At 41.2% G+C, this 223,472-nt stretch overlaps 59 protein-coding genes across 59 annotated transcripts; 27 read left to right on the top strand and 32 right to left on the bottom strand.

Annotated features, from left to right (window-relative positions):
• Positions 1-6,748: 6,748 nt before the first annotated feature.
• CLUP02_14597 (uncharacterized protein) lies at positions 6,749-7,323 on the bottom strand (the record flags this gene model as incomplete). Its single annotated transcript, XM_049293524.1, has 3 exons — positions 6,749-6,928; positions 6,997-7,065; positions 7,144-7,323. 3 exons carry the CDS (start codon positions 7,321-7,323, stop codon positions 6,749-6,751), a joined length of 429 nt encoding a protein of 142 aa, XP_049150670.1.
• Positions 7,324-10,885: 3,562 nt separating this feature from the next.
• On the top strand, positions 10,886-11,902 carry CLUP02_14596 (methyltransferase domain-containing protein; the record flags this gene model as incomplete). The annotated part of the gene is made up of 1 exon (XM_049293523.1): positions 10,886-11,902. One exon carries the CDS (start codon positions 10,886-10,888, stop codon positions 11,900-11,902), a length of 1,017 nt encoding a protein of 338 aa, XP_049150669.1.
• Positions 11,903-12,988: 1,086 nt separating this feature from the next.
• Positions 12,989-14,578, top strand: CLUP02_14595 (uncharacterized protein; the record flags this gene model as incomplete). The annotated part of the gene is made up of 4 exons (XM_049293522.1): positions 12,989-13,242; positions 13,316-13,699; positions 13,767-14,180; positions 14,245-14,578. The coding sequence occupies 4 exons, from the start codon at positions 12,989-12,991 to the stop codon at positions 14,576-14,578; spliced, it is 1,386 nt and encodes a 461-aa protein (XP_049150668.1).
• A 52-nt stretch (positions 14,579-14,630) lies between these two features.
• CLUP02_14594 (uncharacterized protein) lies at positions 14,631-14,947 on the top strand (the record flags this gene model as incomplete). The annotated part of the gene is made up of 2 exons (XM_049293521.1): positions 14,631-14,672; positions 14,849-14,947. The coding sequence occupies 2 exons, from the start codon at positions 14,631-14,633 to the stop codon at positions 14,945-14,947; spliced, it is 141 nt and encodes a 46-aa protein (XP_049150667.1).
• Positions 14,948-16,100: 1,153 nt separating this feature from the next.
• On the top strand, positions 16,101-19,422 carry CLUP02_14593 (uncharacterized protein; the record flags this gene model as incomplete). Its single annotated transcript, XM_049293520.1, has 5 exons — positions 16,101-17,677; positions 17,730-18,281; positions 18,367-19,042; positions 19,077-19,201; positions 19,269-19,422. 5 exons carry the CDS (start codon positions 16,101-16,103, stop codon positions 19,420-19,422), a joined length of 3,084 nt encoding a protein of 1,027 aa, XP_049150666.1.
• A 268-nt stretch (positions 19,423-19,690) lies between these two features.
• CLUP02_14592 (uncharacterized protein) lies at positions 19,691-19,981 on the bottom strand (the record flags this gene model as incomplete). The annotated part of the gene is made up of 1 exon (XM_049293519.1): positions 19,691-19,981. A coding segment is annotated over one exon (291 nt), but the record flags the coding sequence as incomplete, so codon positions are not given.
• A 7,090-nt stretch (positions 19,982-27,071) lies between these two features.
• Positions 27,072-27,221, top strand: CLUP02_14591 (uncharacterized protein; the record flags this gene model as incomplete). Its single annotated transcript, XM_049293518.1, has 1 exon — positions 27,072-27,221. A coding segment is annotated over one exon (150 nt), but the record flags the coding sequence as incomplete, so codon positions are not given.
• A 3,663-nt stretch (positions 27,222-30,884) lies between these two features.
• CLUP02_14590 (uncharacterized protein) lies at positions 30,885-31,037 on the bottom strand (the record flags this gene model as incomplete). Its single annotated transcript, XM_049293517.1, has 1 exon — positions 30,885-31,037. A coding segment is annotated over one exon (153 nt), but the record flags the coding sequence as incomplete, so codon positions are not given.
• Positions 31,038-31,441: 404 nt separating this feature from the next.
• On the bottom strand, positions 31,442-31,582 carry CLUP02_14589 (uncharacterized protein; the record flags this gene model as incomplete). Its single annotated transcript, XM_049293516.1, has 1 exon — positions 31,442-31,582. A coding segment is annotated over one exon (141 nt), but the record flags the coding sequence as incomplete, so codon positions are not given.
• Positions 31,583-40,790: 9,208 nt separating this feature from the next.
• CLUP02_14588 (uncharacterized protein) lies at positions 40,791-41,096 on the top strand (the record flags this gene model as incomplete). The annotated part of the gene is made up of 2 exons (XM_049293515.1): positions 40,791-40,958; positions 41,058-41,096. 2 exons carry the CDS (start codon positions 40,791-40,793, stop codon positions 41,094-41,096), a joined length of 207 nt encoding a protein of 68 aa, XP_049150661.1.
• A 472-nt stretch (positions 41,097-41,568) lies between these two features.
• On the bottom strand, positions 41,569-42,530 carry CLUP02_14587 (short chain dehydrogenase; the record flags this gene model as incomplete). The annotated part of the gene is made up of 2 exons (XM_049293514.1): positions 41,569-42,380; positions 42,434-42,530. The coding sequence occupies 2 exons, from the start codon at positions 42,528-42,530 to the stop codon at positions 41,569-41,571; spliced, it is 909 nt and encodes a 302-aa protein (XP_049150660.1).
• Positions 42,531-43,408: 878 nt separating this feature from the next.
• Positions 43,409-47,074, bottom strand: CLUP02_14586 (GRIP domain-containing protein; the record flags this gene model as incomplete). Its single annotated transcript, XM_049293513.1, has 3 exons — positions 43,409-43,460; positions 43,525-46,474; positions 46,549-47,074. 3 exons carry the CDS (start codon positions 47,072-47,074, stop codon positions 43,409-43,411), a joined length of 3,528 nt encoding a protein of 1,175 aa, XP_049150659.1.
• A 962-nt stretch (positions 47,075-48,036) lies between these two features.
• Positions 48,037-49,335, bottom strand: CLUP02_14585 (uncharacterized protein; the record flags this gene model as incomplete). Its single annotated transcript, XM_049293512.1, has 3 exons — positions 48,037-48,907; positions 48,981-49,216; positions 49,312-49,335. 3 exons carry the CDS (start codon positions 49,333-49,335, stop codon positions 48,037-48,039), a joined length of 1,131 nt encoding a protein of 376 aa, XP_049150658.1.
• A 1,513-nt stretch (positions 49,336-50,848) lies between these two features.
• Positions 50,849-51,703, bottom strand: CLUP02_14584 (uncharacterized protein; the record flags this gene model as incomplete). Its single annotated transcript, XM_049293511.1, has 1 exon — positions 50,849-51,703. One exon carries the CDS (start codon positions 51,701-51,703, stop codon positions 50,849-50,851), a length of 855 nt encoding a protein of 284 aa, XP_049150657.1.
• Positions 51,704-51,809: 106 nt separating this feature from the next.
• CLUP02_14583 (uncharacterized protein) lies at positions 51,810-54,176 on the bottom strand (the record flags this gene model as incomplete). The annotated part of the gene is made up of 11 exons (XM_049293510.1): positions 51,810-51,853; positions 51,912-51,952; positions 52,026-52,109; positions 52,172-52,439; positions 52,531-52,638; positions 52,691-52,740; positions 52,787-52,981; positions 53,068-53,598; positions 53,662-53,931; positions 54,004-54,081; positions 54,142-54,176. 11 exons carry the CDS (start codon positions 54,174-54,176, stop codon positions 51,810-51,812), a joined length of 1,704 nt encoding a protein of 567 aa, XP_049150656.1.
• Positions 54,177-57,405: 3,229 nt separating this feature from the next.
• On the top strand, positions 57,406-59,281 carry CLUP02_14582 (helix-loop-helix DNA-binding domain-containing protein; the record flags this gene model as incomplete). Its single annotated transcript, XM_049293509.1, has 3 exons — positions 57,406-57,477; positions 57,784-58,158; positions 58,316-59,281. The coding sequence occupies 3 exons, from the start codon at positions 57,406-57,408 to the stop codon at positions 59,279-59,281; spliced, it is 1,413 nt and encodes a 470-aa protein (XP_049150655.1).
• Positions 59,282-61,430: 2,149 nt separating this feature from the next.
• On the top strand, positions 61,431-62,339 carry CLUP02_14581 (uncharacterized protein; the record flags this gene model as incomplete). Its single annotated transcript, XM_049293508.1, has 3 exons — positions 61,431-61,916; positions 61,997-62,048; positions 62,128-62,339. The coding sequence occupies 3 exons, from the start codon at positions 61,431-61,433 to the stop codon at positions 62,337-62,339; spliced, it is 750 nt and encodes a 249-aa protein (XP_049150654.1).
• Positions 62,340-63,544: 1,205 nt separating this feature from the next.
• CLUP02_14580 (uncharacterized protein) lies at positions 63,545-63,850 on the bottom strand (the record flags this gene model as incomplete). The annotated part of the gene is made up of 2 exons (XM_049293507.1): positions 63,545-63,745; positions 63,803-63,850. 2 exons carry the CDS (start codon positions 63,848-63,850, stop codon positions 63,545-63,547), a joined length of 249 nt encoding a protein of 82 aa, XP_049150653.1.
• A 544-nt stretch (positions 63,851-64,394) lies between these two features.
• On the top strand, positions 64,395-66,356 carry CLUP02_14579 (benzoate 4-monooxygenase cytochrome P450; the record flags this gene model as incomplete). Its single annotated transcript, XM_049293506.1, has 6 exons — positions 64,395-64,405; positions 64,461-64,532; positions 64,623-65,037; positions 65,100-65,331; positions 65,395-66,286; positions 66,317-66,356. The coding sequence occupies 6 exons, from the start codon at positions 64,395-64,397 to the stop codon at positions 66,354-66,356; spliced, it is 1,662 nt and encodes a 553-aa protein (XP_049150652.1).
• A 32-nt stretch (positions 66,357-66,388) lies between these two features.
• Positions 66,389-67,668, bottom strand: CLUP02_14578 (TfdA family Taurine catabolism dioxygenase TauD; the record flags this gene model as incomplete). Its single annotated transcript, XM_049293505.1, has 4 exons — positions 66,389-66,472; positions 66,559-67,164; positions 67,210-67,508; positions 67,563-67,668. The coding sequence occupies 4 exons, from the start codon at positions 67,666-67,668 to the stop codon at positions 66,389-66,391; spliced, it is 1,095 nt and encodes a 364-aa protein (XP_049150651.1).
• A 532-nt stretch (positions 67,669-68,200) lies between these two features.
• Positions 68,201-69,630, top strand: CLUP02_14577 (TfdA family Taurine catabolism dioxygenase TauD; the record flags this gene model as incomplete). Its single annotated transcript, XM_049293504.1, has 4 exons — positions 68,201-68,620; positions 68,710-68,923; positions 68,980-69,188; positions 69,244-69,630. 4 exons carry the CDS (start codon positions 68,201-68,203, stop codon positions 69,628-69,630), a joined length of 1,230 nt encoding a protein of 409 aa, XP_049150650.1.
• Positions 69,631-69,700: 70 nt separating this feature from the next.
• Positions 69,701-72,572, bottom strand: CLUP02_14576 (O-methyltransferase; the record flags this gene model as incomplete). The annotated part of the gene is made up of 6 exons (XM_049293503.1): positions 69,701-69,967; positions 70,026-70,843; positions 70,903-71,025; positions 71,199-71,953; positions 72,030-72,280; positions 72,351-72,572. 6 exons carry the CDS (start codon positions 72,570-72,572, stop codon positions 69,701-69,703), a joined length of 2,436 nt encoding a protein of 811 aa, XP_049150649.1.
• Positions 72,573-74,039: 1,467 nt separating this feature from the next.
• Positions 74,040-75,515, top strand: CLUP02_14575 (uncharacterized protein; the record flags this gene model as incomplete). The annotated part of the gene is made up of 6 exons (XM_049293502.1): positions 74,040-74,213; positions 74,387-74,675; positions 74,735-74,852; positions 74,920-74,984; positions 75,051-75,081; positions 75,158-75,515. The coding sequence occupies 6 exons, from the start codon at positions 74,040-74,042 to the stop codon at positions 75,513-75,515; spliced, it is 1,035 nt and encodes a 344-aa protein (XP_049150648.1).
• A 405-nt stretch (positions 75,516-75,920) lies between these two features.
• Positions 75,921-78,174, bottom strand: CLUP02_14574 (major facilitator superfamily transporter; the record flags this gene model as incomplete). Its single annotated transcript, XM_049293501.1, has 8 exons — positions 75,921-76,508; positions 76,558-76,812; positions 76,865-77,009; positions 77,069-77,259; positions 77,322-77,380; positions 77,443-77,487; positions 77,541-77,748; positions 78,172-78,174. 8 exons carry the CDS (start codon positions 78,172-78,174, stop codon positions 75,921-75,923), a joined length of 1,494 nt encoding a protein of 497 aa, XP_049150647.1.
• Positions 78,175-79,278: 1,104 nt separating this feature from the next.
• On the bottom strand, positions 79,279-79,980 carry CLUP02_14573 (uncharacterized protein; the record flags this gene model as incomplete). Its single annotated transcript, XM_049293500.1, has 1 exon — positions 79,279-79,980. One exon carries the CDS (start codon positions 79,978-79,980, stop codon positions 79,279-79,281), a length of 702 nt encoding a protein of 233 aa, XP_049150646.1.
• A 4,723-nt stretch (positions 79,981-84,703) lies between these two features.
• Positions 84,704-86,428, bottom strand: CLUP02_14572 (multicopper oxidase; the record flags this gene model as incomplete). The annotated part of the gene is made up of 1 exon (XM_049293499.1): positions 84,704-86,428. One exon carries the CDS (start codon positions 86,426-86,428, stop codon positions 84,704-84,706), a length of 1,725 nt encoding a protein of 574 aa, XP_049150645.1.
• A 5,827-nt stretch (positions 86,429-92,255) lies between these two features.
• Positions 92,256-92,372, top strand: CLUP02_14571 (uncharacterized protein; the record flags this gene model as incomplete). The annotated part of the gene is made up of 1 exon (XM_049293498.1): positions 92,256-92,372. A coding segment is annotated over one exon (117 nt), but the record flags the coding sequence as incomplete, so codon positions are not given.
• A 4,345-nt stretch (positions 92,373-96,717) lies between these two features.
• CLUP02_14570 (uncharacterized protein) lies at positions 96,718-96,927 on the top strand (the record flags this gene model as incomplete). Its single annotated transcript, XM_049293497.1, has 1 exon — positions 96,718-96,927. The coding sequence occupies one exon, from the start codon at positions 96,718-96,720 to the stop codon at positions 96,925-96,927; it is 210 nt and encodes a 69-aa protein (XP_049150643.1).
• A 3,277-nt stretch (positions 96,928-100,204) lies between these two features.
• CLUP02_14569 (uncharacterized protein) lies at positions 100,205-100,753 on the top strand (the record flags this gene model as incomplete). The annotated part of the gene is made up of 3 exons (XM_049293496.1): positions 100,205-100,208; positions 100,257-100,316; positions 100,371-100,753. 3 exons carry the CDS (start codon positions 100,205-100,207, stop codon positions 100,751-100,753), a joined length of 447 nt encoding a protein of 148 aa, XP_049150642.1.
• Positions 100,754-101,034: 281 nt separating this feature from the next.
• Positions 101,035-104,975, bottom strand: CLUP02_14568 (uncharacterized protein; the record flags this gene model as incomplete). Its single annotated transcript, XM_049293495.1, has 10 exons — positions 101,035-101,484; positions 101,548-101,774; positions 101,874-102,011; positions 102,072-102,134; positions 102,175-102,401; positions 102,513-103,973; positions 104,039-104,502; positions 104,557-104,749; positions 104,820-104,881; positions 104,970-104,975. 10 exons carry the CDS (start codon positions 104,973-104,975, stop codon positions 101,035-101,037), a joined length of 3,291 nt encoding a protein of 1,096 aa, XP_049150641.1.
• Positions 104,976-107,582: 2,607 nt separating this feature from the next.
• CLUP02_14567 (TfdA family Taurine catabolism dioxygenase TauD) lies at positions 107,583-108,395 on the bottom strand (the record flags this gene model as incomplete). The annotated part of the gene is made up of 3 exons (XM_049293494.1): positions 107,583-107,760; positions 107,826-108,131; positions 108,184-108,395. 3 exons carry the CDS (start codon positions 108,393-108,395, stop codon positions 107,583-107,585), a joined length of 696 nt encoding a protein of 231 aa, XP_049150640.1.
• Positions 108,396-111,787: 3,392 nt separating this feature from the next.
• On the top strand, positions 111,788-112,027 carry CLUP02_14566 (uncharacterized protein; the record flags this gene model as incomplete). Its single annotated transcript, XM_049293493.1, has 1 exon — positions 111,788-112,027. A coding segment is annotated over one exon (240 nt), but the record flags the coding sequence as incomplete, so codon positions are not given.
• Positions 112,028-115,183: 3,156 nt separating this feature from the next.
• On the bottom strand, positions 115,184-115,860 carry CLUP02_14565 (TfdA family Taurine catabolism dioxygenase TauD; the record flags this gene model as incomplete). The annotated part of the gene is made up of 2 exons (XM_049293492.1): positions 115,184-115,527; positions 115,587-115,860. The coding sequence occupies 2 exons, from the start codon at positions 115,858-115,860 to the stop codon at positions 115,184-115,186; spliced, it is 618 nt and encodes a 205-aa protein (XP_049150638.1).
• Positions 115,861-116,188: 328 nt separating this feature from the next.
• On the top strand, positions 116,189-125,050 carry CLUP02_14564 (serine carboxypeptidase; the record flags this gene model as incomplete). Its single annotated transcript, XM_049293491.1, has 27 exons — positions 116,189-116,199; positions 116,236-116,351; positions 116,415-116,601; positions 116,730-116,767; positions 116,819-116,908; positions 116,985-117,154; positions 117,279-117,389; positions 117,493-117,778; positions 117,837-119,271; positions 119,350-119,443; positions 119,514-119,603; positions 119,675-119,693; positions 119,756-121,422; positions 121,484-122,047; positions 122,108-122,220; positions 122,284-122,340; positions 122,473-122,572; positions 122,635-122,745; positions 122,842-123,287; positions 123,350-123,705; positions 123,907-123,973; positions 124,028-124,072; positions 124,194-124,472; positions 124,563-124,623; positions 124,702-124,746; positions 124,864-124,923; positions 124,997-125,050. 27 exons carry the CDS (start codon positions 116,189-116,191, stop codon positions 125,048-125,050), a joined length of 6,672 nt encoding a protein of 2,223 aa, XP_049150637.1.
• Positions 125,051-125,159: 109 nt separating this feature from the next.
• Positions 125,160-126,064, bottom strand: CLUP02_14563 (uncharacterized protein; the record flags this gene model as incomplete). Its single annotated transcript, XM_049293490.1, has 3 exons — positions 125,160-125,261; positions 125,307-125,756; positions 125,819-126,064. The coding sequence occupies 3 exons, from the start codon at positions 126,062-126,064 to the stop codon at positions 125,160-125,162; spliced, it is 798 nt and encodes a 265-aa protein (XP_049150636.1).
• Positions 126,065-126,856: 792 nt separating this feature from the next.
• On the bottom strand, positions 126,857-127,755 carry CLUP02_14562 (uncharacterized protein; the record flags this gene model as incomplete). The annotated part of the gene is made up of 2 exons (XM_049293489.1): positions 126,857-127,530; positions 127,596-127,755. 2 exons carry the CDS (start codon positions 127,753-127,755, stop codon positions 126,857-126,859), a joined length of 834 nt encoding a protein of 277 aa, XP_049150635.1.
• A 980-nt stretch (positions 127,756-128,735) lies between these two features.
• Positions 128,736-129,198, top strand: CLUP02_14561 (uncharacterized protein; the record flags this gene model as incomplete). Its single annotated transcript, XM_049293488.1, has 3 exons — positions 128,736-128,782; positions 128,841-129,042; positions 129,097-129,198. 3 exons carry the CDS (start codon positions 128,736-128,738, stop codon positions 129,196-129,198), a joined length of 351 nt encoding a protein of 116 aa, XP_049150634.1.
• Positions 129,199-137,379: 8,181 nt separating this feature from the next.
• On the bottom strand, positions 137,380-137,619 carry CLUP02_14560 (uncharacterized protein; the record flags this gene model as incomplete). The annotated part of the gene is made up of 1 exon (XM_049293487.1): positions 137,380-137,619. A coding segment is annotated over one exon (240 nt), but the record flags the coding sequence as incomplete, so codon positions are not given.
• An 11,063-nt stretch (positions 137,620-148,682) lies between these two features.
• Positions 148,683-149,797, bottom strand: CLUP02_14559 (uncharacterized protein; the record flags this gene model as incomplete). Its single annotated transcript, XM_049293486.1, has 7 exons — positions 148,683-148,793; positions 148,848-148,877; positions 148,948-149,027; positions 149,101-149,197; positions 149,283-149,481; positions 149,568-149,614; positions 149,753-149,797. The coding sequence occupies 7 exons, from the start codon at positions 149,795-149,797 to the stop codon at positions 148,683-148,685; spliced, it is 609 nt and encodes a 202-aa protein (XP_049150632.1).
• Positions 149,798-149,961: 164 nt separating this feature from the next.
• Positions 149,962-150,191, top strand: CLUP02_14558 (uncharacterized protein; the record flags this gene model as incomplete). Its single annotated transcript, XM_049293485.1, has 2 exons — positions 149,962-149,965; positions 150,019-150,191. 2 exons carry the CDS (start codon positions 149,962-149,964, stop codon positions 150,189-150,191), a joined length of 177 nt encoding a protein of 58 aa, XP_049150631.1.
• Positions 150,192-150,335: 144 nt separating this feature from the next.
• On the bottom strand, positions 150,336-151,403 carry CLUP02_14557 (CipA protein; the record flags this gene model as incomplete). The annotated part of the gene is made up of 2 exons (XM_049293484.1): positions 150,336-151,268; positions 151,332-151,403. The coding sequence occupies 2 exons, from the start codon at positions 151,401-151,403 to the stop codon at positions 150,336-150,338; spliced, it is 1,005 nt and encodes a 334-aa protein (XP_049150630.1).
• Positions 151,404-152,213: 810 nt separating this feature from the next.
• On the top strand, positions 152,214-153,363 carry CLUP02_14556 (ketoreductase; the record flags this gene model as incomplete). Its single annotated transcript, XM_049293483.1, has 3 exons — positions 152,214-152,235; positions 152,302-152,531; positions 152,593-153,363. 3 exons carry the CDS (start codon positions 152,214-152,216, stop codon positions 153,361-153,363), a joined length of 1,023 nt encoding a protein of 340 aa, XP_049150629.1.
• Positions 153,364-153,570: 207 nt separating this feature from the next.
• On the bottom strand, positions 153,571-156,605 carry CLUP02_14555 (ThiJ/PfpI family protein; the record flags this gene model as incomplete). The annotated part of the gene is made up of 8 exons (XM_049293482.1): positions 153,571-154,795; positions 154,929-155,060; positions 155,125-155,266; positions 155,560-155,582; positions 155,664-156,042; positions 156,095-156,401; positions 156,461-156,489; positions 156,563-156,605. The coding sequence occupies 8 exons, from the start codon at positions 156,603-156,605 to the stop codon at positions 153,571-153,573; spliced, it is 2,280 nt and encodes a 759-aa protein (XP_049150628.1).
• A 351-nt stretch (positions 156,606-156,956) lies between these two features.
• Positions 156,957-157,274, top strand: CLUP02_14554 (ethyl tert-butyl ether degradation EthD; the record flags this gene model as incomplete). The annotated part of the gene is made up of 1 exon (XM_049293481.1): positions 156,957-157,274. The coding sequence occupies one exon, from the start codon at positions 156,957-156,959 to the stop codon at positions 157,272-157,274; it is 318 nt and encodes a 105-aa protein (XP_049150627.1).
• Positions 157,275-158,014: 740 nt separating this feature from the next.
• Positions 158,015-158,392, bottom strand: CLUP02_14553 (major facilitator superfamily transporter; the record flags this gene model as incomplete). The annotated part of the gene is made up of 1 exon (XM_049293480.1): positions 158,015-158,392. The coding sequence occupies one exon, from the start codon at positions 158,390-158,392 to the stop codon at positions 158,015-158,017; it is 378 nt and encodes a 125-aa protein (XP_049150626.1).
• Positions 158,393-161,634: 3,242 nt separating this feature from the next.
• CLUP02_14552 (uncharacterized protein) lies at positions 161,635-161,868 on the bottom strand (the record flags this gene model as incomplete). Its single annotated transcript, XM_049293479.1, has 1 exon — positions 161,635-161,868. A coding segment is annotated over one exon (234 nt), but the record flags the coding sequence as incomplete, so codon positions are not given.
• Positions 161,869-165,206: 3,338 nt separating this feature from the next.
• CLUP02_14551 (major facilitator superfamily transporter) lies at positions 165,207-166,401 on the bottom strand (the record flags this gene model as incomplete). The annotated part of the gene is made up of 4 exons (XM_049293478.1): positions 165,207-165,416; positions 165,465-166,047; positions 166,101-166,134; positions 166,206-166,401. 4 exons carry the CDS (start codon positions 166,399-166,401, stop codon positions 165,207-165,209), a joined length of 1,023 nt encoding a protein of 340 aa, XP_049150624.1.
• A 1,323-nt stretch (positions 166,402-167,724) lies between these two features.
• CLUP02_14550 (uncharacterized protein) lies at positions 167,725-168,763 on the bottom strand (the record flags this gene model as incomplete). Its single annotated transcript, XM_049293477.1, has 2 exons — positions 167,725-167,773; positions 167,805-168,763. The coding sequence occupies 2 exons, from the start codon at positions 168,761-168,763 to the stop codon at positions 167,725-167,727; spliced, it is 1,008 nt and encodes a 335-aa protein (XP_049150623.1).
• An 840-nt stretch (positions 168,764-169,603) lies between these two features.
• On the bottom strand, positions 169,604-171,367 carry CLUP02_14549 (major facilitator superfamily transporter; the record flags this gene model as incomplete). The annotated part of the gene is made up of 4 exons (XM_049293476.1): positions 169,604-169,988; positions 170,042-170,585; positions 170,652-171,028; positions 171,099-171,367. 4 exons carry the CDS (start codon positions 171,365-171,367, stop codon positions 169,604-169,606), a joined length of 1,575 nt encoding a protein of 524 aa, XP_049150622.1.
• A 1,721-nt stretch (positions 171,368-173,088) lies between these two features.
• On the bottom strand, positions 173,089-174,307 carry CLUP02_14548 (uncharacterized protein; the record flags this gene model as incomplete). Its single annotated transcript, XM_049293475.1, has 3 exons — positions 173,089-173,515; positions 173,774-173,953; positions 174,018-174,307. 3 exons carry the CDS (start codon positions 174,305-174,307, stop codon positions 173,089-173,091), a joined length of 897 nt encoding a protein of 298 aa, XP_049150621.1.
• Positions 174,308-177,564: 3,257 nt separating this feature from the next.
• CLUP02_14547 (uncharacterized protein) lies at positions 177,565-178,152 on the top strand (the record flags this gene model as incomplete). Its single annotated transcript, XM_049293474.1, has 1 exon — positions 177,565-178,152. The coding sequence occupies one exon, from the start codon at positions 177,565-177,567 to the stop codon at positions 178,150-178,152; it is 588 nt and encodes a 195-aa protein (XP_049150620.1).
• Positions 178,153-192,353: 14,201 nt separating this feature from the next.
• CLUP02_14546 (uncharacterized protein) lies at positions 192,354-193,574 on the top strand (the record flags this gene model as incomplete). The annotated part of the gene is made up of 1 exon (XM_049293473.1): positions 192,354-193,574. One exon carries the CDS (start codon positions 192,354-192,356, stop codon positions 193,572-193,574), a length of 1,221 nt encoding a protein of 406 aa, XP_049150619.1.
• A 246-nt stretch (positions 193,575-193,820) lies between these two features.
• CLUP02_14545 (uncharacterized protein) lies at positions 193,821-194,801 on the bottom strand (the record flags this gene model as incomplete). The annotated part of the gene is made up of 1 exon (XM_049293472.1): positions 193,821-194,801. One exon carries the CDS (start codon positions 194,799-194,801, stop codon positions 193,821-193,823), a length of 981 nt encoding a protein of 326 aa, XP_049150618.1.
• A 690-nt stretch (positions 194,802-195,491) lies between these two features.
• On the bottom strand, positions 195,492-196,943 carry CLUP02_14544 (NADH:flavin oxidoreductase/NADH oxidase; the record flags this gene model as incomplete). Its single annotated transcript, XM_049293471.1, has 4 exons — positions 195,492-195,536; positions 195,605-195,949; positions 196,028-196,695; positions 196,766-196,943. 4 exons carry the CDS (start codon positions 196,941-196,943, stop codon positions 195,492-195,494), a joined length of 1,236 nt encoding a protein of 411 aa, XP_049150617.1.
• An 896-nt stretch (positions 196,944-197,839) lies between these two features.
• CLUP02_14543 (uncharacterized protein) lies at positions 197,840-199,548 on the top strand (the record flags this gene model as incomplete). Its single annotated transcript, XM_049293470.1, has 9 exons — positions 197,840-197,976; positions 198,041-198,082; positions 198,136-198,414; positions 198,470-198,512; positions 198,646-198,776; positions 198,883-198,976; positions 199,083-199,120; positions 199,188-199,358; positions 199,515-199,548. 9 exons carry the CDS (start codon positions 197,840-197,842, stop codon positions 199,546-199,548), a joined length of 969 nt encoding a protein of 322 aa, XP_049150616.1.
• Positions 199,549-200,335: 787 nt separating this feature from the next.
• CLUP02_14542 (glycosyl hydrolase family 16) lies at positions 200,336-201,278 on the top strand (the record flags this gene model as incomplete). Its single annotated transcript, XM_049293469.1, has 2 exons — positions 200,336-200,790; positions 200,846-201,278. 2 exons carry the CDS (start codon positions 200,336-200,338, stop codon positions 201,276-201,278), a joined length of 888 nt encoding a protein of 295 aa, XP_049150615.1.
• A 1,343-nt stretch (positions 201,279-202,621) lies between these two features.
• CLUP02_14541 (uncharacterized protein) lies at positions 202,622-203,681 on the top strand (the record flags this gene model as incomplete). The annotated part of the gene is made up of 2 exons (XM_049293468.1): positions 202,622-203,004; positions 203,069-203,681. 2 exons carry the CDS (start codon positions 202,622-202,624, stop codon positions 203,679-203,681), a joined length of 996 nt encoding a protein of 331 aa, XP_049150614.1.
• Positions 203,682-206,083: 2,402 nt separating this feature from the next.
• On the top strand, positions 206,084-206,895 carry CLUP02_14539 (uncharacterized protein; the record flags this gene model as incomplete). The annotated part of the gene is made up of 2 exons (XM_049293467.1): positions 206,084-206,672; positions 206,747-206,895. 2 exons carry the CDS (start codon positions 206,084-206,086, stop codon positions 206,893-206,895), a joined length of 738 nt encoding a protein of 245 aa, XP_049150613.1.
• Positions 206,896-215,547: 8,652 nt separating this feature from the next.
• On the top strand, positions 215,548-216,072 carry CLUP02_14538 (uncharacterized protein; the record flags this gene model as incomplete). The annotated part of the gene is made up of 1 exon (XM_049293466.1): positions 215,548-216,072. One exon carries the CDS (start codon positions 215,548-215,550, stop codon positions 216,070-216,072), a length of 525 nt encoding a protein of 174 aa, XP_049150612.1.
• Positions 216,073-223,472: the final 7,400 nt, after the last annotated feature.

Genomic DNA, 223,472 nt, shown 5'->3' with positions numbered 1-223,472 from the left:
GATTTTAATAAGTATAATAGCTAGCAATTTAGAAAAGTAATAGTAATTATTAAAAATAGTAAAAACGAGAATAATAATAAAATAGCGAGAGGAAGTGGGAATTTCCTAAACCCTAATAAATTCGTTAAGTAGTAAAAGTACGGATTTATTATAATTAGCGCGCGGATTAAATATATTCTTATTAAAATTAAATACGCTAGTAATTACTAATATAAATATAAGCTAGAGTACGACTTTTAATAAGTTAGGGTAAAAAAGAAGAGGACGAAACCCGATTTTAAATAGAATCCTAATCCCTTATAAATAAGTAAATATTAACCTAGATTATTAAGGAACGTAAATATATAGAATTATAAATTAGCCTAATAGTAAGTAAATTAACGTAGTATTAATCTATTTAATTAAGGTTTATAAAAAAAAGGGGCTATAGGGGTAACCCCTATTTTATAAAATCGTAAATAACCTTAATTATTAATTAAATAAATAGTTCGTAAGCGTAAGTTTAGGAATTATAAAAATAGTTAATAAATTCTTTTATAAGCGAGGGGTATTATTAGCGTAATTATAATTATAAGAGCTATACGAAATATTAATAATAATAATTATAAAAAAGGAATTCGTATTATAAAACTAAGTATAAGTTAATAAAGCGTATAATCGCTTTAACGAGTTTAAAAAAAAGTTAAACGACTTAGATTTCCTCCCTATAATTATTAATAGAAATCTACTGTTATAAAAAGATATATTAGGGTAAAATATAGTATTAGAAATATAATAATTAATAATTCTACCTATTTCGATCTACGACTTATTACTATTATTAATACGAAATTTAGCGCTAATTAGTTAATAAAAAAGGAGGTAAACGACCCGAAGTTATTAATAATACGTAGCGACGTAGGGATCGTATATAAATATTAAAAATCTAGTAATAAATACGAAGTAATTTATAAATTTTAAAAAGATCTTCTTAAAAAAGAAATTATACTTTAGGGGGAAGTATAAGGTCTTATAAAAAACCCTAACGATATTTTATAATTATTATAAAAAAGTCGGAATTAGGGAATACTAATACTATTTAGTAATTAATATTATATTTATAAGTAAAGCCTCTAATTATTATTACGAAGCGGTACGTAATTTTAATTAAAACGACTTTTTTAGTATAATTAATATAATCTAAAGCCGCTTTAAGACCTATAATAAGAACCTAGAGCTCTTATTTAAGTTACGAGCGATTTCTTTTATATTTATAATTAAGATAATAAAGGGTAAATCGTAAATAAAGATTTTTAAAGAGCTTATTAATCGAATTAATAAGCTAGTAAAAACTTAATTAAATAAGGGGATAAATAAATAGAAAGTTAGATATTTTTATATTATAATTTAGTATATATTAGAGGTAAAAATAACCTTATACTAAGTATTTAAAAACTATAAGACGCTCTACTTAAAGCTAAGATCTAACTTTAATATTGAAGCGAGAATACTATATTAAACTTACTTTTAAATATATAACGGCCCTTATTAATAATATTAAGTCGATTAAACGTATAATAAAAAAAGAAAAGAAGCTAAATATAGTAATTATTAATAAAGAGGCTTAGATTTATTAAATAAGTAGAGATTTAACTTATAAATAAGGTAATAAAAAAAGTAATATTATATTTATAAAAAGGATAGATATTAGTTAAGTAATTATTTTAAAAAAGAGCGGGCTAAATTATATAAATAGTATAAAAAGTCGAGGATAGTAAATAGTAAAACTAGCCCTTATTGGTTTAACTAATTCTTTATTATATATAAGAGTAGATCTAGGGGTACGGAACTTAGTAATAGTAGTTAAAGTAACGGCCTAAAGTATATACCTTTTATAAAAGATTTAGAAAATAAGGAAGATCTTACCCCTTATATTAACAAATTAAATTATAATAGAATTAATGATATTAATTACTCTTTTTTTACTTCGTTAGTTTTTAAAAAATATATAAAACTAAACGAATAGAGGGTAATAAAAGCTCTTAATAAATAGGCTTTTATTTACGGATAGTAAGGGAAGGTCCTTTAAATAACGGATATAAAAGTAGCTAAAAGGGCGAATTTAATAAGGCCAAAGCCTATTTTTTTAATAATTAAAAAGAAGATACTATTTTTTTTAATATTTAAAAAAAAAGAATATAGTACTAAATAAATCTAGGGGTAGCTAGAGGGGCCCTTTTTATATTACTTAGATCCCTCAAATACTAAGCTTATATAAGTATTTTATATAAATAAAAAGTACGGCTTAGATAATCTTTATAAGATTATTTTAAATACTAGGGTATTATAATAGTTAACTAGAAGAAAAGGGTAATTCTAAGTATTATAAAAGATCGTATTAATAACGCTTAATACGTTAATAATAAGTATTATAAGGATTAATTTTAGCTTAAATAAAGAAATCGTCGCCCTAGGTATAGTAAAAATAAAGACGTATTTTAGAACGATAACTTTTTATATTTTACCTATTAATACCCTATTTTTCTTATATTTAAAAGATATAAATTAACTAAGTATTATATTTAATAATATAAGGAATAGAATTTTTAGTAATAAATACTTCGAAATAGTTAAATAATAATAGGGGTATACGTTTATAAAACTTATTAATAATACGAAGTTAATTAATTACTTAACGGAAAGTAAGCTTAGAAAACTATATTAGAGATTTAGGTACCCGTTAGTTACGAGGCTATATAACTTCTTAAAGTAATTAAATAATAATAATATTAAAATAAGGGTACTAGAGTAGTTAATAAAAGTATATTACTAATACTAAATAAATGCGCAGAGCCTACGCAAATTTAAGTTTAAATTACGTAATAAGCTTAACTTTAATTAGGAAATCGTTATTAATATTTTCTATTTAAATAGTTAGTTAGTATTATATATAATTAACGTAGCTATATCTTTTTAAATAGGGCAATTCCTCTAGGATTTATAAATAAAAATAGTATAAGTAGCCCTATGAAAAAGCTAGATTAATATATATTAAGGACCGCTAAATAGTATTAAAACCGACGCTAATACTAGCTTTAAGTTAATAAAATTTAGGGATAATACGACGGCCTATAGTATATAGCTAAAAGTCGTACTTATTAAAGCGTACTATAGTATTAAAAAGGTAAAGAAAGTATATTAATAGTTAAAAAGGGCGTTTAGAATTATTAAAAAGGAAAATCCGGATTTTATTAACGACGAATACCTCTAAATAGTACTTAAATACTTTAATAATACTATAGGGCCTAACGGACTTATATTAACGCTATTAATATTTAGAGTATATTTAAAAACGACCTTAGCCTTATTACCGTTATTAAGTATAAATTAACGAGCCTAAGTAATTAAAAAAGTAATATAAGTACTATACGAAATAAGTATAAAAAAGTAAGTTAATCAAGTAATTACTATATATAATAAGCTTAATATAAGGGATAATTAAATATATTACTAAATTTAGATATATAAGTATAGCGCGAAATTACTTAATAATAGGCTAGGCTATATAAGTTAATTTCTATTAACGAGCGCTCTTATATAGTTATGAGAAATTATAATTAATTATTTAAAATATTAATTATAGTAGTTAAACCGTATTATATAGATCTTAACGAGGTAATTTCTAATTTATAAAAAGAAGAAGAGCTAGGGGAAACTATATAACCCGTAATAAAAATATAAGAAATTATTTTTAATAAAATCGTCGTAATAATACTAATAAATAACGAGGAAGAGGAAATTACTAAAAGGGTACTAATACTATTAATAAGACGTTATAAAAGACTATAACAGTAAGCCCTAACGTAGTAATTTATTATTAATAACGAAGTAATTAATACTTTTTATATAATAAAAGAGAAAGCCGATTTCGAGCTAGTAATTAAATTATATAAAAAAGGCGTAATTATAACTATTAAAAAGCTATATAAAGGATTAAATCTTATTAAAATAAATACTCTTTATAATCGAGGGGTCTATTAATTTATTTTATATAACTTAAAAAAATATATAAACCTTTATATATTTAAATTACGAATAGTTCGTAAGATTAAAAAAAAAGGAATACCCTAGTTATATAAAAAGTTTAAATACGTAATTTAGGGGTATAGCGACGTTAAAAAAGTAACGCTACTTATATAATTACTTATTATATAGCGTTATAATTAATAATTAATAATAGTATTAATAGTATTATTATAGAAGAAGGGATACGAGATTTAGAACCGTAATATTACCTAGGCCTATACTTAATCGGCTATAGGGCTTATAAAGAAAATCCTAGCTTATTTACTAAAGGAAATAGTTAATAAGTACTTAGAAAATATAATTATTAAAGTACTTAAGCTACTATATAGGCTCGTAAAATCGGGTACTTATTAATAAGCTACTTATTACGATTTTTATATTAATTAATTATTAATAATTACCTCTATGTATAACCCGTACTTATTAATTATAGAGTACGAAAGTAATTAATTTAGGATTATTAAAATATAAACTAATAATATATTAGGCCTATCTAATATTAATTTTATAAAAAAAGAGGATAAGGAGCTTTAAAAAGCGGGCTTTATAATAAAGCTAAAAGAGGTCTTTATAATAAATACCTCCTTAATATTTAATAATAAGATTCTTATAATTAAAAAAAAAACCGTCGTTTTTTAATAAAAGGGGTAAAGTAAAAAGATTAACCTCGTCGATCCGAACGTAACTAATATTAAAAAGTAATATAAAGCTAGGTTTATACGAGGGGTATATATTATAAGTATTTATTAGCCCAAAATAATTTTTAATTACATTAAAATAATATAAGTTATAAATCCAACTAAACGAGACGTCAAGGTACTTAATAAGCGGCTTAAATAGTAATAAACGAATCTCGATTAAGGTCTCGTTTATTACCTAATTAACCTTGCGATTAGTAAGCTCTACGTCTTTATTAATAAGTTATTTATAAATAATAACGATCTTATTTCGTAATTAGGGTATATTATTATCCTAGTTAATAAGAGTATAAGCGAGAGCGAATTTATTATATATAATAATATAATCTATTACTCGTTAATTAAAAATAAGTAAGTAACGAGAAGTATACTAATATTAAAGGTTTATAGTATAATTAACGGTATTAACCTCTCTTATATAATTTTAATAATACTAAGAAAGATTATTAATTAAATTAGCTTTTTATTTATTTTAATAGTTATTTATATCGATTCTTACTCGCTATATAAATACCTCGTTAAATTAAGAATAACGAAGGAAAAGAGGCTTATAATTAATATTATAGCCCTTAGGTAATCGTATAAAAGGCGTAAAATACTCGAGATTTATTAAATTAATAATAAAAATAACCTCGTAAATACTTTTATAAAAGTAGTATTAAATAAGGGATTAGAGTAATTTATAAATAATAAAAAAGTTATTATATAAATAAAGGGATAGGTTATATAAAAAGAGTAAAAAAAAGGGGGAAAAAGAAACGACTTAATAAACGGGCCCGAGGTTAAATTATATTTCTAACTATAGTAATTAAATTAATAAAAAAAAGAAAAAGTTAATATCGGATTAGAAATCTAATTTAATTACGGTATATAGCTAACTATATAAGGGCTAATTAGGGGCCCTATTTACGATTATTATAGCTAGCTTAACTTATAATTAGAACCTCCTTTTTATACTTACTACGCAGATATTTATATAGTTTAATTAATCTCTTTATTAACTACGGTTCGAACTAACTACCCTATAATAGGGATACTAATAAAGAGACTAAACTGAAGGCAACGATGATCACCTAGAGGCTGCGGCGAAGATCTAACGGGGATCCTTTCTCGTCGATCTCGGGCAATGCAGGAACTAATTATAAGTCCAGTCATGGAAGTCCCTCACTTGAACTTTTGTAAAGTAAGCAAGATCAGTATTCATGCCTTTGAGGGTTTACTTGGGGTGTTTCAAGACGCATTTCTCCAGAGGTTGTTATGTGGCCCTCGTTTGTTGGGGAAAATGCATCTGATGTGTCTCTTGGCAAAAGTCAAACGAGATAGACTTTGGATTCTCGAGATAAGGGCCATTCAAAGCCCTCAACTAAGAGACTGCCACTTACCTTCACAGGACGAACCATTCGGAAAGAAAAAATCTCGGCTCCGACATGAATCCAGATATCCTGATCAAAGATCTCTCTCTGGCGCCTCGAAAAGTCGCATTTCAATGCTCAATGCAGGCGTAAAGTGAAGAAGGAGATGCAATCCGTTTCAGCTTAGAAAGTTAGAGACGGGTTCAGAAAAAGGAGGATCCAGGATTTTCTAATTCTGCAGTATAGTGAGTTAAATAGTGTGTATTAGGTCTCGATTTGATGAAAAAAGGTAGGAAAGTGCGAAATGAGGGTGGCGGTGACTCTACACTCACCTACACTTGGTGCACAAGGGCCGAAACCTCTGCAGTGCCTGACAAACTCTTTTACGACCGAGGAGGTAAGCATATTTTTATTACACCTTTTCTTTTCTTTTTTTCTTAATATTAGAACAAAGAGATGAAGAAGTGTGTAACGCCTTTCACAGAATAGAGTTTCCAATGACGAATACCTTACCTTGTGAGCGAGATAAGAGAAGAAGGTGATAGAGAAGAAGGATTGTGATTGCTACCCTTTACATTGTCAATAGCAAATGTCTGCGTCCAACGACCTCCCTCGGCGACATCATGAAGGTTCTTATTCGTCTCTCCGAATCAGTGATGCTTCCTGCAGATCGTGCGTCCAATAGTTCCAAGCCAAGAGGGCATGCATCGTGGCCTTGGCGAGAACCGGAAGCACGTGCTCCTCGTAGATGAAATATTCGTTCGAATCGCCGCTTTTTTGCGCCAGATCTATGGAGAATCTGGCTCCCGAGGGCTGGAGTTGAATGATTAGTTGAACTTTCGCTGGCCGTTGAACTTTCAAAAACAGAGTTCTCAGCCTACTTTCTTGGCTCGGTTGAAGTGATGGAATAGCATCACGACCTGCGCATTGGTGTCGTCCCATACCTTGAACTACGTTGCTCCAGACGTCAACAATTTTACCTCAGACCCTGGTCATAGTTGTGGCTCATGAAATGCAAGAATACTAACATCTTCAGTCCTGTACTCTACGGGAGTTCCGGCCTCTTCTTTCCACTCCGTGTACTCGGGCGATCCGACCCAACTTCGCCGGAACTTGAGACCGATTTTGACTGTGTCGATTGTCTTTTTGTCTTGACGTTGGGATATCACGTCCTCAAGTGAGTGAAAACGTGCTGTTTTCTTGATCATCAGGCACTGGAGATCTATTCATGTCTGAATCCACCTCTCAAAGACTGAGCCCTGCATCTCAGAGTACTTAAGTCGACCTACCCCCTTTTGGCCACCCCCCCCTTTTAGCCACCCCATTAAAACATAGTATCAAAACATCGCCACTAACTATACTCAATTAATTAACTATCTTCTACTGCTACAATAATATAGTTATTATTCTCCCTAGGTAATTCGACCCCTACGAGTCGACTAGGACTAACTAGACGGTTACTAAAGTCCTCCTAAGCTCTTTATATATCCTAGATATTTACGAACCTAGTATTTAGGTCTATTAATATACTCTTCTTTTTCCGCAGCCTTAATTAGTTAACTTTAGCTTTTAGAACTTGAATATAGTACTAAGATACTATTAGATAGTAGGCCTACTCGCTAAATACCTTTTTTACTTTTTTAAATAGTAGTCGTTAAGTATTATAGTCTAGACTAAGCTTTATAAATAACTTTAATTAATTATAGAGCTCGCTAGCCTTCCTAAGTATTAACTAGTTAATAATAGACGCTACTAATACCTAGTTAATAGCTTTTCTAGTATTACTAGTTACTTACCTAGTATCTACGGTCTTTTTAGTTAATATAACTAGGTTAAGTAGGACTATTAAATTAGTAAGTAGTCTAGCTATATTAGGGGGATATAGTCTAGTTACTTTCTACTTACTTCGTATATTTAACGACGTTAGACTAGCTAAACGAGCTTTTTAGTAATAGCTTAAGAAGTACCGCTTTCTAACAATAGTAAAATTGTTTATTATATCCTCTTTACTAAGCTCCTTTTTATACTTAGACTTAATAGGTCTAAAGATAGCTATATCTAACGGTTAGAGGATATAAGAAGTATATAGTAGTAAGAATAGTAAGTAAACGTTGTTTCTATAGCATTCTTATATAAATTCTATCGTCGTATAACTCCTATAGCTATTTAAAACTAATAGTCGAGGCTTATTAAGTATACTAAGCCCCCTAAGGGGGGGGGTCTTAGTCTATAGTAAGAATACTGTTTTTAACTACTTAAGGGCAGTCTTATCGGTCGTCTAGCTATTATCTATTACTATAAACTCCTAACTAGTATAAGGGTTAAGTTTAAGTAGAAACTACTACTACTATACCGACTTTCCCTTATATATAACTAGTAGTTTAATAGCTCGATTATTAATAGAGATATACTCGATTATAAATACCTAAGTACGCAAACTAGGCTCTTTTTTTCGTACTATTATAGTCCCTACCTTACTTAAAACCAGGCTATTAAATCCCTTACTCTCTAGGATACTAGTCTTATCTATATTATACTTATTAGCCTATTTAATATCGCTAATCTCTAGTATATTAAGTAATTTAAACTATAACTTAATTATATTAATAGTAGCCCTATTTAAACGCCTCGAATCGATAGTACGACTTCTCTAGACCTTAATTAATAAGTTCCTCCTTAAGAAAGCGTCTATTTATCTCTTTTTAAGAGGATTTATATCCCCCTAGGATCTTAGAACTCGCTTAGCGAATTTTATAAGCTATTTATAAGTTAGTATAATACTTAGATTATACTAAATACGAACTTACTAAGCTAGCTAGTTTTCTTATTATAGAGGAAGCCTCTAGAGGTCTATAAATACTATTACCCTCGTTTAGTAGCCTCTTTTATAATTATAAAAAGTTAACCTTAAAACTCCGAACTTAATTAAGGCCCGATTAACTAAGAGACCTCTTCTAATAGCTTTAAGAGCCCGAATAACTTTATTTTCGGTATACGAGACTATTATATATCGATAAATAAGTATATAAAAAAGAATTATATTTGGACGATTTTTGTAATTATTATAGTAGTTTGAAAATCGTGGGTAGGGTTTTAATGCGGTGGCTGGGATGGAGAAATGGGGTGGCCAAAAGGGGGGGGTGGCCAAAAGGGGGTGGGTCGACTTACCAGTCGCACTTTCAGCCGGGTAATGCCGCATCTCAATATCGAACTGCGGATCGCCTCTTGCGACAACAGCAGCATATCTGCGAAAGCCCCTGTCGGATTCACTTCGTATAAAGATTATGGCATCGCTTGAACCGTAGGGTATCAGTGGGAAGTAAACGAGAACCAAGGCGTCGTCTAAATTCAGGGGGTATTTCTCCGCCACTGCGAATATGTATTTTTTACCTAGTCGTGAAAAGAGCCCTGATTTTGTGTCGGCTTCTTTGAGACGGAATATGCCTCTGGATGGTACTTAGTAGCAGCACTTATGGAGGGACTGGTTGGTGAGGAGGACGTGGGATGGACTTACAGGCGACTTGAGATCGGAGTATGGTCCATGTTTGGTCCAAGATGTAGTCTTGGTCGGGCTCACGCACCCAAATCGATTGATCTTATTATGATTCTATGTCTTCGTTATATTTATCGCGGTTTCGCAATTGTCCGTCCATGTTATATCGCCGTCATCGCTCTCATGTTCTGCGACAGCGCGCTAGTGTGCGGCTGATTCGAACCAGCTGAGCTGTGTTGCCCTGAAAGAGTGCCTTGCCAAGGCGCCATCCCGTAATTTTGCGTCTTCTCTCAGCCAGTCATTTTAGCATGTGTTTTCCTTAAGTGTTAGATTGTTAGATTGCCAACAACATGTCGGAACATCCTTGTGTAGTGAGGTTAAATGCTTCATTGCATCTCGTTCTTGATAGTGACATGAGTTGATTGTTGACATGGCTAGTCTCAACTACGTTGAAGATATTGCCGCAACTTTTGCAAGTCATCAATATGAATTTGCTGGAGCACAAATCAATTGTGCTACTAGTGAAGTCAGTATCGCTAAGCCATGGATTTCCTGAATGTCGTTTCATAGCCTTGCTGAAGCCCCTCTTGCTTCGAATGTTGAGCCAACACCAATGTTCCCCCGAAATATCTAGACCCAACTAACACGATTCCTATGAATTAGGAGTAAGAGTGTTGCTATTGGCTCAAAATCCATTATCGACCAGATAGTGATTAGGAAAAGACTAATTGAACTATCTGCAGCCATTAAAGGTGGGCCTCTGGCTTTTAGTCATGGATAAATAGCTCCCCTCCCCACCTTGGGCTGCTTAACTGTGTAGTTCACATTCAGTGGGTTACCCAGAATGTATGATCCAACAACAGGAACGTCTTTCATCATCTCGTAGTATATCTGTTGATCTGCTCTTACCATGTGAGCTTGTAATCTTCGCTCAATGCCTTTAATCTTGGCAAGGTTGAAGATCCTGGCCTATATCCGAGCCGAGGTTACGGTACCCTCGCTAATTGGCCGGTGCTGGGATCCCAACTTGGAAGTTGCGTGTTGGAACTTTCAACCAACAGAGCACACTTGAACAGTTGTTATCTTCTCAACCAACAGAAATGTGATTGAAAAAGCGGAGAAGCTGTATAAAGTCAGGGGCTCTTTCGAAAAAGAGGGGTAAAATAAGACGATCGTCTCCAGAACCACATCACGCCCATATTCATTCATTCCATAAATCGTGCCAGCAGCCCCCAACTTCTACTCAGCACGTTCACAAGACCAACGGGCTATCAAACATGCAACAAAATGAAGATCAGCCGCCCATCGAGGCAGATGACTCTGGAATCGACGACGCCTCCTCCATCGGCGGTGTCTCAACAGACGAATCCAGCGCATCGCTGAGATCGAGCATTCTGGATTACCGCCGTGAGAACGGACGGACGTACCATCGCATGAGCGATGGAAAGTACGTGTTCCCGAACGACGAGCGCGAGCAAGATCGTCTTGACATTGTCAATCATATCTGGATGCTGGCGCTCGACAATGCCTTCTGTCTGTGTCCCAAGAATGACGGCACAAAAGCTAAGAGAGTCCTCGACATCGGAACCGGCACTGGGACCTGGGCCCTCGACTACGCGGAGACATTCCCGGAGGCCACCGTCCTCGGCGTCGACCTCAGCCCTATCCAGCCCGGTTTCGTTCCCCCCAACTGCAGCTTCGAGGTGGACGACTTGGAAAAGGAGTGGACCTGGACCAATCCCTTTGACTTTATCCTCTGCCGAAACATGAATGCGAGCTTTTCAGACTGGAACAACATCATCAAGCAGGCGTACGACCACCTCGAGCCCGGTGGCTACTTTGAAATTCAAGATAGCCACTGGCCTCTGGTCGCTGATGATGATACGATGAAAGGCACAGCCATGGATAAATGGGGCGATCTTTTGGTCGAAGCCTGCACCAAGATTGGGCGCCCCGTTGACAAGGAGACGGTTCAGTTGGTTGGCAAGATGGAGGAGATGGGATTTGAGGACGTGAGGAGGGTTCCGTTCAAGTTCCCGTCCACCGGGTGGCCCAAGGACAAGAAGCTCAAGGAGCTTGGTGACTGGAACCGCTCCATGCTCTCGGGCGGTTTGGAGGGCCTAACTCTAGCGCTGCTGACCCGTTACATGGATTGGTCCAAAGAAGAGGCATTGATACTCTGCGCGCAAGTGAGAAAAGAGTTGGCAGACACACGTATACATGCGTACTGGAATGGATATGTCATCTATGGACGGAAGCCTTTGAAGGCAGGCGAAGAGGGTAATGCCAATTGAAGCGCCAGAGAAGAACAACGATGATGCCAAGGCAGATTGGGCACAGATTGATTAGAGGAATTTATGAGACAAATTATGTTCAAATTTGACTAAGCAGAGCCGGGCATGTGCCCTTGATGACGAGTTCGAGATTTGACTCCTTTTTGAGATGTTGATAAGCAATGTAAGTTCTCTGCCCTTCAATCGATGTAGCTTCCCATGCGGTTTACTAAAAGTTCCGACAAACCTCACAATAAACTCAATCATTCATGTGACATGTCAGGAGCTTAGAGTACTACTAATCATGCTTATAGGGCGATGTGGTACACGTACCCAAGGTTCTCAATAGGTCTTGTCTCATCCCGACTCCCCGTATCGTGAAATTCCTTGATAATTTTAGCATTGCACGGCACAATAATACTGTTGTTGTCTCAGCCACCCAGACACATCATTTCGGAGGCTATCAAGGGCTCTCAAGGCACGATGCAGTGGCTGTAGAAACCAGCCACAAAGCGTTAGTTAAAGCCATCTTGCCCTCACCCCATGCATCTCGATTTGATCTTATAACAAGATGAGACATATCTTATCAGATAGAATTTCTCATGATGAGAAATATGCCCCATTCTGTCTAAGATCTAGTCCATATCTTGAAACCACCAACGACTCCCAGCCCTAGGATTGGTTCTTATGCGACAACGGTACTTGAGACTTGGCAGACAGTTCTCTAACCTCTTCCAGTCATAAAGGTCGATCACCGAGGTCTGAGACTGGTTAAACCTGGTTGATGGGCCATATAAACTGCCAAGATCATGGATGGAATGCGACTTCGGACTGGCAAAACCGAATGGTGCGCAACAGCCAGTCAGGGACAACAGTACTGCGGACCCTAAAGCATTCCTCCGAATTGCGTGCGATCCCCAAGAAAGAAAAGGTACACAAATAAGAACTCCTCTTCATAAGTGCAACAATCAAAGATAGTTTGACTGAAGTATAAAGGTCTTCTGCATTTTCTCAATCCCCACCTCAATATCCCATCCTCATCTTATCTCTACATTTTGCAGCACACAAACTTTAGGACTCACCTCCTTTCAAGTCCTACAAACCACCATGGCTTCCGACGAAGTTTCCCAGCTCTTCTGGCTCCAGTACGGCGATGCCATCCGACAGGAGTCTGGAGTTAGAAGTGACAACAAGATCTTCTTCTTGGCGACCGAAGCCCAGAAGGGTCCTCTGGCCGGCAACAACGTTCCTGACGCTTACACTGCGCGGGGATTGTACAGCCTCGGCAACAACTTATTGTCTACCAACAGCGTCTTCTACAGTCCGTCTGCTCTGCATGGGTACGACAAGGCAATCGGCCTGTGAGTGTAACTTTACATTGTGTGAGGATACCGCCCGTGCTAAAGCCATGTTCTAGCTACTTGAACTGGGTAGACCTGGTAAGGAAAGTCCTCTGCTGCACTACAGTAACTCTGCTAACGAACAGGAGGGAGGAAAATTTAACCCTGCTTTGGATGCCAACTTTCTGGATGCCTTGAAGAAACAAGCCGCCTACCAGAAAGCTTTTGACAAAGAACAAGACAACGCCCATGCGCAATGGAGGCGAGATACTGACCGCGGGTTGACCGACAAGGCATTCAATGTTTGGGTTCAGAGCGGCAATGCTCCGGCTCGGATGGCTGCGAAGGACAACGTCGACAGCATCTCCCAAACGATTATCAATCTTCAGTTGCATCAGGGAGGCCCCTTGGCTGTCGCCGTCAAGAAAGATAGAGACAGCCTCCGCATGGGCAAGAACGAGGAGATGGACTTTGTCGGGTACGTTACCAGCTGGGATAGTGTGAACATTGAGATTTAATGCCGACCGAGGACTGACACTCTGAAGTTACAACATGCACGCTGCAATAGATAATGGTCTCAGCACAGCCGAGATCATCAGCAAGATTCACCAGGGAGATGAAATTTCGGAACCGTTCTTCCAGCGTCTGCCCTTGTACGAAGCTGGATCCTACAAGCAGTTCGTGCAGGATGCTCTACAGGAAGCCAATGACGGCGACTACAGCTCGCCTCAGAGGATCGAAGTCAATATCGATGTTGAAGGAGACGCATCGGACTACGAATTTGGGCAGACTGGAGGTGACGGCAACATTGGAGCTGGTACCGGGTGGTTCTCATTTAGTGATAACGCCAGTCACTCTGAGGAGTCCTACGTCTTGGAAACTGGCTCCGAGTCTTCCGAGGTCGAAGTCACCGTCACCTACAATTCTATCCAAGCTATCAGCATTACCACCGGTCCATGGTATCCCCTCCTATCCCCAGTTATGCTCATCATTTCTGGTACAATGGCTGATTCTTGTTTTCAGGAACGTTGATATGAGCAAGTATAAGCTTCGATCGGACGCCCCAAACAATATCAAAACTCTCACCAGGGCGAGCCAGGCTATTGCCGTGGCAGGTCTTGGCTACGAGATCACGGTCGGCGAGTCGACCGCCGAAATCCTCGATACCAAGTTCGAGGAGACGAAGAATGCCGGGGGCAGCATCAGCATCTTTGGCGTTCACATTGGTCTGGGAGGCAGCGGCGAAGATGAGACGCACACTTATGATTGGGATTTGGATAGCCGGACCTTCAGAGTTACCCCAAACTTTGACAATAACGTTGTCGCTGTGGTCGGCGCAGTCGCGGAGAAGTACTGAACACGAGTTCCGTTCACCTTCTGCGGGCTGCCCATAAGGATTCCTGCAAGTAATGGTAGACACAGAATCCTTGATAGTCAGCTATCTAAACGTTGTGAGACGGGGCGCCTCCCACCCGCTGACTCTCGGAGTCGTCTCCCTCGTTACTTGTGAACTTAGATATCAATACGTCACGGGCTGGCCTAACCAACTAATCGAAAGCAATCAGTTAAAAAGTGAATTTGATCTCTAGCTCCGGGTCCGCTTTAACCACCACGTGCACCTAATCAGGGCCGGGCCGGCCGGCCATCTTCCGGCCACGCTAGTGCTCCCGCCACGGGTGCATCAGGCTACAATAAGAGCCCTAGAGCCATGCCCATATCAAGCTAAGGCACTAGACCCGTCGACGTGATCTGACTAAGCTGATAATACTTAAGCCTATCGGTACATTGATAGCCTCAGCTAGGTCTTCGCTATTAATAAAAGTTAGGCAGCAATTCTGACTTCGGTATCTTTTTGCAACTCAAAGGCATTAGAATCAGTAAGTCAAAAGACCCCCTTCTGGCCCACCCCCCCTTTTGGCCCACCCTTTTACCCCCTTTTACACCAAATGTTCTACTTCTTATTATACGTCTAATAAATCCACTTTTATATATTTATTTATCATATTTACTATGTAGGTATTAAAATAAATATTACTTATATAAAAAAATACTATATTACGTAATATTAAGTATAAAAGTAGTTATAGTAACTTAAAGCTAACGTTAGAGAAATGTTAGTGTTTGTATACAAATAACTAGTATATACTAACATTTAGAAAACTTAAATAAATTTTTTATTTATGATTAAAGAAAGAAAAATTAACTTTATTTAGGTTATTTATACTCAAATATACTATATATACTAGTTATTAATATTATATAACATATACTTATATAGTTATAGTAAGTTTAATTTTCCCTATATAAAATTTACTATAGGGAAATTTTAACTTAATATTACTAAGCGAGAAAAAATACTACTAATTAAAAAAAGAAATCCTCAGAAAATCTATATAAGTAAGTTATATATAGCTAAATTTCAGCGTATCTAACTGAGTATTACTTAAGTTATTTAGATTTAAATAATACTTCTTAACTATATAATTTTTAGTATTTAAGGCTTTAGTATTATTACGTAATAAAGACCTAGTATATAATTATAAAAATACTACACTATTTAAATTAAAATAATATTCTACTTGAGGTATTTTTTATATAATTTAATATATATAAATAGGCTAGTTAAGTATATAATTAAAAATAGCAGGTTTTGGTGTAGCCCTACCAAAATAGGGTGGGCCAAAAGGGGGGGTGGGCCAAAAGTGGGTGGTTTGACTTACCGGTGCTGCGGCGCTAAGACCTTGATCCTTGAGTAATAGGACACGAATAAGGACGTATATCCAAACATTCAACACGTAACCATGGTCGATTCGATAAGGTAGGGAGCCCAAAAGCGTAGGGAAACTCACGCTGAAGTTACTACAAAATGCAGCAAAGACATGTGGTCGAGGGCCTTGGAAACTCTCCCACCCGACGAAAAGGGCCGACTGAAGGCCTTTGTCGATGTCGACGCCGACGGGCCAGAGGTGTTGAGCGACATCCTCCAGGCCGCTCAGCAGAAGAAGGTCGAGGCACAGGAAAAGCGGTGGAGGTTTACCTGGCATGGTCATACCTACATCGTTAGAGACTATTTGGAGAAGATTATTGCCTGGGTCGAAAGGTTCAAGGCTGTGGGTGATACAGCTGTGCAGTATGACCCTACTCATGCGGCGCTGCCTTGGGCCTGTGTTCGCTTCTTCCTCCAGGCGGCCGTCGATAACGTGCGGGCTTTCGGCATCATGGCTGAGAACATGAGCCAGGTTGTAAATCTCATTGCTCAATCTGCGATCGTGGAGGACCTATATCTGGGTCGCAACCTCAAGATTGCCCGCCTCCTGGAACAGTCACTCACTCGACTGTACGCTCGTATCCTGCGTTTTCTGGACAGAACCGCCAACTACTACTCGAACGGCACGGTTAAAAACTTGGCGAAAAGCGCGCTCGGTGACTTGGAGGCTACCAAAAGTATTTCCGATCTGGTCGCCGTCGAGCAGGACGAAATCGAGCGTTGCATGGGTATTGCAGAAGCCGAAATTCGTGAGCTAGCCGCCGCAGAGTCAGAGCAAGCTCAATCTCAATACACGACGGACATGAAGAAAATCTTATCGGCCCTAAAATCTCCAATTTGCAGGATTGCCGCAGACACATCGCAACTCCTAAAGCTATCCCAAGAAACTGATCGCCAGACCATATTGAGGTCTCTCTCCACGTTGCCGTATCCGTCTCATCACCAGGCTGCGGTCCGTGGGCGTTTAGATGGGTCAGGAGAATGGCTGTTACATCACCAAGCCTTTCGTAGCTGGCGGGGAAGCAGTTCGTCCACGATTCTTTGGCTGCACGGCATCCCAGGCTGCGGGAAAACAAAGCTCTGCTCGGTTGTCATCTATTCGATAAAAGCCATAAAAGCTGAATCGGCTGAGCTTCTGGCTTTTTTCTACTGCGCCAGAGATCCGCGAGAACCTTTGCGAGGACAGTGCAAAGCCGCTGTACAGAGTCTTCTACGGCAAGCTGTAGCTATGTCCCCGAACCGAACAGTCCCGAAAGCAGTGAAGACTATGTATGAGAAGATACAAGATGAGGGCTTCGAGGAACGTGAGTGGTCGTTGAAGGAATGCAAAGACACTCTCATCCATGTCATGGACATCTACCCCTCACTAACAATCGTTATCGACGCCCTGGATAAATGCGACGAGGATGAACGGATGGACCTTCTCGTCTCGCTTAAGGAAGTGAGAGACAAGTCTGCGAATCTGGTCAAAATTCTTATCTCGAGTCGTGACGATGTTGATATTGTCTCATCGCTAGCCGATACGTCAGACATCAGAGTCAGCGCCGCTCACAACTCTGTGGATATCAACCGATTCGTTGATGAGAGAGTTAGTGCGCTCATGGACTCTCGAGAGAACCTCTACGGCCCTGGACTTCCGGGACTTCGCCAAGATGTTGCGTCAGTTTTGTCAGAGAAAGCCGAGGGAATGTAGGTGTTTTATAAAGGGTAAACAGTCATTGAAACTACTGACATATCGAAGGTTCAGATGGGTAGACCTGCAGCTCGAGACGTTGAAGCGTGCGAAACTCGACCAGGACCTCAAGTCTCGGCTTGGCCGCCTCCCACGAACCCTTGACAACTCATACTACGCAATCTACTGCGCCATCCAAGACTCTGGGACTTGTGCAAAACTCCTTGCCAACGGCGTGTTTCAATGGCTGCTCTATGGACAACAAGCGATAGAAACGGAGACATTCGCGGCCTTCATCTCCCTTGTTACCGGGGCCTCGGTTATCCCGCTGAAACCACAGCACCTGTTGGACATTTGTGGAAATCTGGTAGAGATTGACCCAGCACTCAACGTCTTCCGCTTTGTCCATCTGTCAGTCCGCGAGTTCTTCGAACATTTCCAGGGCCGTGGAGATGAGACATTCACCCCGTCAAAGGGGCATGCAGCCTTGGCCCACCACAGTTTGCTGCACATATGCTCCAGCCTGGCTCCAACTCGCATAGCCGCCAACCAGGAGCTGTTGGGGGAAGGCATCTCCTCGTACCCCATTTCCGAAAAATCAGTGAAAAAGTACGTGGACCAGTACTGGCATGAGCACGCCAGGCTAAGCGGAGAAAATCGTTATAAGGTCCCTTTTCAGCCGCTATTCGACACTTTTAAAAATTAGACCTCATCCAGATTCCTCGATATTCGAGATCTGGTGTCGTACCGCCGCTTTTGATGGAGTCACGGGACTGGAGCTGGAAAGGTGTTACTCAGCTACCAGAAGCCCGGCCCATCCAGTGTGGCTGGCGTGTGCTTTTGACTTGGAGAAGGCCATAGACTTCTGCAACTGCCAAGGAGGGTTTGACACGGAAATGAGAACAGGTGTTTCTCTCACGCCCCTACTCGAAGCTGCTAGACTCGGTAGCCCTGGCACCCTTCGCAAGTTAGTGGAATGCGGGGCCGACGTCTGGGCAGTGACGGCCAACTACCGCAAGGGCGTCGCGGACTTTGCCCTTGAGAATGGGCATACGTCTGTGATTGAGCAACTTGAGGAGCTCGGTCTGATGAAGCTTTTCGCATCAGTCAAGGCCAATGATGGCATGGGCTCCTCTTGCCCGAGGAGATTGGCCAAAGATGAGGCTGCTATAGAGGAGAAACCATCTGTTCATGTCGACTTTCTTGCTCATGAATGGAAGGATGGAGAATTCTGGGCCTCTCGGAGATATCTAGCGTCTCACGGATCCGAATACGGCAACAAAGCTCGCTTGGAAAACGCCGCATGGCGTGCTTGGACGAAGGCTAAGGATGGTCTAAAGACCGTGCCGCCAGACAAGCTTAATTGGTTAATCCCCTCCTCCGTCTCTGCTTCTTCTTTCGGCTTACCATTCCCAGGTTGAAAGATTGCGATGTGACCTGGCTTTATGGGCCAATGATTACGGGCTCGAATACAAGCCCAAACGGTTTCAAATCAACAGAAAGCAGGTCTTTCAACGAGAACGAGTTTACAATCCCTCTGCGTGGGAGGGAAATAAAACATGTTCACTTTAACGAGCAAGTTATGCAAGCCATCTCTGTGGGTCTCAGAGAGGAGGATGTGGATGTGTATGTTGACTCCCCAGACAATGGCAATCATGAGGATCCGAACGAATGGCTTATTTCAGAGGAATCCGAGGACATTTATTCATTAATTATAGGCCAGAGGACGGTAATGCTTCCGCCAACAACACTTAGGCCCTGATCTTTCCGTGCCTATTGCTAAGTACCAGTCGCTAGCGCTTATATAAGCTATATATAAAGATATTATTAGTATCCCTATTACAGGGTATTTAGTTCGAACCGTAGTTAATAAAGAGATTAATTAAATTATATAAATATCTACGTAGTAAGTATAAAAAAGAGGTTTTAATTATAAGTTAAGCTAGCTACGATAATCCTAAATAGGGCCCCTAATTAGCCCCTATATATTTAGCTATATACTATAGTTAAATTAGATTTCTAATTTAATGCTAACTTTTTCTTTTTTTTATTAATTTACTTACTATAATTAGAGGTATAATTCGACCTCGGGTCCGTTTATTAAGTCGTTTCTTTTTACTCCTTTTTTTTATTCTTTTTATATTATCGAATATAATACCTAGTCGATCTATATTTTTTAAATATAAGAGAAATGGGATATTAATAGGTAAAATATAAAAAGTTATCGTTCTAAAGTACGTCTCTATTTTTACTATACTTAGAGCGACGATTTCCTTACTTAGGCCAAAGCTAATCCTTATAATACTTATTATTAACGTATTAAGTATTATTAATACGATTTTTTATAGCGCCTAGAATTACCCTTTTTTTCTTATTAACTATTATAATACCTTAGTATCTAGGATAATCTTATAAAAATTCTTTAGGCCGTACTTTTTACTTATATAAAATACTTATATAAGCTTAGTATTTAATAAATCTAAGTAGTATAAAAAGGACCCCTCTAGCTACTTTTATATTTACTTAGTATTATATTCTTTTTTTTTAAATATCGAGAGAAGTAGCGTCTTTTCTTTTAGTATTAAGAAAATAGGCTTTTATTTTATTAAATTCGCCCTTTTAGCCGTTTTTATATTCGTTATTTAAGGGACCTTTCCTTATTATTTATAAATAAAAGCTTACTTATTAAGAGCTTTTATTACTTTTTATTCGTTTAGCTTCGTATATTTTCTAAAAACTAATAAAATAAAAAAAGAGTAGTTAATATCGTTGATTTTATTATAATCTAATTCGTTAGTATAGGGGGCGAGATCTTCCTCGTTTTCCGAATTTCTTATAAAGGGCAGATATATTACGGCTAACTAGTCGTAATAAGTATATTAATAAAAGTTAAGGCTACGAGTACTAAGTAAATAGTATCGTAATTATAAATAGTTTCTTTAAAGCTATGTTTATAAGTTATAAAATAAATAAGGCTTTAGTAATTAATCGTAGTTTTATTAAAAAAGGTTCTTAATAAAAATAGTTAAAAACGATCGTAAAATTTAATATTAAGTTAATTATTAAAGAAGCTATAAAAAGTCTATTTTTAAGCTTAGCTTAAGTCTATATTTTATATAAATCTCGTTCTTAAATATATCCTTTATAATATCTTATTTATTATTATCTAATTATTTACTAAACGGTCGTCCGTCCTACTTATTTATAATTATCCGTTCTATTTATTTACGGGCGTCCGTTCTTTATTTTATTATATAATCGTAATTATATAACTTATTTATAGTTTTTTTATTTTAAAAAGAGTTACTTTAAATCCGTATTTTTATATATATAGTATAGTAGCTATTATAGGTTCTATAGGGCGAGGCCCTAACCTTATTATATATATTAGGTTATAATATTAGCTTCTTTTTTTAAAAGTCTAGTTCTTTAGGCCTATAAGTAGGTTGTCTATTCTTAGGTTAGGGAGTTATTAAGTATTTCTTTAAAATATACTAATACGATATTAGGTCGAATTAAAAAATCGAAATTTCTAATAGCTACGTCTCGTTGTAAATTATTATATATTATTCGCTTTTTTAATAAAGGTATAGAAATAATGCCTTATTTAAATTGTTATTTACGAGGGGTCCGTTATTTAGTTCTTTTTAATTCTAAGGTTTATAGAATATACTATCGTTTAAGTATTTTATATAATACGTCCGCTAATACTATTTATACTCGTAAGTATTACGTTTCTATTTATAAATCTTAGCTAATTAAGTATAGTTAGTTAGTTAGTAACGGAGTCTAATCGTTTTAATTATAAAAAAGAAGCGGAAGAGTTACGGTTTTAAAAAAGGTATTACGACCTAATATATATAACTAAAACTAGGGCCCGCCCCGCAGGCTTATAGCGGCTACGGTATACTATATATATAAAAGTATAAGAATATAAAGTAACTCTTATAAAACGGAAGAACTATAGATAAGTTATATATAAATAAAAAGTAATAATTACGTAATAAAGTAATTACTATAATTACTTTAAATAATCGCTTATTAGTATTTACTAAGTAATTACTTAATAAATAAAAATAATTATTAATAAAAGATATATTTATAAATAAACTTATATATAATATAAACTTAAGCTAAGCTCTAGAATAGACTTTTATAGCTTTTTTAATAATTAACTTAGTATTAGATCTTACGATTACTTTTAGCTATTTTTATTAAGAACCCTTTTTAATAAGACTATAATTAATTACTAAAGCCTTATTTATTTTATAACTTATAAATATAGTTTTAGGGAAGCTATTTATAACTATAATACTATTTACTTAGTACTTATAGCTTTAATTTTTATTAATATACTTATTATAACTATCTAGTTATAATACTTTAATTATTCTTATTTAATAAATTAACTTTATAAAATTTACTAAGTAATAAAACGAACGACAATGTTTTTTAAAACCCTAAGTACCTTTTTATTTAATTTTAAAAAACTTATTAACTTAGTTAGCGAGCTAGTTAAGGCCGAGGACGACGAGATACTTAATATTACTTACGACTCTAATAGTAACGTAGTTTTTAAAAAAGTAAATTATAAGAAAATACGACGTATTATTAAGAAGAGTAATAAGTAAAATAAGGAACTCGTAGAGCTTTTTAATAATAACTTTACTTAAATAACTATAACTTTAACTAAGAATAATAAAAATATTACCGCCCTTTAAAATATAATTAACGAAGCTATAACTAACTTAGGAATTAAAAAAAGAGAAATAAATAACTTAGAATAAGAAGTTAAGACCCTCTAAGCCGTTATTAATATTATTAAAACTCTTATAAATAGATAAAAGAAACTTAAATTTAACGTACTTATTATTTTTAATAGGACTATTAAACGTCTTAAGGGGTTTTTAATTTAGATTAGAACTTACTAAACGTTCTATATTACTAACTTTTAAAATAAGACTAAATAAGTTATTTATATAATAACCTTTTTTAAAAAACGAGCTTTAGAGTAATTCGAGCCTTTTTAAAAAGAATTCCTTAGTAATAATAATTATTTACTATACTATAAAGAAAAAATCATAAATACTTTTAGTAATATAATAAGATTTTAGAGCGCCCTTAAATTCCTATTTTAAGACTTTAATAAAAAGTAATAAGCTAAGAGAGACTTAGCTAATTTTTAATAAACTAAGTTTACTTCGTATTATATTACTAAGTTTAAAAGACTTATAGTATGACTTAATTTTATTAAAGAAACCTATATCTTTTTATTTTATTAAAGATTAAAAAATAAAGTTAAAAATAAACTTAGTAAAATAGAAATATTAATAAATTTCTTATAGTACGTCGAACTTATTATTAAAATTAATACTTAATTATATAAACGACGTAAGGAAAAAAGAGAGGTACGACGCCCTTGAGCTAACTTTAATAAAAAATATTAGAGCTACGGTAAACTACTAAATAACTATTAAAATAACCTAAGAAATTAATAATAATAAAGTACGTTTTATAAATAATACGGAGGACCTATAAATCTTAGTATTATAAAACGTAAAGAACCGTAAAAAAAAAAAGACTTTAAGTATTATAATTATAATAAGCTAAGATATATAGCTAGAGACTACCGATAACCTAAGTATATTTAATACTAACTTATTTTAAAAAAACGAGCTAATATTATAAATAAGGAAATTCCCTATAAATAACTCTTATAAATAGCCTACTATAATAATAACTACTTTACTTACTAAAATAGTAAAGAATAAATAAAATAGTACTTTAAATAACTTAAAAATAATAAACGATTTACCTTATTACTTATTAAAACCCTAGTAATAATAATAATAAAAAAAGAGATACCTACTTATTAACCCTATATTTTTAAAAAGAATAATATTAAATATTTTATTATATTTTCTTAAATTTATAAAAATATAAAAAAAAAGGATAAAACGGACCTTATTATAAAAAATACGCTTAACCTCTTTAAAAGACGAATTAAATAAAAACTTTTAATTAATATAAAAGAGTAGCTTTTTAAGCTTAAAAAAAGAGGACCCGATATAAAAGAAATTATAAGTAGCCTCGTATATATAGTATAATAAAATAATATAAACTAAAAATAACTTATTAAGTTTTAAAAAGAACTTAATTTAAATAAAATACTAACTAAGTTTATTTATATAATATAATAAGTAGATATTAATAAAAAATTTATTTATAAAGTTCAGGAATAGTTCGAAGACCTCGTACGTAAAAATAAGATCGAAGTACTTAAAAAACTAATTTTTAATTTTAAAATTATTAATAAAAAAAGAATCGACTTTAAGATCGAAAAAGAAAATATCGAAATAAGAACTAGTTCTTTTTATTTTAATAAAGTAAAATTACTTTATAATTTAAATAAACCTCGCGACGTTATTTAATAATATACTTAAATAGAGATTAATTATAAAATATTATTTAGCGTTAATAATACTAGTTTTAAAAAGGACGACGATAAATTACGGTATAAATATATTTATTTATTTAAAAATAACTAAGTTACTTAGTTTTATAGAACTAGAGAACGTAAAAAGGTTATAATAACCCCCTATACGGACGAAGATTACTCTTTATTTAACCCTAAAGACCCCTTTTATAAGGAATTATTCTAAGTAGAATGCCTAGATAATAAATACTTTTAATATTTTATATCTAAGTAAAATAGTCGTTTTTATTTATAAAAACATAATAATAAAATTATTAAAAGTATCTATATAAAAAATTAATTACTTAGCTAAACGTTACTAAGCTTTAATAATAGTAATAGAGCTATATTTAGTCTAGACCTTAACTTTTTTATAAAGTACTTTAATAGCGAATATATAAAGTAAGAAGACTATAAATATGACTAATATTAAATTTATTATATTAAAAAGGCTGAGGCCTAGAGAGAGTATTAAAAAAAATATAAGTAAGAAACCCGTTTAAAAAAAAAAAAAAAAAAAAACTAAAAAAGCTAATTATAAAAAAGTAATAAGAAGCGAAAATAAAAAAAAAGTTCTTATATATAACTAAATAATATAACGACGTATACTTATAAATTAACTTCGATATTTATAGATAAAACTTAAACGCTATTATTAATAACGGTATATAAGAAACCTATATTTTACTAAGAGTAATAAATAAACTTAATTTATTATAAATATAAAAGGATAACTTATATTAATTATGAATAATAAAAAGAGAACGAGTTAATTATAATTATAAATATATTAATTAAGAAACCGTATACTTCTTAATATATATTAATAATTAATAAGAATAACTATAATACGATATTACGAAGATCGGAGATATTAACGTTATCTTAAGAATCTCGTAATTATAAAAGTATAATTTATAAATAAATTAGACTATTAACTAGGTTTTTTAAAAAAGTTAATTACTAAACGACTTAAAAAAAAAAAAGGTTTAAACGGATTTTTAAAAACCTTTAAAAAACAAGAATAAATACGATATATAGCTTTTATTAAAATAATAAAAAGCTCTAAGAAGTTTATAATTAGTATTAATAATTAGGGATTATAATAACTCTAAATTATACTTAAAAAGTACTAAATATATATAAAACTATTTATAAAACCTAAAGAAATAGGATTATTAAAATATAATGACTAGGATATAAAGATCGAATTTAAAAAAAGAATATAACTTAAGTTCTTTTTAATATATTTAATAAATTAAAAAGAATAGGAATATCTTAACGAATATATCGATAAAAAACTTAAAAAAAGACTTATTTAATTATCGAATTCTCTTATAAAATTACTTTTATTTTTTATATTAAAAAAAAGAATAAAGAAATAAAGACTAGTTATTAATTATAAAAAACTTAATAGAATTATAAAAAAGAATTATTATCCTTTATTACTTATTACTAAGCTTAGAGATTTATTTTACGGAGCTAATTAGTTTATTATTATAAATTTTAAAGAAATATTTAATTAAATTTAAATTAAAAAAGGAAATAAATAGAAAATAGTATTCTAAACTTATAAAGGACTCTTTAAGTACCTCGTTATACTTTTTAAACTTATTAATACTCTAATAACCTTCTAAATAATAATTAACTACGTACTCTAGGAGTACGTTAATATTTTTATTATTATTTATATTAATAATATTCTTATTTTCTTCTCTAATTTTAAAATATATAAAAAATATATTTATATAGTATTTTAAAAACTCTAAAATACTAAACTATATACCGAACCCTCTAAGTATAAGTTCTATATATAAAAAGTAAACTTTTTTAAATATATTATTATATTAAAATAAATTTATATATAAATATTAAAAATAGAAATAATTAAGGACTAACTTATACTATAAAACGTTAAGGACGTATAAGGATTCTTGAGATTTATTAATTTTTATTAATAGTTTTTTAAAAACTATATTAATATAATTAGACCTCTTAATAACTTAATATAAAAAAATACTCTATTCGTTTAGGACCCTAAGTATAAAGAAGTATTTATTAAAATTAAAAATATAATCGTTTCTAAATTAGTTATTATAATCCTAAACCCCTAAAAACTTTTTAAAATCGAGACTAATACCTTAAATTTTATTATAAAAACGGTCTTAGGATAATAAAATAAATAAAAAAAGCTTTATCTATATTATTTTTATTCTAAAGTATTTTATAGAGTAGAATTAAATTAATAAATTTATAATAAAGAATTAATAGCTATTATCAAACTATTTTAAAAATAGAAGCTATAGTTATATAAAACTAAGTATAAAATTATAGTTTATATAAATTATAAAAACTTTATAAACTTTATAACGAATAAGAACCTAAATAAATAATAAGTTAAATAGAGCGAATTCCTATTTAAATTTAATTTCCAAATTATTTATTAAAAAGGTTTAAAAAATAATAGGGTAAACGCTTTTAATAAAAGACCTAATTATAAAGTCGCGGTCTCTAAAAAAATATAAGTTATTCTTAAATAAAAAAAAGATAGTAGCTTTATATTAATTACGAAGCTTTTTATAATAACTAAAAAAATTAGTATTAACTTAATTAAAAAAATAACCCCTAAACTTATTATAGAAATTTATAATATACCGGTATACGGTTACTAAGGAATTATTAAAATATAAAAACGGATTTATTAATACTATAATAAATCCGCTATACGTACTAAAATTATAAAAATAATTAAAAACTACGTAACTTATAAAAAAAATAAGAATAGCTTATATAAACCTTATAATAAGCTATAATTACTATAATTATTAATAAAAGCATAGTAATCAATTATATAGGACTTTATTATTAAACTACTAAAGTTTAAAAAACTATTTACTAAAGTATAGTATAATAATATCTTAGTTATAGTTAATTAACTTACTAAGTTTATTTACTTTATTTTTTATAAAGAATCTAGTATTATAAAAGACCTAATATACGTATTTATTAAAGTTATATTTTCGAACTATAGTTTACTAAAAGAAATTATTTTTGATAAAAATAAGCTATTTATTTCGAAGTTTTAAAAATCCCTAATTTCGTAACTTAGTATAAACTATAAATTATTGATATTATTCTATTTATAAACCAATTAATAAATAAAAAAGATTAATTAGATCCTCGAGATATACTTTTATTATTATATAAACTATAACTAAGATAATTAAGTAATATTTTTATTAATAGCCTAGTTTATATATAATAATATAGTTAATAAAAGTATAAAAAAATCTTTATTTTATTTTAATTACGGATTTTAGTTAATAATATATAAAAAAGTATAATAAGGACTATAAACTATAAAAGTTATAATAAATATAAATAAACTTAAAAAAATCTATAAATAAGCCTTATTAAACCTCGAGTTCGTATAATAGTATATAAAAAAGAACGTAAATAAATTAAAAATTAAAGGACTATTTTTAAAAAAGGGGGATAGTACCTATTTTTTTTTTTTTAATATTAAAATAAAATAACTAAATAATAAATTAAATTTTAAAAAACTTAAACTTTTTAAAATTATTAAAAAGGTCTTATTAATTAATTATAAATTAAAATTACTAAATATAATACGATACTATCCCGTTTTTTATATTTTATTACTTAAACTTATATTAAAAGGTTTATATAGTAGTTTTTTTTTCCGGCTTTATAAGTATAAAAGATCGACCTTAACGGGATTACGCTTTTAAGGGAAATTATACGATATAGGACACTTTTTAACTATATAATATGCGTAATATATCCTAAGTACGCGCTTAACGTAATATAGTAATTTCGATATGAAAACTGCTATTTAATTCGGGATAGGTAAGCTGCCTTTTATACGGCAGCGCTAGTTAGAAAGGTCGATAGTAGAGGTCGGCCGTAATAGTTAGTTATAATAGTCGGCCGCTATAGTTAGCCGTAATAGTTAAAGGCGGCCTTCCTTAACTATAAAGGTTCTAAACTTTAATAGCGACGTAGAGGTTTTTAGAGAAAGGGCTAAATAGGCTAATATCTACTACTCTTTAGAGCTCGTAAAGATTCTTTTTATCTTTATTACTTCTAATATCGCCCAAAGCTACTCTCTATTTAAACTAAATAAATCTACTAAACAAATCTACTAAACAAATCTACTAAACAAATCTACTAAACAAACTTATTAATATATAAACTACTACCTAAATAGCTAGTTAGATAACTAGTTAAGAGGTTAGCTAGTTAAAATACTACTTCGACGAGAACCTACTCTAAAGATGCCCGTTGATAAGTCTGCTCCTCTTGGGCTAGGCGCCCTCTTCGGCTAGCTCGACGCTATAGCTATCGTAGTTAACGTAGGTATGCTTAAGAAGTAGCGAAGTACCTTTTAGTAGTACAGAATTTAGCTAGGCGATATTATAAATACTATAGATAGCCGGGCCGGTATAGATATTAGGATCCGGTATATTAATACTAGTTTAGTTATAATAGCTATAATAAACGGGCTAGAGGTATATAGGGTTAGGGCGATAAGTAGGCGCCTTAGACGGCTCTTATAGGACCCCCTGGGTAACGATAATACTTATATAAAAGAATAGATTATACTAGACTTAGCTACCTACGCGGGCTAGTACTAGGAGGTCTTATGCGCGTTAGAGTAGGTAAAGCTCGCCCTATAGGCGGGTAGTAGAAGGTTAGGAGCTGTTAATAAAAGGAAGATAACGGTCGAGTCGGTTAACTATTTTAATTAGTAGTTAGGTATAGAGCGCAATATACCTAGTTTTCCCTAATGCGTAATATACGGTACGGCCCCGGCGGATTGCTCCGTCGGGGGGATTAAGAGGTTTATATATAAAAGATTATATTATTATTAAACTAAACTAATTAGACTATAAAATCGAACGAATTATTAATTATAAAATTAAGAATAAAATACGAGAATTCCTTATTAAATAAAAAAACTATAAATATAAAAAAAAAATATAAGAACTTATTATAAACTTTTAGAACTTTTAGGAATTCTTTTTAAAATACTAAAGTTAAAATTAAAACTAGAACTCCTAATTATTATAGTATCTTAATTAATTATTTTAAAAGTATTATTAAATTACGCTTTTTATATAATAACCGATTTATTTTTGTTAATAATATCGAGAGGATTAAGAATTACTTTCCCCCTTTTAAATACTATTCTTTTTTTTTAAAAAAAACGATCTAATTTTAATAAAGACTAATCTATTTTAGCTTATATATAACGTAAAGCTTTTACCTATTTTTAAAAAAGAAGCTCTTTTACTTCTTTTCTACGTTCTAATTTATCGGCTTTAAATAAAAAACGATTTATTATGAGTACGATTAATATAAAAAAATACCAAAAAAAAAAAGAAACTTATAATCGTATATAGTATTAGTAATTATGTTATAAAAATAACTACGATATATATACTTATAATATTTTAATTTACCCTTTAATATTTTATACCTTTACCCTAATAAATAATAAAATAAGTAAGGTATTATAATTTCGAATCCTCGCTCTTTAATTTTAAAAGTAAGCTTTAGTTAACGATATATTAAAAATCTAGCGGATATGTTAGTATTTTTAAAAGAATTACTTAACGAGCCCTAACTTAGGCTATAATAACTTATTTATAAGTCTATAGAAATAAAACTTTTAGAAAAGAGACTTAATATTATAACTTAATATATATAACTAAGACTAGGGCCCGCCCCATAAGCTTATAGTAGCTATAATATACTATATATATAAAAATACGGGAATATAAAGTAATTCTTATAAAATAAAAGAACTATAAATAAGTTATATATAAATAAGAAGTAGTAATTACGTAATAAAATAATTATTGTAATTATTTTAAATAATCGCTTATTAATATTTACTAAGTAATTACTTAATAAATAAAAGTAATTATTAATAAAGGATATATTTATAAATAAACTTATATATAGTATAAACTTAAGCTAGGCTCTAAGATAGACTTTTATAGCTTCTTTAATAATTAACTTAATATTAAATCTTATAATCGCTTTTAATTATCTTTACTAAGAACCCCTTTTAATAAAACTACGATTAATTATTAAAGCTTTACTTATTTTATAACTTATAAATATAGTTTTAGAGAAGCTATTTATAACTACGATATTATTTACTTAGTACTCGTAGCCTTAACTTTTATTAATATACTTATTACGACTAGCTAGCTATAATAAAAGGGCTATAGAATTATAAAAAAAGGCTAAGGCTTATTAATAAGCTTAGGCTAAATTAAATAAGTCGTTATTTAAGTTAGAGCGTCTTCGTTCTTAAAAGCGAATAGTATTTAAAAAGAGTTAAGTTATATTAAAAAAGTTTTTTAAAAACTCTAAAAATACTTCTTTAGTAGCTTATAAAGTATAAGCTAACGGTATTTTTAAAATTATTAATTAGGACGCCGTAATAACTAAGAGTTCTAGATTTAATTTTAATTTTAATACTCCTCGAAAAGTTATTAAAAATTCTAAAGGTTCATAATAAGTTCTTATATATTTTTTTTATATCTATAGTTTTTTTATTTAATAAAGAATTCTTATATTTTATTTTTAATTTTATAATTAATAATCCGTTTGACTTTATATTTTAATTAGTTTAGTTTAATAATAATATAATTTTTTATATATAATCCTCTTAATATAAGTTTAAATAATAAGATATAAAAAATAAAATAGTATTATATTATATTTAATAATCTTAATTCGTAATTAATTAATAAGACTTTTTTAATAATTTCAAAAGGTCTAAGTTTTTTATAATTTAATTTATTATTTAATCGTTTTGTTTCAATATTATAATAAAAGAAATAGGCACTATCCCCCTTTTTTAAAAATAGTCTTTTAATTTTTAATTTATTTACGTTTTCTTTTATACGTTATTATATAAACTCGAGGTTTAGTAAGGCTTATTTATAAATCTTTTTAAGTTTATTTATATTTATTATAGTTTTTATAGCTTATAGTCTTTATTATGCTTTTTTATATACTATTAATTAAAATCCGTAGTTAAAGTAAAATAGAGATCTTTTTATACTTTTACTAACTATATTATTATATACGAATTAAGCTATTAATAAAAGTACTATTTAATTATCTTAGTCGTAATTTATATAATAATAAAGGTATATTTTAAAGATCTAATTAATCCTTTTTATTTATCTATTGGTTTATAAATAAAATAATATTAATAGCTTATAGTTTATATTAAGTTATAAAATTAGAGATTTTTAAAACTTTAAAATAAATAGCTTATCTTGATTAAAAATAATTCTTTTAATAAACTATAGTTCGAAAGTATAACCTTAATAAATACGTATATTAGGTCTTTTATAGTACTTAATATTTTATAAAGAATAAAATATACGAACTTAATAAGTTAATTAACTATAACTAAGATACTATCGTACTATATTTTAATAAATAGTTCTCTAAACTTTAGTAATTTAATAATAAAGTTTTATATAATTAATTACTATGCTTTTATTAATAATTATAATAGTTATAGCTTATTATAAAGCTTATACGGGCTATTTTTATTTCTTTTATAAATTACATAGTCCTTAATTACTTTTATAATTTTAGTACGTATAGCGGATTTATTATAGTATTAGCGAATTTGTTTTTACGTTTTAGTAATTCTTTAATAGCTATATACTAATATATTATAAATTTTTATAATAAGCTTAGGGATTATTTTTTTAGTCAAGTTAGTATTAATCTTTTTAGCTATTATAAAGAGCTTCGTAATTAGTATAAGGCTACTATTTTTCTCCTATTTAAAAATAACTTATGTTTTTTTAAAAATTATAACTTCGTAATTAGGTCTTTTATTAAGAGCGTCTATTTTACTATTTTCTAGACCTTTTTAATAAATAATTTAGAAATTACACTTAAATAGGAATTCGCTTTATTTAACTTATCGTTTATTTAGATTTTTATTTATTATAAAGTTTATAAAGTTTTTATAGTTTATATAAACTATAACTTTATATTTAGTTCTAAATAACTATAATCTCTATTTTTAAAATACTTTAATAATAGCTATTAGTTCTTTATTATAAATTTATTAATTTAATTTTATTTTATAAAATACTTTGAAATAGAAATAATATAAATAAAGCTTTTTTTATTTATTTTATTATTTTAAAACCGCTCTTATAATAAAGTCTAAGGTATTAGTCTCGATTTTAAAAGGTTTTTAGGGGTCTAAACTTATAATAATTAGTTTAAAAATAATTATATTCTTAACTTTAATAAATACTCTTTTATACTTAAGATTTTAAATAAATAGGGTATCTTTTTATATTAAGTTATTAAAAGGTTTAATTATATTAATATTGTTTTTAAAAAATCGTTAATAAAAATTAACGAATTTTAAAAATCCTTATACGTCCTTAACGTTTTATAATATAAACTAGTCTTTAACTACTTCTATTCTTAATATTTATATATAAATTTATTTTAATATAATAATATATTTAAAAAAGTTTATTGTTTATATATAAAACTCGTATTTAGAGGGCTCGGTATATAATTTAGCATCTTAGAGTTTTTAAAATATTATATAAATATACTTTTTATATATTTTAAAATTAAGAGAAAGAATAAGAATATTATTAATATAAATAATAATAAAAATATCGACGTACTTCTAAAGTACGTAATTAATTATTATTTAAAAAGTTATTAAAGTATTAATAAGTTTAAAGGGTATAATAAAGTATTTAAAAAGTCCTTTATAAGTTCGGAATACTATTTTTTATTTATTTCCTTTTTTAATCCGAATTTAGTTAAATACTTTTTTAAAATTTATAATAATAAACTAATTAGTTTTATAAAATAAATTTCTAAGCTTAGTAATAACTAATAAGGGGTAGTAATTCTTTTTTATAATTTCGTTAAGTTTTTTATAATTAATAATAAGTTTTAATTTTCTTTTTTTTTCAATATAAAAAATAAGGGGAATCCGGTAGGAGAATTTAATAGTTAAATATATCTTTTTTTAAGTTTCTTATTAATATATTTATTAAAGTACTCTTATTCTTTTTAATTTATTAAGTATATTAAATAGAACCTAGGTTATATTCTTTTTTTAAGTTCGATTTTTATATCCTAGCTATTATATTTTAATAATCCTATTTTTTCAAGTTCTATAAATAGTTTTATATATATTTAGTATTTTTTAAGTATAGTTTAGAATCGTTATAATCTTTAATTATTAGTATTAATTATAAACTTCTTAGAGCTTTTTACTATTTTAATAAAAGTTATATATCGTATTTATTCTCGTTCTTTAAGAGGTTTTAAAAATCTATTTAAACCCTTTTTTTTTTAAGTTATTTAGTAACTAGATTTTCTTAAAGAACTTAGCTAGTAATTTAATTTATTTATAAATTATGCTTTTATAATTACGAGATTCTTAAAATAATATTAATATCTCCGATTTTTATAATATTATATTATAGTTATTCTTATTAATTATTAATATATATCGAGAGGTATATAGTCTCTTAATTAATATATCTATAGTTATAATTAACTCGTTCTCTTTTTATTATTTATAGTTAATATAAGTTATCTTTTTATATTTATAATAAATTAAGTTCGTTTACTATTCTTAGTAAAATATAGGTTTTTTATACGCTATTATTAATAATAGCGTTTAATCCTTATTTATAAATATTAAGGTTAACTTATAAATATACGTCGTTATATTATTTAGTTATATATAAGAATTTCTTTTTCTTTTACTTTTTATTATTCTTTTATAATTAGCTTTTTTAGTTTTTTATTATTTATTTTTTTAAATAGTTCTTTTATTTATATTTCTCTTAGTATTCCCTCTATACCTTAGTTTTTTTAATATAGTAAATTTAGTATTAGTTATGTTTATAGTCTTTTTGATTTATATATTTACTATTAAAGTACTTTATAAAAAAGTTAGGGTTTAGGCTAAATATTATTTTATTATCGTTATTAAAGCTTAGTAGCGTCTAGCTAAGTAGTTAGTTTTTTATATAAATATCCTTAATAGGCTTATTATTACGTCTTTATAAATAAAAACGATTATTTTATTTATATATAAAGTACTAAAAATATTTATTATTTAAGCATTCTACTTAAAATAATTCTTTATAAAAAGGGTTTTTAGGGTTAAATAGAGAGTAATTTTTATTTATATAGGGGGTTATTATAACCTTTTTATATTTTTTAGTTTTATAAAACTAAACAGTTTAGTTATTTTTAAATAGATAAATATATTTATATTATAATTCGTTATTATTCTTTTTAAAATTAATATTATTAATACTAAGTAGTATTTTATAATCGATCTCTATTTAAGTACGTTATTAAGTAACGTTATAAAGTTTATCTAAATTATAAAGTAATTCTGCTTTATTAAAATAAAAAGAACTAGTTCTAACTTTAATATTTTCTTTTTTAAAGTTAAAGTTAATTCTTTTTTTTTTATAACTTTAAAATTAAGAATTAATCTCTTAAATACTTCGATCTTATTTTTATATAAGAGGTTTTCGAGCTACTCCCTAACTTTATAAATAAATTTTTATTACTATTTATTTTTTATATTATATAAATAGACTTAGTTAGGATTTTATTTAAATCGAGTCCTTTTTTAAACTTAATAAATTATTTTTAGTTTATATAGTTTCGTTATACTATATATACGAGGCTATTTATAATTCTTTTTATATTAAATCCTCTTTTTTTAAGCTTAAAAAACTACTTCTTTATATTAGTTAAGAATCTTTATTTAATTCGTTTTTTAAAAAAGTTAAGTATATTCTTTATAACGGGGTCCGTTTTACCCTTTTTTTTTATTTTTTTATAAATCTAAGAGAGTATAATAAAGTATTTAATATTATTCTTTTTAAAAATATAAAGTTAATAAGCGGGTGTTTTTTTTTTTTATTATTACTAAAGTTTTAATAAGTAGTAAGGTAGATCGTTTATTATTCTTAGGTTATTTAGGGTACTATTTTATTTATTTTTTACTATTTTAATAAGTAAGGTAGTTATTATTATAATAAGCTATTTATAAAAATTATTTATAAAGAACTTCTTTATTTATAATATTAGCTTATTTTTTTAAAATAGGTTAGTATTAAATATGCTTAGGTTATTAGTAATCTTTAGCTATATATCCTAACTTATTATAATTATAGTACTTAAAGTCTTTTTTTTAGCGAGGTTATTTTTTTTAATAACGTTAAGATTTATAGGTTTATTATAATACCCGGTCGTAGTAGTTATTAATTTATATTTATATTTATTATTAGGCTTAGATCGGTTATTCTAAGCGTTTTACCCTTTTTATTTAAAGCGTCGTTCGTAAAGTCGATTATTAATTTTAATAGTTATATCGATATAATTATAAAGTTTATTGGGCCGGTTTTATTAAAAAAGGTCGTCCTTAACTTCTTTTTTTAAGCTATAATAAAAAGCTATTATAAGTACTTTATTACCCTAGTTAAGCTTAGAAATAATCTATCTAAATTTAGATATATACTTACTAACTAATCCCTTTTATATAAGGGTTATAAGCTTTCGTTTAGTAATTCGTTTTTATCGGAGTTACTAAAAGTTTCTTTAAGTCTTTTTTTAAACTTATTATAATTATTAAAGATCTTTTTAGTATTTTCGTCTTAAATATTACGTTCGTTCTCGAGGTAGTTTTTTATAAAGGGTTCGAACTAAGCGAGGGTATCCTTTTTAAAAAATAAAGCTATATAGTAAACTTTATCGGTTTTAATAATAAAAAAGGTTTTATAATAATATAAATAGGCCCTAGTTTAAATAAGGAATTTTTAAAAAGTATTTAGGGACTTATTATAAAGTTTTAGTTTAGGGTACTTAGCTCTAGGTATTAAAAGAAGTCGGGGTATTATAAGCTAAGCATAAAGTTACTTATTCTCGTTTTTAAGTTTAAGTATTATATTATATAGTTATTAAATAGTAAGTATAGTTATTTTAATAAGCTGCGCTATGCTATTATTATTAATAATTAATATATTCGTATTATTTAGTTAGTCTTTTATAAAATAAACTTACTAAATAAGAGTAATTAAAGTATTATAACTAGCTAGTTATAGTAAGTATATTAATAAAAGTTAAGGCTATAAGTACTAAGTAAATAGTATCGTAATTATAAATAGCTTTTTTAAAATTATATTTATAAGTTATAAAATAAGTAAGGCTTTAGTAATCGATCGTAGTCTTATTAAAAGAGGTTCTTAATAAAAATAATTAAAAATAATTATAAAATCTAATATTAAGTTAATTACTAAAAAAGTTATAAAAAGTCTATTTTTAAGCCCGGCTTAAGTTTATATTATATATAAATCTCGTTCTTAAATATATCCTTTATAATATTTTATTTATTATTATTTAATTATTTACTAAACGGTCGTTCGTCCTACTTATTTATAATTATTTATCTTACTTATTTACGGGCGTTCGTTCCTTATTTTATTATATAATCGTAGTTATATAACTTATTTATAGTTCTTCTACTTTAAGAGGAGTTACCCTAAATCCGTATTTTTATATATATAGTATAGTAGCCGCCGCAGGTCCTATAGGGCGAGGCCCTGACTTTATTATATATATTAGGTCGTAATAGAATACTTTAGGCCGCTATTCTAGCTATTATTACTAAGTTCCGTACCCCCGGATCTATTTTTATATATAATAAGGAATTAGTTAAACTAATAAGGGCTAGTTTTACTATTTATTACCCTTAACTTTTTATATTATTTATACGATTTTATACGCTCTTTTTTAGAATAATTACTTAATTAATATCTATTTTTTTTATAAATATAATATTACTTTTTTTATTACCCTACTTACGAGTTAAATCTTTACTTATTTAATAAATCTAGGCCTCTTTATTAATAATTACCGTATTTAGCCTCTTTTCTTTTCTTATTATACGTCTAATCGACTTAATATTATTAATAAGGGCCGTTATATACTTAAAAATAGGTTTAATATAGTATTTTTATTTTAATATTAAAACTAAATCTTAGCCTTAAGTAAAGCGTTTCGTAGTCTTTAGGTACTTAGTATAAGGTTATTTTTACTTTTAATACGCGCTAAATTATAATATAAAAATATTTAATTTTCCGCTTATTAGTTCCCTTATTTAGCTAGGTTTTCGCTAGCTTATTAATTTAATTAATAAGCTCTTTAAAGATCTTTACTCGTAATTTACCCTCTATTATCCTAGTTATAAATATAAAAGAAATTACTTATAATTTAAATAAGAGCTCTAAGTTCTTATTATAAGTCTCGAAGTAGCTTCGGATTATATTAATAATACTAAAAAAGTCGTTTCAATTAAAATTACGTACCGCTTTATAATAATAATTAGAGGCTTTATTTATTAAAATAATATTAATTACTAAATAGTATTAGTATTCCCTAATCCTAACCTTTTTATAATAATTATAAAATATCGTTAGGGTTTTTTATAAGACCTTATACTTCCCCCTAAAATATAATTTCTTTTTTAAATAGATCTTTTTAAAGTTTATAAATTATTTCGTATTTATTATTATATTTTCAATATTTATATATAATCCCTACGTTACTACGTATTATTAATAGCTTTAAGTCGTTTATTCTTTTTTATATTAGCTAATTAGTGCCGAATTTCGTATTAATAACGGTAACGAGCTATAGATTAAAATAAGTAGAATTACGAATTATCGTACTTCTAATATTATATTTTGTTTCTATATATCCTTTTATAATAATAGATTACTATTAGTAATTATAAAGAGGAAATCTGCGTCGTCTACCCTTTTTTTAAATTTATTAAAGCGATTATACGCCCTATTAACTTATACTTATTTTTATAATACGAATTCCTTCTTTATAATCGTTATTACTAAGATTTTATATAGTTCTTATAACTATAACTATATTAATAATACCCCTTATATATAAAAGAATCTATTAATTACTTTTATAATTCCTAGGCTTACGCTTACGAACTATTTATCTAATTAATAACTAAAGTCGTTTATAATTTTATAAAATAGGGGTTACTTTTATAGCCCCTTTTTCTTATAAACCTTAGTTAAATAGATTAATACTACGTTAATTTACTTATTATTAAGCTAATTTATAATTCCATGTATTTATATCCCCTAATAATCCGGGTTAATATTTACTTATTTATAAAGGATTAGGATTCTATTTAAGATCGGGTTCCTCCCTCTTTTTCTTTACTCTAACTTACTAAAAGTTATACTCTAGCTCGTATTTATATTAATAATTATTAGCGTATTTAATCTTAATAAGAATATATTTAACCCGCGTATTAATTATAATAAATCCGTACTTTTATTATTCAACGAATTTATTAAGGTCTAAGAGATTCCTATTTCTTTTTACTATCTCGCTATTACTCTCGTTTTTACTATTTTTAATAATTACTATTACTTTTTTAAATCGCTAGTTATCGTACTTACTAAAATCCTCTTTTTATTTAATATAAAAAAGTAGGTTTTAATAGTTCCTTTTTTTAATAATAATAATAGACGTTTATATTATTATAAAAAGATATAATAATTAGTCTCGGGATCTTTATTAGTTATTAATATCCGCTATTTTATATATTTCTAACTTCTTAAGCCTCGTACTTTTTATAATTTCTAAATAGCTTCTTTTTTTAACTTACTTCTTTTAAAATAGTATTTTATAAAAATAGTTAAAAATAAATACTAAATAGCTTATAAAAGAGCTATATAAGTTATTAAGTATAATTAATAAAGTTAAGCCCTCTTTTTTATAAAATTATAAACGTTAAGGACTTATTAAAAATATTTAATTATTACTTATACTTAGTAAGGCTAAATACCTTAAAGATCTTTTTTTTTATAGCTTCTTAGTATTCTATTTTATATTTTTTAAATAGTCTTTTTTATAACTTAATTATAATTAAGTAATTATCGCTTATTAATAATCCCTTTTATTACTTAGTTAATTTTTTAAAATTAATAATTTTATACTAGGAGCTAATATAAAAAGAGCTATTTAATAACCCTTTAAAAGATTCTTTTTTTTTCCCTTTAAAGCCGGATTTTCTTAGCCTTTTTTTAAGTTAATAATAATTATAATAAAAAGTTATAAAACTATTTTAGGGTAGCCGCCTTTTTTTTAAATTAATCTCCGAGATTTATAATACTTTTAACTCGATATTCTTAAGATTTCTAAATCCCTTTTTCTTTTATTAAACCGTTCTTTATATTATATTCCTAAGTAACATCGGGGGGTAATTAAAAAGGCTACGAAGAGATCCTTTAAACCTAAGCTTAAAGTTATAATTATAAAATCCTCGTAATAATAGACCTTTTTATATATTATAAATCTCTTAGTTTTATAATTCCTATATAAGTTCTTATTACGCTTACTAAGAATATTTATATTTAAAAATCTTTTTTTTAATTACGTAGTTCTTTTTTATATTATACTATCGAGCTTATTTATTATATTAATTAATTAAGTAAGTAATTGCTACGTAAGTATTTTTTTTTACTAATTTAACTAGCTAATTTCTAATTACGGGCCGGTAATAAAAAAGTTATTTAGTAAAAAAGCTATTTAAAATAATAGTAAAAGGCTAGTTACTTAAGTAGTTCTATCAATTAATATAGTTTAACGTAATAAATATCGACTTTTCGTAAGTAATAAAGGGTTATAATTACTTAATTCCGTATAATATTCGAGGATCGCCCCTTTTTATTTATTTTTATAAAGTTAATTAGTACGAATCTCCTATCCTATATAATATTAAAAAGTTATTTCTTTTATATAACGAGATACCTTACTAATTTATAATAATAAAACTTAATTACTAATTAGTATTAGTATCCTTATTATAAAGTATTTAGTTTAAACTATAATTAATAAAAAGATTAATTAAACTATATAAATATTTACGTAGTAAGTATAAAAAAGAGGTTCTAACTATAAGTTAGGCTAGCTATGATAATCCTAAATAGGGCCCCTAATTAGCCCCTACGTATTCGGCTATATATTACGGTCGAATTAGACTTTTAATCCGATAGATATTAAAAACCCTTTTTATATTTATATAACCTGTTTTTTTTAATTATTATACCGCTATTAGATCCGGTCTCTTAGTAATACTAAAATTATTTAACGTCCTTTTTAAATAAATAATTTAACTATATTAGAAAAATAAGTAATAACGATTAAAACTTCTAGCTCTGTTAAAATAACTATTTTAACATTCGAGCTACTATACTTAAATAGTAAAGTAATATAATTCATGGACATATCCATAGTTCTAGCATTGTTTATGGGAATTTTCGAGTTTTCGCATACTGCGAAGGGCAAATTCTGCGCGCTATGTCTACCTAATCCCGCTCAAGTAACGTTAAGCCCACCCTCCTAACCGTTACTTCGGGTCGTCCTACAATATAGCACTACAAGAATTATACTCTTTGTCATAAATAGAAAAGACGTTAGATTAGGAAGAGGTCGGCGCCTGGGGCATTATTATAAAGGACAACATCGTCACTGTCGGCAAGATGATCAACGCCGAGTGGGAAAAGATTTCGGAGCAGGTCCGGGCCTCGAGGCGCACCGCCAAGCTGTTGGAGTCCCGCCTCCAGGAGCGAGAAGCCATCCTGGCACAGTACCACGAAGAAGATGAAGCCGTCGACATGCTTAGAGCCGGAGGTCCTCTGGGATTCTGGGTAACGTACTCATCTATTTGTTGCTAGATGCTAAAACTCTGCTTAGCGGTCTCGTCAACCTAACTAAATTGAGATTCCTGAATATCTTCCCATCTCAAGGTCAAGTATCGAAGCATCAACATTAGAAGCTCGAGATAAGTGATTAATAACATCTAGATACCTAACCCACGTTCGTAAGCAAGTTGAAATGGAAAAGAAAAGAGGCAAAATAATTCAACTTGAACTCGCGACCTCTCATCATTCTAGCGACCAAGCACCGATACACAAGGTATTTGAATACATATCACATACTCGCCAAACATCTGCTTCCCACCAAACCTACCGCACCGAAAAATGCACAAAAAAACAAGCCATCCATGGCATCACGTAGGACCGTGAGCCAACATCCTCGCTTCCTGGAAGCTGGAATTGTACCGCTCAGCCATCGACTACAACGGACGGTGCTTGTTGACAACCACTTCACGTTCCCTTCCCAAAAGGGTCCGACACAAATTCGGATCTCAAGACTCGATTGATAATCTATCCGCATCCCACCTTGCCTAGCATGTTTTCATGACCCCAACGCCGCAGCGAACCCGTGTACCACAATCTCTTCCCAATCACCCCCACCTCACATCCCAGCAGCAAGAGTATACCCCCCGTCAACAGCAAGCGTCTGCCCATTCAAATACTGATTACACGCAAAAAACAGCACCGTAGACGCCATATCCTCATCCCTCCCAGGCCGTCCCGCGATAACCTTATCAGCATACTTCTCCTTTGGAATCTCGCTCTTCTGCTCCTCATCAGCCGGCCCCTTGGTCGTCATCTCACTGGGGAAAACACCAGGCGCGATGCTGTTCACGCGGATCTTCAACCCATTGGACGCAATCTCCTCGGCGAGCATGCGGTTCACGTGGATCGTCGCCGCCTTGGACGCGTTATACGAGAAGTGGTGCTGCGACTTCTTAATCATGCCGCTGATGCTGCTGATGTTGATGACGGTGCCGGACCAGCCGTGCTGTTCGTCTGTGGATTTCTGCAGGAGGGGGAGGAAGCTCGCGGCGACGTAGAAGACGGCCGCGACGTTTGTGCGATAGGTCTCGGTCCAGTCCTCGAAATCGGCGGAGGCGTCGTCGAAGAGGCTTGCTTTCATGTCCTGCGCGGAGTCGCTCTCGACTTCGAAGGCGGCGCTGGAGACGCCGGCGTTGTTGACGAGGATGTCGAGGGCGGGTTCCTTTGATTCGATTTCCTTGTAGAGTTTGTCAATGTCGGATTTCTTGGTGACGTCCGCGACGATGGGGACGATGGAGCCGGGGACGTTTTGGCCGTAGGTTTGGACGGTGTTGTCGAGCTTGGATTGGTTGCGGGAGGTGATGTAGACTTTCGCGCTGTTGGAGGCGAGGGCTTGGGTTGCCATTAGGCCTATGCCTGTGCCGCCGCCTGGAGGGGGTTAGACCACGGTCTCGGGGGATGAGGGAGAGGAAGTATCGTACCCGTGACGAGAGCGACTTTGCCGGTGAGGTCAAAGAGGTGGTTGCGGGTGAAGAGCTTGTTGCCCTCGGGGCCGGATGTCTTTTGGCCAGTAGGCATTTTGGCTTGTTGGATGGGGTGTTTGCGGGATGGGATGTGGATCGTGGGTGTGGTGTTGGGAGAAGAGATTGTTGCGTGTGCTCGCGTGATGAGTGAGGTGGAAATACTCAATCTAGCTGTGTTGACGGCGTGAGGGAGCACAAGAAGAGGTGAAGTTGAGGGCAGAAGGCGGCGGCTATATAAACCTCGTACTGAGGTGACGACTGGATGGGAAAGTACACGGGATGATCTCATCGTTATCTAACAAATCGAGACTAGATGCAGAAGGCGCCAATTGAAGCGTAGGAGACACGGAAGAGGCTGTCATGTCATCTTAAACACAATGCAATGCACGCGCGGGAGCAACTGCAGCAAGCCCCAAGCGGTGCTTTTAAGGGGAATAGCCCTGTCATCGAGATTCTACGGTCAGACTTAGACACGTAAAATTCTCGTCAGGTAAGGCTGGCAGCGAATTACTGTCCGCCATGGGGATGGTACACGAGCGGATGAGGTCAGTGAAGCCTCCATGACGACACCCACATGCAGTCAACCCCTGGGCCCGCGGAGGGAAAGATCCGGCGAGAGCTCCGGGCGCGGGGGAACTGGAGCTATGGCGGGGCACATGGCATGAGGTAAGCCGACTGCCCCGCCAGTTTGACAATCTAGACCGGCCCAACTTACACAACCTCACCGGCTACACCTCACCTCACCTTGCTCACCTTGCCTTCCTCACCTTGCCTTATCTTGCATTGAGCCTCAACTAATCACACCAAAGCAACACTAACAAAGACACACCCCACTGACGGCACGTAGAAATAGCCTAACCATCATGTGCATAGGAAGAAGCCATCCTGGGTATTTACTCATACAAAACTAATACAATCACTCCCTGTTCATCCTCACCTCACAGTGATGTGCTGAATAGCACTCTTCCACTTTTGCTCATCGCTCCTGTGAATCCCATGTTAGCAAATACATCCATCATCTACACATCAAAAGCGAGATCAAAACTTACTTGTCAAACTTGAGAATCCTCCCCAGAACAGGCACAAGCTGCTCCCGCAACTTATTATCCTTCTGCTCCAAAAACTGCAACATAATCGTCTTGAGATACAACGTATCCGCAGACCCTCCCGCGCCTCCAGCCGCAGGCCCACCATTCAGCCCAGACCGATTCGAGTCCATCGAACTCCGACCGCTTGTGACACTCGCCCCAAGCTTGGTCTGCACCGTCTTGAGCTCCTTATTCACCTTGTCGAACCTCTGCTTCGACTCCTCAAGCAACCTCCTCAAATCAGACTTTTGCCTCTCGGCGTCCCGAACCTGCTGCTCCGACGCGTCCAGCGTCGTCCGCAGATCCGAAACAGCAGACCGCATCTCCTTGACCTCCGCCTCGGCCTTCTCTTCCACGGATTCGAGCTCCTCCCGCCTCCGCCTCCACTCCCTCTCCCGGCTCTCCAGCTCCTCCTTCTCCGTCGAAAGCGTCTTGATATCCCGCTCCAGGTCGCGAATCTTTTGCTTCAGCTCCTCCGTCTCCCTCGTCTTGCGACGCGCGAGCGTGCTCGATTCGTCCTCCATCCGGTCCCGCTCCTCAATCGCAGCCTCCATCCGCGCCCGCATCTCCCGCACTTTACTATCGGCGCGCTCGTCCACGTCAGCAAGGAGCCCCCGCATCCGCTCCGCCTCACGCGATCGCTCCGAAAGATGCTTCTGGATCTCGGCCAGCTCCTCCTCAAGCGACTCGGACTGCGAACGCGCTTCCTTGAGCTGTATCGTCAGCTCGCCTGTCTGGTCGCGCATGCTGCCCAGTAGACCCTGCGCGTTCGAATACTGCTGCGTCTTGAGATCCGCCTCCTCCTGAAGAGACTTCTTCTCCTTTTCGAGCTTCTCGATTTGCTCTTCGAGCTCCTTGACCTTGGGCCGGAGTTTGTTGGCGTCCTCCTGTACCCGCTGGAGCTCCCGGGCCGTCTTCTCCTCCTTGGCGGCGAGCTCAACCTTTTCGGCCTCGGAGCGACGCAAGTCACGCGCAGACACCCGCTGGGCATCCTCAAGACGGAGCTTGTTGTTCGTCTCGGCTTCAACCTTGCCGCGGAGCGCCTTGATCTCGGTCTCGCGGTCCGACGCCAGGCGCTGCGCCCTCGTCACTTCCGCCTTGAGATCCTTCTCCTTCTTCTCGAGGTTACGCAGCTCCGCATTCTTCGCGGTAAGCTCCTCCTTGGTCGTCTTGAGCGCAGCAGAGTCCTGACGCAGGCTCTTCATCTCAGGCTGCGCCTTTTGCAGCACCTCACGCAGTTCGGTGAGATCCTTGTACCTGCTCTGCGCCAGCTGTTGCGCGGCGCCGAGATCAGACTGCAACGTCGACGACTTGCTCTTGAGATCCTCGTACTCGCGCTGGAGGTTATCAAATTCGCCTTGGAGCTTCTCCGTCGCCTTGGCGTCGTTTGCCGAAGACCCAAGCTCCTTCTCAAGCTCCTCGATCCGCGTCTGCAGAGCCTTCTTCTCAGCCTCAAGGTTCTTGATCTTCTCTTTAGCCACAACATGCTCCTGGCCAATCTCGGTGACCTCGTCACGGAGCGTCTCAATTTCCTCGCGAAGATCCTCCTCGGTCTTGCGCTGCTTCGTCAGTCTCTCGATCTGGGAGTCTTTGGTGGTGACTTCCTCCTTGAGACGAGAAATCTCCGCTTCCAGAGCATCCGTGTCAACATCCTTGGCCTCCTCAGCTGCGGGCGGTGTCGCGGTTCCTGCGGTCGTAGCGGGCGTGGCAGGCGTCGCAGCGGCGGCGGCAGCAGCACCGCCCTTGCCCTTCTTCTTCTTGTTCTTCTTGGCGTTCTTGGAAGTACCGGCAGCACCTCCAGCTGCGGGCGAGTCGGTCGGCCCAGTTGTTGTTGAGGTAGCGGGTACGGATTCGCTCGCCTGCTTCTCAAGCTGCTTAGTAAGGTCGTCAATCTTTTTCTCGTTGTCAGCCTTCTCCTTCTTCAAGGTCTCGATCTGGCCGTTGAGAGTCTTGATATTCTTCTCCACGTCCGTCTTGGCGGCCTCCACCTCCTTGACACGAGCTTCCTCCTTGTCTGCGCGTGCATTGGACTGTGTAAGTTTCGACTGTGCCTCCTTTGCGTTCTTCTTGGCAGACTCGACTTCGCCCTTGAGCTTGGCCTCGACCTCCTTGAGCTGTTTCTGCGAGGCTTCCAGACGTTCGGTGAGAGACTTGATCTCGTTGTTTCTTGCCTCGAGCTGCGTCTCCAGAGAAGTCTTGACGGCAGCCACATCGCGCAGCTCACCAGCCTCCTTGGTCACCTTGTCGAGATTCTCCGTGAGATCGGCACTGGATTCCTTGGCGGCGGCGAGTTCGGCCTTGAGCGAGTCGACCTCTGTCTTGAGCTCCGCCTTGACGGTCTCAACCTGCGCCTTGAGCTTCTCAATCTCCTCGTCCTTGGCCGCCATGTCGGATTCGTACTTGGGCGCCTCCTCATCGTAGGAGAAGAAGTCGCCCGCAGCCTCGTCGGGCTTCTCCGCCCCAGGCTCCTGCGCCTTTTGCTTGGGAGAGAAGATGCCGAGAGCCTGCTGCAGGGGGGACTTGACGGCGGACGCATCGGGAGACTTGACGGAGCCGTCGTCCTTTGTATCCGTCGCGGCGTCCACTTTGTCCTTGGACTCTTCCGTCGGAGGAGCAGTTGCAGGTGCCGGTGCCGCAGCCTGCGCCGCTTTGAGCTCCTCCACCTCCTTTTTGAACTTCTCCACGTCCTTCTCGGCGGCTTCGCACTTCTTCTTGAAGTCGTCCTTTTCGATCGATACCCGCTTGTACTCGTCCATAATCATCTGCTCCTTCTGCTTCAAGGAGTTGAGATACTCGACGAGAGCCTCGGGTTCCCGGATCGAACCGACGCTGGTGTGTTCCTTAAGCACACGCTCAAAGGGCTCGATGGAGGTGGCGCGGCCGTGGGCGATTCTGTAGGATCGGAGGAGTTCTGCACTTTCGTTAACGTTCCGAGTTCCATCACAGTAGTTGGCATGTGCGCGCGCGCGAAGAAGGAATACACACCAGGATACGTCTTCTCCAGCTTTTCCAACTTGCGAAGCTTCATCTTGACCTCGGGAGACATCTCCGCCGCAGCAGCCGGCGGCGCAGCAGCAGCAGCAGTAGAAGTAGCGTCCTCAGCACCCTTCTCCTGCTCCTTGTCCCCGTTCTGGCCCTCCTCCGCCTTATCCTTGACGTTCTCCTCGCTCTTCTCCATATTGCCGTCCTTATCCGCAGCAGGCTTCGGTGTGCCTACGCGACTCGGCTCCTCGCCGTCGTCAAGCGCAAACGCCGCCTCAAAGACAGCAGGGTCCGGGTTCGAGGGGCTTCCGCCGTCGTCCTTTGCGCCGGCGTCGGCTGCCGCCTTCTTGGGACGGGGTCGTCGGGCGGGCGACTGGTTGCTCCGCGAGGTGGAGTCGGACCTGCGCGGGGTGCCTGTGCCTGTGCCTCCGCCTGGTTCGATGCGCTGTCGTGCTTGCTCCTGTCGAGCCTGTTCCTCCGCGATTGTCCGATCGATGGCGCCCTTGAGCCTCTGTTGGATTCCCATCATTGTCAGCGGGGACAGGTCCTGCTTGGGGTGGGGGAAGAAGAGAGGGCAGAAACGGAGATTGGGAGGAAATGGGAGGCGAAACCACCACGTGTAGGTCTAGATCAAGGTTTTCTTATCCCGGGGAGGAGGGTCTGTGGAAAGAGAGTAAGAGGGTTTGGGGAGGAACACCAGAGACGAACCTGGAACATGTTGCCGATCTAGGGATGATGGGATTACCCTGTGACCATGGAATCCCTCTCTGGGTGTATCGTTTACAATTCGGAGGTGCAGCAGGGAAGGTAAATGGTAAAAGTGGCTCAAAGTCTGAGAGAGAGCTATGCGCAATGGTCGATGTCGAGGATCGAAGGGCGCTGCATTATTGGTGGCGCAAGCACTACGTGGAGAAAGGGAGAGGGAGAAAAGGAACGTTTGGGCCAGCGCTGGTCTTTTGGAGAGGGTATTTGGGACGAGAGAATGCGAATGGTGTGTGTGTGTGTGTGTATGTTTGTGTGTAGGTGTGTGGTGGACGGGGAGGAATTTCATCCAAGGGACCCTTCGTACATTGGATGCAGCGGGTTTGAATTCACAAGTGTCCTTTCCTCACCTTTACCTTACCTTGGGTAGTACCTTAGTGAGGCGCTCAGCCTGCAGGGAGCTGTTCCAGGGTCACCGAGGTGCGTTGCGTTGCGTTGCGGGTGTGGGGACCTCTGCTCCCTTTAGCGTTCAGCCTCAGCACTAGCCACATTCGGTCCTCCGATCCACCGGTACTGCGGTGCTACGGTGCATCCCGGCTTCAAGCCCCCGAGTCCCGGAACGCATGTGGACGTTAACGCGTAAGTGTCTCCCACGAGATGACGGCACATTAATTAAAAATCTGTCGATGTGTTTTCTATTTCGTATGCTGTAGCTATGGCATGAAATAATCGGCTATAGCTAGCCAGCGCAGCGGTTCCCTATCACCACACCCCATTTTGTTTTTCAAGTCACTTACCGCCCTTGCCCTTCCGCTTCTTCGCCGCCGCCGACCCACCCTGTCGTCCCGTCGTCTTCGCGCCGGCAGCTTGCTCATCAGAATCCTCCTCCTCCTTGATAGGAACATCATCATCAGACTCCTTAAACTCCTCGCCCGTGGGAACATCATCCCCCCGCGACGAGCCGAGCACCTCCTGCATGATGCGTTTTCCCTCCTCCATCTCGCCGTTCGTGGCCCCGCAGCCCATGCACTTCCACGTGCCGATATCTGAGAGGGCCTTTGTGCCCGGTGGGGCCTGCCCGTTGACCAGCCTGCAAGTTTTGCAAATGAGGGCGATCCTGTTCTTGGATGCCGTCTCGTCCTCGCCGAGGAGGAGGTCCATGATGCGGTCGTACCAGTGCGACGAGCCCGGCAGACCCTCGGCTTGCGCGAATTGCTGCGACTGGGGCGGCGGCGGAGGCGGGTGGGCGTAGGCGTTTGGCGCGAATTCTTCGGTGGGTTCGAGGCCGTTGGGCGGCTGCTGCGGGGGACGTCCGGCTTGGAAGCCAGGAGGGGGACCGTCGCGGCGTTGAATGTTGGCGGTAGGAGGGGGTGCCATGTTCGTCCGGCCTCCAGGAGCGGCGACTTCGTGTTGCCTGCCGCCCTGCTGCTGCTGTCGCGGCTTCTTATCGTCGTCCCCTGCGTTCTGCTTCTTGTTCTTGCCCTTGCCTTCGTCGCCTCCGTACTTTTCTAGGAGTTCCAGGGTGGAGTTGTATTTTGTGGCGTCCTTGAGCTTCTGGATCGTCTTTGCGCGCTCGGCCTGCTGCTCCTTGAGGCGAGCGGATAGAGAATCGATGCGGTAGTTGAACACGGCCGTGACGGTTGTTCGCGTGAGGTAGATGCTGAGGAGGGCATGGTCAGTGTCTCATGTTCGCGCAGCCAGATTTCCATGAGAGAGGTAGAAGAACAACGTACAGGAGAGGGCCTCCAGCGACGCCAGTCCATTCTGAGGCGCCCATGTCGTTCCATCCTACCACGAGGAAGATGACGATGGAGTAGACGAGGTAGGCAAAGGCGAGGTACAAGGACCAGAGCACTCTGATGCGACGGGAGGTGGCGCGCGCGCCATCGAGTCTCGCTTGAGTGTCTGTGATCTTGGTAGACAGCGCAGAAAGGGTCTTCTCGAAGGAGGCGGGGGAGGAGTCGTCACGCTGTTGATCGGAAAGTCAGCGGTTCATCCGGTCCATTCCAGAAAGCGCGCATCATGCGCATAATGAGAGTAGGTCCTAGATCGTGGCAGACGTACCCTCCAGGGCCAGAAGGAGACCATGGCGAAAGATGATGCGGACACGTGCCGTGCTCAAAGAGGCATGGCCCAATTCGAGGGACTGTGACAGGAAAGACAGGAGGCAAGCGCAAGTCAAACAAAATGGAGTATGATGAATCGCGGCGGATGCAATGTTATGCGCAGTGGGAGATCGGACGAGCAGCGCCGCCGTATGTGTGGTCCTCGTGGCAGCTGTGGTCGGCGGGAAGAGGTGCGGGATCGGGGGAGTCGAGAGGCTGAGGTGGTGATGGCCTGGGAGGGGAGGAGCTTTCGTGACACAAATGATCCACCTTAGGTCTGGTGCCCACCTCAGGCAGTTGGACAGCTGTTTGGTTATGACGCAGCCTCGCAGGGCATCAGCGAACAGCTGTCCCCGGCGCTGAATGAGGAAACAGTGGGCCCGAGCTCTCCCTGCCACCACTAAGATAGAGCTGTTTTAGCGTCCTGACAGCTCCGGGATCAAGCCTCAGCTGCCCTGTGGAATATCAGCCTCAAGGACCTCACCTTAATTAAGATACATAGAGGGTGATAAAACACCATTAAGTGGTAGCCTCAACAACAAAACTGCTTAGAGTCAAGCACATCCGGTCTATCTATGGTGGAAATGTTGGGCTTCTAAGTGAGACGCTGGTTCTGGGAATATTCGTAATAGATATAACGAGCCTCAATTATTTTTCAAGAGTTACGTGATCAACAAATATCAATAAGAAATCTAGGAAGGTAAGCCAGCGAAGAGATGAAAAACAGCTAAGCAATAATGCTCCGCAGTCAATCTTCACAGAGACTTCATGTACACCAAGTCTACACTTTTCTTGAATCGAACTGTGGCTATCTCTCATGGCCGCTTGAGAAGCTGCCCTCAAACAAAAAGGACCAAGGTAGAAACAAAACATGAACCAAGCACCGAGGCTCGGGATACGATGCGTTTAGATAAGACTCAAGTTCGCTGCTAAGAGCATAAGATACTAGCCGTAATCAAGTAACCCACAATGTTCCCTCACAATCTCACAGTGACGTGGCCTCGAAAAAGAAAACAAAGCAGCATCAGGCTGGAGGCCACTGACCAATGCGACAAAAGTTGACTTGAGTCCTCGATAAATCTTGAACCCGAAACAGACTCTCATGCTGTGGGATCAAAATCGAAGCTAGACGACGAAATCACCATTGAGAATGAATGAGTCCACAGAAAGACTTACAAAGACCATCGTTAGTCTTTCATTCGAAGTCAGCTCCAACGACCAATCAAGCCAGAAACCATCTCCCAACTCTAGTATGGCCGAATTACTCGGATGCTTCAATGTCTAAAATGTGCCATAGGAGCATCGAAGGACTCTAAGATATTCCATATGGGATCTCCCGTACCAGCCAGCAGATTATACAGAGAACCACCAAGCTCGCGAACCTCACCTCAAGTATCGAGCACAAACGAATATGAATCTCATGGGCAACTTGGCTATCTACTCTATCCATCACCACCACCCAACATCACCACGGCCTCAACCTATCTTATACCGCTCTACCCAACAACATCCCACCCCTGCATCAAAACCTCCGCCTCAACAACCCCAACCAACCTCCTAAGCACCCCCAAAACCTCCTCATTACAAAAAACCTCGACGAGCCCATCACAACTCAACCCCCTCAACCGCTCCCTGACAACCCTAACAACAGCGACCTCCCTCTTCCTCCCCCCCTCCCCTCCCTCAAACGGCTCCTCCAACGCCTCCGCCAACGCAGCCTCAAAGTTCTCCCTCACAAGCGGTCCGATTCCCGCTTCTAGAGAAGTGAGGACCTGTCGACGGATCTCGTCCGCCAGACGCGCGCGTTCGAGGGACAAGGTCTCGGTGACTGTTTGCGTTACGAGGGCGCGGAGGGCGGCGTGGGGGTGGGTTTCTGGGGTTGTGTTCTTCATGTGGATGTCGCCGTCCATGTCGATGCTGCGGTGCGAGGAACCCGAGGAGGTGGAGGCGGGGGTTTGGGGCAGGATGATGCGCTTGCGGGGTGTGTTGTGGTTACTTTCTGGAGTTTTGAAGTCCCGGGAAGGGCTGCTGCTGCTGCTGCTGCTGCTACGTGGTGAAGGCGTCTTGGGGGTTCGTGGACGACGGCATGGCGTTGGTGTTGATGGGCGGGAGGCGGCGTGCTCTGCGGGACGGTTATTCTGTTCGGCTTGCAGCTCTGCGAAGATCTCCGCTGAGGAGCGAGGGCGGAGGCTGGGTTTCTTTCCACGGGTGAGGGTGGAGGTGAAGGGTGGGAGGGCCTTGCGGTGCGTACCTTGGCTCATGTCGATGTAGAATGGGTTTGTCTCTAAGAGGACGGCAGGGAGGTGGGCGGGCGCTGGAGGGCGTTCTGGGTTGGGGTTACTAGAGGGCATGGTAGGCTTTTTTGTTTATAATGTTGTGAGTAGTTTTCCTGTCTTGGAAAGGTTCTTGTCATGGTGAGCTCTTTCTGGTGATGATGGAATAGCAAGTGCTGGTGGTCTAGTCGCCAGCAAGGTTGATATATGTCGCGAGCTTCGCAGCTGCTGAGACTTGTGAGCCTCGTCGTGAGTCACCATAGATTCAGAGTATGTCGATAGTCACTACAGTCAAGATGAGGCAGAAACCACGCCAAGAGACAATCACTCGGCGATGAGTGAGCATCCCGGACTCATTAAGCCACTCCAGATCGATCTGTCGAGACATCCACAACACAACCATGGCTGTCCGAGTCGTTCCCAACTAGGGCAACCTGCGCAGCCGAGGGTTCGCGTCACAATTGACAGACAAAACCATGCAATTCTCGACAAAGACAAGACGAAACAAAAAGGGCATGCATGTCTTGACTCATCACAAACCGTTACAACTGTGTCGCCAAACGTGCTTTGCGCGCCAACAACGTGCCAATGTGCGCGAGCTGCACGTCCTGCAGACCGACGTGGAGTGCTAGCCCCCCTCTCATCGCCACATCAAAGTTCTCCACGGTAAGCGACGTTAGGGCCCTAGGAGGGGATGTGAGGATGTCAAATTGACAGGCAGACATTGTGGAGGGCCCCCTGGAGGGGAGAGCAAACTTCCAGCAAGATGCGGATACAAACAGCCCGTCACATTCGCGCCGTTGGAAAGCATGTGCTTGTGACTGGATGTTGACAGGGGAGGAGGAACAAGAGGAGAGGTAAAGGAAGAGGGAAAAAGCAATTCTCCTGCAAGAAAAGGGACGAACCGAGACCATGCGAACCACACTCTGCCTCTGTACGGATATTTGCGCGCAAGTTGAAAGTCTGCCTCTGCCACTCTGCGGCCTGCCAGCGGTGCCAGTAGCCAACTCCAGCTGCAAAAATAGTCCGCTCAAGGTTAACCCCCGCCTTATTTCCTCTCAAGACTCCAAGAGAGGTTTAGCTTCTCGGAGGACAAGAGCTGCAGGGTCCTCTTCCTACCACCTCAGCTCCTCAAACTAAGGCAGCAGGGTAGGTAGTCACATAGTGTAGGGTTGAGTTGTCATGTACGAAGTACTCCGTACGGGATACTGATATGCGCGTTTGCTTCTCAGAAGCACAGCACAGCACAGATCCTGCAGGTAGACCGCCCGGGAGGCCCTCCGCGAGTGCGTTGCGCCGGCCGCCGCGATGTGCAGGTCGTGTCTTGGGGAACGGGACGAGTATGCGCGCCGGTTCCTTGCTGATTTTCTTGCTGCACTTTTTTTTCTTCTCTTTTCTTCTCGGGGGGTCGGGCTGTCGTATGGTTACAAATGAATGCCAACCGTCGTTGCAACTTTGGGTAAGTGATTCGCCGAACACGGAAGATGCTGGTGCTCTTTTCGGGCTCTTGGTATTTCTTCAATCGGCGAACGGTGGAGGGCGAACCGGGACCACCGGACCGCGCAATCTCTTGTCCTTTACGCAAGTGGGAAGAAAAGGCGAGACACAGAGAGAATTGTATTCCCGAGGGTCCAGGTCCCGTTAGTGTACTCCGTAGACGGCGAGTGGAATTATCGGGATCTGGATGCGGTTGAAGCCCGGGCGGAAAGGGGGTCGGCGGCTGATTGACGGCCGATGGCAGGACGATACATTCCACATGCGATCCGTTGGTCCGCATGGCGCAAATGTGTCTCGCGGTCGGAGGTCTGCAATGTACCCGCTGGTCGCATGTATCGAATTTATTTGAATCAATTCGGATCAACAGCAAAGTGTCCTCGAAGCGGCAGGCAAGCCGCAGGCCGCAAAGCAGTGAGTCGGGAGGGTTGGAGGGAGGACCTGGGAGGAGCTGCGTGAAATAGGACTTGGCCAGTGGTCTAGACGTCACTCGGTTCGCAGATGCTGCCCATTGTAGTTGCTGTCACTGCCTCTCAAGTTACAAGTGAGTTGTGAGTTTTGACGTTGTATTCCCTCGGCGGAGAGGTACTGCGCAGAAAGGGAGAGAGTGCGACATGATGTGCAGACGGTGGCTAGGCCCGCGAGATTGGGGGGTTTCATGGTGGACGAAAGCTGGAGAGCTGTGCGTGTAAGTGAGGAGAAGCGAGCACGTAGGCACCGTAGGATGCGCGGGAATGCAGGGAACAGGGCGATCCGTAGCGGCGATCAGCACTGTCAAGTTGTCGACTGTGTTGGAGTCTATGTGATGCTTGCTGTACAAGTGAGTGTGAGTGTTGTTGAAATGCCATGTTGCTTGGGCAGAGATGGGTGTCAGCCAAACAAACAGTAGGGACACTATCATTACCAGAGCAAGTAGCTTCAGCTCATTGCAAAGTGTTATTGTCGCAAGCTTTCCGTGGCATCTGTGCTTGCACATGTCAACTCCCCATGATCAATGATGATCCATGGAAGATGGTATCCACTGGGATGCCGTCACCACAAGGCCCAAAAGTGACATGCTGCTGACCTGCTCGGTTCGGATAAATTAAGAACAGAAAAAGAAGGGGAGAAAAAAAAAGAGGAAACAGACAAGGACCAGGAAGAGAGGGAGAGAGAGAGAGACTGGAGATTGGATGAGATGTTGTTGTCAGAATCAAAGATGAAAATGTTACGAGAAGACGGCCACTTTGAAAATTCAACAGCAGCACGGGAACAGTCGGGAGGACCTTGGTCATGTATTTCACCATACAATTACTGCGGCGACGATACTTGATGACTACTCGCACGCACGTCGACCGTCCCATTGGCTCCGGTCTGGGCCGAGCGGGTCCTCCCCTGCCCTGGGGCGGTTGGTTCCTGCCTCGTTCGATTCCCCCAGCGGATGGGCTGTTTGTCAATTTTGGCAGCGACGTTCGACACTGCACGAAAATCAGACCACCTGCCTCCACCGCACAGCATTCACCGCACACCCCCGTCCTCTTCCTACACCCCTTCCCTTCCTCCCTTCTCACCACCAAACAGCAACAATCACAGACCTACGGCCTACGGAGTATACCATCATCAACACTGAACACTCCAATACGCAGTACACCATTGACCATCCACCATCCACCATACCTTGCGGATACTCCATCGTCCACCACCCATCATATCGACACTTCATCTCTCAACCTTGGAACCAACACTCGCCAGTGCTGCATCGGCGCATCGCTGCCCCTTCATGTCCCGCCATGCGCCCATTATGCGCTCCATAGACCTCCAACGTGCCATCCCACAACCAAGGAACCCATCAGACTCAGCCTTAGCGAACTTGGCAATCTTCCCAGGCCATTCGACAGTATCAATCTCTCCATTGGCCTCCTTACTCGTGTTGCTGTCTGCCGTGCCTCTTGCGTCGAGTTCCGGCGATGCGTGCGATGCGAGGCAGTGCGAAGCGATTACGGATGACTCGTTGCATTACCACCGCCGTCATCCGTCAGACTTGAATTACCGTTGCCGGAGACCGGCGGGCCCTTGCTGTTTCCAGGACACCCAACGCCCTGGACGCGAATCCTGTACGCTTCGGCTCCGTGACTCGGCATCCTCGGGCCTTGACTGAGCAACTCCTCGGTCGCAAACGTCCGCTGCTCTCTCAGCTCTGCCAACAGCCAACTCTTGGATTTTTCTTGCCTCGCCCAATAGTAGCCGGGCAGTGAGAATATCTACCTTTGCTAGGTACCTACGCAGTAGGCAAAGTATCTTGCTCATTCCGAGTGAAGAATACTGGCAGCCGCAATCAGTGTTGGAGTGCTCGGCAGCATCAGAAGCCGGCCACTCGGAACGACTGGGGACTCGGGAGGGACATGACCGCCAGCACAGCGCAAATCATCGACGTGTCTCTTGCCTCTTGGGTCGAGTGGCCGGCACGCCTCGAGGCATGGCGATGCGCCCGACAAAAGCTTCGAATCCTTCTCCTTCCCCCTTCCTTGTTCGAGGGCTGACGAGACCGGCGACACGGCATGCCAGGGAAGTGGAATTCAGCTACCTACCTGCCACTACCTACGTACCTATTCGTATGGATACCTACATTAGGTGTCGGGCTGTTAGTGCCATAGAGGCCAAGTCTCAGTGTGGGTGGGAGGGACCCTGGAGATCTCGATCGTCTTCTGCCTGCCGCGGGCCACCTGTCAAACGGTCACCCACAGAAACAGGAACGAGAGGCAACGGCCGCCAGGAGGTAGTGACAGCTTCAACAGACTGTCGTCTAGGATGTAGTCACAGACCCGCGAGGTCCTGTCTTGATCGTCGACAAGATAGCGAGCAACGACGTCAGCCATGATCCCACCAGTAGTCCAGGGAGCAGCACTGTCCAGGATGTTGTTATGCACGTCAGGAAAATAACATGCCTAGCTGCCTACTTGCTTTGCCTGGATACACGATAATCGTCAATGGCCTCAAAAGCTCCAACAGGATTTACCTTTTCCATCCAATCTGTCAGTCTGGACCGGCCCCATGCGCCGTTTACGTCCAATTAGGTAATGTCAGACGTCCAAGTTTGAACTTGAACAGCTTCACGACTCGACACCTCGCAGTCTCACACGCCCCCCCTTCCTACCGTAAGGTCTTAGCTCCTCCCCATCTCGGTCAAGATGGACGAGATCTTGGTTTTGCGCCCATGGTTCTTTGAGCTTTGGAGTCTTGGGCGCATTTTGTGACAGGCTTGGGTTCCTCTGGGAAGGCCGGGGGCCACGGGGAAGGGGGGGGGGTTCCTGATTCAGATGCATTCCCACATCCATCGCACGAGATGGAAGGCACGTTGGGCACCACAACCAAGGTTGAGATATCCGATTTCCGAGGTTTTTTCCTTTGGTCTTGCTTTTGGATGAATCGCCAAAAGATTTGAACCGCAAACATATCGTCAGGTTGCATGCAAGATGATGATGACGGGTGTCCTAGTCAAAAGTAGACCAGATCGCGATGAAGGAAAAAAAAAAAAAAAAAAGGCGCGCTCGCTTCCGATCAGATGCGCCCCCCAATGGCCCCCCAATGGCCTCATGGAAACGGTTTCCTCCCCTCAATCTCGCAGTACCTTGTAAATCCATAGTAGGCAGTTTAGTCAAGATGGGCGTTCCGGTCCGCAGAGTTGGCGACGGGCTGCGGATGGGCAAGTGCTGCCAAGGTCCCGAGGTGCCCCTCCATCGTTCTATTCTCTTTCCATTTCGTCGTGTGTTGACAGTTTTCCCCCTTCCGGGATTTGACGCCAAAATACACCACAGTACACGCCCCCCCAGTCTCGGGCACCCACCCCCCCTGGACCTTGTCAGCCGCTCTTTTGCTTTTTCCCGCCTAGCTTGGTCTGGAATTAGGCGTGGCAGCAGGAGCAGCAGCAGCAAGTATCGAGTACCTCTTCCTGAATCTCTCCCTCTCAACCAAGTCCGAGGTTTAATACCAGTAAGTACCTAAGTTATCATTCTCGTTTCGTTTCGCGGGCTCGACAGGACAGACTGGGAAACCTTTCTGCAGAGGACCGCTGTGTTTATGGACTACCTACTCGTGTATAGATTCAGTGCAGGTCTTGCATACAACGCTCTAACATATGCAGCATACCTACGCAGTAGTGTCATAAGGGAGTGAGAAGAAGAGAGAGAGAATCGGTGCAGGGTAAAGGACTCAAGGAACGTATGTGTGTACCATGTACCCGTACCCTGTACCGTACAGATGGACCCTCCTTGGTGCATGTGTCAAAGAGACTCCCCACAGCACCTCTCATGTCAATCATCAGTCTTTCCCACCGTCGGATCCGTCCGCCCGTACCATTCACACACTCTGTCGCCTACCGAGTACGCAGTATTGTCGACTCTGTATCCATACCGAGAGTCGTGGGAGTACTTTGGTCACATTTTCCTTTGCTCAACCACCCCGTGCTCGTATGACGAGCCCGTCCATCGCCAGTTTTGCTCGCCGTTCCAACCCGCGCCCGCCTTACCATCACGCCCCCCAATGATCCATCCCTCCAAGTCCACCCTACCCGCATCCCAGCATTCGGACCTCAACCCCGGCTCATGGCCGATTTTCTTGGCCATTGACTCTCTTTATGCCTACGCAACACCCATGCTTCACCATGTTCTGTTTTACTCGCCTTTTAGTATATAGCTTTGCCGTCCGTCTTGTTGTCTCCCCACCTGTCCACTCTCGAACCATCAGCCTCATCTAAAGTAACATCATACCTTACTACATACAGTACCTTACCAGTATCGTCTTCTCTCGCCATCGGCATCTCGACACACCCACAAACACACACGCACACATATCTCAACACCGGCCCCTCGTCAACTCACTTCCCGAGTAACGCCACCAGCACCTCGCATCTTCAATCAACGACAATTCCTCCAGACCGGTCCATCGTCAGATTCCCCCCCTCACCTCCCACACCCCAGTCAACCTACCCCTCCATGAATCGCACCATGGCTCAACAACAGTCCTTTGACTATTATCAAGTACCTCCGATGCCTCAATCAATGGTATGTAGTCTTTTCTTTCCTCCCCTTTAAACCAGCCTGCCATTCCCGACTTACACACGACGACTTGACCCAATTGGCATCAAGTCTCTCTCACACCTGCATAACCAACACTTCTTCCCTCTGCGTCAGCACCCAACTAACACTGCATCTCCAACAGAGCCCACCGGAGCTGTCTCCGCTCTCCTTCTACGACACCCAAGCCGACTTCAGCGCAGACTCGGCCCCGTCCCGCGGCTCCCCCGTCTCCCCCGTCTTCCCGACCTCCTCCTTCCAGCTCCCCACCGGCGGCGACTGGCCCGCCTACTTTGAGAAGCCCGCCCTCTCCCCGGACCTCGACGTCTTTTACGGCGAATCCTTTGGCAGCCCAATGTCCTTCCTCTCCCCCCAGAACCTCACCCTCAGCCCCAGCGCCAACCCGTCCGACCTCATGTCCGACGCCGTCGCCTTTGGCCGCGAGGGCATCAACGACACGCAGCCCCTCTTCCAGACCCTCGACGCGCCCGCCCGGCCGCAGCCTCAACCTCAACCTCAAACCCAGCAGCCCGCAAAGTCGCCCCGTCTCGCCCGGACGACATCCGCACCCTCCTCTCGTCCCCAACAACAGCCGCAACAGCGCCAACAGCAACAAACACAAACACAAACACAACAGCGAACCTCCCCGCGCACCAACGACCTCAAGCGCAAATCCTCCGCCTCCTCCGCCTCCTCCCGCTCCGCCTCCCCCGAACCCCCCGCCCGCCGCACAAAACACTCGGAACCCTCCAAGAACCCGCATAACATGATTGAAAAGCGCTACCGCGTTAATATTAACGAGAAAATTATCGCCCTCCGCGACGCCGTCCCCTCGCTGCGGTGCGTCGTCCAGCATACCGAAAACCCGCACGCCGCCGCTGCCGCCGCCGCCGAGAGCGACGAGGCGATTGACGTCGTCGAGGAGTTGGGCGGGTTGATGCCCGCGCGCAAGCTGAACAAGGCGACGATCCTGAGCAAGGCGACCGAGTACATCGCGCACCTGGAGAAGAAGAATTCGCAGCTGTGGAAGGAGAATGAGGCGTTGGAGAAGAGGCTTGCGGAGGCGCAGCAGTGGCAGCGGGCGCAGGCCGAGGGACCTTTTTGGTCTTGATGGGCTGGGTGTTGTCCTTGCGCATGGTATCGAATACGAAAGCCAAAGAAAGAGATGGAGTGCATCATAGAAGGGTGTTTACAAAAATCCAACCATTGGGTAGATGGAAAGAAAGGGGGGAAAAGGCGCGAGGTTTTCCGGCAGTTGACACTGTTTTTGACGACTTTGGAATTCTCTTTTCTTACAAGGGCGTTCTTTTACGGTACTGGGCGGGGAGACTCGATGGGAAGAAAAGGGGAAAACTGGATTGTTTTTGAAATGTATACCACGGGGATGATTCCATCATCAAAAGAAGGCGTTTTACGGGTTGTTTGAGTAGGGGACATTCGAAGAGGGTTTTTGACGAGGTTTACCTGTCAAAGAAGCTTTACCTTGGGTGGAAGATTCAGAGGTATTATCTAGGAAAGGTGGCCTTTGGTTTACCGAAACTCTCCGCTTTCTTGCTTCGCATGAAAGATGCGAATAATGAAGAGATGTTTTGAACTACATTACATGCTTTGGGGCAGCTGTCTGTGAGGTCGAGGCAGCTCGAACCCTCAGTTGCCATTAGCTCAGTTGGTGCTGTCGGCTGTGCAGTGACCTGTATTTGCGTGTACAAATCCTCTGAATTCAATAAAAGCTGCAACAGTCTTGGTCCCCTTAAGTGACCCTTTCAGTGATCTCAATACCTCGAGCCCTTTATCCCCTCGAAGGTTCCATCAGCACCGTTGATAAAGCTCTGACCCTCCCCGTGGCTAATTCTTCAAGGGCGAGCGACACTATCGAGACATCTTCAGCGTCCCGTGTTCTCCCAGCAGCCCCATCTCCGAGAATCGGCAAACTCGGGCGGCCCAAGGGGAAAATAACACGCCTCCAACGCCCCGACACGCAGCCCGCCTCACCCTAGTGCGTGCCACAGTCCACTAGCCCCCACCGGCGGAACCAAAGACGTCGGCCGAGGCGCGATCCTTCGGCTCCGGGATGTCTTTTCGGAACCCGTGGTCCGGCGTGCACTACCTAGAAGTAGCGTCCGCCGCTGCGAGCAGGGAAGTCAGTCGAATAATCCGATGTGAAAGGGCTATCCCGACGTGAAGTAGATGGATAGGGTTGATCCGTCTGTTGAACCACGGGGGCGAATACCTCCAGTCATACAAGATCATTGGCTAGACTACATATCTGAGGTGAGGGCGGCGGCGTTTGCTATAACCTTTTTCCATAGCTGTGGTGGCCACGTAGAGCTTTGCTAGTAAATGGGGATGGACTCGAGCAAAGTATTGTGAGATTAGTTGTAGACGTCGGTAACATCTTGAACAGCGTGATTTGGAGCCAAAGTGGAACAGAGAGAGAGAGAGACTGATGCAGGACAGTGTGAATGGGCCTTTGCAGTCTGAGCATCATCAGCAAAGGTCCATAGTCTGGGCCACTGGTATTCAACAGACTATGAAGACTAGTCATACATATAAGAGTATACTACATAATGCCGGCTATCGGGGCCTGAGAAGCAGTGAGAGTCAGAGAGAGCAGGGCCTGTGACTACACGTGAGTTGAAAGCAGGAAGATGGCTGGACCATGTTACGAAGATCTACTATAATGATGCCGCTGAGTTCCTAGGGAGATTAGTTTTGAAGCGAGCAGTGGAGTAATGTTACCCATTTGAATGTATACTAACCGACGACTGAGTTGACCTACTCAGGAGCGCTGTGCGAGAGTCAACGTCATCCATCCACAATGGTATACCGTAACAATACTCTTGTCCGAAGAAAGAGGGTCTGCTCATTCGAAGCGTTCAAATCTTTTTGTGGTTTTGTTCCATTTGTTCTGGCTTTGAGATATCTCAAGTTTGTGCGTGATGTTCAAAGCAGCACGAGTAGAACCATTGTTGGCGTGCTCTCCTTTGTCCATTGTTTGGAAAGTGACCGGTTTCGCAGACAGCTTTCTCCCGCTGATTCTGGGTAAACCAGAACACCGGTATGATAATCGAAGATGAACCATCGTGGCTGTCACAAAGCCGGTGGTAAACCAAACATGTATAAGAGAACGCGACCCAAGACGTGGGAAGCAGCTGTAAGGTACATAGCCATCGGCGAAGACATAAACACACACCACACCACACCACACCCACACAGGCAAGGGCCAACACAACTACACACGCTTGAGACCAAGACGCGAAATGGACCCTCCTCCCAGACGTCTCAGACTCGTTCCCAAGGTCACCTTCATTCTCTCATCCATCGCCATACACTATCAAGTCGTCAAATTCGTTTACAACAACTATACACCACATGATCTCCTGAACCCGTCCCTACTCTTCGTTCTACCGTGTACGATATTCATCATCAGTCATGGTCTTAGTGTTCTAAGACACCACGCGTTCATAATTGCTTTAAGAAGGGAATTCGGGGTGATTGGTCTGTGGCTATTTTACTTTTTACCAGTCCTCATCCAAATTGTCTTGTGGCTGAGGTTAGCACAATGGGTCACTGCGACAGTTCCATGGCTGATGATATCGGCATTCAGGCTGTCCCCCATCGTTATACTGTTGTTTCTCGCCGTCCAGCTGTGGAGGAGGACAAGCAGACAGACCCAGCAGTTCCCTGCGCGCGAGCATCGGCTCGCGGCGCAACGGGTGGATGAGTTAGCCGATGGGCCTATTCACGTTCCGATGCAGGAGTTGAATGACAATTGGATATTCTGAGATGCTGTTTGATCGTAGAAGACTGAGTTGCTATATGCGAGGTTACTTATACTACAAATTTGACACATAGTGCCACCGAGTTGTGTTATTCTAGTAAGATCGCTTTGCTGTGAAGGATTAGTCTGATTCATTTTCCCCTCGTGAGAACCTTTTTGCTGGCTCGGGCTACTAGGGCGCGGCGCTATATCTAAAGCCAGACTTTCATACGGACTCCTCGTGATGGCCGACGGAGAGAATCAAACGACAGGCGATTTGGACAATGGAGTTCGCGTATCGTCTAGAAAAACAGTCTCGAGTGCCGTTCCTGGCGACGGATCAGTTGGTGGGAATTCACGATATGACTACGTGCTGAGCGTCTCATCCATCCTGACCAGAAACATGTAGCCGGTGATTGATCAGAACACTCGACTAAGCCGGTGCTCAAGTGATGATGGACCTCGTATCGATAGTGTGAATAATGAAGTAGCGGTCATGCTCACTATCCAGCGGGTTTATCTCCAAGTTTCGCATCAAATTAATCTCTCGGTCTCTGGAGACTCCGTGAGATAGCGATAGGGCAGCAGCCGTGGTCTTTGGGCTTGGTCTCGCGGCACCCTAACCCTACTTTGTGAAGTGGCAAAACTTGGTGCTTACCGTACTTAACTAGTCGTTGCATGTATCAACCTCACCTCAAGAGAGCACCAATTGATGTATCGTACATAAGCATTTTGGCTGACATCCGGGTTGTCGTAGGGCAATTCCTGCGCTCAGGCATGCATGACAGCTGGCGCGAGACCGAACATTGAGTCGTGTAGATCGGCCCCAGGCTGCGATTTTCTGTACAACCCGTGGCGAGGCTATTTGGACATCTTCCAATCACCGGCCACGCCCACAGCTACATAAAGACGTTCTAGAGGTGACAAAAAGTTGCGCTTGCCCACAGTGCCCCTTGACAGAAAGTGCATCCAGAAACAGGCCCTGCAAGGAATGAATAGTTGGATTCTTTCCAGACCGGCCACCGCTGCAAGTATGAAAGGATAGAATGCTCGATTTACAAGAGGTTCGTTCAAATGTGGCATGGTTCAGCAAGCCTCGTCTTGGCCCGTCAACTAAGCCTGAGGTCCCTGGTTCGTACATCAGAAAGCATTTTCAAGTTGAAGAAGCGAGATGAGCGTTCATGCCACAAGAGAACATAATGATCACATCTGAACCCACGCCGATGCCCTACACAGTTTACCTCTGGTCGTTGCTCTTACACTAAACCTAATGGATAGACCATGGGCTAAACATTCCTAAAGCGGGTATGTATTTCCGCCATGCACCAGGTAAACCCCACCTTGTGTGAAACTCTTTTTCGACAACGCTCACCAGTCCTTAGCAGAGACATGTGTAACAAAGCGCACAATCGCAGGTATCACGTACGAAAAGGGATCTTTTGACACTGGTTCGAACAAAGCTCCGCCTGGGTGGCAGATGAAAGGACGGCTTGCAAAACCGATGGGGAGTTCGAGATACGCACTCCGTACATGAATAGATTGCTGAGGGGCTCTAGTCAGCGTACGAGTACACAGAATTCCTTTCCCTGATCCCGGTGGAAAATATCCTTCCCCCTAGTTGTTCGGATTCGGGGTCTGCTTGTCGCAAGTCGCCCAGTCGCAGCCCTTGGGGTCCTTCCTTCCGTCTCGTGGGTCGCACTGGCTAGGACACCAGGCGTTTTGATAGGTAACGCCATTGGGCTTCTCGTAAGGGTTGCAGTGGAATCCGCCCTGTGTGCATGTGCTGCCGGGGTTCCCGACGCCGTATGCAGAGGCCTATGCTGTCGTCAGTAGGTCGTCATACTCGTGATAGAGCTCATGGAGCATACTTACCATGCTGAAAGACAGAGCAGTGGTGACGAGAAGGTTGTTCAGTTGCATGGTGGTGGAGGAATATTTACGAAGAAGGAGTCAACAGTACTGATAGCGAGCGTGATGTCAACGGCAAAGCGAAGATGAGCTGGAAGTGAGAATGTTTGTACAGTGACGCAGTCAGCGAGAGACACGGCTTTTGTAGAGAGTTAGAGAAGCATTGGAGACGGCCAGCCCGAGGTTTTACGGAAGTATAATAAGTTGCATTTGTTTAGCATCATCTGATTCCTGATAAATTGCGCATGAACTTTCTCGGCCTGGTCGACCAAAGCTTCCTGTTCATTTGAGGCATCCCCATATGCTCGATACTTCATGGGGTCGGAGTCATACAAACGGCTTAAGCATGTGAGATATTTCAACTGAATCGCGCAAAGCGGACACCGTCTAAATTGCCGTGAAGAGAGTCTTTCGAAGGGAATATCTCCGTCAGAATACTAAAGGAAGATATTAATAAATGCGGGCGTGGTAGGTGGCGCAAGTATCCATTGCTCCCTAGGAATGAACAACACTTTCCCAAATGTAGTTCCAGAGATTGATTCCAAGCTGAGAGAACATGGCTAGCGTGTCACATCAGCCCGGTTGTTGATCAGAGGACCCCATTGTCATGGGCCACGCACAGAGAAGCCAAGACGGCAGTCAGGCTCGTCCGTATCCCGCCCGTCGCTAACGACAGAGGCCACCTTGGTCTAAGGTAAGTTCAAGTCCCGATCTAGAAACCCGAGCCTCGGCAGATCGTTGAGGGGTAAGGAACATACCGACTCCTGGTCAAAGACAAAATAAGACATCTTTACCTTGACCCGTTCTCACATCACCACACCCGCATCGAAATATCCACAGATTTTGACCCGACGCCCTGCGGCTTCATGATGGAACTCCCACAATCAATCAATTTGACGAGCATTCTCGTTTCTGTACTCATATTGGCAGCAACGTTTTGCTTCAAATGCGTCATCGACAGTCACCGGGCGCGTTTGTCTGACATCCCGGGTCCTTGGATTGCTCGGTACACAAACCTGTACGCGGTCTATTTAGCCTGGCGTACCGAACGGGGTTCATCGAAACTAAACATCTTGGACGATCTCCGAGACACATATGGCGATGTGATTCGCCTAGGACCTCGCTCGGTTACGGTGTTCGATCCTTTCGCCGTGCCAGTCATTTATGGTGTTCGATCTCGGCTTAACAAGGTTGATAAAGTCAACAATTGTATTGTTGGAAGAATTTGGAATTCTGATGCTAATGACTGCGAGTCTTTCAGGGTGAAGCATACATACCTTTCCGTCAATCCGGGGTGACGACAAGTCTCCTTAGTATTCAAGAGGAGACGATTCACTCACGATATCGGCGCCTGGTATCGAATGCTTATTCGATGACGTCGTTGAAAGCTTATGAGCCCTATGTTGATGAGCTCATCTCCAAGTTCATAAAAGTTTGTGAGGAACACGCTGAGAAGAAGCAGGTGCTGAATTTGAGCCGCTGGTGCTACAACTGTCAGCCCAATCCCTCTGTTTTCACTTGTTGAAGCTGAAAGGCTGACTCCAGTACGCGAATAGACTGCTTCGACGTCGTTGCGAAACTGTCTCTGGGCAAACCTCTTGGCTTTCTCGATGGATATGACACGTATGGTCTGTATGAAAAAGTCAAGCGATTTGGGGCATACGTCGCCATCGTCTCCCAAATGCCCTGGCTGCACAAGGTCGTCCAAGAAAACTTCGTGATGAGGCGCTCGAGGCCATCGCCATTTCTCAAAGTTGTGTCCGAGACTGTCAACGAACGTGTCTACCAAGGCAAATCTGATACCCGACCGGACCTGTTGTCTTACTTCGTCTCCACGCATGAGCAACAGCCTCAGCTCATGACAACCAAGCAGGTCGCAATATCGGCCTCAGGGAACCTGATTGCCGGCAGTCTTAGCCCCGGGAAGACTTTCCACGAAATGTGCAAGTACCTGGCAAGCAACCCAGCCTCACAGGACAAGTTGTACGCGGAACTGAAAGAAGGTGGATGCGGATCGTTTCCGACTTTTGACGAACTTCAGGAACTGCCGGACCTATTGGGTGTTGTCAAAGAAGCCTTACGTCTTCACAGCTCTGCCTCGTTCAATCTGCAGCGAGTCACTTCTTCGGCGGGTTTGCGGCTACCCAATGGCGTGTTTATTCCAGGACACATCAATATCGGCTGTCCAGCTTCTCAAATCAACCGGGACCGCCATGTGTTTGGTCAGGATGCCGATGTATACATCCCAGAAAGATGGATGAAGAGAACGGCGGAGACTGACGAGGAATATCTCGAAAGAAAGGGTTTAATGGAGAAGACGGAGCTCACTTTTGGGCAGGGATCGCGGACGTGCATTGGCAAGAATATATTTGCCTTGGAGGTGTACAAAGTCGTGGCTACCTTAGTGAGCCTCTACAAGGTGCGCACCGTCACTTACTTCTGGCTCTTGTAACATCTGCTGATATTGTGTTTTTGAAGTTTGAGAAAGTTGGAGGTCCAGGAGGCGAGGTCACCGTAAGATTGGCTCGCAGAGTTCAATGAACACGATGATCAGAAGAAGTAAATCCGGATGAAGTGGGCTTCGTTCTTCTGATCGTATTCGCCCCTGAACAGGGGCATATCAATGACTATGAGCTGGGTTACATTTATTCATGTTTTCAGCAATCGGAACCTTGAGGCGGTCTACTAGCTGCCATATTACACTGCCTGAATAGGCGAACCTCGTTCTCCGCGAAGGCCCCAACAATGGAGTGCATAACGCCATGATTGTTGAAGAGAACGAGGTCACCCTCCTCCCAATCATGAGGATACACGTATTGCGGGCTGATTGCTGGTCGTTGCAGTCTGTAAATCAACTCTCTGACCTCTTTCAAGTCCTCCATTACCGTTCCATCCTTAAGATGGATCCTGCGCGCTGGCGTCGGGTACACCATCATGGCAAACTTTCCCGTTACCGGATTCTTCCATGCCATAGGGTATCTCCTGATCTTTTCCTCCTCAATCTCTGGGAGCTGGTCTTCAGACAGCTCTAGACCTTCTGAGAAAAGACCTAGGCCATTTGACCTCGCCTTCGCCTTGCTCATCCAGATGTACGGGTGTGGGCTGTACTCGATCGTGCTGGTCTTGACAAACTCCTGATCCTCCTCCGATAGTAATTCAAACATGCGGTATCCACTGATGAAAGCTGTCGTTCCCAAAGGTACTTCTAGCTCGTCTCCAGTCCCATCGTCGTAGCGACAGATCTGCCGCCGCCCCTTAGGTACCCTGCAAGCAAACAGCGATGTGACGAGAGGCGGGTCCAGGTTGTACATGGCCGAGTCAATGTGCTATCGGTAAAAGTGGGTATAGTCGTAGTCCTCAGCTTCCGGAACAGGATGCTTATGAAAGGTCTTGTGGTGAGGGTGGGTGAGCTTGAGATTCTCCAGTCCTTCGAACTCGACTACTGCGCCGTGGCCGATGACTTGCACTTGCGGCTGAGATGGCAGGGTGGTCAGATCCTTGTGGAGGACGCTGCGTTTGTCGATGCGGGAACCATGGCTGTATGTACTTGCTTCAGGGTCGAATAGGCGGGTGAGTTCGTATTGGGCTTTTGGTGAGAGGTTGTGCTGGCCTTTGATCAGGACAACGTTGTTGTTATAGAGAGCTTCTCTAATAACTTGAAAACTTTCATCTACGCATATGGTTAGCTTGATGAGTGTGTTTGCTTCTGGACACATATACTTACCATCGATGTGTTCGAGATCAATCCCCGAAAGTTCGGCTCCGAAATCGACAGCTGATTTCTCAAACGGCTTGGGAAGAGGGGAAATCTCAACTCCAACGGCTGCCATGATGAAAGTCAGGAAAAAGTAAGCGATGATTCGTGTTCGAGGAGTTAAGTTAAATATTCCCTGAAAGAGGGACACTTGGACTTCATCACCGTATATATATCAACCGAAACGTTCTTTCAGAGATGCATTTGGCTAATGCGGGCGAGTTGCACAAACTGGCCCGCCTCTCTGTGTGCCCGGAGATAATCGACGGAAACAGTGTTTGGACCATTCCTGCGACGTGCGGGTGACATGAAGGACTCGCCCGCATGCATCTCATTGCTTGGCCAATGAGAGACTGTGACAATACGATTACTACGCGTCACTGCGTGTTATATGACAGGAGAAGGACAGAACTGGCGATGCGGAAGAGCATGTTCAACTCACCCGCTCCAAATTGGCAGAAAGTTCAAAGTCGTCGATGTAAAGGTAAGGCTGGTTGGCTATAAGTTCATGCGGCTACCCGGGCTCATGAACGGCTCATCAACCCACAGACTCAATCAATTATATTCTTTAGCCCTGTCACCTTCATCGTGTTGATCATACAGTGACAATGGGCAGCCTCACTTCCCCATCTCAAGGACTCTCCTTCAGGGAGCTCCCGACCTCCCTTCGTGAGTCTTCTTTGATTGGGGCCGAAGTTCACCTGCCCTCATTAATGGATGTCCTGGACGTAGACGCGTTGTCAGAAAAAGACCTCGAAACCTTCAGAAGAGCCCTGTTCGAAAACCAGGTCGTGGTCATCAAGAACCAGACGGGCATCGCGCCTGAGACTCTGCCTAAGCTGACCAAAGTCTTCGACCCGACTGCGACTGATATTCATTCTGCTGGCGAGAAGGCCGTTAGTGACCCCAGGAATCTTCTTTCGGCATACAAAGCAGGAAGAATTCCAAGAGCACCGCAAGTGGGCATCATCGGCAGCGGCAAGTTTAAGAACTATGAAGGAGTTGAAGAGTTGGAGGTGATCCATCTGGTATGCCTGAATCCTATCGTTGATCAGCTGACTAATTGAATTTTGGAAACCGCAAACCATGGGCGATCTGAGCTAATAAGTCCGGCCAGGATCATACTTTGTTTCATGAGAAGCCTCTGTCGGAGGAGGAGCTAGGCAATGGATATACCCGTCCATACCGGTGGCACATGGACACTCCCTTCTACCAGCGTTTGCCTGGCGAAGTCACCATCCTTCACGCGGTTAAGGTGCCGAACCTGCCTGATCAGAAACTCAAATTTCCAGACGGGAAAGAAAAGAGCATTGCTGCTGGATCCACAGCCTGTAAGTCTAGTGCTAAAATTCGCACTCTGAAGACGCATGATTGACCTTTTCGTCAGTCTTCTCCGGGGCCCGGACATTTCAATTGCTGACCCCGGCTGAGCAAGAATTTGCTCTTAACACGACTGTAACATACGCTCCTCAAGCCTATGAATACATCAGACAATGCAAAGCGACGGAAGACGGATTGTCGATCCCAACAATGGGGAAAGAGGTTCCCATAGAGCAACTCTCTGAATGGTCTTGGGAAAATGTTGCTGAACATCCCGTAAGTCACCCAATTCCATCTGGAGTCTTCTCAATGTTGTACTGACAAGCCTCAGATGGTCTGGCGCAACCCGTTGAACCCCGACCGACCATTTCTCCAGGTTCATGGTTGCTGCGTATTCAAGCTGACAACTCGGGATCCGGCGACGGGCGAAGTATCAGTCGTAGATGATGTCGCCAAAGTCCGCGAGATCGTCTACGGCTTCCAGAAGAGAATCTGGGCGGCAGAGAATATCTACGCTCACCGGTGGGAGGAAGGTGATGTCGTGATCTTTCACAATCGCGGCGTCATGCACAGCATCACAGGACAATTGTCTCAGTATAAGGAGGACGAGGAAAAGAAGAGACTGATGTGGCAGTGTACGATGACTAGTGGCACGGCGCCGCAGCCATTCAGAAAACAGCCCGGGGTTGTTGAGACTGGGTTCGCCAAGGCGGCATGAGCGACAGGATCATAGCTAGTCTGTACCCAACTAATTCAAGTCATAATAACTTGGTGTGTCTTTGATCAGTTCAATCCTCTTCAAGAGCATCTATTTCTCCTTTCAATTTGAGATTGTCTCCCCTGAACAGAGCCGGTTCCCGCCGTCTACGGTCAACCTTCAGATCAAACACGTCTAGGCGTTGATACCCGCCAACCACATCGTGGTACTGCTTTCCCTCAACACAATCCCCAACATCTAAGTCTGCATACAAGATGCCTTCTTCGTGTTGCAAGAATTCTGACGGGGTTTCTCGGAGAGTTCCTTCTTCAATTGTAAACCCCCGGCAATAATGCGCCTGTTGAGTCCAAGAACATGGTCGCGCCCCGTGGCGAATCTCTCAGCGCTTGGGAGACCACGTCTTCTTGTCTCGCCCCCGAAGAGACAGACTCAATTGCATCCTCGCCCAGGACTCCTGAGCAGAGAACACCAAAGCTTTTAGCCTCAAAGCAGTGTGCAGCCGCCCTCGTCCTGTTGGCAGCAACATTGTCGTAGTTGGCCCATTTAGCCACGCTTGATCCCACTCGAGAGCTTGTCTCCTTGAATTTCGGAACTCTCGTCGGCCATATCGCAGGCCATGTGAAGATGTGAATCTGCTCTCCCTGCGCCATGAGCGCATACCTCGCAAGCGGGTTTGTGTTCTCCCCGCAAATGAGATTCCCAATCTTCCCGAATCGCGTCTCTGCGACGCGCAGGCCGTAGCCATCTCCGGGCGCCCACGTCAACTTTTCGAAAAACGTTGGCATGAGTTTTCGGTGATGGACTAGGATCTCTCCGTCAGTACCGATGATGATGTTAGTATTAAAAAGCGTCGCGCTGCTGTAGCGAGCCTTTTCAGAAATGCCGACGCTAAGCAGTACATTGAGCTTCTTTGCCGTGGAGCGGAGAGCGTCTACCTCTTCGCCGTCGATGTGGACGGATTCCTGCACCATGGACTGGAAGAGGTCATGGTTCTCAAAGGGGGCGCGCAGGGAGGACCAGATCGGGAACGCTGGGATGTAGGTCTCTGGGAAGACAACGAGGTTTGCTTTGTTCCTGGATGCTTGGTCAATGAGGGAGATTGCCTTTTCGGTTGTGCGTCGCGCGGAGAGGAAAATAGGCGAGACGTGGCAGGCGGCAACTCGGATTGAGGTGAACATAGTCGCGGGGGAAAGCTGAGCTCGCGCAGACTGGTCTAGAATGGTCAAGACACCGAATTATTTGGCTCAATCAAATGCGACGCTACTAAGATACCTGGTGATGGACGACGCTTGATTTTGTTTAATGGCTCCAAGTCGGTTGGCACGAGAAGTTGGAATGATGTGTCTATCTCTCGGGGCTTTTTCTGTTGCCGGCGGACCACAGATCCTTGTTCCGCTTACTGATCTCACGCAACTAACTACACTCTTTAATAGTTGCATCTACCAATACCATCACAGCGTTCCCAAGCACAGCAGTTTTATAGGCCAATGCAACAACATCTCATCATTTATTCTTTATCATTGGAAACATCCACGCGTGTCCCAATGTCCTCAATCATGCCAACTCACACTCGATCAAGCTCTCTACGCCTTCACCCGCTGACCAAATCTTGGCAATCTTGAGACCAGCAGGTTCCAGAAGCTTGCGCCATTGCTCTTCTGTTCGCTCCCTGGAACTAAAGAGTGTCATCATCATCATATCCAGCGCCGTAGCCTGCCAATCAGCCCCCGTCGAGGGAATCACATTCTCATTAATGAGGAGCTTGCTGTAACCCGGTTTCATTGCCGCAGTGACGTGCGACAAGATGCTCCTGCAAACATCATCCGTCCAGTCGTGTAAAACAGAGTGCATATAATAGGCTCTTGCGCCTTTGACGGGCTGCTCTGTGTGGAAATCGTACGACATGGGCTCAATCTTAGGGTCAACCTTCTGAACCTGAGATAGTACGTATTCAAGATCTTGGAGGACGTGTCGGCCGGGAGCAGTGAGATGCTTTCGACAGAATTCGTCTAGATCGTGGCCGATGCTACCGCCAATGTCGACCAGAAAAGCCGCCTCTGATGAACTGTCTGCGCCTTTGACAAGGCGCTCTGAAACAGGGAAAAATCCATCATCCATCCAGGAAGGGCGTCCTTGCCTGTATCCGGCCATATGGTTCTGGAATTCTCCGGCGGGATGATTGGTCATCACGTGCTTGAAGAAGTTGTTATCTTTACCGATGACATCCTGCATTGGCCCCTCTCTAGGGTCCGGCGAGATGGACCAGTCGTGTTTTTTGAGGTAGAGGGGGAAATTCGAAAATGTCGGCCAGCTACTTTCGACGCTAAGTGATGTGACAGGATGGTCAGTCCATAGAAACGGTAGCACAACGAAGGAAGAGTGACTTGAAGCAATCTTACAGACAAGGATATCCGCCGGCTATGATCGGTAAACTCAGCGACTTGGTGAAGTTTGTGCCGTCGTACTCATCCGGGCCAACTTCCTTGAGGTATCCCATTGAGCAGAGATGACGCAGTGTGCGAGAAAGTACATCGATATCAAAACGAAGAGCTTTGCCTAGATGATCCACGGTCTTCGGACCAGGGTTTTGGGCCAGGTACTGAAACAGGCCCGACTCAATGCCAGTCGCAATGACGAAGGTCACAGCAGGCTGATGGTAATAGCAACTTAGCAAGTACTCCCATAAAACGAAAGTGAATGTGGAAGGCGATTGTCCTCACCTGAGCCCAACAATGTTTAATCATCGTCTCTCTTGGGGTCTCCAGCGCCTGTAGCAGTGACCGGGCCTGCTTCAGAAGGGCAAGACGACCCGCTTCATCGTCGAGGAGAAAAGATGTACCAAGAGTGCCGATATTGTTGGCTAGGTGTGCTACCCTCTGGGCATCGTTGGCCTGGGTAGCGATGGAGGTGTCCACAAGCGTCTTTTCCGGAATAGAACCCATTTTTTAAGGATTGAAATGATCAAGTTATTGTGGCGATGGGAAGTCTGAAGATTGAATGAAAGAATGCCGCCAAAATCAAAGCACAAAGAAGGGAAGGGATATATAAATGCAAAGCAAAGAATTTGAGAAACCCGGTTTACTCAAGAAGGACCACCTTTGCCTTTTCCAATATGAAGGCGGCGGTTCTCATGTCGACTCTGACCACAGAATCCTGGGGCTGTTGCTACCATAATTGTCGGTACTCCATTCTGTAAATTGCGCTCCCAAATGAGAAGTCTTGCGGTCGATTAAAACTCCTCGCTGGGATTATCTGCAACTCTGCACCAACGACGGCAACAAACAAGTCTTGGGCTATTCAGCGTATCTGGTGATACCTTTGTGGCATGGCTCCATACCAAGACCTGGGCAAGGGGCGGGGAGAACGGGAGACCCAAAAATCAGGTGAAAGCAAACATTCTTTGTCAAGGATGTAGTGGAATCCAGCGCTTATACCCATACAAACAAATCAAATATGAACCTCATATTTAATTGTTTAGCTGATTTCTCGCGCTATATTTGATTATTTAACTTATTTAATAAATATTTAATTAATTTATTAGAATTTTCTATAGCCCGTTTAGAGGTATAAATAGTATAGTAGATTCTGCGCTAGAGCTGCCGAATTTTTTTTAGCGGGCCTACTTTAATACCGGAGGTCCGGTGTTCGAATCCGGGTCCGGGCGGCCCCTTTTTTACCGTATTTTCTCGGTATATTATTAGTATATTCGGGCCCACCCTTAGATTCTAGATTTGATCAAATATACTAAATATATGGGCTAGAATATTTGATTATTTGACTTACTGAAATTCCTATATTTGACTGTTTGTTTGACTTATTTGTTTGATTGATTTGAATGGGTATAAGCGCTGGTGGAATCTCTACCCTGGCGACGAATGAGAGTCTTGTGTTGGTGTTTTTTGTTGGTTGAGTGCGTGCGCGGCCCCGGGTCCCCGGGCTGTTGGTTCACCCATGCTGGGAGGAATACGAAAGTCTTCAATACGATCCTTCAGTTTGTCGGAATACATTAGTGGGAACTTGGGAAACTCGAAAATTGGTCCTTTAATCACCGTTCCTTGTCAGCCAGACTGAGATTACCGCCAATGGCGGTGGAAGCTCACACAGGGTATTCGCCGAGGTGTCATCGATGGACTGATTGAGAACGTTTGATGCCGATAGGAGAAGGGGGAACTGCGCATTCCACATGTCCAACTGTCGATCGCAGTTCGAGAGACGTTGCAGTCTTCAAATGTTCATGAATCTGACCCTCTGACCGAGGCTCAGTATGGAAGGGGCTTGTCTTTTCTTCCTGGCAACCGCGTATCATAGTTCTTCTATTTGGTGGCTGCCGGCGCCGACTTTTCGATCTGTCTTTGAGGTCTCCCCTTTGTTCGATCCGTTGTTCTCATCCTCCTCGACTTTCTGGAGCAATGTCCGGAAAAGTGTCGCTCAACCGAAATGCCGAAGACAAGGGCCCTGTGGCACTTGGCATTGTCATCTCTATGTCGGTCCTCAGCACCCTCTTCACCGCTGGTAGACTGTTCGTTAGAGGAAGAATTTTGAAGCAGTTTCATCTCGACGACTACTTGATTGTCGCGTCTGTAGTAAGCATCATCTCAGCTTCGATTCGACCGTCTCCAGTACGACGTATTGTCCGAGATTTCCCAGTTGTTGACGATCTCTGCTCCAGGTCTGTGGATGGACGAATGTTGGAACAGCTATCGCGGCGGTGGCGCATGGAAATGGCCGGCATTTTGATGTGCTAACACTCGAGCAGAAGTCGGGAGCAATACTATGGACCATTGCTGGCTTTCCTCCTGGTGTCATGTCCTTTGGACTCCCGAAGCTTGCTGTTGTCGCGCTCCTCACACGGATCATGAATCCCAGCAAATGGCATGCTCTTTTCCTGTGGTTCATCGCCTCATTCTGTCTCATCAACTTGATTGGATGCGTAATCATTCTTTTTGCCCAATGCCAACCTTCTCACTCGCAGTGGGACTTTTCAGTCACAGACAAGACGTGCTGGGACAAGTGGATTCTGGTTTACTTTGCCATCTACTCTGGAGGTGCTTCAACCCCGCTCTGTTTCTGTCCTTTAGAATCCTTTTCCTGACAGATTATTTAGGCTTCTGCGCGTTTGTAGACCTTTACTTGGCCATCTATCCAGCCGTCGTCCTCGCGAAGCTACAGATGAGTGTGAGAAAGAAGGTAGCTCTGAGCATCGCTCTTGGGATCGGGTCAATGTGCGTGTTGAGGCTCAATCTTTCTTGCTTCCTGATGGCAAACAAAACTGACATTCTTGACGAAAAGCTCATCGATCGTTGCCACATACAAATGCTCTCGGCTTCCAAGTCTCGCAAGCTTGGACTTCTCATGTGAGTTTGTTGGAAATCCCGCTTGGAATAACACGCCGAGTCTAAACTAGTCGTGTGATGTTTCAGATGACACTTCAGACTTGGTGATTTGGACTATGTGAGTTAAGCAACTGTCCTCAATGTTGATAGCCACAATGGTGTGTTGAGAACTTGTGCTGAATTCCCTTTGCTAGAGTCGAGGGCAGCACGATGATCATTGCCGCATGTATTCCCGTACTCCAACCCCTCGGCGAGCTCATCTTTGGCAAGCGCATTTTCAGTTCTGGTGGAGGACGGTATACGTATGAGAACTATGGTTCGGGTCCTAGTGGTCAACATCGATCCGATATTGAAATGTCTCGATCAAAGGAAGTAAAGAAGAGAGTAGCTAAAAGGCAACACGACGCTGCTGCGATCAGCTTTGACGATAAGGTAACAACAACGACGGTCACAAAGGGAAGTCAAGAGAGCATTCTGCAAGGGAAAAACATGCACAGAAGTATTGTAAGAACGGACTTAATCAGCGTCAGTATTGAGTCGAGCAAGCCTTGATGTTAGCTCAATTCCTTCAAATAGATAGTCGCAGTCAACATCCGACTCTTGTTGGGTGAAGTTTTCTAGCAAGTTCCGTATTCACCGCCAACAAAGACAAAAGCGTTTCTAAACAAGACATTGCCTTCAAAGATTAGCCCAAAATTTGCCGAGTTCATGCTTCTCTTAGTGATATTGCTGAAGCACATGCATGGCTTCATGGGGAAGGTCACAGCTTGCTGGATACAACAAGCAACGTAAGGGATGTTCTCAATTCTTCTGTGGGCGTTCGAACTTCCTCGCGATTCCAATTTCAACTTCAGAAGTCTGTGAACAAACTAGGATTCATACACAAGCAGTCAGTCTTGGCACTGCCTGTCCATGAAACTGCCCTTTACGCTCTGAACCAGCCAATGCCGATTTTCACTAGTATTGGAATCTCCATCTAGGGTCCTTGTCACCGGGCCAATCCTCCAAGTCCCCAATTGCTTGAACTTCCGGTGCAATGGCCTCGCGTCTCTTATTCTCACCCTTCAACACAAAGTACAAGATACCACAGACGATGATATTCGCCAAAAGATACCCCAAAGCGAAAGAGTGGCCGACAATGTACCTCGGGCCATCATTGGCACGATACAACTGTGTTCCCAACACAGCTCCCAAATTTCCAATAGTGATCTGCATTGCGTTGCCTACAGCACGCTTGGTCTGCCCAGAGACATTGATGGCCGGCCACGAGAGGACGAGAGCGGTGGCGGGGTAGATTCCCGCAGCTGCGAAGAAGGTTCCGAGGTACGAGACGCCAGGCTTCCCCGCAGGGTCGGAGTTGGCTAAAAGAATGATGTAACCAATCGCCGCGACCGCGGATGATCCCATGATGAAGAAGGCACGGCGGCCGGTGCGTTCGGAGTAAATCGCGACGGTCAATGTTGTGACAAAGGCGACGGCGTAAGGAGGGATAGTGAGCAGTTGGGCGACGGCCGCGGTGTACCCGAGGTTCTTAATGATGGTAGGCTAGGCAAAGTCAGTGAGATGGTCCACTAAGTTTGTGAGAGTAACTCACAATGAACAAAGAAAACGTGTATAGCGGCAAGCTCATGGTGTGGAAACCAAGACCGTACAACCAGCACTTTGGGTCCTTGATAGCATCCATCACATTACTCCACGAGAACTTCTCGTTATGGGTGGCATCGCTGTCGGAAGCTAATCTGGCCCTGATAAAGCGGCGCTCCTTTTCAGAAACAAATTTGGCCGTGTCGGGGTAGTTTTGGATGAACCAGTATGCGCCGACAGCAATGACCACGGTTGCGATACCCTCCTATCAGATTGTCAGGCAACGTTTCTTGATTTTCAATGGGGAGGTCACAAACCAAGATAAAGATCCATCTCCAGCCATTGTCCCATACAACTCTCATGTGTCCGATTCCCCATGCTAGGATACCGCCGAACGTACCGGCAAGAGAGGCAGCGCTGAAGAAGAGGGAGATGCGGAACTGTCTCTCGCGACGCTTATACCTGAGGAAGTTCAGGTCAGAACTATGCCATCCTTAAGCTCCTGGCCCATTGAAACCTACCACATCGAGAAGTAGTACACCACTCCAGGAAAGAGACCGCTCTCAGTGACACCGAGGAAGAAGCGGGCGACAAAGAATCCGGCCATATTAGTGACGATTCCCATGAGCGTCGCGACAATGCCCCATGCGATAGTCAGTGTCGGAAGCCAAAAGCGTGGAGTGGTCCTTTTCAAGACGATGTTGCATGGAATCTGGAACGTTTAGCATTGCACGAACACATGTCTCTTCGGAACGTTGTTGTGGAAGCACTTACTTCAAAGAGAACATAACCGATAAAGTATAGAGTTAGACCAGTCAAATACTGGTTACCACCTGCCAAGTATCAGCTACACCGGTTCGGTCTTGCCTGAGTCTGTCTGATTGAAGAAGCATACTCATGTTGAGATCGGTAGTAAGGCCTTCAATTCGAGCATTGCCCACTACGTAGATATTAGTAGATTGTCTCGCAGCAGGGTTTTCTGGAGAATCTCACCATTAGATCGGTCGAGGAATGAGAGAAGGTACAAAATGCCCACCGCCGGCAGAAGCTTGAGATCAAGCTTCCTCAACAGCGACTTCTCATTGACTACATCCTGCTCAAGCTCAACTTCGGACGGGCTATCCGTCCCGCTGATATCATTCGCCGGCGTATCTAGCGCCTTCTCGGGCGGAGGATTCTTTGGCGCGCTCATCGTAGGTTGCTGATATTGTGAATTCTCAGATTCTCTCCCTAGCGCTTGTGGCTATTTTGTTTGCCTCAATGTTGGAAGAAGGTGAGGTCCCAACTTCACTCGGTACCAGAAACACCCGCGCTTGTCCGGCTGAAGTCGAGTTTCTAAGGTCGTTTGCGTGTTTGGAAAAGAAACTCTGCGGCCACGCGCACGGCTTATCAATGCGGACCCCAAAAGACCCGGACCAAGCTGTCGGAGCAGACCTCTGCACGAGGAAAAACGAGATTGGCGAGTAGATTGCTCGAGTGGGCTGGTTTCCTTTCCTTCTTCGGGAGTATTGCCTCGTTTAGAGCTTTTAGCTACTTGTCGTCCATTTTGACAGCGGTTTCTGAGTGTCGTTTTCCCAGGGCCCGCATGGCATCATCAGTCAATGATGACATTTTCCCGGGGCACCATTCCTGTAATTGCGTAGATGCCGTTGCAGGTCACCACTGCCGGGTGGATGGCGCCAGTGGAGGTGGATGATGGTATTCGTTTGCAAGTTGTGTGATTGGCTCATTTGAATCACCTCATGTTGAAGTCGATGGCGACATCGCCGACTGGGTCTTTTTGCTTTCTCCAGTGGCCCCCAACATGGCAAGTGTGTAATTAGTACCTGGTGCATTTACTTTTTAAAAGTGCCTTGGCTCTGCTTGGCAACTTTAGAAATGAACCCCCCACGGCTCGTCGATTCAGCTAAAAAAGAATCTTGTTTCTCCGCGCATCTAACGCTAGACCACGGCTTGCATCTGCGGTTTCGGTCGCCCGTTCGATAATGGCGACTTCCATCCGACCTTACGGTGCCGATCGGTCGGCAATACGGCTCCGCTCAAGAATCCGTCGTTCCACTTTTTCTCCGATTCCCGATCTCGGCCCTTTCCGATAGCAGTCGGCGGATGGTTGCGACCTCGCAGACGGAATCGGAAGTAGTCTCACTTCTTTTCAACAGATCCGATTCTTTTCGTTTGAGCTGCCTGTAATCCTTTTGAAGGTGACTGTCCAGAATCAGCTCCTGCCAACCAGCTAGTGGCTGAAGTGATTGCTCAAGTCTCTCAGCGATGGTTTCTGAGGTCAGTATTAGAAAGGCATAATAGGTCACAGAATGGCACTGGAAAAGTTTCCCAACTCGAGTCTATTTTGCTACCTACTATACAAATTCCTTTTTTTTTTCCTTTTTCTGTTGTTCCTTTTCTATATCCAAACGAATGACTGTTCCGAAAAATCGAGCTAAGAAAAAGTGCATACCAAAAGAGTGTTCTATCCATGACCAACCAGAAAAACCATTCATTCATTCACAAGCGTCTGTTGTACCCCATTCACCCAAAGATCGAAGTCCCAAGAGGGGAATTGTCGAGTTTTCCGTTCCGATGTATACAAAGCAGAAGTCGTCGTGGCCAACCACGCTATGAGAGAGAGAGTAGAAGAGTAAAGCACTACCTTCTGAGCCAACTCGCCGATTCGAGCCGCGTCAAGCGAAGGCACGCCGTGGAATGTATCGTGATGCTATGCACGTGTGTGCATTTAGCAGCCAATGTCGAAGGCGACGAAGGTCTGACCGTTGGTAGGAGCGGGCAGGCTGGAAGCCGGGACGTTGAAGAGGCGGCACTGGACCGGCTCGTTGGCGGAGGGCTTGCCGAACTCGATGGCCTGGCATCCAGTGGTCTGCTTGCAGATAGCCAAGCAGGCGTCCTGGGTGGTGATGTCCTCACGGCTCAGGAGAGGGGTGGGGCTGCTGGTCGCGGGGCCGGCGGGGGCGGCGCCGCAGACGTTGGCACGCTTCTTGGGCTGCTGGCTACCGTTGCTGTTGTTGCTGCCAGTGTTGGCGTTGCCGGTGTTGGCACCAGTGTTGGAGCCTGTGTTGCCGTTGTTGGCGCCGGTGTTGGTCTGGGTAGGAGCAACGGTGGGGACGCTGGTGCAAGCCTTGTCAAAGACCATCAAGTTGGTGTTGGACTGCTTGGGAACCTGAGAAGCCGGGACGGCGTAGAGGTAGCAGAGAGGGGTGGTGCCGGAGGGGGGAAGGCCGAAGACGAAGGACTGGCAGCCAGAGTCGGCCTCGCAAAGCTTCTGGCAGGCGTCCGCGGTGGCGGCGGCGGGCTGGGAGCGGGGCTCGACACTGGCGGTGGTAGGGCCGGAGGGGGCGGAGTTGCAGACATCGCGGATAGCGAGGGGACCGGCCTGAGCGGCGGCGGCGAAGGCAATGATGGTGGCGATGGTGAACTGCATTTTGATTGTTGGGGGTGGTTGGTAGTGGTCCTTGAAAAAGAAGTGTGAAGACTGAAGTGTAGTAGAGCGAAAGTGGTGCTGAGAAAGCGAAAGATGGAAGAGTGAGAGATGCTTGAGAGTGATTGAAGATTGAACTGGTTGTTGGTGGTGAGGAGAAAGAAAAAGGTTTTGATTTGGACGGGACAAAGGTCTTCTTTTATGGTCAAGTTGAGCTCTGCGTTTCGAAGGCTTCTCGACTCCCTTTCCTGAGCCTGACTAGACACTCGACTGACGATCTACGATAGACTGGGTACGTCAATGGAGAGTCTTACGACGCATTGCACGAGCGTCTTACACAGCCAGTCTCCGGAACGCGTGGTGGGTGAAAGTTGATGATCGACGTCCCGGATGTCACTCTGTCGACGTTGATGCCCTCGTCATCGCCGGGCTGGGTCCAAGGAACGGCCTTCGAGAACCAGTGAGAAGGTCTCATGCCGTCCCATGTTCGCTTCGCTAACAGACTTTGGCAGTATGTTTGGCCATACCACAGCCTCATGAGATGGCAGGTTTAACCCGCGATGTGGGCGAACAACCTGGACGTTTCAAACCGTTCGTCCGAGGCATCTTCATGCGATCGAAACTCTCCTATTGTCCCTACTGGCTGGATGTTCCCAAGTTGAGAGCTGATGTAGAGACAACAAGGTCTCCTACGCTTGGACCCTGCGACGGCTGAGGCTTGATGAGCCGGGGCGAGACCGAGGTCGGCGCCTCCTTGGAACTTTTCGGGACTCCTTGAGGCTCTTTGGGACACACTCAAGAGTCTCGAGCTTCATGAGCAGACAGGCGCTCGGAAAGTAGCAGAGAGGGGGATTCCCGATAACGTAACAAGCGAGCGTTCCATCATGCACAGTCACAGATCTGACGTTACGGTTCACAAGCCACTCCCGACGTGGGGAACACCAAAAAAGCTTCGATGCCAAGCATGAGGCTTAATGCCCAAAGAAGTTAGAAAATAATAAGCCCTGCCGGGCTGCCGTCAACGGGGCGCCGCAACACAACTGGCAAACTGCGTACGTACCAGATGGCAACACTCAGATAGGTAACAACATGGCCGGGGATGTGCAAAGAAAGGACGTGGATACCCCTGCATCACATCTGCCCAAGCTTTGCGGTTCCCGACGCTCTAAATCCCCCACATTCCAGAAGAGTGCCATTCCGGGAAGCCGATTCAGGGGGTGACGGTGCGGGTTCAGGGGTAAAATCCCGCCGCTACAAAGAAGCTTCCCCTTCTTTTCGACTCTCTTGAGGCTTGACGAGCCCTGATTTACGTGGGTACCCCCTCAAGCCTCAAGTGAAGTGGGTAAACATCGTAAGGCATTCCGGTGCTGATGCCCCAACAAAGCCTGTGAGACCGGACAACGCTCCCAATTCAGCAGCTTCCAGTCCCTGGGACACTTTGCTGCAGCGTTTGGCGAGAGAGAATACCATTCCGAAAATATGCTTGCAATTTCCCCTTGATTCTTTTTGGTTGGGGCTCTTTGATTCCTGTGAGGCTGAGGCCCTGAAAGAGGGGGGGGAAACTGACCTTACGCATATTGCAGACGTAGAGCCCTGTCTATAGTGCTAAACAACTATGATAACTATAGATAATAATAAGTGCGGGTGCGACGGCACGACGTTCTGTTCTTGACCGCGTTGGCGTTGGGGGCTGAAGTTGGCCTGTTTGACTTTGACTGCCCTCCTCTACAATGCTCCAATACTGCCAACCTCGTGACTCACGAGCATGACCTAGGGCTGCTGATGATGACGAAGCCATCCTTGGGTGCTGAAAAAGTTTCCAACAAAAGTCGGATAGACGGCACACCGTACACGTGGGATTATACTCAACAACCTTACTCTGTGAGTTATTACTGAGAGAGTAGTGGGAAACATAGTTGCGTCGTCATCAGCATCAAAATAAACCAAAATAGACATTTCGAATTGTATACAAAGTTTTTGCGACTTAGCCGGAGGTATAGGCTGAATGCTGTTAAGCAAAATGATGATCTTCGCTGAATGTCCACTGTATGTCCGCAGCACTTACGAATCGTCGCAACGCGATTCATGTACCGACCACCTATGATCAGTGCAACCCCGAGAAAAGGCCAAAGCTCAAGTGCACCGCAGCTCAAGTGCACCGCAGCTCAAGTGCACCGCAGCTCAAGTGCACCGCAGCTCAAGTGCACCGCAGCTCAAGTGCACCGCAGCTCAATCATTCCGACGCCAGGTGTGCTGTTGTTTCTAGGGCAGCGCAAGCTGATCTGAATTTGGCGATGATCATGATCGGAGAGAGACATAGATCAAGTCTGGAGACTTTTGGGATGGACTAAGAAAATGACGCGCGGTTCCGAATGCCAAAAGAATAGTACTTGCTCACCGAGGTGATTCGTGGGCAACCAAAGGTTTTCCGGCATTTCAAGCTTGCTTGTTGATGTTGCGATTACAATTAAATATGACAACTTTGAAATTGATGGAACTTTTGCTCGCCAGTTTGCATTCAAGCGCGGTCGTACCAAATAGGAAGCTGCCGGTTTTTTAATGAAGAGAGCGCAGATTGTCTGCCTTGCTCGGCGATGTGGGATGAACGGAACACCTGAAGGCTTGGGCACGGCGTGAATGAACAACAACTCTCCGCTGCAGGAAAGATCATCATGGTCAATATAGTGGGCAAGTACTACGAGCTGTCGATAATTCTATAAGAATTTTTGTCATCAAAGTGCGTTTGATTAGGAGCATCTTGCAGTCCAACTCTTCATCAATGGCGCAAGTGATTCTCATGAGATCGATGAGATCCAAGCCTGAAAGCACCAAAACCCAGGTGAATTTCGAAGAAATTAGAGTAGCTTCGATGGGTACAACTTCAAAGTCGATGAGGAATCACTATCATGAGTTCGTAACAAGTCTTCAGAGACAATGCATGCGTACGCTCGTGAGCCGTAAGGAACACATCATTCAAGTTTGGTGAAAATGTTCGGCGTTTTGCATGCTTTCACCATGACTTGGTGGAGACAGACACAATACAATGCGACATGGCTGCATGTGCAGTAAAAACTTGAGAGCGAAGAAGCTTCTGCTTTTCCCGTGGCTGTAAGAGTTGCAGACATCAGACGTCGAGGGCTGCAAGTCGCGCCTTTACCGAACGTAATACGTGGGACAAACAAAGAAAGATAAAAACAAGCAATTGGGGAAGGGGGAACCGATGCCGGAGGAATAGCGTCCTTAAATATGCACTCGTGGCTATGCTGAAACGGAGAAGGCTCACGTGACGAGGCTTTGGAGAGCTTCCGTAGGGACAAGGTTATCGTCATGGTGCAGGCACAGAGTCGGATGGACCTTGAGAGATGGATCTGCTGATGGGCCGAACATACTGACGAACAAATACTTACGTCCACAAGTACAAACACCATGAATAAGAAGAAACAACAGTGGAAGACACGCGAGCTGGGGTGCATAGCAACTTCCGTGCTGACGATAGATCGTAGAAGCATTCCTGGAATTAGCTGAGTGTTCATGTGTACTAAAATGCGTTCTTCAGACCTCAAACAATCAAGCTTTTCAGGCCAATATTACATGAAAACTATAGGTTACATTCGTGCCAAATTGAGTATATCTTATGATATTTCTTTCGGCCAATTCAAAAGGGAAAGCATGATCATTGGATCTTTAATTTTTAAAGGAAAATCTTGGCTTTTAGTTTAAAGCAGGAACTTGTTAAAACTTTAGCCTTCAGTGTTATACTTGTAATTATCAGTAGAGGACATTGATCTATTAGATTCTAGATTCGAAACTAAGGATATGTAGAGAAAATACTTTTGCGATTGTCGAATAACGACTTTATTTTCCTTTTTAGGAAAAAGAGACACAGGATATCCATCAAATGAGTATTAGATTAGAAGTCACTGTTCACATCAAAGACATTAGTATAGCCTACTCAATAGACTTGAATAATCATTACGAACTTGAGCGAAATTGTCTAGTAAGTTCTTGAATATTGAAATGATCACCTACTTCGATCACAGCTACGTTAAGAAGCTTTTTATGCCCACCTCATATATCAAAGGGTAAGAACTAGCCATTTCAGAGCCTTTTGGTAAAAATTGAAGGTATATCGAGCGAGACCTTCCACCATCACCGTCAGAAACGTGAAGGCAATACCAAGAGAGCAATCTACAAGCTATTTGTGAACCAAGCAAGCTGAGTAAAATGATTATGCCTGCGCTATCTCAAGTATCGACGTGAATATAGATGACGGTAGTAGCACGCCGCACATAGAACAGGACGGCCTGTTTGCCGACATTTGTAAATTAATGTGAATGAAACCTCATGATACCCGTTGACTGACTTTAAAAGTCAGATCATCATCTCAGGGAACTGAGATAGATCATAAACCGGGTATAAACTGTGAGTATCACGATAGTTGGTAAGTTCGGTATCAATATGCTTTGATACATGATAATAATGCAGACCACGAAATGGCTTCAAAGACAGTCGAACTATCACATTTCACTAACAATCAAGATGGCAAACGCGGTCAAAATATAAAAATTTCCTTTTTCGTGTATGGATGGAACTTGAACTATGTGATACACAAATCGAAACCCTATTCGCCAACCCGCCCCTTTATCTCAAGACTCAAGGAAACCGCTAACCCGATGCTAGTCTACCCAATGATTGTGCCGTACTGTAGATATTCTTCATAAGCCATTTAGACACCAGAGTCCTCCTGCTCGATGGAGTACTCTTCCTGGAAGGTGGTCCAGGTGTCGCAAGTATCGGTGAGGGTAGAGTTATCAGTGATGGCAGCAATCTCGCTGTAGCGCTCGACAAACTGCATCGAGAAACCCTCGGACGTGTGCCAGCCAATGTGGCAGTGCATGAGCCAGGCGCCCGGGTTGTCAGTCTCCCAGGCCATAACGAGGTATCCAGAGGAGGGAAGCATAGCGGTATCGCGACGGGGCGGGTTGCTAGTGTTGAGAGTGATGGAGCTGGAGTAGGTTCCGGAGCCCTGTGCAAGGATGAAGAAGTCGTGGCCGTGGAGATGGATGGGGTGGGGGACGGCGAGGGTGGTCTCGATGACAAAGTAGACCCACTGGTTGGCCTCGTCGAGCTGGATGACGGCGTCGTCGTCCTCCCAGGTGGTGTTACCGTTGATAACGGACTCGAGGGTCGGGTTGGCCCAGTCGACGAGCATGGAAGTGCTATTGAGGTACCACTTGAAGAGGCCGGCGGTGTTCTTGCTGACGGAGGCGCTCTCGAGCTCATCCCAGTTGGCGCTGTCAACCGTCTTGGAGACGTAGGGGGAGATGTTGTCCGTCTCGTCGTCGCAAGAGTCGGTGTAGGAGTAGGCGCTGGTGGTGGGGGTGGTGATGGTGCCGGTGTAGGAGATGATACCCTTGATGTTGTCTGTGCTGTCGTTGTCGGAGCAGGCGGACTGGGGAATGGCGCGGATCCAGAAGTTGTCGGCGACGTCGGCCTGGTCTGCAGTGACGATGATGTCGTAGCGCTGGCCCATGCCTATGTCGAGGACGGTGGCGTTGTAGGGGGTGATGGGAACCAGGTCGGAAGCGATGACCTCCATGGTGTGGTTGTCAATCATGAACTTCCAGTGGGTGTCGACGGCGGCGTTGACAAGTCTCAGACGGTAGGAGGTGCCGGAGGTCCAGGTGACGTTGTAGCGGTAGCCGGTCTGTGTGGTGGAGTCGTCGTCGCCGTAGACGTTGGTACCGTTGATGAGACCGTTGTCGAGCGTCGGCGGGCCGGAGGTCTCGGCAGTGGAGTAGAGCTCGTCGACGGTCTGGTGATCCCAGTCGTTGAGGAACATCATGCCGAGGTCCTCATCGTAGTTGGCAGTGGCGGGGCCGTTGATGATGATGCCGCCAAAGATACCCTGCCACGCCTGAAGAGCGAAGTGGGAGTGGTACCAGGTAGAACCGTACTGCAGAGCTCTCCAGGTGTAGGTGATGGTGTCGTTGGGGGCCGTGGGGCACTGAGTGATGGAGCTGACGCCGTCGTTCTGGTTGGTGTAGTTCTGGCGAATGCCGTGGAAGTGAATGCTGGTGCCGTTGTTAGAGGTCGTCAGAGAGTTGGTGACGTGAACGACGACGGTGTCACCCCAGTCGGCGAAGATGGTCGGGCCCGGAATGGAGCCGTTGACGGCCATGGCGGAGCGGGAGACACCATCGGGAGCGACGGTAACGTCGGTCAACTCAAGGTAGTACTCGCGGGTGACACCGGTGTCGGGCGCCTCGGTCCAGTAGTCAGTGTCGACGGAGTAGTCGCACCACTCGCTTCTTGTGCTTGCAGTGTTGCCGCTGCAGGTATCACGAGGGAAGAGCTGGGCCTCGGGGCCATCAGAGAGGGCGCCGAATCCGGGCAAGGCAGAGGCTATAGAACCCGCAAGGGCACCGGCCATGAAGAGAGACTTAAACATAATATAGTGATTATGTCACGAGTTATGGCACGCAGCAATGGGCATACGGAGTATAATAAAAGTAGCTTAACTATCAAAGTAGAAATAGATAAAAAGAAAAGGTCTATATACACGATATCTAAGATAAATACGTGATTTAATACGTAATGGGCACTACGTAAAGTACGATTATTATCCTTATTACGTAATATACCCCCTAATTATTATTACTAAAGAGCTATTATACTTAAAATAAAATCACTAAATACTTTTATAAAGGCCTAATTTAGTTAAATATATAAAGAAAAAATTTAAGCATAAGGGATATGCGTTTTTTAAACTACGTTTATTATAAATATATTCTTTTATTTAAAATAAATAGAATCCTAACCTAAAATAGTACGTATTTTATTATTTCTAATATATAAATTACTAAGAGCAAGGCTACTTAGCTACTTTATATATATTTAAATTCTCGTAGTATTACTTAATTATTATTATTTTTCCTCTTTTTAACCTCTTATAATTACTATAAGTACTCCCGTTTATTATTCGCGCGCGCCTATATTATTAAATCGTTTATTAATTTTATTTTAAATATAAATATTTAATATATTTAGAAATAATAATAAGTTTTATATAATTTTTATAATACTTTTTATATATATATTATATAGTTTATTAAGAGTTTAAATAAGTAATAATGTTAAAGAGCCCCTTTAAGTCGTTATTCCCCCTTATAACCTCTTATTTACTTACTAAAGCCTAGTTACCGAGCTCCCCCTCTTTAATTAAGAAAGTATTAAAGCTATTAATAAAAATACTAAGGACTTTATTAAGTTCGAGGCTCTTTTTAACGGCCGTAATAAGGGTAATAATAAAATAAATAATAATAATAAGAGCTTCAATAAGCTTTTACCTATCCCCCCCTCGGAGTCTAAAAATAAGGATAAGATTAGTTTAAATAATAAGCTTTTTAAAAAGGGTATATTATATACTTTAATACGTATAGCTTTAACAAGGTAATATAGAATATTCTTATAAAGAATATAGAAAGTAAATATTCATATAGAAGCAAGAATATATAAATATAAGGGAAATAAGCGTATATAAAAGAGGTTTTTATAGTAAAGAGAGTAATATAATTAAATTACTATATAAGAAGTTACTTACTTGACGAAAGGTCTAAGTAAGCAAATACACGCCTATATATAGGCATAAAAACCTCCTACTAGAATATTCCATTACTTATTAATTATAATATAATTAATAAGCGCATACGTAAGTAAATACGTAATCGTAGTACGTAATTCCGTCTCGAGTGAATTCTAGATTATTTAGTTACCTTCCAGTACTTTCCATTGCTCACGTAAGCTTATATAAGCAGTATTACTTATATAATTAATACCTATAATAATTTATAGAAATCGTAGATTAATATAGTATATAGTTTGCTTACGTAATATTGATAATAAGGCGAATAATAAGGTAAACAAAGTTACCTTCGTAACATATACTTATTATTTTAAAAGTTTATATTTAATATTATTTTAAGGTTTAAAAAACGTAAAGCTACCTTTTTTTAAAAAAGTAATAAAAAATAAAAAAGAATACTAAAAAGCTAAGGTACCCCCCATAATAAATATAGTTCTTTTTACTATTTTAAGCTTATTTAATATATATTTAGTTTTTAAAAAGCTTAAGAGAGAGGCTCCCGAGGAACGGGAGATTTAATACTTACTCTATTTTAAAATAGCCCTTTAGTATACTAACTTTAAGGATAGTAATCGTTATTTTATAAAAGGTAATAGCTAGTATATGCGCTATTTCAATAGCTATTTAGCTAAGGGGTATATTAATATATTAGTTATTTTATAGCTAATAGCCTAGGCCCTTACCGAGGCTATTATAAGTAGCGCTCCCTCTTTTATAAATATATTATCTTTTTTTATTATTAAAAAGCGCATTTTTAACTATAGTTTTAATAAAATATTACTAAGCTCCGTAATATTATCCGCTAAATAGATAATAATTAAAGGATACATAAGAACTATATTAGCTTTTATATAAAGAACTTCTTTAACGCACACCCCCGGTCCTCTCTTATACTTATTATAATTATTTATAACTAACTTTTTATTATACCGCCCGCTTTTATATTTTAAATTATTAACTTAATAATTATTTTAGTTTTTATACCCCCCGCTACCCTTATTACTCTTAGTTTTATAAACTTTAAAATATATAAAACGCATTTCTTAGTGCGCATACTAACCCTCTTTTTTAATAATACTATATTCTTAGTAATTATATACTTTATAAACTAGGAATTTAAATAGTAAGTATAAGCTCGGGTCTTATTTTTATATATATATACTTTATAAAATAAGGTTATTTTAGGAGTTTAGGCTTTTGGGTTATAAAAAGTTTTTATTTTATTTATTTTAGGCCTCTGGGTTGCACTTTAGGTTCCGTTTATTATTTATTTTTAAATATTAAGTCTTTTTAAGTATAGCCTAAATTAATTATTTTTTAACTATTTTAGCTATTTATAATAGCCTTTTACGTATTATAGAGGTTAAGAAGTATATAAAAATATTTAAACTTAGCTCGTAAAAGGTTTTTGATAAGTTTATTTATTAGTATGTTTTTTATTAATATATAAGTAACCTTAAAGCTACTTCTAACGTGCTCTTATTTTAGTTATATATTCTATATATTAATATAGCAAAGTTAAGTAGCTATTTTTCTTTTTTCTTTTATGATAAGTCGAATTGTTTACTAATTATTATAGTTAACTAACTATACTTTTTTTAAGTTAAAGGTAATATCCTTAAAAAGGCGCTTTAGAACTATAGTCTCTTTTATAGTTTCTTTAAGATAAAAAAGCTTAGTTTTAATAGTTAATATCGTAACCGTTACTTAGTATACTAATTTTTATTAAATTAGGCTACTAAAAAGGAATATTATATATCCCTAGGATAATCGTCGTATTACTTTATTATTTACGAAGCTAGTATTTTTAGTTAAAAATAATAATTATATACTTAGTATACTATTATAATAGAGCGTAAAATATCTCGTTATATAAAAATATTAAATATAATAATTAATTACTTTAATATAAGTTATACTTAGGTTAGTTAAGAACTATAATAATTATAAGTAAGTAAAGGCGATATTTAGTCTAATTATAATAGCTATATAAAGTATACTCCCGACTTTCTTTTAATAGCTCTTTATTTCTTTTTTTATTACCTACCCCTCGTTTAGTTTAAACTCTTTTTAAAAAAGAGGGGTAGTTAAATATAATAAACTTATAAAGTCGAAGCGCTTAGTAACTCGTTTAATATATACGTTATAAACAAAGTAAACTTTATAAGTAGTACGGTTTTATAAAATCCGTACTTTAAAGAAGTAATTAATTAGTCTATTTTTTTTAAAATTAATATATTTTTTTATACTATTAACGATCCCCTAAGCCGCTTTTTAATTATTTTAATAATATAAAATAATAAAGTTATTAATATAAAATATTAATATTACTTTCTTATTTACGGTTTAGTAAATATAAATCTTTTTATAACTATATATTATATTTATATTACGAAGTATAGATGTAAAAGTTTAGAACTAGAGAATTAATAAGTCTCGGAGGCTATATAGAGCGTATTAGAGCTTATTTATTTTATTAATAACCTTATATCCCTTTAGGAGTTTAATAATTATTAGCTTCTCGCTTTTAAAAAGTACGTTAAGGAATGCGTTAATAGTATTATATTAGTTTATTTTAAGGTTAAATTAGGTAGTTATTATTATTATAAGCCCAAAGGCTTTTATAATAAGCGTCGAAGTATACGTATTTTATAAAAAGTTAAGTAGTTATATATCCCCCTTTATATATATACGTACTTTTATTTCGCTAACTTCGTTATTAACGTCGTACTTATAAATATATACTTATTTTAATAAAAATAAGACTTTTTATTTAAGATTATAATTAACCTCTTTTTATATACTAATATCCCTTAGCTTTTTTATTTTTATATTTATAATATCCCTAAGTAGCTTTTATAGTTATAATAAGAGATATTTAATATTACTAAACTTTTTTAATAAGCTCTAGAAGTTAATTTTAGTAAGTTATAGTTTTTAAACTCTTTTAGAGCGCTCTAAGTAGGTCCTATAAACTACTTTTTTTATTATTTAATAAAGTATTATATATTTTATACTACTTTTTTTTATAGCTTTTTACTAATTAGGTATAAAAGTAAAGAAAAGGTAGTTTTAAAAATAGTTATAGTAATTACTATTTTTTATATTTAAATATAAGAGCGTTATAAAGATATTATTATTAAAGCGTTATAAAGGTTTACGGGCCTAGTTTAAATATCTAGGACCTAATAGAGCTTTATTTAGTACTTAATAAGGCAGTTTTTATAAGCTCTATTTTTATATAATAGTAGAGGTTTATTATAAGGGTTCCTTATTAACGTTAATTTTAGTATTAAGAATTACTTCTTTATAATTAGTACTTTATTTACTACGTATTCTAGCGTTTTATTAAAAGTTGTTAAGAATTAAAAACTTAAGAACTTTTATAATATATATAAGCGCTTATAAGGAGGATTATAAACTACGTAAAGCCGTTTATAACTTAGTTACTATATCCCCTTCTTTACCCCTACCCCTAAGCTTATATAAGGGGGTTATTTTAAAAATTAATAATAATAATAAGACTATATTAGCCTCTTTAGCCTTATTAACTATATTCTAAAGTACGTTTATTAATTACTTAGTATCTTAAATAGTTAAAAATTTAATAATAATACTATCCTTAATTATAAAGTTATTTTAAGTATTAATATTTCTAAAGTTTAAATTTACTTCCCTAAGTACTTAAACTAACTTATTATTAATATTAAAGAGTTCTTATATCTCTTAAATTATTAAATTTGCTTACTCGTTTATAATAGCTTATTCTTTATATACGGGATTATAAAAGACTTTTTTATTAAACTTAATATTCTTTATAATAAATACCTACTTAAGCATAAGTACTTAGACCTTATATAAGTTATACGTTCTTAATATATATCTAATTAAGTATTTTATATACTTACAGAGAAGTACTTTAAACTCTTTTTAATATATACCCCTCTTACGATCCTTATAAAGAGGGTATACTTAGTAGCTATATATATAAAGGCTATTAAAATACGGGGTAACTAATTTAGAATCCCGTATTTAGTAACCCGTTTATTATTAATATTAATACTACTTTTACTAGTTAATTTTTATTATAATAAGTAAATTTTTTTTATTAGCCTCCTATAAGGTAATATTATAAATAAAGATTACTATTAGTATTATTTTATTTTATAAATTCGTAAAGAGGTTTATAAAAAGGTATATTTTACGAGCTTTAGTAATTACGAATTAACCTACTCTTTTAATATTACTTAAAGGTTCTTTTATATATAAGAATAAAAGTTTTATTTTAATTCTTAGCTCGCTATATTACGTTTTATATATATATTTAACGTTTATAGTTAAGAGGGCGGTTTTATTGTTATTTTTAAAAAAGTAAATTAGAGTCCTTTTTTAATAACGAATTACTACCTCGAGGCTCTATAATACAAAAAGTACTTCTTTTTCTATTTTAATCTTTAAAAAGAACCCCCTAAGCTACTTACTATATTTATTAAAAGCTATAAATATATATTATTATTTATTAAAAAATAGTTTAAAATAAAAGAGATCTTGATATATATAGTATTATAGCCGTAAGGCTCTTCTCGAGAATAGTCCTTTTAAAATTATTATCTTAGCTTTAGATAATATATTTATTTATTTTTATATTCTACTTTTACTAGCTGCTCGGGCGGTTCTCGATATCGACTATACGGTATTAATATACGGTATTAGTAGATACTTATACTGTCTCGGTAGGCTATTTTTTTAGATTTTCCTTAATTTTCCCTCCTATGAAGTTCATAACCACGTTAAATGATATATATACTTTATATTTAACTTATAATAGAGGTTTAATACGCATACTTCGAGTTTTATATAATAATTAATAAAAAATATTAAGTTTAAAATAACTTATTTTAAAATACTAAAAGAGCGTACTATTAAACTTTTTATAAGTACGTTAATATAAGTAACGGAATTTTTTATAACTAATTAGTAATATAATACTAACTAAGCTTTATGAAATACGCTTAAGGTTTATAAAAAAAAGATAAGATTAAAGGAGCTTATATTTAAAAAAGATTAGATTATTTTTTTAAATAAGCTACTTTTTAATAATGCTCTTATAAAGCGTTCTTTATTATAAAGTATAATTTAGACCGTAGTATTAAAGTGCGCTTTTATTTAGTAAAGTTTTTAAAACTATATTAATATAGAATCCCTTAATATAAGCGACGTTCTAGAGCTTTAGATTATAAGTTCCCTTTTTTTTAGGTCTATTTAAAACGCCTTTTATAATACGACTACTATATATAATAATAAGTAATATAATAATTCTTAATTTAATATAGTTTTTATTACTTAATAATACGTAACTCTCAGGTTTAAATAAGCTCTTATTATTAACTAAATATATTATTTTATAACTATTTATTATTATACTTTAAAAAAGGAGGTAAGTATTATTTATAGGGGTATTAAAAATTACGTTTATTTCTAAGTCCTAACTTTTTATAAATATAATAACTATATAGCCCTCGTTTTAGATTATTAATAAGCTCGCTATAAGTTAATTAGAAAATCTTTTTAAAAACCTAGGTTTTTAAGGGGTTCTATCGTTCTTTAGCTAACTAGCTTTCTTAAGCTTATTATAAAGTAATTTTTATTTATTTAATTTAATAATAGCGAGGACTTTTTTTATATAGCTCTTTAGTATTTATATTAATAACTTATTAATATTTCGGCTTATAAATACTTATTTTAATTTTTAATATACCGTAAGGCGCTATAAATATACGTAATTATAAGGGTATATAACGTTATTTTTATTATTTATGTTATTAATTAAGTTAGAGCGTTTAGTAAGAATGAAATGAGCCCCTTTTTAATTTAAAAATTATTTAATATATACGTTCTAAGTTATTAAACTAAATATATACGTAATCTCCTCGAGGGTCCTCGTATATATTTTAAAAGCTATTAATTTATTAAAAGTCTTATATATACGTTAGCCCTATATAGGGTTAAGTTTAGACTTAATTATAATTAAGAAGTTAAGTATAGCGATTTTTTTATTAATTTTTAGAATATTATACGTTTTAGTTTAGAAATAAATAAATTACTACTCTTTATATTAATATTAAGGGTTAATTCCGGTCCTTACTTTATTAAGGACTTATTAATATTCCTCTCGAACTATATTCTTTATTACTAGTTCGGGGGGCATAAATTCTTATTTTAAATATTTAATAATTTATTATATACTAAACTTAGTACCGTTCTTAATAGCTTTTTAAAATACGTATTTATATAATATAATATTAACTAGTTTTATTAATTACTAAATAAGGACTTTAATATATATATTAATAATATTACGCTTATAAGCCATAAGTTACTTATATTTAGTATTGAGCTCTTATTATTTTTAAACATTCTTAAGTATATAGATCCTTTTTATAAGTACGATATAAGAATAGATTTATTTATATAAAATAAGTAATATAACTAGCTTTATAAAAAAACCTAGCTTAGTTTTATAAATTATTTATATTTAAAAAAGTTAAAAAGTTCGTACTAAGAGTTATATTTAAAAGCTATTAATAAAGGATTTCTTAGTTTTTTTTAGTCGTTTTTGAACGCTTTATAACGGGCTTAGTAAGCTCGTAGTTCTTTTTTATTATAGGTTATAATTAATTATTTAAATTTAAAAAGTAAAATAAGTATTATAGAGGGATTAAGGAATACGTTAGAATTTAGAGCGTTTAGGTCGACGTATTTCTAAACCCCGACGCCCTTATTTATAATATAAAATACGTTAAACTATTTAATTTAACTATTATAATTAGTTAATTTAGCTTAGGCTAAAGTAGGTATAAATAAGTTAATTATTTTAAAAAAATTATAAAAATCGTATTAATAAGTACGTTATTATAATATAAGGTCTTAACTAAGAGCTAGGCTTATAATTATTATAAGTTATAGTACGTAGTAATAAGTATACGGAGTATAATAAAAGTAGCTTAATTATTAAAATAGAAATAGATAAAAGGAAAAGGTCTATATATACGATATTTAAAATAGATATGTGATTTAGTACGTGACGGGTACTACGTGAGGTGCGATTACTATCCCTGTTACGTGACAGATTGTGTGTGCCAAGAGAAGGTTAAAAGAAAGACTATATGACACAAGTTGGAAGGACTGAAGAGGGAGTGAGGGAGGAAAGACGAAAGCGAATGGAAGCGCAGCCAATACTGTGCTGGGTGAGGAGTGAGTGAGAATAGCATCAAACAAGTAACGGATGTCTATCGCTTAAGTATTCTTGTGAGCCCGCAACGCAATGTCGGCTTCACGGGCGGCTCACGGGAAGCGCGATAGTCAACGGATGCTAAAAACTCTATTTCCCCGTTGAACTTGGGTGTGTTTACCCTGCAGGTGTTTCCTCATTCGGTCCACAATGACAGAAGTCGTCAATCGGTCCTGTTTCCTTTGGAGCCGCTTGAACCGAATCTGACGATACCATGGGCATCCCGAAGCTATCCACTGGCACCACAGCTCGCACTTGCCCCAGTAGGTTAAAGATCGTCAATGCAAAGGCTAGTCCGGCTCGAGATTCAGCGAAGGAAAAACATTCTGGATGCAGATGATTTCACGATAATTCCCATGTCGATGAAGGCCCGAAGGGGTTAACCTGAGACTGACCCCTTTGAGATCCATGCGCGGGCTGTACGGGGGTCGTAAGGTGGTACGTGGAAGACGAACCGCAGTTGGGCTGACTCGCAAGCAGCTGAGTCTTATTTCCTCTATGCGAGGCATAGGTCAGGGGAAGCTGGGGTTGGTAGGGTGTTGTGCTCCACTGCAGCCTCGCAAGGCACGGCAACTCAACTTGTCGACAGGCGTGATGGGTTTATCAAGTGGATGTGAAGGGGAGACGATCAAGGGCCGGTGTGCCAACGGTAGAACCGTCAGACTTGGGTGGCCGGTCTGCCCGACTTGTCGGGAGGGTGGGAGGCACTCCGGAGAGCCAAGCCGGCCGATGAGCCCCACCAGATCACTCCTGATTTAGAAACTTCCGGCTCCGCTTTGCGGAAGGGGAATGTCTGTGCGGCATAGCTTGAGCCTCGCGGGTGGCCGTCTGCGAAGACTATCAATCTATGTAGGTGGCCTTGAGTGGGTTCGTTACACTGCATGCTGGGAGAGGAGGAGTTCGTGGTCCCTTGCGCAGCCTCCTCTCCTTACGCGGTCCCATGGCGACACCATCCCCCTTTTGTGACGATGATGGATGAGATGTGATGGGCCAGACCTATAGCATCCCTGCTATATATCAAGCTCACCCCGGGAATCAGTATCCACAGATCCCGGGCCCTATCACGGGCCCCTGTTCATCCCACATACCGAAACGAGAACTCTGAAAACCCCCGTTGACAGGCGCCCCTCCCGGGATGGCCCTAGCCGCAAGTAAACGACAACGGCGCTCCCGCTGGATCTGAATGGCCAATGGCCGTTTCCGTCCAATCTCGCGGCAAAAGCTTGACTGGATGCCGAACGGCAATGACCGATGCGTCAAGGAGGTTGTGATGGTCTCAACTACACTATCTGTGGTTGACGGGGTTGATTGTGCCTCCACTGTGATCAACACGGTGGAGTCCGAGCCTCAAGAGTCAACGCGCCTATTCCGCATCCGCGCAGTGATTTGTTGGTTACAACCTGGTTTGGGAAACCGAAGTTTACCTTGCAACCATAGCCAACAGGAACCGTCTTCGGGCCTTTGCTACCTGACTTGGATGAGTTGTGGTGCCGCGGTGGCGTAGCCCGAAAATTTGCACGTAGAGTTACAAGTCATGACATGCCGGCCAGGGCGGCTTGAGGCGGATCATCCGAACGGCATCGACTAACCGCACTTTTATTTAACCAACTCCATCCCCTCTCCAGCTTCACTTCCCCGGCCCCCCCCACCACTCCGGTTCCTTTCACCACAATCACTCTCATTCAGTCCATCGTTATCCCCCATCGTTATCCCCCATCGAGTCTCCTTACAGTCTCATCCAGTCGTTTACTCCATCACAACTCCTTTCTTTTCGAGACACAGCTCAACAACCCCATACGCAAAAATGCAGTCCTTCGGCACTATCCTGTTGTCGTTCGCCGCTCTTGCGGTTGCGGCTCCTTCGGAACCCCGCGCTGTCGCCAGTGATAACACCAGCCCTTTCCAGGTCTACGCCTACGGCCAAGGAATCGGCGGCCTGTCCATGTTCTCTGCAGGAGGTAGTAAGGCTGGTTTAAGAACTTTTATCTCAAGAGGATTCGTAAAGTTCTATTAGGAGCTTTACCATCATTCTCTTCCTATCTCTCTTTTGTTAATAACCCGTCCAGCCCGGGTTGCGAAACCCCCCCTAGGAACAGCGCTTATACCCATATAAATAAATTAAATATAAGGTTCGTATTTAATTATTTAGCTTATTTCTCGCGCTATATTTAATTATTTAATAATTAATTAATAGATTTAACTAATTTCCTAATTAGGAATTAAATAAAGCTATTACGAAAGTCCTTATAGTACTAACTTATAAACTTTACCTCGATTAGCTCTTTTAATTAAAAAATTAACCTCCTACTTCTATAGTACCGCTACGAAGCTAGTTCTTAAGATATTAGACCTCTTTTAGTATAGAGGATCTTATTAATAATCGCTATAAGGTTAAAATTAACTTTATAAAGCTAAATATCCTCTCGTAGTTTATTACTATTACAGGGATTATAAAGATATTAAGTATAAGCTTACTTAATATTAAATAAGTTAGTTAATAATTAATTTACTATTAGATTAGGTTAAGGACTAGCTAAAGGATAATTTATAAGTAATATTAATTAAGCTTAGGTACGTAGTTAATTATTATGTTTATTATTTAAGATATTAACTATTATTAGTACTATAAGTCTTTTATAATACTCTTTAAAATCGTAAGGGTATTAAAAATAGCTTATAATTATCGTAATAAAAGAGGAGGACTTAAATAATAAGGAGGAGGAGGACTTATTATTTTATTTATATACTATTTTTATTAATAATCGTAAAGTCCCTTTTTTATATTAAATAATTAGTAGCTCTACTTAGGTATATCTTACCTCTTCTCTAGCTATCTTAATCCTTACTTAGGGTAAAAAATAATTACTATAGCGTAGAGCGAAGAGTTATTTAACTTAGTATAATACTTATTAAGGACTTATTAAGTATTAATAATTAATAGTTAGAAATATTTTTATAAATTAAAATTACTATTAAGAAATAGCTCTACCCGCTCCTTAAGTATATACTTAGACTAAATATAACGAGGGATATTACTTAAGGTTAGAGGTTAAAAAAGAGGTTAAGATATAAATTAATAACGAGCTAATTACTAACGAGGTAGTATTATTTATATTAATTATAATTATGATACTATAATTTAAAAAGCTTTAAGATTTATCTCTTTTTAGAAAGTTTATTATATAATTTCTTTTATTCCTCGAGATAGTTAATAAGGTACTCGAGACTTATTATTACTTTTTATAAACGGCTATAACTATCTTTTTTACCCTAACCTTAATATTTTATTATTTAAAAATAAAGTAGTTTAAGTACTATTTTTAGCTCGGTTAATAATTACTAGTTATTATTATTAAAAACGTCCTTAATAAGGATCTATTACTTTAGATCCTTATAAGCTTAATTAGTTACTAAGAAAGTATAAATCTATTTTCTTTTTTATAAAGAGCGCTATATTATAAAGTATATCGAATTCTATTTTATATTATTATTAAGCGTTAATATAAGCTCTTGTGATAACTCTTTAAAAAGAGTAAATATATCGTTCTTATCGGTCTTATTACTAACTTTGAAAAAGGCTTTATATTATTAAAGTAATAAGTAAATAAATTTAATAACGTTTTAAAGCTTATTAATAGGGCCCCTTATATACTAAAAGTTAAGATCTTTTTAAAGTTACTTAGTATTAATTAATATATCTAATTCTTATTCAAATACCTCTTTATTATTACTAAATAAAAAGGCCTTATTAACGAGGTTAAGAATGTAATTATAATACCTTATTCTTTAGTTAAGAATATTTTTTTAAATATAGGTATAAGATAATATAAAATATAAGTAACCTAGGTAAGTATCGTTATTTAAAGTATTATTATAAATAACTACTCTGACTTAGTTACTTAATTTTTAGTCGTTTATTACCGATTTTATAATCTAGGTAATATTAGCTTTATTATAGGTATTATATTATTATTATAGAATAATAAGGTATTATATCTATTACTTAGTATAGTTTAGAAAGTAAGTAAAGACGGTAATAATAATATTCTACGTTAATAAGGTCTATAAATTAAATAATAAGTAGACTTTTATTATTAACCTCTAAATCTCTACCCTAATTATATTTTTTTTCTTAGCGAAGATCCTACTTAGCTCCTTTTTTATATTTTTATATAATAACGAGAGTTCGTTAATAATATTATAATTTAACTAATAAAAGAGGGCCCGGAAGTAAGGATTATAAAAAGTTATAAATAGGTTATTACTATTAATAATATACTTAATTACTAATTCCTTAATTCTCGTTACTTAGCCCTTTATAATAGTATTAAAAATAAGTTTCTATCTTTTTAATATAAAGTCGTATTTAGAAGATTTTAATAAATATAACGACTTACTAAAACTTAGAATTATTAAGAATTATTTAATTTTAAATAAGCCGTTACTAAGCTCGTAGTTACTATTTTAAAATAAGTAACAATACTTATTTCGTTATAATAATAATAAAACTAAAAGACTTTATTTTAAATATTTTTATTATAGATCTCTTAAGTAAAGACCTCTTTTAAATAGATCTACGACTTTCTTAGCCTTGCGCCCTTTTATAATATTGAATTATTATTAATAAAAGTCCTCTTTTTTTAAATTACTTTTAAAAGGGCGAGGAGGCTATTACGATTATTAAAATTAGTTCATAATACGAGGCTAGCGTTAGTTAGGGTCTATAGTTACGAAGTAATCCGAAATAATAACTACGTACTAAAAATCGTACGACTTATTACTAATTAATTAATTACGATATAATAAATTGATTAATATATAATTTAATTAATTTTAATAATAATTATAATAGTTATAAAAGGTTAGAAGTAGTAGTACGTAACTTCGTTAGTTTTATTAATATTAAAAAAAAGGGGTATTAGAGGTTTTTTAGATTCCTAGATATAATAGGATACTAAATTTAGGGCTCTATAATACTTAGGCCTTTTTTTTTATAATAATTATTAGTAATCTATTTAGTTAAGTAGTATAATACTAAACTTATAATTATAAATAAGGAGTCGTAGGTTCGAATCCCGCTCTAAATATTTATATTCTTAATTATAAACTTTTATAAGGTATAGTTAAAAATATTAATTTTTAATTAGCCCGGCCCCGGATTTTCTTTTTTCTAAGCGACCTTATATTTAATTAAATACGTTAAATATAGGGCCTTACGATATTTAATTATTTAACTTGCTGAAATTCCTATATTTGACCGTTTGTTTAACTTATTTGTTTAATTAATTTGAATGGGTATAAGCGCTGCCTAGGAAAGCCTTAGACTAACACGATTGTGACTAGGCGACGCTTACTTTGGTGATCATACCAAGTTCAACGACTCTAACGCCGCCCCGGTGATCTGTACGTCACCATCTTCCGGTTTAATATCCGACCAGCAACTAATACACTTCATAGTCACCCCCACCGACAACAACGGCTGGATCGGAGCCCCCAACACTACGGCTCTCAACTCTACCTCCCCTCCCAGCTGGTCCAACCTCACCTTCTCCATCCCCGCCGAGGGCTCTTCGGACCATGACGTCGGCTTTCTCAGCTCCAACTCATCCTCTTCCGACCGCCAGACCAGCGGCTTCGTCTTTTACGGTTCCTTCATTTTCGTCGAGTCCTCCTCTGGCGGCATGGAGTCGCTGTGGTATGCTACCCCCAGCTCCATCAACGGCATCTACTCTCTCAAGTGGAACGACACTAGCGACACCACCACTGAAGACAAGATCGTTCTCACTCTCAAGAAGACTGCGCCTTCCAACGCTAGCAAGACCAAGAACCGATCCATCTAGATGGTGACACGCCGGGTCATCTTTGTGTGAACCGATGTAACTTTGGAACATGGCGCGATTTTCTTCTCTCGTAGTGTATTTGGGTTAGAACACTGGAATCAAGATGCATTACGAGCAAGGCTACAAGGGTGTTTAGGAGGATAAGGGACAGCGGATGCACTTAGAACATGCAATAAATTGGGCGTGAATATTTACAATTCTGGCCAAATTACGTTTTCCCAAGCTCGTGAGGATTTCGTTCATGCTCGTGACATCAAGGTACTGGTACAAAAGTCGCTGACTTATCGACGCTCACTAGCGACCGCTTCAGCCGACACAGGTAATCTCTCTTCCGCGCCGAGAACATTCGATGCATTCTTCGTCTTGCCACGAGCATCGGGCTCCTGGTCAACATCCAACCGCCGCTCTCTGAAGTTGTGCTTGCCAAAAGCTCCGACTCCCTCAAGTCCGGCGCTCTCTTGGTCACGGCGACCAAGGTTAGCCCCGTGCAGCTCGGCGCTAGTTTGGCCCTGTACAGGCTTACCCAGCCCAGTGTGGACGTCCCCGCTCGTGGCACCAGGGAAATCGTGCGCGGCCGTATACGTGGTAGCCTCGGGGTTCAGAGCCTGGCCGGGGATCTCTTGCGCGTTCTGAGGCTGGAAGGTATTTTCTCTGGGTGCTGTGCCGGCAGGGTATGCTTGGGTGTGGAACTCGGGGTATGCGTCGTTGCCGACTTTGGTGCCAGGGGCGTGCTATTGGTTGGTTAGACAGGGGGAGTGATTACGAATGCTTGGGATTGGGATTGATGAACTTACGCCTTTGGTTGTGAGGGGCTCTGAACGAGGGACGCTGGGGTGGAACTCGCCCTGCTTGTTGTTGATGGACTCAACGTTACGGTTGACTGACATTTTGATTGGACGAAGAGTTACAAGGTATGGATTAAGCTTGTGATTGGTTGAATCGGGAGTTGGCGATGGTTCGTCGGTGATGATTGATCCTACGCCTTGGAATTGTGATTGTGTTGTTAGAATGATCCGAAAAGCTCACACCCTTCATCAGTCATTGTCCGCTTAAGTATTGAATCTGCCGGATCGATATTTCAGTTGAAGTGTTTGTGATGTCATTTTCGGATTACATCAACGCGACGAGGATTGAGATAACAGAGCCACTTTTCTGCGAGATGAGTGAAGTACATGTTTGAAGGGCCGATGGATGATGTAAAGTGACCAGTGACGAGAGATGACGGCGGAGACGAGATAGTAGCCAAAGGTAAACGCAACTCAGAGTCTCATGCGGGATCCGATGTTGAGTGGGCGAGCATTGGATATCTGGTCGCCACAGAGCCGCTCAAGCGCAATAATGATATCAACCTTCGGACATTTTCGTCCGGCTTTCTGGGTCGCTGAGTTTCGGTGGGTATGGTCAGGCTCACCGAGTCTCACCGACCACTGTTGGTTTCCACACCAAGATGGACATGACGTACAACGTAGTCCACTTATCCGCAAATCTGCGACTGATTGCTTGGTCCAAATAGTGGACCAAGCCAATTCGTGAATGTTCGACTGCTCCAGCTCTCCACGCCTTATCAAGAACACAATCTGCGTTACACACGTATGCATCGTTCAGTTCCCACAATGACAACATTTTGAATGTTTCATCGTGATTTGGACTGGCCCATAATCAGCTTTTCATCTTTGCACCAATCTCCCACCAAGTTTCCGCCTCCGAGTCAAAATGTTTTCTCATCTTGCCCCTCTTCGCATTTCAACTGCCAGCCAACACCTTCAACCTCGGGAGAAGGGGACCGTCCCTTGGCCGTTGCTCGTTTCCCAGGATAAGGTCGCGGATACAATCTAGTTGCTTCTGCCTCTCCAAATCACCCGCATCTCTACACCACCCCTCTAGCTTCTTCTTCTGTCTCTCAAACTGCGCCATCGTCGCCATGTCCGTATCAACGTGACACCCTATCGACACGAGCAAAAGTCTCCGCGACCAGTCGTGGATCTCGTCGCGAAGCATCTTGTCCGCTTGCTGCGAGCCTTGTGCGTAGCGACAGTCGGCCAGAACGGCACATGCTTTTCCGAAATGGGACTTTGCATCTTGAATATCTGCGTATTTGGAGTTTGGCGAAGACTCCTGCTCCGAGAGGTACGCCTCAGCGCGGTTGTAGCATTGCTCTGCCATATCGCGCACACTGGTCGCAAGTTCTGCTTCAGACGCGACGAGGACGCAGTAGCCTAGGATGAAGTGTCCAAATTGAACAATCAGCTTCGGGTCATCTGAGTAAGAGCACTGTACGTGTGTGTACCGCTCCAATGCCATATTCAGGATCTTGGGATCCGTCTGTTGTCCATCTTTTGCCTTTTTGGCGTTCAGCACGAAAATCAGGTAAACCATAACTAAGCTCCATCTGCCAAGGACTTTGAGCACGTTGACTTGCAGATCATCGCAAATGCGTTCCATGCAGGCTTTGAATTCCGAGAATAGAGTGTTTGTGAGGAGTTGTTCTACTCTCTGCGCTAATTGGACAAACTCGTGGTCTCTCGGTAGGATGGTCGTCGAGGATGTCACTAGACAGTGCGCCAACTCGTTGATGGCTGCAGTATCCGATGATTGGTTGAATGAGCTTAGAATGCCGATTGGTACCGCGGGGTGAAATGACTTTAGCAGCTCGTTGACATGGTCGTTCATTCTCGACTTGACTGCAACTGATGGATTGTTTACAAGGCAACCTCTCAGATGACTCTCATGCTTAAGCTCTTTCTGAAGCGTGCGGTATATCGCGAGGTGGTCGTCCTTGGGGGTGTAGTCGTCCCACGCCAAAGTCGGCGGCCGCCCTGAGACGAGTTTCGAGAGTATCAACGTCGCTAATGTCACGATTTCTTTGCAAAGCATGTCAGGGGTCATGCTAGCTTCTTTCTGGTTTACTTCAATTGGGGAACTGTATCCATACGTGGCTGGTGTCGGTGGGAGGGTCCCTGGGCGTGGTGTATCGACATAGGTTGTCGAGCGCGCGTCAAAAGCTCGATGACCGCCGTGAGGAGACTCTCCTGGCGTTAGTGCCGGCGAGAAAAAACTGGCTGGTTCGATTGGAGAGGTAGGGCTTGAGATATCGCTAGGAGGTGCGGCGGCAGTATTCGACCCCGGGTCAACGTCTCTGGGTAGTGATGCCTCAAAGGGCTTGCGCTTCTTGTTCTTCCCGATACCCCAGGTCTTGAACCGTCCTTTGTACATGCGCTCTCTGGGCACATTTTCCTTAGTATTGTACATATATCAAAGCCCCGAAACAACTGAAGATAGTCTTACGTCGCATAGAATCCATGCCTTTTATACAGCTCATCTTTGATGTGCTTGAGGGTTCTGGTAGTATATAATTTGGTAATGAGAGGCCTGTGCTTCTCCCATTGCTCGGCAGTCGGCTGTTCAGGCATTGCGACGGCGGTCAGGGCGACCCGTCCGGACGAACTATCGGCGATGGTAGTCGGCGCACAGTGGCACCGGTCAATGTGACGAGAACTCGGGAGGCGGGGGCAGCGTGGGAGGGGAAAGCGGTATGGCAAAAACATACATGTATGCAAACGGTTTGCGGCACAACGGACATCGGCATGGAACGATTTATGAATTGTGCGATGGGTTTGCATGTTGATGGAGCTTGCCAACGAACTCACTGACAGCTGCAAGTGAGATTCCGTCATGCCGACCAATTGTAGTGAGACAATTTTGCAAGGATCCATGAGTTGCATCACAATTCGACCAGTCACAACAAAGTACTATGCATAATCAATGGGTCTGACTTTCTGACTTAACTGTAAAGGGCTCAACACCATGAGTTTGGATCCTGGCGAACCAAGTGCGCACCATCTCGCAAGGCGACCTTGGGTGTAAGACACACTGAGGGTGGGCTGTCCAGCTATCTCACAATCTCTGCCTTGACAGTGAGGCAATTTGGTTTGCACTTGAACGCAGGCATGACTGGCCTTGGCGACTTTCATTCGTCCAACATTATGCAATGGTGAACTGGCAAGTTGTGCAGTGGGCAGATAAACCGATTGGGGAGGGATTAGTTGAGCCTCATCATCACGTGCACCTTCGATGATCTCCATCTCTAAACAACTTTGAGCGAGTGATGTCCGCGATGTGCAAAGAGATCTGGGAGAATAAAATTGGAGTACAGTTGTCGGATGAGCAATTCTAGGCAATTTCAATGACACAAGGCGACACACCATTGTTCAAGCACATTCATTATTTCGTGAAATTGGTCATTAATACAGGCGATTGAAGAATTGGTGAATAACAAAATTTATATCGTAGTCATGGGTTTTCGATGGCTAACTTCACACTCTCATGAGGGATAGAGACATACTTAGTCTACCTATACACATCCGTCACTACCTAGTCTTTGGCTCAAAAGAGGCTCTGCAGCCACCGTTGAAAGTTCGAGATATTTCGCTCTAAAAACTTGTCCAGTCGAGTTGAGGAAATATCATGAGCACCGTCTTTACTAAAAAGGACTTACCAACCAGTTAACATGATCACATCTACTCAACTTCTATGTCTCTGGAGACTGCGAAAGAAAATTCGAATTGAATAAACTTCGAGTTGACATCTCTCCAACTCCAGCAAGAGCTCTCGTAGTGTATAAAGTAGAGCATTGAGTTGCCAGGTTCAGGCCAGATTTGTGTATGATTATAGTTTGATGTCATTTGAGGATATTAAGCTTTTGAGTTGAGAAGGTGTGATTCAAATACAGTTGAAAAGGTCATGATGATCTCGGGTCGTGCCAACACTTGCAGCTAAGTCTTAGTTGAGCAATGAATTTTCCAACAGCTAACTAGGAAGAGTGCATAGACCTGGAAGCTACGTCGAATATGATCAGCCTGCTAATTGAATCGAATGACGGAGAGAAAATTGGTTCAAATGTCAGTTCTGATACAACACGTTACACCCCGTCCTAGATGCCACAGCCATGCGCATTGATTAGATGCATGGTCACGTAAACTCAGCTTGACTAATACAGTCAATGACATAGGCAGTCGAGTCTTCGGAGAACCAACTAGAGGGGTCTTGCTGTGCTCAAAGACATTTCAACGAGCCTTGTCACGTGCAAATCGATCAATCCCATCACATTATCCATGGCAATGCAAGAATCTACCTAAGTCTTCTGGGTTGACTAGGATTGATAATTCTCTAATTATTGACTTACTCCTGCTCTCGGACTGCGGCACGTTGTCGTCTGTGTCGCAACGGAGAATTTGACAGCTCGATGCAATCTATCCACTTGAGATTGCTTGTATCACGATATCGATATGTAGATCGTGCGTAAACTCCAGAGGACTATAAAGCCGCATTGCAAAAGCCTTCACACGCAACGAATACCTGATGGAACGAACATTGCGCTGCAGTTCTGCTACATCGAACTTGCCATCAACGCCCAAAGAAAGCACGATTTTGGGGTTTCTGGTGATCCACCATGGCACTCAGTCTCGGCTGGGGAACTTCAGTGCAGCATACTCGCACGTCGAGCAAGGTCTTTCCAAAGTATGTCAAGCTCGACTTCGCCACCCTGTAAGTTGCTGATAATCTCGACTGGCTCTGCTCATCTACCTCTTCGGATTCACTTTGATCGCATATGCGAAAGAAGGCAGACTGTATATTGTGCACGATAGTATCGCATTGAGCCATGCTTGGCTTTGCCCAGGACACAACACTCGGCGATTGACTACATTGTCTACCTTAGTACCTTACCTGAGGCTGTGATTGTGATGCTCATCATCCAGTCGACGCGGCAGTGCGGCGCGCTTGCACTTTGCGGGCATCAAACTTTCAATAGCGTCAGTCTCCGTCAAAAGATCAGCCGATTTTGCCGACTCGTAAACATGCCCGATGCCTTCCGACCTGTTCACTTCAACAGACATGTATCCATCGTGGGCCCAGCTTGTCGAGTCTGCGAAGTGGGTGTAGATCCAAATCACTGACCCTTGCTTAGCTGAAGTTAGCAACAGATGATGATGATCCGAATAATACACCCTGCCGAACTTGGCAATACATAAAGACGATGCCAAAGCGGCTGTGATACATGCATGGGGATAGGGGTCACGGACGTACATAGCCAGCCTTGGTCGTCAGCGACATACGTACTTGCGGTCGTCGTCTTGACTAGTGCATCTAATAGTTCGGCAAGTCGGCGGAGTGAAGGCGCACCCCCGCAAAGGGACGGATGCCGGGGTGCCGTCCGGGTAGCGGTGGCAGGTTCCGGCGAGCCGGCCGATCGTCTTGTGGGGTGCTCCCGGGATGCAACGTGCGAAAAGGCCCACGGCGGAGCAAATGCGAGGGCCAAGCTTTTTTCCTGCCTAGTCCAAGACGAGCTGCCTTCTTGGGTGAGAATCGCCTTTTCTGATCACTTGCACTGGTTGCAGGATATGTTCGTGTCCATTTTTGGGGCAACTGCGGCCGAAAGACGGTTTCGGATCATGCGGCTTCACCCGTTCCGCAAATACTGCCCGCCATGATTAAAGAGTCAGTCACTCGCATTTGGTTCGATGACTATGAAACAACGAGCAATCACTCTTTGGGTATTCTAGACTACCTCTTGCATGCATCATTTCACAACGACGCGCCCACTTCACGACGTCTTCTACGGAAGTCCACTTTGTTATAAATCTTCTATACGAAAGTTGTTACCTTCCACCTATCCGCAGATCAACGGCTTGCCTATCTAAGAACCTTCTGAGAACGGGTTGCAAAGCAAACAACAAAAATTCTGGTAAAGTTGTTCAAAGTTCCGTTAACAGAATACACTACTCTTGATTCAAGGCGCCACGCTAAGAACTGTAAGGTCGCAAACGTTGTATCATGAAGTCGGCGCTGCCTTCTCATCAGGTTCGAACTCTCCTCGACTGGCACTGCGAATCTGAGGCTCCAAGGGGAACACAGACTTCTCCGCAGTGACGCCCGAGTAAACACGATCCCACCTCTCTCGCAAGGCATCTGGCGTCTTCCATGCATGCTCAGGATCCCGCAGCCATAGCCTGACCAAATGCCGCCTATTGACGTCAGCTTGCGAACATCCATTTCGACCTGGTACACCACTTACTGCTTCTCATCGGAGTCTACGAAGCCTCCACGGGCATGGAATATGCTCAGATTGTTGGCATACTGAATGTCGCCTTGATGAAAGTCCAAGTGAGCGGCATATTTCTCGGCGAGGAAATGTAACGCGTCCAGAGCCTCGGCTTGCGCTTCGGTGATGGGGGGGATGTCAGAGGACCGTGGCAAGCCCCAGTAGCCCGTGAAGCTGCGTCTGGCATATTGAATGATCAAACGCTCGGGTTTACCGTCTGCTGCTGGCTGGTGATGAAGCAAGGGCCTGGTGCTATATGATCTGCCGTCCTTTCCAAATCTTCGTAAGGGAGTCAGCAGCAAATCAATTCTCCTTCCCGGGCATAGCTTACTCGTCGGCATTCCATGACTCGGCCAAGGTGCGGATCAAATCGGGCCTTGTCCTAGCCAGCTCGTTGTACACGTGCCAACTGCTCGAGAGGTAGCTCTGGCCACCTTCAGCGGCTTCGCCAAGTGCAAAGAGCGCAATTACATCACCCGAGTCGGTGTGGAAGACTTGCTTATTAGTTGTTGTCGGATTGGAAGTCCAATTCGACCGCGGCATACAGCCGACTGCGCAGGGGCCAATTAGGGGGCCCTATTTACGATTATCGTAGCTAGCCTAACCTACGGTTAGAACCTCCTTTTTATACTTACGCAGATATTTATATAGTTTAATTAATCTCTTTATTAACTACGGTTCGAACTAACTACCTTATAATAAGGATATTAATACTAATTAGTAATTAAATTCTATTATTATAGATTAGTAAGGTATCTCGCTACGTAAAAGAGACGACTTCTTAATACCGTACGGGATAGGAGATTTATACTAATTAACCTTACGGAAGTAGATAAAAAAGGAGGCGATTCTTAAATACTATACGGAATTAAGTAATTATAGCCCTTTATTACTTACGAGAGGTCGATATTTACTACGTTAAACTATATTAATTAACGGAACTGCTTAAGCGACTAGCCTTTTACCGTCGCCCCGAGTAGCTTTTTTATTAAACGACTTTTCTATAGCCGGCCCGCGATTAGAAATTAACTAAGTAATAGAAGGGATTATTAGTAAGCGATAATTACTTAACCGTAATTAAGTTACGAAAAAGACTGCCTAAAAGATATAAAATAGGGTACCGAGAGGCTATAAAAAATAAGATCTTTAAAATATCTAACTTTATTACGTACGAGTAATAAGTAAGTATTTTTAATAAGTTTTTAAAATATACGATCTTATAAAAAGGAGGGCTTAACTTTATTAACTATACTTAACGGCCCATACGGTTCTTAACGGCCTATATAGCTCCTCTACGAGCCGCCCAGCGTCTAATTTCGACTATTCTTATAGAATACTACCCTAGAGGAGGTAGGTTAAGGAAGGAAGCTATTTAGAGATTATAGAGAGCACGAGGCTTAAGAGGCTAGAAGTATACGGGATAGTAGAAATTAGTAACTAATAAAGATCCCGAGACTAATTATTATATTAGTTTATAGTAATATAAACGTCTGCCGCTATTATTATAAAAAGGAACTACTAAAACCTACTTTTTTATATTAAATAAAAAAGAGGATCTTAATAAATATAATAGCTAGCGACCTAGAGGGGTAGTAGTAATCGCTAGAAATAGTAAAAATAAGAGTAGTAGCGAGATAGTAAGAAGAAGTAGGAATCTCCTAGACCTTAATAAATTCGTTAAGTAGTAAAAGCACGGATTTATTATAACCCGTACGTAGATTAGATATATCCTTATTAAAATTAAATATACTAGCGACCGCTAATATAGGTATAAGTTAGAGTACGACCCTTAGCGAGTTAGGATAAGGAAGAAGAGGACGAAACCCGATCCTAAATAATATCCTAATCCCTTATAAGTAGGTAAATATTAACTTAGATTATTAAGGGACGTAGATATATAGAATCGCGGATTAGCTTAACGGCGAGCAAATTAATACGGTATTAATCTATTTAACTAAGGTTTATAAGAAAAAGGGGCTATAGGGGTAACCCCTATTTTATAAGATTATAAACGACCTTAGTTACTAACTAGACGAATAGTTCGTAAGCGTAAGCCTAGGAATCGTAAAAGTAATTAATAGATTCCTTTATGGGCGAGGGGTATTACTAACGTAATTATAATTATAAGAGCTATACGAAATACTAATAGCGATAATTATAAAGGAGGAATTCGTACTATAGAACTAAGTATAGGTCGATAGAGCGTATAATCGCTTTAACGAATTTAAAAAAAGGGTAAACGACCTAGATTTCCTCTCTATAATTACTAATAGAAATCTGTCGTTATAAAAGGATATACTAGGGTAAAATATAGTACTAGAAGTACGATAATTAATAATTCTGCCTATTTCGATTTATAACTCGTTACCGCTATTAATACGAAATTCGGCGCCGATTAGTTAATAAGAAAAGAGGTAAACGACCCGAAGTTACTAATAGTACGTAGCGACGTAGGGTTCATATATAGATACTAAAAATCTAGTAGCAAATACGAAGTAATTTATAAACCTTAAAAAGATCTTCCTAAAAGAGAAATTATACTCTAGGGGGAAGTATAAGGTCTTATAAAAAACCCTAATAATATTTTACGATTATTACGAAAAAGTCGGAATTAGGGAATATTAATACTATTCGGTAATTAATATCGTACTTATAGGTAAAGCCTCTACTTACTATTACGAAGTAGTACGTAATCTCGATCGAAACGACTTTCTTAGTATAATTAACGTAATCCGAAGCCGCTTCGAGACTTATAATAAGAACCTAGAGCTCCTATCTAAGCTACGAGCGATTCTTTTTATATTTATAACTAGGATAATAGAGGGTAAATCGTAAGTAAAGATCCTTAAAGAGCTTATCGATCGAATTAATAAACTAGCGAAAACCTAGCTAAATAAGGGGATAAACGAGCGGAAAGTCGGATATCTCTATATTATAGTTTAGCGTATACTAAAAGTAAAGATTACCCTATACTAAGTACCCAAAAACTACGAGACGCTTTACTCGAGGCTAAAATCTAGTTTTAATATTAAAGTAAGAATGCCGTACTAAACCTACTTCTAAGTATATAACGGCCCTTATTAGTAATATTAGGTCGATCGAACGTATAATAAGAAAGGAAAAGAGGCTAGATACGGTAATTACTAGTAAAGAGGCCTAGATTCGTTAAATAAATAGAGATTTAACTTACGGGTAGGGTAATAAAAAAAGTAATACTATATTTATAAAAAGGATAGATATTAGTTAAGTAACTACTCCGAGGAAGAGCGTACTAAATCGTATAAATAGTATAAAAAGTCGAGGGTAATAGACGGTAAAACTAGCCCTCGTCGGTTTAACTAATTCCTCGTTATATATAAGAGTAGATCCGGGGGTATAGAACCTAGCGACGGTAGCTAAAGTAATAGCCTAAAGTATATACCCCCTATAAAAGATTTAGAAAATAAAAAAGATCTTACCCCCTATACTAACAAATTAGATTATAACGAAATTAAAGATATTAACTACTCTTTTTTTACCCCGTTAGCCTTTAGAGGATATACGAGGCTAAATAAACAGAGGGTAGTAAAAGCTCTTAATAAGCAAGCTTTTATTTATAGATAGTAAGGGAAGGTCCCTTAAATAATAAATATAGAGGCGGCCGAAAGGGCGAATTTAATAGGGCCGAAGCCTATTATTTTAACGATTAAAGAGAAGACACTATCTCTCTCGATATTTAAAAAAAGGAATATAATACTAAATATATCTAAGGGTAGCTAGAGGGGTCCTTTTTATACTACTTAGATCCCTCGAATACTAAGCTCGTATAAGTATTTTACGCGAGCGAAAAGTACGGCCTAAACGATTTTTATAAGATTATCCTAAATACTAAGGCATCGTAATAGTTAACTAAAAGAAAAGGGCAATTCTAAGCGCTATAAAAGATCGTATTAATAACGCTTAATATATTAACAGCGGGTATTACGAAGATTAGTTTCGGCCTAAGTAAGGAAATCGTCGCCCTAAGTATAATAGAAATAGAGACATACTTCGGAACGATAACTTTTTATATTTTGCCCGTTAATACCCCATTTCTCCTATATCTAAAAGATATAGATCGACTAGGTATTATATTTAATAATATAAAAAACAGAATCTTTAGTAATAAGTACTCTAAGGTAATCGAACGACAATAGGGGCATGCGTTTATAAAGCTTACTAACGATACGAAGTTAATTAATTACCTAACGGAAAGTAAGCTTAGAAAACTATATTAGAGATTCGGGCACCCGTTAGTTACGAGGCTATATAACTTCCTAAAGTAATTAGGTAATAATAATATCGAAATAGGAGCGCTAGAGTAGTTAATAAAAGTATATTATTAATACTAAATAAATACGCAGAGCCTATGTAGATTTAAATTTAAATTACGTAATAAGCTTAACTTTAACTAGGAAATAGTTATTAATATCTTTTACTTAAATAGTCGGCTAGTACTATATATAATCGACGTATTTATATCTTTCTAAGTAGGGCAATTCTTCTAGGATTTATAAGTAAAAATAGTATAAGTAGCCCTGCGAAAAAGCTAGATCGATATATACTAAGGACCGCTAGATAGTATTAGAACCGACGCTAGTACTAGCTTTAAGTTAATAGAATTTAGGGATAATACGATAGCCTACGGTATATAGCTAAAAGTCGTACTTATTAAAGCGTAATATAGTATTAAAAAGGTAAAAAGGGTATACTAATAGTTAAAAAGGGCGTTTAGAATTATTAAAAAGGAAAATCCGGATTCTACTAATAACGAATGCCTCTAGATAGTACTTAAATACTATAACGATACTATAGGGCCTAACGGACTTATACTAACGCTATTAGTATTTAGAGTATATTTAAGAACGACCTTAGCCTTGTTACTATTATTAAATATAAGCTAACGAGCCCGAGTAGTTAAAAAAGTAATATAAGTACTGCGCAAAGTAAATATAAAAAGGTAAGTTAACGAGGTAATTACTATACGCAATAGGCCTAATATAGGGGATAATCTAGATATGCTACTAAATTCGGATATATAAATATAGCGCGAAATTACTTAATAATAGACTAGGCTATATAAGTTAATTTCCGTTAACGAGCGCTCTTATATAGTCGCGAGAGATCGCGACTAGTTACTCGAAGTATTAATTATAATAATTAGACCGTACTATATAGATCCTAACGAGGTAATTTCTAACTTATAAAAAAAGAAAGAGCTAGGGGAAACTATATAACTCGCGGTAAAAGCATAGGAAATTATCCTTAACGAAATCGTTATAGTAGTACTAATAGACGACGAGGAAGAGGATATTACTAAAAAGGTACTAATACTACTAGCGAGACGTCGTAGAAAACTACGACGGCAAGCCCTAACGCGGTAATTTATTATTAATAACGAGGTAATTAATACTTTTTATATAGTAAAAGAGAAAGCCGATTTCGAGCTAATAGTTAAACTACGTAAAGAAGGCGTAATTATAACTACTAAAAAGCCGTATAAGGGATTAGATCTTATCGAAGTAAACACTTTTTACGATCGAGGGGTCTATTGATTTATCCTATATGACTTAGAAAAACATATAAACCTTTATATATTTAAATTACGAATAGTTCGTAAGATTAAAAGGAAAGGAATACCCTAGCCATACGAGAAGTCTAAATACGTAATTTAGGGGTACGGTAACGTTAAAAAGGCGACGCTATTTATATAATCGCTTACTATATAGCGCTATAGCTAACGATTAATAATAGTACTAATAGTATCGCTATAGAAAAAGGGATACGAAATTTAGAGCCGTGATATTACTTAAGCCTATACCTAATTAGCTACAGGGCTTATAAGGAGAATCCTAGCCTATTTACTAAAAGAAATAGTTAGTAAGTATTTAGAAAGCACGATTATTAAAGTGCTTAAGCCACTATATAGGCTCGTAAAATCGAGCACCTATTAGTAGGCTACTTACTATGATTTTTATATTAATTAACTATTAATAGTTACCTCTACGTACGACCCGTGCTTACTAATCGTAGAGTACGAAGGCGACTAATTTAGGATCGTCGGAATATAGACTAACGATATATTAGGCCTATCCGATATTAACTTTATAAAAAAGGAGGATAAAGAGCTTTAGAAAGCGGGCTTCGTAATAAAGCTAAAAGAGGTCTTTATAATAAATACCCCCCTAGTATTTAATAGCGGGATTTTTATAATTAAAGGGGAAACCGTCGTTTTTTAATAAAAGAGGTAGGGCGAGAAGATTAACCTTATTAATCTAAACGTAACTAACGTTAAAAAGCGGTATAAAGCTAAGCTTATACGAGGGGTATATATTATAAGTATTTATTAGCCCGAGGCGACTTTTAATTATACTAAAGTAGTATAGGTTATAAATCTAACCGAACGAGACGTCGAGGTACTTAATAAGCGGCTTAAGTAGTAGTAAACGAATCTCGATCGAGGTCTCGTTTATTACCCGATCGACCTTATAATAAGTAAGCTCTATATCTTTATTAATAAGTTATTTATGAATAATAACGACCTTACTTTGTAATTAGGGTATATTATTATCCTAGCTAACGAGAGTATAAGCGAGAGCGAATTTACTATATATAGTAATATAATTTATTACTCATTAACTAAAAGTAAGTAAGTAACGAGAAGTGTGCTAGTATTAGAGGTCTATAGTATAGTTAACGGCGTTAATCTCTTTTATATAATTTTAACGACGCTAAGGAAGATTACCGATCGAATTAGCCTTTTACCTATTCTAACGGTTATTTATATAGATTCCTACTCGCTATACGAATGCCTTATTAAATTAAGAGCGACGAAGGAAAAGAGGTTTATAATCGATATTATAGCCCTTAGGTAATTATATAAAAGGCGCGAGATACTCGAGATTTATTAAATTAATAATAAAGATAACCTCGTAGACGCTTTTATAAAAGTAGTACTAAATAAGGGATTAGAATAATTTATAAGTAGTAGAAAAGTTATTATACGAATAGAGGGATAGGTTATATAAAAAGAGTAGAGAAAAGGGGGAAAAGGAGACGACTTAGTAAACGGGCCCGAGGTCGAATTATACTTCTAACCGTAGCGGTTAAATCGATAAAAAAAAGAGAAAGTTAGCATTAGATTAGAAGTCTAATTCGACTACGGTATATAGCCGACTACGTAGGGGCTAATTAGGGGGCCCTATTTACGATTATCGTAGCTAACCTAACTTACGGTTAGAACCTTCTTTTTATACCTACGCAGATATTTATATAGTTTAATTGATCTCTTCGTTAACTACGGTTCGAACTAACTACCCTATAATAGGGATACTAACAGTTATGTAGGCCGGCGCTCTAATCTTATAGGGGTCGACTATCTTAGTAAGGTCTTTAATGTGTGCCAGAACAACGTCAGCCGGCTCGCCTTGAAACTGGTTGTCTTGTCTGCCGCGGATCGGAGCCACGTGGGAAGAGATTCCGGCGTAGATGATGACGTTTTCTTCGCGGGTATACTCTGTGACTGGAACGCCACGGATAACCTTGATGCCGTGGCCGTTGTGAATCTCGTCCGAGATCTCACGCAGAGTTTTGTGAAGGTTTGGGAGGGGAAATGTCTCCTGGCTGATGTCTCCAAGTGGCTTTCCCGTGGCTATGCCTGACATTAGAGAATACACCAAGGTCTTATGTGGCACGCTGATGAGGTGTTTCACGTACACTTGAAGTGCCCGAGAGCATCATCAATTTCCTTCTTATTAGCGTCTGTCAAGACGTAGTTCCAGTCGTAGTGCTCGGCCAAGGTATTCCCATCCCATACCAACTTCGACTCTAGTTTCTGAGGGAAACCTGTAGGTAAGGACTTGTCCAGATTCTCCTGCTCTTGGCGTCGCTTGGTTCTGGCGACAAAGCTCTCATAAATGGGGGCATATCCGATGTCTGGTTGGCCGGGGGGGCCTGCGTAGAATGGAGCTTGAACAGCAGCCGCGGCCATTGTGATGATTTCTTGGACTTGATCTGACACCAGTGGTAAGTTGCTCTTAGCGACAAGACTGACGGGCCACCGGTGTTTATATCGTCCTAAATTGAGTTCGATTGGGTCATCAGACGTCGCCTTGACTCAAACGTTCTGCTGGTGGAGATCATTGGATGACGAATTAAAGCGGGCGTCTCATCCGAGGAGAACTCTTGAAATAAGTTACACTGCTTCGGCAAGAAAGACCAATCACTGCACTTGGATTCGGTAAATCAGCATTGCATTTGTAAGACGTCCTCCTCTTTCCACGGGCGAATCGAGTGAATGCGTCAATCTCAGAATCTCAATGGCTAGCAGGTAGTTCACTTAGTTTGCCCATCTTGCACTGAAAAGGCGTCATGCCGCATCAGTTGTCTTTTTGCGGGGAACCCTGAACGCGATTCGACGGCGTCATCTTCACTGGAATGTCGCCATCGGAAGTTGGAATTTCGTTCAGAGTCAGACGGACAGTGTCAAACGGATAGGTAATCGAAGCGTCACGGCATATCCTAGGACAATCCGGGTATCATGAGGCTCCGCCAGAACACCTTCCGATGCTCCGACCGGCTATCCTCTCCGCCTCTCCGACTCCGGGGGAACGCGCCCCACGCCGGTGTCACTTCACTCCGGCGAGTTCGGACAAAGCCCCACCTGGGTCTTCAAGTGCGGGTCTAGCTCTGATCACTCCGAGCGTTCCGGTACGTGCGGTAACCATCCCCTGTGAGTAGGGTTTAATATAGTGGCAGCGGTCTATTTCGCCTAAGTAACGTGTCGGAATACATTTCCCTCTCCATGAAAGCAAATTGAATGGATCCAGTAACATTAGGCCTAGACTCTAAGCAGTGTAGCTACCGTCACGATAACATGATAAGCAACGGTAGCCTCGGTCAGCTTTCAAGACATTTCTTGGTGTATTACCTCTGCAAAAAGTGAGTAGTTGCCGAGGAGATCAAGCCCTGGTCACTCATTCAACTGCAATTAAGGATAGGAACCTTCCCTCAACAGCGGTGCATTCAAAGCGGGAATCGTCGGTGGCATCATTGCTTTCATTGGCCAACTCTTCGCGTTGTGCAAACTAAGACTGCACTGGTTCTCCATTTGAGTCTTGGCCATCGCCGGTGTTCCCATTAACCCCGCATCCCAGCCCCTGCTACTTTGTAGCTCAACCAAACCGGCTGCCGAAAAGATTCAATACGACTGTCTTGGCGGTGCGACTTGCACAAGCATCAAAAAGATAATGATTCACTGGCGTAGAGTGTACCCAAGTAGGAAGGTGCTGACGAGCGGGGAAGATCTAATGATATATATTGAAGCTGTACTCCGTACTCGAAGTGATAAGACGATGACTTCAAGAACAGGAACCTTATCTTTGGTGACTACTTTCATTCCTCACCTAGTCCTATTACGAAATCTTCGTAATGAGGAACCAACTGTCGTTCATCGCCTTTGCGGCGGCACTCACTCCGCGCTCACTCGCTCAATTTCCACCAGCACCTCAAGGGGTTACGGTGCTGAAGTCGAAATTCGATGAAGGCATTCAGATTAGTTACAAAGAGGCAAGATGGGCAAGCACATGAGCGGGAAAAAAGCTGACGTGACCCATGTATCTAGCCCGGTCTGTGCGAGGAGACTGAAGGTGTGAAATCCTATGCTGGATACATCAAGCTTCCGCCAGGGACCCTCGAGGATGTTGGCCAGGAGCAAGATTTTGAGATCAACACATTCTTCTGGTTCTTCGAGGCCAAGGAGGATCCAGAGAACGCACCACTCTCTATATGGATGAACGGCGGTCCCGGCAGCTCTTCGATGCCTGGACTCTTCAATGAGAATGGACCATGCTACATCAACTCGGACTCAAACTCGACGAGGCCCAGTGAGTGGTCTTGGAACAACAAAGGTGAGGGCACCTTTCCGCAGTTAATTGAAATCTGGGTCATTGCTCACACACTTCTTAGTCAACATGCTGTATATTGATCAGCCAGTTCAAGTGGGCTTCTCATATGACTCACTGCGAAACGTGACCAGGAACCTACTCGGAAGCACCCAGACTCTGAACGCCTCATCCCCAATCCCAGCCCAGAATGCCACTTTCCAGACTGGCACATTGGCAAGCGGTGGAAGGAATACGACGAGCTTTGGAAGTCGCAATGCAGCTATTGCTCTATGGCACTTCTCTCAAGTCTGGTTCCAGGAGTTCCCGGGGTATCACCCCAACGACGATCGCATCAGTATTGCAACTCAGTCCTATGGGGGCCGGTACGGGCCCGCCTTTGCCGCCTACTTTCAGGAACAGAACGAAAAGATCGCGAACGGCACTTGGGATGGGACCGAAGGCGAGAAATACATCTTGAACCTGGACACTCTCCTGATCGTCAACGGGTGCATTGACCGCCAAGTGCAGTGGCCCTCATACCCGGAAATGGCGTTCAACAACACGTATGGCATACAAACGGTCAACGAGACGATATATCAGAGCATGGTTGATGCGTACTACGCGGAAGGAGGCTGCCGTGACAGGATTGATGCCTGCCGTGAAATCTCTGCAGTCTATGACCCAGATAACATTGGCATCAACGCGACCGTGAACAGTGTCTGCCAAGACGCGGAAACATACTGCACGGAGAATGTTCGCGATCCCTATCTTGACGTCTCGGGCCGCGATTATTACGACGTGACACAGATCGACCCAACGCTGTTCCCGCCCCCCTTCACAGCCGGATATTTAAATCAGCCCTACGTTCAATCTGCACTCGGTGTTCCCTTAAACTGGACGGGTAGCTCGAGCGCGTCGTCTTCCGCCTTCCGCAGTATCGGAGACTACCCCCGGCCAGGCTGGATAGAAGATATCGCTTACCTCCTCCACAGCGGCATCAAGGTCTCCCTTATGTTCGGCGACCGCGACTTTGCGTGCAACTGGATCGGCGGAGAGCAAGTGGCGCTGGCGATTCCCTGGGCAGACCAAGAGAACTTTGCCAGTGCGGGCTACGAGCCTCTGCAGACTAATGCTACTTACGAAGGCGGCCAGGTTCGGCAATATGGCAACTTTTCATTCATCCGAGTTTACCAGGCCGGACACGCCGTGCCGTCGTATCAGCCGGAATCCGCGTATCAAATCTTCAACCGCGCTCTCTTCAACAAGGACATCGCGACAGGCCTTGTTGATACCGCGACGAACCTGACTTATGCCACCGAGGGGCCTTCCGATACGTTTGGTGTCAAGAACGAGATTCCGCCTCAGTACGAAGATTTCTGTTATGTTCTCGATCCGAGCACCTGCAGCGACCAGCAGGTTGAAGCTCTACGGAACGGAACGGGCATCATCAAAAATTACATCATGATTGAACCGGCTTCGCAGCAGGGAGTTGCAATTGGATTGAAAGCAAGGGACATGTGAGTTGAAACTTTGGATGTTAGTTGAAGAGCCGATGCTGACCATTTGAATTTTTATAGTCTCGATGAAGCCTAGAGCACAACTGGTGGCGAAGTCATTGAAATCGACACAACGCTGCTCAATCATGATGCACAGAAAAAGATAGCTCATTTTCTGTATTACCAGACTTTTGTGATAATATATCTTGATCAAGGGAAATCTCAATGCTACTTACCGTGGTTAAACCGATGGTGACCGGAAGATTCTCAGCAGCCGCAATACAAAGCGGGTAAGCCATAACAAAAAAAAAGGTTTACCAATTTCCTACAGAAAGTCATTTTGCCAACCTTCGGTGACATTGAAGAAAACCCTCAAAATCATTTCCGTTGATTTTTCTCGGGTATTGTGCTGGTCTGCTGCTAGGACATCTTCAACACACTGTGTAAGTGAGACAAATCCGCTTATGTAATCTCAACAAGTCATTTCCAAACATGATTGTGCGAGTTCTCCATTCGCCTCAACTTGTCTCTCTTGCCAGCACATGCAATCTGACCTCTCACGCAGCAAAAAGACCACAACCGTATGCGCAGTTGCGAATATTTGGAGGGTTGATCTTGAACGCAGAGCATGTCAGCGCGTTTGTCGCAGCGCCAATCCTTCGCGTGTCGCGGTTCGTGTTCTATCCCCAGCCAGAAAGGCGCTCGGCCTATCCGTACAGTCCTGACACAGTGCCACCGCCCATAGAGTGTACTAGGAAGAAGAGAAAGTGCAACAAAGAGATCCCATGCGCAAGATGTAGTCGTCTAGGGCTCCATTGCGACCGCGAAGTCGTCCATCTGAGGCGCAATGCCGTTCGACATAGTGCCGAGATTGGATTTCTCGAGACTCTGCGCAACATGCTTCAGAGCACCGATCCCGCTTCGGCGAGGAGAGCAGCTGATTTGGTGGCAGCTAGACTGGAGGGTCTCCGTTCTGGTTCGGGGCAACGCACTGAGATCACACAGACAGCGAATTTTGTTGAGTCCGGGATCGGACTTGAAGATGACTCGGGACAAGACGAAGCCACAGGTTCACATCCCAGAGTTCGCAGTTCGCTCACGGTGACTGCGTTGGAGCACATGGCATGGGGTAGAAGCTATGGAAACTGCTACCCTCATCTACACTGCAACTGCCATCAAAGACGAGATCATACCATCGAAGCCTCGACAACAGGTCTGTCGCCGTCTCTCGGCCTACCTGATCACACTGTCCCATCTCTTGCCCTCCTCCCTGAGAGAGTCACGGCCGAGATACTCATCTCATTTCACCTGGAGCACATAGCATGGCACCACAACTCCTTACACTGCCCGACGTTTCTGCAGCAGTGCACCACGTTCTGGGCGACCGGCGTATACGACCAGCCACAGTGGCTTGCGCTGTATAGCGCGGTGCTCTCCTCGTCGCTCCTGAGTTGGCAGAACAGCTGGAAACATCGCGATGCATACCCGCTCACACTACCTGCCTGCTCGCCTCAAGACTTATTCAACTTCATGGTCGACACTTTATATAAGGCTCATTTCCTGCAGCATGTTTCAATCTACTCCATCCAGGCCATCGTCATCTCAACCGAAGTAGCTCACAATCTTGGTCTCAGTCAACTCAACGCTACCTTATTCAGCGCTGCGATTCGAATTGCCGAGTGCTTGGGAATACACAAGATCACCAAATGCGGCCTCGACTTGCAAACCAGGGATGAAATATGGGATGATACTCTGCAAAGAGAAGTAGGTCGTAGGGTTTGGCTCCAGATGGTCATTCAAGATCACTTTGCAATTCCATTTACCGACTCATACAGCATCAACCCGTCTCACTACTCCACTTCTTTCCCCAGAAACGCCAACGATGCAGACTTGATAGACGCCTCGGAGGACGTTCTGACGGTAAGTACGTATACTCGTGTCCTGGGTGGCATCGCGCAGCTGATGCCGGAGCTCGCGGACGGGATGGGACCTTTGAGAGCCCAGAAGCCTGCAAGAGAGCAGTATGCCCATGTTCTCAGGATGGACCAAAAGATGAGGGAGAAGGTCCAGTCAATACCGCGTTTTCTTCTACAGAAGGATGAGCTATTAGAGGGCCAGTGTGCCTGGCTTGGGGTTGCGCGTCAGAGTCTAGCCATTACCGCCGCTGAAAAGGTTTGACCACACCCTAGCGAACCCTCATACATATCACGGTGATGCTAATCAATTCTGCTAGATTGTCATGATCCACCGGCCATTCCTCTTCCTCTCGTTCCAATCTGACTCGTACATCCACACGCGCCGTACCTGCGTTGCAGCAGCAGTCACCATCCTACGCGAGCACAAAAGCATTGTAGAATCAGGCGAAGTCTCGCTCTGGACGCACATCGCCTTCAGCATCACCGCTGCCATCATTCTCTCGTTCGAGGTCATATGCGATCAGAGCAAAGAACGAGACAGCCGACAAGAAGGCTACCTCGACGCGATTCGCGACGCGCGAGAGCATCTCCTGGGCCGGACGACGAGTGATATCCTAGCACACCGCGGCGTGGTGCTTATTGATGCCATCTTCTCTGAGGTGGGAGGCATAGAGTCGTTTTCTGATCAGACACTCGCTGCTAGGCCTGATGCTATAAACTTTGAGGAGATTGCGGCTAGGTTCAAGACCGATTGGTTTATCCTTGATTCTTCCACGGCTGGTCTCGGGCAGTTTGACGTTGCGGAAGAGCATTTTGCTATGTCTGGCAATCCCTCTGAAGATTTCGACGATTGGTTCCAGCAGATATTTCACTCGACCATAGTTGGATAAAGTCTGGTTCTCATTGAAAGAAATCGACTTTACTGCATGATTGAGCGGCAGTTCTCTACCCACACTCGGGACCACCCACCGATGGTATCTTTGCTGGTCAACTACGAGCTACTGCTGAGTGCTACAGATTATCTTGTCATGTCTATGCGCATCGGGCGTTTGGAGTGGCGTTGCTCCCACTCCCTTTTCTTGCAGGGGTTGATATGAACTCGACTGCATCATGTGAGGCTAGGCGGCGACTTTGAGTGCATTGCGTGTCCAGCAATTCTCTATAACATGGCACCGTCAGCTTGTCGGATTCGAACTCGACAGGCGATGCACCGAGGCTCCTTTCGGGATCCGGAAGCTTCCAGTCACATGACTTTTGTGCGAAAAGGAATCACATGATCTCGCGTACTCGGCGTGTGACACTCAAGGTCCGTGCTTGTCGTCATCGAGGTTCTCCCCCGCCGTCGTCCATCAGGGGCGGAAGTTAAGGCGAGGGGCGGCCAGGAGCAGCTCTTGCCACTGCGCTCAGTAAGGTTCTTGTGAATCAAGGTGGTAACCATCAACGTTTGCGAAGCTTCACATTACTTCAGATTTCTCCCAGTCTTCTTCACCTTCGACCTAGCTTCATGAAAACCAGTAATTTGCCTGCGAGCGACTCCCAACCCCCGTTCACTGAGAAGTGCCCCTCATCAACGCCCATTGTATGCACGCATTCGCCACGCTGATCGATTTCAATGGCGGGACCCCGCTCCTCGACGTTGACGGCTGCGACCCGCTCCGTATCCAACCATTCCAAGACTGCCGGAAGCTCCCCACCGAAGTCGGCAACAGCAACGCCCTCGCCGGCGCGCAAACGAAAGGCCGATACCTCTGATGATGCATCATTATCAACCCCATCGTCTCGCAAGGTAAAGAAGCTTAAGACGGTCGGCACGAGTACCGGTGAGAAGCGATTGCGCCGATACCGATCGAAACCACCTCAAAGCTTCCACGAAGTTTACCATCGAGCAACAACACAGCGCTTCTACGTTCTCGAGCGGCGGCGATGCGGAACTCCGGATGCGCCCGAGGAGGAGATTGAGTTGACTGGTTCTACTGGCAATGTATACACCGTCAAAATCGGCCAGACCCCGTCATGTAGTTGCCCGCACGCCATGAAGGGAAATCAATGCAAACACTGGCTTTATGTGCGTTCTTCCTCAAACCTATTCGGTCTCTGCTGGATATCTCTAACCATGGCTAGGTCATGTCTCGAGTCCTCCGCGCCAAATTCGAATACACATAACAATTGGCGTTGGTCCTCAGCGAACTTAATGAGATCTTCGACAAGGCCCCGCCCATCGATCCCCAAGCCGACGATTCCAAGAACAAGAATCGCAAGCCCATCGACGGAGACTGCCCCATCTGCTTCTGCGAGCTCGAATCTAATAACAACGAGACGATTGTATGGTGTCGCGCAGCTTGCGGCCAAAACATACACAGGGAATGCTTCGAGACTTGGGCTGCGACAAAACGTCGCGGCAGCTATGGCTCAAGTGATGTGACTTGCCCATATTGCCGTAGTCTATGGCAGGGTGATGATGATATGATGAAGAAAATCAAGAAAGGCGGCAAGATCACTCGTGAGGGATATGTCAATGTCGCTGAGCAGCTCGGTATCAGTACACAAAGAGGTATGGTTTTACGTTAGGCGCGCACTGCTCTTTTAGGTTGCTAACCCATGATCACAGACTATAGTACCTATTCTAGATGGTGGAGAGGAAGTTACTAATATGGTTTCGCATACATCCTATTTGCAACCGTCACACGAAACGACAGAGTGACGGAGACGTTGTCATATTGATGTGTGGCGCCTCATCTAGCCATGGCCACCCTAAGAGGCCCCGCTTTCACGTGCACCGTCTGGCCATCTATTCCATTCGTCGTTTTGTGAGGGGGGTTTCTATCATGGACACTTTGCAAGCTCCGTTCAAACACTCACAGGATGATTGAGACGGAAGACTGCCCCATGAGTCTCTTTGCCATAGAGTCATCTTCCCCAAAGTCTTATCCATGCAAAGTTGAATAGGTATAGCGCCTTCCTCGTCATGAGTAGAACACAATGTTTCTTAACAGCCTTAAGCTAGGGCACCGCTAACCTTTCAAATAGCACGCTTGTCCGACGTCCAGCACCTAGACTCGGCGGTCAGGTACGATGCATCATTGACCTTGTTTCAATCCGATCAAGCTCAACCTGCCTCGCTCGCGTTCACTTCCGAATTTCTTATCCTGAGCTGGCGCCTTCTCTTGACCTTGTGCCAGAAGTAGCCGCGGTTCATAATCCAGTTGACGGAAAACACATCTACCATGGACCTCAGAGCTACGTCAGCTGTCAACACGGCCATGCTCTTTGCAGCTCCGACTGCGAATGTGTGGCGAAGGCGATGATGTATGTTCGGAACTGAGGAGCCTGAGTTTGGCGCGCAACTTGAAATTGACAACCGAAATTCAGCTCGGGATTGATTCTGATCATTTGAAGTGGGCATGATATGAAGGATGACAGGAGCGCCTCCGTCATTCACTCAAGTAAATCAGACTTCGTGCGTGGACTTTGGTGGCTTTGGGATGCTATACCAAGACCTTGGCAAGTGAAATCATGAACTCATGCCTGGTGACAGAGAAAGAGTTGGGTCGATAACTACCCAACACCGACGGCTTATGTCGTGAGCTAAACGAAATAGCACAGAGGGGAGCGTTCTCGATAACAAACAAATGCCCACGAATGTTGCCACTCTATCCAAAGACGTGAGATGCGCCCTATCTTGAATCAATGGTGCCAGACTCATAGGCGACAGATACGTAGTCTTCTTCCCGCCATAGTCATTTTCTTAATGCGACGAGTGTGTTGCCTCCATTTGCTGCTATCGACTAGGCCGCTTACAATGGGGTAATCAAGGTGCTGTTCACTGCTAGTTACTATTGCATACTACAGATTCGATTGGATCTCCAGGTAATTCAAGCACTTAGATGGCTTGATTCAGGTATATTTTACGAATCTTCGGGTAATGCGTGCAAGCTACTTTGGGTACAAGCACGTATTTTTGTGTGCGTTTACTTTCTTACACTACATACATTCTCATTGCTTCTCTCGCTCAGCCTTCAGTTTCTGGTCCTCTTCCTCCGTCTTGGGAACCTTGACAAACGCCGGTACAGTAACAGCATTGAGCTTGCGCAGAGCCTGCAAAAGTCAGCGAACGTCACCTCACGGTACAATACCGCCTACCCAAAAGGGCCGCCACAACGAGACGCGGCAAAAGACGGCAAAGCTTGCCTGGCCAAGGAGCCCCAGCAGGGTCTTGGCGGCACTGGAAACAGAGACATTGAAAGCGTTGCGTACCTGGGAGAATGCTCCCTCGGGATGATCATTGTTCCACTTGTCGTTGACCTTGACGATCTTGCCATCGTCGCCGACCTGAATCTGCACGACACTCTCCATGGTCTGCTCGGTCTTGATTCCCTTGACCGTGTAGCTGTTCTTCAGCTCCAGCTCGATGGGGTTACCCGCCGACGTGACGGTGTGCGACTGGATCCTAATGGGGTTAAACAGCGCCGGAAGACCGTACCACTGGGCGGCGAACTTGTCGTACCCCTCTGCGACTGTGATGTTGTCCTGGAACGTAGCCGTCTTGGACCACAAGGATAGGTGCTTCAGGGTAGGATTCCCCTCAAAGAGCTTTGGAGGATGATTAGCCGTAGGTTCCGAAATTACTCACGTAGGGCAAGGATAATGCATACATCTAGCACGCTGCCGACCAGGACTTTCTGCTGCTGGGACAGTGATACCCCGGACTTTTGGACAATATCGCTGTTCTTAATGCCGACGGACTCAAACGTGGGCGCGCTGGCATCAGCGGTAGCCTGGACCTTTGCCGTTTCGGAGGGAGTGCCGGACGCCATGTTTCTTTGAATAGACTTTGCAAAGGACTTGGTCTCGGGGTGGGTTGCAATCCGCTTCGCAATGTGACGGGCTGTTGAGTGCATGGAGATGGTAGAAGAGGTTTTGGTGTGGACGAGAGGATGTGAGATGTGTGAGAGGACTTTTGAGGTTTTGTGAGGTTTCACTAGCTCTGGGTTGAACCTGTTGGTTGTCAAAGACACGTCCGGCGCATATTCGTCGCGTCACTGGGCTGACGTGACGAAGGGATGATGATGAGCGCTGACGTCATGACTCGGATCTGGGGGCGATGCTCCGCGACTTCGCTTCTGAGATGGCAGTCTCAATCGGGGATGGTTATTGCCTGAAACAAGATGTGTCGGCTTCCTTGGAGCTTCGCCTCCCGCATCCGTGCCGACCATTCTGTCTCCGAATCCCGGATGCACTGCCGGCGTCGGGGTCCACTTTATTTCCGGCAGTTTTCCGGCGCCATCCGGTTCCTCCGTAGCATTCCGTTGGGGACCGCGCCATCAATCGGGTTATCGCTATTGAAATATTCACTGTCAACCAAGCATTCAAAAACAGGAATTCACCAAATTGGAACGATAAGTCAAGTGTTCGTAGTACGTCAAATTATTAAGGCCCGTTGCGCGGCGAGTGTCGTAATATGTCCGTCTCTAGAAGAGCTATGTACAGTTAAGAATATGTGTGTGAAGAAAATGCCAATGGGTATCCACAATCCTCTCATCCCTCATTATCCAATTCGCGCCGCGACACACCGGGCGAGGATGTCGAAGAAGCCCTGCGCCAAACCCCGTCATGTAGTAATTGTTGTTGTTATGCATCACCGCAGGTGATGACAGTTCGCCGGTGTGCGTTAGCCGTTTGATATAAGCACCTTATTTGAACTCGCCCTTGCCGTGGCAGCGGGTGAGTGGGATCCAGCTCTGCTTCTTGCTGCAGACAGTGATGGCGCCGGAGACCCAGCTAACGCCCTCGTAGGAGCCCTCGTCGTGGGTGTCAACCATCCAGGTACCGGTCTGGCGCAGGGAGCCGATGCAGCCCTGGAAGACGCGGCCGTAGCGGCGGGTGGTCCAGGGGGTGGTGATGACAACACCGGTGTAGCCCTCGCCGACGTTGCCGCGGATGAGGTTACCAGACTGGGTGGTCCAGGTGCGGGTGAGGCTGATACCGATGTTAGGGGCGGCGGCGCCGCTGCCGCGGCTGATGGCGCTGGCTATTATGTTCTTTGTGCCGGTGAGGCTAAGGCCCGCAGAGAGCGAGATCGAGTTGGCGATGGAGTAAGACTTGGAGACCGTAAGGTCCATGCCGCCGCGGGGCCCGATGACAACAGGGGACATCTGCACGTCCCAGTCGACGAAGCGCTCAGTCTTGTCGATGATGGTGGAGGTGGTGTAGGCGCAGTCGCGCTTCTCGTGCACGGAGGGGTCGTACTCGAGCGCGGACATGTTGGCGGCGGAATCGATCCAGTCATGGTCGATCCCCGGGGCCTCGCTGAGGATGCCTTCGTCATCGAGGAGCTTGTACCAGTCCTCAGTCTTGATGATCTTTTCTGCAAGATCGGAGTCAGCACGTGGCACAGAGTTTCAGAGTTGTCGTAAGTGGAGGAAGACTTACCCTCGCCGTTGGTCAGGAGAACAATCTCATTCTCGGTTACTCTGTGGTCGGGAGTCCACTTGGTGAGATTGATGCCACGCTCGTGGAGCGGGACCGAGAAAAAGGGAGCGGCGCTGACGGCCGAGGCCATCAGGAGAGTGATGAGGTTGGAGGAAACCATTTTTGGACGGCTGATGATGTTTGAGATGTTGAGGTGGGAGAGGAGGAAAGGAAGAAGTTGATGAGGATGAGTGACTGAATGTTGCCAAGAGGACCCGGGAGATTCTGATGATTTTATACACCGGTCTTCGAGACCATCGCGGTATCTCAATAGCTGATAGCAATCATCACGAGACGTAATCTACATTTTACCGTTGAATTACACCGCGCTGCGAGCGGCGTTCATCTGAAAGTTGGGGTTCTCCTCCCATGCATCTTCCTTCTTTCGGACGGCAACGTTGACCTTGCGAGTCATGGTGGGAGACCCTCATTCATGGGTGCGTAGACCCAACCCGCCTCGTACCAAAAAATGTAGATTTTCTCCGGCCGAGTACCTCTCAGGGTAACATGCTGCAATCGTGCGCATGTGCTCTTGTTTCACCGTCTGAATGGGTAGAAATCGGCCCCGTTTCGTCGGAACCAGACACCGACAGATGGGTGCCGCCCCAGACAAAGCCCCATCATCACCGTCGCTACTTGCCTTATCAAGGATAGGAAGTTCCATATTTGCACGATTCAGCGCCCCGTCACGCGGGAGAGAGCTTGATGGCCTGGTCATGTTATCAATCTCTTTTGCGGGTAAAGTTGGATATCAAGTTCCCGCTGAAATTCACACCGAAAGTCGCACGCAAGAGGAAGTGGCCATTCGCAGCATCCTCGGCCGCCGAGCTCATCTCTCGTCGAGTAATGCACATTCGATAGTGCAGTGTCCAATAGATTGGAGCTTCCTGAATGAGGCAAGATGCGAAGATAGCGAGGTTCTCCTTCAACCCGGCCATCATACTCCGTACAAGTATTTCAGCTTCCCGTCATCTCGTCCCAATCTACCCACAAATCAACCTTCTACATCTCATCTCTACCACGTTTTCACAATATCTATTCCCCCCATACTATCGCCAAAGCTCCTAGAAGCACGTCCCAAAAACACCTTACTCGTTTAAGATGCAGCTCTCATCCATCCTCCTCTCCGTTGGCCTCATGGCCGCCGGGTAAGCCTTGTCCTAGCTTTGTCCCGAGCCAATATAGATACTGACGATGCTTTCCTAGTGCCAACGCCAAACTCCACAACGCCGGTGTCTGCGTGACAAACAGACAAGAAATGCCCGTCGGCGGCACTGGCTGGAGTGTGAGCTACACCTGGAGCAAGAAGTACGAGATCTTGCCCGAGGCCACCAAGTGCGCATGCAACTACTACAAGAACCGCAACACCGGAAACAAGCAATGGGATAAGTGCCCCGACTGCACCTTTGTAAGTTCTCTTCTGCCGTGTTCAGTTGATTGTAGTCTAACATTGAGATTCTAGGACGGCTTCCAGTGCAACTCTGCTGGCTGGCATATTGGAGGCGATGAGCTAAACTACTACTGCAGCAAGAAGTGCGGCGCTCAGGGCTCCGAAGCCAACTAAACTTTTGGCATTCCTGTTTTCGATTTTCTGGCTGGGACGACGACGGACGAACATTGAGATACCACTTTTTTTTCATGGCTGCATATACTTGATTACCATGAAGTTGGGCTGGGACTCGCTTCGAAAGTAGATACCTATCGACATTAGTACATATTCCGATAACCATAATTCACTATTTCTTGAACTTCAAAACTTCTGATCCAATGTCTCCATGTGTTTCTTGACCGGGCCGCAGATGGTTCAGCCCGCACGGTGCTTGTAGAGTGGGATGAGGACGTTTGCCCGCACGCACAGGCCTCAATGTTGTTTGACTCGTTCGACTCTTCGATTATACTTTGACCAGCCACGGGAAGTAAAAAGCCAAAATGACGTCGGGAGGGGACCTCCTAACCTCTTCTGACTTACGGCCGCCCCCTTTCATAATTCTTAATTTGACACCAAAAGACTCTTGCATTTTGAGCTCATCGCCTCAATGTCCAATTCTGAGAACATCACGCCCACGCGGCTGTCGTTGACTTTTCGAATTCTCGGCTCTTTGAGCCGCCTTGGACGGATGCTACCTCTTGGGACCAAAACGGGACCCGTTGCCAGGGCCCTCCGCAATCTCCTCTTTTGTGCAGTAATACGACGTCGCAGTGTAATGGAGTAAGTGGGTTGTGGTTGGTTGGCAAGTGTCGTGCCAAGAGGCCATCGCCAGCAGCCCATATCGGGAACTCTTTGGGTTGGTTGGGCGTGTCGGCGTGTCTGCATGTCGCCTTCAGTTCGGCTCCGGCGCAGAAGCGAACGTAATCGCCGCGGGCTTCTCGCCGCTGGATGGAAGGTGAGATTGGACTTTGGTTCAACAGCGCGTCGAGAAGAACAGTGAACCGTGACTCGGTTGGTGCGTTGTTTTAGCGACGGAATCGCCGGATAGTTTGCGCTAAGCAGGGGTCCCTTATGGGGAATGTTGTCTACCGTCCAGATGGCTCACCCCAGCATCCGACGATTAGACTTTTGTTCAGATGGAATCTATGGATCGTCTCAAGTAATTAGCTCCTCGGGGTGCAGCTCGCTATTTCAGCCCCAGGTGAGGTTCGCCAGGGCTGACCTAGGCTGACCGTTGTGACGGCGGGTACCTGGCGCGTTGCTACTGTAGGATTGGCCTCGTAGGACCTTGTGGAAGGGGGACAGATCAACGGCAGGGTAATATAAACAAAAAGGTTTGCAGAGGCACGTGTCCCGCTCTTTACTGTGGTTTTCGTCGTCGCATGAGTCAGCCTGCGTACGGATCTGCAGTTGTACGAATAGCAAAGGTTTCTTGGAGGCCATGGATCGATATTAGGAATGATGCCACGATGAGCTTCTATGACATAGAGATAAGCTTAAGGTGCCAAGCGCACGGCGAAGGTGTAGTTCTTGCATTTACGAGGCAAACCCGCCAAAGACAAGGATTGCGATGTGATCGGAGAAGCCGGCGTCACATCACATTCACCATAGTGACCAACCTAAAATTGCATGTAGGTCCTCCTATAGGCGCCGCTGTTTCAAATTGAAGAATAACGCGAGAGTAATGAGATTGCTCTAAAATGGGGGCGATCCGTCTACTTGGGACTCTGCCACTCAATGCGCCAGCTGAATTTAGATCTCACCATAACGTCCTCGGCCAACCAGCTTCGGCTTGGAAAATTGGGAGTCTGCGGCACAACTGGAAAACCCCACGCATAATAAGCCATGTATTAGTGCGAACATTCCGGATGATCCTTGTGGGCCGCTTAGCTCTCGGGCCATAGGGCGTCGCCTCTACGGAGAAGCTTAGAAGGGGACGGGGCTGTTCCGAGTCAGTCGCCCTGTCATTGGCCTCCTCTTCGACCATTTCGGTCCAAATCAGCAACGCATCGTGTTGGACGTCTTTGAGGTCATTGGCTCAGTTTTGCGTAGGTGCTTTTATTTGTCCAGGGAATGACCTCTCATCACATTCCTGAGTGGATGACCTGGAGAGCATTGTCCACGTGCTCATAGCGCTCCATGTCTTATCAATCGACAAGGAAAGCAGCTCTCTGGCAACGAGGACACTGATTAGAGTCAAGTAGTGTTACTTCGTAGAGTCGGTGAATCTCCGACCTCATGTCCGACTCCAGGATGGATCTCGAAGGAGGTTCTAGACTCGTAAGAATATCCACATCACGGGCCATCAATAGGAGCTAGCTGGAGGCATTTTCGCCTTTTTACCGCCATCGGGATGTTTCTGCCGGAATCAATTGATACGAATTTGTGAATCCGAGCTTTGGCCTTCAATCGAGCTAGAAAAGATCAGATAACTCAAACACGTCTCCATTGTGGTGGAATCTACACGTGCTATGGCGAACTGGGCAGAGACTTCGATGCCAAGCTTCGCAAGTTTGAGAATTGCTCCCTTTTCTGTACGTAAACACAATGTGCGTGAACACACTATGTGTGGACACAACGCGCGGTTACCCAAAGGCATGTTCAGTTATCATACCCATCAAATTGACATGATTGTAGCCTGTATTACTCCAGAAATAAAGCACTATATCTCAAGTAGTCACATTTGATATACTGACATACGGGGTTTGAGAGAGTCGCTCGCAAAAGCATCTTCTCAAGCCCGTCATATTGGGCGGGTCATGCTCTGAATTACGGTGCTCTACTATGTATACTAGCGGCAAGTGGAGCTAAAAAGGCAAGAACCTTATCCTGCCGACGCATCTAAACGTCTCGTGTCACCTTCCTCCTATATACTTTTTCTTAGTACGCACTATTAGTACGGGCCACTCTACTATACTAACCTCTTTAATAAGGCCTATTCTACCCCCCCTTTTTCTCTTATACTAACTATAACTAGCTTAGGTAACGGCTATTATACGTTACTATAGTTACTACCCTCTTTAAATACTTTTAGTACCCTCTCGGGCTTTATTACGATCGTTTAGTCTATACTACTTCGGTCCCTAATTAAAAAACGCCGTATTCCGGACTCTACTAAAATAATACTTATAACCCCTAAGATTATAAAGGTTTTAATTACGAGACCTAAGCTAAACGTATTTATTACTACGACTTAGCTTAGATTAATAATAATAACTTAACCCCCCCCTAACTACGGAGCGCGTTTTAGTAAGACTACGATTATTAATAAGATTAAGACCCGTTTATCTAGCCTTTACTTTATAAGAGATATTACCCTTATAACTATTTAAAAGTCTTTTTAGCTATTAGAAAACTCTAAATACGCTATTATTATAAGCTATTATATTACTAAGCTCGAGGCTCTTTTTAAAAAACCTTAGCTACCGCCCGCTAGAACTTCTTAGTATAAGCCGGACTATAGAATTATAACGGGCCTCTTTTTTACTAAAGCACTCTCTTAGAGCTCTAGCTATTATACCTAGCGTCTTACTAATTACTAGCCCTAGGGGCTTATAGCTCGAGCTTTAAATATAACGAGCGACTTACGAAAGGGAGCTAAAAACGCACTTCCCTCCCCCGATACCTATATCTTTATTTACCTCGACCCTAAGAATCCCCGCTACTAAGTAAAAGTACGGTTTATTTATAAAAAAGTTATTAAAAACTACTTACTTAAGGGCGAAGATATTAGCTTAGTAACTAGGGTTCTAACTAGTTACGTACTTACCCTAAAGACCTTAGGAGTACGATAGGCTATACTTAGTTACTATACTTAGCTACTTAAACTTTTTAATATAACTATTATTAAGGGATCCGAAATTTAGTTTACTTATATTATTAAAGGCGTTAAGACTTAGATCCCCGGCCTTAATAAGTAACCCCTTAACTTTAATACGTACGTCCGGGACGAGGTTAGAGTAGTAACAGGGATAACCCCCCTCTACTACCGGACCTCTAGCCTAACGAACGGCCCCCGTATAACTTATATTATATCTTTCTTAAGACTAGTAAAAAGGCCCTTTAGTATTTTTAGATTAGTAATAGCCTAGCTACTTACTTACCGACCCCTTCTTAAGTAGTACTAGGTCTGCCTAAATTAGTATAGCTCTAAGGACTATACTAGGACTTAATACTACTACTATTATAAAAAGCTAGGATATAATAGTAACTATATTATAATCGTCCCTTAGTACGTAAACTACTAAGGGCTATATATAAGTAACTATACGAGCTACTTTATACGCCCCTAGAGGAAAAACGGTACTATTATTTACTAGACCTTTTAATAAAAAAAACTCTTACGTAAAGTAGGTAGAGAACTCTATATATAAGCTACGAAGCTCGACCTCCCCCTAAGCCCTGCCCCTAGGTTAGACTTTATAAAGTCCCTAAGCGCCTAGCTCTAGGATAAGATTATAAGTATTAAAATAGAGAGACTTACTAAAAATATTATTCGGGGGTCTATAGTTATTAATATAGCTACGTATAATACTAAAGACTACTTAAATAAACGAGAATAAACTTACTTATTTATTATAAAATTAGATAGTGCTATAGATTTTATTTTAAAAAGCGGCGACTACCCCCCTTTTAAAAAATAGGGCTCTAAACTCCCCCCCGAAAATAGCTTAGAATATAAGGAGCCTGCCCCGAAGAGGAAGAGTAAAAATAAATATAAGAGCGCCTTATATAAGCGCTCTATAACTACCCGTAATTAGCGTATTTAATACGTATTAGAATTAAAATACTATAAGCTAATATATAAAAGAGCGGCCGTAAGTACGACTACGTTCTTATTATTACCGAATTTAAATAAGTAGATATCTTATTACTATAAGAGCTATAGTATAGTATAAGTAAACCGTAGAATATTACTAAATCTTACCCTAACTTCGCCCTATACTCGCTAGTTTAGAGCTAGGTTACGATTATTAATAGACCCTAGGTTTTTATATACGTCCGCCGGACCCTCTCGTACTTAGCGGCGTTCGATATTATAGAGCTCCCTTATTAGGACTTACTTAGAGTACGTATCCTAGGGTATTATATCCTTAATATCTACCGCGCCCTTAATAAGAAGTATATATTAATATTAGTATCCCTATTATAGGGTAGTTGGTTCGAACCGTAGTTAACGAAGAGATTAATTAAACTATATAAATATTTGCGTAAGTATAAAAAGGAGGTTCTAACTATAGGTTAGGCTAGCTATAATAATCGTAAATAGGGCCCCTAATTAGCCCCTATATAGTCGGCTATATACCGCGGTCGAATTAGATTTTTAATCTAATACTAACTTTCTCTTTTTTTTATCGATTTAATTACTACGGTTAGAGGTATAATTCGACCTCGGGCCCGTTTACTAAGTCGTCTCCTTTTCCCTCTTTTCTCTATTTTTTTTATATAACCTATCCCTTTATTTATATAGTGACTTTTCCGCTACTTACGAATTACTCTAATCTCTTATTTAGTACTACTTTTATAAAAGCGTCTGCGAGGTTATTTTTATTATTAATCTAACGGATCTCGAGTATCTCGCGCCTTTCGTACGATTACTTAAGGGCTATAATATCGATCATAAGCCTCTTTTCCTTCGTCGTTCCTAATTTAACGAGGTATTTATATAGCGAGTAAGAATCGGTATAAATAACCGTTAGAATAGGTAAAAGGCTAATTCGATTAGTAATCTTCTTTAGCGTTATTAAAATTGCATAAAAGAGGTTAATACCGTTAACTATACCGTATACCTCTAACGCTAATATACTTCTTATTACCCGCTTATTTTTAGTTAATAAGTAGTAGATTATATTACTATATATAATAAATTCGCTCTTACCTATACTCTCGTTAGCTAGGATAATAATATACCCTAATTATAAAATAAGGTCGTTATTATTCGTAAATAACCTATTAACGAAGACGTAGAGCTTACTAGTCATAAGGTTAATTAGGTAGTAAACGAGACCTCGATCGAGATTCGTTTATTACTACTTAAGCTACTTATTAAGTACTTCGACGTCTCGTTTAGTTAGATCTATAGCCTACGCTACCCTAGCGTAATTAAAAATTACCTTGGGCTAATAAATACTCGTAATATATACCCCTTATACGAGCTTAGCCTTATACCGCTTCTTAACGTTAGTTACGTTTAGATCGACGAGGTTAATCTTCTCGCCCTACCCCTTTTATTAAAAAATAACGGTTTCCCCTTTAATTATAAAAATCCCGCTATTAAATATTAAGGGGGTATTTATTATAAGGACCTCTTTTAGCTTTATTATAAAGCCCGCTTTTTAGAGCTCCTTATCCTCCTTTTTTATAAAATTAATATCGGATAGGCCTAATATATCGTTAGTCTATATTCTAACGATCCTAAATTAGTCGCCTTCGTACTCCGTAATTAGTAAGTACGGGTCGTACGTAGAGGTAACTATTAATAGTTAATTAATATAAAAATCGTAGTAAGTAGCCTACTAATAAGTACCCGATTTTACGAGCCTATATAGTAGCTTAAGTACTTTAATAATCGTACTTTCTTAGTACTTACTAGCCATTTCCTTTAGTAAATAGGCTAGGATTTTCCTTATGAGCCCGCCCTGTAGCCGATTAGGTATAGGCCTAGGTAATATTACGGCTCTAAATCTCGTATCCCTTTTTCCGTAGCGATACTATTAGTACTATTATTAATCGTTAGTTATAGTACTATATAGTAGGCGATTATATAAGTAGCGTCGCCTTTTTAACGTCGCCGTACCCCTAAATTACGTATCTAGACTTTTCGTACGGCTAGGGTGTTCCTTTCTCTTTAATCTTACGAACTATTCGTAATTTAAATATACGGAGGTTTATATATTTTTCTAGGTCGTATAAGATAAATCGATAGACCCCTCGATTGCAAAGAGTATCTATTTTAATAAGATCTAATCCTTTATACGGTTTTTTAATAGTTATAATTACGCCTTTTTTACGTAGTTTAACCGCTAGCTCGAAATCGGCTTTCTTTTTTACTATATAAAAGGTATTAATTACCTCGTTATTAGTAATAAATTGCTACGTTAGGGCTTGCCGTCGTAGTCTTCTGTAACGTCTCGCTAGTAGTATTAGTACCCTTTTAATAATTTCCTTTTCCTCGTCGTTTATTAGTACTACTACGACGATTTCGTTAAGGATAATTTCCTATGCCTCTACTACGGGTTATATAGTTTCCCTTAGCTCTTTTTCTTTTTATAAGTTAGAAATTACCTCGTTAGGATTTATATAGTACGGTCTAACTACCGTAATTAATACTTCGAGTGGCTAGTCGTAATCTCTTGCGACTATATAAGAGCGCTCGTTAACGGAAATTAACTTATATAGCCTAGCCCACTATTAAGTAATTTCGCGCTATACTCGTACTTCCGAATTTAGTAGTATATTTAAATTATCCCCTATATCGGGCCTATTGCGTATAGTAATTACCTCGTTAACTTACTTTCTTATGCTTATTTTGCGCAGTACCTATATTATTTTTTTAACTACTTAGGCTCGTTAGCTTATACTTAGTAACGGTAGCGAGGCTAAGGTCGTTCTTAAATATATTCTAAATACTAATAACGTTAGTATAAGTCCGTTAGGCCTTATAGTATCGTTATAGCATTTAAGTACTATCTAGAGGTATTCGTTATTAATAGAATCCGGATTTTCCTCTTTAATAATTCTAAACGCCCTTTTTAATTACTAGTATGCCCTCTCTACCTTTTTAATACTATAGTGCGCTTTAATAAGTACGACTTTTAGCTATATACCGTAGGCCGTTATATTATTTTTAAATTCTATTAACTTAAAACTAGTACTAGCGTCGGTTTTAATACTATCTAGCGGTCCTTAGTATATATCGATCTAGCTTTTTCGCAGGGCTACTTATACTATTTTTATTTATAAATCCCAGAGGAATTGCCCTGCTTAGAAGGATATAGCTACGTCGATTATATATAGTACTAGCCGACTATTTAAGTAGAAAATATCAACGACGATTTCTTAGTTAAAGTTAAGCTTATTACGCAATTTAAACTTAAATTTGCATAGGCTCTGCGCATTTATTTAGTATTAATAGCACACTTTTATTAACTATTCTAGCGCCCCTATTTCGATATTATTATTACCCGATTATTTTAAGAGGTTATATAGCCTCGTAACTAACGGGTACCCGAATCTCTAGTATAGTTTTCTAAGCTCACTTTCTGTTAAGTAATTAATCGACTTCGTATCGTTAATAAGCTTTATAAATGTATGCCCCTATCGTCGTTCGACTATTTCGAAGTACTTATTACTAAGAATTCTATTCCTCGTATTATCGAATATAATATCTAGTCGATCTATATTTTTTAGATATAGAAGAAATGGGGTATTAACGGGTAAAATATAAAAAGTTATCGTTCCGAAGTACGTCTCTATTTCTATTATACCTAGGGCGACGATTTCCTTACTTAGGCCGAAACTAATCCTCGTAATACTTACTATCGACGTATTAAGCGTTATTAGTACGATCTTCTATAGCACTTAGAATTGCCCTTTTCTTTTAGTTAACTATTGCGATACCCTAATATTAAGGATAATCCTATAGAAATTATCTAAGCCGTACCTTTAGCTTATATAAAATACTTATACGAGCTTAGTATTTAAGGGATCTAAGTAATATAAAAAGGACCCCTCTAGCTACCCCTAGATATACTTAGTACTATATTCCTTTTTTTTAGATATTGAGGGAGAGAGCGTCTTCTTTTTAATTATTAAAAAAATAGGCTTCGGCCCTGTTAGATTCGCCCTTTCGGCCGCCTCTATATCCGTTATCTAAGGGACCTTCTCTTATTATTTATAAATAAAAGCCTACTTATTAAGAGCTTTTACTACCCTCTATTTATTTAGCCTCGTATATCCTCCGGAGGCTAACGGGGCAAAAAAAGAGTAGTTAATATTATTAATTTCGTTATAATCTAATTCGTTAGTATAGGGGGTAAGATCTTCCTTATTTTCCGAATCTCTTATAGGGGGTATATACTTTAGGCCGCTACTTTAGTTACCGTTACTAAGTTCCGTACCCCCGGATCTATTTTTAGATATAATAAGAAATTAGTTAAACCGACGAGGGCTAGTTTTACTATCTACTACCCTTAACTTTCTATACTATTTATATAATTTAGTACGCTCTTCCTCAAAGTAGTTACTTAATTAATATCTATCCTTTTTATAAATATAGTATTACTTCTTTTATTACCCTACTCGTAAGTTAAATCTCTACCTATTTAACGAATCTAGGCCTCCTTATTAGCGATTACCGTATTTAGCCTCTTTTCCTTTCCTATTATACGTTCGATCGACTTAATATTATTAATAAGGGCCGTCGTATACTTAGAAGTAGGTTTAGCGTAGTATTCTTATTTTAACATTAAAGCTAGATCTTAGCCTCGAGTAGAGCGTCTCGTAGTTTTCGGGTACCTAGTATAAGGTAATTTCTACCTCTAATATACGCTAAACTACGGTATAGAGATATCCAACTTTTTACTTATTTATCCCTTTATTTAGCTAGGTTTTTGCTAGCTTATTAATTCGATTAATAAGCTTTTCGAAGATCTCTACTCGTAATTTACCCTCTATTATCCTAGCTATAGATATAAAAAGAATCGCTCGTAGCTTAGATAGGAGCTCTAAGTTCCTATTATACGTCTCGAAGCGGCTTCGGATTACGTTAATTATACTAAAAAAGTCGTTTCGATCGAGATTACGTACCGCTTTATAATAATAATTAGAGGCTTTGCTTACGAGTACGATATTAATTACTAAATAGTACTAGTATTCCCTAATTCTGACTTTTTCGTAGTAATTATAAAATATTGTTAGGGTTTTTTATAAGACCTTATACTTCCCCCTAGAGTACAATTTCTCTTTTAAAAAGATCTTTTTAAGGTCTATAAATTACCTCGTATTTATTACTAAATTTTCGGTCTCTATATACGATCCCTGCGTCGCTACGTATTATTAATAACTTCGGGTCGTTTACTTCCTTTTTTATTAGCTAATTAGCGCCGAATTCTACGTTAGTAGCGGTAACGAGTTATAGATTAAAATAGGTAAAATTATCGATTATCGTACTTCTAGTACTATATTTTACCCTAGTATATCCTTTTATAACGACAGATTTCTATTAGTAATTATAGAGAGGAAATCTAGGTCGTTTACCCTTTTTTTAAATTCGTTAAAGCGATTATACGCTCTATCGACCTATACTTAGTTTTATAGTACGAATTCCTCCTCTATAATTATCGCTATTAGTATTTCGTATAGCTCTTGCGATTATAATTACGCTAGTAATACCCCTCGCCCATAGAGGAATTTATTAATAACTTTTGCAATTCCTAGGCTTATGCTCGCGAACTATTCGTTTAGCTAGTAACTAAGGTCGTTTATAATCTTATAAAATAGAAGTTGCCCCTATAGCCCCTTTTTCTTATAGATTTTAATTAAATAGATTAATACTATGTTAATTTACTCGCCGTTAGGCTAATCTATAATTCTATATATCTACGTCCCCTAATAATCCGGGTTAATATTTACCTACTTATAAGGGATTAGGATTCTATTTAGGATCGGGTTTTATCCTCTTCTTTTTTACCCTAACTCGCTAAGGGCCGTGCTCTAGCTTATACCCGTATTAGTAATTACTAGCGTATTTAATCTTAACGGGGATATATCTAATCCGCGCGCTAGTTATAGCAAATCCGTGCTTTTACTACCTAACGAATTTATTAAGGTCTAAAAGATTCCCGCTTCCTCTCGCTATCTTATTACTACTCTCGTTTTTACTATTTTTAGCGATTACTACTACCTTTCTAAATCGCTAGCTATTATACTTACTAAGATCCTCTTTTTTGTTTAATATAAAAAGTAGGTTTTAATAGTTCTTTTTTATAATAATAGTAATAGACGTTTATATTATTATAAAAAGATATAGTAATTAGTCTCGGGATCTTTATTAATTACCGATTTCTGCTATCCCGTATATTTCTAACCTCTTAAGCCTCGTGCTCTTTATAATCTCTAAATAGCTTCCTTCCTCGACCTACCTTTTCTAGGGCGGTATTCTATAAGAATAGTCGAAAGTAGACGCCGGGCGGCTCGTAGAGGAGCTATATAGGCTATTAGGAACCGTATGGGCCGTTAAGTACGGTTAATAGAGTTAAGCCCTCTTTTTTATAAAATCGTATATTTTAAAAACTTACCGAAAATGCCTACTTATTACTCGTACGCGGTAAGGTTAGATACTTTAGAGATCTTATCTTTTATAGCCTCTCGGTACCCTATTTTATATCTTTTAAGCAGTCTTTTTTATAACTTAATTACGGTTAGGTAATTATCGCTTATTAGCAATCCCTTCTATTACTTAGTTAATTTTTTAAAATTAGTAATCTCGCGCCGGGAGCTAGTATAAAAAGAAGCCCTTAAGCGGCCCTTTAGAGGATTCTTTTCTTTTCCCCTTAGATCCTCGTTTTTTTAGCTTTTTTTTAGGTTAATAATAACTCTAGCGGGAGGTCATAGGACTACTTTAGGATAGCTACCTTCTTCTTAAGTTAATCTCCGAAATCCGTAATACTCTTAGCTCGATATTATTAGGACCTCTAAATCCCCTCCTCTTTCGTTAAACCGTCCCCTATACTATATTCTTAAGTAATACCCGGGGGGTAATTAAGGGAGCTATAAAGAGATTATTTAAATCGCGGGCTTAAGGTCGTACTTATAAGATCCTCGTAGTAATAGACTTTCCTATATACTATAGATCTCTTAGCTTAATAACTCCTATAAAGTTACTTTCGCCGCTAAGTAAGAATATTTATATTTAGAGATCCCTTTTTTTAATCGCGCGGTGCTTTTTTATACCGTATTTCTACTAATTTAACTAGTTAATTTCTAATTATAGGCCGGCTATAGAAAAGTCGTTTAGTAGAAAAGCTACTCGGGGCGACGGTAAAAGGCTAGTCGCTTAAGTAGTTTTATTAATTAACGTAGTTTAACGTATTAAACGTCGACCTCTCGTAAGTAATAAAGGGCTACGATTACTTAATTCTATACGGTATTTAAGAATTACCTCCTTTTTCGTCTATTTCCGTAAGGTTAATTAGTACGAATCTCTTATTTTATATAGTATTAAGAGGTCGTCTTTTTTATATAACGAGATGCCTTACTAATCTATAATAGTAAAATTTAACTACTAATTAGTATTAGTATCCCTATTATAAGGTAATTAGTTCGAACTATAGTTAACGAAGAGATTAATTAAATTATATAAATATTTGCGTAGGTATAAAAAGGAGGTTCTAACCGTAGGTTAGGCTAGCTATGATAATCGTAAATAGGGCCCCCAATTGGCCCCTGCGCAGTCGGCTATATACCGCGGTCGAATTGGACTTCTAATCCGACAATTAATAATACTCGATTATTAAACCCCCCCGTAAAAGCTACTTATTACGGGGGATCTGAACTCCCGTTATACTAACTAGTAGCCGGGGACCCCCTTATATACCCCCGGGAACTACCTTACTAACTAAATAGATAGTTACTATTTTATTATATTAAACCCCGTAGGGGTCCCTACTTATAAAGCGGGCAACGTACTTAACCTAGCTATCTCTAACGTCCCCCTAGCCCGGACCTAGATTACTAGCTAAATATATACTAAATCGGACTATAATACCCTTATTATAACTATCCCCCTTCTCGCTAACTTAGGTAATACGTATTAGTTAGGAAAGAAAAAGCAGAGGATTAAACTAGAGAATATACTATAGTTCGCAGAAAGGGTTAGAGAGCTAACTTAGGTAATATATACTATATATAACACTATATAAGACCTCGATTAGGCCGCGGAGAGCCTTAACGACGTATTTTAGTATACTTATATTTCTTTTTTTACCCCGTGCTATATAGGGAGTAGGGGGGTAAAGTAGTAGGACGAATTATATACTAAGGCTAATAGATACTTTAAAATAATATACGCGGCCGACCCCTAATTTCTTATTATAACTATAGCTAATTAGTAGCGCGATAGTACTATATAAAGGGCTAAGGCCGCTATATAGGCTAGAATAGTCTCTTTTATTAAAAAGGATTTAGATATATACCGAATTATAGGTTAGAACCGGCCTAGGCCTTAGGTCTAATCCCCTCCTCTATAGGACGGTGAGAATATAGTTACCGAACTTATTCAAAAGGCAATGCTCCTTTAAAAAAAGCTCTTAGAGCGTGCGACTATAAAGGACGACGTATATTTCGACCTTATAATACGCCCTCGTTAGTTATTACTTTAAGATCTTACTATTTACTAGCGCGAAATAAATAATATAGTACTTAGCGCGGGAAATACTACTCTTAGCATAGATAATATTACGGTTTTAATATTACGGGCTTACTAGCTATATATTAATAACTACGTCCGTTACTTTTACTAGGCCTATCTCGCGCTTAGGTACTAACCTAAGGCCTAGCGAGACGCTAAGGTAGTAATAATACCGAAGCCTAACTAAGATATACGTACTTATAAAGGCTAGCGCCCGATCTTATTTTTAATAACTTTAGAAAAGGGGCTAGAGCGCTTTATAGCTAGGAGGATATCCTATATTACTATTACTTAAGGCATACTTAACTTATAAATAGCCGGGGTACTACCTAAGCGATCGGTTATAGATATAGCTAGGGTAATAGCCTATAATATATAGGCTACTTTTAATAAGAAGCTAGTTATTATTATTATTACGATAGATATTAAAAGAGCCTTTAACTTAGTACTATATAACCGGTTATATAACCGGCTCTAAGTATAGGGTTAGCCTAAGAATATTATTACTTAAGTATAGTACTTTAACTAGTCGCACTAAGCCTCGGTTTATTATAAAAAATACTAAACTCCTATGTCCCCCCTTTTCTATAGTTTATTATAAGGGTTACCGATCTTACTTATCCTCTTCTTATTATATACTAAGTAAATCTATCGAATTAGCCCGGAGTCCTCTAGATTCGGCTATATTAATAATTATATAATACTAAGCGTTAAGAGGGACCTTATTAAGGCTACCTCCCGGGTATAGTAAATTTTAGACGATATTATTACTTAGGGTAGGGATAATACGGTTCGGTTTGATCTTAAGAAGACCGAAGTCTTTTATTTTACGAAGTAGATCTTACTAAAGGCCGGGGAAATCGCCCCCCCCCCCCCCCTATCCGCTACGGTAATAAGGAGATCAGACCTTACGAGAAAGGTATTATAAAGTAGCTAGGTATTACCTTTAATAAGAAGCTGCTTTTCTATAGCTATATCGCTAACTACCGAAGTAAAGCTAGGTCTATAGCTAGCTATATTAAAGGTTTTAATAAAGTCTTTAATAGTACGCCCCCCGCTATTATATATAAGGCGATTTATACTATCGTTATCCTTAAGGCCCTATACGGCGCTAAGCTATAGTACCCCGGCCCGACCCGACTTACTTTTAAAGTTAAGGTTAACTCCGAGATATGTACCTAACTAGAAGTTTAATACGGGCTAAAGTCGGTTATTAGGACCCTCTAGACCCTTATTAATATTATTTTAAGGGGCTCCCTTTTAGTATAGCGGACTATACTAGTTACGGCGCTACTATGCGAAGCGAGCACTCTATTAATAGAGCTTTTCTTAAACTCCTTTAAAAACCGCTATATTATTAGGCTTTTTACGCTAAACTACTCTTATCCCCTAGCTTAGAGGATCTATAATTATAAGCTACTATATAACTATAAGAACCCTTTTTACTTAACTACGCTTATTTAGGTAACTAGTTAAGTCGAACGTCCCCCGTAACTAGCCTTACTACCCCGCAACTTCTTAATTATAAATAACTTTAGTAGTACCTAAGAGGTAACTAGAATAGAAGAGATATAAAGCTATTACGAATAGTACGAATCTCTCCTTATTATATATATTATAGCCTATATAAATAGGTTATAAATAACTTTAGAGGCTACGGGCTTTAGGTATACTATTTACTAAGGACCGTAATTAATTTATCTCGGGTACTACTACCTCCCCCGGGCCGAGGTCTTTAATACTAAGATAGAAGGGGCTATTATAGGTCTCCGCGCGGCGCTAAGGCTTAAAAATAAGTCTATTATAACTATTACGGTCTACTTAAATAACTAGGCTATTATTAAGTACCTAAATAGTACCCCCCCCTTATTTTTTTAATATACTATTTTTAAGTTTAAGGAGCTTATTAAGAACGCTAGGGTCCCCGTTACCTCTTACTAAATACCTAGCTATAAGGGTATTATAGGGAACGAGATAGCGGACCGGTTAGCTAAAAAGGGTATTATTATAAGTCCCCCTAACTTATTTATACGCCCCCTAACTACTACTTATATTAAGCGTCGTACCCGGGAGAGATAGCTAACTACACTTCGGGGCTAGTAAGAGGATTATTAATTAGACTCTTATAGGGCCCTTGCCTTACTTATTAATAGTATAGCGAGCCCTAAGTTAAAGTTACTTACGCAACGCTAGCTTTATTAGCTCTTTTTAACTAAGTCTAGCTATAAGGACTACGCTATATATTACTACTTATATAATTATAATAATACTAACCTCCGCTACTTATATAAAAAGGAGAAGGTACTTAACTATATTTATTATTACTATCTTATCTCGCGCAGGGGCACGCTATAGTTCGCCCGAACTAACTTCGTCCGGCGTTAACTTAATAAAAACTAGTTTACTTATATTATATTACTACAGAGCTCCTAGTTCTTTACTAATATTTACCTAAAATAAACCGATATTTATTAGAATCGGGTTAGCGCGCGCGGAATTAGCTATAGTAATACTAGACCTATATTTATTATTAAATAGTACGGCTATAGTAGAGGTCTCGGGGTGCCCCCCTTAGCTCTTATACTAACGAACTAACGTAATAGGACGTGTTATATAGTTCGTATCTTAACTAACTATTTAGAGTAGACCTTTTTAAGCTAAACCCCCCTATTATAGTAGGTTTATTAATACGGCCGTTAGCTCCCCTAGTAAATATTAATTTTATAGGGCGAGCACGTCGATACGGCTTATTTAACTAGGATACGTAATAGGCTATATACCCCGTCGGCCTTGCGAAGCTTATATTTATATATAGCGGTATTAATAGTAGTATTACTCTTTATTTACGTTATATTAACACTTTACCTCACTATATAACATATTATATTACCTTATAATATAATATATATTATATACCTCCTCCCCTTACCTTATTACTTTATACTATACTACTCTTCCTCTATTTACTAAAGGAGCTAGACTCTTTACTTCGGGTAGTAATGCTTATTATAGTACGACGACGGTCTTTTTATAAATATATAGAATACTACTTAGTTAGTCTATTATATTACTAGCGCAATGCTCGAACCTCGCCGGGTATATTTACCCTAGGTTATAAGATATTATAGGGGGCCATGCTTAGGTAGAAGGGTTAATCTTAGAGTATATATTATATTATTTTATAGGAGGGTATTATATAGGCTCTACGGGGCATAGTATACGGTTTTATAATTTTAACGCGATATAGTTGCCTTTTGCCTTACTTGAGGACATCACGGCGTAAAATAGTATAAATAAACAAATAAATAAACGTCTCGTGTGTATGACATCCGACTAAGAATGAAGTGATTTGCCAAATGAAAAACGTGCTCAAAGGTTCTGATAACGACAAAGGGTCATCCCGCCCACATCCCATATTCCAGCGCGGCAGGCAAGATATAAAAGCACGGGCCCGGGTACTCACCGCCGTCGAGAGACACTGCTTAGTTTATGCCATGGGACACTCTAATTAGAGTTTCAACAGTTCACTGGCGACCAGTCACCCAGTGGATATATATTTCATCACAAGTCACAAGATTCTACACAAAGCAGAAGGGAGCAACCGAGTTGCTATAACGTAACTCGAGCCACAAGTGTTATTGAAAACGCGGAGGAAGTCATTGATTAGGGTTATTGCCCATCTTGGCACCGCGGGTTGAAAGCTTGGTGCGAGTTGTTTGCTGTTCGCTAAACGCATGTCATTTCTGACAGCGTACGATATGGAGATGGAGCTGGTGGGTGGGTGATGCTATCAACCTTATCGCACTTGGACTTAATCATGTGATCGAGTAGTCGATCTGTTGTACATTAGGTAGCCAGTACCTCTCTGGTTGTTACGAATTAGTCTGTTGATGCAACAAGTCCAGGCGCAACTAACACCACGGAACATGCCGTGAGTTGGGCTCGCGCTTTCATTCGGGTCAATCCGATATGCCACAAGGCTGACGTGGCTGTCAGGGTGATTTCATCAGTATGGGAAAGTCTAATGAGTCGACTCGACAAGAGACCCTGAAGATCCTTGCGGTAGTTGGAACCTGGAGCAAGTTGGACATGGAGTCAATCGGGTGGTACTATCACATATCAATTCGGAATAGAATTTCTACCAATATCTCCACCGGCCTCAAACCTTCCAACCCCCTTCGATCTTCAGCGCCAATTTCGCTCAAATCCTTTCTGTTAAGTGTACTAGCGCAAGTGAGTCTGATGCTGCTTTCGTGATTGGGTGGAAAATTTCTTTTTCTCAATTGCGTCTTTGGAGGCTGGGTCCGGGGCAGCCATGGAGCTTTCTCTTCTACCGCTCACGATGCCGGTAGTGCCGTATACGGCTGCCCGTGCAGCGAAATCGACCAAGGCGGAGCAACTCCGTTATTTCAACTCCGTTATTTCCAGGCCCTCGGGTCAAGGTCAATCAGACGTGATTTCGCCGGACGGTAGTCGGTGTTGCTGGATTGGTCGAGTTTGACGGTTGCGTAGAAAGTGTTGCCACTCACCGGCCGTGAAGCCGAGTATTTTCTCTCGGCTTCACGGCAGAAGGTGCCATCAAGGTGCGCGCCGAGTAATTACAATAGATCTCAACTAAGACGTTCGTGGTAAATGCTCGCTTATACTACAGAGATTTTCGCACAGAGACTTAGTACACCCCGCGCTTTGAGAAGTTATATTGCACCGCATGTTGGAGAAGCGCGAGGGGATTCGCCCTTGGAAACGACCACATGGAGCAATACAATAAGTGGTGCAGAGGGAATGTTCGATTCAACAACCCCAAGTCCCGGGATGCCAATTGCAAAACTTAAAGACGAAGATCTTTCCCAAAAAGGAGATGACAGTCAATGCCAAATTGCGGGAATAAAGCCCTTTACAGCAACTCTACCTTGGTAGGCTTTACTAGAGGTTCAACGACTCAGACAACCCAAAAGTCAGGAACCGAAGTCAAACATTGGATAGGAATGTATGATGATTCGTATGAGAGATGAAGTCAAAATGAAAACTCAAGACACGGGTACTGAAAGCCTGGAATTCTCTGACTTGACATGGTGAACTACAGCCTCTGTAAATGAACTACCTACTTGATAAGTTCAAGTCACACTTGATCCGACAGGAGCGACCCGGGTTGAGGGAACAGACGTCATACTCGTTCGCTGAGATTGTGAAGAGAGATGAAATCAATTACTCTGAGCTACCTACAGGTAGGTGCTCCACGCTGCCCAAAGCCTGGAAAGTACACGTCCTGTTGCTTCTTCTGACAATGCTTGTCAACGATAGTCCGTCCTCGGAAAGGCCACCACGGAAAGACTGCAGATCAAAGGATCAACACGCAATTTCTTTTGGGGGGAAATGATCGCCTTCAATCGACATTATTCGCACATTCGGTCAATTGTTCGGCATGAGGACGCGACTTGGTGTCGCCGAGAATCCGAGATGTGCAAGTTGATTGCAAGCGGGCGTCAATAAGGTTGGGCCGAAAAATTGATATTACTAGTTGAAAAGCGTTCTGCGTGATTTTCGAGAACTTATGACACGGTATTTTCACGTAGACACGTACTCTCGAGATGCAGAAGGCCGGATTGAGTCTTGTCAATGTTCGGCGAGCAGAAATCAGAGCCAATGAAATTCTCAGCGACTGATGCCCGACAACACTTCACACGTATCTTAGAGAATTGGAAACGCAGTCTCGCGTCATAAAGTGCACCAAAAACAATGTATCTTCTCGCATACCTATGTAGATACCTTCATGTATCTCGCAGCGATGTAACGTACTACACCGAGACGAGAGTTGTTGCCTGCAGTAATCCACCCCTGTTACTCTGATTTAGCATAAACCTCACAATGTCGCAAATATGGGGGCACTGATAGATAGGAAGTATCAAGCACGTGGGCAAGTGCACCGGTAACTCTTCATGCGGCAATTCCGGCTTGCACTGAAACCTGACGAGACTAGATTTTCTAAAACGAGGAGATTTCGTGGTAGGGCTGCCGTGATCCTCATTTGTGCCGTTTTCCGGCAGGTAAGTTCAGGTAATTATTCCATGAAGAAAACCACTGTCACGAAAAAGTATCGGAACACCACGATCTTCTCTATATCCCTATAGTATCGCAATACTACTGGATATGGCGGTATGACTAATATTCCAAAGTCTGACTGTTGGCCTCTTCTCAAGAACTGTTCAGAATCTCAGCCTTTCCCAGCAAATATCTCCCTTTCATAAAACCAGATTCGTCTTCTCAATTTGAATGCAATGGTCAAGTACTGTAGGTGACGTTGTGTGAAGAAAACGAACTTCAGCTATGAGTCGACCACATAGCATCCAGGCCTTTCTATGTTGGCATTTTTGTTCACTAGCGACCCTTCCAAGTCCAAATTTTCGTACTGAGTGACTGATTTGATACAGTTTCAAGTCCAGCCAACACTGTCTTCAACTACATTCAGAGCTGCGAACAACATCGTTGAAGCGACCGTTGCCGTCACCCATGCCCGCGCCTTCTTGCTTTGTTGGTTTCCTTATGATAGTCGCGTCCCCTGTCCCAAAGAAGTGAATCCGCTCGTCAGTATTTCGCACAAGACGAATCGGCTTACTTTATTCAAAAGAGACTGCGCTGGGAATCATCGAAACTAGGCGCAGGTAGTATCGCCCCTGTCGTGACCGTGAATCGAGCTGATACTGCCGAAGAAATGCCGACAAACATTGACTAGCACAGACATCTCAATCTTCATTTTCAAGACCTCTAGGTTGATTATACCAAAGGCAATTAAATATACTATGGTAGAAGGAACATGGTTGGGCAGGGACAGATTTTCTTTTCTTTTCTCCTGGATGTCAGAATTGAAAACGTCATACGTAATTGAAGGTGTCGTTATCAAGGAGGTTGGGGGCGGAGAGCACAGTAAGCCATATAACTCGGGCGTATCGGCTAACCTTGCTTGGGAGCCTATCGACAAATTCCGAACATCAATCCCACCATTCACTTCTTTCCTGGCTGTTCACATGGCGATTATGCCAAGTGTCAGCGGCGCAGCGCCTCCAAACTTGAATTGGCGTTAAATTCCCCTTGGCATAACAATAGCCAGTTGCTCAGGTGGTCGGATGCGCCCAAAAATGACGCAACCTGTCATTGACGACGAATGGTTTGTTTTCTAGCCGATGTGCGTAGCATTGCGGCTGTGCGGCTTGCTAGAAGATAGTCGTCGAAAGCAGGAAACCACGAAACAAAACTTGGATAGATAAGAGACGACCTTGCCCACACGTTCACCGATTTATCGGCGCATTGTGCGATCAAGTACAATTCCATCTCATCCTTTAATTTCCGAATCTGCATTATTCTAAACATGGGCTTCGTAAGTAATATACGCTCTTGGACTGGTTGCAACCTTGTACCCTCCATGTGCTGACGTTATCTAGTTGAAGTCTTTGGGCGAGACGGCCGACAAGGTGGCATTGTCTGTTACAAACACAATGGGTTTGTAGACATCGAATCTCTCTTGATGTGTTAAGCCACTAATATCATTCAAGCTGATAGCCGCTCTTATCATTCCGATGGCCCTGATTGTGTCGCAGCAAGTAGTGTCCCTCGGAATTCCAAGGGACAACGAGACCCTCCTCCGCGCATATCCAAGATGACCTGGGCAGAAACTCTTGAGGCGGAGAAGGCAGCCAAAGAGAAGCAAGCCGCCCTTGGCAAATGATTTTCTCTCTGAACTATGAGATTGAATGACAAATGTGATGGTAGGGTGAAGTGTACTTTTTCTAGAAGGGGGCATGATGAAGATCTCGAGTAGAGGATGTTTGCGAAAGGAATCAGATGTAAGTAATATCGAGCGTTTTTGTGATTAGTGCCGATTGGCCTCGCTATCGTTTGCGGAGGCTCTCGACATTGATACGGCAGTGCGCGTAGCTTCATCCAAGTCTTCGATTGGCAGTTGCAAAAGATCGTTGTCAGACTGGAAGTCCGCATCATCGGTCGGCTGGAACACCCGGGCGTACATCAACTTATAAAAGCCCTCATGATTGCCTTGTTTTAGCTCTTTAAGACCGTCATTGTACCTCTTCTTGGTTGTCTCATGATCAATCCTCCAGTCAGCATCCGTTGTCCCCGTCACTCGTTTGACACTCTCCAGCATATCGCGCTGGCTGACCTTGAAGCTTGACGCAAAGACAGTCTTGTTATGAAATTGGGAGATGGTTGTCGAGTTATCGTCGGCGTTCTCGGGGAGGATCTTGTGACTCAACATAGATGCCACGGCGCGACCACATTGTGCCCATGTAGAGACCTTGATAGCTTGGTCACCGTCGTCATACAAAGTGATGGTACGATTCTTCAAGTCGAACCCAAAGGTGGCTGAACCAGCGACGAGGCTGTACTCGTACCAAAACCCGTTCATCAGCGTGATCGAAGTCAGGCCCGCTTTCTGAACCTCGGCGATGTTCTCCATGACGGCGTTTGTGACAGGAATGTCCTTCCTGATTGCTGCGCTGTGTGCGTTGATACCGTTAGGCATGACGTATGGAACGCCTGCCTCAGCAGCAGCTTGAACCAGAGACGTGTGAGTACCCGGAGAAGCGCTCAGTGAAAGCGTGATGATGAGGAAGTCTTGGCCATTGAGAGCTGCGACCAAAGACTTTGTGTCCTCGTAATTGACTAAAGCCTTCTCGACACCATACGGCAGGGTACTGGTGCTTTCTTTACGCGTGATGGCGGTCACTGTATGCTTCCCTGTCTTTAGGAGTTCCTCTGCGATGGCTTTCCCAATGTTACCGCCAGCCTGCAAGTTATTACCTTAACTATAGCTCATATCCACATGCAGAACGTATCCGGAAAAACTTACTTCTACAATGGCTACCTTATGAATGTAGTTCTCGAACCCATTAGGAGCATCTCGTGCAAAGCCTCCCACCATTTTGCCCCTAGTTGGGATGAAGTTAACGAAAAGACTATGAGGCAACTTCGAGACCAATGAAGTCCGACGGGAACTTTTGTAGTGGCGGTTAAATAGGCCGGGAGATTAGGATGCAATGCGTATGATATCTAACTCATTTTTGAAGTGGTAATTCAAATGACTGTAATCTGGCGCGCCGACGTATTTAATTCTTCTGATAAACTTACTTGCTTTGAAATCAGACGTGGTCTTGAGATATTTCAATGTAAGTCAACCGCGATGAACCATATATCGGAGCTAATGGAGTTAACTGTCAGCACCATTTTGAGTAATGTCGTGGTATTACCGACACGGACACGAAGCGCCGGACTATTTTCCCCACCCGCCAGTTCCTAGCTCGCTCTGAAAAACGATGTCCGTGTCCGGAAATGGCTAGCGTTACGGCATTCATCACGCCCTACAAGCCATTTCGAACCTTGTGCTGATGGTAGGGGTATTCCAGGGCCAGTGACTCCGTAATTGCAAGATTCATGACTGATTCTGCAATGTCTTGGAAGCTCATGGAAGCTAAGGTCGAACCACTGAGAAAGGTCCATTGCTTGCTGGGCTCACTCTGCTTCGTCATCCGGACCTGACGCCTACCATTCTCCTGATTTTCATCAGGAAGTACGCATGGCTTAATTACAATGGCGAATGATAAAGCAGTCGACTTATAAACTGCTGAAAAAGCCTCACGATTGCTTCTCAAGTTCCGTCTCTCGATCATACAAGCCATCCACAAACGCAACGCGAGCACTTTCTCCATCTCCTACATTATTATCACACACAATCATGACGAAAGTTCTTGTTACCGGTACGATTTAGTGTATGATGAGAGTGATATTACCTTAGGCTAATGAAAAACCTGTTTGGAACATAGGAGGCACTGGCTTCGTGGCCGGTCATGTCATTGACACTCTGTTGAAGCGTGGTCACTCCGTTATCACCACTGTCCGATCTCAGGAAAAGGCTCAAGCGGTACTGGATGCTTACACAGACGTTTCTCATGACAATTTCAACACTGTGATTGTCCCAGATATTGCGGCGCATGGGGCTTTCGAAGGTCTGAGCTCTCTTGGACTCGAAGCTGTGATACACGTGGCAAGCCCAGTAAGTCTCCGGGAAACTTGACTTTTACCGTCTTGTAAACTTCCTACTAAACAATGCATAGTTCCATTACAATGTCACCGACCCAAAAAAAGATCTCATTGATCCAGCTGTCCTTGGTACAACAGGCGTTCTCAAGGCGATCAAGGATTCTTGCCCCAATGTCAAGCGTGTCGTCGTGACCTCCTCCTTCGCAGCCATTCTGAATCCTGGGCTTGCATCAATGGGCGCAGAAAAGACGTACTCAGAGGAAGACTGGAGCCCAGTGACTCTTGAAGATGCCTACTCGAATGGCATGATGGCATACGTTGCTTCAAAAGTCTTCGCCGAAAGGGCGGCCTGGAACTTTATCGAGACCGAGCAGCCAAGCTTTACTCTGTCCACAATCTGCCCGCCCATGATCTATGGTCCCGTGAAATTGCCGGTCAAGTCCCTCTCCGCAATCAACACTTCGAACAAGCTTCTGGCGGAAGTCATTCTGGGAAAGCACAAGGCAGGTCTGCCGCCCACAGGTTTGCCGCTCTGGGTTGACGTCCGTGACGTCGCCCTGGCACACGTAAGGGCCATGGAGGTCCAGGGCGCCGGAGGCAAGCGTTTTCTCACAACAGCCGGCTTCTACAGCAATGAAGAGATGGCGAATGCACTTTGGAACAGCTTCCCTTCAATGCGGGAAAAGCTACCAGAGCCTGGTAGCTATGGAGGAGCGCCCAGTCCGGCTTTAAGGTCCTTTGGATACAACACGTCCCGGGCGAAGGAGATTCTGGGCTTACAATGGACTCCGTATGAAAGGACTGTCGTTGACTCAACTATATCATTGGATGGATTAGAGGAATAGACAGAGATTCATACGCACCCATCGATAATGAATCGAGTTTGGCCAAGATTTCCATTGAGCTGTTGCAGATAAGACCTCGAATTGATGCGGACGCTTGGATTTCCTTCTTTCACACAGGTTTTATTTATTTTAGATGAACAACTGAACTTTTCTCATTCTGCATTTTATTCATGACTGAGGAGGTATCCAAGAGCCAGGATCATTCTGCTAGGCTCCAAGCGCGTAGCTACCGGTCATTGCAAACACGGTCCAGTAATCTAGGTCTGGTGCTGTTTGTGTAACATAAAGTATTTCTTTTGCTGATTTGAGTCGTCCAGATTGCCACATAAACTTCAGACATTGATGCACCCAAGCTTTTACTTTCTCATCTTCTGATACTTGATTGATTAGATAAAGGGGCGCCAGGAAAGTGCTGCAGTGAAGTCGTTGTACAGGCGAGAAAGGCAACGAATTTGTTTTGTGTACTCCTGGTAAGATGAATTGAGGCACTGAGGCGCACATCTGATTGACCGAGTCGCGATTCGTTCCATGAAAGGTGTTCTCTTTCGGGCGACTCTCCTCAGGGACGTAAGTCTTGAGAAGGTGATAAAGAATGAGGCGGATGGTGCAGATTGCATTGGAGACTTGAGTGATGTAGTGGTCCGGGTAGATGTCATAAGATAATCCCAGGACTCGCTCATCTGCAGTGACTTGTATGGTTTTTGGCTTCCAGGATGGTGGGCGGGCCTTGTCCAACGTATCGATTCTTTCGTCGAGACCTTTTGCCTTGACAAGAAGGTCCAATGTTGAGATTCTCCCGTGAACGATATCGGACTTAAGGTTGACAATCTGCGCGAGGACACCTAGAAATGTCCATTTCACGCTCTTGACACGATAGCCAATATTTCGACGGGCCTTCGTAAGCTCTGGAGGTATTCTATCTCCAACTGTGGCACAGCTCACCGTCACTGCCGTCACAAGTCGAGCTGCAACTTGGCAGCCTGTTGGGGTAGACACAATACTCGTCTCACGGGCGCCGACCAGTGACAAGCCACCTTGTGCGTGACTCAGCCATGCCTGAGACTTTCCCGAATCCCGGTGGACAAGCTTTTCGTACATATCTAGCAGCAGGATGGTTTGAAGAGCTCTTTCCGCTTCATCAGGATCGAGTGAGCTGAGAGTGTGATTAAGTCGCCGGATGGCCGTGACGTAACTTGAGTTGGCCAGGAGGAGAAGATTTGGGCTGTCGAGCTCAACAGCCAAAAAAGCCAGACTGGCTGCTTCGACGCCCGCTGAAAGATGATCTAGTGTTTGTGCGTTCCGGTAATGGTAAGCTATCTCACCCATGCTCCGAGTAAAGCCTTGGATGTACGTCGAGAAGAATGCGTATCGTGCTCGCGTATCCCAGCTCAGCTCCAGAGTGGCTGGATGAGTTTCTGCAGGTAGCATACGGCTCCGACATGCAGTCACCTTTTTTTCTGCCGACAAGTTTTCATTACGGAATTGGATAGCGTCAGGGTCCCGATATCCATGACATATTATTCTAGCCCTGGCACACTGGCCACACCTATCTGGCTGAAGATCACACTAGCGGCGAATAACTGTTAGTCAAAGGAGGTTTTCTAGCAGAAAGTATGCAATTTGAATGCTCGGTAGGTCCAAAGAACTTGCCTTGAGTTTCCTTGCCCTGCATGGAAGGCATGCCGGCGAAAGACGCCCTCGGTTCACCATCGGTCTAAACCTCAGGGGTCCATTCCACAATTTGTGCCTAAATAATCCGACAAATGTGCGAATATCGAAGCGAAGCCTGCGGATAAGCAACGAGCTTCTGGAAGGTGTCCAATTCTGCGATTGTAACTATGGCGAGATGCAGGTTTGGCGATTCTGCACCATTTTGCTAAGGGATGAATGAAGTTGGGGTTGTCTCATGGCACGTCGTCCCATTGTCGTCTTTGTGTGTTTCCTAATACTGGGTCTTTCCTTAACGGGCTAGCGTTCCGGTCCCCCAACTCTAAATTTGTGGAGGTCTTGTCTGAGTTGATTCCCGTATTTTACTACCTTAATTAGTTGCCCGACTCGTGTCGAGGCACTATCCGTAGAGAGCTGAGCATAAAGTACTGGGATAATTTCATTTGTTTAGGCCAAGACAATGTCCCCGAAATGCCTGCAATACTTCTCACGCTAGCTCTAGCTAGGAAAATGTGTTATCTTGGCGACACATGCTCGTTCGTCTTCGCTCACTATGCAATGTTAAACGTCTCAAGGTTTCGCGAATGAGCGCGCCAAGCAAAGGGTGCTCGATATGTTATTCAAGTTTCTACTGGTTTCTGATGGCTTCCAACAATACGTCCCCAATAACCCCTGCGCTAGGTGGATTCTGTCCTGTAATCAAGCGTCCGTCCTTGCCGCTCGTCACGACTTTCACCCCAAACGGCTGATCCGCCTTCACGTACCTCCCGCCATGGTTTCTGAGCTCCGTTTCTAGAAGAAATGGCATTGCATCTGTGAAGCTATAGGCGTCTTCTTCAGCATTTGAAAATCCTGTAACTTCGCTGTCCTTGACTAAGTACTCCCCGTTTGTGAGCTTGACATTGACGAGGGCGCCGGGGCCATGGCAGACGGCCGAGACAATCTTGCCTGCTTCGTAGAACTCTCGGATGATAGAATGTGAGACTTGGTCGACGGCGAGATCAAACATGGCTAGATCTGTGTAAGCTTTTGATGAGGCCATTTTGGTCTGAGCCCTACTCACGCCCGTGTCCGCCAACGTAGAACACGCCGGCAAACTCGGCAGACCTTCCGATAAAAGACGACAGGGTCTCAGCTTTTTCCCAAAGATCTTTCTTGTCTTTCAGAAATCTCTGGCACTCTACATCGTCTTTGCTGTCCTCAACGGAGTAGGGGTCGAGGGGAGCAACACCACCCTTAGGAGAAGCGATGACGAGGTCCACATGAGGGGCAAGAGCGTTGTATGGGTGAACGAACTCGGGAAGATACCATCCAGTCTTGAAGTCCTCACGAGTTGGTAGGATATCCTGAGATGTCAAGACAACGAGAAGCTTGGGCCTAGTCGACATGGCTGGTAGGAATCAGGATGGAGTAAGGAATCAGGGAGGACCACAGAGTGAGGGTTGCCGAAAGACGATGCTTGAATGCGACAGAATGCGATAATGACCAGGGATGGGCGTAAGTTATCGCGTACTTAAATACGCATACGGACAGCCCATCTCCCGGAACAACGGCCATTTATCAGCCATCGGCATCGCCGCAGTGTTAGTTCATGGAACGAAAGGAATACCCAAAGTAGTTTACGGCGTCTTATTACTCGCGCCATGCATTTCGGGTACAAGAAATGTCCTGACATTCCAGGGTGTAGGTATCATCTGGACATGTCTTATATCCGAGAGAGAACTTTTTCTCCGAGCAAGACGGTTGAGAGCTTGAGGTATAAGTACCGATTTCCCTGTGTCGTCTCATATTCCGAGCTTATCCCGCATTCGTTCTATCCTCTCCCCGACACTCCCGCCGATCATTCTATATATCTAAAAAGTCGATTCTGAACATTAAACCATCCACACCTCCAGTTCTTTCAGACGTCACAAACATCGATCACTATGACCGTCACTATTACCGTCGTCTTCCCCAACGATCCGGATGCCAAGTACGATATCGACTACTACACCACTAAGCATATGCCATTGATTCAAGAGCAATGGGGAAAGTACGGCGTCACGTCGTGGTCGGTCACGAAATTTCAACCGGGTGCTGATGGCACCCAGCCATTGTACGCCTTCGGATCAACTGTCACTTGGGACAACATCGAGCAGATCAAAACGGCTTTCGCCGGGCCCGAAGCTGGTGGGATCATGGGAGACGTACCCAACTTCTCCGATAAGCAACCTATCTTCCTCACAGGCGAGGTACTTGCATGAGAAGGGGAAGTATCATATCCTGACAGTCAGTTGATCAATGATGGTTCAAAAACATCTTGAAATTTTGTTGAGAGTTGATGAATAAAATTCGAATCGATATGAGTAATGCATATTGGCAAGATTGTTACTTGAGTAGTGTGCCGGCTTCCGGTTGAAATCTCCTGACTTAGGTAGACATCTTCTACTGAAGATGCCTCTGCGAAACTGCAGGGTTGAAGTCAAACATACATGTATGGACCTTCATAGCACGGTGATCCATCGCTGTTAAGAACCCAACTCTCGTAAGGCCACGTAGAGATGACTCCCGTATAGAGAATCTAAGCTAAACAGGTAATGATTTCTGGAATGGGGTTTCTGCGGAGGAAAGGCGCTAGAGTAGACCTATACGGGAACCACGCTGTGAGCCATGGCAGAATACGGGTATTTAGTCCGCATCCACCACTCGAGCTTAGACCGTAACAATAACACATAGACATGACGCAGATTGTGCCCTTAGTTCAATTGAATGGTCTGTACGTGTACAATTCGAAAGAACTTGAACTACCAAAGTTCAAAGTGGTCTGCAATCGCCGTGTTCACGTGGTGTTGCAATCGTTTCAAGATCATGCAATGAGGCTTATCTGGATACTGTGTACCACAAAAGAAGATCCTTGGAAAAGGCATTGATGTATTCGATATCAACGTGGCTTCATGGGCTCCACACCCTAGAAGTCCACGATGAGGATCTCGTAGAGGTCATATCAAACCTTGATGAAAGCGAATGTCCCTGCTCCCATCTTCCGTGTCTTGCAAATCCGTGCAGAAAGAACGAATGCCATTCCCAACATCATGCAACAACCGGCAAATGCTTGTGCGCCAACGTATTTGCCCCCCATCGCATCGATAATGGCTCCTGCAATCGGCGATCCGGTGAGAGATGCGAAGCTGACCACCGTGAAAACCATGCCCATTCTCGTACCCTGCTTTTGAGGGTCCGTGGTCAAGCTACTGAGCACGGAGGGAAACAGTGACTGAACTCCGCCAACAGCAAAGCCATAAAAAGCAGTCCAGACATATAGCCCGGTCGTGTTTTGTACGCCAATCCAACAGAACATCACGGTGCCGGTCATGAACGCCATTGGAGCAAATATGTTGATAGTACCAATGACATCCCCAATCTGGGCCGGAACAATCCTTCTGTTGGTATCCCTATTACAGGGTAGTTGGTTCGAACCGTAGTTGACGAAGAGATCAATTGAACTATATAAATATCTGCGTCGTAGGTATAAAAAGGAGGTTCTAACCGTAGGTTAGGCTAGCTACGATAATCGTAAATAAGGCCCCTAATTAGCCCCTATATAGTCGGCTATATACCGCGGTTAAATTAGACTTCTAATCCGATACTAACTTTCTCTTTCTTTTATCGATTTAACCGCTACGGTTAAAGGTATAATTCGACCTCGGGCCCGTTTACTAAGTCGTCTCCTTTTCCCCCTTTTCTTTACTCTTTTTATATAACCTATCCCTCTATTTATATAATAACTTTTCCGCTACTTACGAATTACTCTAGTCCCTTATTTAGTACTACTTTCGTAAAAGCGTTTACGAGGTTATTTTTATTATTAATCTAATAGATCTTAAGTATCTCGCGCCTTTTATACGATTACTTAAGGGCTATAATATTAATTATAAGCCTCTTTTCCTTCGTCGTTCCTAATTTAACGAGGCATTCGTATAGCGAGTAAGAATCTATATAAATAATTATTAAAATAGGTAAAAGGCTAATTCGATCGGTAATCTTCTTTAGCGTCGTTAAAATCGCGTAAGAGAGGTTAACGCCGTTAACTATACTATAGACCTCTAATACTAATATACTTCTCGTTACTTACTTATTTTTAGTTAATAAGTAGTAGATTATATTACTATATATAGTAAATTCGCTCTTACTTATACTCTCGTTAGCTAGGATAATAATATACCCTAATTACGAAGTAAGGTCGTTATTATTCGTAAATAACTTATTAATAAAGACGTAGAGCTTACTAATTATAAGGTCGATCGGGTAGTAAACGAGACCTCGATCGAGATTCGTTTATTACTACTTAAGCCGCTTATTAAGTACTTTAATATCTCGTTTAGTTAGATCTATAGCCTATACTACCTTAATATAATTGAAAATTACCTCGGGCTAATAAATACTTATAATATATACCCCTCGCGCGAGCTTAGCCTTATACTACTTCTTAACGTTAGTTACGTTTAGATCGATAAAGTTAATCTTCTTACTCTACCCCTTTTATTAAAAAACGACAGTTTCCCTTTTAATTATAAAAATCTTATTATTAAATACTAAGGGGGTATTTATTATAAGGACCTCTTTTAGCTTTACTACGAAGCCCGCTTTTTAGAGCTCCTTATCCTCTTTTTTTATAAAGTTAATATCGGATAGGCTTAATATATTGTCGGTTTATATTTCGATAATCCTAAATTAGTTACCTTCGTACTCCGCGACTAGTAAGTATAGGTTATACGTAGAGGTAACTATTAATAGTTAATTAATATAAAAATCGTAATAAGTAGCCTATTAATAAGTACCCGATTCTACGAGCCTATATAGTAGCTTAAGCACTTTAATAATCGTGCCTTCTGGGTACTTACTAGCTATTTCTTTTAGTAAATAGGCTAGGATTTTCCTTATGAGCCCTATGGCCGATTAGGTATAGGCCTAGGTAATATTACGGCTCTAAATCTCGTATCCCTTCTTCCGTAATAATACCATTAGTACTATTATTAATTATTAGCTATAGCGCTATATAGTAAGCGATTATATAAATAGCGTCGCCTTTTTAACGTTACCGTACCCCTAAATTACGTATCTAAACTTCTCGTACGGCTTAGGTATTCCTTTCCCTTTAATCTTACGAACTATTCGTAATTTAAATATGCGGAGGTTTATATATTTTTTTAAGTTATATAGGATAAATTAATAGACCCTTCGATTATAAAGAGTGTCTACTTCGATAAGATCTAATCCCTTATATAGCTTTTTAATAGTTATAATTATACCTTCTTTACGTAGTTTAACCGCTAGCTCGAAATCGGCTTTCTCTTTTACTATATAAAAAATATTAATTACCTCGTTACTAATAATAAATTACCGCATTAGGGCTTGCCGTCGTAGTCTTTTACGACGTCTCGCTAGTAGTATTAGTGCCCTTTTAGTAATATCCTCTTCCTCGTCGTTTATTAATATTACTACGACGATTTCGTTAAGGATAATTTCCTATACCTCTACTGCGGGTTATATAGTTTCCCCTAGCTCTTCTTCTTTTTATAAGTTAGAAATCACCTCGTTAAGATCTATATAGTACGGTCTAACTACTATAATTAATACTTCGAGTAGTTAGTTACGATCTCTTATAACTATATAAGAGCGCTCGTTAATAGAAATTAACTTATATAGCCTAGTCTATTATTAAGTAATTTCGCGCTATACTTATATATCCGAATTTAGTAGTATATCTAGATTATCTCCTATGTCGGGCCTATTACGCGCAATAATTACCTCGTTAACTTACTTTTTTACGCTTACCTCGCGCAGTACCCGCATTACGTTTTTAATTACTTAGGCTCGTTAGCTTATACCTAGCGATAGTAGCGAGGCTAAGGTCGTTCTTAGATATACTCTAAATACTAATAGCGTTAATATAAGTCCGTTAGGCCCCATAGTATCGTTATAGTATTTAAGTACTATTTAAAGGCATTCGTCGTTAGTAAAATCTAGATTTTCCTTTTTAATAATTCTAAACGCCCTTTTTAACTATTAGTATGCCCTTTTTACTTTTCTAATACTATAATACGCTTTAACGGGCACGACTTTTATTTATATACCGTAGGCCGTCGTATTATCCCTAAATTCTACTAATTTAAAGCTAGTACTAGCGTCAGTTCTAATGCCGTTTAGCGGTCCCTAGTATATATCGATCTAGCTTTTTCGCAGGGCTACCTATACTATTTTTACTTATAGATCCCGGAGGAATTGCCCTACTTAGAAAAATATAGATACGTCGATTATATATAGTACTAGCCGACTATTTAAATAAAAAATATCGATAACTATTTCCTAGTTAAAGTTAAGCTTATTACGCAATTTAAACTTAAATTTACGTAGGCTCTGCGCATTTATTTAGTATTAATAGTATACTTTCGTTAACTACTCTAGCGCCCCTATTTTAATATTATTATTACCTAATTATTTTAAGAGGTTATATAGCCTCGTAACTAACGGGTACCCGAATCTCTAGTATAGTTTTCTAAGCTTACTTTTCGTTAGGTAATTAATTAACTTCGTGTCGTTAGTAAGCTTTATAAACGCATACCCCTATCGTCGTTCGACTACCTCAAAGTACTTACTACTAGAGATTCTATTCTTTATATTATCGAATATAATACCTAGTCGATCTATATTTTTTAGATATAAGAGAAATAGGGTATTAATAAGTAAAATATAAAAAGTTATCGTTCCGAAGTGCGTCTCTATTTTTATTATACTTAGGGCGACGATTTCCTTACTTAGGCCGAAACTAATCCTTATAATACCCGCCCTTAATATATTAAGCGTTACTAGCGCAATCTTTTATAATACCTAGAATTGCCCTTTTCCTTTAGTTAATTATTACGATACCCTAGTATCTAGGATAATCCTATAGAAATTATCTAGGCCGTACTTTTTACTCGTATAGAATGCCTATATAAGCTTAGTATTCGAGGGATCTAAGTAGTATAAAAAGGACCCCTCTAACTATCCCTAGATTTACTTAGTACTATGTTCCTTTTTTTTAAATATTAAAAAAAATAGCGTCTTCTCCTTAATCGTTAAGAAAATAGGCTTTAGCCCTATTAAATTCGCCCTTTCGGCCGCTTCCGTATCCGTCGTCTAAGGGACCTTCTCTTATTATTCGTAAATAAAAGCCTACTTATTAAGAGCTTTTATTACCCTCTATTCGTTTAGCCTCGTATATCTTCCGGAGGCTAACGGGGTAAAAAAAGAGTAGTTAATATCGTTAATTTCGTCGTAATTTAATTCGTTAGTATAGGAGGTAAGATCTTCTTTATTTTCCGAATCTCTTATAGGGGGTATATACTTTAGGCCGCTATTTTAACTACCGTTACTAGGTTCCGTACCCCCAGATCTGCCCTTATATATAATAAGGAATTAGTTAAACTAACGAGGGCTAGTTTTACTATCTACTACCCTCGACTTTCTATACTATTCGTATAATTTAATACGCTCTTCCTTAGAGTAGTTACTTAACTAATATTTATCCTTTTTATAAATATAGTATTACTTTTTTTATTACCCTACCCGTAAGTTAAATCTCTACTTATTTAATAAATTTAAGCCTCTTTACTAGCGATTACCGTATCTAGCCTCTTTTCCTTTCTTATTATACGTTCGATCGACCTAATATTATTAATAAGGGCCGTTATATACTTAGAGGTAGGTTTAGCATAGTATTCTTATTTTAATATTAAAACTAGATCTTAGCCTCGAGTAGAGCGTCTCGTAGTCTTCGGGTACTTAGTATAAAGTAATCTTTACCTCTAGTATATACTAGACTACGGTATAAAAATATCCGACTTTCCGCTCGTTTATCTCCTTATTTAGCTAGGTTTTCGCTAGCTTATCGATTCGATTAATAAGCTTTTCGAGGATCTTTACTCGTAATTTACCCTCTATTATCCTAGCTATAAATATAAAAAAAATCGCTCGTAGCTTAAATAGGAGCTCTAGGTTCCTATCGTAGGTCTCGAAATAGCTTCGGATTACGTTAATTATACTAAAAAAGTCGTTTCGATCGAGATTACGCACTGCTTCGTAATAGTAATTAAAGGCTTTGCCTACGAGTACGATATTAATTACTAAATAGTACTAATATTCCCTAATTCCGACTTTTTTATAGTAATTATAAAACATTATTAAAGTTTCTTATAAGACCTTATACTTCCCCCTAGAGTATAATTTCTCTTTTAGAAAGATCTTTTTAAAGTCTATAAATTACCTCGTATTTACTATTAGATTTTTAGTATCTATATACGAACCCTGCGTCGCTACGTACTATTAGTAACTTCGGGTCGTCTACCTCTTTTCTTATTAGCCGATCGGCGCCGAATTTTGTATTAATAGTAGTAATAAGTTATAGATCGAAATAGGCAGAATTATCGATTATCGTACTTCTAATACTATATTTTACCTTAGTATATCTTTTTATAACAATAGATTTTCGTTAGTAATTATAGGGAGGAAATCTAGGTCGTTTACCCTTTTTCTAAATTTATTAAAGCGATTATACGCTTTATCAACCTATACCTAGTTCTATAATACGAATTCCTCTTCTATAATTATCGCTATTAGTATTTCGTATAGCTCTCGCGATTATAATTACGCTAATAATACCCCTCGCCCGTAGAGGAATTTATTAACTACTTTTATAATTCCTAAGCTTACGTTCGCGAACTATTTATTTAGCTAGTAGCTAAGGTCGTCTACGATCTCGTAAAATAGGGGTTACCCCTATAGCCCCTTTTTCTTATAAACCTTAGTTAAATAAATTAATACCGCGTTAATTTACTCGCTATTAAGCTAATTCGCAATTCTATATATCTACGTCCCCTAATAGTCTAAATTAATATTTACTTATTTATAAGGGATTAGGATTCTATTTAGGATCGGGTTTCGTCCTCTTCTTCTTTACCCTAACTTACTAAAGGTCGTACTCTAGCTTATGCCCGTATTAATAATCGCTAGCGTATTTAATTTTAATAGGGATATATTTAATCCGCGCGCGGGTCGTAGCAAATCCGTACTTTTACTACCTAACGAATTTATTAGGGTCTAGGAAATTCCCGCTTCCTCTTGCCGTCTCGCTATTACTCTTGTTTTTACTATTTCTAACGATTACTATTACTTTTCTAAGTCGCTAGCTATCGTACCTACTAAGATCCTCCTTTTTATTTAGTATAAAAAAGTAGGTTTTAATAGTTCTTTTTTATAATAGTAGCGGTAGACGTTTATATTATTATAAAATAATATAGTAATTAGTCTTGGGATCTTATTTCCGCTATCCCGTATACTTCTAGCCTCTTAAGCCTCGTGCTCTCTATAATCTCTAAATAGCTTCCTTCCTCGACCTACCTCCTCTAGGGTAGTATTCTATAGGAATAGTCGAAATTAAACGCCGGGCGGCTCGTAAAGGAGCTATATAGGCCGTTAGGAACCGTATAGGCCGTTAAGTATAGTTAATAAAGTTAAGCCCTCCTTCTTATAAGATCGTATATTTTAAAGACTTATTAAAAATACCTACTTATTACTTATACGTAGTAGGGTTAGATACCTTAGAGAGCTTATCTTTTACGGCCTCTTAGTACCCTATTTTATATCTTTTAGGTAGTTTTTTTCGTAGCTTAATTACGGTTAGGTAATTATCGCTTATTAACGATCCCTTCTATTACTTAGTTAATTTCTAATCGCGGGCCGGCTATAGAAAAGTCGTTTAGTAAAAAAGCTACTCGGGGCGACGGCAAAAGGCTAGTTACTTAAGTAGTTCTGTTAATTAACATAGTTTAACATAATAAATATCGACCTCTTATAAGTAATAAAGGGCTATAATTACTTAATTCCGTACGGCATTCAAAAATTACCTCCTTTTTCGTTTATTTCTATAAGGTTAATTAGTATAAATCTCTTATTCTATATAGTATTAAGAGGTCGTCTTTTCTACGTAGCGAGATACTTTACTAATTTATAATAATAGAGTTTAATTACTAATTAGTATTAGTATCCCTATTATAAAGTAGTTAGTTCGAACCGTAGTTAACGAAGAGATTAATTAAACTATATAAATATCTACGTCGTAGGTATAAAAAGGAGGTTCTAACCGTAAGTTAGGCTGGCTACGATAATCGTAAATAGGGCCCCCAATTAGCCCCTGCGCAGTCGGCTGTATGCCGCGGTCGAATTGGACTTCTAATCCGACACCTTCCGAGTGCACCCACACCGTTGAGAACCAATAATAGGTCAAGTGAGTCTGTGTAGGATAGTCCCAAGACGTCCCGGGAGAATGCCGCAAGAAAGTGGAAGGCAAAATAGGTTCCCCAGAAGCACTGGACATTTTTTAGTACCTTATGCTCGCTCCGGATCAACATGCTTACCATGAACGCCCCAATAGCATAGAGACTATACTCTGATTCTCTAAAGGCTGCCCACTCTACTAGAGGTGCTGCCTGCCGTGGTGGAATCCTGGTCTTGATTAGTAGGCCAGCAACTATCAAAGTCACAACCTGAATCAAGGCAATAGCTCTAATGGTCCAGCCAAGCCCTATCCTTGGCAAAAGCTGCCGAACCATGCTCGGGATAGTGAGACCTCCGACAACAGCCCCAGCGGCTGTGAGGCCGAACGCCAATGAGCGACGCTTCGCAAAGTACGTAGATGTCACTGCCATACAGGGACAGAACAGACAGCCGTTTCCGAGGCCTAGGCAGATACCCTGGGCGAGAAAGAATTGCCAGTAGGTGGTACAAAACGAGGCAGCAACCATTCCCAAGATGACAAGGAAGAAGCCGGCGATGAACAAGGGACGAAAGAATCCCATATCTGTCCATCGTCCCGTAAACGTCCCGACGAAAAAGAGCAGGAACACTTCAAATGACCCGATCCACGAGACATCGGACTGTGACCGCGAAAACGCTCTGGTGAAGTATGGCTGAAAGACGCCAAAGGAGTTTGCAACCCCCCTACAAAGTATTAGCACCCCAAATCATGCAACGACAGAGTTTGAAGCACGAACCAGGTGTTCATAACAACTAGAAATGTGCTAAAAACTGTCACATCATTAGTGATGTACATTTTACACGTGTAGTGCACAATTTGCGCATTGCTGAGTTCCACTCACCTACCATCCACGCTCTGGCGCCACCATCTGGCGGCGTATCAATGATTATACTTGGCCGCGATGCACTTCTCTCGATGCTACTGTGGGGGGCTGTTCTCTCGGCGGCTATGCCGGCATTGTAAGAGTGTTCTCGAGGTGTATTGCACATTTTGGTTGATCGCGGCTCATCAGGTACAGCTTCTTGCTTCTCACCCATACTGCAAAATTCGGACGGCAAGAACGGTTTCCAAAGTGCGGTAGTAAAATGCAGGAGAAGAGGCCAAACCCCAGTGAGCAACGAATCGACGATGATGGATCTTTTTGAAAAGATGAGACTTGTGAGGCACTCTTGTTCGAAAAATGCCAAAGGTCGTAGATACCTGCCGTTCTCAGCTGTACATTTGACAGGCCAAAAAGACATTCTTGCTGTTATAGGTAATTCACCGCGGTCGGGATCGTCCGTCCATAGCCGATGGTCTCCGAACTCGGCCCCAAGATTCAGTTCCCCAGCGGAACCCACCTAGGGAGAGAGGGGTTCTCCCCACCATCCCCCCTTACGGTTCATTTTGGTCGACTCGGCCCATTGTGACTCAGTTCAGTTATTTGCTAGCAAACCGCTGCCGCAACCTTCCTTTCCAAGTCTGGATTGCAAACAAAGTAGTCATCGATGAGGCTCTGGTAATCCCTTTTGAGGTGTTAACCAGGGCTGATTTGTCGCCCTTTTGCGACCTTTGCAGCGGGCGTCGGGTTTTCGCCTGCCGCTGAGCTTCTCGATGCCCTTTTTATGCAGTGTCTTGGCTGATCAGGTTCAAACCCACCAATCATTAAATCGCTTTTACGAACTTTTTCATGGATAGCGAATTGCACCTTTTACTTGCAATGCAGTGTTTTCCCTGCAACTCCGGAGCAGGCTAAACGATCGGTTTGTGAGGGGGGCAGGCCCCTACTAGGCCTTATATCATCCGATGCGTAAACGGCCATAGACTCTTGTCTGCATTGTTCAATGCCAGCGACACGTCCCGAATGTTCTCACCGTTCGGATTGACTCAATTTTCTGACATTGGAAATCCAAGACTTCAGAGCAAGACGCATTTGGCAGTAGAACTAATCACGGCCAACAGTGACGACTAGTAACATGAGGCAGCCATCTTAGAGTTCTTGATCAAAGCCATAGAGGAAGTGGGAGGCCAGCGCAGACAGCGTACTTGACAGCAAAAACACCTCGACCAGCGCGTCCAGAGCCTCCCATATAATCGCTCAATTCCGTCATTGGATTGACAGAGTCCGACATTATCTGATCATCCGACCACAGCAAGAATCGACGTGAATCAGACGTCATACATGCTTGCGCAGCTCTTGCGTTTCTAAATAGTTGACTTCTGGAAGGCAGCAGGAAAGTTCATTCATCGTTTTTGTCTGCCCTATAATATGACTGCTATTCTCTCCTTTCGGTAGAGTCAGAGGTTGTTCAATTACGAAAGAGATGTAGACAAAGGGCTATCAGGGTCTCAGAGCTCGTGTGATCAAATAGTTGCCATGATTAGCAAATCATTTTGTTTAAGTACTTGAACTCTGGGTAACCCCACAGTCTAGCATCATGCAACATGCATGATACTTCACGCTTTAGAGGCCCATGGGGCGTCTCCGGCACCTTGCTTCAGTCCAGCCTTGTGTTCCTCCAGCCAACCCCTGACAGTCGTAGGCTTCCTCTCAAGGGTCCTCTCCACAAAGTCGTTCAATGACCAAATCTCCTCATGCGCTTCCTCATACTTGAAGAAATTCCACATGACTTGCACCAATTGAGGTCCCATAACAGGTCCATAGAACTCGGAAAACGCTTCGAAGCTTCCATCATACGCAATCGGTTCATCGAGTACTTCGGACAACATAGCCGCCACCTCCTTGAACGTGAGCCAGTCATGACCATTGTTCATTGTGTGAAAGGCACCAATGTGCTTCGCGTTGTTGGACAAGAACAGTCTGCCCGCAACCTCTGCGATGTCTCGAGGGTCCACGAAAGGCACACGATGCTCTGGCCAGATCAGAGTCTTCTTTGCAATGACTGGCTTGATTTGAATCCAAAAGTTGTCCATGAAAGTTGCTCCAGAGTTGATGTAAGTGACAGGCAGTCCACTTGCATCGAGGATGCGTTTGGCGATTGGGTGTTCGATTGGAAGGGATCCTGAACCGAGAGTAGTGGGAATCAGTGAAGGCGAGATCTCCGGGAAAACTCCCATCAGGCGAATGACGTGTAAGATGTTCTTGGCCTGCTTCAGGGCGGTAACCAAGTTCGTCATGGCCTCCTCTTCCGAGATGCCTGCTGGAGTAATGACAAAGACACCCTCAATGTCGACGAGGGCGGCGGAGAGGGATGTAACGTCCGAGTAGTTGGCTTCGACCACTTCGGCGTTTGCAAAGGTATCTTGAAGCTGTATTTTCTTGCCCGGGCTGCTTGTAGCGAGTCGCAGCTTCATCGTAGGAGCCTCTCGAATAAGGAATTCGGCCAAGGGTCTGCCAATATGAGCGGCCGCTCCAAAAATCAGAATGCTCTTCGGAATAGGCTTGATGAATGAAGACATTGTGGGGGAATTTAGTTGTCAATGAGACTTCGTGATACAAAGTAAGTAAGATGATGCACTTGTGATGGTAGAGATGAGTTCGTGACGAAGTTGACGATAAGTCCGTGATTCAGAGATTACCAAGAGGGTTTATATACTGCCTTACAGTCTGGATGATGTTGGTAAGTATGGTGAGCCGGCAGTCAATAAGTGCCGTTCGGGCCTTGCACAGGCCTAGCGGCCGAGAGCATTGTCTGAGCTTGAAAAGGCTTGGCAGGACCGGGAAACATGTGTCAGTAGGACCAGATATTGAAGCTTTCAATACCCCTTAACAGATCTGCTTCTAGATAGGAGCTCCATTAGACGATACTCTTGGCTGAAATCCACATATGCTTCAGCCGAAAAACACTCCGTCTGGTCTTGCAATTAGACAGCGGTAAACGTTACCGCTTTGGACAAGAGTTTCCGTCTGAAAGTAGGTCCTCACGGATCCTAACTATCGACGAACCGCTGACATAAGCGGCTTGAACCATGATCTCTAAAAGCTGAGGCGTCCTGCCTTTGCGAAAGTCAGTAGTTCGGCAATTTGACACCCAACTTGGCCGGCCGGACAGTTTTGAGTTCTGAAATTTAATTTGAAAGCAATACATTGGCCTTCTGATTTATAATCGTGCGCCGGGGCGGATTCTTTTTGACATCATTTTAAATCCGTTAACGTACGGAACGGGCCGTCAACGAGCTTAACTCAGTAATCGAACATGTGACTACACAAATCTCAACATTGGCCTTGATTTTCCGCTACTAGAATATCTACCATCTGCTTTCCCGCACCAACAAAACAACGGGACTGGCACCGCCCTACTAGTACACATACACAAAGTTGGGATTCTCCTTGTCGGTCATGTCTGTAAACGCTGTGGCGTTGAGCTCGTCGGCGGTATAATTGTCATTTGCACGCAATGCGTCTCTTTGCTTCTCTTTGCGCTTGTTCTCCCAGATGAAGGCATACCGGAAGACAAAGAAGAGAGCAAGCTCAATGCAATTTGCGACCAAGAGTGACCCAATACCGAGATGATACGAGGGAGCCTGGTTCGTTTTGTAAAAGAACGGGCTTGCGATATTGCCGATGCAAGCGCCAAACCAAATCATGCCAGAGACAATCATTTTCTTTGATTGGCCACCAGTGTTCGATGTGATTAGCGAAAGAGAGATGACGAAGGACGCTTGGTATGAACCAGTAAGATAGCTTGTGACAGTCAGTATCCATCTCGTGATAGTGTATGAGGGAAAACACCTTACAAGCAAATGAGACGACCGATGTAGGCATTGGCTGGTGCAAGAAGGAACCCCAAGGCACCACCAATGGTTGGCAACATAAAAAGTGCACAAACCAGTGTACGACTGTTGGCCGGCATATACCTATTTGCCAAGGCACCAAGACCAATCCAGATAACCACCAGAGCGCCTTGCGGGATGCCAAGCAGCGCCGTCTCAAGCGTCCCAAAGCCAAGACCCTTGATGACAAGTGTGGAGAAGTTGGAGATGCCACCGTTGGGGACGTTGGAAACAAAGCCTAACAAGGTGAAAAGCCAAGTCTTGTAGTCCATATAAGCTTCCTTGATTTGACCCCAGTTGATACGGCGTTGCTCGATGCCTGTTTGATTGCGACGCATGCGGGCGATCATGATAAGCTTCTCTTCATGGCTGAAGCCCCAGATGGTTCGTGGAGAGTTGGGGAGGCAGAGAGCGAGGATAATTGCCCAAAATGCACAAAAAGCACCCACGACAAGGAACTCGTAGCGCCACGACTCTAGGGCGCCTTTGATATGTCCAATACCGTATCCTAGAATAAGATTGTCAGCGGGATATCGTTGGGGAACATCGGTACTGTAGAATTGTCCAAACTCACCAATGAGACCACCACCAGCAACACCAATTCCATTCCAAGCATACCACGCTGAGATACGAGAGGGCTGCTCAGATCGTGTGTAGTACATGGATGTGATCAACATAAAAGCAGGATCTGCGATGGCCTCAAAGGCACCAGACAGTACGCGAAGGGCAAGAAGGCCGCCGAAGTTCTTGGCTGCGGCCTGAGCCATAAGAAGGGCGCCCCACATGAAAATATTGAAAGAGAGATACCAAGCTGGACGACAGCGCTGCATAATCAGGTTGGATGGGATGGCCCAGATAAGCCAGCCGAAATAGAAGCAACTTGATAGCCAAGAATATTCCTCGCCTTTCAGGTTGAGGCCGTCCTTTAACCCGAAAATCGCTGCGTAAGATCTATGGTTTGATTAGCTATTAAAGGCTGCAGAGAGTCCGGGATGCCGGGTCTATGGAAGAGAGGCCATACAGTGTGGTCTTGTCGACGTAGTAGAAAAAGTAGCAGATTCCGAGAAGTGGCAATATTCTCATGTCCAGTTTGCGGAGAAGACGCTTCTCATCGGCTTGGTCAATTGATTCGTCATTTGGGTACCGTGCCAGCGCTTCAAGGTAGATCTCTGGGAACTCTTGCTGGCCGTCTTCACGCAGAAGCTGTGGCTTCTGAAGATCTTGCTCGACATGCTCAACATCGCTCTTTCGCGACTTGGTATCCGCGATGTCTGGGATTGTGTCGACCATTGTTATTAGCGAGTTGCGGGCTCGCTTGAGAGTCTTCGTCAGTGCTGCTGTGTGGAAGTTTCGGGAGTGTATGATGTGTCGCCGCGGCGTAGACCTACTCGCAAGCTCGAGGAAGAGGGTGTGATTTCCTCAAATACTCGAATATCTGATAGAGCGCTTCAAGTAGCCTTGTGCTAATTCCCGCTACCGACTCTGCGGTTTCGGCCAACTCCCGGCATGGATCGTCGAGGCGTCCGTTGGGCGAGCTAGGCAAGCTTTGGCGCACCCTCCATACAGCCCAAGTCCGTGGGTCCTGGCAGACTGGACAAAGACTGCATCACAGTGGGTTCCATGAGTCGTACACAGAATGCGGGGTGCTTCCACACTGGTATCAAACTCCCTTCGATTCTCACAACGCTAGCGGTTCTGTTAACAGAGCAGGGGTTCGGACACTAGCTCTACGGCTCAAATTGTGCTTTACGACTTTGAGTAGGGCCGACAAGTGCTCGTGACAGTTTTAAATCACCCCTAAAATGCTTTCAGACTAACCTCAGGGAGACATAGTATCAAGTTATCTAGTTAGATGCCCATGGTATCGCGTTGTTCAGAGGTCAAAAATTGTTGACTTCGGTATCGCGGGGTTCTCACCGAAGCATGACTTCTCCGGCTTATTGCCCGTGGGGAAATGGCGGCCCTGGGGTTCGGAGGTGGGGTTTTACGCGGGCTTGCGAGGTTTCGACACGTTCACATCTCTAGCGCCCGACTCATGATGGAATATGAGTTTCAACTGGTGGAATATAATTTTCCGCCATTTTTCCGTGTGTGGGAACTATGTGTCGGGCCCAAGCCGAGTTGGCCGCGTTTTGATCCCTTTCACTGTATCCAACATGCCAACCACGCAGTTTTGGTCAACTAGGGCTACTGATGTTGGCTATTTTCGAGCCGGTCTCGCTGCTTACGTTGCCCTTGGCTGGACCAAAACCGTGCCTCGATGCACTTCTAGCCCTCTTAAATCTCAGGGCAAAATAGGCTGCGGCAAGCTTGAAGGTGAATTGCGCAGGACGTGTCATGGGACGCTCTGGACGCAAGCCACCGCACATAGCGTCCAGACTAATAAACTTAAAGCGTTGGGAAGCCCAGCATCGTCTTCACCTATAGCGCCAGCCTAGAAACCCAACACGACGCCTTTGGTATCAGGAGCCCTTATCGAGAGTGCCGACTCGGAAATCGACTCAAATTCTTAATAGTAAGGTAATCTGAAGCACTTCACGAACCTACTCCTTACGAAGTACCTATGTTGCGTAATTTGCACACAGCTATCGGTGTCGAACTCTGAATACTGCACTCCTGGCATTACGAGTTCAACCAGATTCCCGTCGCTCCAAAACGTAGAAGTATAGGTTAAGACGATACGGTTGCTGGAGTACATTTCTCTTCCACTTGTCCATGGCCTTGGACCTCAGGTACCTTGATAGGAGATAGTGAGCTCTATTGCTGCATACTGATGCGTGCACTGAGTGTCTGAATATCTCGCAATACCAAATCTCAGATTCTATTTGTGATGACTAGTAGTCCTTAACCCCAGCCAATTGCAGGAGCTTATCTGTGATCTTAGGTTTCTCAAATGGCTCTTTCCGGTGCTTGGGACAGACCTCGCCGTTTCTCTTAGGAGGATCCTGTGATGGGCGAATATTGCTGATACTGGTCAGCAGATGCGCAGGCGGTGATGGGAGTTATAAAACCTACCAGTGCGGCCAGTGTGTCGTGCCAAACCAATTCTCGAAGCAATATTTCTTTGCTGCTAAAGCCTCATCCGTCGCAAATTTCCGTGGTGTCATACAGATGTACTGCACGTGTCTAATTTGATCGCCTTCGGGAAATCGGGCGTAGTGCATAGTCCGCGAATCCCACAGAACGAAATCGCCAGGCTCCATATTCACCTTGAAGAGCTCGCATCCCTTACTTTCAAACCATGCAACATCCTTCTCGCTAAAGAGGAAGAGGTCCATGAACTTTATTTCTGGAGGCGGGGCGTCTTCATGGTCGGCGGATTCACGCTTGTGGGCGAAGAATTCATCGAAAACCTTGGCTGAGCCACGCATCAGAACCAGGCCACCATCATCTGGGCCGTTGGGCGCGAAGTTCAAGAGACCCTGAACAGCTTGCATGCTACGAAGCATTAGTGTAAAGTTTCAGACGACTGTGTCAAGATGTAACTAACCCTTTCCTCTCAGGATTCTGGTCGCAATGCGGCCAGGGACTCCACGTAATGTCCTTACGGTTCGGTAGAGAAATGTTGTCACGAGTTATGGCACGCAGCAATGGGCATACGGAGTGTGGTAAAAGTGGCTTAACTATCAAAGTGGAAATAGACAAAAGGAAAAGGTCTATATACACGATATCTGAGATAGACACGTGATTCAGCACGTGACGGGCACTTTGTGAGGTGCGATTACTATCCCTGTTACGTGACAAATGTTCATGCCATCAAATGACGTGATGAGTTCGTTGGTTTCCCAAAGCTTCTCAAAGACATCGATGACACTTGGCTCCATACGAGCCTCCCATGCCATCTGCTCATGAGAAGCACCGTACGCGGAATACATACTACGGAAGTAAGGGATATCAGTCCCGGTCATCTTTCTTCGGGAAAGCAGGTTCTTCAACTTACCCTCCCTTGAAACTGACTGGAAGGTGATCCGCAGTCCATGTAGTAGGGTCACTCTCGTCGAAGCCAAGTTCAAATCTCTTCAACCATTCGATTTGCTTGTCGCAGTAATATTGGGCACGCTCCTTACTGATAACGTCCTTGATGATTACGCAGCCGTTTCGGTGGAACTCATCGCGCCAGTCCCCATAGTGCTTGCCAGCGTCAAATGTGACAAGATCTTTGCTTTCGAACTGAGCAGCAAAGGTTCTCTTCGCTTCCACTCGATCAATGGTCTGTGTTACCGTTGCCATTTCAGTTTTCGGAGGTATGGTTCGAGTTATACAGTGGGTTGCTATGGCTTTCAGTCTGTCGTGCGGGTGTTGAAGTTGTATGTAATCCAATACACTAAGGCGGCGGAAGTATGCAATTGTAACGACTTGTTCATGCGGTTTTGTAGTATTTTGATTTGGTGACTGTGTGTAGATCAGATCACTCCATGACTTCAATTGAGGAAGCGCCGGCCCCACACATCTCGACCCGGCCCCATGAGATAGTCGGGGAATGGTTTCCACCGGGCCGGGTCTTCGGCTCGGCTCGGTTCGGGAGGGGGCGGTGGAGTATGCTGTCTTGGGCGCTATGAGCTGGTCATCCTCTTTTATCGTGGGAGGACTCAAAACACAGGGCGAACAAGTTCTCAAGAGACTATTCGCGTGCTCAGTCCAGAAGTACAATTATGATTGCATAGTATCGATCTATCAAACTTTCTTTGGCTTTGATAGTTTTATGATAAGACTAGAAGTCATTTGGGACTCCTGCAATCCAATCACACTGGAGTGAGAATGATAACGACAGATAAGATGGCACAATAAGTTGGAACCCCCATTCGAAGCAGGGAGCATGTTTTCTTGGTATAGTCAAGTAAGATTCTGTCAGGGTTTTAGTAGTAAACTTGACAGAGTTACTGACCAAACGCATCGTGGACCCTGTCGCAGGGCAAGAATAGTTTTTACAAAGTCAACTGAAATCCACTGACTTTATATGTTACTGAAATAGGTTAATACGAAGAGGAATCACTAATCTACACCTGGTTTGCTATCATATCTATTAGGAGCAGCGGCAACCAGCGATCCGGAAATAGTAAAAGGCTTTTACAAAATGAAAGCTAAATTGAGTTGAAGGTATATGCTCAAAACATTTTATTAACAAAGGGAGTAACATAAAAGCATATGGAGTCAATACAGAGGTAGCTGGGTACCTTGTAATAATGCATTTATTCACTACTACAATTGCTTTAAGGCTTTCAAGCATTCCCAAAAGATTATCCAAGATAATTGTAACAGTATTCTGTTTACTTAGTAATTCAAATGCCCTTTGAGTAGAATATTCCTAAAGTATGTGAAATAAAATATTAGTTATCTTTGGGAATTGTAATCAGTACAAAGCTATCCTCCTTGTTTTTGTTGTTTTCTTTTCGGAAATTACTTATCATTTCTTGAGACTTAGTTTATCAATGTAACAGTTATGCTACTATTTCCAGCCCTTCTTGCACGCGTGATGGAACTGCGGGTGAACGAAATGACAATTGCTTACCAATTAGGGTACCTAATAGTAATGTATATGAGTCAAGCCCGAGGCGAAGTTGTCGTGACAGCAAGGAGGAGTCGCCGACCTACGGGGACAAATCGATGGGCCCTGAGGAGCTTGACTTGGTTGGATGGAGAATCGCAAACGGAGCCCACTTCCGGTGTGCCGCCGCCTGGAGTCGATCACGACATAGCAGCGAGCCTCACATTGTCCAAGGGTTGAAATTCTGAAGGGGGAATGAGTGGTGGCTCAAGGTTGGAAATCATTCTCGATCAGATATTTCATCAATACCACAAGGAGTGGAGACTGTTCGCCAGAGTATCGTGTTCTGTGAGCCTACGGACATCTTTTATGAAGAGAAAGAAGAGGGAGCGCAGCCAAAAAGACAGGAAGGATACGCAGGAGCGTTGCGATAGCGAGCGACGAGTATCGTCCTACATTGCAGTCACTTCATTGACGTCTTACCTGGAGGCATATCAAGGTCGGAATCGACCTTGCCTTGACCAAGTCTTTTCTCGGGTTTCCTGATCGCTAATGCATGGAGCCGTTGCGAGCACAACCTGTCTATCGGGGCTTGATCTTGCCAGCTGTATTCACGGAAGATGAGTCGCTACGCACTCAACAGGACTTATCCACAGGCTGACCGTTGTACGAATTCTTTCTCTGGACATTGAATGCCTGATTAGGGAAGCTTTTTGGTCTTCATTGTGAATGAATATTAGAAGGAACATTGCACGACGTACGCCTCTTACTTGAACACTTGCTTGTGGATGCCAGCGATGGTATATGTTCTATGCAGCCGCCTTGTCAGTCCGAAAGAACCCCTACCCAGTGATACCATCACTTTCTAATCATTTTTTACATGCAACCTGGCAATAGAGTTTGATACGACCCCCGGCAAGGTCACAGAGTCAAAGACATTGTCGAGCACCCGCACTGCTTTGGTGGCTACAGGGGTCATCTATGTCGGCCTTGGGAAATGAGAAAAGCAGCTTCTGGAACGACCCTCTGGTCATCAATATGTAGCGAGACACAACTTTGAAAGTGTAAGCGTACTTTCCTTAGCAGAAAGTGCCACTTAATGATGCGGTCAAGTAAATGAGTAGGAACTCAGCCACAAATGGTTCCATTACCATCAATACCATCGGGCTCGTATCGAGTCGCGGGGTTATGAGGACGAAGTTGCATTGCACACTACACTGAGTCGAGTAGTCTTGACGTAAAATGTCTAATGGAACTTGGTGTTGAATACCAAGATCATGCGTCCCAATTATCGTCCACCTGAAGCATCCATCATATCACTAAATCGGCTGTGTCGGCACCGCGACTAGACTGACTAGCCGTGAATCACAGCAATGTGATGGGATGGGCAGATCTCCTTTAGGCTAGCAGTTTATACGATGCACCCTCAAGATGAACTGCGCTACACTTTGTGATTCCAGCGCCTAAGGTAGGATGTAGTTACAACAGAACATTAATGCGCCATTCCCCGTTTTCGGCCCGCCTCTAGGCTGACCACTAACGGTCACATCCAATGAAAACAATTGACGGAGAATATTCCTTGGCAAATCCTCAAGTTCAAGGAAAGCTTGGAAGTACCGCACCAATCGACTTATTGCCAGCATCCACTCTATCGTGCGGGGAAGGCGAACCAGGGGCAAGCCTGCACAAGCCTACAATTAACATACCATCAGTTCATGAGTGTAACCTCACCTCCGCAATCGACCATGCGCACCAGTCGTTGAACGAGTTAATAGTGGAGTATCAGTATCACGAGGTTTGCGTCGTGTAAGGCCGCTGTTGTTCCCCATGGGGAAGCGTTAGGGCGGCGGGCTGATTTGATGTTAGTGACAACTATAAAACATTCGTAGCAACCTGGGTGCTGCCTCACATCGGCAAAGAGTTGTCGGCTTTCAGAGCTTGAGTCGTTCGTTGAATTCTCAATACCAAACCTTCGTGCCGAGCCTTGGCCCAAATCGTTGAGATGATGTGGTTTACGACAGAAAGCCTGCGAGGCCTAGCGTGCCTAGCGATAGTTGTGGGATCGTCCGTCTGGGACGTGACCGCACAGGCCGTGCCTCCTGTCAGCCAAGAGAAGGGTGTCTCGGCTTGGGCCTTCGACATGAGCCAGGTCACGTTGAGCAGTGGACGCTTCTTCGACAACCAGGCTCGCACTCTGACGTACCTTAAAGCGGTCGACGTTGAGCGCTTGCTGTACAACTTCCGCAAGAACCATGGACTGTCAACCAACAACGCGGCGACCAACGGCGGATGGGATGCCCCGGATTTCCCATTTAGAACTCACGTCCAAGGCCACTTTCTGAATGCATGGGCATTTTGCTACGCCCAGCTCCGCGACGCCGAATGCAAGAGTAGGGCTACTTACTTTGCTGCCGAACTCAAGAAGTGTCAAGCCAACAACAGCAAAGCTGTCTTTACTACCGGCTACCTTTCTGGCTTTCCCGAGTCTGACATCACCGCTGTTGAAAACCACACTCTTAGCAACGGCAACGTTCCCTACTATGCCATTCACAAGACCATGGCTGGCTTGCTCGACGTTTGGTGTCAATAGGTGTACGACACAGGGAAAAAGCTCACAGAGGCCAACTGCTATTAGGGTCTAAAAGAGGAATTACTAAAATCTGCCCTTCCCTCGAGGTATACTACTAGCGCTCTATATATACCTAAGCTGCTCCTTTATTACTTAGTCCCCCTCTTTATACCCCCCTAAGCTATCCCTTAACTAACGAGGCCTAACCGGCGAGGCCTAATAAGGTGCTCCCTTCCCTAGGCTTCGTCCTAAAGCCCGCTTACGGTTCGTATACGCTACGTTAATCCTTTACTTAAAAAGTCCTTAAATATACGGTACGAGGGTAGGTATAAGCGGCGCCCGTCGGCCTAAGTATAAACCCCTTACTCCGGATAATAGCCCTATAATTCTATACCTAAGTCGCTCCTACCTATAGGCCATCCTTACGACCGCCGGTACCTAGGCAGTCGTCGCCCCACTTTTATTCGCTAATATTAACCCCTTTCTAAGCTATTATAATTTCGAATTCCTTTTCTCTTTTTTTTTTTATCCGTAATTATCCTTTTTATATATAATCTCTTATTTTTATTAGCGTCTGTACTACTCCCTCGTTACGTAGATATTACGGCTAATAAATATCTCCTAGATCCCTATTCTTATATACTCCCCGCGCCTAAGTAAGTCTCTTTTAGAGTCGTTCCGTAGTTATTACTAACTCGTTTTAGTATAATTATAGCCCCTAATCGTAGCGTCGTTATTATTAATAACGGAACGGTCGTTAATACTATAAGTGCGCCTAGTAGCGGCCGCAATAGCGGTCTATTTAAAAAGCCTAATATCCCCTTTACTCGCCCTAACCTCGTACGTATATTACTACTTATGCGCCGCTTATACTAACTATTATAGACTCCTATTAAAAAGAAGAAAAAGGCGAATACTAAGAAGATCGGGGTCGGCTAGGTACGCCCGCTCCCCTACCCCGCCTACGTTATGCGCAAGGCGCTTAATCTAAAAGCCGAGTATTATAATTAGCTAGGTTAGTAATTTATAGCCCCTAGTTCGCTCCTTTATTTAATACTTCTTTAAGATTTAGCGTGCGTTATATTAAATATACTGCGCAGAACTATTTTTATAAAAATATAATAAGCGCTTAGTACTATTACTATTCTATTATTTCTTCTAAGTATTATATTAATAGCGTCTTAGGTCCCTAAGTCCGCGGAATTTATAATACGAACCTTTTAGAATACTGCACTCGCCTCTAATAGCGACGTCTATAATTTAGAAGTTTATCGCTCCGTTATTACTTTATTATCGCTACTACTCAGGTCGCTAATATTATTTTATAGCTTTAGTAAACTTACCAAATCGCCGCTAGTAATACGTAAAGGGCGCTTAAGCGTACTAATAAAGAGGCCCGCTCGACCCCCGTTATTAATAATAACGACGATAAAGTAGCTACGAGCTCCTCCCGCACTACGTCTTCGTCCCGTAACGACGCTATAATTACGCTACTTCGTACTATCTATAACAAAGTGCGCCGCTCTAATAACATTTTAATTAGTATATAGTCGCCCCGCCTACGCTCTATATTCGTAGCTAATTATTTATAAATTCGCTAATAGTAGGGAGATTATTTCTTCCGTAACGACCCCTAGGATAATAGCTAGGGCGGCCCTTTTATATATAAAAGCGGTCCCTTTATAAATAAGGGCGGTCCTTTTGCGCGTCATAAAAATTAAGGAAACGGTTAGTAATTAATACGTTTGCGCTACTTAGTTATAGCTACATAGCCCCTTTTTTTCGTCGTTAGTAGCTAGTTCGCTACGTTATTAAGCTCCTTAAGAACTAAGGCGCGCCGCCTAATTAAAACTCGTTTTTTATATATACTAATTAACGCTACGTTTTTAATATACTTAGCTAGCTCCTACGTATTTTTATTATTACTATATCCCTTCTACCGGATTAGGTATTATCGCCTCCTCTTCGGCCCTCTATATTATATAATATCTTCTACTTCGTAAAGTAGCTCCCTATCTATATCCCTAATAAATAAGGGCTTCCGAGGGGCTTCCTCGCGGTATTAATACGGCTCGAGTAAGGATATATAGAATATATCGTATATTTTATACTACGTTAGTACGTTTAGTTAGTAAGCGACCCCCGCCGTTCTAACTATTAATTTAACTTCGAATAGGCCTAAATACTTATTAGCTAACTTCTAGCTAGGACGCTACTTCTTAATATTCTTTCTTAATAGTAGTACTTAATCGCCCACTTTATATAACATATCTATCCTAGCTTTATTAACTTATTACTTATACGTCTTGCGTGCTTTTTATATAAAGGGTCGTAGAGCTTCTTAATTAGCTCGTAGTCGGGCCGCACGCTCCTTAGCTAAGATATTCTATATACTATCTCAAGTCCCTATTAAGATCGATATAGGGTACGTAAATAAGAACCCGAGTAGGGCCTTAGTAAGCGCTTTACGGATTACTAAGTGCTAGGCGTTATTATATATAAACTCGGCTAAATAAAGACGCTACGCCTAATCTAATTAGTCTTAGGTATAAAAATAGCGAAAGTACTACTCTAAGTATTAGTTCTACCGTTCTATCTAACCGTCCGTTTATAGGTAGAACGCGGTACTAAGACGCCTCTTTATTACTAAAAAATAATAAAAATAAGTCCAAAACTTACTTATAAATAACGACCCCCTATTAAAGACGATCCCTTTAAGTATTCTAAACTTAGTAAAGATCTTCGTAAATAGGAGGTCTGCGAATCCCTAAGCTATAAGGGTCGTCCTCGTAGCGATATAAACGCTATACTTTATAAATCGGTCTATTATAACGAGTACCGCGTCGTAGGGGCGCCTCCTAATTAGTATAGTTAATACGAGTAAGCCCGTAATAAAGTCTAGTAATATCTCTTACTATAGCCTAACTAGGGTAAGTAGAGGGCGTAATAAGCTATACGGCTTATAATAACAAGGCTTCGTCCGCTAGCATACTATATAAGTATTAATATAACTTTTTATATCCTTACTTACTCTATCTTAGTAATAGTAGTATTTTAGTAGCGCTATCGTCCGCTTTATACTATAATATCCTACTATAAGCGTATCGTAATATACTTTAATAACCTCCCTCCTTAGCCCCTTATATAGTAATATATAAGCGCGGCCGCCGTAGTATAGTAGCCCTCTAAAGTCGTATACTTAGCTCTATCGTTACTTTTTCCTAACTAAGCGAGGCCGTCGGTTTTTTTTAGTTTACTACCTATTTTTTATAAAAGCGTCCTCTTATTAAGCGGCCCGTAGTTAACTTATTATTAATAACCCCTCTTTATTAAATACTATTTTAAGTACTCTTATTACGTTAAAGTCCTATAGAACGAGTAGCTCGCGATCTATAGTTCTAATAGTAAGCTTAAGTAGCTTTCTAAGTACTATGCCGTAACTCTAACGCCCTAGGCTCGTAACCTTATTACGCCTCTCGAGGTACTCTTCGGAGTTCCCTCGAGCCGGAGCTCCTAACCTCTTTTACTTATTTCTTTATATTATTACTAGTTCCGTTTTTAGAATACTTACTATCCCTTTTACTTAAGAGCCGCTCCCGCGGCTCGTCCTTATATACTTTATTATTATAACTCTAAAGGGCTCTTATATATTTCTAGCGTTATAGAGGTCTTCTCTTATTTTTAATAATAGCTCCTCCGCTCTACTATCGTTACTACTTTTACCGTAGTTAGGTTTTTATAATAGTCCATCCGCTAGGTTCTTTATACCTAGCTTAAACTTAATCTTAATATTAAACGCTACGAGTTCGTCTAGCTAACATAGCTATCTCCCGTTTAGTCTCTTTTTTATATCTAAGAACTATAGGTTAAAATAATCTATAAATACTACGACCTAATCTCGGCTATAAGCGAGGTAATATCGCTAGTTTTTTAATATATCTACGATAGCTAATAGCTCCGCGTCTCTTATACCGTAGCGGCTCTCCGTATCCGTTAATTTCCTTAACCTATAAGTAATTAGGTACTAATTACCCTTAAATAATTACGTAATTACTAAGCCGATAGCTCGAGCTAAAGCGTCTATTTATAACTATATGGGTAGGGTAGGGTCGAAATATCGTAGTATTAGCATATTAGTAAATACTACTAATAGCTTCTTAAACAACTCTATAGCTAGTATTAATAGCTCTAATTATCCTAGTTTTACCTTCCTTAGTAAGTTTATTAGAGGTGCCGTTATCTTAGCGTAGTTACTAATAAATCTATAGTAAAACCCCGTAAATCTAAAGAACGTTTATATATTTTTAACGCTCCTCGGAAGTAGCTAATTTGCTATAGCTTCGGTACGCGCGGGTTCTATTTCTATGCCTTTATTAGATATAATATACTTATTAAATTAGAAGTCTAATTCGACCGCGGTATATAGCCGACTGCGCAGGGGCTAATTAGGGGCCCTATTTACGATTATCGTAGCTAGCCTAACCTATAGTTAGAACCTCCTTTTTATACCTACGTAGATATCTAAATAGTTTAATTAATCTCTTCGTTAACTACGGTTCGAACTAACTACCCTATAATAGGAATACTAATACTAATTAGTAATTAAATTTTACTATTATAGATCGGTAAGGTATCTTACTACGCAGAAGAGACGACCTTTTAATACCGCACGGGATAGGAGATTCGTACTAATTAACCTTACGGAAGTAAATAAAAAAGGGGGCGATTTTTAAATACCGTACGGAATTAAGTAATCGTAGCCCTTTACTACTTACGAGAGGTCGACGTTTACTACGTTAAACTACGTTAATTAACGGAACTGCTTAAGTAATTAGTTTTTTACCGTTACTTTAAGTAGCCTTTTTATTAAATAACTTTTCCGCAGCCGGCCTACGATTAAAAATTAACTAGTTAAATCGGTAAAAAGAAATACCTACGCGGCAACTACCCGCCTAGTTAATTAGTATAACGGGCGAGCTTAATAATACGGTATAAAAGAGCACTGCGCGATCGAAAAAAGGGATCTCTAAATATAAATATTCTTAGTTAGCGTAATAAGAAGCGTATAGGAGTTATTAAACTAAGAAATTTACGGTATATAAAAAAAGTCTACTACTATTAGGATCTTATGGGTACGACCTTAAGCCCGCGATTTAGATAACCTCTCCGTAGCTCCCTTAACTACCCCCTAAGTATTACTTAGGAATATAGTATAGGGGACGGTTTAACGAGGGAGGAGGGGATTTAAAAATTACAAAGAGCACGAGGCTTAGGAGGCTAGAAGTATATAAAAAAGCGGAAATCGGTAACTAATAAAAATCCCGAGACTAATTACTATATCGTCCTACGGTAATATAAACGTCTACCGCTACTATTAAAAAAAGGAACTACTAAAACCTACCCTTTTATACTAAATAAAAAAGAGGATCTTAATAAGTACGATAGCTAGCGATCTAGAAAGGTAGTAGTAATTACTAGAGAGGGTAGAAATAAGAGTAGTAGCGAGACGGTAAGAGGAAGCGGGAATCTCCTAGACCTTAATAAGTTCGTTAAGTAGCGAAAGTACGGATTTGCTATAACCGGCGCGCGGATTAAACATATCCCTATTAAAATTAAATACGCTAGTAACTGCTAATATGGGCACAAGCTAGGGCACGACCCTTAGTAAGTTAGGGTAAAGAAGGAGAGGGCAAAACCCGATCTTAAATAGAATCCCTATCCCTTATAAATAAGTAAATATTAACCCGGACTATTAGGGGACGTGGATATATAAAATCGCGGATTAGCTTAATAGCGAGCAAATTAACGTAGTATTAATCTATTTAACTAAGGTCTACGAGAAAAAGGGGCTATAGGGGCAACCCCTATTCTATAAGATCGCAAACGACCTTAGCTATTAGCTAAATAAATAGTTCGCAAGCGCAAGCCTAGGAATTATAAAAGCGGTTAATAGATTCCTCTATAAGCGAGGGGTACTACTAGCGTAATTATAATCGTAAGAACCTTACGAAATCCTAGTAACAACGATTACAGAAGAGGAATTCGTAACATAGACCTAGGTACAAGTTAACAAGGCGTATAATCGCTTTAACGAATTTAGAAAAAGGGTAAACGACCCAGATTTCCTTCTTATAATTACTAACGGTAATCTATCGTCGCAAAAGGATATATAGAGGCAAAATATAGTACTAGAAGTACGACAATCGATAATTCTACCTATTTCGATCTATAGCTCGTTACCGCTACTAATGCGAAATTCGGTACTAATCGGTTAATAAGAAAGGAGGCAGACTAACCAAAGTTATTAATAATACATAGCGACGCAGGGATCATATATAAATACTAAAAATCTAGCAGCAAATACGAGGCAGTTCACAGACCTTAAAAAGATCTTCCCAAAAGAGAAATTATACTCTAGGGGGAAGTATAAGGTTTTATAAAAAACCCTAACGATATTTTATAATTACTACGAAAAAGTCGGAATTAGGGAATACTAATACTATTCGGTAGTTAATGTCGTACTTATAAGCAAAGCCTCTAATTACTATTACGAAGCGGTACGTAATCTCGATCGAAACGACTTTCTTAGTATAATTAACGCAATCCGAAGCCGCTTTAAGACCTATAATAAGAACCTAAAGCTCCTATCTAAGCTACGAGCGATTTCTTTTATATCTATAGCTAGGATAATAGAGAGTAAATCGCAAGTAAAAATCCTCGAAAAGCTTATTAATCGAATTAATAAGCTAGCGAAAACCTAGCTAAATAAGGGGACTAACGAGCGGAAAGTTAGATATCTTTATACCGTAGTCTAGCGCGTTCTAAAGGCGAAAATAACTTTATATTAAGTACCCGAAGACTACGAGACGCTTTGCTCGAAGCTAAGATCTAGTTTTAATATTAAGGCGAGAATGCCGTGCTAAACTTATCTCTAAGTATACGACGGCCCTTATTAATAGTATTAGGTCGACCGAACGTATAATAAGAAAGGAAAGGAAGCTAAGTACGGCAATCGCTAGTAGGGAATCCTAAATTTGTTAAATAAGTAGAGATTTAACTCGCGAGTAGGGTAATAAAAGAAGTAGTGTTTTATTTATAAAAAAGATAGATATTAGTTAAGTAACTACTCTAAAGAAGAGCGTGCTAAATCGTACGAATAATATAGAAAATCGAGGGTAGTAAATAGCAAAACCAGCCCTTATTAATTTAACTAATTCCTCGTTATATATAAGGGCAGATCCGGGGGCACGGAACCTAGTAAAAGTAGCTAATTTAGTAGCCTAAAGCACCCGCACCCTATAGGAGATTTAGAAAATAAAGAAGATCTTACCCCCTATACTAACGAATTAGATTACGACGAAGTCGACGATATTAACTACTCTTTCTTCGCCCCGTTAGCCTCGGGAGGATATACGAGGCTAAACGAACAAAAAGTAATAGAAGCCCTTAATAAGTAGGCTTTTATTTACAAATAGCAAGGGAAGGTCCCTTAAATAACGGATACGGAGGTAGGCAAAAGGACGAATCTAATAGCGCAAAATTCTACTCTCTTAATATCTAAAAAAAAGAGATAGGGTACTAAGCAATTCTAAGGGTAGCTAGAGGGGTCCTTTTTATACTACTTAGATCACTCGAATACTAAGCTCGTATAGGCATTTTACGCGAACGAAAGGTACGGCCTAGATAATTTCTATAGGATTATCCTAGACACTAGGGTATCGTAATAGTTAATAAGAAGAAAAGGGTAATTCTAAGCGCTATAAAAAATCGCGCTAGGAACGCTTAATACGTTAATAGCGGGCATTGCGAGGATTAGCTTCGGCCTAAGTAAGGAAATTATCGCCCTAAGTACGATAGAAGTAGAGACGTACTTCGGAACGATAACTTTCTATATCCTACCCGTTAATACCCTATTTCTCTTATATCTAAAAGATATAGATCGACTAGGTATTATATTTAATAATACGAAGAACAGAATCTCTAGCCGCAAGTACTTCGAAATAATTAAACGATAATAGGGGCACGCGTTTATAAGGCTTACTAACGATACGAAGTTAATTAATTACCTAATGGAAAGTGAGCTTAGATAACTATATTAAAGATTTAGCTACTTATTAGTCGCGAGGCTATATAACTTCCTAAAGTATTTAGGTAATAATAATATCGAAATAGGGGCGCTAGAGTAGTTAACGAAAGTATATTACTAATACTAAATAAATACGCAGAGCCTACGCAGATTTAAATTTAAATTGCGTAATAAGCTTAACTTTAATTAAGAGATCGTCGTCGATATTTTTTACTTAAACAGTCGACCGGTCCTATATATAATCGACGAGGCTATATTATTCTAAGCAGGGCAATTCCTACGGGATCTATAAGCAAAAACAGTATAAGTAGCTCTACGAAAAAACTAGATTAATATATACTAAGGACCGCTAAACAGTATTAGAACCGACGCTAATACTAATTTTAAGTTAACAAAATTCAAAAAAAATGCAACGGCCTACGGTATATAGTTAAAAGTCGTACCCGTCGAAGCGCACTATAGTATTAAAAAGGTAGAAAGGGCGCACTAGTAGTTAAAAAGAGCGTTTAAAATTATTAAAAAGGAAAATCCCGATTCCGACGACGACGAATACCTCTAGATAGTACTTAAATACTATAACGATACTATGGGGCCTAATAGGCTCATACCGACGCTTCTAATATTTAGAGCATATTTAAAAACGACCTTAGCCTCGCTACCGTCGCTAGACGTAAGCTAGCGAGCTTAAGTAATTAAAAAAGTAATACGGGCACTGCGCGAAGTAAGTATAAAAAAGTAAGTTAATAAGGTAATTACTGCGCGCAATAGGCCCGATATAAGGGTTAATTTAGATATACCCCTAAATTCGGATATACGAGTATAGCGCGAAATTACTTAATAATAGGCTAGGCTATATAAATTAATTTCCGTTAACGAGCGTTCTTATATAGTCGCAAGAGATTATAACTAGCTACTTAAAGTATTAATTACGGTAGTTAGACTATATTATATAGATCCTATCGAGGTGATTTCTAGCTTATAAAAAGAAGAAGAGCTAGGGGAAGCTATATAGCCCGCGGTAGAGGCATAAGAAATTATCCTTAATAAAATCGTCGTAGTAATACTAATAAATAACAAGGAAGAGGAAATTGCTAAAAGGGTACTAATACGTCGCGGGAGACTACGATAGCAAGTACTAACGCGGCAATTTATTATTAGTAATAAGGTAATTAACACCTTTTATATAGTAAAAGAGAAAGCCGATTTCGAGCTAGTAATTAAACTACGTAAGGAAGGCGTAATTATAATTATTAGAAAGCCGTATAAGGGATTAGATCTTATCGAAGTAGATACTCTGCGCGATCGAGAGGTCTATCGATTTATCCTCTACGATTTAGAAAAGTATATAAACCTCCGCATATTTAAATTACGAATAGTTCGTGAAATTAAAAAAAAAGGAACACCCTAACTATACGAGAAGTCTAGATACGTAATTTAGGGGTACGGTGACGTTAAAAAGGCGACGCTACTTATACAATCGCCTACTATATAGCGCTATAGCTAACGATTAATAATAGTACTAATAGTATCGCTACGGAAGAAGGGATACGAGATTTAGAGCCATAATATTACCTAGGTATATACCCAATCGGCTATAGGGCTCATAAGGAAAATCCTAGCCTATCTACCGAAGGAAATGGCTAGTAAGTACTTAGAAAGCACGATTATTAAAGTGCTTAAGCTACTATATAGGCTCGCAGAATCGGGCACCTATTAATAAGCTACTTATTACGATTTTTATATTAATTAACTATTAATAGTTACCTCTACGTACGACCCGTGCTTACTAGTCGCGGAGCATAAAGGCGACTAATTTAGGATCGTCGGAATATAGACCGACGATATATTAGGCCTATCTGATATTAACTTTATAAAAAAGGAGGATAAGGAGCTTTAAAAAGCGGGCTTCGTAGCGAAGCTAAAAGAGGTCCTTATAATAAATACCCCCTTAGTATTTAACGGCGGGATTCTTATAATCGAAAGGGAAACCGTCGTCTTTTAATAAAAGGGGTAGGGCGAGAAGATTAACCTCGTCGACCCGAACGTAACTAATATTAAAAAGTAGTATAAAGCTAAGCTTGCGCGAGGGGTATATATTACGAGTATTTATTAGCCCGAGGTAACTTTTAACTATACTAGGGTAGCGTAGGCTATAGATCTAACCGAACGAGATATCGAGGTACTTAATAAGCGGCTTAAGTAGTAATAAACGAATCTCGATCGAGGTCTCGTTTACTACCCGATCGACCTTACGACTAGTAAGCTCTATATCTTCGTTAATAGGTTATTTATAAATAATAACGACCTTACTTCGTAATTAGGGTATATTATTATTCTAGCTAACGAGAGTATGGGTAAGAGCGAATTTACTATATACGGTAATATAATCTATTACTCGTTAACTAAAAATAAGTAGGTAACGAGAAGTATATTAGCATCGGAGGTCTACGGTATAGTTAACGGCGTTAACCTCTTTTACGCGATTTTAACGACGCTAAAGAAGATTACCGATTAAATTAGCCTTCTACTTATTCTAACGGTTATTTATACCGATTCCTACTCGCTATACGAATACCTCGTTAAATTAGGAACGACGAAAGAAAAGAGGCTTATAATTAATATTATAGCTCTTAAGTAATCGTACGAAAGGCGCGAGATACTCGAGATCCGTTAGATTAATAGTAAAGATAACCTCGCAGACGCTTTTATAAAAGTAGTACTAAATAAGGGATTAGAGCAATTCGTAGGTAGTAGAAAAGTTACCGTATAAATAGAGGGATAGGTTATATAAAAAGAATAGAGAAAAGGGGGAAAAGGAGACGACTTAGTAGACGGGCCCGAGGTCGAATTATACCTCTAACCGTAGCGGTTAAATTAATAAAAGAAAGAGAAAGTTAGTATCGGATTAGAAGTCTAATTTGACCGCGGTATATAGCCGACTGCGTAGGGGCTAATTAGGGGCCCTATTTACGATTATTATAGCTAGCCTAACTTATGGTTAGAACCTCCTTTTTATACCTACGCAGATATTTAGATAGTTTAATTAATCTCTTCGTCAACTACGGTTCGAACTAACTACCCTATAATAGGGATACTAACAATACCCTAAGAATCTTATACGTAATATATAGAACTCGTATTTACTACCGTTTAAATATAAGTTCTATTACCGTAATCTTTATAGCACGCTACGTACGTACTCTTTATACGCTACGTAGTTATTACTATATATTAAGATATCGTCTAGGTATACGATATAGACGGTATTGACTAGGCCGCTCAAAACGTTATTAATATATACCTAAAAAGTCGCGGGCGCGTTAGTTAGCCCGAAAGGTATAACTAGGTACTCGAACTACCCGTATTTAGTACGAAAAAGCCGTCTTTTACTTATCGCCCTCGGCTATACGTATATAGTAGTACGCGTTCTTAAGGTCTAGCTTCGTAAAAATAAAGGTATTAGATAGTCTATTTAGTATCTCTTTAATTAGCGGTAGCGGCGTTCTATCTTTCTATATAATTTTATTAATCGCTCTATAGTCGACGCAAAGTCGCAGCTCTCCTCTTTTTTTAAGTATAAAAAGGATAGGTGCTCCTACTAGGCTTATAGAGGGGCGTATCTAGCCCCTAGCCTTTATTTTTATTAAATAGTCGCGCAGGATCTTAACCTTATAGTTCGATAGTAGGTAAATAGGTCCCTAGAGAATAGGCGCCGCGTCGTCTAGCTCGATATAGTAGTCGTATAGTGCTCTATCTAATAGCGAGATAGCTTTCTTTTTTAAGAATAAGTCGTTAAAGTCCTAATAACGCAGCTTCTAGTCCTCGGCTACGCTCGCTAGTACTACGTCGCTATTTATAGCTAGATTAATTACGATATACGCGAGTATTACTAAAACTAAGTCGTTTAGTAGCCCCTTTTTTAGGGCGTCTAAGCGGATATATCGTTCGTAAATTAGATACTACTACTTCTTTTATTTCTAACTAATTAGTAGGTCGATATCCTCTAGCTATAGGAAACCGAGGATAAGTATAAGTACCGTAATATTAGCTATTACAAAGCGATATAGCTATGTCTTTGTTACGTAGTTATTATCGGTAATTCGAAGCCGTAAGTAATAGCTTCTTAACGTCTCTATTTATTTACCCTCGACGTTTACTAGCTACGGCGATAGGTAAATTCGTAGATTAGCGTTAAAGCTATTAAGTAGCCCGATACTAACTACGTTCCCTTCTACTCCCGAATCGATAAGGGCGCTTAGCTTCTCTTATACGTAGTTTAGGTATATATAGGTTAGGACGTCTAAGCGCCGCCCTTATTAATCGCTAGCTACTCTTTTTATTAGAATAATATTTAAGCTCGTTACCGGTCCGCGCTACTCGGCTAGAGCGAGGTCTAATTAATAACTAGCGGCCTTATACCCTTTCTAATTATATTTACGGTATATAACGCTCAAGTAGCTATTAGCGAGGTGCCTAGTTTTACTATAATTATAGTACTACTAATACTACTCCCGCAGTTACGAGTAATCCCTTATAATATAGCTAGTTTCTTTATAATTATAGTACGTAGTATCCTTACTAAGTAAGTTACGGCGTATTCCTTACGTATTTAACTTATTAACGCCCCGGTATCTTCTCGCTAGCTCGTTCGAGTTTAAGTTAGAATATTACTTAGGGGACGTTCGTAAGCTCCTTATTAATAGCGAGGATTGTTCGATACGTCTTACTAGCGATACTAGCTATAGGCGAGTCTATAAAAGTTCTATTTACGATACTATTACGAGGCGTAGTTCGGGCCGTAGCTTACTTATTAATATAGAGATCCTCTATTTCTCTATCGAGATATATTCTAATTCTATCTTAAGCTTATTAATATGGCTAACGAACTCGTTAATTTTCTTTTTCTAACTTTATAAGGCGCTATTTAGTTATATACTCGCTACTATTCCTCGGCTAGCGGGATTAGATAGGTTATTTTATAAGAAGGTCTCTAGTTCTTTTTATATAACCTAGTCTATTATAAAACTAGGGGTCCTTTAGTAGTCGAAGATATAATATATTTAGGAAGTTTTTATGCCGCTACTTAGGTAGCTAACCGTATATACTACTTTATCGCGGTCTATTTTTATTTATTAAGCCTATAGGTCGAAGTAATAATAATAGTTAAAAAGGAAGCTCTATAGATCCCGTACCGATTTATTAGTATATAATAAGTTAGGGAGGGATAGCGGTTTAAATATAGACGTTCTACTTACGGCGCTTATTTAAGTTAAGAGGGAGCTAATAAATAGGGGCTTAAGTAGTACGAACTCGTCGCTTTATCGTCGCTCGAGCGGCGCTTTAGGTACGGCTTTACTTATTAAACTATCCTTAGTCCGGGGGTTTACGTTTTTATTTGCGTTAAAGCTAATATCCGAGGCTACTATAGCTAAGACCGTAGCCCTTAGCGCGGGGGCCGGGCTATCCGAGGAGCTCTATAGGCGTTCTAAATTTGCTCGTCTTTTATATAAGCGCTCTTCGTACGTTATAATAAAGATTTCTTTTTCTAATTATTATTCTTATTCTTATAGTTCTACTAGCCTATTACTTATCGTTCGGTTTAGGTATTAGCGAGTAAGGGTAAGAGGTTTACTATTTTATTTAAAATTCGTTAATATTCTTAGCGATACGGTCCTTTTACGTCGCCGCTACGTTAATAGTTCTACTACGCTTCGTTTTTATATTATTTACTAAGGAGGAGGCGACTCTAGGGGGTCTAATAGAAAAGAGTCGTCTTTTTCTTATTATCGTAGCGCCGACTGCGCTCTCTTACTACGTCTCGTTTTTATTAGCATTTTAAGCTTCTAGCCTAATCCCCTTCGTAAATAGAGATTTTAGACTATTAATAAGTATACGATATAGGGAAGAAGCTTATAGAGGCTAACTACTATTAGGGTCTAAAAGAGGAATTACTAAAATCTGCCCTTCCCTCGAGGTATACTACTAGCGCTCTATATATGCCTAAGCTACTCCTTTGTTACTTAGTCCCCCTCTTTATGCCCCCCTAAGCTATCCCTTAACCGACGAGGCCTGACCGGCGAGGCCTGATATTTGGCGCCACATTGGTGACACCAACGCGCGAGACGTTCTTCTTGCGATGGCAGCGTGGGTCGACTCTCGTACGGGAAAGCTCACGTACGCCCAGATGCAAGCCATGATGGCCACAGAATTTGGAGGAATGAATGAAGTCTTGGCCGACATCTTCCACCAAACCGGGGATCAACGTTGGCTCACTGTTGCACAGCGATTTGACCATGCCGCCATATTTGATCCTCTTGCTTCAAACCAGGATAGCCTCAATGGCTTGCACGCGAACACTCAAGTTCCAAAATGGATCGGTGCCTCACGCGAGTACAAAGCCACGGGAACTAGTCGATACCAGGACATCGCCCGTAACGCATGGAACATCACCGTCAGCGCGCATTCGTACGCAATTGGAGGGAACAGCCAGGCAGAGCACTTTAGGCTCCCCAATGCCATCGCTACATTCTTGAATCAAGACACTTGCGAGGCTTGCAACACGTACAACATGCTCAAGCTCACACGAGAGCTTTGGTTGACAAACCCGAGCGCCACAACTTACTTTGATTTTTATGAGCGTGCTTTGCTCAACCATTTGCTGGGCCAGCAGAACCCATCTGATGGTCATGGTCATGTCACATACTTCACTCCCTTGAACCCGGGTGGACGTCGTGGCGTCGGTCCGGCCTGGGGCGGTGGAACCTGGAGTACAGACTATGACTCCTTCTGGTGCTGCCAAGGAACTGGGTTGGAAACAAACACAAAACTCATGGACTCCATCTACTTTTACGACAACTCTGCGCTCTACGTCAACCTGTTCATACCCTCTGTTCTGACATGGACTCAGCGCAGCGTCACTGTTGCCCAGACCACCGATTTCCCCCGCGGTGATACAACGACCCTGAAGGTCACTGGTGCTGGCAAATGGGTTATGCGTGTCCGTATCCCAGCATGGGCTTCTGGAGCTCAAGTTACTGTGAATGGCCAAGCCATAAGCAGTGCCGCTGGAACATATGCGTCAATCGACCGCACCTGGGCCTCGGGCGATACGGTGGTTGTGAAGCTACCTATGAAGCTACAAGTCATTCCTGCGAACGACAACCCCAGCATTGCCGCAATCGCCTACGGTCCTGTCATTTTGAGTGGAAATTATGGAAGCGAAACACTTTCTACTACCCCAGCGTTGAACTTGGCCACCGTGAAGAGAACTGGAACTACTGGATTGGCTTTTACGGCGACGGCGGGTGGCAAGACTGTGAACCTTGGACCCTTCTATGATGCCCAAGGTTTCAATTAAATTATAACGTGTACTGGTCCATCAGCGGAAACTTGCCCGCATGAGATGCGAAGAGACTCATCCGGATTCCACTCTTTCACATTACATTCCCGTACATACTTAAACACCTCGACCTTTTTGGGCACTAAGGAGAATGCACCCACAACTTATCGGGGAAACCATCGATTGCATAAGTGTGGGTAGAATAAGTGTGTGAATAAATCGAGGCTATGATTCTGTAACTGAGATTCCCGTGTTGGACCATTGCTAGACTTGCAGAAACTGCCCATCTCTAGCAGCCTTGACCCTCACACACTGCCTGTTCACTTTCAAATATCGATCGAAGGCGTCTGTGCCGATGACAAATGGATGTTGAGTGCCGTCTGGTCTATGATCCAAGAGATCGAAGTGATAGAGCGCTCGGTCTTGGTTCTGGTGGTTGGCAATGAGTGTATCCACATCCGCCTTCTTTGCCAGGTCCGCGAATCGGTTCAAAGACATGATTTGCTGGTCCTTGGCTGACGCACTGCTCGGAATGCCAACGCCGCCATAGAAGCCAGCGACATGGTTTGTGCCCTTGTCAAATACTTCAAAGATTGTCGACACAGTGCCTGGTGTATGCCCTGGCGTCACGAAAAAGCTGAATGTAACGTTGCCGATAGTCAGTCGGTCACCATCTGAGATGGTTCTGTCCTTGATCGGCCCGTCCTGAATCTGCGATAGAGTTTCCCAAGCCGCAGCTGAGGCGTATGTGGCGAAGGAATAGTTATCTTGAAGCCATCGAGCCCCGCCATAATGATCAAAATGTTCATGGGTAATGACGAGATGTTTGATGTCGCTGGCAGTGAATCCAAGTGTCTCGAGAGAGGGGATCAGGATGCCTTCGGCCTCAGCAGCATTGTTGAGAGCATCGAAGACAACGAGGCCATCACCAGTATTGTAAGCCCATGCCGAGACAGCACTCTGCCCAATGTAATATAATCGGTCAAAGACCTCGCGAGGGGCAATGAGCCCTGATATCTGTGTGGCGGAGGAAAGCTCAGGGTAGACTTGGCCGAGAATGCAGCGATGTGCAAAATATGGGTACAGATCTGGGCCTGCAAGCGTTCGTGCATCGTTTAACCATTTTGTGACATTGTCTTTTTGCTCCTTTGGAAATTCTGTAATGTTGAAGAAGTCTTCAAATTGCGCGCGGGCAAGACCCGCCAAAGCCATTAGGCTCCACAACGTTGAGATGTTAGATTTCATGATGAATGCCTGACATAGAAAGCAGTCTGTAAAAGAAGGGTATACGTTTCAACGTCTCGGCCAGTTAATTTATACACACACTCAAATTCTCTGCTCGAATATACGTGGCCAAGCAGAATCTGCATGTCTGTGTTTCCCGGGCGCGTAAACATCTACCGAGACCAAAACAAGCCCAGATTTACTTAAGTCTCTGGCCTCCAAGCGAATCGCATACGGCTCCGGAAGGTGGTATCGAAATTGGAGTTCCTATAGTGTAGGATAATAATCCGGTAACCCACTGAGAACCGGAAATCTGGGAGATGAGGGGTAGGCCGAACCAACATCACGGGGTCAATAGACCAGAGCGGTAGCAGCCTATAATCATTGGCTGGGGTCCAGAGGGGATATCCACTAGAAATTACTCCGTATCATCTGTTCATATGGGAAGACGGAAGGCGATACTCATTGAGTGATGAACCCTAATTGTCGGTACATTTTTCAAATGTTGTCCATGGTAAGATGCCGATAACCATAGCACAAGGTGTGATGGGACTCTATCGTGCAGTTCATGAAGAATGCGACTACGTCTCATTCGTCTCGCAGATTATGTAGCTCACCAAGGATAGACGCAGTGGAAGAAGGCATCGGCAACGATCCCTCAGCCTTCAGTGGTATCAAAAGTCTTCACATCTTCAACCTCTTTCTCAGGTCCTACTCTGCCTTTCCCAGCTTACGTATCTCAGCCCCGTACCAGGCCTAAGTGAACGAGCGTTAGTCGATTCGCAAAGAGAAGCAATGTTGCATCTATATGGGTTGAGACTTACCGTCGCAGCGCCCTCGCCAATTGCCTTGAGTCCAAACTTCTTGGTGAACCAGGGCGCCTCGATCTTGCGCACGTACAACTTAGCGTCCTCGTCCTTGACAGTAGCTGCAAGAATGGTATTCTTTGGTAGTGCCGGGTTCAACACTGCAGGCCTGCCTAGTCCGATGAGATCGCAGCCTCTGTTTGCAAGGGCCGCCTCCATCCCTTGACGGCTACGAAAGCCGCCAGTCACCATTAAGGGAACATCTGGGAAGTCACGGCGGATCGCCCGAGCGAACTCAAGGAAGAAAGCTTCGCGTGCCTTTGTACGGTCTGACTTCTTTTCATCGGCCACACCAGTAGCCATCTTTTTGAAAACTTCGGTTAGCGTGAAATCTTAACTTGGAAGGCATTCTTGGTAACTATGAGATTAGTCGCCACTTACCAGGGGGTCTTCATATGTGCCACCGCTGACCTCCAAAAAGTCAACCCCAGCATCAGTAATCAACTTGAGCTGTTCGATGCAGGCATCGAGCTCAGGTTGAGACTGGTGGTCAACCGAGTTGAATTTGATTCCGACACAGAAGGTCTTCGGTACCACTTCACGGATCGCCCGGATGATTTCAACAACGATCTTCACACGGGCGGCTGGTGATCCGCCGTATTCGTCGGCTCGCTCGTTGCTTTTTTCGGACATGAATTGAGCTAGCAGGTAGCCGTGGGCGCCATGAATTTCCATCCCTGCGAAACCGGCTTCCGACGCCAATTTAGCCGTCAGGGCGAAGCGACGAACAACATCTTTGATATCAGCAACAGTCATTTGCCGAGGAGTACCGAAGACCAAAGAGCTGATAAGACGCGCGACAAGACCTTGCCCAAAGTTCAAAGGTATCGCACTGGGTGCAATTGCCTTTTCAAAAAAGCCACGCTTGCCAGCGCCAAGGGGAGATTGGCGGCCAGGATGGTTGACCTGGACAATGGTCGGGGTGCCATTCTTGTTGCAGACCTTCGCCCAGGCCTTCCAGGCATCCAGCTGCCGCTCATACGGAATAGAATCATTATATGCAATGTCTTTGGGCGAACCAAGGTACCTCTGGTCGACTTCCACGTTGCCTTTCCACGTTGAATAGTCAGTCGCCGTATCTTATTGTGAGTATCATTCTAGAGCTGCCAGCTTGCCTACCGGTCAAGACCAATCCCCAACCACCATCGGCCCATTCAGCATAAGGTGCATGGAAAGCAGGGGAGGGTAAGCCTTCGCTGTCGGCCATGTTCTCGGCCATCGCGGCTTTTGTGAGGCGGTTGGGCAAAGTAAGGCCACATGCTAACGTCAATGGCTTCGCGATTGCCGAGTTTGACATGGTTCCTGTGTTTCGAAGATTGGTCTCTCTAGAAATCTGAGTGGAGTCAATTTCGAATCTGCTTCACTCGGTTGGCGATGCAGAAGCAAAGCAGTAAATTAGTTGAGTTCGATTTCTACGAATAAAGGAGAGTGTGACGACTTTTGAATGTTGAATCAAACCACGCTCTTATCGTCTTCTTCAATTGAGTGAAATCTCAACTCCGCTGGTTTGACGGACGAAACGCCGCCGCATGGCCGCCACAGTCCCACAATAGGAGCTTTAACCTCAGGCGTCATTCAAGCCTAGTCTTATCAAGAACTGATTACAAAGATCGAGTCACCGGTGAAACGAAGGACCCCCACTACATCGGATCAGAATCAGCCCGTTCAATGGAACTGTGTGTATCTGAGATTTGTGCCGAGGTATGGCGCAGTTGGTTTTTATTGCCAGCCGCGCCGAAGATTTGTCTAGCGTCCTCAAACCGGCGGAATAGTCCCGCCGATTTCATCCTGCGGAGTTTGTCATTCAATTAATTACCTTAGCTTACGGATACGGAGTACTGAGCTTCAACACAGACAGGGGACGGATTTTGCACCTTGACTAGAACCAATTTTTGAGCCGTACTTCCACCGGACCCGGACTTTAACCACTTCGCCGCCTACGCAGCGTGTCAATGCTTCAGACTGATGCGTGAGGCATTACGCCAGCGGAAGGCCGTAGAGACTTTGGACGCTCATCTTGCAGTGCAGACGCAGGATAGCATGCGTTCGACCATTGTCAACGTAGGTTGGTGAACGATCAAGGCTCATCTCTCAATCCACATTATCCACAGTGAAACGGCCTCCGCGAGAAATACAGATTTTGAAGTCGGCCTGGAGGCTTATGGTTAAGCAAACCTAAATTATCCAGTTGCAATGGACTGGAAGACATTCCTTGTGTTTATCAAATTCTGCGGCCCAAATCGCACCGAGCATGGGAAGCATGTCGTGCCAGCTCTACGCCACATCTGCACGTCAGATGCGGGACGAACCGAAGCGCCTCCACTTACCAAGTTGAATGTAGGTTCTTAAGCTATCACTCTATCCTCTGATAATGGAATGCTCATTGAGTGGAAGCGAGGTTCAATGCCGAAAATTTGCGTGCATTTTTCATTCAAGGTGAGGGGTCAGTGAGGCCCGGGGACGGCACGCGGTATTGTAAAACTTCTCAGGTGCGTCATTGTGTTCGCGTGCCCTTTGACACGGTCGGCCTCGCGAGATGATGGACATATATCATTGCGGCACGGCCTGGAAAAACATTATGTTAACAACCAGAGGAGAGTTTCCAATATCATCGCGTTGCGAGTGGGTAATTGGAAGTGCCAGCTGGAGCTTGCTGAAACGTGGCAAGGTAGCCGAAGGACGGACGGCGTAAATGCTTTCGACACAGGTGACGATGTTTGCCTCGTCGGAATGCTTCTAGATTCGAATATTCTGCCTGTTACCGACATGTCACCGAGCGAAGATTGATCAGTGACAGTAATCTTCATCGATTCCACGTGAAAGAATCCAGCCTGGGCTTCTCAACTTGACTGGTCTATCACTGTTGGTGCGCGACAAATGTGAACACTAGTACGGATACTACCCCATGTTTCCCTAAACTCCATTTTTTTATCGTCATGCAGGTTGTCTCGGCTCTAAATCTCTTACTCGAAGCTACCCTGGATCTCGTGATGGCACAGCGGCATTTTAAGACCGAGATTCGGACCGTTGTGGAAAAGTCTTACGCCTACTACAGTCTTCATAATCTCTCTCCCTTCTTTTTCACGGCCATATTACTTCAAAATTCTCTGCAATCGGTCCCGCGGGCATGGTGCTCCGCAACTCAGGCCGGGGATGGTCCTTGCTCACCACCCTCGTTAACCCCAAAGCAGCTCACGTCTCCGCGTCCCCGCGTGATCTTGGGATGCTTGACTCAGGGATTCGAGAGCAGGCTTCAAGCGGGGCAATAACGAGGAGGTCATTCATGGGCAGAGAAAACATCTGAATGATGCCGGCAAAGCACCGAAGACGGTCGGCTGTTGAGCCGAATTGGGCAGCTGGGGGGATTTCAGAAATATGAATACTCCCTAGTCATGTGAAATGAGGGGAAAGAAACCGACAATCGACCGATCGACAGGTACGGGGAAACAAGCTTAAACGGCCGCTTGCTATTAGGTGATTTTGGGGCATCCTGTAGCCCTGTAAATGTCTCGGGTCTCGCGTGCCTGGTGCTGTGTACCAGATTGACACTTACATATGCTAGCGTGCGTCAATGGTACTCCTTGGCCTACAGCTTACCCCAACTTCTGCTTACAGGCAGCTTACTGCCCACCTCTGGAGGTGCTGACCACCTCGCTCTCGCTGCCGACACCCCCGAGCCGAGCAGGTGGGAAGAGAAGACGACTCCGCCTACGTGTGAGGTTGCATTTTACACCACATGGGATCATGGGCATCTTTTCTCCGCCAAGGAAGGATAATTCTATGTATTTCTCCCCTTTTGCCAGCAAGTACGGAGTATACCGTTAGCCTAAAAGATTCATCTATCTAGCCCGACGCAACTGACCGTCAGCAACGGGGGAATGCGACTCCCTGAAGACTGGTGAACTGAGATGCGTTCGATCTGGCCGCGAGCGACTCGCAAGCTTTCTTAGTAGCCCAAATCAAAGCTCATTTGTAAATGTGCTCTTTTGGACCTTGATGCTCGATCGGATCCCTAAGGTAGGGATGGGTGAGACAACTCAATATCTTGTCAAGGGGAACCCCGATGCTACTATGCCTGTCAGGAGTTACGATCAGACGAACTGTCGGTCTGGGCATCCCAGGGGCTAGACGAATCGATATTGGCTACCATCTCTAGCCCACCATTCACGCAACGGGTTTCCCCAACTTCTTCTACGGTAACATCTCAAGAGGGGGTCACTAGTTGAAAAGGGCCGTTTCCCTCCCGTGTACTTGACCATCGTTCGATAGTGACATGTGAATGCTTGCGGGGCAGAAAGGAGACAACACCATGCATGTATCGTGGGGTTCTCGGCAGTGTTCCCCGCGTCGTGTTGTAACGGACCACCAGACGTGTAGGGCTAGGCAGTTCTGGTGTTTGTCGACCCAGTTATTTCAATCTACTGAAATGAAGCCCAGAACATCGACATGTGGCTGCAGACCACCTAGAATGATGGCAGGATAAATACGCTTGAGAGTATATAACGAGAGAAACTCTCTTGGAAAATGAAGACGAGAATCAGAACGGCATTGTGCATTCTCGAGGACAACCAGATCGCTCATTTACACCTCCTTTGCTTCATTTGATTTCCAATTGCACCTTATTACTCTCTTTTGATTCACAGCTCCTAAGGGTTCTTTCTAAGACACTACTATCACGAATCTATTCCGATGGCGATCAACAAGGTCGTTGCGGCTCTCGCCGTTGGTCTGACCGCTGTTCATGGTGCAGTTCCAACAATCCCTGGCTTCAGTCTCACGTGGAGTGACGACTTTGTCGGCTCTGCGAACAGTTTGCCCAATACCGGCAACTGGATCATCGACACCGGCACTTCCTATCCTGGCGGGCCTGCCAACTGGGGTACCGGAGAAATCCAGACCTATACGAGCAGCGTCAACAATCTTCGCCTCAACGGAAATGGAGCTCTGCAGATTACAGCCATTAAAGCTTCATCTGGTTCATGGACATCTGCTCGTATCGAGTCTCAGCGTGGAGACTTCATGGCTCAAGCTGGTGGCAAGATGCGTGTCCAAGCCAGCCTTAATCTGCCCGTGGTTGGTAGCAATGGTATTGGCTATTGGCCAGCATTTTGGACTCTTGGGAATGCATACCGCGGTAACTATTGGTGAGTCACGAAAGTAAGGGCGCGGTGTCAAGCTATGTACTGACATTGATGTAAGGAACTGGCCGGCCATTGGGGAATTTGATATCATGGAGAACGTCAACGGCATCAACCGCGTTTGGGGTGTCATGCACTGCGGTGTCAACCCCGGAGGTCCCTGCAAAGAGACTGATGGTCTTGTTGGGAGCCGCGAGTGCCCCAACAGTGCCTGCCAGGGCAACTTCCACACCTACACCCTCGAAGTTGACCGCACCGCTGAGCTTGAGGCTGTAAGATGGTTCGTTGATGGCATCCTGTTCTGGCAAGTCGTCGAGACCGATTTGCCCGCAGACGTTTGGACCCAGGCGGTCCACTCGCCTCACTTCATTCTGCTGAATCTCGCAATTGGCGGTGCATTCCCGAACAACAACTACGGGAGCACCACGCCTCTTGCGAACACAATCTCTGGAGGTACTCTCCAAGCTGAGTATATCGCTGTATACAATGCTTGAAGTCTTCTAAATTGATGAGGAACGGACGCGAAGAGCTTCTTCTGGTGGCTCAGCCAATTCGGCAGACCATTTTATCTAGGCAGGCCAATTTCCGTGTCAAAGTGCGCTGCAACCTTCTGGATCTTACAATGTACATATTAGCGTCGGTATCTCTCCGACTATGACAGTGCCGCTACTACGTCTCTAGTAAAGGAGTTTTTGAACGGAGAAAATGAATATAAGGTGATTGCTTCGGGAATTTTGGACTCGATCCGGTGCCATTCGTCACGAGGTACGCTGCACCTTTTCTTCTGGCCAAGACCAACTTTTCAACCCGTGCCCAGGTGATCAATACTGGGGCCAAAGTGTTTTTTCGTCCGGCAATTGTCATATGGTTTATTCATCGTAAGTTGATGACACGGTAAATTCGGTAATTGGTTCAGGTTGGGTCAGATATTGCGACCATGAGATCTGGAACTAGGAAATGACGCAAAGATGGGTATTATTGATTATTGACACGACGTACGGATCCAATTGAAGCTTAGTTAACCTGAAGAAGCTCCTAAAGCACAGATATAGACCGACTTGACACCATTGTAAGCTGGAACTTAGCGTTTAATGACGTAGCGTTGCCCATATTATCGCCAATGGTGAAAGATCTTTCACCTTCGTCCTACCTTTTTTTTGCTGCTAAATTTCGCATGAAGATAGGTGGAGAGAAGGAGAACGTCCCTACTTTGTTCCCGTGGTCCAGTGCTCGATCGGACTTTAGGTTCTTTGCAGCATGCTGCATTGTTTGATTAAACATCGATATATGTGTATACTTTTCGCATATGGATTATTCACAATGAAGATCGAATGATGCTTTGACCGCAAGTTCGGACTATAGATTTCATCAACGGTCGGCCATAGCTTATTCTAAGAGGTTTGGCAAAGTGACTACGGGGGCAACGTGATGTTCTTAGCTTGCGAGTTTGAGACGACGATAGCTTGTGGCCAATCCAGGTCTCCGCACAGTGGCGATAATAACTTTTCGTTCATTAAGGAACCGGTTCCTTGTCTCTATCCTCCACGAACAATGTTAGTTATGCTCAGCAGCAACTGACAATGAGTTCGAGTTGATAGAGGATTGAATCGAGTCATTCATACCTTGCCAATTATGTTTTGAAACAATTTTGGACTAGTGTTGGCATACCTTCGGGTTCCACCGGGACGATCATTCGCGAAAAGTTCGTGTGACTCAATGATCCTTGATCGCTCCGATGCTTAACAAATTCAGGTATTGTGACCTACCGACATAAAACCTCACAGCTACAACTTGAATCTCAACGACCTTCATCTTTCTGCGGCAAATCTATTTGATAATGACGGAACTCTCAAAATCAGCCTATAACCAGGAACAGGTAGCTCTCTTCGAAGAGCTCATCTGTCTCCCTACAAAGTACAGGCAATGCAACAGGCCGGTTCGTAATCTAGCTTATCTCACCGCCCTCCACGTACACACCATCTCAACCATTCCTTATGAGAATCTGTCTTTGCACTACTCCGAATCGCGGCTGGTTGAGCTAGACCCTCAGCTACTGTTTGAGAAGTTAGTCACAGGCGGTCGGGGCCGAGGTGGTTACTGCATGGAAGTCAGTATTCTGATGAACCATGTTCTGAGGACACTTGGGTTCCAGGCATACATGACTGGGGTTCGAATCCGATTGCGGAAGGATGGTGTGCCTAGCGGTGACTACATTGGCTAGTAAGTAACTGTACCGCGTCTGCTAGATCTTCCAATTCCTAGGTTATCAGCTCATATTCGTCAGTACACACATGGTCAGCCTTGTAGGCCTCCCAGACAAAACCCAGTACATGATTGATGTAGCATTTGGAGGTGACGGCGCCACCAAGCCACTCCCCTTGAAGCATGATCAAGTATTACGAAATCTTGGTACCCAAGAGGTCCGCTTAGTGCGTGGCCACATTCCGAATCAAGTTTTTCGAACAGAAGCTTCAAAGCTCTGGATTTACCAGTACCGAAACGGACCAGCAAAGGAGTGGAACTCCTTTTACGCCTTCTCCGAGCAGGAATTCTTGGAACCGGACTTCAAAGTCATGAACTGGTACACAAGCACGTCACCTCACTCTTTCCAGAGATTTTGCCCATTAGTTGTTAAGTTTCTCAGAAAGAGGGAAACTCTCAACGATGGGGCTAAAGATGATGGAGAGATTGTCGGCAAGAGGATGTTGGTGGGCTCTATTCTGAAGGAGAACATGGGAGGGAAGACTCGTGTGGTTGAAGACTGTCAAGACGAGAGCGACAGGGTCAAGGCGCTGGAGGAGTGGTTTGGGATCCGTTTAACCACTGGAGAAATGGCAGGTATCAAAGGACATTGGACAGAGATTGGAAGGAAAACCGCGAATTCGAGCGCTCCATGATTCCAGGTTTGGCTCTCGCCCGTGTATCGTACAGACCTTCCTTGGTGCGGTCAATCTGGAAATGTCAGGGCCACGGCGATTCTTCTCGGTATACCTGGACTCTACGGTGACGCGATTCACCTGGGGAAATATTCTTGTTTCTGTTGACCAACCTTTTTGCTTGATGCAGCTTGTGCTTGTTGAGTGATATTATGTCATGGTGAGGTCAAAATTGTGTGACATGATTGATGAGCCAGGTACCTTTGCCGCATGTGCTACTTGCACACCTATGTCCACTTCCCCAATCATTTCATACAAGACATAGGTAATGTATCTTATGGAAGCATCAGAATGTCCTCAGTATCGCAGACGAAGTCCTCAACTCACCAACAAGATCTACTATCATCGGCGTACGCCATTTATAACATTTCAAATCGGACCGTGCCGTGTACTACCGTGCGGAACGCGATAATACCCCACCTCCGCAATAGTCCAGCCGGTCCCGGGAAACCCCCGACGATTAAAGTCGCCGGACTGCATTGTTACTTTCCATCAGAACTTTGGCGGAGCAACTTTGCCATTCAGCCGCCTCCGGATGGCTTACCGACGCGTCACCTATCCCCGGATAGTCAACCGCCGGGTTGTCTGATGCCGAGTGGTCTGTCCGCCTTGTCGTCGATTTAATGGGCTGAGTGGGCCAAGCCTACAGGTTATGGTGCGCAAATGAAACATGTTCCCCCGGCTCGACCCTCCCGATGATCACCTGTTCTCATTCGTGGCTAAACCAAATTCTAGTATGGCTTAGCAATACCCACCTCACCGTTTGGCGCATTCTTGAGCTATTTGATGCTTGTCGATAACTGAGCCTGACATTTAAATAGCACTAAGACTGGATGGCAGAATGTTTCCGAGACCAAATGGCAATCCTTTCAAGATGGCACCAGCCCTTGGGCGGGCAGTGGTTCGATCCAGTGCAAAGGCTGCACACCCATCTAGAGAGAAGCGATCATAACCTTGGAAAAGGTTGCGAGCTAGTGAATGTTAACAATCGAGGCACATGCCCTTTTCAAAAAGCGTATCTGGGTAACCCTATGATTTGAGGAACCTCTATTCTTTCTCCATTGGCAGATCTCTGCATCCCTTGAGCTCTGGCGAGTGGCAGCTCAAGTGCCCCAAAAACAAAAAAGAGAGGCTAGATACCCATCAGCTTACAGATGGATCCATATCGACGACGGATGAACGGCCAATCAATGATAAGACAGCGACAATGTTACCGCAAGCCCGATTTGAAACATCAACTGACTGCACCAGTCGTACTGGGAAGGGGTAAGGTCGTGACTCGCCTGTGCAACCTCCGTCTTCCGGAATGCCTCTCGCAGATCGAAAAAGCGGAGATGAACCTTGATCTAGACGTAGCATCACGTCGAACATTGTTTCAAGCTCCCGATCGAGATGTGATGGTGGGTATTGATGTGGGCATTTGAACCTACCGTGATTGTGAGGAGCTTTGCGCCGGGCAGTACCGCCTCAAATCGCCAACCACTTGCAAGCTCTGCAGTAGCCTCAACTTGTTAGCAAGATGCTGTCAATAGTTCCTCAAGTACTCTGACTTGAACATACTGCCTACGACGATCGAGGGCCAAAGTGCCGTCGTCGTTGTCAGTCAAAGCCAATTTTTGGACTACCTTATGCTACCTGCATTCTAAATATAAGTAATCCCTCCATATGGGCCGAATGCTGCAGCAATTGCTTGACGCCGGGTGGATGAGTCGGATAGAGGATTACAACTACTTCTCTAAGCTTGAACACCATCTCCTACTGCGGGGGTGCTCGATCAAAAACTTGAATGGCATTGGGAGGAGATATTCCATGCAGCCTCGGAACGTCGACGCTATGTGCCCTTTGTCTGTGAGTAATGCTATTATTAGCAATGAGTCGCGGTCATCAGACGTAGACTTTAACTCTGTTTCATTCCTGTCAACTGGACGTAAGTGGTTCGTGTGTAAAAAGCTTGAAACCAAACCAACTGGATAGTTCAACTTACCGAAGTTCAGATGAGTTCCCCTGCGCCGAGTGTCGCACCGACAGCACGATTTGAACTAAAGTCATCCAGTTGTGTTCCTAGGACACAGTCTCTCATCCAAAAGACAGGGTCGAATGTGAATATTAATGGCAGACGCTCCTATGTTCTTTAATTGCTTGCTGCCTCGATATGTACCATTAGCCTGAGCGATCAAGATTGTCTTTGCTCCCTTTTAACCGTCCAAAACATCGTGTCTCCCCTTCTAGACACTGTCACTTTTGTGTAACAACGTAATAACGTGAAGTGGGAGGCATTCTAGCAGCGGTAAGAGACCTTAGACAGCTTGACCATGAGGGTTTTGCATCGCTAACACATATTTAGGTACGAAAACACGGACAAGATGGCACGATTTTCGTTGACTCGCAGAAAGCCTCCACCACCAAGGCTGAATCTTGATTCAAGGCACCAATATCAGGGACGACAAGCACCACCACCGCCGCCTCCTCAAGGACCGCCGCCTCCTTCTCCAACGCCGCCGCCACCCCCAGAGGGACCTCCCCCAGTCTCACCACCCCCTCCTCCTCCGCCAGAAGGGCCTCCTCCGCCATCGCCACCGCCGCCTCCTCCCCCAGAGGGGCCACCGCCACCACCGCCTCCATCACCACCTCCTCCACCACCTCCTCCATCCCCTCGACCACCACCGCCTCCACCCCCACCCCCAGGAGGGCCTCCTCCACCCCCCGGACCGCCGCCGCCACCGCCGCCGCCGGCATCAAGAGGTCCAACGAACACCGTCTTTATTACCTTAGCACCCCCGACAGTGACCGTAGTTGCCACACAAGTCCCGGCAGCTGACCAGAACACGGCATTACGCAGCGGTGATGGACTGAAACAATACCAGCCACCGGCGATGAACATAAATATGACCCAGGGCGTTCCCACTTTCACCGAGGTCGGTATCGCGATTCTCGGCTTTGTATCAGGAATAGGTAGGTGGAACAAACATGAGGAGAAACAATTCGTCCCTAGATTCCTACATCTACTAACATGGCACTAATCTCAGTAACCATATTGGTGTTCCTACTGGCTGGATACTTCGTTTGGCGTCGGCGGCGACGTCGCCGTAGACAGCGCGAGACAGAGCCCGAACCCGAAGTATTGGACTTACGAGCCTATCAAGGGCCGACACATAATGACGGAAAGTTGGGTTGACATTTGGAGTCTTTGTCACTGATACTGGAATTTCCACTCAATCCCCTCTCTAGGTTATGGCCTTTTTGATCCTCTTTTTTTTCACTCAGTATGCTTACAATACTGCCAACTTCGTTGGGAGTTGTGTGGCGGGTCTTGGGAATCCAATCAGATTGACACGGTGTGACGATTCATAAACAATCTTTTAATAATATACTTATTTCTCAACAGTCATGTTATGTTGAGACACAATATGCTCGTGTTCCTGCGGTGATCAACGCACGGTCTCTGGTCCATGTGCAGAGAGCCCCTGATGATGGGATAAGGCTAAGCACCGATTTGAGTCCTAAAGCTCTAGCTGTGTGCATCCCAAAACAAAGCCACTACTGCAGACGGCATTTCGGATGGACAGTAGTTTACATATTCCTGCAGGCTATCCATCCACAGAAGTATATCGAGTGGAAATTATTCTGAGTCTCTTGGCACTCACTAATAGTGCCTTGGACAATACTCCCGAGGCGCCGATGATTACCGAAACGTTTGTCCAAGAAGTCATCACAATCCTGAACATGGGATTCACGTGAGACATTTCGGAGAAATTCTCTCAATTTTTATACCCGAGCCAAGAATTAATCACTAGAGACTTTGCCGGGATGAACATAACTTCGCAATTCGGTATCTAGAGGTCGGTATGATTATTCAACCCAGACATAGCAAAGCTGCGTGTCGAAAATTTTCGGTCACGTCGACCCATATCGTGGTCTTTCTTTCTCGAATATCAACTTCATACAAGGTTTCGTGTTATTAAAAAAAGATAACATACTACATTACGACTAGATTCTGTCTCTTAGATTCTCCGACATCATGGGCAGGCCAGCATATCGCAATGAGTACTGTTACGGCGTCGAAATATCGCACGTGTGCTCAATACATCCAAAAAGTCCCAACGTAACTGTCTGGGGAGTAAAAATGCGGTTTAATTGCGAGCTAGCAACATCCGAGGGTGGCAATTTCAACTCAAGTTTCTAGGGGTCACATCAGTATTCATTTCTATGAAGTAAGGTATGCTTAATGCCATGTCAGATGGAAGGGAATCGCAAGAAGAGCTTTTGGGATCATTTATACCTTGAGTACCTATGGAAAGGCCGTTTTGTGCGTGCTCCTATTGGCCTGCACAAGTGAACATCATACACAAGAGTGGGCTGGTAGACTCGGCAAATCCGTAGACTACAAAAATGCAACCTTTTCTTACTGCAAACGGCAGGGATTTGTATCTTTCGACGGCGTCACCGACAAGTTGGGTGTAAGGCCTTGCGGCACGAGCTCTCAATTTGCTCCCGCGAGTCAGGCGTCCCCAGCAGCCGCCAATCATCAGTACGGCCGACAATTGCACAGGATATTACCGCACTGACAAATTTATAGCAATTGATTATGTTGGATTACGAGGCAGAAAAGGGGCCCTATTAGGTAGTTAGGTAGGGGTAGTAGGTAGGCAGTCTGGGCCCGTGCAGACGGACCCTTCCACCTACCTATACCCACTAAGGGACCGCGGGCTCTGCCCACGATCTTCCCCTCCTATACACACGCAATAGACCTATACTAACTTATTAACCTAGTCGTAACTAAAAGGTCTAACCTACCTACGTATATACTAATACTAATTAGTAGTTAAATTATATATATATTTCTACCGCAGGTTAGTAAGGATATAACCACAAAAGAGATAGCCTTAACCTACCTCGCTAGCTATTCTAACTTATTAACTTAGTTCCGTCTATCTAACTAATAATAAGTAGCCTAGTCTATACTACCTTAGCTCTCCTCTACTACCGCTAGCTAATAACTAATTAACTAATTATAAGCCGTTAAGAGCGCGCTTTATTACGTACGATCTCTTTTATTAAAACTATTACTATAAAAAGATTAACTACTTTATTACTATTATTAACCTCGCCTCTATTATTAATATTATCTCTGCTAGCCTTATTATTATTACTAACTTCCCTCTAATCGAACCGCTCGTAAAAGAATCTATTTTAAATATATTACGGCTAAGCGCTACCTTAAACTAATAATAAGTAAGAGGAGATTAATTACTAAGAGATTAATGTAATAATTATTAACGCACTAGCGCTTAGTAATAGTAAGACCTTCGGAATTATAAATACGTTAATAATAAATCTCTTACTAATAGCGAAGTATTCTAAGATATTAAGAAAAAGAAAAGATCTTAATAGTAATCGTAATAGGGATCTATTTTATACTACTAATAAATCTACCTCTTTCTAACCTAACGGAAGCTCTAAGACTAAACTAGTAAAATAAAGTACGAGAAGTGCTAAAAAGAATCGCTAATTAGTAGCTAACGGAATCCTCTATTTATTACTAAAAGTACGGTTATAAAAGGCCTTTTTTCCCTTTTTACGACCTTTTACTAACCTTAGTAACCTTTTATCTATATACCTTATTAAAGGAGCAGAATTTTTTAACTAATAATAGTAGCCCGCTTATTATTATTAAAACGATCGCTACGACCGACCTACTACTCCTTCTAACCTAACTAATATTATATTATAATTATAATATAACGATTATATCCCACGGTAATCTTTTATAATATAACTTATTTCGTAAATATATTATAATAACCGCTAGCCCTAGTAGTGAGTAGGAAGGGTCTAACGATTAGTTAATATTACTTTTAACCTACTTATACTCTTAAATTATAGAACTATACCCAATTTTAATTCGCTAATAGGACTACGTTAACCTAACTTAATAGGGCTTATTTAATATTATACCCGCCTTTATAAATAATAAAAAGCTTAATACTTTTATCCTCTATATAATAAGATATTATTATTAAAACGGCCTAACGGGCGAGGAACTATAAAAGGACTTTAAAACCGACTTTTAAAACTAGGAGGTAGGGGACTTCTTAAGAATAAAAAATACGATTCTTAAGAAGCTAAGAGACTTCTTTATAAATAACGGTATTAATCTAATAATTAAAGATCGTAGTTAAATAGTAGAAAAAATCGCTAGCGCCTTTAATACTTAATACTTCCCTACCTAGATTTCTAAAAAAATCGTAGCCTACTATAGCCGTATTAAATACTTTAATATATTATATTATAATCCTTACTTCTTTTACTTACTACTCCCGTAGCTAGTAAATACTAACGATCTTATTTAATAAGCTAGAGAGATAGTAAGGGAATCTATATAACCCTAACTTGCTCAATCCCGGTAATTAAAATTCTAACCTTAGCCTCGCTATTAACTAACCGACCTACTACCTCTCTAAAAAAAAGAAGAAGAAGAACTAGAGAATAAAGTTATTATTACTTAATAGCAAAATCCACCCTATTAAATATTATACTTCGATATAAAAACTAAAGATAATATTATACCCAATACTTACTAATTAATTAACCTTACTAAGCTTTATAATAATAAAAATAAAAATAATAGCGAGAAGTACGATATTTTTAGTAAAAAGCTTCGGATTTTTAAAATACTATACTAACGGGTAGGAATTAGTAAACGATACTATTCCGGTACTTTCCTAAACATACTTAAGGGAAGGGCGTTAACCTTTTACTTTAACTAATTTAATAATACTTCTAACCCGCTTAGCTTCGACGTAATATACTAAAGGACCTAAGAATACTTCGAGCCGCTTATAAGCCGTTAGAACTACCTCGCTAAGCTCTATAACCTCTACTAATACTCTATAATTCGCAAAAACCTAGGTAAGTCGAACTAATAGATTCTATAAGCACTAATTAACCGTATTATAATCCTTTACGAAGCGCTAACTACCTAAGGATCTATCTTTAATATAAGCGACTAACTCCTCTACTACGTAAGTAGTATACTAAAATATAAACTTACTATACTTAACCCAGTACTTATATTTATTAATATCTACTACTAGCTTAGCACTTCGATTAATATTATAAAGAGAGAGCGTAACCATAATAAATAGTAATAGTATCTCTAAAATAGTACTTATAATAAAGAGGTCCCCGCTACTTATTAAACCGACCGCACTTATAGTAGCTCTAATAAAAAGACCCGATTTAATAAGCAAAATTAACGTAGCTATAACACTACTAATAAAAAGTATTTCGTTTATTATAAGACCGGCTATTAATTAACTAAGCACTTAGAAAAAGAGCGACGTTAAGTATATAAAAAGTATAAAAATAGTAAAAAAGAAAATAAGAGATCTATACCGAGCTTATACTTATAGTTCCTCGCCTTTTATAAAAGAACCGCCCTTACTAATAACGACGATAATAATACTATAATCTAATACTTTAATAGCCTCGACTTTAATTATAAAAATAACTACGAGGACGAAGTTTAGATCTTAATAATATACCTTATAACTATTACTAATAGTAGAACCCTTATAAATATCCTCGCTACTTAGGTAATAGAGCATAGCCTTATTAGTATTACCTCTATTAACGAGTTAACTAAGCCTGCGGAACTAATAACCTCCTTCTTATTAAATAGGAAGTACTTATTAAGGGACTTCTAAGGTATTATACCTAATACTAGCGCTACGGAATTCTTAACTACGGGCTACCCTTAACTCCTCGTATTATAGTAATAACGACCCGAAGTTACTCTTAATACCTCTAGAGCTAGTAAGGTAAGTATTCGATTCGGTAACGGCGAACCCGTGAGGTTATTAAGATCTATAGTCGTTAGTACCCTATTTAGTAATATTACTTTTTACGTCTTACTAACTAACACTCCTTTCTTATACTACCTAAGGGATATAAATAAGCTAGGAGTATACTTTAATAATATTAATAACTTACTAATTAAGGGAGATATTATAGTATTTATTATTCGTAAATAGGGATACCCTTAGCTTCTACTCCTTAATAATAAGAAAGCTATTACTAACTACCTAACGGAGGGTAAATTACGCTACTTATATTAGTACTTCGGCTACCCTTCGGTTCCTCGTCTCCTAAAACTACTTTAGTAATTTAATAACAATATAAAAATCGTAGCCCTCGAGAAGCTCACGAAGATCTACTAATAATACTAACTTAACGCTACTACCCCTAGCTAATTTAAATTCACCCTATAAAATAATTATAATTTTAATTATAAAGTCGTAATTAACGTAATATACTTAATAAATTATAAGGGTACTAACTAACTAGTACTTTACGTTATTAATACTATTACTTCTTCCTAAGTAGTAAGGTTCCTCGTAAATATAACTATAAAGTATATATAAGAGGCTCTTCGGCTATATTAGATCAACGTTTACCTCGGTCCGCCGGACTAAATTATTATAAATACTAATAAGAACTTTAGCGCCGCAGAGTTCAAATCTTTTACTAAATCCATATTTATTAAAGTTAAAGAAGTACCCGTCGAAGCTTATAATAGTATTAGTAAGGCTAAGAAATACTACGTAATACTTAAAAAGGCATACGATATTATTTAAAATAAGTACTTATTAATAAGCGCAGAGGCTATACTTTAGGCCGTAATTAAGGTAATTAACGATATAATTAGCCTAAATAGCCTCGTTCCTATACTCCTCGTTTTTAGAGCTTTTTTACGCACTTCTAATAAATCTCTACCGTCGCTAGATATTACTTAACATATAAAGGTAGTTAAAAAAATAATAAGGGAAGTCCGCAGACTTTATACTAATAGGTAAGTAAGCGAGGCACTAGCTACTTAAAATAGACTAAATATCTCCTATATTATTAATTTACTATTATAGTTAAACGTTAAAGTCTAGTAAGAAGGTAAGGGATAGAAAGGCCTATTTAAGCTCGTTTTAATAAATAGTACTATTTACGTAATAAAATTACCTTATAGCCTAATAAGCTTCCGGGCTATTATAGTTAAACCCTAGTACTTAGAGGAAGTCGACCCTAAGCCGCTAGCTATAATAATAGAGCACGTTAACCGCTTACTAATCCCTATAGTTAACTAGCTAATTAATAATAGCGCCGCTATAAACAAAGTCCTTAACGAGATTATTATTATAATTAATAACGACCCTCTACTACGGAATAAGAGGATTAAAAGAATATTAATATAGCGCGGCTATAGTAATACTTTTATAACTACGACTTACTTTATATTTAAAGAGGAGGTAAATCTAAAACTAGTTACTAAGCTCCGTAATAAAGGTATTATTACTACCCTAAGAGCACCTTTTATAAAATCTACTAGCAAAGAGCTTTTAGGACTAGTAAAAAAAGGGGTAATTAAATTCGTCTAACTTAGCCCTAAACACAGGGATATAAAGATATTTAAATCTCGATTCGTTAATAAGATTAAGAACCTAAGACTTAACCCTATCGAAAAGTCTTACTTAGTTATATAAAGGTATAATAACGAGGAGAAGAAAGAGATCCTTATATAGTTACTAATAATTTAAAAAACTAGTTAATATCTAATCCTTACCCTAGCCCCGACCTTAATTTAAAAAGGCCACGTCGTCTAGCTACGAAATATTACCTAAGTATATATATAATCGAGCTAACCTCTTTATTATAAGGTTTTTACTTAATTACTAGCTCGGATCTATTATCTATACCCTAAGGGTACTATTTTATACGTCGTATAGCTATTATACGGTCTTATAAAATCTAGTACCTACTAATAAGTAATATATAATAAGCATTATTTAAAAATACTCTAAATAATAATATTTATATTTAATCTATACTTACTAGTCTCGATAAGAAAAAGCGGATTATTTAGTATTATTAGTATATAAACCGATAATATTATTAGATTATTAAATAAGACTTTTAGTTAGAAAAAAGGAACCGAGCTTAAGCGCGCTAAGTTACTAGCTAAACTAAAGTAGTAATTATTAGCTAACGAGCCGCTTATTTTTAATAATAGGATTATCTTATTAAAAAGTATTAATATAATACTTAGATAAAAGAACTAAAGAAAGAAGCTTAAATAAGTTAACCCCTCGGTATTAGACGCTAAATAATAATTCGTTAAGTAGCGAGCTCGAGGTACTTATATTATATTAATTTACTAACTAAAGGTAGCTTTTAATACGTCGTTTACCGCTTAATACTAAGTAAATCCGTTATTTACTAACTACGCTATACTAAACCGTTATATTAAATAGTAAATAAAATACTTAGACCGAGGGCTCACATTCGTATTATTAAATCTAACTATAACTAAACTCTTCGTTTTCGTAAATAGGTTATTCGCAAATAATATTAATTATACTTTATAACTAGGTTATATTATTATCCTTACGAATAAAGAACAGACTAACGAGAGCTTTACGATTAATAATAATATTATTTACTATAGCTCTACGAAAAACAAAAGGATTATTTAGAGCGTACTAGTATTAAAAGTCTATAGAATAGTTATAAGTATTAACGTCGCCTATACTATCTTAACTACCCTAGACCTTATTACTAAATAACTTAACGCTCCGAAGATCCTTACTATAGTTTATATAGATTTATACTTATTATATAAATACCTTATTAAGCTAGGTACTACGAAAGAAAAGCGCTTTATAATAAATATTATAATACTTAAGTAATTATATAAACGCCGCGAGCTCTACGAAATCCGTTAAATTAGCGGTAATAATAACCTAGCTAACGGGTTTATAAAGAGCATACCAAATAAGTCCTTTAAACGATTTATTAGCAAAGGAATTATTATAATTAAGATAAAAGGATAGGTAATACGTAGTTAAAATAGTAGTATATTATAGGTAGTAAGTCGTCTAGCGAACGTATACGCTTCTTAAGCTTTAGCTTAAAGAGAAACGCACGTATTCGGGGCGTAGTTAGACTAATAAAAAGCTCTTTTTTAACTATACTAAATTCGACGATTTCCGAGGAGTTTAGGTATATAGATTATATATATTAGAGGATTAAGAAGTAATCGGAAGGAGGGGATACTAAAATTTCTATACGAATAATTATAATAGAAGCTATACTAAAATTTTAGTATACGGCTTTAGGTACTTCCGAACAGGGGATTAACTATAGATTCTATTACTAGTTCTCGCTAGCGGGGGACCCAGCCCCTATTCTAGCCTTTTTTACTACAAAAGTAAAAGATTATTAATATTAAATTACGAGGTAGAAAAGGGGCCCTATTAGGTAGTTAGGTAGGGGTAGTAGGTAAGCAGTCTAGGCCCGTGCAGACGGACCCTTCTACCTACCTATACCCACTAAGGGACCGCGGGCTCTGCCCACGATCTTCCCCTCCTATACACACGCAATAGACCTATACTGACCTATTGACCTAGTCGCGACCAAAAGGTCTGACCTGCCTACGTGTATACCAACAGATTAATTCAAGGGATCCTCATGGAGTGGCAGGCCCGCCAAGCCACAATGCTGTGGGATGCCGACGATGAAAGATGCTTAATTTGGACACAACGGCTTTGAGCAGAATCCGGCCAGGAGAAGATAAAAACATAAGCGTTTCCAAAATTTAGGAAAATGATTGTGCTAGTCAATCGCTACTCACTCTATTCTCATTCACGCTCTTTACCTGACACCTTAGTCAGAACGTTGTCCGCTCAGCATCAGATCAACTCATCCGAATCGCCTATCCTACAGCCAATTGTATGCAAACATCTGGAACCAGCTTAAAGTTCGGAACTATCTGCAGATAATGCCTGTTATCCAACCCTTGGCTCGTGCAGCCTACAACAGCCCTATCCACCACTTGCTAGCTCGCAATGGCGATTCAGATGACGACGACAATGATGGCGGCATCCGCATCATTCCCGGCGGGATAGTGGCAATAATCGTCGTCTGCGTTCTTGCCCTTGTCTCTGTGGTTGCATGCTGCTGTTGCTGCCGCAGGCGAAAGCGCAGGGGTACCGAAGGCGGCAGCAAGGATGGCAGCTCCAGCGACGGAAACAAGACGCAGCTCGATCCGACGAAGTACATCAAGAAAGTTGTCAAAAAGTGCATGAAGAAGATCAAGAAGATGGTCTCGAAGAAGAACAAGAAGGCGAAGGGTGGAGCGGCACCTCGACAAGAAGGAACTTCATACGGCCAAGGGACTCATCCTGGCTATGGGCAAAATGAGCGCTCAATGGGATACAGTGGGGGACACGACAGACTAGATGGTGAGAATGAGGAACGGGTTGCGTTGTCCTCAGCACCCTATGGAGCACGGGGCGATCATTAGGGAAGTGATCTCAAAACAATTGCCAAGAACATATTTTCTTTCATAGTGAAACCTCGCCGATCAGCGGCTGCACAGCATAATACAGCCTGAAGTTTGAATGCAGATGGTAGCCATTGTCGCGGCATTGATGATCTTGTTCTCAAATGCAATAACGACCATTGAAAGGCACCTGGCGAATAGGCATTGCCATCAAGCTTGGACTTCACTCACGCTGGGCGTCAAAAAATGAGCTATTTGCCTCGCACTACTGGGCAGTCCCTCCTAAGATCTTCAGAAAAGCAGCAACAGATAGTTATTAGAGTTACCAAGGCGCAGTGATGGTATTGGTTGTGCTACATAAGACCATTGTCAGGGAGAGTGTGCTACCGAGTGAGTTGGGGGGAAGGAGAGAGGGAGAACACATGCTGTTCCCCTGTGAAGACCATCTCACAGCACTTGAACCAAGACGGGCTAGTATTCCAGCCTGAATCAAGTAACTACTTGCGTGAACTTAAGATGGATCGAGTATATGTAGGTAAGGTATCCGTATACGAGTAATTAAGGTATCAAATGACTCATTCTGTGCTCCGTAGGAAGTAGTATAGTTGCGCTGAATGACATTGGCCTTCATAAGCATACAGCATGAAACACTCTGAGAGCGGTGTTTGCCTATACAAATAGGATATGAGTAATCAGCCACTCGGTTCTTTAGGAACCAAGGTAAGATAGGTCTGTGACTATTAGAGCAGTGAGTTAGTTCTGTCGGATTGGAAGTCTAATTCGACCGCGGCATATAGCCGACTGCGCAGGGGCCAATTAGGGGCCCTATTTATAATTATCGTAGCTAGCCTAACCTACGGTTAGAACCTCCTTTTCATACTTACTATATAAATATTTATATAATTTAATTAATCTTTTAATTAACTATAGTTTAAACTAACTACTTTATAATAAGGATACTAATACTAATTAGTAATTAAATTTTATTATTATAGATCGGTAAGGTATCTTACTATATAAAAGAGATAACCTTTTAATATTACACGGGATAGTAGATTTATACTAATTAACTTTATAAAAGTAGACGAAAAAGGAGGCGATTTTTAAATACCGTACGGAATCGAGTAATTATAGTCTTTTATTACTTACGAGAGGTTAACGTTTACTATATTAAACTACGTTAATTAATAGAACCGCTTAAGTAACTAGCCTTTTACCGTCGCCCCGAGCAGCTTTTTAACTAAACGACTTTTCCGTAACTAGCCTACGATTAGAAATTAACTAGTTAAATAAAAAAAAGAAATACCTACGCAATAACTACTTACCTAATTAATTAATATAACGAACGAGCTTAATAATATAGTATAAAAAAGTACTATATAATTAAAAAAGGGGATCTCTAAACGTAGATATTCTTACTTAGTAATAAAAGTAACCCTATAGGAGTTATTAAGCTAAGAGATTTATAGTATATAAAAAAGTCTATTATTACGAAGATCTTGCGGGTACGACCTTAAGCCCGTAATCTAAACGACCTCCTTATAGCTCCTTTAACTACTCCCTAAGTATTACTTAGGAATATAGTATAAGGGACGGTTTAATAAAAAAAGAGAGGATTTAAGAGTCTTAATAGTATCGAGTTAAGAGTATTATAGATCTCGGAAATTAACTTAAAAAAAAGGCGGCTATTTTAAAGTAGTCCTATAACTTCTTATTAGAGTTATTATTAGCCTAAGAAAAGGCTAAAAAAACGAGGATCTAAGGGGAAAAAAAAAGAATCCTCTAAAGGGCCGCTAAAGGGCTTTTTTTTATACTAGCTCTTAGTACGAGATTATTAATTTTAAGAAATTAACTAAGTAATAAAAGGGATTACTAGTAAGCGATAATTACCTAACTATAATTAAGCTATAAAAAAGACTACTTAAAAAATATAAAATAGAATACCGAGAGGCTATAAAAGATAAAATCTCTAAAATATTTAACCTTACTATATATAAGTAATAAGTAAGTATTTTTTAGTAAGTCTTTAAAATTTACGATCTTACGAAAAAGAGGGCTTAACTTTATTAACTATACTTAACGGCCTATATAGTTCCTAATAGCCTATATAGCTCTTTTACGAGCTACTTAGTATCTATTTTTAACTATTTTTATAGAATACTACCTTAAAAAAGGTAAGTTAAGAAAAGAAGCGATTTAAAAATTATAAAGAGTACGAGGCTTAAGATGCTAGAAATATATAGGATAGTAGAAATTAATAACTAATAAAAATCCTAAGACTAATTATTATATTTTCTTATAATAATATAAACGTCTACTGCTACTATTATAAAAAAGAACTACTAAAACCTACCCTTTTATATTAAATAAAAAGGAGGATCTTAGTAAGTATAATAGCTAGCGATTTAAAAAGGTAGTAGTAATTACTAAAAATAATAAAAACGAGAGTAGTAGCGAGACGGCGAGAGGAAGCGGGAATCTCCTAGACCTTAATAAATTCGTTAAGTAGTAAAAATATAAATTTACTATAACTAGCGCGCGGATTAAATATATTCTTATTAAAATTAAATACGCTAATAACTACTAATATAAGCATAAGCTAGAGCACGACCCTTAGTAAGTTAGGGCAAAAAAGAAGAGGACGAAACCCGATCCTAAATAGAATCCTAATCCCTTATAAATAAGTAAATATTAACCCGGATTATTAAGGGACGTAGATATATAAAATCGTAGATTAGCCTAATAGTAAGTAAATTAACGTAGTATTAATCTATTTAACTAAGGTTTATAAGAAAAAGGGGCTATAGGGGTAACCCTTATTTTATAAGATCGCAAACGACCTTAGCTATTAACTAGATAAATAGTTCGCGAGCGTAAGCCTAAGAATCGTAAAAGTAATTAATAAATTCCTCTATAAATAAAGGGTATTACTAACGCAATTATAATCGTAAGAGCTATACGAAATACTAATAATAATAATTATAGAGGAGGAATTCGTACTATAAAACTAGGCACAGGTCGATAGAGCGTATAATCGCTTTAATAAATTTAAAAAAAGGGTAAATAACCTAGATCTCCTCCCTATAATTACTAACAGAAATCTATTATTATAAAAGGATATACTAAGGTAAAATATAGTACTAAAAGTATAATAATTAATAATTCTACTTATTTCGATCTATAACTCGTTACCGCTACTAATGCGAAATTCGGTACTAATTAGCTAATAAAAAAAGAGGTAGACGACCTAAAGTTATTAATAATACGTAGCCACGTAAGGATCGTATATAAATACTAAAAATCTAGTAGTAAATACGAAGTAATTTATAAACCTTAAAAAGATCTTCTTAAAAGAGAAATTATACTCTAGGGGGAAGTATAAGGTTTTATAAAAAACTTTAATAATATTTTACGATTATTACGAAAAAGTTAGAATTAGGGAATACTAGTACTATTTAGTAATTAATATTATACTCGTAAGCAAAGCCTTTAATTACTATTATAAAGTAGTACGTAATTTTAATTAAAACGACTTTCTTAGTATAATTAACGTAATCTAAAGCCGCTTCGAGACTTATAATGAGAACTTAGAGCTCCTATTTAAGCTATAAGCAATTTCTTTTATATCTATAGCTAGGATAATAAAGGGTAAATTATAAGTAAAGATCTTTAAAAAGCTTATTAATTCAATTAATAAGCTAGTAAAAACCCAGCTAAATAAAGGAATAAATAAGTAGAAAGTTAGATATTTTTATACTATAGTCTAGCGTATATTAGAAGCAAAAATAACCCTATACTAAGTACCCAAAAATTACGAAACGCTCTGCTCGAAGCTAAGATCTAGCTTTAATATTAAAGTAAAAATACTGTGCTAAACCTACTTCTAGGTATACGACGGCCCTTATTAATAATATTAAGTCGATCGAACGTATAATAAGAAAAAAAAAAAGGCTAGATATAGTAATCGCTAATAAAGAGGCCTAGATTTGTTAAATAGGTAGAGATTTAACTTACGAGCAGGGTAATAGAAAAGGTAATATTATATTTATAAAAAGGATAAATATTAATTAAGTAACTACTCCGAAAAAGAGCGTACTAAATCGTACGAATAATATAAAAAGTTAAAAGTAGTAGATAATAAAACCAGCCCTCGTTAGTTTAACTAATTCTTTATTATATATAAAAGCAAATCTAGGGGTACGGAATTTAGTAATAGTAGCTAAAATAGTAGCTTAAAGTATATACCCCCTATAAGAAATTTAGAAAATAAAGAAGATCTTTACCCCTATACTAATAAATTAAATTATAATAAAATTAATAATATTAACTACTCTTTTTTCGCCCCGTTAGCCTTTAGAAGATATACGAGGCTAAATAAAAAAAGGGTAGTAGAAGCTCTTAATAAGTAGGCTTTTATTTACGAATAGTAAGGGAAGGTCCCTTAGATAATAAATATAAAAGTAGCTAAAAAGGTAAATCTAATAAGGCCGAAGCCTATTCTCTTAATAATTAAAGAGAAGACGCTATCTCTCTCGATATTTAAAAAAAAAGAATATAGTACTAAGTAAATTTAGGGGTAACTAGAGAGGTCCTTTTTATACTACTTAGATCCCTCAAATACTAAGCTTATATAAGCATTTTATATAAATAAAAAGTATAGCTTAGACGATTTCTATAAGATTATCCTAGATATTAGAGTATCGTAATAATTAACTAAAAAAAAAGAGCAATTCTAGGCGCTATAAAAGATCGCGCTAGTAACGCTTAATACGTTAATAATAAGTATTACGAGGATTAGTTTTAGCCTAGGTAAAGAAATCGTCGCCCTAAGTATAATAAAAGTAAAGACGTACTTTAGAACGATAACTTTCTATACTTTACTTATTAATACCCTATTTCTCTTATATTTAAAAGATATAGATTAACTAGGTATTGTATTTAATAATATAATGAATAAAGTCTCTAGCGGTAAGCACTTCGAAATAGTTAAATAATAATAGGGGTATACGTTTATAAAGCTTACTAATAACACGAAGTTAATTAATTACCTAACGGAAAGTAAGCTTAGAAAACTATATTAGAGATTTAAGTACCCGTTAGTTACGAGGCTATATAACCTCTTAAAATAATTAGGTAATAATAATATTAAAATAGGGGCGCTAGAGTAGTTAACGAAAATATACTACTAATACTAAATAAATACGCAGAGCCTACGCAAATTCAAATTTAAATTATATAATAAACTTAACTTTAACTAAGAAATCGTTATTAATATTTTCTACGTAAATAGTCGGCTAGTACTATATATAATCGACGTAGCTATATCTTTCTAAGTAAAGTAATTCCTTTAGGATTTATAAGTAAAGATAGTATAAGCAGCCCTACGAAAAAGCTAGATTAATATATACTAAGGACTACTAAATAGTATTAGAACCGACGCTAATACTAGCTTTAAATTAGTAAAATTCAAAAATAATATAACGGCCTATGGTATATAGCTAAAAGTCGTACCCGTTAAAGCGTACTATAGTATTAAAAAGGTAAAGAGGGCATACTAGTAGTTAAAAAGGGCGTTTAAAATTATTAAAAAAGAAAATCCGGATTCTATTAATAACGAATGCCTCTAAATAGTACTTAAATACTATAACGACACCATAGGGCCCAACGGACTTATACTAACGCTATTAATATTTAAAATATATTTAAAAACGACCTTAGCCTCACTACTATCGCTAAGTATAAGCTAACGAGCCCAAGTAATTAAAAAAGTAATATAGGTACTACGTAAAATAAGTATAAAAAAGTAAGTTAATAAGGTAATTACTACGCACAATAGGCCTAACATAAGGAGTAATCTAAATATACTACTAAATTCGGATATATAAATATAGCGCAAAATCACTTAATAATAGGCTAGGCTATATAAGTTAATTTTTATTAATAAGCGCTCTTATATAATCGCAAGAGATCGTAACTAGCTACTCGAAGTATTAATTACGGTAGTTAGACCGTATTATATAAATCCTAACGAGGTAATTTCTAACCTATAAAAAGAAAAAGAGCCAGGGGAAACTATATAACCCGTAGCAAAAGTATAAAAAATCATCCTTAACAAAATCGTCGTAATAATACTAATAAACGACAAGGAAAAAGAAATTACTAAAAGGGCACTAATACTACTAATAAGACGTTATAAAAAACCATAACGGTAAGCCCTAACGTAGCAATTTATTACTAGTAACGAAGTAATTAACACCTTTTATATAGTAAAAGAGAAAGCCGATTTTAAGCCAGCGGTTAAATTACGCAAAAAAAGCATAATTATAACTACTAAAAAGCTATATAAGGGATTAGATCTTATTAAAGTAAATACTCTTCGTAATCGAGGGGTCTATCGATTTATCCTATACGACCTAGAAAAATATATAAACTTCCGTATATTTAAATTATAAATAGTTCGTAAAATTAAAGGGAAAGGAATACCCTAGCCGTACGAGAAGTCTAAATACGTAATTTAGGGGTATAGTAACGTTAAAAAAGTAACACTACTTATATAATTGCCCACTATATAGCGCTATAGCTAACGATTAATAATAGTACTAATAGTATTACTACGGAAAAAGGGATACGAGATTTAAAGCCGTAATATTACCTAGGCCTATACTTAATTAGCCACAGGGCTCATAAGGAAAATCCTAGCCCATTTATTAAAAGAAATAGCCAGTAAGTACTTAGAAAGTATAATTATTAAAGTACTTAAGCCACTATATAAGCTCGTAAAATCGAGCACCTATTAATAAGCTACTTACTACGATTTTTATATTAATTAACTATTAATAATTACTTCTATATACGACCCGTGCTTACTAATCGTAAAGTATAAAAACGACTAATTTAAGATTATTAGAATATAAACCGATAATATATTAGGCCTATTTAATATTAACTTTATAAAAAAGGAGGATAAAGAGCTCTAAAAAGCGGGCTTTATAATAAAGCTAAAAGAGGTCTTTATAATAAATACCCCCCTAGTATTTAACGGTAGGATTCTTATAATTAAAAAGGAAACTATCGTTTTTTAATAAAAGGAGTAGGGTAAGAAGATTAACCTTATTAATCTAAACGTAACTAATATTAAAAAGTAGTATAAAGTTAAGCTCGCGCAAGGGGTATATATTATAAGTATTTATTAGCCTAAGGCGACTTTTAATTATATTAAAATAGTATAAACTATAAATCTAACTAAACGAGACGTCGAGGTACTTAATAAGTAGCTTAAATAGTAATAAATAAATCTCGATCGAGGTCTCGTCTATTACTTAATCGACTTTATAACTAATAAGCTCTACGTCTTTATTAATAAGTCATTTATAAATAATAACGACCTTACTTCGTAATTAGGGTATATTATTATCCTAGTT

This window comes from Colletotrichum lupini, chromosome 8 (genome assembly GCF_023278565.1).
Source record: "Colletotrichum lupini chromosome 8, complete sequence".
Taxonomy (NCBI): domain Eukaryota; kingdom Fungi; phylum Ascomycota; class Sordariomycetes; order Glomerellales; family Glomerellaceae; genus Colletotrichum; species Colletotrichum lupini.
This window is presented reverse-complemented; position numbering and strand designations above follow the sequence as displayed.